Source organism: Salvelinus namaycush, chromosome 4 (assembly GCF_016432855.1).
Source record: "Salvelinus namaycush isolate Seneca chromosome 4, SaNama_1.0, whole genome shotgun sequence".
Lineage (NCBI taxonomy): Eukaryota > Metazoa > Chordata > Actinopteri > Salmoniformes > Salmonidae > Salvelinus > Salvelinus namaycush.
This window is the reverse complement of record NC_052310.1, coordinates 37,192,152-37,480,509: the sequence shown is the minus strand read 5'-3', so window position 1 is coordinate 37,480,509 and position 288,358 is coordinate 37,192,152. Positions and strand designations below refer to the sequence as shown.

General features: G+C 42.8%; 3 protein-coding genes and 1 long non-coding RNA gene across 7 annotated transcripts; 2 read left to right on the top strand and 2 right to left on the bottom strand.

The window, feature by feature from the left end:
• Window positions 1-30,202: 30,202 nt before the first annotated feature.
• LOC120046492 (cysteine sulfinic acid decarboxylase-like) lies at window positions 30,203-46,911 on the bottom strand. Of its 2 annotated transcripts, XM_038991774.1 has the most exons (16): window positions 46,842-46,911; window positions 46,484-46,548; window positions 43,307-43,407; window positions 42,923-43,059; window positions 40,964-41,090; window positions 40,641-40,731; window positions 40,329-40,551; window positions 40,169-40,248; window positions 40,010-40,064; window positions 39,604-39,720; window positions 39,023-39,087; window positions 38,721-38,802; window positions 35,108-35,307; window positions 30,901-30,952; window positions 30,720-30,809; window positions 30,203-30,575 (listed from the first exon to the last, which is right to left on the bottom strand). In XM_038991774.1, exons 3-16 carry the CDS (start codon window positions 43,389-43,391, stop codon window positions 30,402-30,404), a joined length of 1,578 nt encoding a protein of 525 aa, XP_038847702.1. In that variant the 5' UTR covers window positions 43,392-43,407; window positions 46,484-46,548; window positions 46,842-46,911; the 3' UTR covers window positions 30,203-30,401. The 2 variants fall into 2 exon arrangements, with proteins under 2 accessions (XP_038847702.1, XP_038847703.1); XM_038991775.1 differs by lacking the exon at window positions 46,484-46,548 and having other exon boundaries at window positions 46,842-46,901.
• Window positions 46,912-48,979: 2,068 nt separating this feature from the next.
• Window positions 48,980-54,414, top strand: LOC120045598. Of its 2 annotated transcripts, none has more exons than XR_005476735.1 (5): window positions 48,980-49,085; window positions 53,058-53,138; window positions 53,238-53,322; window positions 53,541-53,629; window positions 54,031-54,414. It is a non-coding gene; the product is annotated as an uncharacterized LOC120045598 (long non-coding RNA). The 2 variants fall into 2 exon arrangements; XR_005476734.1 differs by having other exon boundaries at window positions 53,238-53,416.
• A 26,151-nt stretch (window positions 54,415-80,565) lies between these two features.
• On the top strand, window positions 80,566-277,742 carry LOC120046491 (inositol polyphosphate-5-phosphatase A-like). 2 transcript variants are annotated; one of them, XM_038991773.1, is made up of 16 exons: window positions 80,566-80,993; window positions 151,782-151,823; window positions 164,983-165,083; window positions 165,778-165,865; window positions 199,308-199,371; window positions 201,068-201,171; window positions 209,559-209,611; window positions 210,497-210,616; window positions 217,914-217,998; window positions 244,698-244,793; window positions 245,200-245,274; window positions 260,899-260,972; window positions 271,918-272,029; window positions 274,989-275,057; window positions 275,865-275,901; window positions 276,151-277,742. In XM_038991773.1, the coding sequence occupies exons 1-16, from the start codon at window positions 80,922-80,924 to the stop codon at window positions 276,186-276,188; spliced, it is 1,230 nt and encodes a 409-aa protein (XP_038847701.1). In that variant the 5' UTR covers window positions 80,566-80,921; the 3' UTR covers window positions 276,189-277,742. The 2 variants fall into 2 exon arrangements, with proteins under 2 accessions (XP_038847701.1, XP_038847700.1); XM_038991772.1 differs by having other exon boundaries at window positions 275,865-275,952.
• A 2,302-nt stretch (window positions 277,743-280,044) lies between these two features.
• Window positions 280,045-281,611, bottom strand: nkx6.2 (NK6 homeobox 2). The gene is made up of 3 exons (XM_038990498.1): window positions 281,200-281,611; window positions 280,661-280,833; window positions 280,045-280,293 (listed from the first exon to the last, which is right to left on the bottom strand). The coding sequence occupies exons 1-3, from the start codon at window positions 281,609-281,611 to the stop codon at window positions 280,045-280,047; spliced, it is 834 nt and encodes a 277-aa protein (XP_038846426.1).
• Window positions 281,612-288,358: the final 6,747 nt, after the last annotated feature.

The following is a 288,358-nucleotide window of genomic DNA, read 5'->3' as shown; positions in this document are numbered from 1 at the left end:
GAAAGAAAGAGAGAAAGAGAAAGAGAGAATTAGAGAGAGCATACTTAAATTCACACAGGCCACCAGATAAGACAGGAGAAATACTCCAGATATAACAGACTGACCCTAGCCCCCCGACAGAAACTACTGCAGCATAAATACTGGAGGCTGAGACAGGAGGGGTCGGGAGACACCGTGGCCCCATCCAACGATACCCCCGGACAGGGCCAAACAGGCAGGATATAACCCCACCCACTTTGCCAATCCCCCCCACCACTAGAGGGATATCTTCAACCACCAACTTACCATCCTGAGACAAGGCCGAGTATAGCCCACAAAGATCTCCGCCACGGCACAACCCAAGGGGGGCGCCACCCCGGACAGGAAGATCACGTCAGTGACTCAACCCACTCAAGTGACACACCCCTCCTAGGGACGGCATGGAAGAGCACCAGTAAGCCAGTGACTCAGCCCCTGTGATAGGGTTAGAGGCAGAGAATCCCAGTGGAGAGAGGGGAACCGGCCAAGCAGAGACAGCAAGGGCGGTTCGTTGCTCCAGTGCCTTTCCGTTCACCTTCACACTCCTGGGCCAGACTACACTCAATCAAAGGACCTACTGAAGAGACGAGTCTGCGTCTCTCTTATATCAGTGCATTCATAACAACCTAACCATTACAAAACGTATATACTATCAAATAAGTCTTACGTAGGATTAGCAATAAAAAATGTTGTTGACCAAATTCGACCCTGTCATTGACCTCAATACAAAAATTCTTTACTTCGTGGGCTTATTTTCGTGGACAGATTTTGGGCTGAGTAAAACCTCTTGCTTTGCTTCTTCTTCTCTGACAGCATTCATGTAGAAAGGAGAGGGGAAACAGGGTAATTGTGATTAAATCAGAGAAGCCTGGTGGGAGGAGCTATAGGAGGACAGGTTCATTGTAATGGCTTAAATGGAATGGTATCAAACACAAAAACTCCGTTCCATTGATTCCATTCCAGTAAAATGAGCCCATCCTCCTATAGCTCCTCCCACCTGCCTCCACTGGTTTAACTCTACAGCTCCTTCTGGTCCTGCATGTCCCAACCAGTCCCCTGTAGCAGGGAAACAAGCGCCATCAAGGTTAACCGCTGTTGATATAAAAACACACATGCTCACACAAGCACACTCTGCTTCTTATTAATCCCCATACATTCTGACAGTGAATTAAGGGCTCGTTCACATGTGCTATCAACGGCCACACATACATAAAGCCCAGTCACATCCCAAGTACTGTATCTCATGTACTACCACTTAATAGGAGCATGTATGCAAGTAAGCACACATACACACATATCTATACAGGGCCTTCAGAAAGTATTCACACCCCTGTACTTTTTACACATTTTGTTGTGTTACAAAGTGGGATTAAAATGGATTTAATTGTAATATTTGGTCAACGATCTACATAACATACTCTAATGTCATAGTGGGGGAAAACATCTAACGAAAAGTATTCAACCCCCTGAGTTAATACATCACCTTTGACAGCAATTACAGCAGTGAGTCTTTCTGGGTAAGTCTCTAAGAGCTTTCCACACCTGGATTGTGCAACATTTGCACATTATTATGTTCAAAAATCTTTAAGCTCTGTCAAATTGGTTGTTGATCATTGATAGACAACCATTTCCAGGTCTTGCCATATATTTTCAAGCAGATTTCAGTTAAAACTGTAACTTGGCCACTCTGGAACATTCACAGTCTTCTTGGTAAACAACTCCAGTGTAGATTTGGACTCGTGTTTTACGTTATTGTCTTGCTGAAAGGTGAATTCATCTCCCAGTGTCTGGTAGAAAGCAGACTGAACCAGATTTTCCTCTAGGATTTTCCCTGTGCTTAGCTCCATTCCATTCCATATTCTGAAAAACTCCCCAGTCCTTAATGATTACAAGCGTACCCATAACATGATGCAGCCACCACTATGTTTGAAAATATGGAGAGTGGTACTCAGTAAGGTATATCTGATTTGCCCCATACATAACACTTAGTATTCAGGACAAAAAGTTAATTGCTTTGCCACATTTGCCTTGTTGAAAACAGGCTGTACAGGCCTCCTTTTCACTCTGTCAGTTAGGTTAGTATTATGGAATAACTACAATGTTGTTGACCCATCCTATCACAGCCATTAAACTGTAACTGTTTTAAAGTCACCATTGGCCTCATGGTGAAATCCCTGAGTGGTTTCCTTCCTCTCCGGCAACTGAGTTGGGAAGGACGCGTGTATCTTTGTAATGACTGGGTGTATTGAATACTTATTGACTCAAGACATTTCAGCTTTTCATTTTTTTTTTACATTTGTAAAAAATAAAAATAAAACATAATTGCACTTTGACTTTATGGGGTATTGTGTGTAGGCCAGTGACAAAAAAAAGAAATGTAATCCATTTTAAATTCAACCTGTAACACAACAAAATGTGGAAAAAGTCAAGAAGTGTGAATACTTTCTGAAGTTACTGTATATTCCACCAGAAGTTAGACAACTGTTCACCTCAAGCAGAATGTGTGGGGTAATACAATGCTTTCATGAATCACTGATACCGAAGTCTGGAATGAAAAGGGAGGCACATGGCAGTAGGTTGCTGTGTACAATTACTGCTAATGATATGCCTCCATGCAAGCTGTGGCCACAATTAACTTAGAATGAGCCAATATATTTTACCTAAACCATCCCTGAACGCTTGAAAAAATTAATAAAGTGACCCTTCCCCTATAGGCCTACCCAAAATAATCATTAACACAAAGTGGATAGCAGAGAACATGTCTACCACTTACCCTTACTTATTGGACAGACCAGAACCTTTGATATGCAATTTTTAAAAATATGTTCTTCGTCCTGTAAGCATTATATGGCAATGCAGGCATTTTGAAAGCACACAGGGCTGCGGGCCAGACGGTTTTGGGTTCGCAGACCACCGTGGATAAAAGTAGGGGTGGAAAGATCTCCTTGATAGTAAAAGCATAGCATGAATCTGTCACGAATATCACCGAAGGTGGCTCCCGTTCGGGCGGCGCTCGGCGGTCGTCATCGCCGGTCTACAAGCTGCCACCGATCCCTTTTCCCCTTTTCGTTTGGTTTTGTCTAATTGTTTTCACCTGTTCCTTTTTTTGGGTTGGGGTTATTTAAGTTAGGTTCGCCCGCTTGTGTTTGTGCGGGCTTGTTACTGTTTATGATAGAGATTATTGTTGGGTTTTCGCTGTCCGGTTTTTCCAGTTGCACTTGGGTTTGGTATGTTACGCCTGTGTTCGGCGTCACCCATTGTACGTGTTCCTGTTTTGGACTTTAAAGCGTTTTTTCCCAGATACTTCTTGCTCTCTACGCCTGACTCCACACCCATCGTCTTCGAGCGTTACAGAATCCATCATCGTATTTTTAGGTCAGAGAAAAAAATGCCCCTTTTATAAACATTTCATGCAATTCTACGTGATTTTAGATATTAGCAGAATATTTTTTAATACCACACAAATTACCGAAGTTACAGGCTAAGTATGGACAGAGAGATAGGCGTATGTGTTCATTTGATCATATTTCTCCAATGCCAAATCAGTGTGTCTTGTTTGCAACGAAACTGTCCCTGTTTGCAAATAATTTAATCTGAGACATCATTGGGAATATGTACTTTCAAAAGTTAGGCCTACCTTTCCACACCAGACATAATAGGTCTTCTGACAAGGGGTGTGCTTTTTACCATTTTCTTTAATAAAAAGTAGGCCTATGGTATACCCTCTCATACTCCCTCAATTCGAGTCTTGTTTTTAAGTTAACAGCCCTTCACTGACAAAGAGGTAGGCTATTTAAAGAATGCATTGTGTGTGGAAGAATTGACAGAAAAATCTGTGGATATATCAGACTATAGCCTAATTTCATCTGTCAAAGAAATAAGCTCAACACAAAGCCCTCTTGTTAGTAAAGTCTAACTAAAATTAGTATGCCTGCTCTAAATTGCCTACTTTCAGCACCATACGCTGTCCATTTCTGATTGATTGTGCTGCTGCTTCAAATTTCAGCGCCACAATGTAAATTACTCGAATCAGGCGTATTGTGAGGTCAATAACTCTGATAAATAGGCCTACATCATGGGCCAGAAACATATTGTTTTTAATGAAATAAATTATAGTAGGCTAGTAGCAAGCTATAAAAGTTGGCCTCCAGTCCTCATCTTCACGCTCTTGTTCTCAAACTGAACATAACATAGGCTGTAGGCTAGTCCACACGCAAGACAGTGAATTGTTTTGGACTAGGCCTAATCTAAATGTATTTTAAGAAGAAGCCTTTGACTCTCCTCCTGAACTGCATCTGTAGGCTTAGACAGCACAGCCATTGGTTAGGCAGCACACAAAAGTTCAGCAAGGGCCCGATCCCGATTTAAGAATTTATGCCTGTCCTTTTCAGTCATGTCACGCGCTCTGCAGGTGTGGCTACCTTGTGCGCTTGGAATAAATGTCATTCAACTGCTGAAAACCCTCCCACTTGCTGGCCAACATATTTTCTCGTGGAGTTTTCATTCAATGGGGTTTTCAGTACATTTATCTTAAGCCATCCCTTTAAATATGGTTCACCTTTAATTAGAATTGTGTCCACATACTGAATAAAATACATCCAGAAAATAGGGTCAGAATATAGAGATCAATTAAAGAAAGCCATATATGCATATTTGTCTCCGTTTCAGCACCAATTGGTAGATTTAAAAATACTCTGATTTTGTTTAGGCACATTTTGGGGTTTGGCCAGACAAAATTGATTCACTGTCTAATGGATTTTCCCCCCAGAAAGTGAACGAAAAAAACTAACAAATAATTACAAACTTAAGTGGATAAGGAATAACAGTACTTTACTACATTGTCCTAGGCCTAATTCTTAAAAATAATGCATTTGTTACAATGTTGTTAAGACCATGAGAAATTAAACCCAATAGGAAGTATAACTTGTGACAGTTTCTTTATTCCTGATTTTAAAAAAAAATGTCTGATAAAAATCAAGAACAGCTTCACAAGACACCATAACTAAAGTTGGTCGTGTGCAGTAGATCACCTACTGGATGTCAACAAACATTGGCGATGCAACATGTAGAATTGTCTGGAAATGAAAATGATGGCCAGTGTTCTGTTGTCCGAGGCAATAGTACAATCACCTGCTGCTTTTTACTGTTCAACAGCGCGACCTGTTCTTTATTTGTTGTTTATTCTGGTCTCTAGGGTGTTCATTTATTTGTAAGATTTATTGGAGCTCTCGTAATGAACTGCTTTCCTTCTTGCTTACACACTGGGCACATTGGCCTGACATGCTGGAATTGTTGTTTGAGCCTCACCACCTCTTCCCCCTCAAGAACATCTGGACATCCACAATGGACACGCACATCTGGGAATGACACTGTGATTGCTGGGTAATACTGCGTCTCCACTTGCATTCCTCAGGTTAGCCCCTTGAAAGCAACTATCGGCTCGTGATATGGGATTGTCTTCTTGGAAAAGCTCTGAACCACATGTGAAAATGTTCTCACCTCGAATGTGTTGGACTGCTTTCTGTTCTTTAGACAGCTTGCTATTGGCATACAAGCACCTTGGTTTCTCACATTCAACACAGTTGATGGTTGCACTCACCTTTGCACTGACCATGGCAGCACTCCTCTTTACATTTTCTATATTTGGTGTCAGAGAAGGCCTATCCTTGTCAGTGGTGTCCAAGCTGTACACATCATATGTCTGGTATTCACGTCTCTCTGCTGTAAATGTTGAATTGGGCACAAACCTTAATTTCTTAAAATTGTTCTTCTGGCAAGCGTGGAGGATTCATTAAGCAGTACAAGCATGGATCTTCTCCCTTGCATTTCTTGATCTGTACCATCTATTGTGACATCTCGGAATGTACTGTTCCTTGTCAAGGTCTTTTCTGCTGAGGTCATGCATCATGTCATCTTCTGGATCAATGATGTTGAATTGTTGTGCAATATTGGTAATTTCTTCCTGTGTTGCAGGCTAATGTACTTCTATGGGTGTTCCTTTCCACTTCAGACGCTCAAACCGGCCACTCACGAGAGCTGCAACAGGATGCAAACTCTTTTTAAAAGCCTCTTTCAGCGCTGGTTGTTTGGTGGCTGTTTCATGTAGGCTTGTCATTGTGCTATACTTCTTCACACGCTTCTCATTTGATTCTTCCATCTTCTCCCTTGCCAGGGCTGGTCCCTGAAGCCCCAGGCCGGGCGCAGTGCATGCTGACACAGTCACCAGGTGTACGGTGTTTCCTCTGACACATTGGTGCGGCTGGCTTCTGGGTTAAGTGGGCATTGTGTCAAGAAGCAGTGCGGCTTGGTTGGGTTGTGTTTCAGAGGACGCACGGCTCTCGACTTTCGCTTCTCCCGAGTCCGTATGGGAGTTGCAGCGATGAAACAAGACTAACTACCAATTGGATACCATGAAATGTTTTTTTTTTAATTAAAAAATGATTTGTTGAGAGAGACATCTTCACTGTACTGTAGTTCTCTCCTCTGAGGATGCTGAGATTTTCAACTGTGTGTCGAAGGGGTCTGGATTGCTGGAAAACCTTGACAGTGACATGAACTTTCCAATCATAGATATGAACTAGTTGGAGAGGCTGGGATCACATGACAGAAGGTACAAGTCCACTGATGTGGTAATCATGGTCGGCAGCTGCTAGAACTGGCCCACTCACAGGAGCAATGCTGGGATGTCTGCCTCTGTTACAGGTCCCTATAGGCTGGCCAGGTTCTCCGACAGGGATGATTGCCTTATCCACACATAACATTTCACAGTCCTTCTGCCACATGCAGGCAAACTGTTAAATGTAGTTCCACTGTACTGCAACAAACTGAGTCTTGATGTCCCTTTCTTATCACCCGAGACTGGACCATGAACTTGAGGTCAAACCTTCCTCTCTACTGGAGAGCAGACATGGACCATGGATTCTTGGGTGTAAACTGCAGTCTTAGCCACTGTATTGATGGGATTTTAGTTTCTGGTGGAAGCCGGTTTTCCACTATGTCATGCAAGTCATCAACTGATATAGCAAAAGGTAAGTACAAGTACTCCCCATGTCTGCGATAGTTGTGACTAAGCTGTGTAGTCGTTAAAATACTTCTGTACTTGAGAATGAGGATTGCCATTTGCCATTCAGCTTCCTTAAATCCATGATCAGGTCTGGGTCATCACCATCAAGGAGGAACAAGGATACTCTCTCATCAAGTAGGCCCTGTTCATCATCGTTCGCTGAACTCTTGTCATCTGTCAGAAACCGATACATTTCTCTCAGAAAGTAGATGTTCACTTTGGCAGTACGTGCGTATTTGTTCAGGAATGCTTTTTTCATTGCTCAAGTCTGGTATGTGTGGTATGTTGGTATTTATTTTTTATTTAATTTTTGGTATTTATTTTCTCAGTGTGGAGATGACAGACGCTTATCTGGTCTCATGAACGCCATTGCTTTGTGAGGATACCTTCCATATGAATGTCAGAGCACCTACACTACCGTTCAAAAGTTTGGGGTCACTTAGAAATGTCCTTGTTGGAGCCTCCCGGGTGGCGCAGTGGTCTAAGGCACTGCATCGCAGTGCTAGCTGTGCCACCAGAGACTCTGGGTTCGAGCTCTGTCGCAGCCGGCCGCGACCGGGTGGTCCATGGGGCGACACACAATTGGCCTAGCGTCGTTCGGGTTAGGGAGGGTTTGGCTAGGGATATCCTTGTCTCATTGCACACTAGTGACTCCTGTGGCGGGCCGGGTGCAGTGCACGCTGACCAGGCCGCTAGGTGTACGGTGTTTCCTCCGACACATTGGTGCGGTTGGATGGACACTGTGTTAAGAAGCAGTGTGGCCTGGTTGGGTTGTTTTTCGGTGGACGTATGGCTCTTGACCTTCGTCTCTCCTGAGCCCGTACGGGAGTTGTAGCGATGAGACAATACAGTAACTACTAATAATTGGATACCACGAAATTGGGGAGAAAAGGGGGTAAAAAAAAGAAGAAAATTGATCAGAAATACAGTGTAGACATTGTTAATTGTATATGACTATTGTAGCTGGAAACGGCAGATTTTTTATGGAATATCTACATAGGCGTACAGAGGCCCATTATCAGCAACCATCACTCCTGTGTTCCAATGGCACGTTGCGTTAGCTAATCCAAGTTTATCATTTTAAAAAGGCTAATTGATCATTAGAAAACCCTTTTGCAATTATGTTAGTACAGCTGAAAACTGTTGTCCTGATTTAAAGAAACAATAAAACTGGCCTTCTATAGACTAGTTTAGTGTCTGGAGCATCAGCATTTGTGGGTTCGATTACCGACTCAAAATGGACAGAAACAAAGAACCTTCTTCTGAAACTCGTCAGTCTATTCTTGTTCTGAGAAATGGAGGCTATTCCATGATACTAATTTAGTTTAGTTACCTTAGCTTTCTTGGGAACAGGAACAATGGTAGCCATCTTGAAGAATGTGGGGACAGCAGATTGGGATAGGGATTGATTGAATAGGTCCATAAACACACCAGCCAGCTGATCTGTGCATGCTCTGAGGACGCGGCTAGGGATGGCGTCTGGGCCGGCAGCCTTGTAAGGGTTAACACGTTTAAATGTTTTCCTCACGTCAGGCACGGAGACGGAGAGCTCACAGTCTTTGGTAGCAGGCTGCGTCGGTGGCACTGTATTGTCAACAAAGCACGCAAAGAAGTTGTTTAATTTGTCTGGAAGCAAGACGTTGATGTCCGCGACGGGGTTGGCTTTCTTTTTGTTATCTGTGATTGTCTGTAGACCCTGCCACATATACGTCTCGTGTTTGAGCCGTTAAATTGTAGCAATGGTCGAGTGTGTTACTCGCTCGTGTACTGCAATCGATATGCTGATAGAATTTAGGTAGCCTTGTTCTCAAATTAGCTTTGTTAAAATCCAAATATCAATAAATGCAGCCTCAGGATATATGGTTGTCACGATCGTCGTAAAGAGGAGACCAAGGCGCAGCGTGAGTAGAGTTCCACATAATTTTAATCAACTGAAACTCACCTAACAAAACAACAAACAACCAAGCGCAACGTGAAGCTGCAGGTGTGCACTCAGGCAACTCAATGTAGACAAGATCCCACAACACAAACGAGGAAAATGGCTACCTAAATATGATCCCCAATCAGAGACAACGATAAACAGCTGTCTCTGATTGGGAACCATATCAGGCCAACATAGACATACAAAACCCCTAGACATACAAAAACCCTAGACATACAGAAACCCTAGACATACAAAACTAGCGTACCCACCCTAGTCACACCCTGAACTAACCAAACTATATAGAAAAACAGATATCTAAGGTCAGGGCATGACAATGGTTTACAGTTTGCATAGAATCCAGTGAAGTTCCTTGATGGACGTCTTGGTATCTGCTTGCGGGGGGATATACACGGCTGTGACGATAACCGAGGAGAGTTCTCTTCGGAGATAATACGGTCGGCATTTGATTGTGAGAAATTCTAGGTCAGGTGAACAAAAGGACTTGAGTTCTTGCATGTTGTTACAACTACACCATGAGTCGTTAATCATGAAACATACACCCCCGCCCTTCTTCTTACCGGAGAGATGTTTATTCCTGTCGGCGCGATGCACTGAAAATCCCATTGGCTGTACGGACTCCGACAACATGTTCACAGCTAGCCATGTTTCCGTGAAACAGAGTATGTTACAATCCCGGATATCTCTTTGGAAAGCAACTCTTGCCCTGATTTCGTTGACTTTGTTAACTAGGGACTGGACATTAGCGAGTAATATATTCGGAAGCGGTGGGTGGTGTGCGCGCATCCGAAGCCTCACTAGAAGACCGCACCGGCACCCTCTCCTCCAGTGCCGTTGTTTTGGGTCGGCCTCTGGAATCAGTTCAAATGCCTGGGAGGTGCAGACAAAGGATCCACTTTGGGAAAGTTGTATTCCTGGTCGTAGTGCTGCTTGTGCTGGTAAGTTGACGTTTCTCTGATATCCAATAGTTCTTCCTGACTGTATGTAATAACACTTAAGGTTTTCTGGGCTAACAATGTAAGAAATAATACATTAAAAAAACAAAATACGTGATATTGAGATAGAAAGCAGACTGCAATGATCCTAAAGCTGATCTTGACTTAGTTTTGATGCCTTGTGTCGTGTTTTCTGGTATCTGTTGTAGGATCCAGGGCCTTGTGGTAATTGCAGGAATCTGTCTGGTATGGCTAAGCCTCTCTCTTTGAACTTCTCTAGATGGGGCTGCTTTTGATAATCGGGTAACGAATGTCCAGGCTATATGGACATGAAAAATAAGAGAAATATTAAATTTCAGCCTGATTATCAGATTATTTTTATTAATACACAAATGAACATTATTCACATATATTGCATTCTATTATACATCATTCGATCATATTCCAAAAACTATTGGAAAAAAAAGTTAATGTATGAATGTATTATCAGTTCATTAATCTACTTAATTGTATAGCCTAACAAGGTGTTTAACAAATTAAGAAAATACAAATATAAAGGCCTATCATAGACTACCCTTTCTAGGAAAAATATGCTATTGTTAATAAAGGGCAATCGTTCAAATTAGGTCAAATGAATAACACTGGAAAAAGTGCAATCCAATCTCGTAATTTAAGGTGATGTATAGGGTAATAGAGTAGACTATTAAAAAAAAGTTATAAATCAAGAATGATGGACAATAAATAATTGTAATCAAATTAAAATGTTGATGTATAATAATGAGTTCATTCCCTGAACGCCTATAGGCGTTAACAAAATATTCATACAAATATGATTAGGCCTCTCATAGACTAGGCCTTGTAGAAAGAGGGTCAATCAAGTTAGGTCTGCCAAATTAATGTATCATTGGAAAAAATACATAAATCCAGCCATAGAGAAAAGCCTATCATCAACAAAATAAAAATGGCGTTTCTAACATGCACAATTAGAAGCATCAAGCTTCATGCACAATTAGAGCAAGCTTGACTAAATTCGAGCCCAGTAACTTTGCTCACCACATCCTCCTTTGATTGTCTCGTCTGGCTGCCACAAAAGCCCACACTATGGGGGGTGATAAGAGCCTTTATAAAGCTTCGACAACCGCACCACCGCGTGGCTGCCTTACTAACGTCTGCGTGACGCCTGCGTCGTGTGTTAATGAAAGTCATAACGTGCATAGTTTATATTTATATTAATTCAATCTCAACCATAAATGTTAGAAACGTACAATTTTTCCTGTGCAAGCAGACACTCCGACGTAGCCACCTTGAAGGCTACACCTATAGTGTAGCCTACGCTTGTGTATTTCTGGTTATTGCTAATGGCCTAGAAAAGATTATGTCCAATCTTTAGGTAATCTGTCTTTCCCGCAACACCTCATGGTATGTTATATTATCTCGCTGTATACAGATCTAAATGTTATTTGCCAATCACAGACTGTGTTGTTACCAGTTCCTAGTAGCCTACATCAGACAACCAATAAGAGTCGTGTCCGTGGCTTTCAGACGAATAGAGGAGTTCATAGGCTTTCCCAGATGGTCCGTGCTATTTGGGATCCTTGGGATGTCCCTACCCCTATCAAGTATAAATGTAAAATGGTTAAGTTTAGTGTTAGTTTAGGGTTTAGGGTTCAGGGTAAGGACGTCCCAAGGAATACAGATAGCAGTGGCCGTTCATAGAGTGAGAGACTGGCACGGTATTTGACACAGACATTCATGTGTTTTTTTTACAAGCGGCAGAAGCAATTTTCGAGTGTCTAACACAGATAGTTTCCTTAGAGACGATGAAATGAATTACCAAGATGTCCTTGATCCAACTGAGAAATAAGTAGGCTAAATTTATTTAAATTGTGATATCGTTAGGAAATATTTAGGCCTACTCTATTGATAAGGAAAATTTGGTTAATTTGAAAATAATAACTTTTTGTTGAAAATTAGTTGATAACGTATTGTCGAAAGCACTTTGGCAATATTATTTACTGTGTCGATAAGGGAGTAGGCCAGCAATAACGTAATTTGATGTGCTGGTATTATTTATTAAATGGATGAATTAAATTGTAAATGAAAATATACACACGTGGTGCTATAGGATATATACATATTTTGCATTGTAATACAATACCCCTACATGCCATTGTACTATAGGATATATACAGTTGAAGTCGGAAGTTTACATACACTTAGGTTGGAGTCATTAAAAGTAGTTTTTCAACCACTCCACAAATTTCTTGTTAACAAACTATAGTTTTGGAATGTCGGTTAGGACATCTACTTTGTGCATAACACAAGTAATTTTTCCAACAATTGTTGACAGGCAGATTATTTCACTTATAATTCACTGTATCACAATTCCAGGGGGTCAGAGGTTTACATACACTAAGTTGACTGTGCCTTTAAACAGCTTGGAAAATTCCAGAAAATTATGTCATGGCTTTAGAAGCTTCTGAGGGGCTAATTGACATAATTTGAGTCAATTGGAGGTGTACCTGTGGATGTATTTCAAGGCCTACTTTCAAACTCAGTGCCTCTTTGCTTGACATTATGGGAAAATAAAAAAAACTCAGCCTTGACCTCAGAAAGAAAATTGTAGACCTCCACTAGTCTGGTTCATCCTTGGGAGCAATTTCCAAACGCCTGAAGGTACCACGTTCATCTGTACAACCAATAGAATGCAAGTATAAACACCATGGGACCACGCAGCCATCTACCGCACAGGAAGGAGACGCGTACTTTGGTGCGAAAAGTACAAATCAATCCCAGAACAAGAGCAAAGGACCTTGTGAAGATGCTGGAGGAAACAGGTACAAAAGTATCTATATCCACAGTAAAACGAGTCCTATATCGACATAACCTGAAAGGCCACTCAGCAAGGAAGAAGCCACTGCTCCAAAACCACCATAAAAAAGCCAGACTACGGTTTGCAACTGCACATGGGGACAAAGATGGTACTTTTTGGAGAAATGTCCTCTGGTCTGATGAAACAAAAATAGAACTGTTTGGCCATAATGACCATCGTTATGTTGGAGGAAAAAGGGTGAGGCTTGCAAGCCGAAGAACACCGGCCCAACCGTGAAGCACAGGGGTGGCAGCATCATGTTGTGGGGGTGCTTTGCTGCAGGAGGGACTGGTGCACTTCACAAAATAGATGGCATCATGAGGGAGGATAATTATGTGGAAATATTGAAGCAACATCTCAAGACATCAGTCAGGAAGTTAAAGCTTGGTCGCAAATGGGTCTTCCAAATGGACAATGACCCCAAGCATACTTCCAAAGTTGTGGCGAAATGGCTTAAGGACAACAAAGTCAAGGTATTGGAGTAGCCATCACAAAGCCCTGACCTCAATTCTATAGAATATTTGTGGGCAGAACTGAAAAAGCGTGTGTGAGCAAGGAGGCCTACAAACCTGTCTTAGTTACACCAGCTCTGTCAGGAGGAATGGGCCAACATTCACCCAACTTATTGTGGGAAGCTTGTGGGAGGCTACCTGAAACGTTTGCCTCATGTTAAACAATTTAAAGGCAATGCTACCAAATACTATTTGAGTGTATGTAAATTTCTGACCCACTGGGAATGTGATGAAAGACATAAAAGCTGAAATAAATAATTCTCTCTACTATTATTCTGACATTTCACGTTCTTAAAATAAAGTGGTGATCCTAACTGACCTAAGACAGATCATTTTTACTCGGATTAAATGTCAGGAAAAGTGAAAAACTGAGTTTTTATGTATTTGGCTAAGGTGTATGTAAACTTCCGACTTCAACTGTACACATTTTATATTGTAATATACTACCCCTACATGCTATTGTGTGCTGGAGCTATGGGTTTATTTTTTCCATTGTCACAAGGCCTACACATTCACACTCAAACTGAATTGAATGGGGGATGCATAACTACTTTTCACTGAAGAAGGGAACGAGGCACGACATACAACTTTAATCGAAGACTTTAAAACTTCTTCAGGATTGGTGGGTCCCCTGCGGGACGGTTGAGCTAACGTAGGCTAATGCGATTAGCATGAGGTTGTAAGTAACAAGAACATTTCCCAGGACATAGACATATATGATATTGGCAGAAAGATTAAATTCTTGTTAATCTAACTGCACTATCCAATTTACAGTATCTATTACAGTGAAAGAATACCATGCCATTGTTTGAGGAGAGTGCACAGCTTTGAACATGAAAAGTTATTAATAAACAAATTATGCACATTTGCGCAGTCTTGATACAACATTTTGAACAGAAATGCAATGGTTCATTGGATCAGTCTAAAACCTTGCATATACACTGCAGCCATCTAGTGGACACAATCTAAATTGCACCTGGGCTGGAATAATACATTATGGCCTTTCTCTTTCATTTCAAACATGGTACAAAAAAATACAAATAAATGGTTGTTTTTTCTTTGTATTATCTTTTACCAGAACTAATGTGTAATATTCTCCTACATTCCTTTTACATTTCCACAAACTTCAAAGTGTTTCCTTTCAAATGGTACCAAGAATATGCATATCCTTGCTTCAGGGCCTGACCTACAGGTAGTTAGATTTGGGTATGTCATTTTAGGCGAAAATTGAAAAAAAGAGGCCGATCCTTAGAGGTTAAAATCATGCCTGACAAGACCAATGAAATCATAACGGTGTCCTAATATAGTGTGGATACAGGAATAGCCTATTCTACAATAATGTAACTATGTGCTTGTATTATTTGTCTAATTGATTAATTCAATTGGAAATGTGGATGGGTACGCTACTTCATTCAATGATTACGGTATTGTACAAGGTAGATACAAGAGTAGCCTATAGTCTACAATAATGATGTCGTTGAATGCGCTATAGTATAATTTATTTAATTCATTAATTAAATTGTAAACGGGGATGGGAGGCTACTTCATTCAATGATTACGGTATTGTACAAGGTAGATACAAGAGTAGCCTAAAGTCTACAATAATGATGTCGTTGAATGCGCTATAGTATAATTTATTTCATTAATTAATTAAATTGTAAACGGGGATGGGAGGCTACTTCATTCAGTGAATACTGAATGTCTTGCTATTTCTGGGAGTATGTTAATGAAGGCTTTTCAGCTGTTGAACTATGGCAAGGTTGAACTAATTTCTAATTTCTTCTAAGTCAAGAAGATGAGCCAGAGCAACCAATCAGCGTCACTGCAGCTGTTCTACCCACCACCCTCACTGTTCTCCCTCCGCAAGCAACCACATCACCTTTTCCTGTTCAAATAATTTGCCGCCACACTGAAAAGGACTGTACGTACGTACGTACGTACGTACAGTCCTTTTCAGTGTGGCGGCAAATTATTTGAACAGGAAAAGGTGATGTGGTTGCTTGCGGAGGGAGAACAGTGAGGGTGGTGGGTAGAACAGCTGCAGTGACGCTGATTGGTTGCATGCATGCATGTATGTATGTATGTATGTATGTATGTATGTATGTATGTATGTATGTACGTACGTATTCCTCCTTGTGTCTCCTGCACATACATACATACATACATACATACATACATACATACATACATACATACATACATACATACATACATACATACATACATACATACATACATACATACATACATACATACATACATACATACATACATACCTCTGTGCCCATCTCATTGCAACAAGGCCAAAGCTGGATGCCTAAAATGTGAGAAATGTAAACAAGATGCTACAGTAGTGTGTGTTGTGTATGGATGGAGTTCCAAGAAAAACATGACAAGATGGCAAAGGAGATAGTGATGAGAGTGAGAGCATGCGGTATGAAAATAAAGATAAATTGGGATCTAAAATGAGTGTGCGGTTCCTCCTTGTGTCTCCTTTTTGTCCGTTTGAGTGTAACAGTATAACTTTAGTACGTCCCCTCGCCCCGACCTCGGGCGCGAACCAGGGACCCTCTGCACACATCGACAACAGTCACCCACGAAGCATCGTTACCCATCGCTCCACAAAGGCCACGGCCCTTGCAGAGCAAGGGGCACACTACATCTAGGTTTCAGAGCAAGTGACGTAACTGATTGAAACGCTACTAGCGCGTACCCGCTAACTAGCTAGCCATTTCACATCTGTTACACTCACCCCCCTTTCAACCTCCTCCTTTTCCGCAGCAACCAGTGATCCGGGTCAACAGCATCAATGTAACAGTATAACTTTAAACCGTCCCCTCGCCCCGACACGGGCGCGAACCAGGGACCTTCTGCACACATCAACAACGGTCGCCCACGAAGCATCGTTACCCATCGCGCCACAAAGGCCGCGGCCCTTGCAGAGCAAGGTGCAACACTACTTCTAGGTTTCAGAGCAAGTGACGTAACTGATTGAAACGCTAGTAGCGCGTACCCGCTAACTAGCTAGCCATTTCACATCCGTTACACTCACCCCCCTTTCAACCTCCTCCTTTTCCGCAGCAACCAGTGATCCGGGTCAACAGCATCAATGTAACAGTTTAACTTTACGGCGTCCCCTCGCCCCGACACGGGCGCGAACCAGGGACCCTCTGCACACATCGACAACAGTCACCCACGAAGCATCGTTACCCATCGCTCCACAAAGGCCACGGCCCTTGCAGAGCAAGGGGCACACTACATCTAGGTTTCAGAGCAAGTGACGTAACTGATTGAAACGCTACTAGCGCGTACCCGCTAACTAGCTAGCCATTTCACATCCGTTACATGAGGATACTACAGTCACCCCTGGTGGAGGTTCTTGGAACACTGCTATTTAAGTCTGAGGAGAGGTTGACGAAAACCTTCAAAGGTGGTTGCGCGTTTTCTTGAATACCAGGCAGATGTTTGAGTACAGAATGAAATGGTGTAAACTTAACAGGCTGAACTTGTTGAGTACACTCTTTGAGAAAGGGGTTCCAACGGGGTTCTTTGGCTGTCACCAAAGGAGAACACTTTGGGTTCAGGTAGAAGTATTTTTGGTTCCATGTAGAACCCTCTGTGGAATGGAGCCCAAAATGGTTCTACCTGGAACCAAAAAGGGTTCTCCTATGGGGACAGCGGATGAATCCTTTTAGTTTGTAGATAGCACCCTTTAATCGGAGTGTAGGCCTATATTGCAGTGGTGGTTCCGTGGTTTTCTGAAGAAGAAGAAAAGAAGAAAAAATTCATTGGTGGTGGGGAGTTAAGATAATCAGAAATACTATGAAACATCCCCATCTTTAGCAAACATTTGCAAGCAGGCAAAGTAACGTATGTGTGCTGAGGCATGTGTGATCACTCAACTTTGACAGGACCGACAAAAAAAGACATGCTCACATGCAGACAAAAGACAGCATGTGCCTAACTTGCACCGTTATGCAATTATTAGGAGACTATATACAAATAGCTAATCCTGGTAATGGAGTTAGACTAGGTTGCTAATGGTTTACATACATGTAAGAGAATGGATTAAGATGGCGTCCAAACGTTCTGTACTTTTTTTCCAACAATGTTTTAAATCAAATTTGTTTTATATTCTATGAACAAAGGCTCCGTTTACTTTAGGTAATATATGTAAATATGTGATGTCACAAGAAAATGTGTTTGTGTTAATATTTGTACGAAAATGTAGCTTGGCTAAGCACTAGTCAACTCTAGTCAATGCCAGCTTACATGTTAGTGGTTCATAATGTAATGGTTGTAGCATTGTTTCACATAGGCGTCCAATAATTTTGAGTTTTTTCCCAAAATTGACACTGATAGTACAGTGAGTTATATACAATGTGAATGTGTAGATGTAAGGTGATTCCAAGTTTGGATGATCGGACCAACATGACTGCCATGGGCAAGTCCCTTGACGGGTACCAGGAATGGTGGGAGGACAATCTGAAGGTAATTATCTTTGCACACAACAGCAGCGTCCAGGCCTCTAGAGTATACACCCTATCGCCTGCTGTACTAACGGGAGCTGCAGCTGTTTACTGGGGTAAACAATGCAATTGTAAATAAAATTATTGCCTATACTGTAGTATATACAATTTGTGACTGATTTTAGTGTTTTTCTATTGCTATTTTTGTATAACATAATTTTTGTATAAGATCACTGATACTCCACCTGATGTGGTGGAAGTTGTCGAACCAGATCAGAATGCCTTCGAGGACATGATTTCAGTAGTCATAACACCACCCTGGAGTTTCTCTCATCCCTCATCTCTCTATCTTTTCCAGGGAACATACCTTACCTCCCTTATCAACTCCACTGACATAAAACATCCGACAAGCTAAGAAAGAGCAAGAAAACGATCATACTGGGCACAAAGTGAGATGCACAGATTAGCCAAAAACACTAGCCCTGCAAACACTCAGAACAAAGAGGGCAGCAGCTCCTGGACTTCGCAGTTTCCCTCTTCGGGTCCACCTTCCAAGACTGACTACCTGTTGAAAACAAGTGACAGGCAGAACCTCCCATCCACACAGCACCCACTTCCTCTCTGTTCCACACTACAGAATTCAGTATTTTAGTCTGATTGCCATGTGAGTGTACAAAAGAATCTGAAAGTAAATCGACACACTTGTACCCCAAAAATATCAACGTTTATGTATTTAAATCTAAAATATTGCCAGATTGGTTATCACAGCTGTTTTATAAGGTGTTCAGTATTGTAAATTGTAACGTATCCCTTGATGATATTTGTTAGTTAAACATGATTCATTTTTGTATCATGTACAATAGATATATATATATTCAACCGCAAGGGTGTACTAATGAGCTATGATTTTTTATTTTTTTTTAATCATAGAGGACTACTACTGAAATAATATTATTTCAGTGTAGATAAGGAAAGGCCTGTTCAAAATGAAAACATGCCAGCCAGACAAGCCAGTGTTTGAATCAAATGTATTTACATATGAATGGAGTGAAAATTAGCTGACTTTGGGATCTGTAAGGTAAGTAACTGTGTGGGGGGGGCATTTAAATTATATAATTTTTTACCTTTGATGCCTATTTTTTTATAAAAAGATGGTAAATAACATTAATTGCAATGGTTAGCCTATGCAAATGAATAGGAAAACAAAAGCTTATTAATAGGAATACATTTAGCCTAATTGGTAACAAATATGACGTGGGGGAAAGTCAGAATCCTAGTCAGGCATTTGTTTGTCAAATCTAGATTAAATATAAGTCTTCATGTATATCAAATCTGTATGCGATTGTGGGCTAAATCAATGACAAACAGCTGAAACGTTCATGATCTGTGATCAAAACAGGCTGGCGTGTTTTCGGTTCCGTTTAGGCTAAGGTTATGTATAAGAATGCAACTGCACTGAAATGAATAGCCTGATTCAATGGCATTCTCCTGAATAATAAATGTTTTTCATCTGTTAAACTATTTGGTCTATGCATAGACCCATACTGATTCAAACTTTCTGGTATTTTGCGGTAGGCAAAGCTCTAAATTGCAGAGTATTTCATAAACCAACCACATTTTCCTGTGATGTTGAGGCTGAGCGAGACCTTCGATAGTCTACTAGCCTATGTGGAAATAATCGTGGAGATAATAATTATTATAGCCTAGATCGCTTTATATAATCTGGACCGTTGTTTTTCCTAAGGCTAAGCAAACAAGTGGCAGCATATGCTTTTTGACCATCTCTTTAACAAGGGTTAGGCCTATATCCTCACATCACATTCGGTGCCGACCTTGGCTAGGGGCCACTGAGAGATTTGGGAGAGGGCAGGGAGTACTTCTCACGGTTTCCCTAATCTTGGGGGAGGACAGGGAGTGATTCTCACGGTCTCCCTAATCTTTGTCGGCTGGGTAGTAGAACAGTATGTGTGTAGGATACCTACTGTCTGTGTGGAAGTATGTGCGCCGCTATAAAATGGATGTCTTTGTATTGTGGACTTCAGAACGTTCTCGTGAATAAACATTTGACTATTGAAGGCTGGGCCTCTGTCTGTTTTCATTTCACCCAGTATCTTACACATTCTGGGTTGCAACCCACATTCTGGGTTGCAGTAGTTAATTGAAGTTCAGTTTATGAACATTGAGAACATAATTCTCTTAACACATACCCCTTCAATTCAAACCTTGCTTTTGACCATAAGGCATCTCCACAGAAATGTATAGCCTAAGGATTGAATGGTGACAGTGATTGTGTCTGTTAATCCAGTAAACAGGGAAGTGGGGGAAAAACTAGGTCAAATCATGACATCAGGGATTTTCAGGTCAGAGAAAGATGCCAGTTTCTGAATTGGAATTCCGAGCTGGATGACCGTTGAAAAAAGAAAATCCCATCCATAGTTTTCAGTGTTCACAGTTGTCTTGAACGCAGTGAAGTTGTTTTGAATGGGCCACTAGAGACCTAGATTACCTCATATTTCTGAATAGGGATACCTACAACAAAGAAGCCCTTGTGTCTGTATTGATGTGAGAATAGGCATATCTACACAGTAATGATGGCTGGCTGCGATATCAACTAGCCTAATAATTTTTCTATTGAGGTGATAGGCCCATTATATTTTAAATGAAATTGATTTCATGTACATGTAGACGTTTGTAAGGCGTTCATGGTGAGATCTTTAATAATAAACTAAACAGACACTTAAATCAACATGTGGCGCATAACACATGTAGATGTTTTTAAGGAGTTAATTGTAAGATTGTTTGTAATAAACTTACACGTAAACTGACACGTGACGTGTCAGTGCCACGTTACACGACGTGAACACTATGTGAACACGTCTACATGAAGCTTCACGGTCATTTTTGTTATTTATTGTTTTGTTGGCGACATTTTAACAAATAAAAGAAAATGTTCGCTCACCACGCTGCACCTTGGTCTTCTTCCAGCAACGGCCGTGACAGTATCAGTAGCTTCACGAGGCTTAATTATGGCCCTCATCACCCCCCATACGTGTGTGTTTCACTGTCCAATCCGAGGCTCGAACATGATCCGAGTGTGTGATCTAAGGCCGTTTGGACTCTTGCGCATCAACTTGAGAAAGCATCTAGGTAGAGCGGACAGTGCATTATAAACAAAGCGCCGCATATATTGCCCAAAAAATAACACATCTGCTATTTATTTTTATTTTTTGCAGGGTGTGGAGAAAAGGCGGGGCATCCGTTAAACAGCAATTCAACTTTGAACGACCTTAGGAATGTATGTATGTATGAAAAAATAAAAAAAATACATAAAAACAAAAATTGGTTTGGAGAGCCAATTATTTAATGGATTGAACTTGAATATGACAACTTTCAGAATGAATCAAACCAATAGTTTTTTCCCCTCATCAATCTACACACAATGCCCCAACATTTTAGAAATGTTTGCAAATATCACATTTAAATAAGTATTCAGATGCTGTACTCAGTACTTTGTTGAAGCACCTTTAGCAGCGATTACAGCCTCGCGTCTTCTTGGGTATGATGCTACAAGCTTGGCACACCTGTATTTGGGGGGCTCCCTAGTGGCGCAGTGGTCTAAGGCATTATATCTCAGTGCTAGAGGCATCACTACAGACCCTGGTTTGATTCCAGGCTGTATCACAACCGGCAGTGATTGGGAGTCCCATAGGGCGGCGCGCAATTGGCCTAGCGTCATTAGGGTTTGGCCGGGGTAGGCTGTCATTGTAAATAAGAATTTGTTCTTAATTGACTTGCCTAGTTAATATAAATAAACAAATTTGGGGAATTTCTCCCATTCTTCTTAAGCTCTGCGAGGTTGGATGGAGAGCATCGCTGCACAGCTATTTTCAGGTCTCTCCAGATGTTCGATCGGGCTCTGGCTGGGCCACTCATGGACATTCAGAGACTTGTACTGAAGCCACTCCTGCATTGTCTTGGCTGTGTGCTTAGAGTCATTGTCCTGTTGAAAGGTGAGCCTTCGCCCCAGTCTGAGGTCCTGAGCACTCTGGACCTCATCTTTCTCTCAACCCTGACTAGTCTCCCAGTCCCTGCCACTGAAAAACATCTCCACAGCATGATGCTGCCACCACCATGCGACACCGTAGGGATGGTGCCAGGTTTCCTCCAGACGTGATGCTTGGCATTCAGGCAAAAGAGTTCAATCTTGGTTTCATCAGACCAGAGAATCTTGTTTCTCATGGTCTGAGAGTCTTTAGGTGCCTTTTGGCAAACTCCAAGTGGGCTGTCATGTGCCTTTTACTGAGGATTGGCTTCCATCTGGCCACTCTACAATAAAGGCCTGATTGATGGAGTGCTGCAGAGATGGTTGTCCTTCTGGAAGTTTATCCTATCTCCACAGAGGAACTCTAGAGCTCCGTCAGAGTGACCATCGGGTTCTTGGTCACCTTCCTGACCAAGGCCCTTCTCCCCCGATTGCTCAGTTTGGCCGGGCGGCCAGCTCTTGGAAGAGTCATGGTGGTTTCAAACTTCTTCCATTTAAGAATGATGGAGGTCACTGTATTCTTGGGGATCTTCCATGCTGCAGAATTTTTTTGGTACCCTTCCCCAATTCTGTGCCTCGACACAATCCTGTCTCTGACCTCTAAGGACAATTCCTTCGACCTCATGGCTTGGTTTTTGCTGACATGCACTGTCAACTGTGGGACCTTATACAGACAGGTGTGCCTTTCCTAATCATGTCCAATCAATTGAATTTACCACAAGTGGTCTCAAATCAAGTTGTAGAAACATCTCAAGGATGATCAATGGAAACAGGATGCACCTGACCTCAATTTCAAATATCATAGTAAAGGGTCTGAATACTTACGTAAATACGTTTTTTTCTGTTTAGTTTTTTAAAATAAATTCGCAAAAACTTCTAAAACCCTGTTTTTGCATTGTCGTTATGGGGTATTGTGTGTAGATTGATGTGGGGACAAAATGGGGTCTGAATACACTATGTTTTCTCTTTGGCAGCACCTGTAATAAAAGGGAGCTGATCCAGGTCTAGTGGCTGTTATTTGACATATCCCACCTGCTCCAAGTATAGAGTTGCTAGGCAAATGGCCCTGCTATACAAACAGAGATCCTGGCACTTCTCCAGACCCTGATAGACAGAAATCTGTCTTCTGTCCTTAATGCTTTGGCTTACGTGTACCTTTCTCATATGGTTTGGATTGATTGATTGATTGATTTGCTTTCCCGTTCAGTTTTTTTTGTCATTGTTTTTTAATCATATTTTATTAATTCAGGCTTACTGATCATTTGAGGTTTAAAACTGAAAAAGTTTCTCACATTGAAATTCTTTGAAACCCGGCCGAACCAATTCTGCTTCTACTGTGGCGGTCGGTGCCGTTTAACTTCTACTTCCACACAATCCCGGATCCGGGAGCACCCCCATCAGTAAAAAAGCTGACTAGCATAGCCTAGCATAGCGCCACAAGTAAATACTAGCATCTAAATATCATTAAATCACAAGTCCAAGACACCAGATGAAAGATACACATCTTGTGAATCCAGCCATCATTTCTGATTTTTAAAATGTTTTACAGGGAAGACACAATATGTAAATCTATTAGCTAACCACGTTAGCAAAAGACACAACTTTTTTTACTCCACCATTTTTTTCCTGCATAGGTAGCTATCACAAATTCGACCAAATAAAGATATAAATAGCCACTAACCAAGAAACAACTTCATCAGATGACAGTCTGATAACATATTTATTGTATAGCATATGTTTTGTTAGAAAAATGTGCATATTTCAGGTATAAATCATAGTTTACCATTGCAGCCACCATCACAACTCTCACCAAAGCGACTAGAATAACTACAGAGAGCAACGTGAATTACCTAAATACTCATCATAAAACATTTCTGAAAAATACACAGCGTACAGCAAATGAAAGACAAAGATCTTGTGAATCCAGCCAATATTTCAGATTTTTTAAGTGTTTTACAGCGAAAACACAATATAGCATTATATTAGCTTACCACAATAGCCAGAAACACAAGCCATTTACCAGCAGCAAAGGTTAGTGATCGAAACAAACAAGCAAAAGATATATAATTTTTGACTAACCTTCATAAACTTCTTCAGATGACAGTCCTGTAACATCATATTACACAATGCATATAGGGTTTGTTCGAAAATGTGCATATGTAGCGGCACAAATCGTGGTTATACAATGTGATTAGTAGCCAAACTTCAAGCAATCTGTCCGGCGCCATCTTGGAGAGGCACCTAATCTAATCGATAACTAATCATAAACTTGACTAAAAAATACAGGTTGGACAGCAAATGAAAGATACATTAGTTCTTAATGCAACCGCTGTGTTAGATTTTTAAAATTAACGTTACTACGACATACAGCGTGCGCTAAAGCGATACCGCACCGAAATTCATGGCGGAATTATTGTTTAACATTTTTCAACATAAATACGAATTAACAGCATAAAGACTTCTTACTATTTGATGAGCTTCCATCAGAATCTTGGCCAAGGTGTCCTTTGTCCAGAACAATCGTCTTTTGGTTGAAAGATGTCCTCTTCTCCTGTAGAATTAGCCGCTAACGCTAGCCATGTGCCGGAGAGGTGTCCAACTCGCGATAGCGCGTGACAAAGAAATTCCAGAAAATCACAATAAACTGATATAAACTGCTATAAGTCGGTTTAAATTAACTACCTTATGAAGTTTTTAAGACAAAAATCAAATTAAATCAGAGCCGGAGATATAGAACTGCTAAAACGAAAGCTTTTCAGGACGCCATGGTGATGTCCCTCCTGCGTCAGGCCCCCCGTTGAAAAGGTCGGACCTTCCGTTCCAAGAGCTTTTATAGTGCCCCAGATGGTGCAATCCACTCCATTCAAATTCTCACCGCTTACTGACACGTAGGGGAAGGCGTATGCAGTGCATGTAGCCCCATAGCTTACATGGGAATTTATAAACTGACCCTAGAACAGAGACCTCGATTTCAGAAATCTCACTTCCTGACAGGAAGTGTGCTGCAGAATGAGTTCTGTTTCACTCAGAGAAATAATTCAAACGGTTTTAGAAACTAGAGAGTGTTTTCTATCCAATAGTAATAATAATATGCATATTGTACGAGCAAGAATTGAGTACGAGGCAGTTTAATTTGGGAACGAAATTTTTACAAAGTGCAAACAGCACCCCCTATTGAGATGAGGAAGGACGCACGTTTTTTGTGTGAGCATGGCCTTATTTCTATTACAGCATATTGGAGGACTTTCATTCATGTTCCATTCACCCATCTCAGTGTAACAGCGTTAGGTTTAGGCTACTACACGATAGGAGAATTTTCCCTATACCCATCATAAGGTTTTTACAACCTAGCCTATGAATGAAAGTTTACAATGTAGGTGCACAGGTTGAGAGAAATTTGAGTAATCAAGGCGACAGACATTGACACACTCAATACCAACTTGCACAATCTTGCCTGCATCTAGCTGATCTAGGGTGTAATCATGAGTCCAACAGTGGCAAACGAGTTTATATTGGATACATTCAGGTATGTTTATCCCCGTTTTTCAACAGAATTGGCAGAATGAATACACCCCTTATCACACGCAAACAGTTCCCTTTCATTGCAGCCACGTACAAACAGCTTGATGCCTTTGATTCTTGGATAATTCCTTCTCACATCTACACGGTCTCCTACTCTCACCTTTTCACTTCGCTTGTGGACTTCAGTCTGTGACCAGGCGAAAAACCCTTTCCAAACCAAACCTTAATTTCATAACCACTACACACAGCCAACATTGTTATCACCATATTAGCTAACGTCAAGTCAACATAGCTACCAGAACTAAATCGTTAGTAAACCCGCTACAATCATGCAGTGTACAGTTAGCAAGCAGTTTAGCAGTTACACCGGCAGGCCCCGGTGGAAATAAATTAACTAAACCTAAAGCTTACCTTGACTTGGAAGAGTTCCAATGTAGGGTAGCCATAGCCAGCTAGGTAACATAGCCGGGTGTTTGAGTAGGATAAACTAACTAGCTGCATTCCCTAGCTAAGGAAGTTTTTAAAAAACTACAAAATAGCTAGCTAGCTCTCTTTCTCGCTTCTCCGTCATTTTTTAACAAATTAATTTGTTCAAAACTGTTCAACTATGGTTTTTCTCTGAGTCAACTACTCACCACTTTTTATGCACTGAAGTGTTAGCTAGCTCTAGCTTATGCGTTCAGTGCTTGATTCCTCCTCTGATCCTTTGATTTGGTGCACAACATGTCAGTTCATGCTGCAAGAGCTCTGATGGCTTGGAGGACGTCCTCCGGAAGTTGTCATAAATACTGTGTAAGTCTATGGAAGGGGGTGAGAACCACGAGCCTCTTAGGTTGTATTGAAGCAGTGGCGACAGTCATTCAGGGCAGGTGGGGCGCTGTTTGAGCCCCACCTGTTCAGCAAAAAAATATATATATTTTTGTGCCTGTTTTGCATGTGTAACTTATCAGTGTCACACATCACTTAGCAAACAATGTAAAAAAATACTAATCAATCATTGTTGCTTTCTTAAGTAAGGCAGCTCCAAAATGCAGGTGTTTCAGCCTAGCTCATTGCTTTCTGTGGTGGTGGCGCAGCCAGCAGAAAATACAAAGCGTAGGGGTTGGTAATGTTCTGTAGTTGCACTGTGATTGGCTCAGTATTCTGTCACTCATGGGGACACTGTCACCACAAAATCTATGTTATATCTACTGTAGCTTTGATTGGACTGATCATGTCAACATCATACTTCAAAATCTTAGCTAGCAAGCCTTAGCTTTTCAATCCTTGTCATATCAAGAGAAATTATGAAGATAAATTACAGATAAAAAGTACCAGTGCTCATCGGCCAATGGACATAAACATTACCCAACAAGTTGGAAATCGCAAATTCAACAATGAGTGGTTTGAAAGGAATCAGTGGCTAACTACAAGCATTGCAAAGCAATCACATAGCCTGCTATTCAGTGGAGTGGGTGTGTGGTCCAGGTTTAAGGGTCTCTTTTCCAAGCTTAAAAAGGATTAACATTCAACATTGGCCATGCTGTCTATCCAGTATGACTTCTGCCACGTTCAAAACAACTGGAAACTCAGAACTGGGAAATGTCAGACTTCAGTGAGTGCAAGACAACTGGGAACTCGAGAGAGAGAAAAAAAGAGCTCTCTGGGAAAATACGTTTTGAATGGTCATCCAACTCAGAATTCCAAGTCGGGAACTCAGGCCTCTTTCTAGAGCACCGACCTGAAGATCACTGACGTCTTGATTTTACCTTGTCCCCCCCCCGCTGCTTGCGCAAGCGTCTGCGTTGCCAGGTGCTAAAATAGAACTTGGTTCTATTTGTGACACTCAACGTGCTGCAAGCCCTGCCTCTCCCATCTCCTCATTGGTTTTTAGGACCATATACCCATGTGCCATCTCCTCATTGGTTTTTAGGAGCATATACCCACGTGGGTGATTGAAATATGAACCGAGGTCCAGACTCGAGTCAGTTGCGGTAAGGCACCTTAAAGTTGGTTGTCAACCGCCATATAAAGTCCAAAGAAGAAGAAGCCTGAAGGAGGAGTGATTACTAAAAACAAATTTGGTTTACCGTTTTATCTGTGGATTAATTGTCGGAGTAGAGGACCTTGTGAATTTCAGGTAAAATAACAACCCAATGTTTAAATCCCAGGACAAATTAGCTAGCAACAAGTTTTTGGACAAATGTTTAATGCTTTTCGACCTGTCCCCAAATTATTATAATTGGTTCAGAATTCCAACATGCGTGTCCTGATCACGTCTGGTGTGGGTGGACAAAATCAACTTGCACGCACAATGGCGCACGCATGTTAGCCTTCTGTTCTGACTTGGTGGTGCACATGAAGCCTAAAGACTGTTTTAGAGAAATGTCATCATCGAATATTGTAAGAGCTTTTATTGTTTGCTTATATTCCCCCTTTATTTATCCTACGTCTCTGACTTGGTGTACAGGGAGAATACTGTAAGAATGTTCTGAATTCTGGCGCTGTACATTTCAAAAGTGCTGAACAAATAGTTATATTGACTACGTCCGCCCTAGCTACCTCATTGTCTAAATTGAAATTACGGATTGCCTCTTATCCGCTTGTTGTCCCCTTATGCCATAACTTGTACATCTCAATTGTCAGTTGAAAACATTTGTTTAAGCAAATCAGCCATGCCAACTGTCTTTTTTTAAAGGCAGTAAATGAGGCTGAATGAACTGTATCGCTGCCAGACAAGGCACCACTGATAGCCAGACTCTGTCCCTTTGAGAGATTTAGGCGTGGCCCTTCTCTTTGACCCCAAATGCTAATGCAGCCCTTAGGGTGTAGTGACCTTAGGCAACCTCAGTCACAGGGGCAGACTGGGACCAAAAATCAGGCCTGGAATTTCTAACACACCGCTCTTTTCCTTGAGGCCCTAAGACTGAACCATTATTTTCGTTGAGGCCCAATTATAAGCCAGATAATGATAATTTGCGCAAAAAAACTATTTAGACAGGCCCACTGGGTTAGAAATGGACCAGCCCATCTGGCATTTGTCCGAAATGCCATATGGCCAGTCTGCCCCTGCTCAGTCAAAATGCATGGCTGGTTTGACGCCAGGAAATGGCCCATTAGAACACTTTTTCATGGACTGATGTGTTTGTGCATCACACCCATGTCAGCTGTAAAGCCTTACCTCCCTTCCTGCTGTACACACACATACAACTGCTCAAAAATTAACATATGCAGACAGATTTAATAAACATTAACCCTTCTCAGCCAAGACCCTCTTTAATCCAGGCACGTTGGGTCACGAAAGTTAACTTTTTATGGCTGTGCAGGGAAGACTATCACTCTCTATGAGAGGCCTATAGTGGCCAAAAGCCTGTGTTAGCATGGGTAGTGCCATTGATGGCTTCCACCATTTTAATGCAGTCAACTAGCTGGGACTTCCAACTTCATTGGTTGATCCCTCCTCATGGCCCAGTTGGAGCTCATAGAAACTATACTTAACAAAATATATACGCACAAAATGCTTATTTCTCAATTATTTTACACATTTGTTTACATCCCTGTTAGTGAGCATTTCTCCTGTCAAGATAACCCATCCACCTGACAGGTGTGGCATACCAAGAAGCTGATTAAACATGATCATTACACAGGTGCACCTTGTGCTGGGAAAAAAAAGAGGCCACTCTAAATTGTGTAGTTTTGTCACACAACACAATGCCACAGGTGTCTAGTTGAGGGAGCATGCAATTGGCATGCAGACTGCAGGAATGTCCACCAGAGCTGTTGCCAGAGAACTGAATGTTCATTTCTCTACCATAAGCCACCTCCAACATAATTTTAGAGAATTTGACAGTACGTCCAACCGGGCTCACAACGGCAGAGCACATGTAACCACGCCAGACAAGGACCTCCACATACGGTGTCTTCACCTGCAGGATTGTCTGAGACCAGCCACCCGGACAGCTGATGAAATTGGGTTTGCAAAAACGGTGGTTTTGCACAACCAAAGAATTTCTGCACGAACTGTCAAACTGTCTCAGGGAAGCTCAACTGCGTGCTCGTCGTCTTCATCAGGGTCTTGACCTGACTGCAGTTTAGCATCGTAACTGACGTCAGTGGGCAAATGCTCACCTTCGATGGCCACTGGCACGCTGGAGAAATGTGCTCTTCACAAACTAATCCTGGTTTCAACTGTACTGGGCAAATGGCAGACAGCTTGTATGGAGTTGTGTGGGCGAGGTTTGCTAATGTCAACGTTGTGTAGAAAGTGCCCCATAGTGGCGGTGGGGTTATGATATGGGCAGGCATAAGCTACGGACAACAATCAATGGAAATTTGAATGCACAGATATACAGTGACGAGATCCTGAGGCCCATTGTCGTGCCATTCATCCTCCGACATCACCTCACATTTCAGCATGATCATTTCAGGGCCCCAATGTCACAAGGATCTGTACACAATTCCTGGAAGTTGAAAATGTCCCAGTTGCATACTCAAGACATGTCACCCATTGAGCATGTTCGGGATGCTCTGTGTTCCATCTCCTGCCAATATCCAGCAACTTCACACAGCCATTTAAGAGTGGGAAAACATTCCACAATCAACAGCCTGATCAACTCTATGTAAAGGAGATCGTATGCTGTCGCACTGCAAAATTGTGCGTTTATATTTTTGTTCAGTGTATATAGGGATGCTTTCTCTATGGAGTTCTGCTGCAGCCCATGGGCTCCTCTGCCTGTCTGTCTACACCAGGTATCATTGCACTGATCAGGCTTCCGTCAGCATTTGTCATGGGCATTTCTTAGAAGAATCTCCTACATCATGTTCTACAACCCAATAATACATAAAGTAGGCCATACAATAAGTCACTGGACTAGGTTTATTACGGTGTCACATACCACATTTCAAACACTTTGTTTGGCATCTTTGTCCACAATCAGTGCCATTAGACTGATAAACATTGATCATATTGTAAAAAAAAAACTAACATATCTGTTGAGAGTCCATGACATAAATGGAGATGCAAGACTATATTTAGGTATAATTACTATCACAGATCATGCCCAAGCCTCTCAATCTCATTCAGACAGAATGTCATATCTTGGTGGGAGAGCTGCGGTGAGATTACTATCATGCGGAAGAAGTTGACTCGTTCACCCTGAGGCTGGTAGCCCAACATCATAGTACCCTGCTTCATCATACGCTCCTTAATCACTGGAGCCACCTGTTGATGAAGACACAAGATCACCGAAGCATTGTATCAGCCAGAGCGACTAACTGTATTAAATGTAGAATATATCATAGAAATTGAGGTAAAAAAATAAATAAATAACTGGAATCATAGGAAGCACTTCACACACACACCAACCTTTGACAATCTGTCATTGTAGTCTGGACTGTTCTCCTTTCCCCTCAGACTGGGTGGTATGAACCAGAAACACACGTTCACAAACAACGGCTGTTCAACAGAACAAAAGCGGGAAGACATAGGTGAGATAAAAACGGGAGAAGAAAATGTTTTCTATGCATTTGCTAACACAATGACTCACCTTCCCTATGAGCTCAAAGCCCTCTCTGCTCCTCATCTCCTCCACCAGATATCTATGGTTGGACGGTCAACACAGAGATCAGTGTTCCACAACATTTGAAACGTCTTTCATTGACATACAGTACCAGGCAAAAGTTTGGACACCTACTTATGCAAGTTTTTTTTTGGTTTGTTTGTATTTTCTACATTGTAGAATAATAGTGAAGACATCAACTATGAAATAACACATGGAATCATGTAGTAACCAAAAAAAGTGTTAAATCAAAATATATTTATTTTATATTATATTGAACAGGTGTGCCTTGTTAAAAGTTAATTTGTGGAATTTCTTTCCTTCTTAATGCGTTTGAGCCAATCAGTTGTGTTGTGACAAGGTAGGGCTGATATACAGAAGATAGGGCTATTTGGTAAAAGACCAAGTCCATATTATGGAGAACAGCTGAAATATGCAAAGACAAAAACAACAGTCCATTGTTACTAAGACATGAAGGTCAGTCAATCCGGAAAATTTCAAGAACTTTGAAAGTTTCTTCAAGTGCAGTCACAAAAACCATCAAGCGCTATGATGAAACTGGCTCTCACGAGGAGCGCCACAGGAAAGGAAGACCCCGAGTTACTTCTGCTGCAGAGGTTAAGTTCATTAGAGTTACCAGCCTCAGAAATTGCAGCCCAAATAAATGCTAGAGTGTTCAAGTAACAGACATCAACGTTAACTGTTCAGAGGAGACTGCGTGAAATCAGGCCTTCATGGTCGAATTGCTGCAAAGAAACCACTACTAAAAGACACCAATAATAAGAAGAGACTTGCTTGGGCCAAGAAACACGAGCAATGGACATTAGACCGGTGGAAATCTGTCCTTTGGTCTGTAGAGTTCAAATTTTAGATTTTTGGTTCCAACTAAGAATACCTAAGAGTGAATTAAATTATTTTGAAAATGCAATTAAGGGAATTAACTGGAATGATATCTTGTCCTATACAGATGTGGTCCCGTGTGGCTCAGTTGGTAGAGCATGGCGCTTGCAACCCAGGGTTGTGGGTTCAATTCCCACGGGGGGACCAGGATGAATATGTATGAACTTTCCAATTTGTAAGTCGCTCTGGATAAGAGCGTCTGCTAAATGACTTAAATGTAAATGTTCTATCCAGACTACAATAAAAGGTTTCTGAAAGAAAATCAAATCCAAACCTGGTCAAAAGAGCACTCTTCCTTGGCTAAATGGAGAAATCTGGAAATTGATGAAAGAACGAGATTATGCTCTAAAAACAGTCCTAAAATTCTAATTAGAGCATGACAGACATAGGTTTACCATGTTGAGAAATAAGGTGATGAAAGAAAATCAGACAGGCCAAGGCAAACTTTTTTATTAACATAATTGGTGAAGCAAAGGGAAATTCTAAATTGATCTGGGAGAATCTAAAAAAGTTAACAGGGAAAGACCATAGTAATACTGCAAAAAGACTAGAAATCATGGTGAATAACAATCTAACACAGGATGCAGTCGAAATAGCAATAGCCTTCAATTCCTACTTTATGTCAGGGTACTGACACAGAACCCCTCCACTGGTTTCTTGGGCTCAGTGCTAGTAAATGACGCTCAACCTGTCTTCATCATAAGGGAGGTTTCTGAGTCAGAGTTGAACAAAGTGATTAGCTCACTAAAGAACTCTAAAGCCAAAGATGTGTTTGGGCTGGACTCTACCTTTCTTAAAAACTACAAAGAGTCACTCATCGGCCACATTACTAAGGTCACCAACACATCTATTGGTCTGGGGGTGTTTCCAAGGGTATGGAAGTTGGCCATCTTTAAATCGGGTGACCCTGCTGACGTGAGTAACTACAGGCCCATTAGTATACTACCTGTGGTGTCAAAGGTTGCTGAAAAGTGTGTAGCAGAACAACTGATTGCCCACCTCAACAGCCCCTTCACATTACACTCCACGCAGTTTGGTTTCAGAGCGAAACACTCCACAGAAACAGCCAACTGCTTTCTTCTGGAAAATGTGAAGTCCAAGATGGACAAAGGGGGCGATGTTGGGGCTGTGTTTCTGGACCTAAGGAAGGCTTTTAATACTGTTAACCATGAGATTCTCATCACAAAATTGTCCAAGTTCAACTTGTCCCCCGATGCCTTGAGATGGATGAAATCATACCTTGAAGACAGAACTCAGTGTGTCAGAGAGAGCAATGAGCTGTCGCCCACTCTTAGCTATGATGTGGGTGTGCCCCAAGGGTCAATACTGGGGCCCCTCCTGTTCAGCCTGTACATTAATGATCTACCTTCTGTCTGTACTGGGACTGAAGTTCAAATGTATGCAGATGATACAGTGATAAGTGCATGCAAAGAGCAAACAACAAGCTGCACAAGAACTCACTACTGTAATGGTCCAGGTTACAAAGTGGCTCAGTGACTCGTGTTTGCATCTCAATGTGAAAAAAACTGTCTGCATGTTCTTCACAAAGAGGGCAACAGATGCTACTGAGCCAGATGTCTGTGTGTCAGGGGAGAAGCTCCAGGTGGTATCTGATTTTAAGTACCTTGGCATCATACTTGATTCCAACCTCTCTTTTAAAAAGCAGGTGAAAAAGGTCATTCAAATAACCAAATTCAACCTAGCTAATTTCCGATTTATATGAAATTGTTTGATACAGGAGGTAGCAAAACTGTACTTCAAATCTTTGATACTCCCCCACTTAACATACTGCTTGACTAGTTGGGCCCAAGTTTGCTGTACAACATTGAAACCCATTCAGTCTGTCTACAAACAGGCTCTCAAAGTGCTTGATAGGAAGCCCAATAGCCATCATCACTGTTACATCCTCAGAAAGCATGAGCTCCTGAGTTGGGAAAATCTTGTGCAATACACCGACACGTCTTGTATTCAAGATCCTAAATGGCCTGGCTCCCCCTCCACTCAGTATTTTTGTTAAACAGAAAACCCAAACATATGGCAGCAGATCCACAAGGTCTGCCATGAGAGGTGACTGTATAGTTCCCTTAACGAAAAGCACCTTTAGTAAATCCGCTTTCTCTTTGAGAGCTTCCCATGTCTGGAATACACTGCCATCAGACACACACAACTGCACCACCTATTACACTTTCACAAAAAACATGAAGACATGGCTAAAGGTCTATCAGATTTGTGAACATAATCCCTAGCTGTGTATTGCCACTTTCCATGTCTGTAGCTTGTGAGGTGTGGAAACACTGTTGCTTTTATGGATTTTGTCTTGTTGCTTTTTGTGCTATGTTGCTCTGTCTGTATGCTATGTCTTGCTTGTCCTATGTTGCTCTGCGTGTGCTCACTGCTCATTGATTGTCTGTATTGTAATTGTTTTTAATAACCTGCCCTGGGACTGCGGTTGAAAACTAGCCGCCTGGCTAAAACCGGCACTTTTACTGAAACATTGATTAATGTGCACTGTCCCTGCAAAAATAAAATAAACTCAAACTGCTGTATCTTTGAGAGACACAGAGTAGGTGAACGGATGATCTCTGCATGTGTGGTTCCCACCATGAAGCATGGAGGTGATTTACTGTCTGTGATTTACTGTCTGATTTATTTAGAATTCCAGGCACATTTAAGCATTCTGCAGCGATACACCATCCCATCTGGTTTGCACTTAGTGGGACTATCATTTGTTGTTTTTCAACAGGAGAATGACCCAACACAGCGCCAGGCTGTGTAAGAGCTATTTGACCAAAGAGAGTGATGAGTACTGCATCAAATGACCTGGCCTCCACAATCACCCAACCTCAACCCAATTGAGATGGTTTGGGATGAGTTGGACCAGAGTGAAGGAAAAGCAGCCAACAAGTGCTCAGCATATGTGGGAACTCCTTCAAGACTGTTGGAAAATCATTCCAGGTAAAGCTGGTTGAGAGAATGCCAAGAGTGTGCAAAGCTGTCATCAAGGCAAAGTGTGGCTACTTAATAAAATATATTTGTATATAATATAACACTTTTTTGGTTACTACATGACTCCATGTGTGTTATTTCATAGTTTTGATGTCTTCGGCATTATTCTACAATGTAGAAAATAGTAAAAAATAAGGAAAAACCCTTGAATGAGTAGGTGTCCAAACTTGACTGTACTGTAGATTCAATACATTTTTTTTTTTTTAAATGACAGCTCTAAAGTGTTTTAAGTAAGGAGCTTGACTAGTCAGACTTACAGCAGTAGGTTTGTGAATGTCTATGTTTGTACCTTGTATGGGCGAAAGCCCTGTCAACACGCTCTTCCAAGCCTTTTGACCCAACAGCTTTCCACATCAACCACAGCTTCAGGCAGTCAACCTTACGGCCACACTGTATCGACTTGTCCCCCGTGTCCAGACTCGTGTCATAGAACTTGTCCTGCTGGAAGAGGTACTTTGCATCCGCACTGTGGCAATGTTTCAATAGGTGCTGTGGAAAAGGGGAAGAGATCAAGAATAGCTGAGATTTAACAACAAAAAAAATGGCAACAGACTGGTCATAACTGAAAAGACAAACAGGTATCAAACTGTCACGTCAGGAAAGAAGGAGAACTATAGAAAGCATGGTCTTTAAACCTGTGGTGCCCAGGCCCCTGCCCAACCCCACCAACCACAAGGACCCGTGGTACTGGAACATTCCAGGAATTCCTTTGATTGGCAAAGAGCAGGTTTACTGGCATGCCAGACCCCACGAAACCTGGGTACTGGTAAAGTACCACAACAACACAAGGGAACAATGTAACTCAGACACACATAGCAGTCCATCTATGCGGGTCACTACAATATCCTCACAAATTTCTCAATGTAATTTCCCTTTTTTTGGACACCAAATTATTGGGCTTTTTAGCTAACATTCCACTCAGTGTCACTTGGCACATAACATGGAGTGTTCGCTAAAAACACTAGCAACCAGGCTACCAAATTATAAACGGAATCTTCAAATTTATGACATGAAAGGATGTGATTAGCCATTTTCTTTAAAATAGACCCCCTCCCCCGATTACAGTTGACTACTGGAGGGAATGCTCACATAAGTATGTGGACACCCCTTCAAATTAGTGGATCCGTCCATTTCAGCAACACCCTTTTCTGATGTGTATAAAATTGACAAACATTGGCAGTAGAATGACCTTACTGAAGAGCTCAGTAACTTTCAACATGGCACCGTCATAGGATGCCACCTTTCCAACAAGTCAGCTTGTCAAATTTCTGCCCAGCTAAAGCTGCCCCAGTCAACTATAAGTGATGTTATTGTGAAATGGAAACGTCTAGGAGGAACGACTCAGCCACGGAGTGGTAGGTCACACAAGCTCCAGAACAGGACCGCCGAGTGTTGAAGCATGTAAAAAACGCCCGTCCTCAGTTGCAACACTCACTACCGAGTTTCCAAACTGTCTCTGGAAGCAACGTCAACACAAGAACTGTTCGTTGGGAGCTGCACACAAGCCTAAGATCACCATGCACAATGCCAGGCGTTGGCTGGAGTGGTGTAAAGCTCACCGCCATTTGGACTCTGGCGCAGTGGAAACGCATTCTCTGGAGTGATGAATCACGCTTAACCAATCTGGGTTTGGCGGATGCCAGGAGAACGCTACTGACCCAAAAGCAGTGCCAACTGTAAAGTTTGGTGGAGGAGTAATAATGGTCTGGGGCCGTTTGTCATGGGTCGGGCTAGGGCCCTTAGTTCCAGTGAAGAGAAATAACGGAAATAATACAATGACATTCTAGACGATTCTGTGCTTCCAACTTTGTGGCAACAGTTTGGTGTTTCCTGTTTAAGCATGACAATGCCCCCGTGCACAAAGTGAGGTCCATACAGAAATGGTTTGTCGAAATCATGTGGAAGAACATGACTGGCCTGCACAGAGCCCTGACCTCAACCCCATTCAACACCTTTGGGATGAATTGGAACGCCAACTGTGAGCCAGGTCTAATCGCCCAACATCAGTGCCTGACCTCACTAATGCTCTTGTGGCTGAATGGAAACAAGTCCCTGCAGCAATGTTCCAACATCTAATGGAAAGCCTAACCAGAAGAGAGGAGGCTGTTATAGCAGCAACATGGGGGGACCAACTCCATATTAATGCCCATGATTTTGAAATGAGATGTTTGACGAGCAGGTGTCCACATACTTTTGGTAATGTAGTGCACCTTTGTAATGAGTGATTTTCAAGACAGCAACACCAATGACATACAACTTAGGGACATTTATCTTGGTAAAAAAAATTAAATGTAATTGCCTTTAATATCAGTGGTGTAAAGTACTCAAGTAAAAATACTTAAGTACTAAAGTTGTTTTTTGGGGAATCTGTACATTACAATTTATATTTTTTACTTCACTTTTTTTATACCCCTTTTCGTGATATCCAATTGGTAGTTACAATCTTGTCCCATCGCTGCAACTCCCGTACGGACTCGGGAGTGATAAAGGTCGAGAGCCATGCGTCCGCCGAAACACGACCCTGCCAAGTCGCACTGCCCGCTTAACCCGGAAGCCAGCCGCACCAATGTGTCGGAGGAAACAACATACAACTGGCGACCAAAGTCAGCTGTCATGCTCCCGGCCCGCCACAAGGAGTTGCTGGAGCGCAATGGGACAAGGACATCCCGGCCAGCCAAACCCTCCCCTAACCCGGACGACGCTGGGCCAAATTGTGCACCGCCTCATGCTTAGCAGGACAGGAAAATGGTCTAATTCACACACTTATCAAGAGAACATCCCTGGTCATCCCTACTGCCTCTGATCTGGTGGACTCACTAAACACATGCTTCATTTGTAAAAGTGTTGGAGCATGCCCCTGGCTATCTGTAAATGTAAAGAAAATACAAAATGATGCCATCTTGTTGACTTTATATAACAAACCACTTTTTTATTTAAAAAAAACTTATCTTTAAAATTTAGTTGTAGTATTTTACTGGGTGACTCACTTTTACTTAAGTCATTTCTATTAAGGCATCTTTACTTTTACTCAAGTATGACAAATTAGTACTTTTTCATCACTGTTATATATATATATATATAGACACATTGTTGTAGTCACCCTACCTTCACATTTCTCACTGTCAATCGTGAATTATAATCGTGAATTATAAAGTTTTACTGGTGAAACAACCAGCATCTACCTGCCAACCATTTGATCTCAATCAGTTTCATGGGAATATGCATTTAGATGTTAGTTATGTCGTTTTTCAATTACGTACAGTGAGTGGATTTTTAGAGTTGATGGCATTAATAAACTGTAGCATACCTGTGTTTTGTTTCAATCAAAATCACATTTTGCCTAGTGGCGAACACGTGAGTTTTTAAAAATTATACATTAACGTTATACTATGCTATTATATTTGGTTCTGTTATGTACAAAAGGCCTACTATCATTATGTGATCTTGCAGACATTGATTCAACTTTGCTCTGAATTTATTGAAACGAACACCATTCAGAGCAGCTTGTTCCGTACAAGTAGAGCAGAGACTGTGCGCAAGTAGAGAATCCCGCACATGCACAGACGTGTTGAGACCATTAGACCCTGGGAATATGGATCAAGAAAAATCGGATCCGCAGCCAATACTGCATGTCGACATAAAAATTGTATCCAGGAGTTAATCTGACGATGGGTAAGTAGAAGAAAACGGATTAATTGCCCAAATATCCCTTTAAACAAGTATAAAGGACTTGCATTACATTTTATCATTGACAAAACAGTTCAATATAAACAAAAACATGTATGATGTGTAAATATTTGTCATTTAAAAGTGATTTTTATGGTTGCAAAGGCAAGGGACGCAAATGTCATCGCATCTCAAGAACAACCCTTTGGTGCGGATCTCGTGAAGGGGTGTCTTACTGTGGTGTCCTTGAGCAGAATGGCTGAACACTGCAAGCCCGTCAGCATCATCTTGTGTGGATTCCAAGTCACTGAATCGGCTCTGATCACAAACACATCATTACACTCGAGTCAAAGTCATATGTTGAGCCATTCAGAAGGCTTGCCCAGTCATGCGAGACATCAAGACACCTAATCTATACTTTGGTACACTAGCACACACAGGCTGAATTCATCTTAAAGCTTTTTTGCAGCAGCGGCACATTTAGATGTTTTGTGTACAACTTAATTCCGGTAACTGTATTCTGAACATGCAATCCTACCTCTCAACTCCTCTCATGAGATGTTTGTGTTCCTTTGAGAAGAGAACACTCCCTCCCCAGGCTGCCTGTGCCAAACCACAAGAGAACGCCAGTCAGTACAGATGTAGGATCTTAATTTGATTACCCTGTTGCAGAAGAACTTTCGTGCAACGCAGGAAACTTTAATTTGTAGTGTATTTGAGGTTTAAAAAGGAGTCTGAAATTCATTCAGACTTGATTTGCCCTTATGTGAAACGCATCAACCCCTTCAAAAATCCATTAATTCTAATCCAAATAATTCACATTTCCTGTTGCTGCAAGATTATTTTCCTGCTATAGCAAACTGGCTCAAATTAAGATCCTACATCTGTATTCTTCAGGTCAAAATACACAGGAAAGATGGTCAACTGTTGAAAAGGATGTAAATTAGACAGTGGCTATCTTTTACATTCTTTTGGGAATGGGGTAATGAAGTTTTGATCAACATAATAGATGCCGTCGGGCATCATCTTGACAGAAGACTACTTTTGTTGTCTGAAAACATTGGACAAAGTTTGATTCTGGAGTGAAAGATCTTCTTTTTTTTTTTTTTTTTTACTCACATCAACATGCATCCACAACCCCTGTCTGTCACAGATGTCAGCGATTGGCTCCAGTGGGTCAAAGGCGCCTTGTACAGTCGTTCCTGACGTGGCATGGACAAAGAATGGCACTGCCCCCTGGTAGGTGAAGAGGGGTAATGAAAGATGCCCTTGCATCTCCACTTGGTGCCTTGTAGTGTGATATGTGCATTGCCGACAGACTACTAGGAATTGCAGATAAAATATTTTAAAAGCTAATAGAGTACTAAGAATTCATCAGATCCTTGTGCAAGATATCACTGATTGTCTATCAGCAATTCCTAGTAGTCTATTGGCAATTCCTACTGTTATCGGTATAAATACTGAATATCACAGCACATAAAATAGAATTTACACAGTAAATTAAAAAGGTAAACAGTAAACTTGCTTGAGATTTCGCCAGCTCAATTGTCTCAGCAAGGTCTTCTGGAATCATGCAACCCCTGTAGGACAACAGAGAGCACGTGTTAAAATCTGTAAATCATGTATGCCTAAGAATGATGAGATGTCTGACAAGAGTCACAAGGAAAGGTTCTGATCACTTTACCCATCATCCACTTTGACCTTAAACACGTTCTCGGTCCCAATACCCTGAAATGCAGCCGCTTTCATCACAGAGTAGTGGCTCTGGAGGAAAGTTTGGGTAGAATGAATGAATGGAAAGTTGAACAGTGTATTACTTCAACCATACAATCCGTTTTCCCCACCTGTTGAGATGTAAAGACAGCCAGTCGAGGGAGGGACCACATTCCCTTTAGTTTTACTTCTGGGAAGGCCCGGTAGCGTGCTACGTTCATGGCATACATGTTAGAAATGGTACCGCCTGGGCAGAAGATGCCATCTCCCTCTGCCCACCCAACTAGAGAACGTAGCTTGGAGAGTACCTCGTCTTCCATCAGGACAAACACTGGAGCCACCTCATAGGTATACCTGTAAAAGAACAGTCCATCACAAGCATCTTCATACCAAAACATACTTTATGGTATGGATATGTGCATATAAATATTGCTTTCTCCTACTGGCTAGTGTTAAGAGCCTCCGTAAGGAATCGTCCTGTCAAGGCATGGTAGTCCACCCCGGCAAAGAGCTGATTGAAGAACCGCGGATGATCTGGAAAGAGATATGCTCTTTACTGTAGTGCATGCATTCAGGACCGTCCCAAGCGATCGCATTTACCAAGAATCTAATGTAACCAAAACCACACATCTCGCTCTGTCTAATGTTTCCCTGTGGGGTCGGGTTAGCTCTGGTCCAAGGCGCTAGTGCGGCTAGCAGCAAACCGCCCTAACAACCTGGACAGAGCTAGGGATGAGGGGGGGGGGGGGGGGGGGGGGCGACTTACTGGTCTTGACACTGTACTTGGCCACATCCCGTATTCTCTGCAGCAGCTGGTGTTGCGGCTCCCCATTCTCTCGCAGCTCCAAATCTAGCAGAGCAGCTAACTCCTCTGGCTCGCGCCACTCACACACCTGTGACCAGGGGTATAACAAGCACAGGCAACCCATCAAAATACAGCACTGAGTAGTGTGTACCTCCATGTTTGATTGTGATGCACATAGTCAGGTGTGAAGAAAATGTCAGTTAACTTACAGGCAATTCCACGGTAAGAGCGACAAAGATTACGATTTCTCACTTTAAAATGTCAACAAAAAAATTTGATTGCAAAAATAAACAACTATGCACACGGACTACTTATAACAAACAGAACAAATCATCATTCTTTTACCAAACTTTGCATCGGCACTCTTCAAGTAAATGTGTTTTGGTAAAATTCTGTGGAAACTGTTAAAAGTAGTCCTTGTGCATAGAGTAGTATGGTATGGTTAACTTAGCAATCATTGGTTTTTGTTTGCCATACGTTTTAAAGTGAAAACTCTGAGTCTGTGTCACTTACCGTGGAATTGCATTAATTTTTTATTTTATTTAACTAGGCAAGTCAGTTAAGAACAAATTCTTAATTACAATGACGGCCTAGGAACAGTGGGTTAACTGCCTGGTTCAGGGGCAGAACAACAGATTTTTCATCTTGTCAGCTCGGGGATTCGATCTAGCAACCTTTTGGTTACTGGCCCAAAGCTCTAACCACTAGGCTACCTGCCACTAGGCTACCTACCGGTACAGGCCCAGTGGTTCCTAAACAATTTTGCTACATGACCCACCAGGACAGGTATGTTACTCAGGACTTACCAAAAGGCTTGTGCGGCAAAAAACATAACAATATAGTGCCTTCAAAAAGTATTCACACCCCTCAACTTCTTCCACATTTTGTTGCATAAGCTGAAATGTCTTGACTCAATAAGTATTCAACCCCTTTGTCATGGCAAGCCTAAATAAGTTCAGGAGTAAAAAGAGTTTAATGGTTGTGATATGAGAAACCTGAGGATGGATCAATAACTTTGTAGTTACTCCACAATACTAACCTAAATGACAGAGTGAAAAGAAAGAAGCCTATACAGAATAAAAAAATATTCCAAAACATGCATCCTGTTTGCAACAGGGCACTTAAGTAACACTGGAAAAAAAAAGAAAATTGGCAAAGAAATTAACTTTTTGTCCTGAATACAAAGCACTATGTTTGGGGCAAATCCAAAACACATCACCAAGTACCACTCTTCATATTTTCAAGCATAGTAGTGGTTGCATCATGTTATGGGTATGATTATCATCGACAAGGACATAGAAGTTCAGGATAAAAAGAAACGGAACACAGGTATAAGCACTGGCAAAATCCTAGACAAAACCCTGGTTCAGTCTGCTCTCCAATATACACTGGGATACTAATTCACCTTTCAGCAGGACAATAACCTAAAACACAAGGACAACTCTACACTGGAGTTGCTTACCAAGACATGGAATGTTCCCGAGTGGCATGGTTAGTTTTGGCAATGATCAACAATCAACTTGACAGACCTTGAAGAATTATTTTAAGAATAAAGTAAAAAATATTGTAAAATCCAGGTGTGCAAAGCTCTTAGAGACTTACTCAAAAAGACTCACAGCTGTAATCGCCACCAAAGCTGCGTCTACAAAATATTGACTTAGGGGTGTGAACACTTATGCAAATTAAATATTTCTGTACTTAATTTTCAATAAATTTGCAACAACTTGTTTTCACTTTTTCATTATGGGGTATTGTGGGTAGATGGGTGATAAATAAAATATTGAATGCCATTATGAATTCAGGCTGTAACAACAAAACGTGGAATAAGTCAAAGGGTATAAACACTTTCTGAAGGAACTCTATATGGTACAATGCAGAGAACAGGCATGTTAGGCTAGAGATTAGACAGGGATGTGAGACCTTCTCTTTGACGTCTGTGCCTTTACATAGCACCTCCTCAATGATGACTTTAAAAGCCTCGGTCAGGAAGAGCTGGCCTTCACTGTTGTCCAGAAGAGGTTCATTCATATTCTGCTGACCATACAGGGGAGAAGGTCCTGTAGTTGTCCCATAGTCCAACCAGGAAAAAGGAGAGAGGGTTGAATAGAGTTGTAGTAGTTTCATGATACTGCATTGTTGAGTCAGTAGTTAAAGTCAATCATTAGAACTACCAACAAGTTCTTTGCATGGTTAAGGTCTTAATACAATAGCAATTCATGGTATTGTAGATATCTAGTCACAGGTTGAGAACCCTGGACAGTGCACCCTCCTCCCGTCAGATAACACACAAACATTCCAAATCACCTTGCTCTGAAACAACACTCTGATTACTCCACCAGTCAAGAAAGGAAGACCATCCCAGGTTCCAGAATCTAGGTAGGTGACTCATGACTTAAAACCACAGTCTGCAAATAAGACCAAACAGAAACAATTGAGAAAATGCATCGCTTGACATTACACATTTCTAAAAAGGGGTCATTTACACTACATACATTTACGGAAGCAAAACAAAACAAAATATAACCTGCATATTAGAGGTCAACCGATTAATCGGAATGGCCGATTAATTAGGGTCGATTTTAAGTTTTCATAACAAATCGGTAATCGGCCTTTTTGGACACCGATTATGGCCGACTACATTGCACTCCACGAGGAGACTGCGAGGCAGGCTGACTACCTGTTATGCGAATGCAGCAAGGAACCAAGATACGGTGCTAGCTAGCATTAAACTTATCTTAGGAAAAAACAATCAATCTTAACATAATCACTAGTTAACTACACATGGTTGATGATATTACTAGTTTATCTAGCTTGTCCTGCGTTGCATATAATCAATGTGGTGCCTGATAATTTATCATTGAATAACAGTCTACTTCTCCAAACGGGTGATTTAAACAAGCGCATTCGTGAAAAAAGCACTGTCGTTGCATCAATGTGTACCTAACCATAAACATCAATGCCTTTCTTAAAATCAACACACACCTATATATTTTTAAACCTGCATATTTAGTTAATATGCCTGATAACATGAATTTATTTTAACTAGGGAAATTGTGTCACTTCTCTTGCGTTCTGTGCAAGCAGAGTCAGGGCATATGCAGCAGCTTTTTTTGGTCCTCCAATAATCGGTATCGGAGTTGAAAAATCATAATCGTTGACCTCTACTGCATATACACATAATTGTATAGTAAAGATGCAAATCTCGTGCGTCACCTTACCTAGTAGGTAGTGTGCGAGACAGAACCTAGACTTGCTCCCATCCGAGCAGTAACATGTATAATTGGGCACATTCCTCTGACTAGGTGTTGGACTCATGCCAGATCTTACAACGCCTAGATAGGTATTTGAAGTATCATCATATGTAAGAGCAATCTGTCAGTTGATGACATTGCACACAACCATTGGTGGATGCTTGCAACATCTGAGCAGGGGAACGCGATCAGAGTCTCCTCAAGCCAAATGCTCCTACAGTAATTGGTTGCGTTGCCCTGCTCAGACGTTGCATGCATCAACCAATGGTAGAGTGCCACGTCATCGACTGACAGATTGCTATAACATATGATGTGCTTAGCTGATACTTAAAATACCTATCCAGGGGTTGTAAGATCTGGCATGCATCAGCACCCAAAATCTTAATAGCAGAGCAATCTTTTTAAAATAGCTGAAATATACTGAATAAAAATAAACACAACATGTAAAGTGTTGGATCCATGTTTCATGAGCTGAAATAAAAGCTCCCAGAAATGTTCCAGACGCACAAAAAGCTTCTCTCTCAAATGTTGGGCACAAATATATTTACATCCTTGTTAGTGGGCATTTCTCCTTTGCCAAGATAATCCATCCACCTGACAGGTGTGGCATATCAAGAAGCTGATTAAACAGCATGATCATTACACAGGTGCACCTTCTGCTGGGGACAATAAAAGGCCACTCTAAAATGTGCCGTTTTGTTGCACAACACAATGCCACAGATGTCTCAAGTTGAGGGAGAGTGCAATTGACAAGCTGACTGCAGGAATGTCCAAAAATACTTTTGAAAGGTCATCAAACATGGAATTCCTTGTCAGAAACTGAGGCAACCTTCTAGAGATCCGACTTCATGATTTGACCTTGTTTTAAATCAGAATTCCCAGTTGTTTTGAAAGCACCATATATCCAGAAATACTGTAAATAATGACGAGATGGTCTTGTATCCGCCCTATCAAATGGGAGTTGTTGTCCAGCAGACCGATTTAATTGGAGTGGACCCTGTCGCTTCGCCTCCTCCCCTCTGGTATATCTCTTTCGCCTGTGTGACTCGGACTGTGAAATCTGACACCACTTGAAGCTGGGATGTTTCGCCTACCATTTCAGTCGCTCTTCCAACTGTCCAACTCCTGGCTAAACGCGATGGTCACATTCCCCTGCTCAGACATTGCACGCATCAACCAATGGTTGCGTGCTACGTCATTAACAGTGTCATCGCCTGACAAATTGCTATAACATATGATGTGATTAGCTGATACATTAAATACCTATCCAGGCGTTGTAATATCTGGCATGCAACAACAACGCCTGGTCAGAGGAACACACCCTAGGTCACAGCCACTAACAATGCACATGCCTGCAATCCTTAGATCCTAGCAAAGCAGGATGGGTTCGTCGCTCTAGCACATTCAAAGATCGATTTATAGAAAACTTTATCAAAGTAATCAACAAAAAATGTATAGATATTTTTACAAATAACACTTTCGGTTATTCATAGACGGACAATATTAATATGAGCTGAAAGGTCAGTTCCTAATATGTTCAGGAAGCCAAGCTAAAGCCCTGTCTGGTGTTCAGAAGTGTGGAGCATAAGTTTTGATCAAGAGAGACCTTTAGAAAATATGCAAATGTTCTCTAAGACTAAACATACAAATATGTATTTTACAGTTATAAGCAAGGTAAAATCTTAGTGAGTCATTTTATAATTTGATTGTACTATATTTTGAAAACATACAAGTACCTTCAAGCCTTATACGTTTTGCTGAATAGGAAATACATAATTCAGATTTAATATTTTCATATTTGTACGATGTACTTGAGCTTGTGTCCTCAAATGTGACTAACGTTACACCTCCGCAAGTTATAAAAATGAAAAAAAAATACCAGAAATGTATTGGAGTATGGAGCATTAATAGTTATTGTTTATCGCCCTCATGATAAATAATCACCTTTGGGATTACATAGATTAGCCTACATTTTATTTACGCTAAAATTTAAACGTAAAAGCAATTTAGTTACGGTTCAGCTGGTAGCTAACGTTAAAATTAAGCTAACTAGCTAATCATAAGCGGCACGTGAGTTTCAAGTTAGAAAAAATTATAACGAAATAAAAATCACCTTTATGATAAAGTATTGCATGCATCATCGAATTTGCAGACTAATGTGAAATGACCTACTATTGATAATGTGATGAGTAGGTTGGATAGTCATTCATTAGGCTAATAATATACTCACGTTAATTAACAAAGTACAATTCTGCTTTTCTTCTTTCTTTGCACACGTCCAGAGCCCAACCCCAGCTAGAGGGACATTTTTAAGGATGGTTATTTAAAACGTTTTTTCAAAACGTGCCCTTCTACAAACAAAATTCATGCAATTCTACAACTAAGTACTTTTCATGACTAAATAGTCTCTACTGACAAACTGAGATCAATAAAAACGACCTTGTATTGAATGCAACCATCTAATCGATGCCTATGAAAAGGGGAGATATATTGTAGGCTATGACGTCCATCTAGATGAACTTATTGTCCTAAAAAAAACTTTCCAGGACCCTGGACTCCAACTATAAATATAGAACATACATACTCACCGAGAATATGGCTGATGCTCTCCACTATAGTGCCAAAATGTTAGTTTTTCTGGATCAAAATGGGGTTTAGGTGGTGGGCGTGGCCAAGGGCGTGGTCACTGGTGCTGTTGCCGACCGAACATTTTCGAGGCCCGCCTGTTGGCCGCAGTGACATAATGTAGCTGTTTTAAAGCTAATTTCGTGCAATTCTACACATTTTTCCATGTGGTGGAGATGAAATGTTGCAGTTTTAAAACAAATTTGCTGCAAATTTACACATTTGGCTATGGCCTATGCTATCTGAGTGACTCAAGCATTATAACAAAATCAATGAAGCCCCCATGCCATGAGAAAAATTCTTCTGAATACATTTAAAATGTTGATTCTCCTTCACTGTCTAGCTTTTATTTAGGTGATTGTTAATTCTCAAAGAGGATCTTATTGAAAAATGTATTGGTCCATGATCTTTTCTACATACTTTATATCTGGTTTTAGTCATTCAAGTTTACTCTGAAAACATTTTTACACACAATTTTTGTTTTTACTGTTTTTTTTTATTTTTAAATTTCACGAACAAGTTCTCATTTACAACTGCGACCTGGCCAAGATAAAGCAAAGCAGTGCGACACAAACAACAACACAGAGTTACACATGGAATAAACAAAACATACAGTCAATAACACAATAGAAAAAAAGTTTATATATAGTGTGTGCAAATGAGGTAAGATAAGGGAGGTAAGGCAATAAATAGGCCATAGTGGCGAAATAATTACAATTTAGCAATTAAAGACAGGAGTGATAGATGTGCAGAAGATGAATGTGCAAGTACAGATACTGGGGTGCAAAGGAGCAAAATAAATAAATAACAGTATGGGGATGAGGTAGTTGGATGGGCTATTTACAGATGGGCTATGTACAGGTGCAGTGATCTGTGAGCTGCTCTGACAGCTGGTGCTTAAAGTTGGTGAGGGAGATATGAGTCTCCAGCTTCAGTGATTTTTGAAATTCATTCCAGTCATTGGCAGCAGAGAACTGAAAGGAAAGGCGGCCAAAAGAGGAATTGGCTTTGGGGGTGACCAGTGAAATATACCTGCTGGAGCATGTGCTACGGGTGGGTGCTGCTATGGTGACCAGTGAGCTGAGATAAGGCGGGGCTTTACCTAGCAAAGACTTATAGATGACCTGGAGCCAGTGGGTTTGGCAATGAATATGAAGCGAGGGCCAGCCAATGAGAGCATACAGGTTGCAGTGGTGGGTAGTATATGGGGCTTTGGTGACAAAACGGATGGCACTGTGATAGACTGCATCCAATTCTCTGAGTAGAGTGTTGGAGGCTGTTTTGTAAATGACATTGCCGAAGTCAAGGATCAGTAGGATAGTCAGTTTTACGAGGGTATGTTTGGCAGAACGCGTACTGGAGACACCGTGCGCTCCACCGCATAACACGGTGCCTGACCAGTACGACGCCCGCCACAGTAAGCACGGGGAGTTGGCTCAGGTCTCCAACCCGTGTGCCCCCTCCCCCCAAAAATGTGGGGGCTGCCTCTCAGGCTTCCTTGCCAGCCGTGTTCCCTAGTAATGTTGTCGCTCAGCCTTAGCTGCCTCCAGTTCCTCCTGTGGACGGCGATACTCCCCAGCCTGCCTCCAGGGTCCCTTCCCGTCCAGGATCTCCTCCCATGTCCAGGAGTCCATTACACCACGCTGCTTGGTCCTTTGGTGGTGGGTAGTTCTGTAACGATTTTCGTCGTCAGATGAAGAGTAGTCGGACCAAAGCGCAGCGTGGTAAGTGTTCATGTTAATTTATTAAAAACAGAACACTAAACAAAATAACAAAGAGAATGAAACAAAACGAAACAGTCCTGTCTGGTACAGACACAAAGACAGAAAACATAGAACACAAAACATAGAATGCCCACCCCAACTCACACCCTGACCAAACCAAAATAGAGAAATAAAAAGGATCTCTAAGGTCAGCGCGTGACATCTGCACGCGCTTACATGGTTCTGCACGTGCTTCTGGTGATAGAAAAAGCATTTAAAACATACCTGGTAACAGAAAATATACAACACAGTATGTCGTAACTGTGTAAATCTCAGAAACGACATAGCATAGTTACATAACATAGTTAGCATACAGTAACATAGTTAGCATCACCCTTAAGAGTATGAAAGCCACAGTACTCTGTTGAAGCTGAAAATGCAGGGTGATGCATTTGCACGCCACCGACGAAGACAGGAAGAGAATCTGGAACCAGATAAAATACGGTTATTATACTTTGGGTTACTATTGTTTTAGTTTCTCAAACATATCTGTTAATTATTTTCATTCAGTTTACAAAATTGTTTTTTCATGGCTAGATTTAGTCTGCGTTTTAGTTTTCTATTATAACCTTGGTTTCTAGGTGTGGTCACCCTCTCCCCTGCGCTTCTGTGAATAAGACATGCTGCACGTTGTAGCATGTTTTTTTGTTGCCAAATCCCAGCATAGCTGTTGCTCTTATCCAGTCTATTAGCCAATTTAGTGCACCGTAGGCAGTTGCTTACTGCTGGCTTTGCATCTGCTATGCATCCAGCTCAGTAAGGTACACATGCTCAGACCCCCTTGGGAGGGTCTCGTTGTCTGGGCAAGTCAAGTGTTTTTAAATGCAACATACAATGTTTTTGTGTAATGTCTGTGTCTTATTGTTTTGGCCTAGTCGTGGTTAATATGTCTAGTTATTAAGTGTAGCTTTTTAAAATACAATGTGAGACAGGAGGGGAGTCGGCCTACAGTGCCTATACTGCGGGCTCTTGTATTCAAGTGGCCGGGGTGCCTAACACAAATGCCTAACACAAATGTACATTGTTTGAAGCAATCTTAGTCACAAATGATGGTTCCAATAAGCCCCCTATGATTCTTTCACATTTTTTGTTCAGCGTTCGCTGGTAGGGGGTCCTGCGTGCTCTGGGCATTAATGAATGAAATGAATGAAATGATTTGAAAGATTTGTTATTTTGACTGAACAAGTTGAACAGATCAGAGTCAGTAAAAAAAGCCGAACTTCCCATCACTAGGAGCTGTGGAGGTGGAAACACAAAAGTCCGAGGCTTTTAGGTAAAGCAGTGGAAAATCCCCAAGTGGAAAATCCCCAGTACAAAGTCTATATTCTTATCATGTAATGACAATGCAGTGTTGTGTTGAGCCTGACCATTCCATTTCTAGGCTTGTGGATGAAGGGTGACATAAGGTAAAATGACCCCACTGGGCACACCACATCATTTCAACGTGGACAATTGGGTAATATTTGGTTGAGACCTATATTCACCCGCTCAAAAAAAGAGCCACAAGTTTGTTGAATTCCCAATGTGTTATCACTTTGCTTTCAACCATCTAAAAACACAACCAAATTCCAATGGAAAAACATGTCTGAATTTTGGTTAATGTGTTATCACTGCACTCTAAATGATTTAAAAGCACAACAAAGTTCAAATGGGAATACAATTGCAGATATTTTGTTTATATATACAATTTAATCATTTCGATTTTTGGTTGAGAGGGAGACGTGAATCCAAAATATGAATTATTACCTCATAGATTAAATTGAAATCAACCCAAGCTTGAAACTCTAGGCTTATACATGCTTTTATTTCCTCATACCTGGATTACTGTAACTCTTTGTATGTCTCAGTCAGAAATTGTTTCCATTCACTTCAAAATGCTGCAGTTCAGCTTTTAATAGGCACCAGAACATTTTAACATACCACACCTATTTTAGATTTTTCTACACTGGCTACCAGTCACTTTTAGAATAGATTTTAACATTTTTTAATCACGTTTAAGGCTAGGCTTAGTTAAGCCCCATCCTATGTCTTGGATCTTTTATCTCGGGCACGGCACTGTTGACCATTCCAAAGTCTAGGTTGAAAACAAAAAGACTTTGGAATGGTCTGCCAGATGAGATCAGGCTTGCTGATTCAGTGCCTCTTTTTAAATCCCTGCTGAAGACACACAGGATGCTTTTAATGTATGATTTCAATGTATGATTTTAATTAGCTATCTTTTTTAATTCTCCTTCCTTCTGTCTTTGTTTCTTTGTTAATACTTTTATTGCATTATGTCATAATGTGAAGCACTTGTTTACTTGTATTGAAAAGCCCTATACAAATAAAGTTATTATTATATGTATACACCCAATGACCCCAGGTTACATCACTGATGATGTGTCCAAGAGCATGGTGAGATGTATTCTTCCATTCACTTTTCTGGCAAAACCAGTGATGACCAGGGACAGACTGGTTGACAAACAAGAATAGTGTGGTGACGACTGGAGAGACAGTGGACAGCTCGGAAAGACGGAACCCGGGCCGGGGCGGGGTGGCAACTCAAACCGCATCCTCTGTGAGAAGGAGACACAAAATAAGCAGATCGACTCATGGAAACAGATCGACTCATGGAAACATACTCCCAGGAGAGCCCGAGAGGGGGGAGAATGTGACGGTCCAAAGGTTTATGATGCATTGAAACAGACAACCGACTATGAGCAGGGAATGTGTTTGCGGAAAGGTCTGCAAGAATGGCCTTAAGGTTCATCAGTCCCGGATGAAATGTTTGGAGGGAGAAGCAGGGGCACAACGCTCAGGTAGCGAACCTGGTGAGACGCAGGAGGAGCCAGGCCCGGAATCACCCTACCTCACAGACCCTGGTGCCTCCACGTGTCTCTACTAGATCCGGCAGGCTACACTATCCTGCTAGTGTCCCGTAAAATCATTTGGGTATTTTAAATGTGGTCGCCATAATCCCAAACGAAATATATTCCAAGAGAATTGACCAGTTCGGGATCATCTTCTTACTAAGTGTCAAAGGGAAGATTTTCTTCAGCATTGTAGCTAGGCGGCTGGCAGACTTCCTCTCCAACAACAGCTACATTGACACTTCAGTGCAAAAATTAGGCATCCAAAACGTTTCTGGTTGTCTGGAGCACACAGGAGTGGTGACCTAGCTCATCAGCAATGCGTGAGAGAACAAGGGAGAACTGGCTGTGCTCTGGCTACAGATTGACAAGCTGGTGCAGTATACAATTACCAAACACCATGTCCCAGGCAAAGTGGCAGACCTCATTCTGGTCTACTACGGACGGTTCAGCATGAGAATCTCCTGCGCTTCAACATCGCAGGAACACCGATCCCAACCATCTCAGAAAAGCCAGTGAACACCTTGCCTGAAAGATCCAGGCCACCTGTCAGGAGCTGGAGAGCTGGCTGAAAGTGGTTCGCTGGTCAGGACTGCCCGGCCATTTCAAGGTGTGGATGTAGCAGCATGGCATCCTCCTGAGGATACTCTGGTCTCTGCTCATCTACGACGTCCCCATCTCTACTGTTGAGAATGTGGCGAGGAATGTTGCAAAAATGAAAAAATCTTCCCAGAGTGAAATAGTTCCCAATCGTTCTGATTGTGTTCTGATTTTGACATCATGTTGTTAAATTTCTCACATCATGTTTGTGCACTTGCAGATATCTCTCAGGATCCAAACAACCAGTTTTTTTTTTACTGTTGTTATAAATTAAGATTAGTATTTGCCTTTGTTATATATAATGTACTATGTTTTCTCATTCTATATGGTTGAGGAGTGCCCAGAGTGTCAAATCTATGATCATATGAAAAAGCGGGCCGTTGTGATGCATTACATCGATGTTAGACATGCATGGTCTGCCATGGGCATCAATCTAATAGGCCTTTTTGAGAAGAGAACCGCAGCTGGTAACCAGTATGCCCTAACCATGACTGACCTCTTCAGCAAATGGGTGATTGCTGAACCACTGGCGGGCAAATCGGGAACAGAGAACGCTTCAATAGTCATCAATAAACTTCTTGATTTTGGACTTGTGGGACAAGAAGTTTATTTCACCTTTATTTAACTAGGCAAGTCAGTTAAGAACAAATTATTATTTACAATGACAGCCTACACCGGCCAGACCCTAACCAGGACAACGCAGGGCCAACTGTGCGCTGCCCTATGGGACTCCCGGTTGTGATACATCCCGGGATCGAACCAGAGTCTGTAGTGACGCCTCTCGCACTGTGATGCAGTGCCTTAGACCGCTGCCCCACTCAGGAGTATCATCACTGACCGGGGAGTTGAGTTTGTAAGCGATGTACCTAGTCTTACAGTCACTGATGTCAAACATTGGTCATGAAAAGGCTAACACTTTCGAATCATAACCATGCAAGTGCTATATTTGTCACTTTTTCATTTTCAGCTCAACAGATCCATAATAGACATAAGGTTTGCCCAGCTAGACGCCAATACGGAGCTAGTAGCAGAAATGGACACCAAAGATGTGAGTATACAAATATATTAGAAGTGTAGTAATTAATGTAATGTCTGTAACACAAACATCTCCCCTGGTACACAACAGAGTAACACTTTCTCTCAATAGGTGAAAACACTTCCCGTGTGTACATTCATATCCTGGTTGTGCAGTTGGACTAACAGCAGACATGTCCATGTCTTGTTACCTGAAGGTATGAAATGCAGATTGACTGAACTTAATTACTTTACCTTCTTCCTCGGTGCGTGGGAGCTGATACTGAGAAAGGGGACCATTACATCCTTTAGGTGGGTGTCCACTTAATGATTTATGCGACATGTTGAAGACCTAAGACCTAATTTAATGTCATGTCATTTAATGTCATGTTAATGTCATGTCATGAAATACGCATGTATTTAATATATTCGACAGGTCTTTGATGGTGCGTCCAAGCAGATCAGAGTGTACAACTCAAAAGGCTCCCGCCAAGGCATCAGGTCAGAGGGTCTGGACTTGCTGAGGTACCTCAACCCTCTCCATACTTCAATTCCAAAACACATGGGAAATCGTGGTTGTGGTATATTAACCCTTTACACTAGTGGGAATTGGCTGATACAGATAGGGCTATATTGAAATGTTTCTTACAGAAGAAATATGAAATGCATATGCATAACCAGGGTAGCAATTGAAAGGGAACAGTTTGGAAAAGTATTAGACAAAGATGAGGACACAACAATAAGAGAAGCAGAAATATTAACAAAATCTGAAAATACTCTGGATATAATCAGTAACATAATAAGACTATTTCTGGGGTAGGTATGTGCAACATGAGACAAAAACATTTACAGACAACAAAACATTTGCTAAAGTTGCAGGGTACAAGTGTAAAGGGATACATAACAAAATACTGTATTTATTGCAGCAATGCCTTCTGGGAACGTATGGGATCTGAGTGAATCATAAAGGCGCCGGAGGGGATGGCTGCCGTTTTACGGGCTGCTAACCAACTGTGTGCTATTTTTTATTTTTTTGCATCGTTTGAAACTTATTTCATACATATTGTTGCTGCTACCGTCTCTTATGACCGAAAAGAGCTTCTGGATATCAGAACAGCGATTACTCACCTCAAACTGGACAAAGATATTTTCTTTAATGAGTCTGACGCAAAGGACATACTGCTTCTCCGAGACCAGGCCCAATATCCCTGTCATTCACGTGAAGAAAAGACGGAAATGCAGGGGGCGGAGATCGGGTGCCTTGTGAGAATTCGTTGGCGAGTGGGTAACCCGCCTCTACGATCTCCATCCCAAACTATCCTACCAACGGGACATTAAAAACGGTAATATCTTATGTTTTACCGAGTCGTGGCTGAACGACGACACAGATAATATACAGTTGGCTGGGTTTTCCGTGCATCGGCAGAACAGAACAGCTACGTCTGGTAAGATGAGGGGTGGGGGTGTCTATTTGTGAATGACAGCTGGTGCGCAATGTCTAATATTAAGGAAGGTTCAAGGTATTGCTCGCCTGAGGTAGAGTACCTCATGATAATCTGTAGACCACACTATCTACCAAGATGCTGGCACTTAGAAATGTCCTTGTTTTGAAAAAGAAAAACATTTTGCCCATTAAAATAACATCAATTTGATCAGAAATACAGTGTAGACATAGTCATTTACAACATTAACAATCTTAGCTTGAAACAGTGTCACGACTTCCGCCGAAGTCAGCTCCTCTCCTTGTTCGGGCGACGTTCGGCGGTCGACGTCACCGGCTTTCTAGCCATCGCCGCTTCATTTCTCATTATTCCATTTGTTTTGTCTAGTTTCATACACACCTGGTTTTCATTCCATAATCAACTGCATGTATTTAGTACTCTGTTCCCCTCCATGTCTTTGTGTGAAATTGTTTATTGTTGAGGGTGGTATTTGTTACGTGTATTTTTCCAGGCGTTGCAGTTTTGTTTTTGACCGTGTTTTGGCACTTGTTTATTTGTTATGTGCTGTATATTATTTACCGGTATTAAAGTGCTCCTGTTATTATACTCCGCTCTCCTGCATTTGACTTCGCCTCCATACACCTCGCCTAACAGAATTTCACACCCACTATGGAGTCAGCAGGAGTAGTTACCCCGGTAAAAGGAGTCGAACATTTGGCGATGATACAACATCTTGGTACCGTGATGGATCGCGTTGTCCAGAATCTGGACCGCTGGCAGGGACAGGCAGTCTCCCCAGTGCCTCGACCAGCACAACCGGGGTCGTCTCTACCCGTCCTGTCCAGGCCCAGTCCCAACGGGATACGTCTCTCCCTTCCCAGGGAGTATGATGGAACGGCAGCACAGTGCCAGGGATTCCTGCTACAACTGGAACTCTACCTGGCCACTGTGCACCCAGCTCCCTCGGAGAGGGAGAGAGTATATGCCCTCGTCTCCTGCCTCTCAGGGAGAGCTCTGGAGTGGGCAAACGCTGTGTGGGGAGAGGAGAACGCGGCGTGGGACCACTTCAGGGAGTTCACCCGTCGCTTCCGGGCTGTTTTTGGCCATCCACCAGAAGGTAGAGCGGCGGGGGAACGACTCTTTCATTTGAGGCAGGGGACGAGCAGCGCCATGGAATTCGCCCTGGAATTCGCCCTGGAATTCCGGACCTTGGCTGCAGGAGCAGGCTGGAGCGACAGAGCCCTCATCGACCAATATCGGTGCAGCCTACGCGAGGACGTCCGACGTGAGCTGGCCTGCAGGAATGCCACCATCTCCTTCGACCAACTGGTGGATTTGTCCATCCGGCTGGATAACCTGCTGGTCACCCGCGGACGTCCAGAGGGGGCTCTGTCTGTGTCATCTTCCAGCCCCCCTGCTCCGGTGCCCATGGAGTTAGGAGTGGCTGCGCGTAGGGAGACTGGAGGAGGAGCCATCACGTGCACCATCTGTGGCCGCAGAGGGCACACTGCTGGTCGGTGCCGTGTCGGTTCCTCTGGGAATCGAGACAGCAGGCAGGGCACTCTGGCGTCACCCCAGGTGAGCATGCACCATACTCATCCAGAGTCCTCTGTTGACCACCTGTTTGTATCTGTCTGTTTCCATGATTTTTCCCCGCATTCCCAGCATAAGGCGCTCGCTGATTCAGGCGCAGCTGGGAATTTTATCGACAGAGCGCTAGCCCTTAGTTTAGGGATCCCTATTATTCCTGTAGTTAGACCTTTCCTGGTTCACGCTCTAGATAGTCGACCATTAGGAGCCGGGCTAATCAGGGAAGTCACCATCTCTTTGGGCATGGTAATGCAGGGGGGTCACGAGGAGAAAATCAGTCTCTTCCTCATTGACTCTCCTGCGTTTCCCGTGGTACTAGGCTTTCCCTGGTTAGCTTATGATAATCCCACTATCTCCTGGCAACAGAAGGCTCTCACGGGGTGGTCGCGAGAGTGCTCGGGGAGGTGTGTAGGGGTTGCCGTTGGTGCTACCACGGTGGAAAGACCAGACCAGGTCTCCACCGTGCACATCCCCCCAGAATATGCCGATTTGGCTCAATTACCACATCATCGACGGGGGGATTGTGCGATAAATCTCCTGGTAGACACTGCGCTTCCCAGGAGTCACGTGTATCCCCTGTCGCAAGCGGAGACGGTGGCTATGGATACATATGTCTCTGAATCCTTGCATTGGGGTATATTCGCCCCTCTACCTCACCCGCCTCCTCGAGTTTCTTTTTTGTGAGAGGTCTCAATCAGATCACGGTGAAGTACAGTTACCCGCTACCTCTTATCGCCACGGCGACTGAGTCAATGCATGGGGCGCGCTTCTTCACGAAACTGGATCTCAGGAGTGCATATAACCTGGTGTGTATCTGTGAGGGAGATGAGTGAAAGACATCTTTTAGTAACACCACAGGGCATTATGAGTACCTCGTCATGCCGTACGGGTTGATGAATGCTCCATCAGTTTTCCAAGCCTTTGTAGACGAGATTTTCAGGGACCTGCACGGGCAGGGTGTAGTGGTGTATATCGATGACATTCTGATATACTCCGCTACACGTGCCGAGCATGTGTCCTTGGTGCGCAGGGTACTTGGACGACTGTTGGAGCATGTACGTCAAGGCTGAGAAATGCCTGTTCTTCCAGCAGGTCGTCTCCTTCCTAGGGTATCGCATTTCCACATCAGGGGTGGAGATAGATTGTGACCGCATTGCAGCCGGGCGTAATTGGCCGACCGCCACCACGGTAAAGGAGGTGCAGCGATTTTTAGGGTTTGCCAATTACTACCGGAGATTTATCCAGGGTTTTGGTCAGGTAGCAGCTCCCATTACCTCACTGCTTAAGGGGGGTCCTGTAAGGTTGCAGTGGTCGTCTGAGGCGGACAGGGCTTTTGGGAAGCTAAGGGCTCTGTTTACCTCGGCTCCCGTGCTGGCCCATCCGGATCCCTCTTTGGCATTCATAGTGGAGGTGGACGCGTCCGAGGCTGGGATAGGAGCCGTGCTCTCACAGCGCTCGAGTACGCCACCGAAACTCCGCCCCTGTACTTTCTTCTCGAAGAAGCTCAGCCCGGCGGAGCATAACTATGATGTGGGGGATCGGGAGTTGTTGGCTGTAGTCAAAGCGTTGAAGGCGTGGAGACAATGGCTTGAGGGGGCTAAACACCCTTTTCTCATCTGGACTGACCACCGCAACCTGGAGTACATCCGGGCAGCGAGGAGATTGAACCCCCGTCAGGCAAGGCGGGCCATGTTTTTCACTCGTTTTGTTTTCACCCTTTCGTACAGACCAGGTTCCCAGAACGGTAAGGCAGACGCACTGTCCCGGCTGTATGACACAGAGGAGCGGTCCATGGATCCCACTCCCATACTCCCCGCCTCTTGATTGGTGGCGCCGGTAGTGTGGGAGCTGGACGCGGACATTGAGTGGGCGTTACGTGCAGAGCCATTCCCACTCAGTGTCCAGCTGGGCGTCTGTAAGTTCCGTCTGCTGTCCGCGACCGCCTGATCTCTTGAGCTCACACATCACCCTCCTCTGGTCATCCTGGGATTGGTCGTACGGTGCACTGTCTTAGTGAGAAGTACTGGTGGCCCACTTTGGCTAAAGATGTGAGGGTTTATGTTTCCTCCTGCTCGGTGTGCGCCCAGTGTAAGGCTCCTAGGCACCTGCCCAGAGGTAAGTTATAACCCTTACCCATTCCACAACGGCCATGGTCACACCTGTCGGTGGATTTCATAACCGATCTTCCACCTTCACAGGGTAACACCATGATCCTGGTCATTGTGGATCGTTCTTCTAAGTCCTGTCGTCTCCTCCCTTTGCCCGGCCTCCCTACGGCCCTACAAACTGCGAAGGCTTTGTTTACTCACGTCTTCTGGTACTATGGGGTGCCTGAGGATATAGTGTCTGATCGAGGTCCCCAGTTCACATCGAGGGTCTGGAGGGCGTTCATGGAACGTCTGGGGGTCTCGGTTAGCCTTACCTCAGGTTTTCACCCCGAGAGTACCGGGCAGGTGGAGAGAGTAAACCAGGACGCGGGTAAGTTTCTGAGGACCTATTGCCAGGACCGGCCGGGGGAGTGGGCAGCGTTTGTAACCTAGGGCAGAGATGGCCCAGAATTCGCTCCGTCACTCCTCTACTAACCTCTCTCCCTTCCAGTGTGTGTTGGGTTATCAGCCAGTTCTGGCTCCTTGGCATCAGAGTCAGAAGCTCCTGCGGTTGATGACTGGTTCCGGCGTGCGGAGGAGACATGGGACGCCGCCAATGTCCATCTTCAGCGCGCCGTGCTGCGCCAGAAGGTTGGCGCAGACCGTCACCGCAGTGAGGCTCCGGTGTTCGCACCAGGGGACCGGGTCCGGCTCTCGACCCGAAACCTGCCCCTCCGCCTGCCCTGTCGGAAGCTGGGTCCGCGGTTTGTGGGACCATTTAAAGTTCTGAGGAGAGTGAACGAGGTATGTTATAGGTTACAGCTTCCTCCCGATTACCGCATTAACCCCTCGTTCCATGTGTCTCTCCTCAGGCCGGTGGTGGCTGGTCCGCTTCAGGAAGAGGAGGTGCGGGAGGTTCCTCCACTCCCTCTGGACATCGAGGGGGCCCCGGCGTACTCCGTTAGATCTATCCTGGATTCGAGACGTCGGGCGGGGGGCCTTCAGTACCTCATGGACAGGGAGTGGTACGGTCCGGAGGAGAGATGCTGGGTTCCGGAGGAGGACGTGTTGGACCCTTCTATGCTGTGGGACTTCCACCGTCACCGTCCGGATCGCCCTGCACCTCGCCCTCCGGGTCGTCCCCGAGGCCGGTGTCGGCGCGCCGCTGGAGCCGCGCGTCAAGGGGAGGGGTACTGTCACGACTTCCACTGAAGTCGGCTCCTCTCCTTGTTCAGGCAGCGTTCGGCGGTCGACGTCACCGGCTTTCTAGCCATCGCCGCTCCATTTCTCATTATTCCAATTGTTTTGTCTAGTTTCATACACACCTGAATTTCAAACTCAGATTAAACCACAAAAGTCCAGAGAGGTTTTCCTATGCCTCGCAAAGAAGAGCATATATATATATATATATATTGGTGGGTGGGTAAAAAAAAAAAGCAGACATTGAATATCCCTTTGAGCATAGTGAAGTTATTAATTACTCTTTGGATGGTGTATCAATACACCCAGTCACGACAAAGATACAGCGGAGAGGAAGGAAACCGCACAGGGATTTCACCATGAGGCCAATGCTGACTTTAAAACAGCTGGAGAGTTGTCGACAGCATCCGGTGAAATTGGAGGGCGCGCAATTCAAATAAATATTTGTAATATTAAACATTCATGAACATACAAGTTTCTTATACCATTTAAAAGCTTCAATTCTTCTTAATCTAACTGCATTGTCCGATTTACAATAGGCTTTACAGCGAAAGCATACCATGCGATTGTCTGAGGACGGTGCCCCACATTAACATATATTTCAACCAACACAGGCTTCACAAAATCACAAATAGCGATTATATAAATCACTTACTTTTGAAAATCTTCCTCTGTTTGCAATCCCAAGGGTCCCAGTTACAACATGAATGGTCGTTTTGTTAGATAAAATCCTTCTTTATATCCCAAAAAGTAAATTTAGTTGGTGCCATCGATTTCAGTAATCCACTCGTTCAACATGCAGACAAAGGAATCCAAAAAGCTACCGCTAAACTTCGTCCAAACAAGTCAAACGACGTTTCTATTTAATCGTCAGGTACCCTAAAATTTAAATAAACTATAATATTTCATGCGGAAAGTAGTATGTTCAATAGGAAAGTAAAATTAGTAAGCGCGTGCCATCTTCCTCGCGCACAGAAAGACTGATATTGTTCCGATGGTCTCTTCACAAAAACTAAAAAACCTTGAATAAAGACTGTTGACATCTAGTGAAAGCCATAGGAATTGCAATCTGGGAGCCGGAATTACATAGGACCCATAGCTTTCCATTATAAGAGCCTGGGACCTCAATTTTTAAAAATTCTGTTTGGTTTTTCTTCGGATTTTCACCTGCCATATCAATTCTGTTATAGTCTCAGACATTATTTGAAATTTTTTAGAAACTTCAAAGTGTTTTCTATCCAATGCTATTATATGCATATCCTGGCTTCTGGGCCTGAGTAACAGGCAGTTTACTTTGGGCACATTGTCAGATGGAAATTTAGCTAAGGATGGATCAACAACATTGTAGTTACTCCACAATACTAATCTAATTGATAGAGTGAAAAGATGGAAGCTTGTATATGTAGTATCTGGGATCTACATCTGTTTATATTAGTTACTATGCTGTTACTAAGCGGTGATGTATTACGACAGTGTTACGTTACTACACCTAACAGGAAATGCACATGCGCACTAGTGTGCCCGGGAACTGTAGAGCTCGAGAGGTTTTGACTAAACGAAAACTAACTGTACTCCTGTCTCCTGCCTGGTCAGTTCTCCACAACACAAATATTACAGTATAGAATAAAAATATTCCTAATCATGCATCCTGTTTGCAACAAGGCATTAAAACAATACTGAAAAAATGTGGCAAAGCAATTCACTTTTTGTCCTGAATACAAAGTGTTATGTTTGGGACAAATCCAATACAACACATTACTGAGTACCACTCTCCATATGTTCAAGCATTATGTGGTATTGTGTGCAGATTGGTGAGAAAATAAATCAATTTAATCCATTTTGAATTTGGGCTGTAACAATAAAATGTGGAATAAATCACGGGGATTAATTATTTCTGAAGGCACTGTATGTACTGTATGTGTGTGTGAGAACCTATTACAGTAATTTACTGTAGCTCATTCAGCCACACTAGTTTGTCCGCTGTAGCCTGTGGGCTCTTGAAAATGTTCTAGAACCTGCATCCTCTGGCTAATCTGTACTCTTTTATCAAGGAATTTGACCGGAGCATTGTCCTAGATCAAACAGTCGACAACAATGGGAAACAAGCATAGCATACAAGTCAAGAGATACCACGGAAACTTCACCATGAATCATATAGCCATAGCCAGCCAATCCTGATATTTGATAAAAACCTGATATATGAGCGCTGCGCATGGGTGTGATGTTAACAGGATCCAGGGGAGGGGGGTGTGTGCCCCTGCATGCGTGCATGTGTGTGGCAGTATGCATGATATTGGAAATGCCACTCCTTAAAGGGAAAAAGACTCAGTTTACTGTTATGTAAATAGCATATATTATGGAATTACAGTGCTGTACTGGCCAATGCAATTTTAGTAAAGCATATCAAAAGTAATGTGAGAGAGGTTATAAGGAGAAGAAATGAAGCGGAAAGCAGAGGGGGAGGAGGAGGAGGTGGAGAAGGAGGAGGGGGTAATGACAGCTGTCACAGAGGCACAAACACCTCCCTCTGTGAGAGAGGACATTCTGAGGGGGCCAAACAGCTGTCCCAGACCTGTCAGATGTGACATTATCTTACATATCAACAACCTAATTTGATTTTACCCAGCACCCATTGTGATAAGTTGATAGCACCATGTCTCAACCCAATCCACCTGGGGTTAACGAGGTTTGTGAGGCCACTTCCATTGTGTAGGCTACTGTAGGCTAAATAATGTGAAATTCCAGTTTAGTATCTACATCTCTGTCCATCTGTTACTTTATTTCAATACGTGAAACACAGCAAATTGTAATGCATGTTATAGGAATACACTTCACGTGTTAGCATGGCAGAGGAAAACTCACAAAAACTGAAACAAACAACCCGTAATGCTTTAAGGCTGTTGACTCACTGGGAGCACACAGGTTGAATCAACGTTGTTTCCAGGTCATTTCAATTAAATGACGTTGAACCAACGTGGAATAGATCTTGAATTGACATCTGTGCCCAGTGTGGAGTCTATGGCCTAATGTTATTTAGATTACCTCCTGATTACTCTGAGCCTGTGAAGAGACTGCCACACAGTGGACATAAAGGGAAAGCGACGTCAAAAAGTAGTCTCGGAAATTGTCGGAAACTTGTTAATGTGGAAGGCAACCCGCATGCCTAGGAAGACTACCTTTCTAGGGTTGCAAAATGTCATAAATGTTCCCAAAATGTCCAGGTTTTCCAGAAAACAGGGTTGGAAGATTCCAAGAATCAGGAGGAAATAAGTAGGAAATCCCGAATACTCAAACCAGGATTTCTGGAGGGGGAAAAAGCATTTTGTGGAAAGTTGCCAGACTTTTGCAATGCTATGCCTGTCACTCTACCACATAATTATCCTCCGTTACTATCCAGTCTTAAATAGATTATCATGAATCAATTGACTGATCAGATCAAGGGAGAGGGGGCTTTCTCTGATGCTGTCAGGGTATAGAGTTGTCTTGGCTATGATAAAGCACATAGGTGTAGAGTTGAATGGACCAAAATACAGAATGGACCAGTACAGTATAGGGCCTATGATTCTACGATAAATCCTGTGATATACCTAGGATTCCCAAGGTTCTTCCCTTCTCTTTAGGGGCAATATGCACCTCTGTGGCAACATAAACAGCAACAGTATAATGTTTAGGTTGTATCCTTTTGTCTCTACCTTTTGTATTTGGTGAACAATTACAGTTGTAGTTGGTGGCCAACACTGTTGACTGTTTTATGTGTGTTAATCATTACTGCCATCCCCTGGAACAGTATGGTTATTGCAATGATAAAAAATGTTAATTACTTTGTCTGAAAACGTCACAAGCTGTCAAATCTTTGCTTCCTCCATCCTTCTATCGTTAATACCTCTCAAAGCTCGGCGGAGGAGAGGATCAGAGAAGAATGGGATAAACTCTCAAAATACAGGTGTGCCACGCTTGTAGCGTCATACCCAAGAAGACTCAATGCTGTAATCACTGCCGAAGGTGCGAAAACAAAGTACTGAGTGACGGGTCTGAATAGCAAGGATGTAAGCTTCTCAGACAAAGCCATTGAGTGTATTAATTGACACAAGTGGCACACTACTGTAATGGATATCTTTCACCAGTATTTGACATGATTGGCCAGGATTTGACATTTAGGTCACACTGTCATTCTGTACAAATTCAGCTTGTTTATCGTAGCAGTGAAATGTACACCAATTCAATGAAATAGACAGTGTCCTGTGAAAGGATGTTAATAACAGTAAAGACTATAATCAAATGTTGTCCCTTTTATGATTATCCAGTTTGGTATTGTCTGTATATGGTCGTAACGCTTTATCTGCCAGAATCAGTTGATGGTTGACTAAAATGAGCTGCAGCGCAAACATCTGTCAGTCACAAGGTGGAACAAGCCCGTCATTTTTTATCTGGGCAAGGCTATAAGTTAATGTCAATTAAGACTAACTCTGTTGGGCATAAAGGGTCTGAGTAGAGCACAGAGAAGGGTTTGTTTCCAGTTTGGCAATGGTGGTTACCTAGCTACACAAGCCAGTTGTCAACACCTTCAGGATCCCTTAGCTAGACAAGTGACAAAAAGTCTAAATCCTGTAGAGTATATTTAGAATACACCTTCTCATTACCAGGATTCTGGATTGTGGAGGAGAAGGTCGCAAGTCATTTGACAATTGCCAGTTAAGGTTTTGAATGAAGCGGAAAATAAATAAGAGAGTGGGAAGGGGGTGGTCTTGGTCTGAATGCTACCTCCTCTCTGTTTCTAAGTAAGGGCGGCTATTTCTCTAGGGTGGGAATGACAGTGTGAGATTGACTGTATGCTAATGAAAGCGCAACAAGTGTGAGAAGCTTGTCTGTCCTTTGGTGAAATATATTTTGTATGGTTATAGTTTTGAACAATTCCCACCCCAAATAGTTGTTTGCACTTTTCTTGCAGCCAAGAATTGGTATGGCAAGACAACAACAGGTGAAGCATGTTCTCTGTGCTCCCACTTACAGTGCATTCGGAAAGTAATCAGACCCCTTGACTTTTTCCACATTATGTTATGTTAATATTTTGTTACGTTACAGCCCAAATCTAAAATGTATTAAATAAAGAATTGTCCTCATCAATCGACACACAATACCCCATAATGACAAAGTGAAAACAGGTTTATAGAAATGTTTGAAAATGTAAACATTTTTTAAAACTGAAATACCTTATTTACATAAGTATTCAGACCGTTTGTTATGAGACTCGAAATTGAGCTCAGGTGCATCCTGTTTCTATTGATCATCCTTGAGATGTTTCTACAACTTGATTGGAGTCCACCTGTGGTAAATTCAATTGATTGGACATGATTTATATTGATACCTGTATATATAAGTTCCCACAGTTGACAGTGCAGAGCAAAAACCAAGCCATGAGGTGGAAGGAATTGTCCGTAGAGCTCCGAGACAGGATTGAGTCGAGGCACAGATCTGGGGAAGGGTACCAAAACATTTCTGCAGCATTAATGGTCCCCAAGAACACCATCGCCATCATTCTTAAATGGAAGACGTTTGGAACCATCAAGACTCTAGCCGCCTGGCTAAACTGAGCAATCAGGGGAGAAGGGCCTTGGCCAGAGAGGTGACCAAGAACCCGATGGTCACTCTGACAGAGCTCCAGAGTTCCTCTGTGGAGAACCTTCTAGAAGGACAACCATCTCTGCAGCATTCCACCAATCAGGCCTTTATGGTAGAGCGGCCAGACGGAGGCCACTCATCAGTAAAAGGCACATGGCAGCCCGCTTGGAGTTTACCAAAAGGCACCAAAAGACTCACAGACCATGAGAGACAAGATTCTCTGGTCTGATGAAACCAAGATTGAACTCTTTGGCCTGAATGCCAAGGGTCACATCTGGAGGAAACCTGGCACCATCCCTACGGTGAAGCATGGTGGTGGCAGAGTCATGCTGTGGTGATGTTTTTCAGCGGCAGGGACTGGGAGACTGAGATCCTTGATAAAAACCTGTTCCAGAGCGCTCAAGACCTCAGACTAGGTCGAAGGTTCACCTTCCAACAGGAAAACAACCCTAAGCACACAGCCAAGACAATGCAGGAGTAACTTCGGGACAAGTCTCTGAATGTCGTTGAGTGGCCCAGCCAGAGCTCGGACTTGAACCTGATCGAACATCTCTGGAGAGACCTGAAAATAGCTGTGCAGCAACGCTCCCCATCCAACCTGACAGCGCTTGAGAGGATCTGCAGAGAAGAATGGGATAAACTCTCAAAATACAGGTGTGCCAAGCTTATAGCGTCATACCCAAGAAGACTCGATGCTATAATCACTGCCAAATGTGCTAAAACAAAGTACCGAGTAAAGGGTCTGAATACTTATGTAAATATTATATTTCAGTATTTTTTTTTTCTTCAAAAATTTCAAAAAACGTTTTGTTTTTATGGGATATTGTGTGTAGATTGATGAGGGGGGGAAACAATTTTTCCACATTTTGTTACATTACAGCCTTATTCTAAAATGTATTAAAGTCAACGGGTCTGAATACTTTCTGAATGCACTGTATAAACTCTATAGCACAAATGAGGGAGTATCCATAATTTACAAGTGCAAACAAAAGGTTTACAACAGGATACAAACTCATGTGTTCAAGAGAGTGTTCCAAATGTTCCTTCATTGGTTCAGATAAGGGCCCTGTTCTGGTGAAAGCCATGTGGTGGAGCCCTTGCATTCATCTGTCAAACCATGCTGAATTTGTGAAATTATAAAAGAAGTACAGTAACCACTTTAAAGAAGCAAGTACGTCTCATTAGTCACAATCCCTCTCGAATTAACCTGATTTAGTCCACCAGCCTCTTTCAGAAAATAACTGACATTTTGTCCCACAAGAATGCAGCGTTCCAAATTAATTGGTGAAAGAGGGTAAATTAGAAGGGGGGATATTATAGACCTCTCCTAAGGGAGCAACGAAATAGGTCGGCCTCACAGTGGGATCCACCCAGGCCAAGAAAGGGAGTAGCAGAAATGTGTCATCAATTTAAGGGTACAGTTCAGGCAGAGAAGGCAGACTTTGTGAACTGCTCAAATTGAAATCATGGACGGGGTTAATTGCCGCCCCCGGCATCAGAAAATAGACTTTGTGGCTATGCTGTGTGGAGCAGGATGGGGGCTGTTTCCAGGTTCCAGATCAGTAGAGGGACCTCCCTAGTCGCTCAGAGTACACGTGCTGAATTGTGTGCACAGTGTGTAGGAAAAAGACATGAATAGCCTCAGTGTAGCCGTAGCTATAGATCTACTTCAACAACTATGCGGAGAGTGAGAGAGAGACCTAATTGTTTGCATGAGAAACACACCACATCACAGGCCTTTATTACCTACTACAGTTGAAGTCGGAATTTACATACACTTAGGTTGGAGTCATTAAAACACATTTTTCAACCCCTCCACAAATGTCTTGTTAACAAACTATAGTTTTGGCAAGTCAGTTAGGATATCTACTTTGTGCATGACACAAGTCATTTTTCCAACTATTGTTTACTGACAGATTATTTAACTTATAATTCACTGTATCACAATTCCAGTGGGTCAGAGGTTTACATACACTGAATTGACTGCCTTTAAACAGCTTGGAAAATTCCAGAAAATTATGTCATGGCTTTAGAAGCTTCTCATAGGCTAATTGACATAATTTGAGTCAATTGGAGGTGTACCTGTGGATGTATTTCAAGGCCTACCTTCAAACTCATGGGAAAATCAAAAGAAATCAGCCTCAGAAAAAAAAGACCTCAGAAAAAAAATTGTAGACCTCCACAAGTCTGGTTCATCCTTGGGAGCAATTTCCAAACGCCTGAAGGTACCGCGTTCATCTGTACAAACAATAGAATGCAAGTATAAACACCATGGGACCACGCAGCCATCTACCACACTGGAAGGAGACACATACTTTGGTGCGAAAAGTAGAACTGTTTGGCCATAATGACTATCGTTATGTTTGGAGGAAAAAAGGGGAGGCTAGCAAACCAAAGAACACCATCCCAACTGTGAAGCACGGGGGTGGCAGCATCATGTTGTGGGGGTGCTTTGCTGCAGGAGGGACTGGTGCACTTCACAAAATAGATGGCATCATGAGGTTGGAAAATTATGTGGATATATTGAAGCAAGACATCAGTCAGGAAGTTGAAGCTTGGTCGCAAATGGGTTCAACTTCAACTGTATGTCTGCCTCTTATTTACCCTCTTTAGTAGAGTTAGGTGTCAGATGAAGATATAAAATAAATATGCTGCTTAGAACATTACATGTTTATGTAGATTTCCAAGTTGATAAATAATGAGACACACAGTCTTTATCAGACACAGAGTTTAAATGAATTTATGCTGCAGGTCATTCCCATGCGATTGAAAAAGTTATGTCTTGAGACTTGGACTTGGGACTCTGAAGTATAGTGAATTCCAAAATATTATAAATGTACAGTTGAGACATTGTTGTCACAGTTTTAAAAGGGCTGAATCACAGCTCTTGAAACCTGAGAAAGTGTTATTATTTCCAGGTTTTCTATTTTTAGGTGAGTGAATTTTAGCAGTGGAGGGATAGGGGTCAAAGTGCACATACTTGCTCTCAGACTGGAATCCCTACATCATTTTTTCCATTACCCAGGGTGGAGAGGGAGGGGCTGCCTTCAGCCAGTTGGAATTTGGAGTCCGATATCAGCAAAATGGACAAAAACACACACACACACGCACGTATGCACACACACGCACGCACACACAAACACGCAAATGCAAACAACAACCCTACTACCCCCCACCCGTCATTCCCCTGTGGGATATCCTGTCCAGGGCTAACAATGTAGTATTTAGTGGGGCTCATGGAAAACATCACAGTACCTGAACCGTTATCACGTTCTATGCAAACCTCCTCACATATCTATACTATTTTTTTAGGGCCATTTCCACTTGCTTCCCCCCCCTCTCTGTTTGAATAATAAAAGGAAAGGGGCAGAAGGCTATTATAAGCTTTGCAAAGACAACCCCCCCCCAGCCCCAGCTAATGTAAATGGCAAAACACCAACTTTATTTTCCTCTACTCCTTCTCTCTGCCTCACTCCCTCCTCTTTTCTTCTCCCTATTAAGGGCACTGTTAATGGTCTCTTTTCTACACAAAACTGTTAACTCTCAATCACCCGACCACAGCGCAATTGCAGTGAGTGTGGCGAGTTGCTGACTAAATGTTGTTGACTTTATGAGAAACATCAGTCAGTCTGATTACGAACCCTTCGGGAGAGCATAACCAGTTTCAACAACTGGACTTGTACTTGGCTTCAAAGGAATAGAGATATCAATATCATATATGTCAGAACATAGGCTACTTTGTCATGTTCTGTACTATTTACACAAGTAAAAAGTAGGAACATCTGGTGAATTAATCACTTGGAACAAATAGAAAAACAAATTAAATGAAGATTGATTTGGCAATACTTAATAGGCTACAACACACCCACAACAACCAGCTCTGACTGAGAACAGCAGGATAGTAATGGAGTGTTATTACCCTCATGTCTGTGGTTGAGAGGCCAGCTGCCGGTCACACCTGGTGTGCCATGCCAGCTCCAACACATGCAAAGTAGCTGGAGATCGTGTACACCGTCCCGTCTGCAGCGGCTGTTCTAAGGGCAGTGTAAGGGCCTGGCACCCAATCTTCTCTCCCTCAACACACACACACACACACACACACACACACACACACACACACACACACACACACACACACACACACACACACACACACACACACACACACACACACACACACACACACACACACACACACACACACACACAGACACGCCCTGACCATAGAGAGCCTTTTTATTCTCTATGTTGGTTAGGTCGGGGTGTGACTAGGGTGGGTAATCTATGTTGTTTTATTTCTATGTTGGCCTGGTATGGTTCCCAATCAGAGCCAGCTGTTTATCGTTGTCTCTGATTGGGGATCATATTTAGGCAGCCATTTTCCCACGGTGTTTTGTGGGATCTTGTTTATGTGTAGTTGCCTGTGAGCACTCCATAGCTTCACGTGTTATTTGCTCTTTATTGTTTTTTTGTGTTTCACTAATAAAAAGATGTGGAGCCCATATCACGCTGCGCCTTGGTCCGAATGTTATTTTGACAACCGTGACAGAAGATCCCACCACACCAGGACCAAGCAGTGTGCCCAGGAGGAGAAGGTATCCTGGACTTGGGAGGAGATCTTGGATGGGAAGGGATCCTGGACTTGGGAGGAAATCCTGGCAGTGAACCGTCCGGCAGTGAACCGTTCACAGGAGGTTCACAGTCCGGAACCTCCTGCGACGGTCCACAGTCCGGAACCTCCTGCAACGGTCCACAGTCCGGGACCTCCTGCAACGGTCCACAGTCCGGGACCTCCTACGACGGTCCACAGTTCGGAACCTCCAGCGACGGTCCACGGTCCGGAATCTCCAGCGACGGTCAACGTTCTGGAACCTCCAGCGAGGGTCAACGGTCCGGAGCTTCCAGGCAAGGCGTCCAGTCCAACTCTAGGGCAGGAGCCTTCCTCTGCGCCGGTGTCCCGTCCAGGCACGGTGTCCAGTGCAGGGCTTGCAAACAATTACAGACTACAAAGGGAAACCCAACCACGAGCTGCCCAGTGAGGCAGGCCTACTAGACGGGCTAAATCCCTTTTGTTCTCCCTTTTGTGCTCGCACTGGGGTATGCAGGAGAGCACCAGCTGTTTCGGACGACTGTGTGATCATGCTCTCCGTGGCCGATGTGAGCAAGACCTTTAAACATGGTCAACATTCACAAACCCGTGGGGCCAGACGGATTACCAGGCGTGTACTCAACGCATGAGCGGACCAAATGGCAAGTGTCTTCGCTGACATTTTCAACCTCTCCCTGACCGAGTCTGTAATACCTACAGTACCAGTCAAAAGTTTGGACACACCTACTCACACACCTACACACCTACTTTTCTTTATTTTTACTATTTTCTACGTTGTAGCATAATGAAATAACACATCTGGAATCAGGTAGTACAGTGTTAAACAAATTAAAATACATGTTCTATTTTAAATTCTTCAAAGTAGCCACCCTTTGCCTTGATGACAGTTTTTCCAATAGTCTTGAAGGAGTTCCTACATGTGCTGAGCTCTTGTTGGCTGCTTTTCCTTCACTCTGCGGTCCAACTCATCCCAAACCATCTCAATTGGGTTGAAGTTGGGTGATTGTGGAGGCCAGGTCATCTGATGCAGCACTCCATCACTCTCCTTACTGGTCAAATAGCCCTTACACAGCCTGGAGGTGTGTTTTGGGTCATTGTCCTGTTGAAAAACAAATGATAGTCCCACTAAGCGCAAACCACATGGGATGGCGTATTGCTGCAGAATGCTGGGGTAGCCATGCTGGTTAAGTGTGCCTAAATCACCGACAGTGTCACCAGGGAACCACACATGCGGAGATCTGTTCACCTACTCTGTCTCACAAAGACACGGCGGTTGGCACCAAAAGCCTACAATTTGGACTTTCCACCGGTCTAATGTCCATTGCTCGTGTTTCTTGACCAAAGCAAGTATTTCCTTATTGGTGTCCTTTGTGTGAATTGCTGCAACGAAATCACTACTAGTCTCCTCTGAACAGTGTCACGAACCGGCTCGAAATTCGTAACAAAAAGGGAGACAACTTGGAGATAAGGAATAACAAAATATATTTATTAACTGAAATAACCTAAATACAATAAACAATGGTGTGTGTATTCAATAGTGTAAGTGAGTGTTTGCGTGCATAGATGTGATAATGAGGGGTGTTGAAAGGTGCCTAAACAAACAAAACGGCCAAAAAAATGCCACAACCAAACTCTATCAGTGTGTCTTCATGGAGAGAGTCTCCTCAATGAATAGGGAATAGGTGTATTTATCCCGGGAGATACCCGGGCCCAGGTGTGTCCCATGTCGCTGACGACCCTCCCAGCTCTGCCCGCCGACATCCTAATAAGGAAAACAAGAGCAAAGAGAAAGAATATGGCAGACAGAGTGGGAGGGTCGTCACAACAGTTCATGTTAAGATGTGTCTGTTTGTAACGCACGTCGTCGGGAGAAGGAGAAGAGGACCAAGGTGCAGCGTGGTAAGTGTTCATATTATTTAATAAAATACGCAACACTTGACAAAACAACAAACAGTCCTGAAAGGTGACACAAACACTAAACAGGAGACAACCACCCACAAACACAGGTAGGAACAGGTTACCTAAGTATGATTCTCAATCAGAGACAACGATAGACAGCTGCCTCTGATTGAGAACCTTACCAGGCCAAACACACAGAAATACAAAACAAGGACAACATAGAACACCAGACATAGAATGCCCACCCAAACTCACGCCCTGACCAACCAAAATAGAGACAAAAAGGATCTCTACGGTCAGGGCGTGACACTGTTATTTAAACTCTTTGAAGCATTTATTTGGGCTGCAATTATTCTCCATGGCCTTGAGGAGGTGCTCTTATTCTCCATGGACTTTTTAGTGTCCCAGAACTTTTTGGAGTTTGTGCTACAGGATGCACATTTCTGTTTGAAAAAGCTAGCCTTTGCTTTCCTAACTGCCTGTGTATATTGGTTCCTAACTTCCCTGAAAAGTTGCATATCGCGGGGGCTATTCAATGCTAATGCAGTACACCACAGGATGTTTTTGTGTTGGTCAAGGGCAGTCAGGTTTGGAGTGAACCAAGGGCTATATCTGTTCCTGGTTCTACATTTTTTGAATGGGGCAAGCTTATTTAAAATTGTGAGGAAAGCACTTTTAAAGAATAACCAGGCATCCTCTACTGTCGGATTGAGGTCAATATCCTTCCAGGATACCCGGGCCAGGTCGATTAGAAAGGCCTGCTCGCTGAAGTGTTTTAGGGAGCGTTTGACAGTGATGATGGGTGGTCGTTTGACCGCAGACCCATTACGGACGCAGGCAATGAGGCAGTGACCGCTGAGATCCTGGTTGAAGACAGCAGAGGTGTATTTGGAGGGCAGGTTGGTTATGATGATATCCATGAGGGTGCCCGTGTTTGCGGATTTGGGGTTGTACCTGGTAGGTTCATTGATAATTTGTGTGAGATTGAGGGCATCAAGCATAGATTGTAGGATGACCGGGGTGTTAAGCATGTCCCAGCTTAGGTCACCTAACAGCACGAGCTCTGAAGATATATGGGGGGCAATCAATTCACATATGGTGTCCAGGGCACAGCTGAGGGCAGAAGGTGGTCTATAGCAAGCGGCAACCGTGAGAGACTTGTTTCTGGAAAGGTGGATTTTTAAAAGTAGAAGCTCAAATTGTTTGGGCACAGACCTGGATAGTATGACAGAACTCTGCAGGCTATCTCATCAGTAGATTGCAACTCTGCCCCCTTTGGCAGTTCTATCTTGTCGGAAAATATTATAGTGAGGGATGATCATTTCAGGGTTTTTGGATGTGTTCCTAAGCCAGGATTCAGACACGGCTAGGACATCCGGGTTGGCAGAGTGTGCTAAAGCAGTGAATAAAACAAACTTAGGGAGGAGGCTTCTAATGTTAACATGCATGAAACCAAGGCTTTTACGGTTACAGAAGTCAACAAATGAGCGCGCCTGGTGAATGGGAGTGGAGCTAGGCACTGCAGTGCCTGGATTAACCTCTACATCACCAGAGGAACAGAGGAGGAGTAGGATAAGGGTACGGCTAAAGGCTACAAGAACTGGTCATCTAGTACATTCGGAACAGAGTGTAAAAGGAGCAGGTTTCTGGGCACGGTAGAATAGATTCAAGGCATAATGTACAGACAAAGGTATGGTAGGATGTGAATACAGTGGAGGTAACCTATGCATTGAGTGACGATGAGAGAGATATTGTCTCTAGAAACATCATTTAAACCAGGTGAGGTCACCGCATGTGTGTGAGGTGGAACTAAAGGGTTAGCTAAGGCGTATTGAGCAGGGCTAGAGGCTCTACATCGAAATAAGGCAATAATCACTAACCAAAACAGCAATGGACAAGGCATATTGACATTAGGGAGAGGCATGCGAGTGATCATAGGGGTTCAGTGAGTAGCTCGGCGGGCTGGAGACACGGCGATTCAGACAGCTAACGGGCCGGGACTAGCAAGCTAGCAGAAGGGCCTTACATTTACATTTACATTTAAGTCATTTAGCAGACGCTCTTATCCAGAGCGACTTACAAATTGGTGCATTCACCTTATGATATCCAGTGGAACAACCACTTTACAATAGGGCATCTAACTCTTTTAAGGGGGAGGGGGGGGTTAGAAGGATTACTTTATCCTATCCTAGGTATTCCTTAAAGAGGTGGGGTTTCAGGTGTCTCCGGAAGGTGGTGATTGACTCCGCTGACCTGGCGTCGTGAGGGAGTTTGTTCCACCATTGGGGTGCCAGAGCAGCGAACAGTTTTGACTGGGCTGAGCGGGGGGAGGGACGTCACGACAGAAGAAGTCTGTTGTAGCCCCCTCGTGCTGTTACGTCGGCAGACCAGTCGTGATGGATCAGCAGGGCTCCGTGTGGTAAAAGGGTCCAGGCTAATTGGTAAAATAGGTATAGTGGCCAAAGAATTTGTCCGATGGGCCTCTTCAGCTAACAGTCCGATATTCTCTAGACAGCTAGCAGGCTAGCAGATGGGCATTCAGGAGACGTCGTGACGGAGGAGCCAGTTGAAAAAACCCCTCTGGCAGATTACATCAGTAGTCCAGTCGTGATGGATCGGCGGGGCTCCGTGTCGGCAGTAAAAGGGGTCCAGGCCAATTGGCAAAATAGGTATTGTAGCCCAAGGAGTGGCTGGTGGACCTCTTCAGCTAGCCGGGAGATGGGCCTAGCAAAGGCTAGCTCCAGGCTAATTGGTTCTTGCTTCGGGACAGAGACGTTAGCCAGGAGTGGCCACACGGATAGCAGCTAGCTAGCTGCGATGATCCAGGTGAGAAGGTTCAGAGCTTGCGGTAGGAATCCGGAGATATGGAGAAAAATAAGTCCGATTTGCTCTGGTTTGAATCGCGCTGTGCAGACTGGCAAGAGTTGTCCGGGTTAGCTGATGACCACTAGCAGTGGCTAGCTGACTACTAGCTAGTAGCTAGTTAGCTGGCTAGCTTCTGTTGGGGGTTCCGGTTAAAAAGTAAAGAAAATAGCAGATACATACCACATTGGGTGAGGCGGATTGCAGGAGAGTATGTTGAAGTTGAGGTTAAACTTCTTTGGGATAGGGGGCGGTATCTGACGTCCGGATGAAAAGCTTGTCCAAAGTAAACTGCCTGCTACTCAGGCCCAGAAGCTAAGATATGCATATTATAAGTAGATTTGGATAGAAAACACTCTGAAGTTTCTAAAACTGTTTGAATCATGTCTGTGAGTATAACAGAACTTATTTGGCAGTAGAAACCCTGAGGACAAACCATTCAGAATTTTTCTTTTTGAGGTCACTCTCTTTCAATGGGATTTCATTGGGAATCCAGATTTCTAAGCAACTTTCTTGCAGTTCCTATCGCTTCCACTGGATGTCAACAGTCTTTAGAAATTGGTTGAGGTTTTTCCTTTGAGAAATGAAGAAGTAGCACTGTTCAGAACGAGAGTAGAGGGAAGTGTACTCTTTGATAGAGGCGCGTCGCCTGAAAAGCACTCCACTTTGTTTTCCTCCGGTATTGAACACAGTATGTCCCGTCTTAAATTTGATTGATTATTTACGTAAAAAATACCTAAAGTTGTATTTGGAAAGTACTTTGAAATGTTTGGACAAAGCTTACAGGTAACTGATGAGAAATTTTGTGGTCATGTTGCGTGAATTGGAACCGGTGTTTTTCTGGATCAAACGCGCCAAATAAATGGACAATTTGGATATATATCGACGTAATTAATCGAACAAAAGGACCATTTGTGATGTTTATGGGACATATTGGATTGCCAACAGAAGAAGCTCGTCATAGGTAAGGCATGAATTATATCTTTATTTCTGCGTTTTGTGTCGCGCCTGGAGGGTTGAAATATGATTGTCTGTGTTTGTTTGCTGGGGTACTATCCTCAGATAATAGCATCTTTTGGTTTCACCGTAAAGCCTTTTTGAAATCTGACACATTGGCTGGATTCACAACAAGTGTAGCTTTAATTTGGTGTATTGCATGTGTGATTTCATGAAAGTTTAATTTTTATAGAAATTATTATTTGAATTTGGCGCTCTGCATTTTCACTCGATTTTGGCCAGGTGGAACGCGAATGTCCCACCTATCCCAGAGAGGTTATTAAGAAAAATTTTAAAAAATACATGCGAAGAAAAAATATATAAAAATATATATACACGGGACATGACATGACGAAGACAAAGATGTCTGACTGCTACCCTCAGCCCTTAGAATGACGTTTTGCATCGTCACATCCGAGTGTACATTAAATGTCCCTTGCCCAAGCGAGGGAGAGCGATGATCGGAGAGACTACGTCCTTCAAGTTGAGCTTAAAAACAACCAACCAAAAGCTATTAATGTACCAAGTAAGCTAACGTATCTAGCTAGCACTCCTGTCAGGTAGCTAGCTACAGTTACCCACAGCTGGCTAGCTAGTTTTATAGTTTGTTAACTTATTCCAATGCATTTCAGAATTGCTAAAAATATATTTATATATCTAGCAACGTTTTATCGGCTCCTCACTACGAGACTAAGCCAATTTGCCAACGCTAAAATCTATGTATATACACTACCGTTCAAAAGTTTGGGGTCACTTAGAAATGTCTTTGTTTTTGAAAGAAAAGCTATTTTTTGTCCATTAAAATAACATCTAATTGATCCGAAATACAGTGTAGACATTGTTAATGTTGTAAATGACTATTGTAGCTGGAAACGGCAAATGTTTATGGAATATCTACATAGGCGAACAGTACCATTATCAGCAACCATCACTCCTGTGTTCCAATGGCACTTTGTGTTAGCTAATCCAAGTGAATTTAATTAATTTTAAAAAGAAAACCCTTTTGCAATTATGTTAGCACAGCTGAAAACTGTTGTCCTGATTAAAGAAGCAATAAAACTAGCCTTCTTTAGACGAGTTGAGTATCTGGAGCATCAGCACTTTGTGGGTTCGATTACAGGCTCAACATGGCCAGAAACAAAGACCTTTCTTCTGAAACTCGTCAGTCTATTCTTGTTCTGAGAAATGAAGGCTATTCCATGCGAGAAATTGCCAAGAAACTGAAGATCTCGTATAACGCTGTGTACTACTCCCTTCACAGAACAGCGCAAACTGGCTCTAACCAAAATATAAAGAGGTGTGGGAGGCCCCAGTGCACAACTGAGCAAGAGGACAAGTACATTAGAGTGTCTAGTTTGAGAAACAGATGCCTCACAAGTCCTCAGCTGGCAGCTTCCTTAAATAGTATCCGCAAAAACACCATTCTCAACGTCAACAGTGAAGAGGCGACTCCGGGATGCTGGCCTTCTAGGCAGAGTTCCTCTGTCCAGTGTCTGTGTTCTTTTGCCCATCTTAATCATGTCTTTTTATTGGCCAGTCTGAGATATGGCTTTTTCTTTGCAAATCTCAGACTGGCCAATAAAAAGACATGATTAAGATGGGGAAAAGAACACAGACACTGGACAGAGGAACTCTGCCTAGAATGCCAGCAACCTACAGTTGAAATCGGAAGTTTACATACACTTAGGTTGGAGTCATTAAACTCGTTTTCAACCTCTCCACAAATTTCTTGTTAACAAACTATAGTTTTGGCAAGTCAGTTAGGACATCTACTGTGTGCATGACACAAGTAATTTTTCCAACAATTGTTTACAGACAGATTACTTCACTTATAATTCACTGTATCACAATTCCAGTGGGTCAGAAGTTTACATACACTAAGTTGACTATGCCTTTAAACAGCTTGGAAAATTCCAGAAAATTATGTCATGGTTTTAGAATCTTCTGATAGGCTAATTGACATCATTTGAGTCAATTGGAGGTTTACCTGTGGATGTATTTCAAGGCCTACCTTCAAACTCAGTGCCTCTTTGCTTGACATCATGGGAAAATCAAAAGAAATCAGCCAAGACCTCAGAAAAAGAATTGTAGGCCTCCACAAGTCTGGTTCATCCTTGGGAGCAATTTCCAAACGCCTGAAGGTACCACGCTCATCTGTACAAAAAATAGTACGCAAGTATAAACACCGGTGCGAAAAGTGCACATCAATCCCAGAACAACAGCAAAGGACCTTGTGAAGATGCTGGAGGAAACAGGTACAGAAGTATCTATATCCACAGTAAAACGAGTCCTATATCAACATAACCTGAAAGGCTGCTCAACAAGGAAGAAGCCACTGCTCCAAAACTGCCATAAAAAAACAGACTACGGTTTGCAACTGCACATGGGGACAAAGATCATACTTTTTGGAGAAATGTCCTCTGGTCTGATGAAACAAAAATAGAACTGTTTGGCCATAATGACCATCGTTATGTTTGGAGGAAAAAGGGGGACGCTTGTAAGCTGAAGAACACCATTCCAACCGTGAAGCACAGGGGTGGCAGCATCATGTTGTGGGGGTGCTTCGCTGCAGGAGGGACTGGTGCACTTCACAAAATAGATGGCATCATGAGGGAGGAAAATTATGTGGATATATTGAAGCAACATCTCAAGACATCAGTCAGGAAGTTGAAGCTTGGTCGCAAATGGGTCTTCCAAATGGACAATGACACCAAGCATACTTCCAAATTTGTGGCAAAATGGCTTAAGAACAACAAAGTCAAGGTATTGGAGGGGCCATCACAAAGCCCTGACCTCAATCCTATGGAAAATTTGTGGGCAGAACTGAAAAAGTGTCTGCGAGCAAGGAGACCTAAAAACCTGACTCAGTTACACCAGCTCTGTCAGGAGGAATGGGCCAAAATTCACCCAACTTATTGTGGGAAGCTTGTGGAAGGCTACCCATTTTGTTTGACCCAAGTTAAACAATTTAAAGGCAATTCTACCAAATACTAATTGAGTGTAAGTAAACTTCTGACCCACTGGGAATGTGATGCAAGAAATAAAATATTAAATAAATCATTCTCTCTACTATTATTCTGACATTTCACATTCTTAAAATAAACTGGCGATCCTAACTGACCTAAGACAGGGAATTTTTACTAGGATTAAATGTCAGGAATTGTGAAAAACTGAGTTTAAATGTATTTGGCTAAGGTGTATATAAACTTCCAACTTCAACTGTATGTAGATATTCCTTTAAAAATCAGCCATTTACAGCTACAATAGTCATTTACAACATTAACAATGTCTACACTGTATTTCTGATCAATTTGATGTTATTTTAATGGACAATTTATTTATTTATTTTTCTTTCAAAAACAAGGACATTTCTAAGTGACCCCAATACTTTTTTTAGCAAGCTAGCTACATACTTTTTTCTGACATGCTGAAATTGCAGCATTGTTGATTACATTTGACACTTCATGCCCACCAGAGTTTGACATGTGACTACAGTTTGCATTGAATTGTGGGTCATATCAACCCCGCAAGTGACCAAAGTTGTTCAATCACTCCCTTGATTTCTAAATTGAGGGCCGAGGGAGCAACATTAGTGAATTGGACTTCCACTTAAGATGGCAATCAAACTGCATCCGGTTTTGACGGGGATTCCCTCGAGGGAAAGTGGATTGCGCAAGGGCTGAGGGGGTAAAAATAATGAGAAGCAGCATTGAGCTAGCCTGCAACGTCACTTCCTGGATTAGCGCCATCTGCGTGAGTTCTGTCTCCATTTGACACCATCTGGACAGTTTTAATTTGGCTTCAATGTGCTATTGAGTCTTCACATAAAAATGAATGGTGTCATGTGATCAGTGGCTTTGTCCATTCATATACAGTCATTGACACACACACACACACACACACACACACACACACACACACACACACACTGCCAGACACAGCTGTTTACACTGAACAATTTATGGTGATAATCTTCTTGCTCTCTTCACAAAACTCAATGAGCCATGTATACTTCCCCACTATCCCACAACCCCCAAAGGTGGAAACACTCCAAAACATTAAGGAACTTCCACCGTGTCCCCGTTTGCTTATCTCCCCTCCCCTTTGGATCATGCCTCCACCATCTTGTCATCTCCTCACAAAATATGGCCTTTCCTGATTGGTTCTTGTATGTTCTCATGTATCTAACCTCTTGCCAGCCGAGAACTATTTGAGCGAAGAGGCCAATTTGTGACCTCACTTGTTCCTCCAGACCATTAGGGGAGGTAATGGCGTGTAACAGTAAAGTCTTATTGGACTACAGCAAATCACTTTTATGTCATGGGCAATTTAGTAAGATGAAGGTTGCAAGGCCTTCACAAACTTGTTGTCTTTTCATTTTGAATGAGCATTGAGAAACCATCTTAAAACTGAATGACGATTAGAGATAAAAAGGCCTCTAACCACTTTGATAACTTTGGAAGAAAAGAAAAAAGTCAGGTGGGCCCCACCAAATTCATACAATGAAGTGGTATGGGAGGCACTGGTCTCTTAAAGAGGTAAACGTTTCAATTTCCCAGCTTGTAGATGTAGAAATTATGGTAGCCTATATACGCTACTCAATGCTATCTAGGCATATATGTAAATTGGAAAACAAACAACGTATCTATTATCAGGTCAACAATAACTACTGGTTTAGAAAAGAACAGTAAAGATAGTGTAATCTGCAATAAAAATGTATGTAGGCCATTCATATCTCCTGCACTGACTCAAGCACACTGCAGCTGCAACACCAATTGCTTGCATTTTCTAATAACAACCCCGTTTTTAGGTACGGTGTTGACTATAGTGCTTTCATCTTGCTAATAAGCTTACCAGCACAGTTTCTATCATGTAGCTTCTGTGTCACTACAGAAGGTCAGTAATAACCTGTCTTTGTTATGATTGTCATGACAGAAGTTTCATACATAGGGCATTAAATTGTTTAGGTAGGACAGTTATATTCCCCCCATTTTAGGTGACTTGTTTTTATTGAGCAACAACAAGTCAAGCGCTCTGAAAGGCAATCTCTTGCTCGGCGTGTCTAGTGGTGCGTTGCCCTTTTAAAAAAGCTCCATCTTTCCATTCGCTTGGTGACGTCAGGACAGTGAAGGACTCTAGCCTATCCTCTCTAAACAATCAAGGCAATGGTCCTGACTGAGTCGCGGTTTACGAGTAAGACTTTTTCACTGCAAAAGCCAGGGAAAAACACTCCACGTTGAAATGAACCAGAGGCCAGCAGTCGCTATGGATTAAAACGGAAACTTTTACGATGGCTGTTAATGTGAAAAAGTAGGCAAAACATCAGCAGACCTTCAGCAAGCAACTAGATGCACGAGCCTTGCTAGTATGAGCGAGCAGAGCGGTCACAAACCTGGCTGCAGTATTTTCCTCAGTATTTTAACCGAATCAGCCTCCTTAAACCTTTAACGACTTGTGTTACTTTAAATTCTAAAACAGTCAAAGTCCGGTACACTTTTGATTCTGAAAGAGTTATGGCGGGGAAGGTGACAGCAGGCTCGGGAATACTGCTCGTGACAGCCAACGTTGGATCGCTCTTTGAAGATGTGAGTTGCTGCGCCTGCGACAGCTTGAAACACGGTGTCTGCTACACTATTTTTTTGTAACTAATGTGAATGTTGTCCTCATGTGTTGGTTACAATGTATTCAACAATGCCGCTTTGAATTTGTGTTCCCTGGGCCCTCGATATGTCAGGTAGTCTTTATTATAGCGTCGTAAGTAACCTACCTTACTTCACGTATGAGCACAACCACAGCATGGGCCTCTTTAGCCATCAAGATTGATCATGTTTGTAGCCTCTATCATTGCAGTAACAGTGATTTGGGGAAACAACGATTTGTTGGGACGTTGGGTTACATCGATCATTCTGTCTTGCAGCTTGCTGTAAAATGGTAGTAATAGTAGTCTAGCATCATGGCCTAGACTACTTGAAAACATTGTGACATAGCTAAGGAGTGGAGGCGGAGATTTAGCGTGCCTGTTTTGACTTTCACCTAGGGGCTTTAAATTCTCATAGAAGTCCACTATTTTGTAAAAAAAAAACTATATATTTTTAATATAGAGATAAGTCTGTTTTTTTGTTGTAAATGTTTGTCCATAAATAATACATTTTTCTCATACATTCAGATGGGTAACATATACATTGCCTTCAGAAAGTATTCACACCCATTTACTTTTTCCATATTGTTACAGCCTGAATTAAAAATGTATTAAATTGATATTTTGGGTCATTGGCCTACACACAATAACCCATAATGTCAAATAATTAAGTTTTTAGAAATGTTCACAAATTAATTAAATGAAAAGCTGAGATGTCTTGAGTCAATAACTATTCAACCCCTTTGTTAAGACAAACCTAAATACGCTCAGGAGTAAAAATGTGCTTAACAAATCACATAATAAGTGTGCAATAATAGTATCTAACATGATTTTTTTAAATGACTACCTCATCTCTGTAGCCCACACATACAGATAAATTATAAGGTCCTTCAGTCGAGCAGTGATTTTAAAACACAGGTTTAACCACAAAGACATGGGATGTTTTCCAATACCTTGCAAAAAGGGCACCTATTGGTAGATGGGTAAAAATAATTAAAGCAGTGAATATCCCTTTGAGCATGGTGAAGTTGTTATTAATTACACTTTGGATGGTGTATCAATACACCCAGTCACTACAAAGATACAGGCATCCTTCCTAACTCGGTTGCCAAAGAAGAAGGAAACCGCTCAGGGATTTCACTATGAGGCCAATGGTGACCTTGAAATAGAGTTAAATGGCTGTGATAGGAGAGACCTGAAAATAGACATTATTATAGTTATAACAGCATTATAGTTACTCCACAATAAAAATATTCCAACACATGCATCTTGTTTGCAAAAAATGTGGCAAAGAAATGAACTTGAATACAAAGCGTTATGTTTGGGGCAAATCCAACACATCGCTGAGTACCACTTCATAGGACTAGTTTATACTTGTTCAGTCTGCTTTCCAACAGACACTGGGGGACAAATTCACCTTTCAGCAGGCTAATAACCTAAAACACAAGGGAAAATATACTCTGGAGTAAGTTACCAAGAAGACATGGAATGTTCCTGAATGACCTAATTACAGTATTGACTTAAATCATCTTGAAAATCTTAGAAAAGACTTGAAAATGGCTGTCTAACAATGATCAACAACCAACTTGACAGAGCTTGAAGAATTAAAAAATGAATAAAGTGCAAATATTGTACAATCCAGGTGTGCAAAGCTCTTGGACTTACCTAGAAAGATTCACAGCTGTAATTGCTGCCAAAGGAGATTCTAACATATTGACTCGGGGGTGTGAATACTTATGTAAATGACATTTCTGTGTTTCATTTTCAATACATTTGCAAAAAAAAATTCTCTCAAATGTTGTGCACAAATTTGTTTACATCCCTGTTAGTGAGCATTTTGTCTTTGCCAAGTTAATCCATCTACCTGACAGGTGTGGCATATCAAGAAGCTAAATAAACAGAATGATCATTACACAGGTGCACCTTGTGCTGGGGGACAAAAGGCCACACATGTGCAGTTTTGTCACACAACACAATGCCACAGAAGTCTCAAGTTTTGAGGGAGTGTGCAGGAATGTCCAGCAGAGCTGTTGCCAAATAATTTAATGTTAATTTCTCTACCATAAGCCGCCTCCAACATCGTTTTTGTGAATTTGGCAGTACGTCCAACCAGCCTTACAACCACAGACTACGTGTAACTACGCCAACCCAGGACCTCCACTTCAGGGTTCTTCATCTGCAGGATCGTCTGAGACCAGCCACCCAGACAGCTGATGAAACTGTGGGTTTGCAGAACCGAATAGTTTATGACAGTTTGTGTAGAAATTGTCTCAGGGAATTTTATCTGCTTGCTTGCTGTTCTCACCAGGGTCTTGACTTGACTGCAGTTCGGCGTCATAACTGACTTCAGTGGGAAAATGTTCACCTTCGATGGCCACTGGCATGCCAGATAAGTGTGCTCTTCACGGATGAATCCCGGTTTCAACTGTACCGGGAAGATGGCTTCGTGTGGGTGAGCGGTTTGCTGTTGTGAACAGAGTGCCTCATGGTGGGGTTATGGTATGGGCAGGCATAAGCTAAGGACAATGAACACAAGTGCACTTTATCAATGACAATTTGAATGCACGGAGATACTGTGACAAGATCCTGAGGCCCATTGACGTGCCATTCATGCGCCGCCATCACCTCCTGTTTCAACATAACGCATGGCCCCATGTCGCAAGGATCTGTAAAATGTTTGGAAGCTGAAAATGTTCCAGTTCTTCCATGATCTGCTTACTCACCAGACATGTCACCCTTTGAACATGTTTGGGATGCTCTGGATCAACGTGTACAACAGCGTGTTCCAGTTCAAGCCTATATCCAGCAACTTCGCACAGCCGTTGAAGAGGAGTGGGACAACATTCCACAGGCCACAAGCAACAGCCTGATCAACTCTATGCGAAGGAGATGTGTCGTGCTGCATGAGGAAAATTGTTATCACACCAGATACTGACTGGTTTTCTGATCCACGCCCCTACTTTTTTTTTTTTTTAAGGAATCTGACCAACAGATGCATATCTGTATTCCCAGTCATGTGAAAGCCTACAGCCTAATGCATTTATTTATATTGACTGATTTCATTATATGAAATTGTTGCGTTTTACATTTTTGTTCATTTTCTATATATTCCATTTTGAATTCCGGCTGTAACACAACAAAATGTGGAATATGTCAAGGGCTATGAATACTTTCTGAAGGCACTGTATCTGCTATTGTGTATGGGTCCAGTGAGAAGGATTTGGAAGCATTTTCTTGACAGGTATAGCCTGTAGGCCAATCATAGTAAGTATGTACAAAGTGAAACCGACATGTTGTTGGAGTAGACTGTAGATGATTTGAATTAGAGTTTTGTTGAAGTTTCTCATCCTGTGTTCAATAAACCTGTTTCTATCCTAGTTCCCTTCTAATAGCTGTTGGTTCATCATTTTCATCACCCTTTCAACTTAGAATGGCAAACTTGATGATCATAGAGGCATATTTGGCAAACTACTTGTTGTTATGGTCATTGCTTCGGCTGCTCCTACAACTTCAGCATCCAATAGAATCTTTGATAACACTTTAGATTACCATGTTCTTATTACTGTGTATTTCCTTGCAATAACTATGGAGTACCACGGACCCTAGCCCTAACCCTAAGTACAGTGTAAGCAGTACAATGACAATTGGATGGGTTGGAACAGAATTGCAAAGTAAGCCCAGTTAGGAATAAGAGCTGTGTTTAAAAAAAATCTACTGGCATAATTACTGTGTTAATACTGACCTTTTTATATGAGCGCTACAACTCCAAACACCTTGTATCACTTTCAGTGTTGTGCCAACATTTTAAGAGCCTCTCTCCCTCTAAGGGTTTTTTCACTCTGGCTATTATTAGGCTGCCTGTCATGACTGCTGAGTTATGGGTGTCTTATGGATACTAGGCTATTGTTTTTAGAACAGACTTTTAATGTGAGCCATAATGTACATTCAACTAGTAAACACTGGGCATGTTTTTAGTGGGCGTGTAGTTGTGTGCAGTGACATTGAAACGTTAAATGTTTTTCCCTACTCCAGACGTTGAATTTGGGCATTTGGATGGACTCTTTGACTGTAAGTTGTTCGTGTTGTTTTCTTAAATTACACACATGAAACAAATACAGGCTTTGTGTTGAGATCACAAGTTATGGTGTTTTGTGACCTATTTGGCAGAATCTAACATTAGGGGATCAGCTGATGTTAAGGCGGTACTAGTGTCAAACGGGCGCTCTTTGGAAATTTAGACTCCAGCGCTCTGCTATTTTCCAACCCTGGTGCCAAGATTGGTAATTTACCTGCCTTATATCAGCTCGCTTGCGCTGAGGGGTGGAAATATTTGAGGTGTGCCCTTAATGTGTGCCAAATTCAAGCAGCGCTACTGGTGATATTTAAGACACACCAAAAGCTTGTCTTAGCAGTAACGTAATTGATTTTTACCAGCGGAGGCGCACGGTAGCCTAATTGGTATTGTTTTATTAAAATAGGAAAATGAGCAAAACTGTCAACATACATTCCTCTTTTTATTTATTTTTTATTGGACATTATTTTTGTCCATGCAGCTTCTGTGAAAAGTTTGGACTCAGTAGGCCTATGTACGATTCCCATTGAATGAAAAGTGTCAGTGACTGTAGGAAGTATGTTCAGGGACATCAAGTTATTGTTTTTCCTTGATCATTTTGTAAAAATAATAGCATCTTACACTTTCATCTGTTGGACCTAACTGTCAAATCGCAGGAATTCCGATCGCTGTCCTTGGTGCTGAATCCGACCCGGGCCTAGTCTACACAAGAAAAGGAAAGTAGACCATCAATGTAGGGTGTTCCAGCAAGAGTGGACATCGAAATATTTCTTTATTGAGGTTTCAGGAAAAGCTGTGTGCTTAGTGTGCAAAGAGAGCATCGCTGTCTTGAAAGACTACAACTTGTCTCGACACTTCCAGGCGAAGCATGCAGAGAAATATAGGAATATGTATTCTGAGCAGAGGGCAAGTGCATCGAAAGAGTTGCTTTCTCAGTTGCAAAAGCAGAAATGACTTTTCACAAAACTGCATTCAGCAAATCATGGAATTGCAAGAGCTAGCTATGTACTGTCCAATAAAATTGCTAAACATAACAAACCATTCGCTAATTCATTAAAGAATACTTAATTGACTCTGCAGCAATACTTTGCCCCGACAAGAAAGAGCTATTTGAAAATGTTTCCCTGTCAAGACGAACAATGACACGGCGTGTTGAGGACATCGCAGAGAATATGGAACAACAGGTGAAAGACAAGGTAAAGGACTTCTCCTTGGCCCTGGATGAGAGCAGTGATGCACGTGACACGGCACAGTTGTTGATGTTCTTACGAGGCATAACCCCAGACTTTGAAATTACAGAGGAGCTTGCTTCAATGCAGTCAATGAAGACCACAACCACAGGGGAATATTTATTGGAGGTTAATAAGAGTGTGCCAACTCAGTCCCAGCTTTTGAAAAGTTTATCCAGTGTGACCACTGATGGGTGCCCAAACTTGACAGGAAAAACGTTGGCCTTTTGCATTATTCATCAGGAGGTGTTCTGTAAACGTGTTTTGAAAATGAACCATGTTGTGGATACAGTCACTAAAGTGGTCAACTTCATAAGAGCAAAATCTTTAAACCACAGGCAGTTTGTCTCACTTTTGGAAGAGACAGAGTTGGGTCATGTAGATCTCCCCTACCACACAAACGTGAGATGGCTGAGTTTGGGAAAGGTGCTTAAAAGGGTGTGTGACCTGAAGTCGGAGATTGCTGAGTTTTTACAAATGAAAGGAAAATATGTGGATCCCCCTCAACTGCAAGATAAAGAATGGTTGGCTGATCTTGCCTTCACAGTGGACATCATGGCCTCATGAATGAACTGAGTTCCAAACTACAAGGGAAGGGCCTTTTTGCACATCAGATGTACAGCCTTGTCAAAGCCTTCAAGGGATAATTACTCCTCCTGACCCGCCAAGTAGAAGCCAACAATCTCACCCACCTTCTGACACTACTAGTCTGTTCCCTATCAGATGACCAGTGGGAGAAGTATACATCGCTTCTGTGTGCTTTGAGCGGTGAGTTTTCTGTTCATTTTGATGATTTCAAAGTGTTGGAAAATTACATGCTGTTGGTTTCCTCTCCTTTCACCTTCAATGTGGATAACGCTCCCACTGACCTGCAACTTGAGCTTATCCATCTTCAGTCTGATGCAGTGATTGGAGAACTATTCAAAACAATGTCACTGACAAGGTTTCATGCATCTCTCGAACAATACAAAGATTAGGAGTCATGCTCTAATGTTTGTACTGTTTGGGTCAACCTATGTATGTGAACAGACATTTTCAGTGATGAAATATAACAAGTCAAGGCACAGATAATCTCTTACTGACTCACCTCTCAGCAGTCCTGCGCATAGTGACATCAGAAACTATACCGGACTTCACTGCTCTAGTCAATGCCCATCAAAGACTTCACTCCTCACACTGATTGAGTAGTATAAATGTGATGTTGAGCTCTCTTTCTTGTGCTGAATGCAGTGTACTTTTCCCTCCGTGTAGTTCATTGCATGTTTAATAATGACAATACCAATCAAAAGGAGAACATGGATATAGTTAATTTCTGTGCATGTTAAAAAAAGTAAAATAAGTAGCTTATCTGGATGTGATTTACAGTAGATATATCTGCCAACACAGTCATACACATGATGTAGAATCCTGTAATATGATTCTGACCCGCGATGCCTGGAATATATTCTGTGGCCCTCCATGGAAAATAATTGCCCAGGCCTGGTGTAGATGTTGTTGAAGCCCCCCCCCCCCCCCCCCCCCCCCCAAAAAAAAACTAAAGACATTTGATTGGCTACATGTTTGTTATAACTAGGCCTATTGTAGGGTTAGTGTATACTGGTTTTAATAACTATATGGGCAATTCCACAGAATTTCATCATGGGTCCCTGATCTGTACTACACAGAAATGCAAAATGATGGATATGAATGTCATTCTGTTCATGGTAATATATCCTAAATAGATACAAAAGGTAGAAATATGTTATATCCTCCTTCGCATATTTGGGTATTATTCTACACACTGGCTATTATTTTAACGAGCTCCACCACCAAACAAGACCAAATTTGGTTGTACCGGACCAAATCTGAACCAGTCATAGATGTCTGTTTCACAAGTTTGGACATAAAAGAGTACAGTAAAGTTCAGTATAGGGCTGGGAATTGTCAGGGACCTCACAATATGATATTATCACAATACTTAGGTGCCGATACGATCTGTATTGCGATTCTCACATTTCTCTATGTATTGTGATTCGATGGTCAAAACCATATTGCTCACCATATGTCTGCTGCAGAGGAGCAAGAGAGCCATGAGAAAATTCATTTTGATCAGTCATAGAAATAAAAGTGCTGAAAACAAATTGCCTACCTAATTTTTAAAGAATAATCTTGAAAGGAAAATACTGGAATTTTGGTTTAGGTGAAGGCCAACTAATGCATAATATTGCGATATTGTCAAAATGATACAATATGATATTGTCAAGATAATACCCCGATTTCTAACTGTATCAACCCCCCCCCATTTATAGTGTACTCAACTCTAGTATGCTCTGTGTACTGTACTGAACTCTACTCTAGCGTGCTATATGCTACTGTTCTTTACTGTACTCAACTGTGATCTAATGTACTGCAATGTACTGATCTGAACTATCATACATTTTCTTTACTGTGCTCTACTGTACTGTCCAAACTTGTGAAACATATACGTGTATGATTGGTTCAGAAGATCCGGACAAATTTAAGGCCTGTCCAGTCATCTGTGGTCCAGGCGTCTGTGCGTCTGCGGACTGACCAAATTTCAATGTCCGCGGACGTCCGGTGCCGGTCAGTCCACAATGAGTAAGAGAATGGTTGCCCAAAAAAGTGTTAAACAAATCCAAATATATTTGAGATTCTTCAAAGTAGCCACCCTTTGCCTTGATGACAGCTTTGCACACTCTTGGCATTCTCTCAATCAGCTTCACCTGGAATGCTTTTCCAACAGTCTTGAAGGAGTTCCCACATGCTGAGCACTTGATGGCTGCTTTTCCTTCGCTCTGCGGTCCAACTCATCCCCAACCATCTCAATTTGGTTGAGGTCGCTATTGTGGAGGCCAGGTCATCTGATGCAGCAATCCATCACTCTCCTTCTTGGTCAAATAGCTCTTACACAGCCTGGAGGTGTGTTGGGTCATTGTCCAGCTGAAAAACAAATGATAGTCCCACTAAGCGCAAACCAGATGGGATGGCGTATCACTGCAGAATGCTGTGGTAGCCATGCTGGTTAAGTGTGCCTTGAATTAAATAAATAAATCACCGACAGTGTTACCAGCAAAGCACCACCACACCATAACATCACCTCCTCCATGCTTTACGGTGGAAAATACACATCCGGAGATTATCCGTTCAACCACACCGTGTCTCGCAAAGACACGGCGGTTGGAACCAAAAATCTCCAATTTGGACTCCAGACCAAAGGACAAATTTCCACCGGTCTAATGTCCATTGCTCGTGTTTCTTTGCCCAAGCAAGTCTCTTCTTCTTATTGGTGTCCTTTTAGTAGTGAGTTCTTTACAGCAATGGACCATGAAGGCCTGATTCATGCAGTCTCCTCTGAACAGTTGATGTTGAGATGTGTCTGTTACTTGAACTCTGTGGGCTGCAATTTAGGAGGCTGGTAAACTCTAATGAACTTGTCCTCTGCAGCAGAGGTAACTGAGTCTTCCATTCCTGTAGCAGTCCTCATGAGTGCCAGGTTTATCATAGCGCTTGATGGTTTTTGCGGCTGCACTTGAAGAAACTTTCAAAGTTCTTAATGTTCCATATTGACTGACCTTCATATCTTAAGGTAATGATGGACTGTCATTTCTCTTTGCTTATTTGAGCTGTTCTTGCTATAATAAGGACTTGGTCTTTTACCAAATAGGGCTTTCTTCTGTATACCACGCCTACCCTGTCACAACACAGCTGATTGGCTCAAACGCATTTAAGAAGGAAAGAAATTCTACATATTAACTTTTAAGAAGGCACACCTGTTCATTGAAATGCATTCCAGGTGACTACCTCATGAAGCTGGTTGAGAGAATGCCAATAGTGTGCAAAGCTGTCATCAAGGCAAAGGGCGTCTATTTGAAGAATCTCAAATGTAGATTTATTAAACTTTTTTTTTTGGTTACTATATGATTTCATGGGTAAAATAATATGGATTTGAGCTAATCTAGGTTTTATAATTCATCAGATGTGTTGCACCACTTAATCATAGATCCATTGATCCAGATTTAAAATTAACAGTTTTAAACTATGATTGGTGACCTGTTACACCAATATATGAGGTATTTCGTGCGTTGAAACCAAGTAACTAGCCTACTTGACAAATGAGGCCACAAATTGCTGTTCGTTGATAAGATAATAACAATGTAACGTTAGAACTACTGCATCTCCATTGTGAAAGGTTGTCATGGGTTGGCTGATTTTGAAAAAAATCTTGCCAGTACTAGACAGAACTAATTCTTTAGCTAACGTTAGCTACTGTAGCTAGCTAGTTTATAAACCAAGCTAGCTAGCATACACTGTTATTTATTATTGTCATTACTTAACGTTATTTAGCCATTATTTGTCCGCTGATCATGGCACGTCAAAGCAGTTCAGATTTCTCGGCAAGTGGGGAAAAAAACTCTTGTCGGGGCTGATGGAGGTATTTTGTAACGTACTGGAGGATAAAAAGACAGACAACACGGCTGTCAAAGAGAAGACCGACACCTGGGCCATTTTATGCAACAAATGTAATGGATCAACACAGATTTAAAGAGGGACCCAAATCACATGAAACAGTGCTGGAAAAAAATTACAAGCGAAAGCCAAAAACGATGCGGCGGAGGAGAAGCGTGGGCTATTTCTGACCGGAGCCTCCAAGGGAATTGATCCTATCACCCAGAATAGATGTGAGATTTCCCAGCAGTTTGCTCCTCTCTATAACCCCTATGACGATGACGACGACGGACAACTTGACCCACCATTATTTAGTAAGCATAAATAACTGGTAAATATCAATGCCTATAATGCACGTTAAAACTAAAACTAACGTTAATGCTACTTCACTACAATGTTATCGTTATCAGGCCCTTTCGTACCAAGGCTGGGCATATCATAAGCCCCAATTCAATTGTTGTACAAAATGGGCACGTAAATAGCCTACTGATAATTAGTTAATTATCAGAAAACTAAACATGATTCAACTTGTCTAATTATTCTCTGAGGAATTAGTTTTGGTCTCTCCACAGTAAATATTATCAGTTAAACCACCTCAGTTTAGAATTAATCTCCAATCTACATTGATATATTTTTAATTCATTGAGCAACAGGCTTAAATTTAATTGAGGTTTAAAGTGAAAACTAAACTTAGATTAGAGGAAGTATTTAATTTCACTAGGATTCATTGAAAACTAGGTTTAAAATGTTGTGCAACAAGAAAAATAGATAAACCTTTTAACCCAATTTAAGAGTTAATCCATATTGGTGCATCCCACCCCCATATGTGTTATTTCATAGTTTTGGTGTCTTGACTATTTTACAATGTAGAAAATAAAGAAAAACCTTTGAACAAGTAGGTGTTCTAAAACTTTTGACCGGTAGTGTATGCATGTACGTATAAACTCAGCAAAAACATAAGTCCCTTTTTCAGGACCCTGTCTTTCAAAGATAATTCGTAAAAATCATAATAACTTCACAGATCTTCATTGTAAAGGGTTTAAACTCTGTTTCCCATGCTTGTTCAATGACCCATAAACAATTAATGAACATGCACCTGTGGAACGGTCGTTAAGACACTAACAGCTTACAGACGGTAGGCAATTAAGGTCACAGTTATGAAAACTTAGGACACTAGAGGCCTTTCTACTGACTCTGAAAAATGCCAAAAGAAAGATCCTCAAGGTCCCTGCTCATCTGCGTGAACATGCCTTAGGCATGCTGCAAGGAGGCATGAGGACTGCAGATGTGGCCAGGGCAATACATTGCAATGTCCGTACTGTGAGATGCCTATGACAGCACTACAGGGAGACAGGACGGACAGCTGATCGTCCTCGCAGTGGCAGACCACGTGTAACATCACCTGCACAGGATCGGTACATCCGAACATCATACCTACAGGATGGCAACAACTGCCCGAGTTACACCAGGAATGCACAATCCCTCCATCAGTGCTCAGACTGTCCTCAAAAGGCTAAGGGAGGCTGGACTGAGGGCTGGTAGGCCTGTTGTAAGGCAGGTCCTCACCAGACATCAACGGCAACAACGTTGCCTATGGGCACAAACCCACCATCGCTGGACCAGACAGGGCTAGCAAAAAGTGCTATTCACTGACAAGTCACGGTTTGTCTCACCAGGGGTGATGGTCGGATTCGCGTTTATCGTCGAAGCAATGAGCGTTACACCGAGGCCTGTACTCTGGAGCGGGATCGATTTGGAGGTGGAGGGTCCGTCATGGTCTGGGGCGGTGTGTCACAGCATCATCGGACTGCGCTTGTTGTCATTGCAGGCAATCTCAATGCTGTTCGTTTCAGGGAAGACATCCTCCTCCCTCATGTGATACCCTTCCTGCAGGCTCATCCTGGCATGACCCTCCAGCATGACAATGCCACCAGCCATACTGCTCGTTCTGTGCGTGATTTCTTGCAAGACTGGAATGTCAGTGTTCTGCCATGGCCAGCGAAGTGCCCAGATCTCTATCCCATTTAGCACGTCTGGGACCTGTTGGATCGGAGGATGAGGGCTAGGTGCCTTGGTGGAAGAGTGGGGTAACATCTCACAGAAAGAACTGGCAAATCTGGTGTAGTCCATGAGGAGGATATGCACTGCAGTACTTAATGCAGCTGGTGGCCACACCACATACTGACTGTTACTTTTGATTTTGACCCCCCCCCTTTGATCAGGGACACATTCCATTTCTATTAGTCACATGTCTGTGGAACTTGTTCAGTTTGTCTCAGTTGTTGAATCTTATGTACATACAAATATTTACACGTGTTAATTAAGTTTGCTGAAAATATACACAGTTGACAGTGAGAGAACATTTATTTTTTTGGCTGAGTTTACATACAGTGCCTTCGTAAAATATTCATCCCCCTTGACTTTTTCCACATTTTTGTTACGTTACAGCCTTATTCTAAAACTGACTTAAATGAAATTTATTGCAAATATAAAATCTGAAATGCGTTATTTCCATAAGTGTTCAGTTCCTTTGCTATGAGACTCGAAATTGAGCTCAGGATCATTCTGTTTCCATTGATCATCCTTGAGATGTTTCTACTTAATTGAAGGGGACTTTCAATGCTGCAGAAATGTTTTGGTACCTTTCCCCAGATCTGTGCCTCGACAGAATCCTGTCTCAGAGATCTACGGACAATTCCTTCAACCTCATGGCTTGTTTTTTTTGCTCTGAAATGCACTGTCAACTGCGGGACCTGTATATAGACAGGTGTGTGCCTTTCCAAATCATGTCCAATCAATAGAATTTGCCACAGGTGGACTCCAAGTTGTAGAAACATGTCAAGCATGATCATTGGAAACAGGATGCAGCCGAGCACAATTTCGAGTCTCCTAGAAAAGGGTCTGAATACTTAAGATATTACATTGTAATTTTTTTTGTTACAATTTCAAAAAAACGGTTTTCGCTTTTTCATTATGCGGTATTGTGTGTAGATTGATGTGGAAAACTATTTAATCCATTTTAGAATAAGGCTGTAACGTAACAAAATCTGAAATCAACTAAAGGGGTCTGAATACTTTTCGAATGCACTCTAGGCCTAGCAGCTGCTCCTGCTGGATTGGAACCCTGAATGACTCCATAATCAAGCACAGCGTGTGTATTTGGAGGTTAAGAGTATTTTTCATGTTGCTACCGTAGGTGGGCCCACTACTAACACTTTGTTAACAATCGGAGAGGAGGGCCTGTGGAGAGAATTGTGCTTTTCTGGTAAACAGATAAGAATGTTATAGTTTAATCTCAGATGGAACAGAAATAGCTTGTGGACAATCTGTGTTTATATTTAGTCCCAGATCACATGGTTGATGCTAGGTAATGGTGCACTTCTAAGTGAATAATATGATATAATAGTCTGCAGTAAGTCTTTAGAGTGGTGAAGGGGTATTAGACTGCAATATGTGTGTTTGGTGTATGGTGCTGAGCATTAAATGTGTTGTGAGCATGGTTAGAACATTTTCTTTGTTTGTTTCGTCACATTGTCTAGAAGGGCTGGGCGATATGGCCTAAAAAGCATATGTCAATTTTCTTCTTCAAACTTGTGCGATTCACGATATACAGTATATTTTCTCTAAATAAGCGTTGTTGTACAATTAAAGATCAAATCTGCATTTCAGACAGCCAGAAATAATGTAATGACTTCGGGGCTTGTGAAATTATACCTAGGCAAAATATAAGCCTCCGAAAACTTTAAGACCCACTAATTTAAAAATATTTGAACCTGCTTTTTTGCAATTATCACTGATCTGGCTTTCAAGTCTGAAAACTCCAGTTTTGTTAAACATTTTATCAGAATGCATGCAGAATGCACATTCACCAATAATGATTAACTTCTTCTTGTTGCAGTCGTTTATAGAAAATGAACACAGGTCTCATACACTCGCACAAGCCTACATGCTAGTGTGTAGCCAGCTAATCTTATTTTCCATGTTTAGCAAACCTATTTGCTAACTAACAATTTAGAACAGTTGAATTGTTTTGAACACACCCTTCTGTCTCCAACTGTTTGAACAGCATGCTAGCCTGTCCACTTTGTTCAGATGTTGAAATCAAGTGGCTTAACTTATTTCTCAGAATGAGAATGAGTTGCCAATTCCTTATGTAATTGTGTTTTTATGCTTATTGAACATGTAGACTAGACTAGACAGCTAGTATAACAGTATATGGCTAAAATGCTGCTAGCCGTGCGTGGTACTGCAATGCCGCGCTTGACAAACTAAGCATACATTTTCCAGAATCAATGTTCATTGATACTCCCGTTTTTAGTGGTGTCTGCTCTGCGCACAATTTGAGGAGTTGAGACATGAAAAGTGTATCGTTAGAAAGGTTAACTTCTCTATTACACTAAAATAATGTCTCAATGCGTTTCGGTGTCCATATGACCGATTTCTGTTGGACCAAAGCTCAAATGCAAATAGCGAGTTGAAACCACTTGTCAGAGAGGAAGAAGCGATCTCTCGTCTTTGTTGTGAGTGGCAGAGAGAGGAGCTTGGTGTGTGTAAGTGGGAAGGTGCACACAGCCTACAGTCATTGTAAACAGTACAGAACTAGCGAAAGAAACGAGACCAAAAAGACAACATACACGCTTGTAAAAACGAGCCAGCCCTAGTGTCTAGCCCACAGTTCAGTCAGATTGAAGATATTTCAATGCTAGCTAGATATGTTTAATAGTGTATTTGCAGAGAGAAGGTAGACAATGAAAAGTTTTGACAAAAGGGTAGCTAATAATGAACTATATAATGGGTGAAGAGCCTCATGTGTCCTGACCAATTGACTTCAAATGACTAGGCTAGCTGAATCACTGACCTTACCAGCCAATGGTTGACTTGCCACATTGCACAGTTCTTGAAAGTTGAGACTTTCAAACAATTGCTTTCGATGACACCACCATCTCTCCTTGTGTTTTCAGTCTTAGAGAGTTCCAGTATGCGTTAGACGTTGGAATGGAAGGTTTCTGAAAGAAATATCAGATGGTGCTATTTTGGTGCGCTCCCAGCTTGCGCTCTCCTCCTGCCCCCTCAGAACATGAAATTAGATTTTTAAAGGGAAGATTGAGTAAGATGAATTGTGCTGGCATCTAGAAGCCAGAATAATCAGTGTCTATTGCCTGAGCCCTCTTTATTCCTCTCCAATGTTATTTAATAATATGTTGTCTTTTTGGGCCTAGATTATGCTGCGGTGATTATACACCATTATAATTTTCCATGAAAGAATACTGAACTCTTACGTTGCTGCATTTGTATAATTCACTTAATAAGGAAAATGGTGAGTTGTCTGGACATTTAGTTGATTCTTCTCTAATTGGTACAGCTGGGAGTTTAGTGGCATTCCGCATCTCTTTTACCACCCGTAATTTCTTTGGACGAGAATCTGAGCTGTTCAGTAGATCTCTTCAGATCACGGCCATTACATTGATGATAACTAGGCCTATATGAAGTTTGTGGTCATATGCACATCCTTAAAAACATAGGTGCTGGGCTAATAAAGATTTCTAGTAAAGAACAAGCCCATGATGACCTGAACTCCTCTAACAATACCAGCTTTAAAACTGTAAGAAATCACACTTTGATAGCTTCAGGAATTTCAGCAGCATTCAGCAAACTGAGTGTTATTGAGGAGTTCACCATTCAAAAGAACCGTGAATACATTTTTCTTTCAGGTGGTTCTGCTCTGTATCTGCATGGGAGGTATTCCCTTTCTGTGTCACTTAGTGCTTTCCTGTCATTTCCATGTAATATGACCCATGAGCACCAATGTGAAGTTCATAGGAGCGTATCAAAATGGGTGTCAAATGAATGCTAAGAGTCTATATTTTGGAGAAATTAAGGCACAAACAAGGTTTCCATCCAACCATTTCATGCGGATGAATTACTTGACACATGAAAAAGTCACGACCGGGCTGAGGAAACAGGACAACCTTCCTCATGTTTGGTAGACTCGGTGTATATACAGGCAGTTTGTGGGCCTGGTAACAGATAAAGACTGACTCTGATGCTGTTGAAATGCAGTTCTTGAGGAGAAACGACCACACAGGATGTGTGTACATCTTGCCAGCCAAGGCTTGGGTAGCTGTAGGTCAAGTTGTCCAGTCCCTGTGTCCTTTTGTGGACAACGGGGAGGAGGTATCATTTCATAGAGCCTGTACTGGCAGATTAAAAGGTGTGAGATTAATACAAGGCATGAGTTTATAAAAATACTTTCAATTGAGTTTGCATGTTTATTCTGTTACTCAGTAGGTGATTGATAATAACATTTAATATTTAAATAAGACATTTGTCATTAATGATCTAGAATATAATTTTTATGTTTTGTGCTTTTCTGTAAACCAATTTCTGTGTTCATGCAAGTGACTGACTGAATGCCTCACTTTAGTATCTGCAATTTGGCAGTACGCCCAGACCCTTGTTTTGAGAACAATATCTCAGTTTCAAGGTCTCACCTTGGCGAGAAGAAGCCTTGCGAGGTATTGGTCTGCCACATGCATCAACCAGTATTGGCCGGTCACATGAATGAAGGAAATGTTAATTAATTCTGAATGATGAATAAGCTTAATCATGCAAATATGACTTGTCTGCAGTATGTAAGAGAACTGCCCCGAGAGAGCTCCTGACATGCATTCACTGGTGCATTGAGTTTGTTGGAACCTCCAAGAGCGCTGATAATAAACAATGATTAATTTACTGTTGACTGAGTGTCCCTGGGTAGTATTTCCACGACATTTTGTTGATGCACCTTTGGCAGCGATTACAGCCTTGAGTCTTCTTGGGTATGACGCTACAAGCTTGGTACACCTGTATTTGGGCAGTTTCTCCCATTCTTCTCTGCAGAGCCTTTCAAGCTCTCGGGTTGGATGGGGAGCGTTGCTGCTCCGCTATTTTCAGGTCTCTCCAGAGATGTTCAATCGGGTTCAAGTCCGTGCTCTGGTTGGGCCACTCAAGGACATTGAGACTTGTCCCGAAGCCACTCCTGCATTGTTTTGGCTGTGTGCTTAGGGTTGTTGTCTTGTTGGAATGTGAACCTTCACCCCAGTCTGAGGTCCTGAGCACTCTGGAGCAGGTTTTCATCAAGGATCTATCTGTACTTTGTTCCGTTCATCTTTGCCTCGATCCTGACTAGTCTCCCAGTCCCCGCCGCTGAAAAACATATCCACGGCATGATGCTGGCACCATGCTTCACCGTAGGGATGGTGCCAGGTTTCCTCCGGACGTGACACTTGGCATTCAGGCCAAAGAGTTCAATCATGGTTTCATCAGACCAGAGAATCTTGTTTCTCATAAAGGCCTGATTGGTGGAGTGCTGCAGAGACGGTTGTCCTTCTGGAAGGTTCTCCCATCTCCACAGAGGATCTCTGAAGCTCTGTCAGTCTCCATCAGGTTCTCTGTAACCTCCTTGACCGAGGCCCTTCTCCCCTGATTGCTCAGTTAGGCCGGGTGGCCAGCTCTAGGAAGAGTCTTGGTGGTTCCAAACTTATTCCATTTAAGAATGATGGAGGTCACTGTGTTATTGGGGACCTTCAATGCTGCAGTAATGTATTGGTACCCTTCCCCAGATCTGTGCCTTGACACAATCCTGTCTCGGAGCTCTACGGACAATTTCTTCGACCTCATGGATTGGTTTTTGCTCTGACATGCACTTTCCAAATCATGTCCAATCCAATTGAATTTACCACAGGTGGACTCCAAGTTGTAGAAACATCTCATGGATGATCAATGGAAACAGGATGCACCTAAGCTCAATTTCGAGTCGCATAGCAAAGGGTCTGAATACTTATGTAACTATTTATATTTTAGTTTTTTCATACATTTGCAAACATTTCTACAAACCTCTTTTCGATTTGTCGTTATGGGGTGTTGTGTGATAAAAAAAAAAAAATACATTTTAGAATAAGGCTATAATGTGATAAAGTCAGAGGGTCTGAATACTTTCCGAATGCACTGGGTATGTATAGGCGAAACGTTTAAACTAAATGTCATGTTTGACAAATATAATGTAGGCTCATTATTAATATCTAAAGGCTTGATTCTGTTAACATACTTGAGGCACTGTTTGTTCAGATAGGAGAGAAAGACCAGTGCCTGTTGCGCAATGCAAAATCCCCCACCTTGCAATCTGAGCGGATGCAGTCCAAATGTTGAAACTATTTAACCATAAACGTAACTGTTTAAAATGTTTTGCCATTTTAAAATGAAATGTTTTGTCATTTTATGAGGCGTGTCTTAGTGTGTTCCGACCCATTGGTATGTTAATAAGATGTATTTTAATATCATTTCCTCATGCCATTGAAACCAGTATTTCCCTCATGTTCTCAACTTTTTTGTTGTTGTCCAGCAGCCAAAGTCCTAGTCATATTAACAACCCATGCTTGTTCTGGCGACCTATAGATTTTCTGTCTTTCGAAATTTCTTAAGGATATTTTCATCTCTGTCAGATGCACTTTTGAGAGGGGTGTTTTTCCACTCATTGCATTTTGGAACGTTCATGCTAATAGCCTACTGCCGTGTGAGCATTGCTGCGCTTATAATGTGGGGAAATAAACGAATAGGCTATCCAATTTTAAGCTCAACATTCTCATCTGTTGCGTCAGTCTCATTACTTTTAAATGTTTTTTGATGTACAGTGGTTGTATTAATTTGGGATCTTTTGCATCCCACAATTGTCCCAGAGTGTTTTTGGAATATTTATTTCTCGCACAGAAGGACAAGCTGGCCAATAGAATAGTTTAACTTTTTTACTAATAGGGAGAGTAGATAGACATAAGCTAGTGCTTATGCTATTCGTTAGGTCTGCTCATCTTATTGGCTGAGTAAATGTGGACAGTTCTTCTAACATCTTCAATATGCGCCTCGGAATTCGATAAGACGAACGCGTGCTGTTGCATCCCCGATGTGTCTGTCTTCATTTGTAGCCTACTTCGGAGCTGAGATGCCTGTGAGAAGGACCTGAAAACGTGAGGGGCATTGGCTAATAAGAATTAAGATATCAGAGCGCTATGTGAGTGAGAGGTGCTTCGGAGCGTGGCGATTGGCAGCCGGGAGAAGGGAATTATTATATTCAGCTCAAGGGCACAACAGCCTGCCGCCGGGAAATTGCAGGCCTGGTCGTGTCTCACTACGTTGCATCAGCAGTGGATGAGAGGAGGGAGAGAATAAGTACTGTAGTGAGTGCTTCTGTGGATCTCAGACTGGTTGGTTACATCAGAGGTGTGGTGTTGCTTTTCAAGGCGCTTATTCTCACTGAATAGAGTAGTTGGGACGAAATTTCAATTGACATATGTACATTACCAGTCAAAAGTTTAGACACCTGTTCATTCAAGGGGTTTTCTTTATTTTGACTATTTTCTATATTGTAGAATAATAGTGAAGACATCAAAACTATGAAATTACACATGGAATAATGTAGTAACCAAAAAAGTGTTAAACAAATCAAAATATATTTTATATTTGAGTTTCTTCAAAGTAGCCACCCTTTGCCTTGACAGCTTTGCACACTCTTGTCATTCTCTCAACCAGCTTCATAAGGAATGCTTTTCCAACAGTCTTAATGGAGTTCCTACATGCTGAGCCCTTGTTGGCTGCTTTTCCTTCACTCTTCGGTCCAACTCATCCCATTCCATCACAGTTGGGTTGAGATCAGGTGATTGTGGAAGCCAGGTCATCTGATGCAGCACTTTCCTTCTTGGTCAAATAGCACTTACACAGCCTGGAGGTGTGTTTTGGGTCATTGTCCTGTTGAAAAACAAATGATAGTCCATCTAAGTGCAAACCAGATAGGATGGTGTATCACTGCAGAATGCTGTGGTAGCCATGCTGGTTAAGTGTGCCTTGAATTCTAAATAAATCACTGACTGTCACCAGCAAAGCACCCCACACATCACACCACCTCCATGCTTCACAATGGGAACCACACATGTAGAGATCATCCATTCATCTACTCTGCGTCTCACAAAGAAACGGTGGTTGGAACCAAAAATCTCACCTGTCTATTGTCCATTGCTTGTGTTTATTGGCCCAAGCAAGTCTCTTCTTATTATTGGTGTCCTTTCAGTAGTGGTTTCTTTGCAGCAATTCGACCATGAAGGCCTGATTCACGCGGTCTCCTCTGAACAGTTGATGTTGAGATGTGTCTGTTACTTGAACTCTTTGTAGCATTTATCTGGGCTGCAATTTCTGAGGCTGGTAACTCTAATGAACTTGTCCTCTGCAGCAGAGGTAACTCTGGGTCTTCCTTTCCTGTGGCGGTCCTCATGAGAGTCAGTTTCATCATAGCGCTTGATTGTTTTTGCGACAACACTTGAAGAAACATTCAAAGTATTTGAAATTTTCCGTTTTGACTGACCTTCATGTCTTAAGGTAATGATGGCATTTCGCTACACTCGGGTTAACATCTGCTATCCATGTGCATGTGACCAATAAAATTGTATATGATTTGACTATCGTTTCTCTTTGCTTATTTGAGCTGTTCTTGCCATAATATGGACTTAGCCCTATTTGGTAAAATACTATCTACTGTATTTACCACCCCTACCTTGTCCCAACACAACTGATTGGCTCAAACGCATTAAGAAGGAAAGAAATTCCACAAATTAACTTTTAACAAGGCACACCTGTTAATTAACACTTTATGGGCTACTACATGATTCCATGTGTTATTTCATAGTTGTGATGTCTTCACTATTATTCTACAATGTAGAAAATAGTAAAAATAGAAACCCTTGAATGAGTAGGTGTGTCCAAACATTTGACTGGTACTGTACATGTACGGCTCCAATTTGGTCGCGAATGCAACAAAATATTTTGCTGTGCGACCTAGAGTTTTATTTTGGGAGCACTGTGCGACTAAGGGGGGAAAGAAAAGAAATCTCTCAGATAATGTATGTAATAAGGTTTCGCGGTACAAGCAAGTGTAGCTTCGTTAGCGTCATGGTTTCACTATTACTACAGTGATAACGGCTTGCTTCTACCCCAACCAGGTCAAAAGATCTGGGAAAGGGAAAGGGGGATACCTAGTCAGTTGTACAACTGAATGCCGTCAACTGAAATGTGTCTTCCGCATTTAACCCAACCCCTCTGAATCAGAGAGGTGCAGGGGGCTGCTGTAATCGACATCCACACATGCTTAGGGGCTGAACGGTTACTGGCCCAACGCTCTAACCTACCTGCTGCCTCTATTGACGCATATTACCTGCGCAACATTTGTATCTTCCTATAGTGCATCGCCGGGACCGCATTTTACGTTCATAAACCAAGCCGTTGGCTGTTCTAAAACGAGTCGCACGTCGACGTCGTTTACCATTTGGTTTACACTTTGTTCAGTCATGTTTCCCATTGGCGAGCTAGTTAACAACCTGTTAACTTTGCCAATAGGCCTACATCCAAAGATTTGGGGGCACAGAAAGACATGAAAAGAATGGCTTCTTCAGGAGATAAATGATCATAGCAATGAAAGAATGACATGTCTCTTGCATGTATTGATTTGCAGTTTGCGAACGATTCATTCTGTTTGAACTACTCTTTTTACTGACTTGAGTCTGAGTGACTAGTTTATTTTTCGTTTGACCTGCTAGCTGCAAGTAATTATACAGCAGGAGATTAATACGTGCTCCACCGGTGACTCCGGAGACCTGACCGGACCAACAACTGTCTGTTAAATACAGACAATGAAATTGAAGTTTGAAATTGCTCAGTGCAGGCGGCAGCTACTGCGACAATTTCAGAATATAACAGGCTGTTACTGCAATTTCAAGTCAAACTATTTCCACTGTTTCAAAAAACATTGCTCTGCATTTATACTATAGAAGTGTTGAGCTCAGATTCTGTTTACACTGCTCTGCTCAGTAGGGGGTAACTGTCAGGTGAGTGTTGTGCGTGACCCCCGGAGGTAGCGCTTGAGACGTGATCATTTCGCAAGAGTACCAAACAGTATTGTCTCGAGTATCGATACATCTCGAGAACCTCTCAAAGATGTCCCTTTGCTATCGTCAATGTGAAAATGGTCTAAGAGATGGAAATGCCTCGCACTTTTCCTCAAGGTGTCAATACTTTTGAGAGAGCCTAACACAGATTCTCATGACTGTCTTGTTGAAGGAGGAAACTACGCTGATATAGAGAAAGTCATGGACAGAATATTTTCATTTCATGTCTGAAAAGTTTTTGCTCCTTTTCCAATCTACCTGTTGGCCACAGCAGGGCAAGTATAGGGACTGCATAGGGCTATGTCCAGTGCAGGTCCAGTGAATAAGCGTCCGCTTAGGCCCCCACAGCTGCTAGGGGGCCCTGACCAAGAGGTGGGCCACAAATTTTTTTTTCCCGGGAGGTGGTAGGCCCCCATTAGCCTGGCTGACTCTATCCACGATTCACAGTTACAGGGAGAGCTGTGACACACTGGTCCTTCAGAAATGTAGCTATGGGGTTTGATTGGTTCTCTGAAAAAAAAAAAAGTTTTTCTTTTTCTCAGGTGTTGAGACCTCATTGTTTGGATGACAAAAACCGAGTGTTGTAATGAAGAGGGCGGGGTCAACCAGTAAAGGCACAGCTCCCTTCATTATTAACTCATTGCGTCGACAATATCAAAGAGCCATTCCAGACTCTGAAGTTAGGTGTTAGGTGCTAGCCAGACTAGTGCCCCCCAACCACATCTAGTTTAGGGCCCCCAAAAGGCTGGGGTGTGCCCTGGCTATGTCCATGCACTCCTATAGACGTGCACCGAATCCAGCTTTCTTGTGTCTACCGAACCTTGTGAGAACAGCTTGACTCAGTACTCCTTTAATGACATGCATGTCGATACTTGCCTTGTCACAAGAATGTCAACATTTTTTTTTTTTTTTTTTTACATTTTAAAATATAACTAGGCAAGTCAGTTAAGAACAAATTCTTATTTTCAATGACGGCCTACCGGGGAACATTGGGGAACTTGTTCAGAGGCAGAACGATTTTTACCTTCTTTTTTTTTAACATGTGTTGCCCATATTAAATAAAGCAGGTAAAGTAGAGATTCCTTCTGTGGAGGCTTGCTGATTAACCTGACTGGGGCTTGTCACAACTGGAATATCGACTACCCTACTACATGACTAATAGAGTATCGCAGTATGAGTCATAATACCCATAAAGCCTAGTGGTCAAACAGGGAAATGGTTCCAACTGTTTTTCCACTATTCATAATTCACACAGGGGATTTTAGAAGCAATAACAAATAAGGGCTGTGTTTTGTGTAGGCTTACCCTGGCGTAATGTTTTGCTAACCGTGTAAATATTTCAAGAACAAGGTGAATTATCAATATATTCGCCTGTATTTACCCCAACAAATGAAATGCCAAAAAGCTGCTAATGTGGCTATCATAAAGAACTACAATTTTTTTGCCCGGGCTGGTGCTGCGGACTGCTATATCGCTCCGCTAATACAGGACTATTGAAGGCCCAGTGCACTACTTTTGTGATTTAAAAAAAAAGAAATTGTATGTATGTATGTATGTGTAACAGTATAACTTTAAACCGTCCCCTCGCCCCGTCACGGGCGCGAACCAGGGACCTTCTGCACACATCAACAACAGTCACCCACGAAGCGTCGTTACCCATCGCTCCACAAAAGCCGCGGCCCTTGCAGAGCAAGGTGCAACACTACTTCTAGGTTTCAGAGCAAGTGACGTAACTGATTGACACGCTAGTAGCGCGTACCCGCTAACTAGCTAGCCATTTCACATCCGTTACATATGTATGTATGCACGTAAGTCTCTCTCACTCACACACACACACACACACACAGTTGAAGTCGGAAGTTTTTTCAACCACTCCACAAATGTCTTGTTACCAAACTATAGTTTTGGCAAGTCGGTTAGGACATCTACTTTGTGCATACACTAAGTTGACTGTGCCTTTAAACAACTTGGAAAATTCCAGAAAATGATGTCATGGCTTTAGAAGCTTCTGATAGGCTAATTGACATCATTTCAGTCAATTGGAGGTGTACCTGTGGATGTATTTCAAGGCCTACCTTGAAACTCAGTGCCTCTTTGCTTGACATCATGGGAAAATCAAAAGAAATCAGCCAAGACATCAGAAAGAAAATTGTTGAACTCCACAAGTCTGGTTCATCTTTGTGAGCAATTTACAAACGCCTGAAGGTACCACGCTCATCTGTACAAACAATAGTGCGCAAGTATAAAGACCATGGGACCACGCAGCCGTCATACCGCTCAGGAAAGAGACGCGTTCTTTCCACAGAGGAACTCTGGAGCTCTGTCAGAGTGACCATCGGGTTCTTGGTCACCTCCCTGACCAAGGCCCTTCTCCTCCGATTGCTCAGTTTGGCTGGGCGGCCAGTTCTAGGAAGAGTCTTGGTGGTTCCAAACTTCTTCCATTTAAGAATGATGGAGGCCACTGTGTTCTTGTGGATCTTCAATACGGCAGACATTTTTTGGTACCCTAACCCAGATCTGTGCCTCGACACTATCCTGTCTCGGAGCTCTAAGAACAATTAGTTCAAACTCATGGCTTGGTTTTTGCTCTGACATGCACTGTCAACTGTGGGACCTTATATAGACCGGTGTGTGCCTTTCCAAATCATGTCCAGTCAATTGAATTTAACACTAGTGGACTCCAATTTGTGGAAACATCTCAAGGATAATCAATGGAAACCGGATGCACCTGAGATCAATTTCGAGTCACATAGCAAAGGGTCTGAATACGTATGTAAATAAGGTGTTTTTTTTTTTTTTTTTAATACATTTGCAAAATGTCTAAACCTATTTTTTTTCCTTGTCAATATGGGATGTTGAGTGTAGATTGCTTAGATTTGTATTTATTTAATCCACTTTATAATAAGGCTGTAACTTAACAAAATACTGAATACTTTTCAAAGGCACTGTACCTAATTGAAATGTAGGCCTAAGTGATGGTATTAAGACTAAACAGGATGTGCTCTTAGTTTGTTATACAAGGCTGCTATACTAAGCCTGCTAATTATACTGACATTACTTATTATAATGTGGATCAGTATAAAAATAGTAATAATGAGATCAAGAAAAAGGACGATTGTTATTAGTATACATATTATTTTTTGGACAATTTGGAACAGTGTAAACAACACTAAATAAATGATAAACTGTACAAAAATATAAGTAAAACATGCAACAATTTGAAAGATTTTGCTGAGTTACAGTTCATATAATGAAATCAGTCAATTGAAATTAATTAATTAGTCCCTAATCTATGGATTTCACATGACTGGGCAGGGGTGCAGCCATGGGTGGGCCTTGGAGGGCATAGGCCGATCAGAATGAGTTTTTCCCCAGGAAATGGCTTTATTACAGACAAATACTCACTTGGTAGATCATGGCCCTTGTGGCGCCAAGGTTGTGCGTTCGATTCCCACGGGGGACCAGTAAAAAAGAATATTACAAATGATGCACTCACTACTGTAAGTCGCTCTAGATAAGTGTCTGGTAAAATGTAAATATTTTTGTTGCTAAATCTCGGTCGACCAACAGCCTATAGACCAAACAATTGACCAGTCGACTAAATTGGGTCAACCCTACTGAAGAGTCATAGCCAAATCACCTGCTGGGTGATACTTCATGTCATTTTCTTTACTTTTGCAAATGTTATGTCTGTCTTTTGGTGTGTGCATGTGTGGTGCATTTTTACAGATGTCAAATCTGCATGTTGGAGAAGGTGATGTGTGTGTGCTGCTGCCGTGCCTGGTTTCCCTCACTAACGAGCAGAACCATAATCTAGATGAACATTATCTCATTGTTTGATATATACAGGTTCCCATTTAAGGAAAAATGTACACTTACGTGGGAATACATTAACGCTTGTCTGTGACCGCACACACATGACACATGCTCAAACTTATGCACACAGACACACACACACTGTTTGTACTCCATCTTATAGGTTTTATTAACGCCTAGCTGCTGTTTTTATGTCACATGCCTGTTTACAAAGTTTGGTATAGTCTGTTGTGCTCAAGAAAGAAAATTGTTTGTATGCGTGCAGGTGTTTTTGTGTGTGTGTAGTTGTTTGGTGGGGGTTGCCAGTCCTCATGCTGTATCTAATCCGCCAACGCTGTGGCTTTATTCAGGAGTGACACAAATAGAAGGCCAGCTGCAGGAAGATGGAGGGAGAGAGAAGCAGGGGACAGCGAATGGTTCTCTCTATGGTATTACTCACCATGGACGTGGGGCTGCTGTATCCTGGCGCCACGCTTAATTACTGCATCATTACTCCTCCCACTGAATCCTGCAGTCCCTTGTTAAGGCCCCTCCTAAGTGATGTGAATGTGCTTTGTGCATGTACTCAGTCATGAAATAGCAGGATGTCTAACTGTAAACCATTCTATGTGCTGATGATGGTCATGTGTAGTAACACAGGCTTACGTCAGTGTGTCCATGTCCCACTAGAAACCTCCCAGTAGTAAAAATATTAGTAGGGGGTTTAAGCCTTCCATCACGCGTCGGTGTGTGTCTGTCTTACTGTGTGTGTGTGTTTGACTGTGCGTGCATATGTGTCTGTGTAAGTCCGTATTATGTTTGACTGTGTGTGTGTCTGTGTTACTCCAAATCAAATTTTATTTGGTGTTGGTGTCATGGAGGGCATGCAGTGTACACCCAATGGTGCGTTCGGATGAACGTACCACCCTCTGTAGAGCCTTACGGCGCTGGAGTTGCCGTAGCAGGCTATGATGCAGCCGATAGTATGCTCTTGATGGTGCTCCTGTAGAACTCTGTCACTGCCCTCGGGGATAGGCCAAATTTCACTGTCATGCTTTCCTCACCACTGTTAGTGGGGTTGGAACCTTTCAACTTCTCGGAGATGTGTTCGCAGAGGAACTTGGAACTTTTTGATTGTCTCCACGGCGGCCCGTTGATGAGGATGGGAGGGTGTTCCCGAGGCTGGTTCCTCCTGAAGTCCACAATCAGCCGTTTTTTTTGGGGCTGACGTTGAGGGAGAGGTTGTTTACCTGGCGCCATGGCGTCAGAGTTTCTTCCTCCTCTCTGTAGGCCGTCTCGTCGTTGTTGGGAATCAAGCCTACTATTGTTGTTTTCAGTGAACTTGATGGCGCTGAAACTGCGTGAGACCCTCTCCCCGCCTATATCTCCTCAGCTTTTTGGCCCACAGAGGGCTTATCATTTTACTGTTTCACCCAGCCCTGTTTAGTCTGCACGCCAATGTTTCCACTCTGGACCACTCAAACAATACACGACCCCCCTCTGAAACTTTTGATCCCCCACCCTTCCTCTCTCACTCTCCCTCCCTCCCCCTTCTCCTTTGGGTCTATTTATAGCATCCACAAGTGTATCTTTGTTGAAGACGTCCTTTTATTGGGCGTTGGCGGTGGCGGAAAAGGCCCCTTGGCCTTGCCCTGGGAAAATTGACTGACAGTGAAGAATTAGTCCCTAATTCCCTTTCGTAGTGAGAGGAGAATAAATATAAGTTTTGGGGTCATCTGCATTTAGCTGAGATTTGGATTGTACAAAATGTAGCTTCCTGGTTCTCTCTCTTTGTTGGATTTCCCTCTTTACTGTGATATGTTTTCCCCCTTGTGCGGCATGGAGCACAGATGAGTGCTTCCTCACAGCTTGGTAGAGTGAGAATACGGAATACGGTTACATGCACACAATAATGCGATTATTGTGCGTAGTCTAATAATAGTTTGATTAAAACATTTGCATGCTTTGCAAGAAGACCGATTTCCCCGTTTTACATGGACACATCTGAAATCAGGCTACCTGATGGCACTCTGATAATGCAGAAAATCGGCAATCAAAATAAACTTTCTGCCGCTGCAACATTGATATTTTTGGGAAGCATAAATTGATTCTAACTTTGGACATAGTTCACATGCTAACTTTCTATTTCAAAGACGCATACATTTAGTTGTTCCGAACTCACTTCACTCGTACTAAAGAGTGAGGCTCGCTCGGGTTGGTGCTAGCAAATGTGCAGATGAAATACATAGCTGGCATTCTGATTCAGGTGTTTACAGGTCCTAATAATTCACAAGATTGCAGAATAAGGTGTTTTTATGACTATTGCATAATCTGCCTACTGCCATAACCAGTTTGCTATCAAATTATTATTGTGCGTGTAAACATGCTCACTGAGTGGTTCTAAGCAAGACTGTTCCCTCTCTGTGACTCAGTTTAGGGCTGGACAATATATTGTCCTTTTTATGGTGTACTGGTATGGATTTTTAAAATACCGTTTATAAAGTTATTTTGATACAGTGCTACATAAATGAAACGTTGTGCAAATTGGACTACTTCACTGTCAGTTTTGTCCTAGTTTGGTTGAGTATTAAACAATCATAATGGAGAGAGAGCCCATTAAAACCACTTAGAATTCATTGGTTGTCATCCAAGGGTGATGCGCTACTCATGAAACATATTTAGAACTTTACTATTCAGAAAAAAGAATACTCAAATACAGCCATACCGCCTAGAATTTAAGAAACATTTTGTGAAATTATTTTGGTTATATCTCTCAACCCTAGCTCAGTTGTCTCATGCAACTTGAGACCTGTCATTGTTGTTTGTTATACGTAAGCCTTTAGTTAATTGGTGTCTGAGTGTATAGGCTAGTATCTGTGGTTTGTGAGATGTCTAAGTATGGATGTAGAGAGCAGCTGGTGGCGAAAACCAGTCCCACTGATCAAAGGTGGATGGATTGGACAGATGTTGTCAGGGTTGGGCAGCAGCCACTGGCCACTGTCCTCATAAATCTCCCTTGCGCACACAGACACAGACAGACATGCTTCATTCTAGGAAGTGCCCATTCCATCTACCTCAGGGCAGTAGGAGCTCCTCCAAAACTGTCTAGCTGACTGGCCCTCACCCACCCAGAAATTCCAATCTTCAAACCTCTTGGCAGATGGCACTCTGCTAGCATTCCTGGTAAACATTGCAGTCATTGGAAGTTTTGGTTGGGGATAGTTGGATTGGCTTAGAAGATGCTTTCTGGAACAGTAGTACAAGTGAAAATAGTAATGTCAGATGTATAGGGATCTACTCTTATTTTGGGAGTTGGGCAATTCCAAGCTGACGGAATTACGCTGAAACTCACAATTCTTCACTTTAAAAAAAACCCCGATTGGTTTCGAAGTTGAACAAATGTATAACTCTATGCACTAGAATGAGAGAATAACATAATTATGATACAATCTCCCTCAATTTCCCCCAAAATATCTGCTCTGAATTAAAATGTGAAGATGTCTGCAGAAAGAATGGGGTGCCAGCTATGACATGAAACCTTGAGTTTGAAAAAAATCTATTTTGGTTATTTAGCTACAATGAGTGAAGTGGATTTACACCCCGTAACGGAATTGCATCATGGGTCCCTGATCTGTACTACACAGAAATCCATATATTATGGATATGAATGTCATTCTCTTAATGGTGATGTGTACCTATTCAAGATACAAAGGTAGAAATATGCAATATCATCCTTTGCTGAATATGGACATTAGTCTACACCAGTGGTTAGGCAACCCTGTTCCTGGAGTGCCACAGTTACTGCAGGATTTTGTTCCAACTAGGCACCACACCTGGCCAACTGAGCTAGTTCAGTGATTGCCTGAATTCAACACACCTGGTCTTCCAGGTCGGTTAAATCATTTTCGGACCAGGGTTGCCTATCCCTGTTCTACACACTGACTATTAGTTTAATGAGCTCTGACCCCAAACAAGACCTAATTTGGTTGGTCCAAAAACCAAATATGAACCAATCATAGACATCTATGTTTCACAGGTTTGGACAACACAGCAGAGTTCTGTACATTAGACTGAACTTTACTCTAGTGTGCTCTTGCCCAGGGACCCTGACCAGGCAAACCGGTGACCTAGGGAGCCCCATCATATATTAGCAAAAAATAATACTAATATCACATATTGTCTTATCAGGTGAATGATAATGGCAAGTAGAAGTAATCAACATTTAAAAAATAATCGATTTGTTAGACAGTTGTATTATTTTGACCTCCCCACAGTTCATTGGAAGAGGAAGTGTAAACTCTAACATACCTTTACCTTTGTAGCTAATAGGCTATCTTGGGGAGAAAAAAAATCCATTGAGCTGAGAGAGAATGTTTTTTAGTTTTGAAGCTAATTTCTAAAAATCACAATAGAAAAAAACAGTTATGAGCTGAACATAACAGTATGCTAGTGGAAGGGAGGACAGTAGCAGCTGACCCAACAATGGTTTGTGACTATTATGATTTCCCATTGTAGCCAATTCAATTGCAGTAATTCCGTTAAAGATTTTTCATTAACTCTGTCCCCAATTTGGTAAACAGAATTAAGTTTTAAGAACTTCATAATTCATAAACAAATTGATATCAGTAAAAACACAAACTAATTGGTAGGTTTTCCTTTACTTGTTACTTCTGGGAACTCTCATTATCCTCCTTCCTCAAATTAGAAAATATCTTAAAGATAAGTGGGTTTTACAAGGCAAATAACTTCTCAGGGGTCGTTATTTCAACGTTGTGTTTTGATGCATTTCAAATACCTTTAAGACTTTTACTGTTTTCTAAGACCCCTTTTCACCTGTTTGATCTTTGTTTTTAAGATTTGAAAATGGTAGAAAAACGTGTCTGACTTTTCCAAAAATGTGGACTCTTCACTTTTGATATGCTCCTATGAACTTCACTTTGTAGCTCGTGGGTCCTTTTACATGGAAATGCCTGTTCTGGTTTCTCTCGTTGGAAGAGGCAAAGCAGGTGAAATTCCTCTTGTCCTACTCACCAGCTGCACCAATTAATTTTGACTCTGTGTATGGCTGAAATGGTTTTACTCAGGAAACCTATATAAACCTATATACAGCTGCTTTGTTGTACGTTTATGTAAGCTAATGTAAATAATAAGTCAGTGAAGCAAGGCAGCCCTGGGCTTTGAGTTTCCACCTCTCTGAAGTGTTGGTGACAGACCTAGTCTTCATGTAGCGACTATTAGGGCAGGCTAATGAAGCAATAACACAGGAGAGGCTTCCATAAAGGCTCTCATAAGACCTGGGTCCTAGTCATTAGGCACCGATTGGAAGAGAACTGACTGAAACAGGGAAGTGACTACCTGGCCTAGTCTAAGAAACACTCATTTTTGTTTTCCGTTTGCGAAATGTTTTAGACCGTTTTCCATTGCGTGCTCTAAGGATATTTTTTTTTAATTGAACCTTTATTTAACTAGGCAAGTCAGTTAAGAACAAATTCTTATTTACAATGACTGCCTACCAAAAGGCAAAAGGCCTCCTGCGAGGGCCTGGGATTTAAAAAAATAATACCGTATTATTATAGGACAAAACACACATCACAACAAGAGAGACACAACACTACATAAAGAGAGACCTAAGACAACAACATAACAAGTCAGCAATACAAGACAACACAGCATGGTAGCAACACATGGTAGCAGCACAAAAACACGGTACAAACAGTTTTGAGCAAAGTCAACAGCACAAAGGGCAAGAAGGTAGAGATAACAATACATCATACAAAGCAGCCACAACTGTCAGTAAGAGTGTCCATGATTGAGTCTTTGAATGAAGAGATTGAGATAAAACTGTCCAGTTTGAGTGTTTGTTGCAGCTCGTTCCAGTCGCTAGCTGCAGCGAACTGAAAAGAGGAGCGACGCAGGGATGTGTGTGCTTTGGGCACCTTTAACAGAATGTGACTGGCAGAACGGGTGTTGTATGTGGAGGATGAGGGCTGCAGTAGATATCGCCGATAAGGGAAGTGAGGCCTAAGAGTGTTTTATAAATATGCATGGTGGGTCTTGCGACGGTTATACAGAGATGACCAGTTAACAGAGGCGTATAGAGTGCAGTGATGCATTGGTGGCAAATCTGATGGCCGAATGGTAAAGAAGATCTAGCCACTCGAGAGCACCCTTACCTGCCGATCTATAAATGATGATCAGGGATGCATACTGGTGAGGGCCCAAAAAGGTGACACTTTTTTTTGTTGTTGCACTGAAACTTGTCAAAAAAAATCCCTGCTAGGGGGAAATGCAGGTTTTAACGAATTAAACATTGAATACGATCGAAATGATCAGTCTCTGTGTGTAAAATAGAAAGTGGGTAACGTGAACCTAACTCACAGCTAAACAAATGTAAAGAAAGCAATCCAATGTTATTTGTTGCCTAGACTTTACTGCAAATGACACTCGAGCCTTGAGGAAAATAAACAATACTAATATTGCAGTTAGCCATGACAGCCTTCATAATAGAACGCTTGTGACCACATACATCTAAATATTTCACTTTAAAAAAACATCTTAAGTAGAAATAGAATGAAACAATCTGGCGTTCTATTTTTGCTCTATTATGGTGGCCACTATAGTAGACATCGGTCAAGTGCACAAGGCTACATGTGTGCAAAAATAAAGTTCACTCAGTAAAAAACGTAAGCCCCCCCTCGCTCACACACGTGTTACTGTCAAGTTCAACACAACAAAAGCAATATCTTTGGGCTACACTGGATTGTACACTTTCTGGCTGTGGACATCTGTCCTACAATGTGCCAGCAGAACATGATACCCTTTTGTTGGCATAATTGATCTCTTTCAGGCAGAGTACACCCTTTTTATCCACTGTGTGGAAAAAGTTTTGAAGAGGGAAAGTGTGTGGGGGTGTTCCTAGTGGCATCCAGCTTAAGCCAGGCCCAGCTCCAACTACACTTGTTTAACAAGCAACATCTCATTTTCACCTAATTCTCTCATTCTGAAAATTAACCACATACTGTAAAGGGAAAATATTAGTTCACAGATAGTAGTTAGTTCGTTAGCTAGTTAACATGTCACACAGATTGCCAGGGTCCAGTAAGAAACTTACACGTTATAACTTGAGGAACGGCAAGGAGTCGTACAAAGTTACCAGTTAATATTATACCGAAATGGTTAGCTGGCTAATGTTAGCTGTCTGACCTTATTTGCCAGCTACTTCTCACACCATGAACTCAATTCTTTGATCAGTAAAGTTGGCTAATGTTGCTCAACATTTACCTAGCTAGCAAACGGGTCATTCGATCCAGCTAGCTAGCAAGATGCTTAACAATGCTAACAATACTTTTTCCACCACACTTTCTCCCTCACCTCAAACTTTCCAAATGCCAGTTGTTTTTCGGTTACAGCTCATGAATCACCTTCTCACCCCCGTCTCCGTGGTCAGGCTTCTCACCTACCTCTTAGTTATCGTTCAGGGGATGCGCTGCTGTAAGTTAACTGGTAAACTAACTTTCAACTCTCCCGCTGTCATTCCGGAGCGCGCGCTGATGCTGTAACTAGCCAATCTCTTCTCTCTTCAGTCACGTGCTACATTCTGTTGTTATGTGAACGATTGGCTGAGCCTTGGATACAGCCAGGATTGCTCCAAATGCGCATCACTAGTTCGCATACAGTCAGTCGTCATCCAAAGCCCACCTCACCCCACCTCACCAAATGACTCCTTTAACCTCGTCGTGTTCATTAGGGCAGACCGTAGCAAAACATTTTGCAATGGAAATCAATAATGATAATTTCTTATTAGGCAAGTCTAGGTAGTCCTTCAGTCTATCTTCCATTTGGTGCCTAATGGACACAACCCTGTCTCTGCCGCAGTGTGATTTAATGTCAAATGACTTCAGATTGTAGCCTGGCGGTTACATGAGCCGCCCAGGAGCGTGTTGCTCGCTGCCTGTTTTCAGGCCACTGAGGAGCAATGTGTTGTGGTAAGAGAACGGAATGACTTATCTGATTGGCCGCGAGCGGAGTGAAAGTTGTGTAAAAGAAGAACCCTTGAGAGGACAGACAAGGTGGCCTGGTCTGTCTGCTCTCCTCTCCGTCTTGTTTTACATGGCCTCCCTTGGACCCCCAAGGGAAGCTGTCAGTCAGGCTATTGTGAAGGGTTACAAAACTGTTTACACGTGCCACTAACATACAACCATACAATGTGACTTACATAATGTAGGTTATTGCTAAGGCTAACTCTGTACTTCTAATTGTTAGCTCCAACTCAATAATGTTTTTGTGAATATTCTGCACACAAGGTGTGTAGGCCTAGGTCTACATATGTTTTTGAGTGGTATGTGTGCGTACTATCATTGAATTCTATATTCATTACATGATTTCAGCTTGTTAGACATGAGCCCATACTACGAATCTGGTTCGAGGAGTTAGCGAGGTAACTTTGGTCAGCTCTCAGTTGAACTCAGAATAACCGCAAGTGGCTCACCTTTTAGCCATGAACATTTCTATGGCAACGGATCTTTCAGAACTAACCTGCTCCGGGGTCCGCCAGTTCAGGACCAATGAAATCTGATTCCCTCGCAAAGATTGCGCCATTATCCCCTTCATTTGAAGAAGACTGATTTTTAAATATTTGTATTAATCAAGCTTTAGGAAACCCTGAGTGTACCTAGCTTGTATCGCACTGTAGTATAACCCTCAAGTCACTTATGAACCGTGTTTGTTTATTGGACAGGATAGAAGTGGAGAGGAAAGATGTAGGAAAGAGTTGCAGAAATAGCAGTGAGCTGTATTCGAACCCATGCTGCAGCAGTGTATGTGCTACCCGAAGCAGAGGCTTAGACCGCGAGACCACCCTAGGCCACGGTTTTGAATCAAGTCAGCTAGTCACTTTAGATACTGTATGTTCTTTACACTCTTTTAGTGTGGCATTTTCATCCGCGGAATTGAATGTAAACCGTAACGTGTACACATTTGTAAAGGGTCAGGCATAGGAGTGGATGACCTCTTAGGTTCCTCTTAGGTTCTTCTCTCAGGTTCTTCCTGTTTCATTGTTGGGTCATCATCATGTCTTTCTTGAAATACACACACACACTGTGTGTTATCTCTGACTGGGCATTAGTGCTGGGAGTGGTTGACTCTGACGATCAGTATTTGTTTACACAGGCATCTGGAAGACGAGCCACTTGCCGCCCGGCTCTCCAATCGACCGTGTTGTGTTTGTGATAGTTGGGATAAGTGTGTGGAGCGATAGGCTAGCTACTTGAGACAGCCTTGACTGCCTGACTGAGCTGTGATGTGAGGAGAGCAGCTCACCGTGATGAGAAGATACTCTCTTCTTTGTGGGCTTTCACGGCTCGATAGACTATAGCCATTTTTGATTTGTTGAAGATTTCGGCTGAAGTGATAAACAAGGTTAAACCATGCAATGGTCCTGCGGTGTCAGAAATAGTCTGCCTGCCCATCGGGATTCAACGTGTGTGTGTGTGTTTAGTACCTCTAGGAACCAGAAAACCTTCTCCCAGCTGTCCCCCTCTCTCTGTCGCCTGGCCTCAGTCAGCACAATGTGTGATACACACCGTAGTGGAGGTTTAGGTGCTCGGAGATTTACATCTGTCGCAATGACTTTATTTGCTTCGTGTGTGTGTACACTTGTGCATCTGGAACACAGAGATTAGACAGCACTTTGTCTCTCAATTCCTGTTTACGACTCTCTCGTGATATTACGTGTGCACTCCACATCCTGTGTGTGTTTTCCATTTCATTCTGTTTTATTCCTGGTCTAGATGTTGTTGTGTTGTCAGTGGAGACGGGTAGGGCTGTCAGTGGTGTGATTAGAGCAGATGAAAGATGGGAGCAGACATCTGCGGTGAATAGGTGGCCGTCTGGCTGGATCTGTGAAATTGATTATGCTGAATGTGAGCGAAGGCCCACGGCACTGAGCTGAGATGCGAGGTGACAGTCACAAATAGCGTGAAGATTGTTTCGCTAGATCCTGAAGCACAGTTGTAGGGAAGGGAGAGAAATGAGCCTACCTCTAGTCCATTCTGTCACATATCTCAAGTGACCAATGGCTATATGATCCTGTATTTCTAAATGACACGAAACGTCTAGCTCCAAAATAACCCTTTTTAATTGATGGTCTTGTCTGAGACACTTTACGTTTCCACAGAAACCTAGACCGCATAACAATTTCATGACTGGCTTTCCTGTGATGACAGAGTTGTGACTTGGAATTGCAACATTGCTAAGTTGTGTGTCATCATACACCATTTCATTAAAAGTGGAAACAGCGCACCATCCAAAATTTTTTGATATCGTACTATAAGATTAGGGGTTGTGTTCGACAAGAGGGAGTTCCTCGAGACTCCTATCAGACCATTTGCGTACACTCTGAACCACAGTGTAGTTCAGATAAACAACAGCTTACACAACTCCCGCAGATGGGAATTCTCAATATCAAAGAACGGGGCTCACCCCTCTTTTCTAAGTTTGGGCTTCTGAAGCAGTTCAATGTTTTAAAAAAAAACTAATATTTTAAAGGAAATGTCTGAAAATAGCCTGGGAGGGGCCAGTGGGAATGAGTGTGAGAGGAAAGACGGGAATGGGAGAAGAGGAGGAAGAGGGAGGGAGGGGTAGCTAAGTTCAGTGACAGGGCACAGGCCATGGGAAATAACCAGCAGACTTGGACACACACACAGCAGAGTGAGAATAGAGAGTAGACGCAGCTCACAAGTTTCTTTCCCCTAGCCTCAGTAGCCTGGGCTATACTGAGAACCACAGCTGCCAGACCCATCCATGATCCAGCATGCAGACATCCAGACCATAACCACTCCCATCACAGTGGGGGATAGACCCAAGCTGTCTTTCCAGTGTCTTGGCCCAGGTCCTGAGCCCTCTACTGTGGTGGTGTCCTGTGGGTTTTGAGGGCATGACTCGTGTATATACAGTGACTTCGGAAAGTATTCAGACGCCTTGACTTTATCCACATTTTGTTACCTTACAGCCTTATTATAAAATTGTTTTTCCCTCCTCAATCTATACATAATACCCCATAATGACAAAGCAAAAACTGGTTTTTAGAATTTCTTTGCAAATGTATAAGGACATTTACGTACGTAAGTATTCAGACCCTTTACCCCTTTACTCAGTACTTTGTTGACGCACCTTTGGCAGCGATTAGGCCTCAAGTTTTGGATATGATGCTACAAGCTTGGCACACCTGTATTTGGGGAGTTTCTCCCATTCTTCTCTGCAGATCCCTCACAAGCTCTGTCAGGTTGGATGAGCTGCACAGCTATTTTCGGGTCTCTCCAGAGATGTTAGATCTCGTTCAAGCCAGGCTCTGGCTGGGCCACTCAACGACATTCAGAGACTTGTCCCGAAGCCACTCCTGTGTTGTCTTGGCTGTGTGCATAGGGTATTCGTCCTGTTGGAAGGTGAACCTTTGCCCCAGTCTGAGGTCAGGAGCACTCTGCGGCAGGTTTTCATCAAGGATCTCTTTGTACTTTGCTCTGTTCATCTTTCCCTCGATCCTGACTAGTCTCCCAAACATCCCCACATCATGATGCTGCCACCACCATGCTTCAACGTAGGGATGGTGCCAGGTTTTCTCCAGACGTGACGCTTGGAATTCAGGCCAAAGAGTTAAATCTTGGTTTCATCAGACCAGAGAATCTTGTTTCTCATGATCTGATAGTCCTTTAGGTGCCTTTTGGCAATATCCAAGCAGGCTGTCATGTGCCTTTTACTGAAGGGGGGCTTCCGTCTGGCCACTCTACCATAAAGGCCTGATTTGTGGAGTGCTGCAGAGAAGGTTGTCCTTCTGGAATGTTCTCCCATCTCCACAGAAGAACTCTGGAGCTCTGTCAGAGTGACTCAAGTAAATGGTCACCTCCCTGACCCAAGGCCCTTCTCCCCCGATTGCTCAGTTTGGCTGGGCGGTCAGCTCTAGGAAGAGTCTTGGTGGTTCCAAACTTCTTCCATTTTAGAATGATGGAAACCATTGTGCTCTTGGACCTTTAATGCTGCAGAATTCTTTTGGTATCATTCCAGAGATCTGTGCCTCGACACAATCCTGTGTCAGAGCTCTACGGACAATTCTTTCAACCTCATGGCTTGGTTTTTGCTCTGACATGCACTGTCAACTGTGGGACCCTATAGGTGTGTGCCTTTCCAAATCATGTCCAATCAACTGAATTTACAACAGGTGGACTCCATTCAAGTTGTAGAAACATCTCGAAGATGATCAATGGAAACAGGATGCACCGAGCTCAATTTCGAGTCTCATAGCAAATGGTCTAAATACTTTACATTTTTTATACATTTTCTAACATTTCTAAAAACCTGTTTTCACTTTGTCATTATGGGGCATTGTGTAATCCATTTTAGAATGAGTTAATCCATTTTAGAATGATTCTGTAACGTAACAAAATGTGGAAAAAGTCCAGTAGCAGTCAAACGTTGACACACCTACTCATTCCAGGGTTTTTCTTTATTTGTACTATTTTTCTACATTGTAGAATAATAGTGAAGGCATCACAACTATGAAATAACACACATGGAATCATTTAGTAACCAAACAAGTGTTAAACAAATATATATTTGAGATTGTTCAAAGTAGCCACCCTTTGCTTTGATGACAGTGCTGCACACTCTTGGCTTTCTTTCAACCAGCTTCACGAGGTAGTCACCTGGAATGCATTTCAATTAACAGGTGTGCCTTGTTAATTTGTGGAATTTATTTCCTCAATACGTTTGAGCCAATCAGTAGGGTTGGTATACAGAAGATAGCCCCATTTGGTAAAAAAACTGTTCCATATTATAGCATAAACAGCTCAAATAAGCGAAGATAAACGAAACCACTGATAAAGGACACCAATGAGAAGAAGAGACTTGCTTGGGCCAAGAAACACAAGCAATGGACATTAGACCGGTGGAAAGTTTTGGTTCCAACCGCTGTGTCTTGGTGAGATGCAGAGTAGGTGAATGGATGATCTCCCAGTGTGTAGTTCCCACCGTGCAGCATGGAGGTGTGATGGGCTGGGTGTGCTTTGCTGGTGACACTGTCTGATTTATTTAGAATTCAAGGCACACTTAACCAGCATGGCTACCGCAGTGATATGCCATCCCATCTGGTTTGGGCTTAGTGGGACATTTGTTTTTCAACAGGACACTGATCCAACACACCTCCAGGCTGTGTAAGGGCTATTTGACCAAGAAGGGGAGTGATGGAGTGCTACATCAGATAACCTGGTCTCCACAATCACCCAACCTCAACCCAATTGGTATGGTTTTGGATGAGTTGGACCGCAGAGTGAAGGAAAAGCAGCCATCAAGTGCTCAGCATATGTGGGAACTCCTTCAAAACTGTTGGGAAAAACATTTCAGGTGAAGCTGGTTGAGAGAATGCCAAGAGTGTGCAAAGCTGTCATCAAGGCAAAGGGTGGCTACTTTGAAGAACCTCAAATATAAAATATATTTTGATTTGTTTCAACTTTTTTTGGTTACATGATTCTGTATGTGTTATTTCATAGTTTTCATGTCTTCACTATTTTTTGAGAATGTAGAAAATAGTAAAAATAAAGTAGGTGAGTAGGTGTGTCCGAACGTTTTCCTGGCACTGTATATTATCTATGTCCTTGCTCAGTCACGACTCTGTTCTTCAGGTCAGGTTGATAGGATATTCTCAAACGGAGCTCATCCAGTTTGTTCTCCAGTGATTGTACTCGCCAACGTAGTTGTCAGTGTACCCGCAAGTTGACCTCTTACGCCTTTGGATTTGTTTTAACCTTTTTTGGTTACTACATGATTCCATATGTGTTACTTCATAGTTTTTATGTCTTCACTATTATTCTACAAAGTCTACATTTGTAAAAATATAGAAAAACCCTTGAATGAGTAGGTGTGGCAAACTTTTGACTGGTACTGTGTGTGTGGTTACCTAGCCTAGCTCTGGGTGAGGTGTACTAAACCCACTGATTTCTGGTGTTTATTTTGGAAGACCCTTTATGGCAGGATGTGCCCAGGAGGGTATGAGAGAGATTTTTGGGGGATTTGGACCGGGGGGGGGGGGGGTTTAGACGTTATTACCTTATGTAATGATATGGAAACAATGTTGATATCTGTGAGGGTAAGTCAGTGTGTGATGATGGAAGACTTGTGGAAAATGAATTTCCTTGTCTCCATTTCTGTCCCTCTTCACTCACTCTTTCACACTCTCTCTCTCATCTCCCCCCCCGGCCAGCAGGAAGGGCCCAATTATAGAGATATCAGGCCAATGCAGAAAACCTGATACTCTGTGAAATGTCTTCCGCGCCACAGAGACGATGTTTGTCCTGCTCCAGTGCAAACAGGATACAGTGTGCAGGAGAGCAGCACCAGATAAGAACAACGGACAGTCAACTTAAGGAAGGAAAAAGGGAGGAGAGGGCAGCATGGGACAGAGAGAAAAAGTAGTGGAAAACGGGGGTAGATAGCTTTAAAGCAAGAGGACACCCCTTCAAATTAGTTGATTCAGCTATTTCAGCCACACCCGTTGGTGACGGGTGTATAAAATCGAGCACACAGCCATGCAATCTCTTAGATAAACATTGGCAGTAGAATGGCCTTACTAAAGAGCTCAGTGACTTTCAACATAGCACCGTCATATGATGCCACCTTTTCCAATAAGTTAGTTCATCAAATTTCTACCCTGCTAGAGCTGCCCCGGTCAACTGTAAGTGCTGTTATTGTGAAGTTGAAATTTCTAGGAGCAACAACGGCTCAGCGATGAAGTGGTAGGCCACACAAGCTCACAGAATGGGACCGCCGAGTCCCCGGTTGCAACACACAATAGCGATTTCCAAACTGCTTCTGGAAGCAACGTCGGCACAAGGGAGCTTCATGACGTGTTAACATGGCCTTACAGCCACACACAAGGGCCAGGCCCCTTGGTTCCAGTGAAGAGAAATCTTAACGCTACAGTATACAATGACTATTAGTTTTGTGTGTACAGTAAACTGAGTAGCATTTTTAAGTTACTTGTATAGTTTGTCAGAAACTGTACAAAATGTTTGCAATGCGCTCGTTCCTGTTTCCTGTTTCAGCATGACAATGCCCCCGTGCACAAAGCAAGGTCCATACAGAAATGGTTTGTCGATCAGTGTGGAAGAACATGACTGGCCTGCACAGAGCCCTGACCTCAACCCCATCAAACACCTTTGGGTTGAATTGGACCGCCGACTGTGAGCCAGGCCTAATCGCCCAACATCAGTGCCTGACCTCACTAATGCTCTTGTAGCTGAATGGAAACAAGTCCCCGCATTAATGTTCCAACATCTAGCGGAAAGCCTAACCAGAAGATGATTTCTGTCCTGACCTGGGGTTACTAGAGGTCAAATGATTAGGGGGTGAAGGCCCTGCACTCTCCAAATGCATTCTAAAGACACAATGACCTGGTTGTGGCTTAGGTAATAAGACTCATACGGGTAATTCCATTTGAATTCGAGCAGTTTTTGCCAGCACCCCGTTTGATTTGAACGAAACATACATATTTGCCTATTGTAGAAAAAGTTCAAGAGATAAAGGCGCTCAAAGTCGACCCATTTTTCATATCCCGCCATACCATGAGATCCCTGTCTTCATCACTGAAAAAGGTAAATGGTTCGAGATTGATATCATTTAAAAGCTTACAAACAGTTATATGAAATGGGGCCAAATGTGTACTCACTAAATATGATCATTTTTATTTTCCAGTTTATTAAAACCTCAGCAATTTATTTAAAAAAAGACTAAAGGTGATTTCCAGACCTTTTTAGAACTATGCTTGCTGGTCATTGTTTATGGCCATCTCAGGAAAAATAAAGCCGGCTGTAAAGCTTGGCTTGCGTGGTAACTTACACGTGGTCTGCGGTTGTGAGACCGGTTGGATGTACTGCCAAATTCTCTAAAACGACGTTGGATGTGGCTTATGGTAGACAAATGAACATGAAATTCTCTGGCAACCGCTCTGGTAGACATTCCTGCAGTCAACATGCCAGTTGCACTCTGCTTCATAACATGAAACATCTGTGGCATTGTGTGACAAAACTGTGCATTTTAAAGTGGCCTTTTATTGTCCCCAGCACAAGGTGCACCTGTGTAATGATCATGCTGTTTAATTAGCTTCTTGATATGCCACACCTGTCAGGTGGATGGATTATCTTGGCAAATGCTCACTAACGGGGATGTAAATACATTTGTACACAAAATTTGAGAAGAATAAGCTTTTTGTGTGTATGGAATAATCCTGGGATATTTTATTTCAGCTCATGAAACATGGGATCAACACTTTACATGTTGCGTTTTATTTTTATTCAGTATAGTTCTCTATGGGTCTGCAGTTTTTGATTTAGGACTGTAATTGCATAGCCTACTACTTTGGGACTTGGTGACATAGCATATGGCTTCTTTATGTTCCACAGTCATCTGCTTTTCTCCTCTAGGATGTAGCATCTGTATCAAAGGATGTCTTCTGTGCTCATTAGGATGGGCTCTTTGTCTTGTAAGACAGTGGGGAGGTTTCCTGCTCCCAGGGCCCTTATCTTCCTTGCCTAAAAATTATCTAACTCCAATCACTAACATCTGCAAAAACATTGCGTGTTGACGTGTTTGTGTTGTCCAATTTGAGTGAGCTTGTCAGTGTTTCCCCTAGATATTATTTTATTGGAGGGGTGATGGTAGGGGAAAAAATGACTTGGCTGTGGGAATGTTACTTAAAGGGATATTTTACTCAAACATTTTGTTCATTAGTTCACTGTTGATATGGTCAAACAAACTATGTCAGCAGTAAAGTTTAAGACAAATAAGTACAAATCAAAAACGGTGATGTTTGCATCATATGATTCGTTTTGCAACATCATACGTTTTGCTTTGTACTGAAAGCTACCCATCTGCCAACCAGGTCCTACCGCTGACGCCAATACTTTCTTCCGTTTACTGACTTTGGTTTACTGACTCTGGCTTTAAAGCACCTTTTTGAGGCAGAGACACAGTAGGGGCAAAATTAACACAGGGATTAACCTGCAGCCCTTGAGCCGACACTGCCTTTAAGCTCAGCTGGAATGAGCCCTACCCTAGATGGTCAAACACGTAGAAATCTGCCAATTATTTTCCAGCCTGCCAGAGGAACTGGTGGGTTCTACACAGAAACACTGGGATTTAGAAAGTAGAATACATAGCTCACCACACTAGGGTTAGGCAGATTTCCATACCTTCATGCCGTGCTTGTGCCATCCTGGGATATATATACGGTATTACCGGTAGTGCACACAAGGGGCGTATTCTTTTTTTTTTTTCAAATATAAAAAAGCCCCCAAAATGCTAACAAGTACTAAGGAATTCTCATAGCGGATGCTAGGTAAATGCTAAGGAGCGCATGCAAACATTTACTGCTAGGACAGACAACCCAGCTCATAAAGTTATGCAAGTATCTCAAAACACAGTTTGCAGCATGTAAAAAATATATATTAGGCAGCAGGGACCTTAATCCAGGAGGGGATTGTATCTGCTGCTGTTACCAAGAAGCTTGATCTTGCAGCTAACATTAGCAACTTAGCAAAACCCAGGTGGAGAGAATTTATTTGGCACTTCTTAGGTAGTAAACTTCATAGTTAAGATATATATAGCTGGCAAACAATGTAACTTGATCACCTCACTTAAGTTGCGCTGCAGGAGTGACTCACCTCCATGAAGCTCTCATTTTGATTCATTGTTATTCTTTGTAAAGAAACACACGTGACTGTCTCAAACCGCTGTTTCGGGAAACTAGTACCGGTAATGAAAGCTTCTTAATGAAAAATTATCAAACGGGCGAAATGATGAACGCGTGGTCTGCTTTATCTATTACCTAGAGCGCAAGTTGACTGCAGGTATTTATTTAAAAAGTACTAATATTCAAAGGCCAAAAATGGTCACTTACCAGCAAACATTTTGTACAGTTTCTGACATAAACTATACAAGTAACTCAAAAATGCTACTCAGTTTGCTGTACACACAAAATGAATATTAGCCAGCAAGGCTATTGATCCAGGGGGGGATTCTCTGCTGTTACCACGTGAATGCTTGCTTTTGGAGGAAGCTAACCACTAGTATGGCAACTGCTCGACCTCCGACTGCAAGGCACTACAGAGGGTAGTGCGTATGGCCCAGTACATCACCGGGGCCAAACTTCCTGCCATCCAGGACCTCTATACCAGGCGGTGTCAAAGGAAGGCCCTAAAAATTGTCAATGACTCCAGCCACCCTAGTCATAGACTGTTCTCTCTGCTACCGCATGGCAAGCGGTACCTGAGCGCCAAGTCTAGGTCCAAGAGGCTTCTTAACAGCTTATACCCCCAAGCCATAATTCCTGAACATCTAATCAAATGGATATCCAGACTATTTGCATTGCCCCCCCCCCCCTGCTACCCTGCTACTCTCTGTTATTATCTATGCATAGTCACTTGTTATTATCTATGCATAATAACTCTACTTAGATGTACATATTACCTCAACACCGGTGCCCCGCACACTGACTTTGTACCAATACCCCCTGTATATAGCCCCGCTATTGTTATTTACTGCTGCTCTTTAATTATTTGTTATTCTTATCTCTTACTTTTTTTTGTATTTTCTTAAAACTGCATTGTTGGTTAAGGGCTTGTAAGTAACAGTGAAATGCTAAGGTGCCTGTTGTATTCGGCGCATGTGACAAGTACAATTTGATTTGACTTAGCTATATAGCTAACTAGCTACTAAATTAGCAAACCAAGTACAAATTTTAGCACATTTTATACACTTTACTTAGTTGTTATAAGATACCTAGCTGGCAAACATTTAGTTGTGAATTCCATACTGTAATTACATCAGCTGGCACATGCTGCACAACATTAAGTGACTCAGAAGGCTCGAGTCTCATCGTTGTGTGCTTGTAAACAAACAACACGTGACTGCAGACTTTTTGAAATGTATTTTATTTTACCTTGATTTAACTAGGCAAGTTAGTTAAGAACAAATTCTTATTTACAATGACGGCCTACCAAAAGGAAAAAGGCCTCCTGCGGGGACGGGGGATTAAAAAAATATATAAATGTAGGACAAACACGCATCACGACGAGAGACAACACTACATAGAGACCTAAGACGACAACATAGCAAGGCAGCAACACATGACAACACAGCATGGTAGCAACACAACATGATAGCAGCACAAAACATGGTACAAACAGTCTTGGCCACAAACAACAGCACAAAGGGCAAGAAGGTAGAGAAAATACATCACGCAAAGCAGACACAACTGTCAGTAAGTGTCCATGATTGAGTCTTCGAATGAAGAGATTGAGATAAAACTGTCCAGTTTGAGTGTTTGTTGCAGCTTGTTCCAGTCGCTAGCTGCAGTGAACTGAAAAGATGAGTGACCCAGGGATGTGTGCGCTTTGGGGACCTTTAACAGAATGTGACTGGCAGAACAGGTGTTGTATGTGGAGGATGAGGGCTGCAGTAGATATCTCAGATAGGCCTCACTCCTTCCTCACTCCCCCCTAAGAGGGTTTTATAAATAAGCATCAACCAGTGGGTCTTGCGACAGGTATACAGAGATTACCAGTTTACAGAGGAGTATAGAGTGCAGTGATGTATCCTATAAGGAGCATTGGTGGCAAATCTGATGGTCGAATGGTAAAGAACATCTAGCTGCTCGAGAGCACCCTTACCTGCCGATCTATAAATTATGTCTCCGTAATCTAGCATGGGTATGATGGTAATCTGAATAAGGGTTAGTTTGGCAGCTGGGGTGAAAGAGGAGCGATTTACGAAAGAGGAAACCAAATCTAGATTTAAATTTAGCCTGCAGCTTTGATATGTGCTGAGAGAAGGACAGTGTACCTTCTAGCCATACTCCCAAGTACTTGTATGAGGTGACTACCTCAAGCTCTAATCCCTCAGAGGTAGTAATAACACATGTGGGAAGAGGGGCATTCTTCTTACCAAACCACATGACCTTTGCTTTGGAGGTGTTCAGAACAAGGTTAAGGGTAGAGAAAGCTTGTTGGACACTAAGAAAGCTTTTTTGTGGAGCATTTAACACAAAATCCGGGGAGGGGCTAGCTGAGTATAAGACTATCATCTGCATATAAATGGATGAGAGAGCTTCCTACTGCCTGAGCTATGTGGTTGATGTAAATTGAGAAGAGCGTGGGGCCTAGGATTGAGCCTTGGGGTACTCCCTTTGTGACAGGCAGTGGCTGAGACAGCAGATTTTCTGAATTTATATACTGCACTCTTTGAGAGGGGTAGTTAGCAAACCAGCCCAAAGACCCCTCAGCGACACCAATACTCCTTAGCCGGCCCACAAGAATGGAATGGTCTACCGTATCAAAAGCTTTGGCCAAGTCATTAAATATAGCAGCACAACATTGCTTAGAATCAAGGGCAATGGTGACATCGTTTAGGACCTAAGGTTGCGGTGACACATCCATAACCTGAGCGGAAACCAGATTGCATACCAGAGAGAATACTATAGACATCAAGAAAGCCAGTCAGTTGATTATTGACAAGTTTTTACAACACTTTTGATAAACATGGCAAAATAGAAATAGGCCTATAACAGTTAGGATCAGCTTGATCTCTCCCTTTAAAAAATGGACTGCCTTCCAAGCAATGGGAACCTCCCCAGAATGGAGAGACAGGTTAAAAAGGTCGGCGATAGGCTTGGCGATGATAGGGGCAGCAACCTTAAAGAAGGGGTCTAAACCATCTGACCCAGATGGTTTTTGGGGGTCAAGTTTCCGGAGCTCCTTTTAGCACCTCGGACTCAGTGACTGCCTGCAGGGAGAAAATTTGTTGCTGGGCAGGGGAAAAAGGGGGAGAAGCTTTGGGGATAGTCACATGGCTCAGCCATGTACTTCTTGTCAGCTACCATAAGCTACATAATAATGTGACAAATGGAGGGCAGGGGAGAGCTTTGTGTGTGGAGTAAAGGTGGTCTAGGATTTTTTCCCCCCCTGGTTGCACATGTGACATGCTGGTAAAAATTTGGTAAAACTGATTTAAGTTTGCTTGCAATAAAGTCCCCAGCCAATAGGACCACCGCTTCTGGGTGAGCATTTTCTTCTTTGTTTATGGCCTTAGAGTTGGTTGAGAGCGGTCTTAGGTCCAGCTTCGCTTTGTGCTGGTAAATAGACGGCTGCGAATAATACAGATGAGATCTATCTTGGTAGATAGTGTGGTCTACAGCTTATCATAAGGTACTCTACCTCAGGTGAGCAATTCCTCGAGACTTCTTTAATATTATACATTGCGCACCAGCTGTTATTGACAAAGACACACACCCCTACCCCTCGTCTTACCAGAGGTAGCGTCTCTGTTCTGCCGGTGCATGGAAAATCCGCTGGCTCTATATTGTCCGTGTCTTCGTTCAGCCATGTCTCAGTGAAACATAAGATGTTACAACTTTTAATGTCCCGTTGGTAGGATAATCTTAATAGTAGGTCATACATTTTATTTTCCAATGATTGCACATTAGCAAGAAGAATGGAAAGCAATGGGAGTTTACTTGTTCGACTCCGGATTCTCAGAAGGGTTCCCGATCTGCGGCCTCTTTTCCGTCCTCTTTTCTTCACGCAAAAGGCGTGAATCTGGGCCTGTTCCAGTGAAAGCAGGATATCCTTCTCGTCGGACTCGTTAAAGGAAAAAGTGTCTTCCAGTCCGCGGTGAGTAATCGCTTTTCTGATTTCCAGAAGTAATTTTCGGTCATAAGATGCGGTAGCAGCAACATTATATGTACACAATACCTTAAAAAATAATTTACACAAAACGCAAAAAAAATAAAATAAAATTGCACAGTTGGTTGGGAGACTGTAAAACGTCAGCCGTGTTCTTCGGCGCCAGGGAAACGAATGAACCCCTTCATGTCCTCATTACATGTAGTACACCAACATCATTTCGTCAGTAAAGTTCTCTACTTTTTATAGATTTAAACAAACACTATTTAAATCACCATGGTCACAACCATAAAATGTCAACTCCATCTGCTAGGTTAAGATGTAACATATTTGAACCAAAAGGCATATTCTATTTAATTAGGTTTTAAATTCATGAACAAAACAAAATTGCTGCTTTGTACACCACTTGAATTAAGAAGAAAACTTGCTTTTTTTTTTTGTCAACTCAGTAAAATATAAACGGACACATTTTTGTGTAACGTCAACTCCGTCAGTGCTGAAAGTTCTATTAGAATGGTTGTTTTTATTGCGGATTTTCAAAGAAACACTTTTCCATATTTTACAATGTTTGTATTGTAACTTTTATTTTTAGAGGCCAAAATATGTCTGTTTTGAGTATCTGTTGTCGACTCTGTCAGTGGCTTGTCAACTCCGTCACTGATGGCTTACCCTTTTAATATAGATGTTTTGTCAGTATTAAGAAACAATTTTTTTATCACTGTTTGAAGTATTTTCTCTGCTTGACTTAAGGGATAATGTTTGCTTTATACATTTTTTTATGTTCTAAATCTACATCGAGTTGACAAATCCAGTTAGTTTCATTTTATGAAAACATAAAAAAACAGGTTCCTTTTACATGGTGTGATAGCTGATACTTTGGTCTAACAAAATATATATTTCAAATGTGTTAATATTAAGAAACATTTTTTGGGAAAAAACTGAGATTGTTCTGTCTTTCACGAATCCCTTTAAGAGCAGATCTAATACCAAGCAGCTCTCCTGTCAGCTGTACAGTCTGTCGCAGTGACACCCTTTAATTACACAATCCTCCCATACATTGTGTGTATAGGATAATGAATGGGCTTGTGAGCTTCCAGACACTGCAGAGACCTCGACTGACCTCACATCCTCAGTACTCTCTCATAGTCTCTTGTCTTATGGTCGTCTTAGACCCTCCTAGGAGACAGACCTGGGTTCAAATACTATTTGAAATCACAAATACTTTAGCTGTGCTCGATTTAAGCATGCCTGTTGCGATGGGACCAGTTGACAAGTCCCAAAATTGCAAACCCCACCCACCGGGCACTCCAGTTAGGCTAAAGCAAACACTCAATGTATTTAAAGGATTTTAAGTTGTTTGAACCCAGGTCTTTTGGAAGAGTTGTGGTTATTCTTTAGATGTCTCTTGTGCCCCGAGCTGAGTGGTATGCACATACCTGCTCCTCGAGCTAAATGACGCACACCATTCACTTGGACTTTCATAGGCCTCTGTCATATCTTTAAACTCATGGGTCTCCATGTGTAACGCTTCTGACTGAAGCATTTATTTACTGTAGTAAGACTAAATGCATGTCTGATAGATGCGGTATGACGGGGTTTCCTGTTGCTTGTTTGTTTAACATGGGCATAGAGAGTGAAACTACTGACATTTCAGCCACTTATTTACTGTGAGGAAAAATGCACATTGATGCCTTGTATCTCTTAAATCTTTGTTTTGACGTCTTCGTTTCCACCTAACTGTGGTAGGCAGAGGTGATTGCTTAGATACAGTAGCTGCAGCATATTGATTGTGGGAGACCTAGCATCTGTGTTGAATCACAAGTGGCTAGCAGTGTCAGATTCTCTGGTCTTGTGTGTTTTTTTTGTTTTTTTTGTGCTGTGATGGCTATTGTATTCATTTTTGGCAAAAGAACAGGGGAAGTCTTACTGCGGCAGAACAGTCGTGTGCTGCTGTGGAGACGATGTGAGACTGAGCCTGTATCCGCCTTCACCAGTCACCACACAGCTGTTGTTATTCTCTTTGCTGTAATTTCCTGTTCGCATGACACTCACCTACTCAGCCTAGCTAATTGCACTATTGATTCTTTCTGAGGTCTACGGTGGGAGTCTCTCTACTGAAAGGATGTACACTAGTCCTCCACCTCCCGGGATACAGGACAGGGGCCAAGGGCTCCTTCTCAATTAACAAAAATCTATTCTCTCCTACAATGAGCTGATATTTAAAGAACTGACCAGATGAAAGCCAGCCTAATGATGAGTTTACACCATCACTTGTCTGCCTTTTTTCAATAAGTGCAGATGAAGGGGTTGAGACGAAGAGACCATTTGAGCTAGACCCATGCTCTACCCTGTTCCATACTGTCTACCTCCAGACCCCTAGTCCCCCACCCTGTCGGTTGGGTGGGGAGACCCCAGAGGAGGCGGGCTCATTGAGGTTAATTCCGAGTGGTCTCCGAGTGGCTCTGTTCTAATTAATTCTATAATGAGCGGCTCTATAACGATAGCAGATGATTATGCAACATTGTGAAGGAAAACCCTAGTCACTCGGCCTTTATGGTTAACATTAGAACCGCTAAAGCACTGATTCGGACTGCTCATAATATTTTCATTATCGGACATTTTTTAAGTTATGCCCCCTTCCAATAGAACTGTAATTCTAACCAATTTAAGAGGGCATGGCATTTTTTGGAATGGTTTTCCCCTCTTCCTGACAGTAGGGCCTGCTCCTCTCCTTCTCCTGACAGCTGGAGGTACCCTGCCCAGTTGATAATCATCCCGATAATTGCCTCGAAACTGAACATAAACTATTCCAAAACTAATTTAACACGAAAAACAGATGACGCAAAGTATGATGAGGGAGAATGGGTGATTTGATGAACGAGGGGAAAAAGCGAACAATGCATAATTATGTAATCACCAATTGTGAATGATGAACAGGGCGGGCCATTCTGTTGTTTTGATGTATTCCTATTCCAGTCCACCGAATCCAAGCAGTCTTATAAGTCTACTCTGGCCTACTTGGAGTACACAGTGAGAGTGTCTAATTTACAGTGGCAAGAAGATGAATGGATGCACATGCTGCGTTAGCGTTGCTACAAAATTTGAATGAAAATGTTTCAGATGGTGGGGAAGAAATTAATCATGACATTTTGAGTATTCTTCTGTTTCTGAGCCTCAGTCTGAACCTACACCTCTGAGATCTAAGCAAAAAAAAAAAGCCAGAACGAAGCGTACTAAGCAGGTGCCCACGCCACCAAATTCAACGATGAGACCGGAGAGAGGATTGGACCGCCCTGTTTGGATAGAACAAGCTGGTGACAATACTACGTACCTATTATCGCTTAAAATTATGTTTAGGTTACTGATATCATAATTTGATGATGGTAATGGTCTTGCTGACCATTCGTCTTGGTGGTAGGGATATTTTATTTTGCTGTTATTAAAAAGCAGTTACTGTGTTCCAACATATATGCTTCCTGTTTAATAGTTGTAACAAAGGCACTCCACGAAGAAAACTGATTGAACACTTAAATTTCAGTTTTTCGTTTTCACATACAGTTGAAGTCGGTAGTTTATATACACCTTAGCTAAATACATTTAAACTCAGTTTTCACAATTCCTGACATTTAATCCTAGTAAACATTTCCTGTCTTAGGTCAGTTAGGATCACCACTTTATTTTAAGAATGTGATTTATTTCAGCTTTTATTTCTTTCATCACATTCCCAGTGGGTCAGAAGTTTACGTACTCAATTAGTATTTGGTAGCATTGCCTTTAAATTGTTTAACTTGGGTCAAACGTTTCGTGTAGCCTTTCACAAGCTTCCCACAATAAGTTGGGTGAATTTTGGCCCATTCCTCCTGACAGAGCTGGTGTAACCGAGTCAGGTTTGTAGGCCTCCTTGCTCGCACACGCTTTTTCAGTTCTGCCCACAAATTTTCTATAGGATTGAGGTCAGGGCTTTCTGATGGCCACTCCAATACCTTGACTTTGTTGTCCTTAAGCCATTTTGCCACAACTTTGGAAGTATGCTTGGGGTCATTGTCCATTTGGAAGACCCATTTGCGACAAAGCCTTAACTTCCTGACTGATGTCTTGAGATATTGCTTCAATATATACACTTAATTTTCCATCCTCATGATGCAATCTATTTTGTGTAGTGCACCAGTCCCTCCTGCAGCAAAGCACCCCCACAACATGATGCTGCCACCCATGTGCTTCATGTTTGGGATGGTGTTCTTCTGCTTGCAAGCATCCCCCTTTTTCCTCCAAACATAACGATGGTCATTATGGCCAAACAGTTCTATTTTTGTTTCATCAGACCAGAGGACATTTCTCCAAAAAGTACGATCTTTGTCCCCATGTGCAGTTGCAAACCGTAGTCTGGCTTTTTTATGGCGGTTTTGGAGCAGTGGCTTTTTCCTTGCTGAGCGGCCTTTCAGGTTATGTCGATATAGGACTCGTTTTACTGTGGATATGGATACTTTTGTACCTGTTTCCTCCAGCGTCTTCACAAGGTCCTTTGCTGTTGTTCTGGGATTGATTTGCACTTTTCGCATCAAAGTACGTTCATCTCTAGGAGACAGAATGCGTCTCCTTCCTGAGCGGTATGACGGCTGCGTGGTCCCATGGTGTTTATACTTGCATACTATTGTTTGTACAGATGAACGTGGTACCTTCAGGCGTTTGGAAATTTCTCCCAAGGATGAACCCGACTTGTGGAGGTCTACAACTTTTTTCTGAGGTCTTACACAAAGTAGATGTCCTAACCGACTTGCCAAAACTATAGTTTGTTTACAATACATTTGTGGAGTGGTTGAAAAACAAGTTTTAATGACTCCAACCTAAGTGTATGTAAACTTCCGACTTCAAATGTATGTGACCTGTTTCAAGAAACTAGGTGTATGTCGCATGTCACTATTTCACAGGAGAGGCATTTGAACGTTATTAGTATTTTTTTTATCAAAATGCTTTTTTTTCGCAGAAATGACTTCCAGAACATGTGACCTTTCATGTGCCTTAACAACGAACTTGTATGCCATCTGTAAAAACGAATACAATTGTTAAATTATGAGCCTAGTTGGTTTAGCCACGGAAGAAGGCAGGAACCTTCCCACTAGCTATGATTGTCTGAGATAATGGATGTGCTGGACATGCCGAGAGATGAGTTCGGATTGGTCTGCCATGTAGTATGCTTCTGTCTATAACGTGAGCTGTAGATGATCCTTGCTCCCGTGGCTTTTTGGAAAGATATAACGTTAGCCATGGAGAACTGCAAAAGTGTTGCTGCTGCTCTCAATAACATTGCTGCCCAGAATTTAGCAAGCGCTATCGACAAAGATCAGTAGGAAAAAGTTGACTTTCTGCACATGGTCAGTGTGAACTGGAGTGACTTCACATAATGGGCTAAACAAGCTGTAGCTTGCTACGAACCAAACCAAAAAGACACGCTGCCGTGAATACGGGTGAGAGTCTAGCTAAATGTTCAGATATTATATGTTACTCATTTAGTTTTCATTAAAAGTTAGTGTACTGTTAGCTTGCTAGCTACCATTACGTGTATGATCTGTGTAGTAATATTATTTGTATCTCAGAAAGCCGTTTGGATTGCTAGTTATAGCCTAATGTTAGCTAGCTAGCTAACATTGTCCCTAGTTGGTTAGCTTTAGCTTCCTGCAGATTCATAGTACAGCATTTCATGCATGGTGGCTAATTATGACAATCCGTTTGTACTGTAGTTATGGGCTAGTACTATAATTAATTGTTTAGCTAGCTAGCTACAAGTCTAAACAAAAGACTCCACTTCGCTCAATGTTAGTCAGGTGTGATATAGGGCTCCAGAATTATATATTTTTCAATAGACATGAATTTCCCTTCATCTTTATTTGTGCTAATATTCTATATCAATTGGTGCTAATTCACCACCTGAGGAAGTGGAAACTCCAAACACACGAGTTAAATCACAAACTTTAAATATAACACCTGCTAGTAGGCATTTATTAATCTAATGGTACATGTAATGTTGCTATGAGGCCTAGTGCACTTGCGATGGCTGATGCGAAGTTTCGCACACTGACCGACCGCCTTGATTCGATCTTATGTAGCAACATTTGAAATTGTTTTTTTCTCCATTGGATAAAGAGACACAGACCTACAAAATGGTATATCATACACTGCATTTGAGGAACAATGGGAAAATAATTCTGCTTTGAAAGTTGATATACTTGTAACCTCACTTTTGAGAATATGGCCTTTGAATGTTTTGGTACCTACTGGAGAGCTCTTCTTTGTCTATACCCATTCAGCATCGTTCCCACCCTCTTAAACTTTAGCTCCACCCATCTCTTTAAGGGTTGATCCGAGCGTTCTGTCCCAACAGCAGTCAAGCACCCAGGCTAACTGGCTAACGTTGGCTAGCTTGTTAGCTACTTCCAGAGACACAAATGAGAGAACTGCTCACTGACTATTTTACTCGCCCTAGCAGAGTTGTTTAGGCTGTTTTTATGTTATCCAGAGTGTTGGTACACTAACTGTGCTGCTGGCAACAATTAACATTGTTTGCCATATACAACGGGTGTTGAGTGTTCGTAAATCGTCAGATCTTCTTTGCTCTGGCACACACAGATGAGAATGCTCTGAAATTGGAGTAGATGGCCAGAGCAAATTTACCAGCCACGTCTATCAACAGTTGTCGAAGTGACATTCTATTGAAATGGATAAATGCATAGTGGAGTCTTTTGTTAAGACATATAGCTAGCTTTCTGTCAAAATTAAAAATGTGTAATATCTGAAAATGTAGATAGTCTAGCTATCTTACCCGTATACATCATGGATGGATGCTTCTCGCTGTCACGTTTGCCATGGTTGCCCTTAGTTTGAATATGTAATCCGGAGACAGGTGTTTTCTCAATCTCCTTAGCTATCATACTCTAATTCCGCTGATTTCAAAATTCGGTCCTCCAGAAAGTGGATAGCAATACTTATGCAGTTCTGCTACGCAAAATATTTTTATTTAAAGCCTCGTTAGTCAGGATTACCTACACATACGGACCAGCTCATATTATAGACCGAAGCGGGCTACATGGCAGACCAATCCAAATTCATCTCTCAACATGTCCAGCCCACTCATTATCTCAGCCAATCTTGGCTAAGGGGGAAGGTTGCTGACTTTTTCCAACTAGGCTCGTAATTTAACCATTTTATTTGTATTTACAGATGGCATACAACTGTGTTATTAAGGCATATGAAAGTTCACGTTCCAGAGAGCATTTCTGCCAATAAAACGCATTTTGAGAAGAAAAAAAAAAGTTTGTTCAAATGGCTCTCCTGTGAAGTAGGGACCCACAACATAAGCCTAGTTTCCTGAAACGAGTCACATATCAGATATCTTGATTGTAAAACAGTGTGCTTTGAGCTCAATAATTATTGTTGAAAAATACAAATTATACCAACAAAGTTAAGACCATCCTCTCTTTTAGTATGGACAACTTGTGTCTTCCAAAATTGTGTTTTCTCCCCGCAATTGCATTTGGAAATGTTATAGAATAACGAGGGGCACATGGGGGGGGGACGGGGGGGGGGGGACAGTGTGAGAGGCTAGCTCATTACAGCAGCCGGCCCCAGCGAAACAGGCAGGCACTGCGGCAGGGAAGACATGTTTATTACAGGGATCACGTACTTTACTGTTTTAACATTCATGGTTTTACCCCCCAAAAAATTAGGACATGTCCAGGTAGAATGTGCAGCGAATAAAACATTGAGATGAGAGAGAATAGACCTCACATTGTGTGCTGATAGTCACTCCATTTTCTATTGGGGTCAGGCGATCTTTTCTGTACTGCAGTGTTTGCTTGAAAAATGTATTGAAAAATATACATTGGACCAAATACATGCTGGTTGTATGCTACAGTGGTTGATGCAAAGGGGTGAATGCGGGGCTAGGGGTGTCGGGGTGATTGGGGAGTCGTGAAAGGATTTGAGACTCAAAGATTATGGCCTTGTCGAGCCTGTACTCTTTTATAGCGGAAAGTGCAAAAATAACTCCAGTCATGGTTTTATTGCATGTCTCTCACCTCTCCCTGACACATGGACGTAAACAACTCCTCCGACCCTCACGTTCTCACCCGGTGACGTGAAGAGAAGAGGAAAGAACACAGAGAGCAAGAGTGATGGGAATGAGAGAGTTAGACGATTATGAAGAAAGATGGCGCAAAGTACGGGGCAGAAATAGAGGGATCGTCAACATGCCCAGATTTGACAAAAGTGAAAACGGAGGAGAGAAATGGCGTGAGGGAGAGGAAAATAAACCTGGTAGAAAGGATGATTGAGTGACCTATGAGGCAGGAGGAGGGAGGCTCATGTGGTGACCATGTGTTCCCAGCTGATCAGCGGGTCGGTCTTTTGATGGGCAGAACCATGCCGTAATTTCCCATCTCCACAAAGCTCAAATTACATGCTTTATGTCCGAGCCAGGCACGCCATGCCATGGAAACAGAGAGGAGGGCCTCAGCGGGAAGCATCGTGAGGAGGCTCTGTTACACCTGGAACAGGGGTCATGACCTCTGGTTTACTTGTTGGGCTCAAAATGTCATGGTCAAGTTTATTATATACAGTATAAGTTACATGTGGTGACACTGTGGGAGGTCATGGTACAGTCGACCTCCTATAGATGACCTCTTTTGACTTGTTTAATTAATGAATCTTTAGATAGCTACTCCGTGGAAAAGATCAGCGAAAACCCAAGAAATGTATGTTTGTCCCCCCCCCCCCAAAAAATGCTTTCACTTCCTGTAGCCTCTGATATTCTTTGTGGACTGAACCCTACAAGTTTCTCAACTTGCTTATATTCTGCTGAATTATGTACTCGTCTTTTGCGTCATCATTGTGCTGCTGAGCTCAGTTCAAGGTTGCCTGTCAGTGCTCTTGAACCACTGCCTCTCTCTCTCTCTGTGAGGAGTCTTTCACGCTTGACAACACTGTGAGCATCTAGTACTTTTATGGTCGCTTTAAGAATTTACCACTTTGACGACAACAAAAGTCGATTTTCACTAAAACCAGTGTGGAATATTTAATTCCCCATGCTGTCTTGGAGGTAGGCCATCGGCCGAGAGAACAGAAGAGATGGGCAAGGAAAGAGAGGGAGAAGGTAGAGGGAGAAAGAGGGAGGGAAAGGATGATCTATTTTTATCCGTCTGCCAGTGTAGCCCGTCTCTAACTGCCATGCCAATTAACTTTTGATAAGCTGTGGGAGGGTACCGAGGTGCAGGGCTCACATTTAGATCACCTAGGAGAAGCCCAAAACGGTCCTACTTTAGCCCTGTTCTCTCTCTGGGGCTCTCTAGAGCCCCACATAGCAGAGTGCCTGGGGGGGGGGGGGGGGGGGGGGGGCTGGCTGGCTCTCCTTAGGGCCAACATGCCAAGGTCATTGTCTGTTCCTCAGGACCATCAGAGATGGGTCATCATCCTAGTTACCTCAAGCTAGGATAGAGTTCCTGCCCGGCCACCTGAAATTAGTTGGGCTTTGTTTTCTCTTTCCTCTAGATCTCTAGGATGGGTACTTTCAAGTCCTGAAGATTTACTCTAGGATTTGTTTGGAGGACTGTCAACAGTTGAGGTTTTATTGTCTCATTAGTGTGTTACGCCAGAGCTGGCTCATTGTGAACACACTGCAGATGTACCAAGTGGGGTGGCTCATGCAAGGTTTTTTTAAGCTGTAGAGTTTTAATAGACAGACTCGCATTGATTAGCCCAGTATAAGTACTGCGGTGGACTATATGTGTGTACATGGTTGTTATACACAGATGGAACCCTTTGAAATGGCAGAGCGGTCCACTATCACAGATCCTAGATGGAACTAAACAATGGAAAGACCTATAAATAGAGAATAAGCCCTAGTTAGTAATGGACTGGATGACCGTGGTGTGTACACAATGGATGGTGGTATTAGGGGAGATGAAGTGAAGAGAGGGGTGACTTTGTTAAAACCATTCAAACACACCAGTTACACACACACACACACACACACACACACACACACACACACACACACACACACACACACACACACACACACACACACACACACGTGTGCGAACACACTATACTGTACACGGGTGACAATTGGTCCACCTGACCTGTCCACACACAGGGGTCACTGTGTTTAATCCCAACACCATAAACAGACAGTCAGGTGGCTTTAGACACTTGTTCACTGTGAGACCCCACTACTTCTATGTTTTTCTCTTTTTTATTTTCTTTCTCCCTCCTTCTTTCTCTCATTCTCTTCCTGTGTGACTAATGACAGGGTCCAGTGCTCATGTCCTTATATAGCCCTATGTTGTGATCTGGCTGGGTCCGGGGCCACGGCTCTCACCCTGGCACCTGTGGGACACAGATGGCGCTCTGGCTCTCTCCAAACACACACACACCAAACATATGGCCCTATAGTGGCCATGATGCTGACGCTAGCTTGCCAGGCCACTTTCTCTCCCTCAGTGGCCAGTGTACTCTGTCTGGCTCTGGAGAGGCTCTGGTACTCCCTGAAACATCAACAGACCGACGGACCCCCTGGTGACGGTCCGCTGGAGCACGTGTGGGGAAATGCTAGCCTCCGATCAGATTTGACAGTAGGTTCAAGGATAAGCAAAGTGTGTTTTTAACGGGAAAACAAAGGCCTCATGGATGGTTACAGTGGGCCATTGTTGCATAAGAGAACGTTTTTAAATGTTTTATTAAGATGGTTGCCATGGTGACATTTTTGTTGTCTTTAAGAATGTAAAGGTATGCTTTCTCCCCTTTTGGAATATTTCCCGGTGGTATTGCACCGCAGCCTACTACTTACTGTACAGTACTCTGAAGTCACCAGTTGCAGGGCTTGACTTTTCTCCAGCATTCTTAATATAGTCTCTCTGCTGCAGAATGAACTCACAACACAACAGTTCATCAGAGCCCGGTTATCGACATGGGGAGATCTTTCCTTAAATGGTAGACTGCCCTGGGCTTTATTTCCACCACAGCACAGATGAAATGAAGTCCAGGTTCCTGGGAATGGCCTTTTAGAGTGGAGAGGCAGAGTGAATGGGAATCTGTTTGAAAGATGGACAGTAGAGCCAGAGCAGCAGACTGCATGGATATTGCCTTCCCATGGAGAAAGGCAGTTGATTGGATGTGGCGCGGCTCTGTTAAAACAGATAATAGGTCTAATAGATTTCTACTGTGTATGGGCGATTTCCGGGATTATGGACATTATATATGCACGTACAGTCCCAACTTTAATGTATCTCAAAATGGACAAACAAAATATAAATGAAACTGTTGATTTGTGTGTGTGTGTGTGTGTGGGGGGGGGGGTTATACCCAAAAGAGTGACATGTTGGAAACATAAAGCAAATAAGATGCATTATGGATGTGACATGAACATATCGAAACTCTGAGTTTAAGTCTTAGGTCAACACATGGATAGCCATTTCAAAGGACATTTGTATTTACAAATGGCATACACGTTTGTTATCAAGGCACATGAATGTTCACATGTTCCAGAAGGAATTTCTGCCCAAAACCTTATTTTATGTGTGTATATATATGTATATATACATGTGTGTATATATATATATACTTGTGTGTGTGTATATATATATATATATATATATATATATATATATATATATATATATATATATATATATACTTGTGTGTGTGTGTATATATATATATATATATACTTGTGTATATGTATGTGTGTTTTATTTATTAACTTCTTATGGCTGCAGCCCGACGTCGGTACACTTATGACAACAGCCAGCTCAAAGTGCAGGGCGCGAAATTCAAAAGATATTTTTTAAAAATATTTAACTTTCACACATTAACAAGTCCAATACAGCATATGAAAGGTACACATCTTGTGAATCCAGCCAACATGTCCGATTTTTTAAATGTTTTACAGGGAAGACACAATATGTAAATCTATTAGCTAACCACGTTAGCAAAAGACACCACTTTTTTTACTCCATCAGTTTTTTACTCCATCAGTAGCTATCACAAATTCGACCAAATAAAGATATAAATAGCCACTAACCAAGAAACAACTTCATCAGATTACATTTTACATTTAAGTCATTTAGCAGACGCTCTTATCCAGAGCGACTTACAAATTGGAAAGTTCATACATATTCATCCTGGTCCCCCCGTGGGGAATGAACCCACAACCCTGGCGTTGCAAGCGCCATGCTCTACCAACTGAGCCACACGGGACCACAGAGATGGTTGCATTGATGACTGAGGTGACAGGTGGAAGGGAGTGTTGACATGCCAACTTAATGTTAACATTCTCGGTGTTCATAGACTCTACAACTCCTTTGTTCTCTGGCGAGGGGTGAAGAACGGCTCAGAGGTGTCAGAATCAAGCCAACCTAAGGTCTGGGTCAACAGCAAGGCTAGCCCAGCTCCACCGGCCCCCACATGAATCACAGTCCTCCATGGCCCGATCATAGAACTGTAGTCTAGTCTATTGCACACTCACATGTTGCTGCCATATGTAGTCTAACAGGCTGTCTAACACACATGAATATGGTTATCCCACAGACAGAAGGAAATGGTCATAAAAGACAGCACCTCATTATAAAGAAGCATGTGTTATTTAATCTCAGTGCTCTACATCCTGGTTAGCATCATGTTCTATTATCTCAGTGCTCTACATCCTGGTTAGCATCATGTTCTATTATCTCAGTGATCTACATCCTGGTTAGCATCATGTTCTATTATCTCAGTGCTCTACATCCTGGTTAGCATCATGTTCTATTATCTCAGTGCTCTACATCCTGGTTAGCATCATGTTCTATTATCTCAGTGCTCTACATCCTGGTTAGCATCATGTTCTATTATCTCAGTGCTCTACATCCTGGTTAGCATCATGTTCTATTATCTCAGTGCTCTACATCCTGGTTAGCATCATGTTCTATTATCTCAGTGCTCTACATCCTGTTAGCATCATGTTCTATTATCTCAGTGCTCTACATCCTGGTTAGCATCATGTTCTATTATCTCAGTGCTCTACATCCTGGTTAGCATCATGTTCTATTATCTCAGTGCTCTACATCCTGGTTAGCATCATGTTCTATTATCTCAGTGCTCTACATCCTGGTTAGCATCATGTTCTATTATCTCAGTGCTCTACATCCTGGTTAGCATCATGTTCTATTATCTCAGTGCTCTACATCCTGGTTAGCATCATGTTCTATTATCTCAGTGCTCTACATCCTGGTTAGCATCATGTTCTATTATCTCAGTGATCTACATCCTGGTTAGCATCATGTTCTATTATCTCAGTGCTCTACATCCTGGTTAGCATCATGTTCTATTATCTCAGTGATCTACATCCTGGTTAGCATCATGTTCTATTATCTCAGTGCTCTACATCCTGTTAGCATCATGTTCTATTATCTCAGTGCTCTACATCCTGGTTAGCATCATGTTCTATTATCTCAGTGCTCTACATCCTGGTTAGCATCATGTTCTATTATCTCAGTGATCTACATCCTGGTTAGCATCATGTTCTATTATCCCAGTGATCTACATCCTGGTTAGCATCATGTTCTATTATCCCAGTGCTCTACATCCTGGTTAGCATCATGTTCTATTATCTCAGTGATCTACATCCTGGTTAGCATCATGTTCTATTATCTCAGTGCTCTACATCCTGGTTAGCATCATGTTCTATTATCTCAGTGATCTACATCCTGGTTAGCATCATGTTCTATTATCCCAGTGCTCTACATCCTGGTTAGCATCATGTTCTATTATCTCAGTGATCTACATCCTGGTTAGCATCATGTTCTATTATCTCAGTGATCTACATCCTGGTTAGCATCATGTTCTATTATCTCAGTGCTCTACATCCTGGTTAGCATCATGTTCTATTATCTCAGTGCTCTACATCCTGGTTAGCATCATGTTCTATTATCTCAGTGATCTACATCCTGGTTAGCATCATGTTCTATTATCTCAGTGCACTACATCCTGGTTAGCATCATGTTCTATTATCTCAGTGATCTACATCCTGGTTAGCATCATGTTCTATTATCTCAGTGATCTACATCCTGGTTAGCATCATGTTCTATTATCTCAGTGCTCTACATCCTGGTTAGCATCATGTTCTATTATCCCAGTGCTCTACATCCTGGTTAGCATCATGTTCTATTATCTCAGTGCTCTACATCCTGGTTAGCATCATGTTCTATTATCTCAGTGATCTACATCCTGGTTAGCATCATGTTCAATTATCTCAGTGCACTACATCCTGGTTAGCATCATGTTCTATTATCCCAGTGCTCTACATCCTGGTTAGCATCATGTTCTATTATCCCAGTGCTCTACATCCTGGTTAGCATCATGTTCTATTATCTCAGTGATCTACATCCTGGTTAGCATCATGTTCTATTATCTCAGTGCACTACATCCTGGTTAGCATCATGTTCTATTATCTCAGTGCTCTACATCCTGGTTAGCATCATGTTCTATTATCTCAGTGCTCTACATCCTGGTTAGCATCATGTTCTATTATCTCAGTGCTCTACATCCTGGTTAGCATCATGTTCTATTATCCCAGTGATCTACATCCTGGTTAGCATCATGTTCTATTATCTCAGTGATCTACATCCTGGTTAGCATCATGTTCTATTATCTCAGTGCACTACATCCTGGTTAGCATCATGTTCTATTATCTCAGTGATCTACATCCTGGTTAGCATCATGTTCTATTATCTCAGTGATCTACATCCTGGTTAGCATCATGTTCTATTATCTCAGTGCTCTACATCCTGGTTAGCGGTACAACATTTACCTTGGGGTTATCCAGCTCGCACTTCAGTGTTTGGTTCTAACCCCTCTGTCTGTCTGTGTCAGATGACAGTCTGATATCAGATGACAGTCTGATAACATATTTATTGTATAGCATATGTTTTGTTAGAAAAATTTGCATATTTCAGGTATAAATCATAGTTTACATTGCAGCTACAGTCAGAAATTGCACCGAAAGCAGCCATAATAATTACAGGCACCAACGTCAAATACCTAATTACTCATCGTAAAACATTTCTGAAAAATACATAGTGTACAGCAAATGAAAGACAGGCATCTTGTGATTCCAGCCAATATTTCCGATTTATTAAGTGTTTTACAGCGAAAACAAAATGTAGCGTTATATTAGCTTAGCACAATAGCCAGAAACACTTGGGCGCCGGCGACTACGACAGATATATGAAATAACATCATAAAATGGGTCTTACTTTTGCTGATCTTTCATCAGAATGTTGGACAAGGTGTCCTTTGTCCAGAACAGTCGTTGTTTGGATTCAGAACGGCAACTTTCCCTCTTCATTTAGCAAGCGCGCTAGCCGGGTGGCACGACACTCCATGTCAACAAACGGAAGAGAACGGAACACGGCAAAACTCCCGAAAAAATTTCAATAATCTGATGAAACTATATTGAAAAAACATACTTTACGATGATATGGTGACATGTATCAAATAAAATCAAAGCCGGAGATTGTAGTCACCTATTACGGCAGCTAAACAAAAGGCAACCCCACTGTCCAGCTCGCGCTCTTCAGAGTACCGAAAATGGTGGACACGTCATTCCAAGATGATGTGTTCCATCTCAGACCAAGATAATCACCTCATTTCTTCTCTCACAGCCTCTTGACACCCAGAGGAAGGTGTATGACGTGCATGTATACTAATAGGTCTTGTGCCCATGTATAGGCAGGAAGAAGAACAGAGCATCGATTTCAGACATTCCACTTCCTGGTCAGGAAAAGTGCTGCAGAATGAGTTCTGTTTCACTCAGAGAAATAATTCAAACGGTTTTAGAAACTAGAGAGTGTTTTCTATCCAATAGTAATAATAATATGCATATTGTACGAGCAAGAATTGAGTACGAGGCCGTTTGAAATGGGCACGATTTAACTGGCTACTCAATACTGCCCCTTGCAGCCATAAGAAGTTAACTTCATAACTAACATGACAGCTGTGAGTGGAAAAACAAGCTCTGTGAGCCATTTCTAAAAGCCATGAAATTTGATTGACTGAAAGTTATTTTTTTAGACCTGGCATCCTGCTCTGTAATTGTTCAAATTCATACAATTTCCTTTTTAAACTTTTCAAATAAAGTCTACACGCCAACATATGTGACTCGTTTCAGGAAACTAGGCGTATGTCGTGCGTCACTACAAAATGCGTTTTTTGCCAGATATGCCTTCTAGAACGTGAACTTTCATGTGCCTTAATAACAAACTTGTATTCCATCTGTAAATATGAATACAAAATGTAAATGTCGAGCCTAGTTGGTTTAGCCATAGAAAAAGCGAGCAACCTTCCTGCTAGCCATGATTGGCTGAGATAATGAGTGGGCTGGACATGCCGAGAGATGACTGGATTGGTCTGCCATGTAGCGTGCTTCTGTCTAATTGAGCTGGTCAGTATGTGTAGGTAATCCTTTCTAACACAGCTTTTTTTGAAAGATATCACGTAGTAGAAATGCAGAAGTGTTGCTCTCCACATTTTGGAGGTCCGGGTTTTGAAATAAGTGGAATTAGAGTATGATAGCTTAAGGAGATGGAGAATATGATTGCAAATATGCAGACGGAGTCAAAAAGAGAACACACAGAAGGCTGTTGTATAAAACACCTGTCTCCGGATTACTTCTTCAAACTAAGGGCAACCATGGCATCCGTGACAGAGGCGGAGAAGTGTTCATCCATGTAAGGGTAAGATAGTCTAGCTAACTAACATTTTCAGATATTACACGTTTCTGATTTTGTCAGAATGTTTTCAATTTGAGTTAAAAAGTACTGTTAGGCAGCTAGCTAATGTTAGCTGGCTGGCTCGCTAGCTAATGTTACGTGCATGATATGTGTAGTAATATTATTTGTATTTCAGAGCCATTTGTTATTGCTAGTTATAGTCTAATGTTAGCTAGCTAACATTGAACCTGGTTGGTTAACTACCTGCAGATTCATGCAGGGTAGTAACGTAATGAGTTGGGATTATGGTTCATTGTTTAGCTAGCTAGCTACATGACTTAACAAAAGACTCCACTATGCAAGTAACCATTTCAATAGAATGTTCATGATGTCACTGCGACAACTGTTGATAGACGTGGCTGGTAAATTCGCTCTCAGAATAACTGAAAAATGTATGAACGCTCAACACCTGTTGAATATGGCCGGTGTCAGTAAACGTCGGGAAAAAGCATAATAACATTTTTGCCTGCATCACAGTTGCAGTCACCAACACCCTAGATAACATAGAAAAAGCCTAATCATCTCTACTAGGGCGAGTAAAATGGTCAGAGTGAGCTGTTCTCTCATTTGTCTCAAGTAGCTAGCAAGCTAGCCAGCGTTAGCCAACGCTGCTGCTGTTAGAACAGAACGCTTGGATCAACCCTACTCCTCTGCCAGAGCGTCCAGTGAACGCTTCAAGAGCGAAACGCTCTGAATTTACAAACAGTCAATCTGACAGCGCTCTGAGTTTTCGAATGCCCAGAGCACACTTTTAAATTTACAAAAACACCGGTAGTATAAACCAGCCTTTAGACTTGAAGTCTTTGGTTGTTTATTACATGGCCTCACGTGCAAATCCTTAAAGAGATGAGTGGGGCTAAAGCTTAAGAGGGTGTGAATGATGCTGAATGGGTGTAGACATAGAAGAGCTCTCCAGTAGGTGAACCAAAACATTCAAAGGCCATTTTCTCAAAAGTGAGGTTACAAGTTGATCAACTTTTAAGCAGAATTACTTTCCCATTGTTCCTCAACTGTAGTGAATGATATACAATTTTCTAGCTCGGAGTTTCTACTTTTATCCAATGTAAAATGCACCATTTCAGATTTTGCTACATAAGACCGAATCGAGTTGGTCGGTACATATAGACCTTCAGGATGATTATGAACATGGTTTTATTTGGAAATGACTCACTTTATTTGGACATGCTCAGGTTGACTTTTCCATGGAATCGGCCGCATAGCTCTAGGCTATTTACCTGTGTATTACCATGATATGACTGAATGCTAACCGTCCCCTCATTTGTTAGACGTGTGTGTGGGTGTGTGTCAAGAAAAAAAAAAGACATGTTTTATTTTCACAATCACCATATAGGTGTAGTGAAATGTGTTGTTTTACAGGGTCAGCCATAACCCTAATTTGCTCCAGGGGCGCCATACTATTAAGTGCCGTGCTCAAGGGCACATCGACACATTTTTCCGCCTTGTCTGCTGGGGTTTTCAAACCAGCGACCTTTTGGTTACTGGTTCAATGCTCTAAGCGCTAGGCTACCTGCCTCCTGCCCGTCTGTGTGAGAGAAGTATATGAGAGTGTATTTGCAACAGTGAGAAAAAGGGAGGAGAATAGAACATTTCTCAACAATGTGTCATTTAACCCTATTCTCAACAGGCTGGTAGAGCATGTTTTGAAAATGGATTTTGGAAAACATTTTCACTTGACCTTGATTGGTCAACTCCTCCAGCCCTCCTGCATCAATTAGCATAGTTTGTACCTGATTGGTTGCTGCAGTTCTGTGTCATGGCACTTTAACTTTGCCCACTCAGAGGGCAGTAAGAAAACTCAATCATCACCAATGGGATAAAAGGCAGGAATTCAGTTGGTGAGGGATTAATTTTGCACCATTCCTGTTAGTAGTGACCTTGAATAGTAGAAATATTACAATAAATAGTTAATGTAAAAATGTGCTTAACCATATGTGACTGACGATTTGGTCTTATGTAGCAACATTTTAAATGGTGTGTTTTTACATTGGATAAAAGTAGAGACTCAGCTAGAAAATGTTATATCATACACTGCAGTTGAGGAACAATGGGAAAGTAATTCTGCTTTGGAAGTTGATAAACTTGTAACCCCACTTTTGAGAAAATGGCTCTTGAAAGTTATGGTACCAACTGGAGATGCTCTTCTTTGTCTACACCCATTCAGCATTGTTCACACCCTCTTATTAAGCCTTATCCACACCCATCTCTTTAAGGATTCACATGTGAGGCCGTGTGCTAAACAGAGTGTGTACGGTAGTGTACTAAACAGCCAAAGATTTCAAAACTAAAGGCTGTTTAATACTAAGTCTATCGACATGTCTGTAGACAGTTGTCGCAGGGACATCGTGAACATTCTATTGTCGTCCAACATCAAACTTGTTGTTGTCATTATGAAAAAGCATAAAAACAAAATAGCATAACTGGTGTATTTTAACACCAATAAACCCATCAGTTTAAATATGAATTTAGTATACAGTGGGGCAAAAAAGTATTTAGTCAGCCACCAATTGTGCAAGTTCTCCCACTTAAAAAGATGAGAGGCCTGTCATTTTCATCATAGGTACACTTCAACTATGACAGACAAAATGAGAAAAAAAAAATCCAGAAAATCACATTGTACGATTTTTAATGAATTTATTTGCAAATTATGGTGGAAAATAAGTATTTGGTCAATAACAAAAGTTTATCTCAATACTTTGTTATATACCCTTTGTTGGCAATGACAGAGGTCAAACGTTTTCTGTAAGTCTTCACAAGGTTTTCACACACTGTTGCTGGTATTTTGGCCCATTCCTCCATGCAGATCTCCTCTAGAGCAGTGATGTTTTGGGGCTGTTGCTGGGCAACACGGACTTTCAACTCCCTCCAAAGATTTTCTATGGGGTTGAGATCTGGAGACTGGCTAGGCCACTCCAGGACCTTGAAATGCTTCTTACGAAGCCACTCCTTCGTTGCCCGGGCGGTGTGTTTGGGATCATTGTCATGCTGAAAGACCCAGCCACGTTTCATCTTCAATGCCCTTGCTGATGGAAGGAGGTTTTCACTCAAAATCTCACGATACATGGCCCCATTCATTCTTTCCTTTACACGGATCAGTCGTCCTGGTCCCTTTGCAGAAAAACAGCCTCAAAGCATGATGTTTCCACCCCCATGCTTCACAGTAGGTATGGTGTTCTTTGGATGCAACTCAGCATTCTTTGTCCTCCAAACACGACGAGTTGAGTTTTTACCAAAAAGTTCTATTTTGGTTTCATCTGACCATATGACATTCTCCCAATCTTCTTCTGGATCATCCAAATGCTCTCTAGCAAACTTCAGACGGGCCTGGACATGTACTGGCTTAAGCAGGGGGACACGTCTGGCACTGCAGGATTTGAGTCCCTGGCGGCGTAGTGTGTTGCTGATGGTAGGCTTTGTTACTTTGGTCCCAGCTCTCTGCAGGTCATTCACTAGGTCCCCCCGTGTGGTTCTGGGATTTTTGCGATTTTTGTGATCATTTTGACCCCACGGGGTGAGATCTTGCGTGGAGCCCCAGATCGAGGGAGATTATCAGTGGTCTTGTATGTCTTCCATTTCCTAATAATTTCTCCCACAGTTGATTTCTTCAAACCAAGCTGCTTACCTATTGCAGATTCAGTCTTCCCAGCCTGGTGCAGGTCTACAATTTTGTTTCTGGTGTCCTTTGACAGCTCTTTGGTCTTGGCCATAGTGGAGTTTGGAGTGTGACTGTTTGAGGTTGTGGACAGGTGTCTTTTATACTGATAACAAGTTCAAACAGGTGCCATTAATACAGGTAACGAGTGGAGGACAGAGGAGCCTCTTAAAGAAGAAGTTACAGGTCTGTGAGAGCCAGAAATCTTGCTTGTTTGTAGGTGACCAAATACTTATTTTCCACCATAATTTGCAAATAAATTCATTAAAAATCCTACAATGTGATTTTCTGGATTTTTTCCCCCTCATTTTGTCTGTCATAGTTGAAGTGTACCTATAATGAAAATTACAGGCCTCTCATTTTAAGTGGGAGAACTTGCACAATTGGTGGCTGACTAAATACTTTTTTGCCCCACTGTATGTCAATCTAACAAACCGGGCAACTAAAAGCAACTTTCTAAACAATGTTTAGGTTCGTTTCTAGTTTAAGTTAGCTGACTAGCCAGTTCAAATAATGATCATACCATATAGCTGACATCGTCTTAACATTAGCTCATTTTTATTCATTATTACAGGAAAATGAACTCATAACAAGATTATTACTTACAAGTTAATGGCGAGCTAATTACAGAAAATATCTTACCGTTCTGAGTGTGACAAAATAAAATCAGAGCATTCTACCGGAGAATCTTAGAACTTGGACACTATCGTTGGCCTAACGTTATATCCTTATTTGACTTTGGTGCAGGTCATGTTGTTATTCACATTACCCTCTCTGGTAAACACACACTATATCAACGTTTATTTGTCACGTGCACAGGATACAGAAGGTGTAAACGGTACAGTGAAACAGTTACTTGCATAGTGGAGACTTTTGTTTAGACATCTAGCTAGCTAAAGAATAAACCATATACCTATCTCATAACGTGACTACCCTGCAGGTAGCTAACGCTAAACAACTAGGTTCAATGTTAGTTAGCTAGCTAACATTAGACTATAACTAGCAATGCAAATGGCTCTGAGATATGAATAATATTACTACACAGTTTATACATGTAACGTTAGCTAGCAAGCCAGCCAGCTAACATTAGCTAGCTAGCTAGCTAGCTATCAGTATGCTTTAACTTGCAACAAAAAACACTTTCTGACAAAATTAGAAACGTATAATAAACGTATAACATTTCGCGATCTAGACTCTCTTACCTGTTTACATGGATGAACTCATCTCCCTGTCTGTCACGGAGGCCATTGTTGCCATTAGTTTGAAGATGTAATCCGGAGACGTGTTTTATACAACAGCCTTATGTGTTTTCTCTTTTCATCTCCCTCCACACATTTGCAATCAAATGCCAGAATTGTCTTTACTATCATACTCTGCTTCGACGGGACGTTCCACTGATTTCAAAACTCGGTCTTCCAGAAAGTGGAGAATAGAAGTGGGAGGCCCCGGTGCACAACTGAGCAAGAGGACAAGTACATTATAGTGTCTCGTTTGAGAAAGACGCCTCAAGTCATCAACTGGCAGCTTCATAAAATAGTACCCGTAAAACACCAGTCTCAATGTCAACAGTGAAGAAGCGACTCCGGGATGCTGGCCTTCTAGGCAGAGTTGCAAAGAAAAAGCCATATCTCAGACTGGCCAATATAAAGAAAGTTTAAGATGGGCAAAAGAACACTGGACAGAGGAAGATTGAAAAAGTGTTATGGACAGACAAATCTAAGTTTGAGGTGTTCGGATCACAAAGAAGAACATTCGTGAGACGCAGAAAAAATGAAAAGATGCTGGAGGAGTGCTTGACACCATCTGTCAAGCATGGTGGAGGCAATGTGATGGTCTGGGGGTGCTTTGGCGGTGGTAAAGTGGGAGATTTGTACAGGGTAAAAGGGATCTTGAAGAAGGAAGGCTATCACTCCATTTTGCAACGCCATGCCATACCCTGTGGACGGAGCTTAATTAGAGCCAATTTCCTCCTACAACAGGATAATGACCCAAAGCACAGCTCCAAACTATGCAAGAACTATTTAGGGAAGAAACAGTCAGCTGGTATTCGGTCTATAATGGAGTGGCAAGCACAGTCACCGGATCTCAACCCTATTGAGCTGTTGTGGGAGCAGCTTGACCGTATGGTACGTAAGAAGTGCCCATCAAGCCAATCCAACTTGTGGGAGGTGCTTCAGGAAGCATAGGGTGAAATCTCTACTACAGATAACCTCAACAAATTGACAACTAGAATGCCAAAGGGCTGCAAGGCTGCAATTGCTGCAAATGGAGAATTCTTTGACGAAAGCAAAGTTTTAAGTATTAAGTATTTTAACTATTATTTCAATTAAAAATCATTTTTTTATAACCTCGTCAACGTATTGACTATTTCCTATTCATTTTGCAACTCATTTCAGGTATGTTTTCATGGAAACAAGGACATTTCTAAGTGACCCCAAACTTTTGAACGTTAGTCAGTAAAAAGTATGGGTTAAATCTGGTGGAAAAATATAATTTGAATTGTTGACATCACACTATATTAGTAACACATTGGTTAAACCTCATTTCATGACCCATGGGGTCAATTAATCAATATTCAGATGAAAGGTCGCCTATAAAATAATGCCTATAATAGTCACACACAAAAAACGTCACTGTTATGTATTGTCTGAAAATGTGGAAACATGGTGGAAGAACCTCAGTCATTTGAAAGTTAAGAAGGACATTACACTATACACCACCTGAAAACACATTAATTTCAATTACATTGAATATTCATGTTTGGACATTCCACATTTGCATAATTTGTTACAATTTGATATCAGTTCTCATTTAACAATACTTACCTACCTGTAAAAACTGTTGAAGCAGACCCAAAGTCATTTTTGTAATATTGTTGAGATCCATTCTATTATGGCATTGCTGGAAGTTCTTATTGAGTCGCTAGTAATAGGAATTTAAGGTTGAAATCATGTTTTTCAAGAATAGACAAAGTAATTTTTTTCGAGTCATAAAATACATGTCAAAATTACCTGACTGACAGAGTTTATCTTGTGTTTTCAGCCTGATAACCTACAGAAGACATGGCTGCGGGAATTCTACCAGGTACGTTGAACCTATCCTCTCCATATTGACACAGTGCTGAATACAGACATGTACAACTCTTCTCTAGGCCCATCTGCTCTTTGCATTTTTGGCACTCTATTGTAGTCATGTGGCTGTGTTCGACTCATTGAGTGATAGTTACTTTGAGGAGAAAAGAGCACAGGCCGTGTCATATCTTACCTTTGATCTACATAGGAACATCTGAGAAACCACAACTTTTTCCACTCTAGCAGGGGAAGTCAATTCAGATAGATAGACAGGCAGACAGCTGTTGCACCAGCCTGGTCTCATAGATTATATGTAACATAGTATAGGTACATTCGGGGCACTCAAATTAGTATGATATGTTATGATTGGTATGGTTACAAAAGACCGATGGTTACTTAAGGCAAAAAACAAAAGTAGCGTGGTTAGTCGGGTGGATGGGTATAACGCAAACATCTAGCAACCCAAAGGTTGCAAGTTGGAATCTCATCATGAACAATTTTAGCTAATTAGCAACTTTTCAACAACTTACAACTTTTCAGCTACTTTGCAACTGCTTAGCATGTTAGCTAATCCTTCCCCTAACCCGACCCTTAACACTTTTAGCTACCGTAACCCTAACCCCTGGCCTAGCTAACATTACCCAGCTAGCTAATGTTAGCCACCTAGCTAGTTTCCATACAAAACTTAACATATGGAATGTCTTGGATTTACGTTTTTCTTGTATATTTTCTTTACATATTTTCCTCACCAGCACCATTCCAGCAACTGTAGCAGATGCATAACCAAGCGAGTGCAGTATAGCTCAGCTTGATCCGGCTTAATTTGGCTCAGTAGTGTGAAGAGGGTACTACTGTTCTGTATTCCATTTGGAAGATGGACCATTGCCTTATATGCCAATAAGAGTGGCATGAGCTTAGTTGCCAGGTGTGTATTAGAATTATGCATGTTTGTGCCTACTGGTTATGTGCCAAGCCAAGGTCCTGGAAGCACAGAGAGCAGCTACAGGTCACCTGTTTAACTTCTTACGGCTGAAACCTCGATTTGACAACAGCCAGTGAAAGTGCAGGGCGCCAAATTCAAACAACAGAAATCTCATAATTAAAATTCCTCAAACATACAAGTATTTTACACCATTTTAAAGATAAACTTGTTGTTAATCGCACCACAGTGTCCAATTTCAACAAGGCTTTACGACGAAAGCACACCATCTGATTATGTTAGGTCAGCGCCAAGTCACAGAAAAACACAGCCATTTTTCCAGCCAAGAGAGGAGTCACAAAAAGCAGAAATAGTTAAAATGAATCACTAACCTTTGATGATCTTCATCAGATGACACTCATAGGACTTCGTGTTACACAATACATATGTTTTGTTCGATAAAGTTCATATTTATATCCAAAAATCTCAGTTTACATTGGCGCATTATGTTCAGTAATGTTTTGCTTCTAAAACATCCGGTGATTTTGCATAGAGCCACATCAATTTACAGAAATACTCATCATAAATGTTGATGAAAATACAAGTGTTATGCATGGAATTAAAGATATACTTCTCCTTAATGCAACCCCTGTGTCAGATTTCAAAAAAGCTTTACGGAAAAAGCACATGATGCTATAATCTGAGTACAGTCCTCAGGCACCAAAACAAGCCATACAGATACCCGCCATGTTGTGGAGTCAACAGAAGTCACAAAGAGCATTATAAATATTCACTTACCTTTGATGATCTTCATCAGAATGCACTCCCAGGAATCCCAGTTCGACAATAAATGTTTGTTTTGTTCGATAAAGTCCATAATTTATGTCCAAATACCTTCTTTTTGTTTGTGCGTTTAGTTCACAAATCCAAATTCACGAGGTGCAGTCACTTAGTCCAGACGAAAAGTCAAAAAGTTCCATTACAGTTCGTAGAAACATGTCAAACGATGTATAGAATCAATCTTTAGGATGTTTTTATCATAAATCTTCAATAATATTCCAACCGGAAAATTCCTTTGTCTTTAGAAATGAAAAGGAACGCAGCTTAGCTCACGCTTAGCTCATGGCATTCTGCCAGACCTCTTAGTCAAACAGCTCTTATTCGCTCCCCCTTCACAGTAGGTTCTAAAGACTGTTGACATCTAGTGGAAGCCTTAGGAAGTGCAGTTGGACCAAATTTTACACTCTATATTGGATAGGCAAAGACTTGAAAACCTACAAACCTCAGATTTCCCACTTCCTGGTTGGATTTTTTCTCAGGTTTTTGCCTGCCATTTGAGTTATGTTATACTCACAGACATCATTCAAACAGTTTTAGAAACTTCAGAGTGTTTTCTATCCAAATCTGCTAATAATATGCATATCTTCGCTTCTGGGCCTGAGTAGCAAGCAGTTTACTCTGGGCACCTTATTCATCCAAGCTACTCAATACTGCCCCCCAGCCATAAGAAGTTAATGATAAGAGGATTAGACCTAGGCTTAATTCAGGTTAACTGCACACATACACAGACAAACTACACTGCATTACACCAAAGGCCTTGCCATGTAACTTACAGTAGTACGCCACAGGTTAATGTCTTGGAACAGTGCACTTCAAGGTGTGGGATTTCTCCCTTAGCACTGTGTTTAAACTTGTACTCAGCTGGGCTGTAGTATCACTATGACTGACACAGCGGAGATGTTATGGTGGCTATGAGTGAGTAGAGATGGTGTACTCTACTGTGGTGTGCAGTGAGAGGTGACTCTGACTAGAAAGGGAGGGCTTCAGTAGGCCCATGTCTCTCCTAGCTTGTGGAACGGAATCACTGCGGTAGCAAGTGGCAGTGAGCGAGTAGAGATGGTATCCATGTGCTGTAGTGTGCAGTGCGCGTATCCAATGAGTGATTCAGTAGGCCCGTGTCTCTCTTGATCTCCTATCTGGTGGAAGTGAGGAAGGGATTAGAGGCCGCATGCTGCCTCTCCTTATCGTCCCTGGTTGCCATCTGACCATGGTGTGTGTGATAGTTATGTCTCTGGGCTGCTGAGGGCCCTGGTGCTGCCTCGGATCTATGGACACACACGCAGTCACACACAGCCAGAGAGAAACGTTGATAGTGCTACGCGTACGTTCACTGAGTCATGAGACGCGTATACACACAGTCACAGACAGCCTTAGAAACGCGTCGATAATGAAATGCATCCATTCGCACAGAGCCATAGAGACGTGGATACAAGCACAGCCGTAGACACAAGGATAAGCACACAGTCACATTCACAGCGAGAGATGTGGATTCACACAGAGCCAGAAAGACCAGGATATAGTTACACATGCAGACAAACAGCCCGAGAGATACACTGATACACGTGGAAGGTTGGACGTCACACACCGCATACATGTTTTATACAGGAGACCTGTGCGTAATGGCTTGCGATGCATTTTTATCAGCCGTTTTGAAGTCCTTTTAGAACAAGGTAGCATAGATGTAGGTATGCCTTCGGATCAGCCACATTAAAAATAAACACTGTCGCCTGCTTTAAACAGGTGTTTGTGCTGACAAAGTATTTTCTCCCTAATGCTTTCTGTAGTCATCATTCAAGTCACCTGTTCTTTGATTTAAACTGAGTAGGTGAAAAAAAGAGGTTACCGTATGGCTTATTTAAGACTCAGGTAAATTAACTTTTGTTGGTTCAACACACACACACACACACACACACGTACACACACACACACACACTGAGTGTGGTGACAGAAGTGACTGTTCTTAGAAAACTCTGTGGATGTGTCAAAATCAAGCCTGCTCCTGGCTTTCACACGTCACACACATAAACCAACGCTAACACCACCTGAACACTGTTTGACAGTCAACACATTTTCGGTTTACTTTCAGATGCACAAAAACACAGCCAAAATCAAATGTGAAAATTTGCACATTGTTCAAAATTTGCATATTATTTTCTTAACAATTTTTCGCGGTGCTTTGGTTTTGAAGTGACGCAAATGCAGATGAGCTCAAGATGATCACAAACACAGAATTTCCTCTTGGTCTCTCCCCTTCATACATCAGATATAGTAGTCAAGAGAAGTCATGGAGTCAGCTGGCTATTTCATATGCGCTCTAGTTTGTCAGTTGTTCACCATGCTCTCGCTGTGTGCGTTTATGACAGTGAATTAACCCTGAGGCATGCATGGACAGGTTGATTGCCTCAGGATTTAAGTGTGTTTTTCTGTGGGTGTTTTTGTGTGGGTGTGTGTGTGTGGGTGGGAGGGGGTGTCTTGCGTGTGTGTCTGTGAGAGAGAGAGAGAGAGAGCGAGAGGAAGAATGAATGAGATAGAAAGAGGTGTGCCCCTGCTGTGTGAACTAGGCAGGCCTGCAGGCTCATGCCAGCTATGTGGTGTGCTGCTGGGTGACGTCATGGAAAGCAGCACCATACTGTGTACTCCTAGGGCAACTGAGACAGAACAGCACCAGTGTATGCTAGAGCTCATAGTGTAGCGTTGCAAGGCTCACGACTATGTTAGCCTGCCCTTACTCACCCCTCTCACACGGCTCTCTAAGTTACTTATATATCAGCTTAGCACACATATTGTAATCTCTCTCATTCACACACACTATCAACAGATGAGAGAAGACCGATGTCTGTTGTAAGGAATTTTGTGTGGTAAGGAATAGATGATGCAAGCGATTTTGAATTTGCAGCATCAATATTATCAACAAGTGATCCTTGCCCCGTCGGTATACATTCTTTAAAAAAGTTTACTGTGTGGTTGAAAGTGGTACAGTTTAGACAGTGGGTCAAAAAGAGTTCATATTGAGAAATAGTCCAATGTCTCACTATACTTGATAGTGTTGGAAAGCAACTCTCACTGCAGGAAACCACATTTGGAATGGCTATTTTGTTAAGATTGCTTTTGTTTTTATGGAGGGTAGTTTGAAGGTCCTTGTGAAACTGGGCCATCAGATACAGAAAGGTGGCAACGGCCACATCCTGAACAAAGCTGTTTAACTGCATTTTTGGTTGTTATAATCGAAAGGACATCCTGCAAGTTTGCCCTGCTGTGTGTGTGTGTGTGTGTGTGTGTGTGTGTCCCACTCAAGGAACTAGCCCACTGTTGATACAAGCCCTTGCTTCAGGGTTTTCCTCGAAAGGCAGCTTCAGGAAATAAAATGTGTTCTTTGGACACCGCTTGATTAGTATCAGAGACATACATTCTGTTCAAACACTCCCAAAGCAGGCATGCGGTCACACTCCCTGCCTGCAGATGAGACCAGAGTATACAAATGACAAGTGTATATCGGCAAGCAAGGCTAGTCATTTACTAAACCCACTACAATGTGTCTATGAATGATCTGATAGACTGTCCTCTACTCTATAGAAGGATTTAATCATGTGTGTTTCTGTTTGTTCAATAAGCGTGGATCTGATGGGCATCCAGGCAGCTTTCACTAGTCCACTGGGCTGGCACGCAGCAGAGTGGCACCGACTGACTGGAGTGATCTTCAGGCAAAGCAGGGCATTTGCCTGCTCCACATGTGCAGTAGAGTGTAATGGTATCCCGGCGCTAGAGTGCAGTATAAACAATGCTTTGAATTGCGTTATGCTGAGTTGATTGATCCCTCAATCTATTTGCATTGGAAACCTTACCCGGCTGTCACGGGCCACTGGCCTCACAGGATACTCCCAGGCTCATACAAACACGTGACTTGTTAGATCAATTAAATAGAGTTATTTCTAGGGTTATTAGTACATGGCTAATTTATTATAAGTTATAACAATATAATTAATACTTCAACATAATGTGTTTCTTCTGATTTAATGCCCTAGTGTGTGTGTGTGAGACTCAAAATGTAATAAGACTGTCTGTGTGTGTGTGAGCTTGTCTGTGAGCGATTGTGCGCGTGTGTGTGATTTGTAGATAGAATTAGTGTTGTAAAGACTGTTGTTTGAATGTACAGCAACAGGTGGACAGAGTTCAGTGTCTAGGAAGGACTTCTCATCACATCACGTGCCCGTTCAGAAGCCCATTTTATCCCCCCTCCGCACACTGTGTCACACTCTCCAGCCACGTTACTTTCCACCTCCTAATCAGTACCATGAAATAGTACTCAGCCTCCCTAGATTACAGCCCATCAAAGGCCCTCAGTGAGAAGATTCAGAGAAAAGTGGGCTTTCTTTGTTGCCATATGCATCCAGAGTCTTTAAAGAAAATCTGGCATGGAATTCACTTGTAAAAACATTCAATGGTGTGTGCGTCTTGTGCCATAATTGATAGGATATACACTACATGACAAAAGTATGTGGACACATGCTAGTCGTACATCCCCTTTGCTACTTCAACAGCCTCCACTCTTCTGGGAAGGCTATCCTCTAGAAGATGTGGTTGAGCCGTTGTTGCTCCTAGACGTTTCCACTTCAGAATAACAGCACTTAGTTGATCGGGGCAGCTCTAGCAGGACAGAAATTTGACGAAATGACTTGTTGGAAAGGTGGCATCCTCTGACAGAGCCAAATTGATAGTCTATGAGCTTCTCAGTACGGGCCATTTTGTCTATGGAGGTTGCATGACTGTGTGCTCGATTTTACACACCTGTCAGCAACGGGTGTGGCTGAAATAGCTGAATCCACTAACTTGAAGGGGTGTCCACATACTTTTGTAATTCATTCAAAGTATTCAGACCCCTTGACTTTATCCACATTTTGTTACATTACAGCCAAAATCCTCATCAATCTACACATAATACCCCATAATGACAAGCGAAAACAGGTTTGTAGAAATGTTTTACAAATAAAAAACAGATGCCTTATTACATAAGTATTCAGACCTTTTGCTATGAGACTCAGAATTGAGCTTAGGTGCATCCTGTTTCCATTGATCATCCTTGATGTTTCTACAACTTTATTGGAGTCCAGCTGTGGTAAATCTACGTGATTTGGAAAGGCAAACACATGTCTATTTAAGTACCCGAAGTCGACAGTGCATGTCAGAGCATAAACCAAGCCATGAGGTCAAATTAATTGTCCGTAGAGCTCCGAGACAGGATTGTGTCGAGACACAGATCTGGGGAAGGGTACCAAAATATTTCTGCAGCATTGAAGGTCCCCAAGAACACAGTGGCCTCGGGACAAGTCTCTGAATGTCCTTGAGTGGCCCAGCCAGAGCCCGGTCTTGAACCTGATCAAGCATCTCTGGAAAGACATGAAAATAGCTGTGCAGCAACGCTCCCTATCCAACCTGACAGAGCTTGAGAGGATCTGCAGAGAAGAATGGGAGAAACTCCCCAAGTACAGGTGTGCCAAGCTTGTAGCGTCATACCCAAGAAGTTTTGAGGATGTAATCACTGCCAAAGGTCCTTCAACAAAGTACCGAGTAAAGGGTCTGAATAAAGGGTCTGAATACATATGTACATGTAATTATTTATTTATTTTTAATACATTTGCTAATGCATCAGGTATCAGGCAGGCATCCCCAGTGGATAGGAGGCTCATCACACAACCATAGCATATCTCTCCTACACTTCTCACTGCAGTCTGCAGCTCAAATCAAATGTTTTAAGTCATATCCGCCGAATTCAACCGGTGTAGACCTTATAGTGAAATTCTTACTTACGAGCCCCTAACCAACAATGAAGTTTAAAGAAAAATAAAAGACAAAATGCGAATAAGAAATACAAGTAACAAGTAATTAAAGAGCAGCAGTAAAATAACAATAGCGAGACTATATACAGGGGGGTACCGGTACAGAGTCACTGTGCAGGGGCACCGGTTAGTTGAGGTAATATGTACATGTAGGTCGAGTTATTAAAGTGACTATGCATAGATGATAACAACAGAGATTAGCAAAAGAGGGGGGATAATGCAAATAGTCTGGGTAGCCATTTTATTAGATGTTCAAGAGTCTTATGGCTTGGGGGTAGAAGCTGTTTAGAAGCCTCTTGGACCTAGACTTCACGCTCCGGTACCGCTTGCCGTGCGGTAGCAGAGAGAATAGTCTATGACTAGGGTGGCTGGAGTCTTTGACAATTCTTAGGGCCTTCCTCTGACCTCGCCTGGTATAGAGGTCCTGGATGGCAGGAAGCTTTTGGCCCAGTGATGTACTAGGCCGTACGCACTACCCTCTGTAGTGCCTTGCGGTTGGAGGCCGAGCAATTGCCATACCAGGCAGTGATGCAACCAGTCAGGATGCTCTCGATGGTGCAGCTGTAGAACCTTTTGAGGATCTGAGGAACCATGCCAAATCTTTTCAGTCTCCTGAGGGGGAATAGGTTTTGTCGTGCCCTCTTCACAACTGTCTAGGTGTGCTTGGAGCATGTTAATTTGTTGGTGATGTGGACACCAAGGAACTTGAAGCTCTCAACCTGCTCCACTACAGCCCTGTCGATGAGAATGGGGGCGTGCTCAGTCCTCCTTTTCCTTCAGCCCACAATCATCTCCTTTGTCTTGATCACGTTGAGGGAGTGGTTATTGTCCTGGCACCACATGGCCAGGTCTCTGATCTGCTCCCTATAGGCTGTCTCGTCGTTGTCGGTGATCAGGCCTACCACTGTTGTGTCATCGGCAAACTTTAATGATGGTGTTGGAGTCGTGCCTGGCCGTGCAGTCATGAGTGAAGAGGGAGTACAGGAGGGTACTGAGCACACACCCCTGAGGGTCCCCTGTGTTGAGGATCAGCGTGGTGGATGTGTTGTTACCTACCCTTACTACCTGGGGGCGGCCCATCAGGAAGTCCAGGATCCAGTTGCAGAGGGAGGTGTTTAGTCCCAGGGTCCTTAGCTTATTGATGAGCTTTGAGGACACTATGGTGTTGAAGGCTGAGCTGTAGTCAATGAATAGCATTCTCACATAGGTGTTCCTTTTGTCCAGGTGGGGAATCTGTTGATTTCTGTCCACCATCTGTGGATCTGTTGCGGCGGTATGCAAATTGGAGTGGGTCTAGGGTTTCTGGGATGATGGTATTGATGTGAGCCATGACCAGCCTTTCAATGCACTTCATGGCTACAGACGTGAGTGCTACTCGTCGGTAGTCATTTAGGCAGGTTATCTTAGTGTTATTGGGCACAGAGACTATGGTGGTCTGCTTAAAACAAGTCGGTATTACAGACTCGGACAGGGAGAGGTTGAAAATGTCAGTGAAGACACTTGTCAGATGGTCAGCGCATGCTTGGAGTACATGTCCTGGTAATCCGTCTGGGACTGCGGCTTTGTGAATGTTGACCTGTTTAAAGGTCTTGCGTCGGCTGCGGAGGATGTGATTACGCAGTTTTCCCAGAACAGAAGGTGCTTTAATGCATGTTTCAGTGTTTTATGCCTCGAAGCGAGCATGGAAGTAGTTTAGCTCGTCTAGTAGGCTTGTGTCACTGGGCAGCTCTCGGCTGTGCTTCCCTTTGTAGTCTAATGGTTTGTAAGCCCTGCCACATCCGACGAGTGTCAGAGGCGGTGTAGTACGATTTCATCTTAGTCCTGTATTGTTGCTTTCCCTGTTTGATGATTCGTCGGAGGGAATAGCGGGATTTCTTATAAGATTCCGTGTTAGTCCCTCTCCTTGAAAGCGCAGCTCTAGCCTTTAACTCAGTGCTGATGTTGCCTGTAATCCATGGCTTCTGGTTGGGGTATGTACATGCGGTCACTGTGGGGACGACGTCATCGATGCACTTATTGATGAAGCCAGTGACTTATGTGGTGTACTCCTTAATGCCATCGTAGGAATCCCGGAACATATTCCAGTCTGTGCTAGCAAAACAGTCCTGTAGCTTAGCATCTGCTGCAACTGACCACATTTTTATTGATCTAGTCACTGGTGCGTCCTGCTTTAATTTTTGCTTGTAAGCAGGAATCAGGAGGATAGAATTGTGGTCAGATTTGCCAAATGGAGGGCGAGAGAGAACTTTGTACTGTGGAGTAAAGGTGGTCTAGAGTTTCTTTCCCTCTGGTTGCACATTTCACATGCTGATAGAAATTTGTTAAAACGGATTTAAGTTTCCCTGCATTAAAGTCCCCGGCCACTAGGAGCGCCGCCTCTGGGTGAGCGTTTTCCTGTTTGCTTAGGGCGGAATACAGCTCATTGAGTGCTGTCTTAGTGCCAGCATCGGTCTGTGGTGGTATGTTGACAGCTACAAAAAATACAGATAAACTCTCTAGGTAGATAGTGTGGTCTACAGCTTATCATGAGATAAGTGTGTAATTGCACTTCTGATGTCCAGCAACATTATGTACAAAATAAGTTACAAACAATGCAAAGAAATGAACAAAAAAACACAATTGGATAGGAACACGTAAAACATCAGTCTTCTTCTCCTGCTCCATCTTATGCAGAACCCAGGCTCCTGTGACCACACACATTGGACAATTTGGTCTGATAGCAGCCAAGTTAGGCTAGCTGTGGACGTGGTGTGCTTGACGTTGAGCCAGTGGTCACTTGTTCTGTGGATCTAATAAACCTGTTTACACCGCTAAGCCAAAACTGTGCCAAGCTACCGAGCCAAGCTGTACTGGGCTGAAAAGAACCGTGTGGAAGGGAAATATCAGACCCAATAAACGGTGCTTCGTTCAACCCCGTAGTGTGAATCGGCGTGAGCTTAGATGTAGGCTACTATAAATGGATTTGGACTGGTGGAGGTCAATGATGTGTGTTGTGTTCCAGTTAGGTATGGGTTGAAATGTAAAATGTTTCCAAACTGAGAACCAGAATTATGGGCTAAGCCTAATGATTATTTTATATTGTGCTCAATGGTAATGGCATATATGACATTGTTTGGCCGTCAAAGAAATCCAGTGCCTTCCATGGTTTGCAATTTTAGATGATGGTGATATGTTATTGCCATTATTAAGGGAACCTCCGAGGAATCAGGATGGAGGGGGAGAGAGGACGACTGGACGCACCCTTTTGACAAATTTGATGGATAGATTATCCCCGTTTTGGTACCTGTCATCACAAGTGCTGTGTGGTCTAAAGGCATCACCATATAGCAACTGTCACGCTATCAAGGGAGTTCCTTGCATCTGATAGATCTTTACTGCTCTTAAAGGGATGGTTCACCCAAATTACATATTGGTTTCCTCGCCCTGTAAGCAGTCTATGGACAAGGTGTGCAATCCATGATTTGGTTTAGTTTCCCTGGCACTGTTTCCACATGCTAACGTTTTAGCATTTCGCACAAATCCTGTTCAAATCATGGGACCAATATTTGAATTTTTCACTCATGTTTAAATAATCTGTAATTGACTTTGTTGAGCTTCAAAATACATTTTAAGTACTTTTGGACATGATGTGTGAAAAGGTGCTAATATCGGTCCCATGACTCGAATGGTATTTGTGCCACATTGGCCAAAACATTAGCATGGGAAACCGTGCCAGGGGAACTTAACCTAAAGCATGGATTGCTGTCATACCTTTTTCATAAACTGCTTGCAGGGTAAACCAATGTATAATTTTGTAATTTGGGTGAACTATCCCTTTAAGGCTGACAAGACTGTACACAAAGTGTGTTTTATTGCCCTCATATTGAAAATCAATCTGTCAACTATAACTCTTAGTCTGAAATCAAAATGAACCGATAGAGCTAAAAGTGCCACTGAGGGTATCTGGAATGGGTTGTTTGGTTGGCCTTCAGAAAGATGGAGGAAACTTGAATAGTTGTTCTTGTTTGACCTTTTCTATCAATAGCATTTCTGATTAAAGTAGTAGGATTAAATTAGGCTTCAGGATTATGAGCCTGCATGGGAAACTAGAGCTGGAGTTACACTGCCTGGAAAAACAAACAGAAAACCCACACTTGGACAGATGCAAAACACAAAATACACACACAGTCTTGCATTCTCCCTCTCACGTGCCCACAGGCTCACACACAATGTAACTACTAGCTAAAGCTCCTTGAGAGTCTGACCTTTTCAGTGGGAGCTGATAGGTCCACTAATCTTTCTAAGTTTGAGAACCCTGGTTCTTAGGGGCCCAGTCTCTGGGTCATCCAGCTAAGTGACAAGCCATAGGTGGATGGAAAATCCATAGTGTTATTGCCATACATTACTTTTATTAGATTTTGCATTTAGTGAGAATAATGCAGGCGGGGGAGTGAAGTAGGGCCAGAGTAGGCCCCCAGGCCTGGAGCTGTCCCAGGCTTAACGCTGTCCAAGGCCACATATCCTGGGTGACGGTGATCTATGGCCTGCCCACCATCCATAGCTCGACCCTGTGAGTGCCTCTGAGCGCTGTAATTCACTCAGCAATGGATTTTCCGTTACGGGTCAGCACCCCTGAACACTCTGGGCTTGGTGGCAGTGCACTCACAAACACCTCTTAGTGTTAGGGGACCGGGGGGGGGGGGCATGGGAGAGGTCATGTGACTGGAGTGGAAATGACTGTGTAACGTCGCTCTGAGTGCTCTCCTTCTCTGACCAGGTATTTGTTAGCCTGATCCTAGATCTGTTTGTGCGGCTTGCCAATGACTATGGATATTGCCAAGACGACCCCAACAGATCTGGGACAAGGTGTTTGTGTAGTGGAGTGTAGATCGCCAACATCTCTTCATTCATGTACCGTATATTTTATGACAGGGCTATGTTCTGTAACATGTGTTTTCTGTCGTGTTTCCCAATGGTGAGAGACTCGTTATTGATCTAGTGAGATGTCTAAAACTGCCAATGTTGTCTGTCACACCCTGCGCACAGACACATCTGTCTGACACTATACTGTACAGTAGCTGGGATGGTTTTCCCTGTTGGCTGTAATGTATCTTGGCCTCTGCTAGTCGTTTGTCCCCCAGTCTTGGGTGTTACCCAGCTTCTGTCAAACTCCAAAACCACCAGACCTTATTATAGGGTTCCAATGTGCTGTAAATGGGTGCTTTTGTTTTTTTTGGTTAGGCTTGTTGCCTGGTTGTGACTTTTTTAAAACCCCTTAATTCAGCTATTTGTGGAAATCTGACTCTGTAGAATGTTTAGAGAACAGTGTTCTCTTGAGGAAGGCCGTATCATTTCTGTTCGCAAACTTAAGTTCAGAATGATAGATAATTTGGGTGGGAAGTTCCTTGCGTTGTAAATGATTATCAAATCAAAGTTTATTTGTCACGTGCGCCGAATACAACAGGTGTAGTAGACCTTACAGTGAAATGCTTACTTACAGGCTTTAACCAATAGTGCATGAAATGATCTTTTTCATACTGAAACCATCAAGTAGTGGTCTAGACAGTCGTTAACTCCATGCCTTGTTCTCTTCTTTGCAGACTGTCCAATCACACAGGCCCCACTTCATCGCAGTGCACTGTCAAGAGGTGGGCGGGAAGAACTACGAAGCGTCCATGTCACACGTGGATTGTTTTGTCAAGTAAGTGGCCTCGCAACCTCAACACTTCTGTCAAGGAAACACCCACTGCCTTGGTCCACAGGAAAACAATGTCCAAAAACTCTGTGAAAAATGAGTGAACAACTCCACCTTCTGGTGACATACCTTATTTGGTTTCATTTTTGGTGGTTCTTTTTTTTAAGGTCAGAAGGTTATGAATTTCATATAATTAAACGGATGTACTAGAATACCATTAACTTATTTGCATGGCCTGTTTATGTAGTCTATCTTGTTTATTCATAGGATGGAATAACAAAGTTTTATGTCAATGGGGATTTGGAAAGATTCTCTCAAGTGCTCTCTTGATGAATCTCTTTTTCAACCAATTTAGGGTGTCCAGGTGTGTAAATCGTTGTAAATAAGAATTTGTTCCTAACTGGCTTGCCAAGTTAAAAACATTTTTTTGTTGAAATAAAATAAGCAGAAGACTGTCTGAGGCCTCAACAGATTTAGCAGAATATCCCAATACTCTCAAAATATCCTCTTCCTCATCTCTTCTCCCTTAAAGGGATAGTGTGAGATTTTTGTATTTCTCTGCATGCAGTTTGAAAGAAGTTGAAGGTATTTTCATGAGCCATTGCTAACTAGCGTTAGCGCAATGACTGGAAGTCTACCGGAACAACGAACACGAAATAACTATATTTTCATATTGTGACGTGTGTCCTCTGTCTTCTAGAGAGCTGCTGTCCAGTGATGCCATGAAGGAGTACAACAGAGTCCGTGTCTACCTCGACGAGAACTACAAATCCCAGGAGCATTTCACAGTAAGTGCGGCTGGTCCATTTGCCCTTGCTAAGTGGTCCTCTTCCTTTAGATCTCAGGAGAGCTTTGTTTTACTGCACACAGTCTTGACTCACCACAGATGGGCTGTATTCACCTGGGTGTTGCACAGCAGCCATTTCCATCAGAACGCTCTACACACATCAGTGACATTAGTTAAGATGGCTGAGGAAAAATGGAAGCTGAAGCTGGGGAGGCTCAGATGGTAGTAAGACGTGAATTAAGAAATTCAATCAAGTAATTATTTGAGGGACTTCAACCCTCACAGACTCATTTTCCTCAGCTTTGTGGACCCCAGCATTTTATTAGAATGCGCAATAATGGTAGACTGCCACAAGGCGGTGCTAGATGGTATGGAATGTCTTGTGGATCTGCAAACCAGCTGCAACTTTTCAAGTGTTATCAAATTTTATTTGTCACATGCTTCGTCAACAACAGGTGTAGACTAACGGTGAAACACTTACTTACGGGCCCTTCCCAACAGTGCAGAGAGAAAAATATTCCGAAAAATTGTAACACAAGGAATAAATACACAATGAGTAACAATAACTTGGCTATATACACAGGGTACCAGTACCGAGTCGATGTGCAGGGGTACGAGGTAATTGAGGTAGATATGTACATATAGGTCGGGATAAAGTGACTAGGCAACCGGGTGGATAATAAACAGTAGCAGCAGCGTATGTGATGAGTCAAAGGAGTTAGTGCAAAAGGGGTCAATGCAGATAGTCCGTGCAGCTATTTGGTTAACTATTTAGCAGTCTTCTAGCTTGGGGGTAGAAGCTGTTCAGGGTCCTGTTGGTTCCAGACTTGGTGCATCGGTAGCAGAGAGAACAGTCTATGACTGGGGTGGCTGGAGTCTGACAATCTTTAGGGCCCTCTGACACTGCCTGCCATAGAGGTCCTGGATGGCAGGGAACCTCGGCCCCAGTGATGTGATTATCACAAAGATGTGCAACGCTTGTGCCAAATTGTTGCTCGGTTCATTTTGTGGCCTGTTCCCTCTAGATCATGCGCAACTACACGTCAGTCGCATTGCATGGCCTCTCGGTGGAGCCAGATACTCAGTGTTGACGATACCAGTTGAAAGTTTCATCCGGACACCGTGGCCCTTTCCTCCACTTTGGACGCACACACGCACATTTAATGCTGCTAACGTTGTACTCCCAACAGTACATTTGGAAGAAGTGAAGAACGGGGGTGATGGTTAATTCTCTGGCTCTGGAGCCCGTGAAGAGAAGGGAATAGATGTGGTTTAAGGAACCCGCTAACAATCAGTGTAGCCTTGACTGCTGAGCCGTGTCTATCATGATTTTCCTTTCTATCCTAGGAGGTATTATTACCACGGTACACTGCTCTCCCTCCCTAACAGCAAACAGTGGTAAATCACACCCACCACCACCAGTCAAAAATGCTCTTTTCATAAACCTATTATGAACGTATTGGAACCATTTGCCCTATTGCTAAAATAATTAACTGCCATTTCGGTTAGGTGATGACGATGATATCCACTTGTTTTTGATTTTACTTCTCCCAAGTTTATTTAAGGCTCCGACACGCCAATAGCGTTTGCCGGGCCGAGAGTACTTAGCACTTCTGAACGGAGTGCCGGCTGTAATTTGCGAACCAGGTGCAAACCGATCTTGAAGGTTGAATCGCATGAAGATGTCGGCAGTCAGACATCCACCAGCGGGTGGTCCTTAAAACACAGCGTGCTGAACGGTCGGCAGACGAACCGAAGATCAAAATTCGGTTTGCTGTATGTGGTCCTTTTTAGACTCTCATATCTTTAATATGTATGTATGTATGTATGTATGTATGTATGTATGTATGTATGTATGCAAACCACTAAATAAATATGTTTATAGATATTCAAATCGGGGCGACAGTAAGGATACAGACTCTCTCCAGTGCGCTTCACACAGGGCTTGCCATTTAGTCTGGATGACATCACTCATATTTGTTTACGCAAACTTCAATTTCTGCTTGTGGGTAATTGTTTGTTGTCTGCTCTGCCTGTCAATTTCCAGATAATGTAAGTGGCAACCCCGGTGTGGCTCCCTGAGCCTACCAGTAATGGCAGCCGGTGTATGTTTTCCTTCGGAATATCTATGTGAGTGCCGCAGCGAGCGGGTGTGCTATAATGTAGTGAAAGTGTATGGTAATGACCTGAGGGAGTGTTTACTTTACCTGTCTGTCTCTGTCGGGTACGCTGGCTGGATGGCGTTGCCATATGCTTCCCTCTCGCCACAGCCAGCGCAGCCTCACCATACCTAATGAAGCACACGGCTGAGTGTGTGCGAGCTGTGTCAGCGAGGTGCGTGTCTGTTTGGGTCATTTGAGCACACCTCTTAATTTACCAAGAAAGCACTGGCTGATTCTTCTGATTTGTGATGAGACGAATATGTCAACAGGCTAAAATGGTCAAAGAGGCGGCTGGTTTTGAGGGTAAGGTTTTTGTTAGTATGGCAGGCTATACTGTAGGACCTAGTAGGACACTGTATAATATAACATTTTAGATTCCCCCCCCCCCCCCCGTGTGATAACCTGGACTAAGATTTATGTCCAACTTAGCACACGGTGGACCTAACTCCATACCAGAGTAAGTCCGTCAATCAGGCATTGAGCCCGTGTTGGATGCAGACCGACAGTGAGGGATGCAGGCCAGCCTAACCTCCATCTTTCCTGTGTGTGTGCTGTGCAGTGATGAGGGGAGGGGGGGGGTGTCTTGAGTGACACATCCTCCTCAGTCTGAGGCCTGGTGTTTTACGGGGCTGTTAAGGTATACAGCAGGTAAAATGTCAATTAGGAAAGCCCGCCCTGATAACTCAACTCCCAATCCACTTGTTCCAGGCCATTAATATTTATCACGGGCCCGGCCCTTTGGGCTGCTGGGGTGTCATGTGGAATGATGTTCACTAATGCCTTGTCTTTATTACCTAGGCTAGCGTTCCTCACATACTGACTGGGGTGTGTGTGTAGGCAAACACACACCACCCTCACAGTTTCTGTCACAGCACTCACTCTGTTTTTCTATGCGTCATAGCAGAATTATGAAAAAAGTATAATAGTATTTACTACAAACACACACACCTTCTGCATCAAGTCAATGGCTACAAGTGACCTACAAATAAACACACCAACACACACAGCCCTCAGTTGTTCCGGAGCATTTTAATGGGAAATTAAAGGCGTCCTTCCCTGCTCTGGTCCACAAGACAGGAGTGAGAGGCCAGAGGATAAATCAGGCTCTTTGCTCTGACAGGAATCGCACTCAGTTTCTGCGTCCGCGTCTGTTCTCAACCCAGCTGTCACATTGGCTTAATCTGTTTAGCTGCTATTTGTGCTGGGTGCCATCTTTGACGCCTCCTCTGGATGTTTTGATTGGATTTCCCCTGTGGTGTCCTTTGGTGTGGAGACTAGTGTTGTCACCCTGAGAGACACTAGGAGCACTCCCATCAGCCTCCCGTTCCGTCTATCCAGTTAGCTCTGTCTGTGCTGTGTGTACGCACAAGCGCACACACACACACACACACACGTACATGCAGCTACGTTCTGTATACACACTGAGACCCACATACAGACTCAACGGAAGGTACGCATTCCTAAGCTTTCAAATTAGGAAGTTCAATCAAACGTTTTATTTTCTTCCTATCAAGGTTTCGCCTACTTTGAGACTTTAGTCAGCTCACATGATTATTTCCCCGCTCTTTTCTTTTCAAACCTAATGGTGCCTCCCTGAGTAGCTCAGATCTGTCTCCGTGGTTGGGATGAGGGAATAGCTGCGCCATTTCCTGGTTAGTTTGTATAGTTTGTCTAATTAAAATAGTTTGTCTAATTTCAGTTTATGATAAAACAAGCGGTCATTGTGTCGAGAATCATTGTACCACCTAAACCGCTGCAAAATATATTTTCCATAATCAAACATAATGTATTTTCAGCTGTTTTGAAGCTGGTGTTCAAAACCAAAAGTTTTTTTTTTTTAAACGGCTAAAACGTAAGAACGGGAAGCATAGAAATAGTGCACACAGAACATATCTACCACTTCTTAGACTTGCTTTCAATGAGAATTACAGATCTATAACTCACATTTCTATGTGAATTTGGTCGGGTCGCCCAAAAAGTGACCCATTGCAGCTTTAATGCCTGCCTCCAGCAGGCCACAGTAATGCAATCATCCAAACTGCACCCAGGAATTTATGAACACTTAGTGGCCCACTGCGGTGATGGGGGTTGGGACTGTGTGTGTTCACTTGCGTTGTACTCATCACCTATTTTCACGGTGCACCACCATCTCCCCTCCCCCTTTACGGCCAGATGATGGTGGATCGTTTCATCCTTTACCCCTTAAGCATCCCCTGCTCTGCATTTACAGAGCGAGAGAGAGAGCGAGAACGACAGGGTGGTCGCTACGCTGGTTTACACACACAGGTTCAACAAGGAGGACCAACCCCCACCTACACACAAACCCCTCCACCCTCATGGTCAGGGAGATGGCATTGTGAGGATAAGCAGGTTAAAATATTGAAAACTAAATCTCTGGGCTCTTATTTCGATATGGTGAGAACTACAGTGCAGGCGAGGCAATTTGAATGGAGTAGATGTCATCATTGTTGGGCCATAACTCTCCTTGGCCATCAGTCATGCACTCAGGGCATTCAAGTAAGCCCATACTGTACACACACACACACACACACACACACACACACACACACACACACACACACAGGACGTGTTGAGCGACAATCAATGAATCTGCCATCAGAAGTGAATTATGAGGGAGAGAAAGCAGGCTGTGCCTCCCTGGAAAAATGTAGGTTGAAAATGTGTATATAATTAATTGAAAGGAGATGCCGAAAAATGTATGCATTTAATACAAGGAGCCTAATCTATGGAACTTGGTCTATGCTCTCCTCTGGACCAGCACAAAAATGAGCATCTGACACAAGCACACATTCAAGCGCACGTACACACACAGTCCGTCCCCTTCACCCTCATAAACAGAGCTCTGATTAAGTGTTTGTGTGTGGTGGGATTGGTTTAGTGGGGGCTGCAGGCAGGACCTAGGCGGGGAGTAAATCAGGACTGTCTGGGGGGGGGGGGGGGGGGGGAATCGCCAGCACAGATAATGATGTGATTCCAGCATGCGGCGGCCAGGTGCACCTTGCCACCATACATTATGATGTGCGGACCCCAGCCGGCGAGGGGCAGAGTGAAGGTGAGCCTGTCATATCGATCTTTTTAGCGCTAAAATATGAGCCACTTTACTCAGCTCCCCGGCGCAGTGATGTGAAAAATAATAACTCGGACCCAAATTAAAAATATTGATCGCTTAGGAGGTGTTGAGCGCAAATAAACATCCCCCTCACTCCCCCTTCCTACACCCGACTCCCACTTCTCTCCCACCCTTACGCCAGCAGCAGGGTTGGGTCAGGGATTTTGGTGTGCTGGTCTGTAAATATATCTGGCCGTCTCTACTCCTCTACCAGCAAATTACAGTATTATACTGCATTGCCAGGTTGTGGTCTGTGTATTTTTCCAACCCAAATGAACAGGCCTAGGAAGTTGCTCTGTCCCCATCCAGTCTGTCATTGATAGATCTGGTCTTAACTCCATAATCTGGCATTAGCCATGCTTTATTGATGGCCCTTAGTCATCATTTTTTGCACATTGGAGCTTGACTTTTTTATATTTCCTGGCCCGTAACGGATGAGCTGACACCCGGCTATCAAATGTGTGCTAAAACAATTGCCACAAGGTTAATTTTATTGGCCGCTCCATGCATTTGTGAGTAGGCAGGCAAGTGTCCTCTGCCTGGGTCCTGATGAATGGTTGAGCCAAGTGGGTGGGAATGAAAATGAGAGGGGAGAGGCCATGCATGGGGGAACAGAGTTAGACCGCCTGCCGCAAATCTAAATGAAAAACCCTCTGACGTGCAAAAAAAAAAAGAAAAGAAACTGATGCATGTGAAATGATGTTCCATTGCTTTCATGATGAGGCCGGTCAAGTATCCTTATACTCCGGATGTTTCCCTGCCTCATCTCATATTGAATCAGGGTAACGCTATGTCCCTAACACACAACATACAATATGTCCCAAGTCAAAAACAAATGTAAACCACTTAACATCCAAAACCTCATACTTGAAGTTGATAAATTGTGAAATCCCCATTTATCTCCAGCACCACCCCAGCATATGTGAAAATTGCGCATTTCTACATTTTGTAATAAAACATTTCGATGAGGATGTGTTTCCAATGACATCATTGGTGTGCCACATGTGATTTTAACCAATAATGAGTAGGCATAGCCTACTAATTGGTTGATGTCATTGGGAAACACATCTTCAAAACATAGAAATATGCCATTTTCACTTTTGTTGATGTTGTGGTGGTGCTGCAGATGACTATTCTTTATGCAACCTTACTTTAACTAGGCAAGTCAGTTAAGAACAAATTCTTATTTACAATGACTGCCTACCCCGGCCAAACCTGGACGACGCTGGGCCAATTGTACGCCGCCCTATGGGACTCCCAGTCACGGCCGGATGTGATACAGCCTGGATTCGAACCAGGGACTCTAGTGACACCTCTTGCACTGAGATGCAGTGCCTATGACCGCTGCACCACTCGGGAGCCCGAGTGAAGTTTAAAATGTTTAAAATATGACCCTTTAACTTTCCTACCGACAACTGCTATCGATTGAATACAAGGACATTTGTTTCCTGTATCCTACAAGCGAGAGTGAATGAATAGAGATTTTATGAGCAGGGAGAGAGATAGTGGGTCGGTGTTTCAGTGGAGACGAGGCATTGGGATCACATGCTGAGTGTTGACGTCAATGAGGGCACTATCTGGCGACGTCTCCTCTGCTCCATTGCTCTCCACTCCTGGTGAAAGCTACCCTCTGTGCCTGGCGTCAGTCCGTGGCCCTGCCCCATAGCTACTAGCTGATCTGATTCCCATGGGTATTAATTCTCCCATGCAGCAGCACTTGATTTGCATTGGCCAGTTGGCTCAGGCAGACACTGGCCATTACTTCCCCATTAGCTAATCTCTCTGGTTTGATTTCCATAATCCTCCCGCAATTGAGGGCCCTCACATGCCCATAATCCCCCCCCCCCCCCCCCCATGCACACACAGACACATACGTATTCCCATGCAATAATGAATTCTTACAACACACTAAGCTCTGAAACAATTCTCATTTAGAACAAAAGTACATCAAATACACAAATGTGTACTGAGTGGACAAAACATTAAGAACACCTGCTCTGAAAGCTATGATCCCTTATTGACGTCACTTGTTAAATCCACTTTAATCAGTGTAGATGAAAGGGAGGAGGCAGGTTAAATAAGGATTTTTTTTAACGCCTTGAGACAATTGAGACATGGATTGTTTATGTGTGCCATTCAGAGGATGAGTGGGCAAGACAAAATATTTAAGTGCCTTTTGAACGGGGTATGATAGTAGATGCCAGGCGCATCGGTTTGAGTGTGTCAACCGCTTCCCGTGTGAATCAAGAATGGTCCACCACCCATAGGACATCAAGCCAACTTGACACAATTGTGGGAAGCATTGGAGTCAACATGGGCCAGCATCTCTGTGGAACGCTTTTGACACCTTGTAGAGTGGGGCGGCAGGTAGCCTAGTGGTTAGAGCGTGGTTAGAGCTTTGGACAAGTAGCCGGAAGGTTGCAAGATCGAATCCCCGAGCTGACAAGGTAAAAATCTGTCGTTCTGCCCCTGAACAAGGCAGTTAACCCACTGTTCCTAGGCCGTCATTGAAAATAAGAATTTGTTCTTAACTGACTTGCCTAGTAAAATAATTTTATTTTTATTTTTTAAATGCCACGACAAAGTGAGTCTGTTCTGAGGGCAAAGGAGGGTGCAACTCGATATTAGGATGGGGTTCCTGATGTTTTGTGCTCTGTGTAGGTATAACACGTCACTTTCTAAGAGATATTTCTCCCGTAATAAACTTTACAAATCATAGCAAATGTCTCCACCCTAGTCAAAACTGCTACTATCCTCATCATAACCATTAGGTGAATACAGTGGGATGGTGGCATGACATCCCTGTAAGTGGTACTTGCCGCTGAAAGTGTGTGCGTTAAGATTTGTGATGTGTGTGTGTGTTGGGGTGTCAGGGGAGGCGTTGCTAAATTGCTCCCGGCGTCTCTTTAAAACCCCCTTTATTAACATGAGTGTCAGAGCGATGCTTATCTGTCTATGCAACAGATTAAGCCCTCAGGAACATGATCGTATTTGAGCTCCACTCCAGTCCCTCTCAAGTGCTCCCTTCTCCTCTCAGAGCAGAGAGGCCTTCACGAGATAATGTGAGGGTATTATCATTGACCAAAGACGGGGTTATATGGAGAGATGTTTACCCGTCTAACACTATTTATAGTTTGCGTTAAGACTTCAATATGCTGTAGATGTTTGATCAAATAGATTGGTGATCTTTTTTCAAATCTGGATGTCCTCAGTCTGTGTACTTCTATACCGATCCTATACATATCACTCAAGACAGTGCATTTTAAATGTTTTTTTCCCTGTCAATTCCTGCCGTGCAATCCTGTATGGTATATTCTGTACAGCAAGTATGCATTCCCTGTGTATGTATGCTATAGACCGCTTGTGTTCTAAGAGGTTTGCTTTAATGACATGAAACTGACTTTGGTTACCCTTGATTTGGAAGCTTGTCTGTGTGTGAGGGCGCCGGTATCTAGGTCATGTATGTACGAGTGCTTGAATACTGAGACTGAGTCGTTACTTCTGCCTGTGTGTAGATGGCTTGCATCTGTTTATTGGCTTACTCATGTTTTGCTGATGTCTACTACTTAGACTTACTAATAGTTTGTTGATATTATTCCAGGTGGGACAATTTATAGATCTGCTAATGATGTAATTTCTGGACAATATTTCTGTGTCTATTTTTGTGATCATCACTATGTCTAATGAATTACTTTGTTTATTTTATAAAAATAACTCCAAATATATTTAATAATAATTTATTTCCCTGAGCCTCCTTTTGCCATTGAAATGCTCCGTCTGATTGTGTGGGTGTTGATACTAATTGAAATATATTTGCATACACAGCCCGGATTGGCGCATAGAGTAGGAGGCTATATATGCAAATAAAAGATGACTGGTCATTGATCAGAATAATCAGATCAGATTGTGATGTCATGATCTGGGCTAAAAACTCCATTCCACATGAACAAGCTGAAATTCCAGGCATTTTTTTCAAACAACTCTTACACGAAAAGGGCATTATCATAATTTTCAGTGTCATAAAAATAAATGTTAAATCACATTTTTGACTGCACTGTTCCTTTAAGGGACCCCTTTTGGCTCAAGAGCACCCCCAGGGGCGAAAGTTCTTTGTAGCTTCTTTAACTCTAATACACCAGAGGAAACAGTGATATGGATTATCTATCTATAAAGACAAGATCCACCACCTTCCACAGCTCCATCCCAGGAGCTTTCCCACTTGTCCTGTCGTGTTCGGAGGGGAAAAGACTCATCATGTCAGCCCAGTCCGATTGATCTTAATCGCCTTCTGCAGGAATTCTCATGGAGCGACAGTTTGCATTGATTGCAGAGGAGCTCTTGCCACCCCCACCGCTCCAAACGAGCTGATAATTAATAAGGCAAGCTTCCACAAACAGCCAGTCAACAGGCGACGTGATGGATCGGACTGCCTGGAAGCTGACCAACTCATCGCCCCCTTCGGAAGAGCGGGTCCTCAGCCCCCAGGTGTCCATTACCATGGCCTGATCAGAAATGCAGAGCAACACCCACTGCTAATTAAACACCCAGAGGTTGCCTTTGTTTTCAGCCCACTGTTGTCTATCTATTCATTATTGGCATCCATTTAATCATTCATGAAGCAGTGGCGTTGGGGAGGGGGGGGGGCAGGCAGCCCTCAGCAGTGGACACAGATGAGTTCTGAGCCAGAACAATGAGACACAGGTCACTATGGTAATGGGGACTGGGGCACAAAATAACACTGGGCACAAAGTAACAACCAAATAACTCAAATTAGAAACCACTGAGAGCTGTTATTCAATGTGCTAATGCTTGGTTAGTGTATCTACCTGCCTATTAAGTTTTGCTTAAATCCATAATATTTATTTAGTTTTATTTACATTTCTAAATTTTCTTGCTGTCTCTTTTTATTATTGACCTGTGGAACATTCCCCATGTAACTAATCATTATATACTTTTTTTTTATCAGTAAGAGGAGGCCATTTGGTATAGTTCATGACAATAATTGTTGTATTTTTTCACAAGACCATAATGGTGGTAAATTGTAACATTTGTTACAATTAACTCCTTACCTAAAATTCTATAGTGTTTTATAAGGTATTTAGACATATAAACCGTAATGAATGTATGTCTAAATATAACTTTGCCAGTACAATTAAGATGATACCTTTAAAAGTCAAATATTTTTGAATGCTTAAAGTATCGTTCTATAAAATATATACATTTTGGTTACTCTTTTTGGTCAGTATGATATGCCTAAAAGATATGAAAATGTTTCAATTATCCCTAATTTTTACCATTGAAAACAGTGTTACATTTAACCCCCACAGCCTGTTACAATTAACCCTGCCTACTTCCGCCACTTTCTGATGAATTGTGAAAGACTGGTATGTCCTAGAAACATAGTTACAGTATGTCATGGTAGTGGATATATATGTATGTTTGCATAAAAATGTTCTTTAATCTACTGTAACTCAAATGATCTTTTCATAAATACACTGCTCAAAAAAATAAAGGGAACACTTAAACAACACAATGTAACTCCAAGTCAATCACACTTCTGTGAAATCAAACTGTCCACTTAGGAAGCAACACTGATTGACAATAAATTTCACATGCTGTTGTGCAAATGGAATAGACAAAAGGTGGAAATTATAGGCAATTAGTAAGACACCCCCAATAAAGGAATGGTTCTGCAGGTGGTGACCACAGACCACTTCTCAGTTCCTATGCTTCCTGGCTGATGTTTTGGTCACTTTTGAATGCTGGCGGTGCTTTCACTCTAGTGGTAGCATGAGACGGAGTCTACAACCCACACAAGTGGCTCAGGTAGTGCAGCTCATCCAGGATGGCACATCAATGCTCAAACGGTCAGAAACAGACTCCATGAGGGTGGTATGAGGGCCCGACGTCCACAGGTGGGGGTTGTGCTTACAGCCCAACACCGTGCAGGACGTTTGGCATTTGCCAGAGAACACCAAGATTGGCAAATTCGCCACTGGCGCCCTGTGCTCTTCACAGATGAAAGCAGGTTCACACTGAGCACATGAGCACATGTGACAGAGTCTGGAGACGCCGTGGAGAACGTTCTGCTGCCTGCAACATCCTCCAGCATGACCGGTTTGGCGGTGGGTCAGTCATGGTGTGGGGTGGCATTTCTTTGTGGAGCCGCACAGCCCTCCATGTGCTCGCCAGAGGTAGCCTGACCGCCGTTAGGTACCGAGATGAGATCCTCAGAGCCCTTGTGAGACCATATGCTGACACATGCACATTTGTGGCCTGCTGGAGGTCATTTTGCAGGGCTCTGGCAGTGCTCCCCCTTGCACAAAGGCGGAGGTAGCGGTCCTGCTGCTGGGTTGTTGCCCTCCTACGGCCTCCTCCACGTCTCCTGATGTACTGGCCTGTCTCCTGGTAGCGCCTCCATGCTCTGGACACTACGCTGACAGACACAGCAAACCTTCTTGCCACAGCTCGCATTGATGTGCCATCCTGGATGAGCTGCACTACCTGAGCCACTTGTGTGGGTTGTAGACTCCGTCTCATGCTACCACTAGAGTGAAAGCACCGCCAGCATTCAAAAGTGACCAAAACATCAGCCAGGAAGCATAGGAACTGAGAAGTGGTCTGTGGTCACCACCTGCAGAACCATTCCTTTATTGGGGGTGTCTTGCTAATTGCCTATAATTTCCACCTTTTGTCTATTCCATTTGCACAACAGCATGTGAAATTTATTGTCAATCAGTGTTGCTTCCTAAGTGGACAGTTTGATTTCACAGAAGTGTGATTGACTTGGAGTTACATTGTGTTGTTTAAGTGTTCCCTTTATTTTTTTGAGCAGTGTATGTGAAAGACTGAATGTGTTACTTTGTGTCCCGGTCTCCCCTAGTCGGTTGCTTTTTTGTCTTTAATATGACACGTTAGCCATGATATTATGACTAAATTAAATGGCAACACATTTTACCGCTCCATAAGGTTGTGTGTCAATGCAATTATTTTGATTCCTGTTTTGAATTTATTAATTGAACTTCCATGTTTGCTTTAGTAGCGTAGCATTGTCAGTGAACAAAAATATGAACGCAATATGTAAAGTGTTGGTTCCATGTTTCATGAGCTGAAATTAAAATCCCCAAAATGTGTCAATTTTGTGCACAAATATTTTTATATCCCTGTTAGTGAGCATTTCTCCTTTGCCAATATAATCCATCCACCTGACAGGTGTTGCATATCAAGAAGCTGATTATACATTATTACACAGATGCACCTTGTGCCGGGGATAATAAAAGGCCACTCTAAAATGTACCATTTTGTCACACAACACAATGTCTCAAGTTTTGAGGGAGCGTACAATTGGCATGCTGACTGCGTGAATGTCCACCAGAGCTGTTGTCAGAGAATTTAATGTTAATTTCTCTACCATAAGCTGACTCCAACGTCGTTTAGAGAATTTGGCAGTACGTCCAACCGGCCTCCCAACCGTAGACCACATGTAACTACATGCCAGCCCAGGACCTTACCTTCATATCCGGTTTCTTCACCTGCGGGATCGTCTGAGACCAGCCACGCAGACAGCTGATGAAACTGTGGGTTTGCACAACCGAAGAATTTCTGCACAAACTCTCAGAAACCGTCTCGGGGAAGCTCATCTGCGTTCTTATCGTCCTCACCAGGGTCTTTAACCTGACTGCAGTTCGGCATCGTAACCAATTTCAGTGGGCAAATGCTCACCTTCGATGGCCACTGGTACACTGGAAAAGTGTGCTCTTCACGGATAAATCCCTTCACGGTTTGCTGATGTCAACGTTGTGAACAAAGTGCCGAATGGTAGTGGTGGGGTTATGGTATGGGCAGGCATAAGCTACGGACAATGAACACAATTGCATTTTATCGATGGCAATTTGAATGCACAGAGATACTGTGACAAAAACCTTAGACTAATTTTCGTGCCATTCATCCACTGCCATTACCTTATGTTTCAGCATGATAATGCACGGCCCCATGTCGCAAGGATCTGTACACAATTCCTGGAAGCTGAAAATGTCCCAGTTCTTCCATGACCTGCAAACTCACCAGACGTGTCTCCCATTGAGCATGATTGGGATGCTCTGGATTGATGTGTACGACAGCGCGTTCCAGTTCTTGCCAATACCCAGCAACTTTGCACGGCCATTAAAGAGTGTGAAAACATTCCACAGGCCACAGTCAACAGCTTGATCAACTCTATGCGAAGGAGATGTCGTGCTGCAGGAGGCAAATGGTGGTCACACCAGATACTGACTGGTTTTCTGATCCACGCCACTACCTTTAAAAAAAAAAAAAAAGGTTATCTGTGACCAACATATCTATCTGTATTCCCAGTCATGTGAAATCCATAGATTAGGGCCTAATGACTGATTTCCTTATGAACTGTATCTCAGTAAAATCTTTGAAATTGTTGCTGTGTTGCGTTTTTATATTTTTGTGTAGTTGGGCTTTAATATGACACGTTAGCCATGATACTATGACTAATTTAAATGGCGGCACATTCTTACTGCTCCATAAGGCTGTGTGTGGCAATGCAATTATTTTGATTCCTATTTTGAATCTATTCTTACTTACCCTGTTAAATGCATAGTTAACACATTTCACCAAAAAAATGTAATTTTGAGAAACAGGAGGTATAGAAAAGGACTGGATCAACAGTTGAGCAGTACAGAACCTTTTTTTATTTCTGGATTATTTGACATTTATGTAGTTCTTTCCTTGAGCTGCACTTGTTTATTATTAGGATGTATTATGCCATGTTTTGTGTGGACCACAGGAAGAATCGTTGCTGCTTTTGCAACTGCTAATGGGGATTTTAATCAAATAACAAATTATACCAGCCACTGTATGTCCAGGCTGTCACATTGGACACTGGTCTTATCGCCTAACACATACAGGTCAGATGTACGACACGGTTTCCATGGCAATGGTATCGCTGAGCAACCGTGGACTGGACTGATCCCTGAGTGATCCATGGGCCTTCAGGAACAAATGGCCTCTTTTAATCAGGACATCCCTCCCCTGTTTGTCAGCACATGCCTCGTTGGAAACTAATTGTGAGATATGGACGTGTCCCGAGAAGCAGGGAAATTCTGTTACCCACTAGCATCCAGCTATCCACAGGATTCTCTCTACAGATTGACACTGTATGGGTATTTGGAGAATGGAGATGGCTATGACCGCAGTGTGTGTTGGTTGCAGCGCCACTCCAGTGGGAGTAATGATGCCTGTGTGTGTCATAAGGAAGGTAAAAAAAAAATGCCAATCCATGGTTCTAATGGCATTAGAGTCCGTCAGGGCATGTCAGCCATAGCAGGAGTGTGTTTGGTGGTCCCCATGTGGCCCCTAACCGGTCTGATTGGGGTAATTGGTAGATCCGCTGGTCTCCGTGGCTGTCAGCTTTGTTGGTTAATAAGACCCAACAATGTGATCATCTCATTTCCATCCTCACTTACACAGCACCTCACATGGGATAGGATGGCGGCTTTAGACGGTACTCCACACACACACACACACACACACACACCAGGTTAACGTAGTAGCCCATTTATTTCACTCCAACCATCACAATGACTCTAAATGGCCTTTCAAAACCAGAGAGAGGAGGGGGACCAAAATAATCTAATAACACAATTACTGCTGGGCTTCATTCTGGAGTTAAGTGCATTTTTATTGTGTAACTTTTCTCTTTTCTCTTCTACTCTCTTAGCCTACAACCCTTTATTTTTTTATTATTCTTCAGCAAGCGCTCCCTCCCTGCCACTTCTCATCTAATATCACCATAATTGGGTTTGGTTCTACAAATCAAATTCCTCCAATTGGGTTATCCTGCTCTGAAATTGGAGAGGTCCCTTGGCTGGCATGGGCTGGGAGTTAATCTGCTTTTGTTAAGCCCCCTCAGTGGCAGTGCCGGCAACAGGGGCGACCGCACCAGTTAAAGCATTCGCCTGTCACTGTGGACACGCTCATAATTCACCCCCTCCCCACCACACCCACCCTGCGCCCCCCCGCCATACCCTGATTCCCCTTGTGCAAATAATGACATTTTGAATCGAGCATTAACAGGCTTAATTACTTTAAAATTGTCATTTTAATTTACACTGATATAGTATTGATCACACAAGCAGAGATTAAGGCCCTCACTGGAGCGGATGATGTGGAATTAAACAGGGCCGGGTCCTCCTGAGGCCTGCCTGGCCTGTCCCGCCGCAGCCAGAAGAGGAATGATATTTCTCCGTAATGAACTGGCAGCATGCGCAGACATGAATCTCTGGCCCGCTGGAAAAGGAGGGAAATGATGGGGTTTGGGGAGCCATGGAAGGTTATTCATTCACTGCCATGCACCAATTCTCCTGTGATTCATCCGAGGGGGCCCGGTGCTTCGTGTTTGCCTGCCAAGGTCTGGCTGACCTTTCCGGGCTAAGTGTATATATATCCCCCTCCGTAGGGAGACGCCCAGGGCCAGGCAGGTGCCACGCCACGGCCGGGGGGTGCGGGGGTGAGGAGGGGGAGGGAGCATCTTCAGGGAGCCATCAGCCTCTAATCCAAACATCCGCAACAGGGAAAGTGTCTGTCCGTGATCCCCCCTCTCATCCTCACTCATCAGCCCTGTCGGAAAACAGGACACTTCCCTGGTGGAATTGATCTGGGCTCTCCAGCCATGTGTCACGTACAGCTGGTTAATATCAGAGAGAAATCGTTACTTCAAATCCAAGCAATTTCTCTCCAGAACAAAAAATAGGTTTCTCTTCTTAACCGGCCTGTTTTGGCGTAATTATAGCAGTGGAACTTACCGTATTGACACCTGTCTCTGAAGAGACGACTCAAACAATCTCTCCACACACAAGTGCATTTTAGGTCTAGGTAGCACTTAAACCGGTAGATCTGATGGGAATTAAACCATAGTTGTCTGTAAATATATCAAGAAGGGCTGATGTATTGCAACGGCTATTTCAGAAGCTGATCCCCCCACAGTCTTGATATGTGTAGTCTTGCTCCAATAAAGCTGTCGATGTTTTGTAAAACAACGATTATCTTAACGTTTCTGTGCTTGACAAACACAATCCTGAACTGAATAATATTCTTGTGTGACCGCGCGTGAACATTCTGTTTTGTTTTATATTTACAATTAATTGAATTGGGGGGGCAAAGTCAAAACGTCCTTGAGCCAGCGTAGGTTCTTAAAACAGTCCAAAAGCACCAAAGCAGATTGAAAAAGGTTGTGAAGGTCCCAGGCTCTCTGCTCATTGCATTACCAACACCTAGATGTCGTGGGGTGGAAGCCATTCCAGCGATGAGGCACTTGTTGTGCAACACCTTTTACCCCTGCCTGGCAAATCTCCCCATGCTGGATCCCCATGGATGTCTCCAATACACATAATGGACTTGGCGAGGCCTGGGGTGGCCCGGCTTAGGCCTTCTACTCCACACTGTCATCCAATCACCTTATTCTTATGCTCTTGGATTGTTTAGTCACACAGCCGTCCATTTACATCAACCAATAACCAAACCGCCACACCACCTCACACACCGCATGCACCAGAGGCACCTCTCTCACCACAGAGGCACCTCTCTCACCACAGAGGCACCTCTCTCACCACAGAGGCACCTCTCTCACCACAGAGGCACCTCTCTCACCACAGAGGCACCTCTCTCACCACAGAGGCACTTAAAAGAATTAGCAGGTATTGTGCGGCACATTTTAAACACAAAATACCGACTGCGCTCTCCGTCACTCCCTCCCCTACTCCCTTTCTGCATATAGCAGTCCAGTCCTCTTACTTCCGTAGTCCTTCTTGGTGGTGCAGTCTCTTTCTACTGTATTTTGTCTTTTTTGTTGCCTCCTCTACTGGTTATATACTATAGGTGTGTACCTCGCTCTCCTCTCTGACAATTATAGATCCATTTTTTTATTTTAATGGTGTGGTCTTCCTGGCTTTGTTGTGACACAGACGTGTGTTTATGGTTGATAAAATCACATCTGGCATTTGTGCCGCTATTGTACCTAGGCCCAATGTCTTTTACTCTACACTGAAATAGAATCGGTTCATTCTTGTCACACACACAGTTTCCTAATCTGATTTTGGATAATGTTTTGCATCTCTGCTTCGGTAGTAGTAGCGCATAAATAGACCAATTGAACAAATTGAAACATCCACATGCTTGAAATGTGCAGTCGTATGCCCCCATCTGAGTGGATGATTCCCCCCATCTCGACACTTCAATACTATCTTTTAAAAACAAGACCAGTCTCATATGCTTTGCCCCTTGTGATTGTCAGAAGATGAATCCACATCGACTCACCCTAAATGGTTTTAGCCCCTCATTTTCTAACCGTATTGAAACATGCATAGGGCAATCAATTTGGAATGGCTCTTAGTGGGTGTTCAGGAAAATGAACAATCCCTTTGGCCCCTATTGGCATCCCTCAGATCCTCAAAGTTATTTAGATGCACCATCAAGAGCATATTGACTGGCTGCATCATATTGACTGGCTGGTATGGCAACTGCTTGGCATTCGACCGCAAGGCGCTACAGAGGGTACTGCGTACAGCCCAGCACATCACTGAGGCCGAGCTCCCTTCCATCCAGGACCTCTATACCAGGCGGTGTCAAAGGAGGAAGGCCCCCAAAAATTTTAGGATTCCAGCCACCCAAGCCACAGACTGGTTTCTTGCTACCGCACTGCAAGCGGAACCAACAGGACCCTGAACAACATCTACCCCCAAGCCATAAGACTTCTAAAGAAGACTGCTAAATAGCTTATCAAATGACTACCCGGACGACCTGCATTGAACCTTTTTTGCACCGACTCTCTTGCACAGACTCTATACGCACACACTCACACATACTTACACACGCATCACATATGCTGCTGCTAGTCACTTCGACCAATTTGTACAGTACATAGCTACCTCCATTACCTCGTACCCCTGCACATCGCCTCGGTACTGGTACTCCCTGTTATTTTCTACTCCCTATATATTCTATAGCCATGTTATTTTTGACTCATTCTTTTTTATTTGTTATTCACTGTCACTTTATTTAAGTTTTCTAAAAAAAAAAAAAAATCTTGAACTCTGCATTGATGGAAAAGTAAGTGAGCATTTTTTACTGTTAGTCTACACCTGTTGTCTACGAAGTATGTGACAAATAAAATGTGATTATTGTTTTGATAAATATTTTTATGGTCCATAAAAGAGGGGGTGGGTTCCTTCTGTGGGTCCAATAATGAGCCCTTTCTTCCCCGTTCCCAACCTTCTCCAAGGTTCTGGGGGTCAGAGTCAGAGGCAGAGCGCATCCCTGCAGAAGAGGGGCGGCGCTGGGTAGAAATGAACAGCGGTAGCCCTACCATGGGACCTCTGGAGCTCCCTGATGAAAGCTGCTATTGGCTTCCGAGGAGGGCGGATGCCGCTGCTTTATGATTCATTGTCAGTTTGTTTTTGTCGAACACCAAACATCGGGGAAGATATTTGATGTTCACAATGCCACACCGTGTGATTCACATCAAATAGGTCTGCCTGGGCAAAGTAGGGATTTTACATGCGGTCGGTAATTGGTTGAAATTAATAATCTGGCTAGAACGATCTAACCCTTTATTTGAACCCCTCGAGGACACAGAATTTGTCTTTTTATATAGGCATAAAGTAACCGTAACCATATTTCTGTAAGGAATTTTCTCCAAGTGGGGTTTAATCTCAGTCTTCCCCAGTCAGCTGGGCGGCTGCACACGTTCAAGCCCACAATGGCATCCTGTGTGTGAGGCACTCCTCCGCTAATTACTAACTCATTAAAGAGCTGGCTAATTAGATTGGATGTAATGCTCTTTAAAACAGATTCAACCTCCTTAATTTTAACGGCCTAATTGCATTCCTACGCTTTTTGCGGGGAACATCTTTCAAAGCCATCCCGTTTGGCCCTAAGATTGAGGGTTTCCACAGTGGTCGCGGAGCACGGCGGTATCGTGTCCTGGAACCCTCAGCTGTGTGCCTCACTTGTTCCTCTATGGAAGATATATCTGTGGAACTCTATGTAAACCATGGGTTTAACGAGTATATCACGCGCACAATTACAAGAGTGTTTTGTTTAGTATGTTTGTGACTGGGACGAACTTATGGGCCAAATGACGAGGAAATACGTGAATCTTAGAACATGGACGGCCGGAGTCCAAACAACGCACATTATATCCAGATGATTTGAAATGTGGCTTGTTGATTTTGAGTAGTTCTAAGGATGTTCTGATCTTACTGAACAGAGACTTTTTTTTATTTCGGCCCTCTACTCTTCTCACATGACCTAATGATATACAGTGCTTCTCTGTCATTTGGAGAGCTTTGAAAGGAGCACACAGAGGGCCCTGGAGACAGCTTACAGGCTTACGTGGGCCCAAAAATCCTATTTTCCCTGGGTGTTGTATTTACAGGAGAGCAGACTGCTGCCACTCACTGGCACTGGTCCTCAGCTCACATCTCAATGCTTCCTTTTAAGGGGGCTAGTAAAGGGTCTGATTGATGCTGCGATTGTACGCATAAGAAAGGACATCTGCGTAAGACAAGTCCACCTCACTCTGTTCTGGTTTTATATTTATTATTATAATACAAAAAAGCATGCCATAATTTCTGTTATCTGAGAGGCTGAGGCTCCCATTTACATTTGTCTTTTCATGCTGCGGCCATGTGCTCTTGGGTCGACGCACTGGAGTATAACTAAGCTAGCATGGAGGATATCCAACCATTTAAATAAAGCCTCTGGAATTTTACATAACACATCATCGGCAAGCATTGGTTTTTTACATAAAGACAAAGAGGCCACAAAGAGGGACCAGACCGGGTCTTAGCCGAGCCGACCGACTGCGTGTGTTTTGCTGGCTCCTCTTAAGCTTCACGGTCCTGTGCTCGCTGTTTGTGCTCTGAGAACGCCTCTGCCAGTACCAAGGAGAAAGCTGCTTATTTTTTGCCCTGAGAAATAATTTTTGTCTCTGCCCTCAAAACTGAAACATGTCCTCCCAACGTTTGTGCCCCTCGGCTGTCCTGGCTCAGAGAGGGACAAGTCCTCATGTCCAAGGAGTTGACGCACACGGCCCCCATATTAAAGTCCATGAATTGTCCCTTTGACGTGTCACTCTCAACCACCATATTAATGGTTTATGAAGAGTTGTGTCCGTATGGAAGGAGTAGGAAAGGTTGTTGATGCAGAGATATGGAGTACATTCTGATAAATCCCTCTCGGAGCTGACTGACGGATTCCACAAAGATGCCCCAAACTAATATATTTAATTGTGGGCCCTGGCAATGAAGCTGTATCTCATTGGACAGCCAAGGAGGCCACTTCGTCAATGCAAGGCCACATCCTGTAGCCACTGGCAGCATGGGACAGGGACAAAATCAAAGTTGCTGCCTATGGCCCCGTGCTGACTGACTGACTGACCTGCCATCATTTCACTGATAACTTTTGACATGGAGAGCTGCCACTGTCAGTGGTTGCTCTGCCACGGTGATGTGGACGTGAATTAACCTACACATCGTTAAAAAGTGCAAGTGCAACATGGCTAAGTCATTGCAAACTTCCAGCCTCTGTTGAACACACTTAAAATGAGATGTGTTCCCTTCTCTGCCTGTATGATCCTAATCCAATTAGGAATATCACAAATGAACCAATAGGAATAGGCTAGATATTAAATCGGATAACAATCTAGATTGATGAACAGTCCATGTCAACATTAGCCGCCTTCTCCCAAAGCTGAGGGAAAATCAATAGGCTCAAAGACTTTGCATTTGCATGAGCGTCTAACCCCCCCCCCCAATGGGACTACTTTCTGATGAGAAAAAATTACAAGTTGAAATATTATTTTTGATTATTGGACATCCATAGCAAAATATGATTTACATTAATGAGAATAAGTATATTAAAGGCATTTTATCCCCAGCTTCCATAACTATTGAATAATGGCCTTGGCAGCCATGCATGGGGCCGAACAAAAGAGAGGAGGAGGTAATGTCATATTAATTACTAATGGATGCCTCCATTGTTCAACCTTTTTTAGGCCAATCTAATAATGCAGATGATATTCATCATCTGCGTATCTTAAAAAAATATATAATCTCGTTAGCCCCGTAACCGCATATTTACTTAAAGAAAGTGGTTATTCACCACGCTGGCCTTTTAAATCACCGGTTTATTTGAAGATAGGTTTCAAAGGAAGATTAGATCTCGGAGAAAGATGTCCTTTCATGTCGCCGTACAGATGTCTGTCTGCTGCAGTTAGACACTAGGACTTTGACCTCGTCTGGGCAACAGATATCGAGCAATTTCCTCGAAGTCATGTTTCCTGAGTTACTATGCTATTCAGTTTGTCACCAAATTAGTGTTGCATCCTGTTGTCATATAGCTATATAGGTTATGCGATCTTCTTAATTAGTATATACTGTGCTCTGTCATGTCATGAATGATGTAGTGTTCACATTCTAGCGAGTGGTACAACTGCTAAGGAGTTGTCTGGCCTTAGCAAACCTTTTTATAGCACTCTCTGCTACTTCATGGTCAGGTATAATTATTTTAAAGGTCCCACATATCCTCAACATTAAGTTTAGTTCCCAACATTTTAATCCCAGACGGTATGATGCGAAAAGTACTGCACCGTTACTGGCTGTTCACGGCCCCACTCCAAAACAAGCCACATTGCCAGGCGCTACACATTCTTAGCCGGCCCTTTTAATTTGAGGTGAATAACTCATCCCAGCTTGATCACTTACACATGCTTTGTGTATTTAGATGCTAAAATACAAACAAGAACTCAAATTGTAAGACTAAAGTGATTTGCACCTTAACATAGCAGTTTAGAACTTGATTATGACGTATTTTAACATTTTTAATAAGTAGCTCACCCAAATGTTTCCATCTGCCATCGAGCTTGGCTTGCACACTCCACAACCATTAAGCAGGTCAGCGGCATAACAGGCACCACAGGTGTAATTTTCATTTGCTTTGATGTCCTGATTTTATACCCTCGTTAAAATGTGCTGAAGTTGCAGCACAGTATTAGCAAATATGCAGTTGGAATATACAAACATGAATCATTCGTTCCTTTTTAACGGGCTTCTGCTCCTGCACTGAAAATTGGGCTTCTTCTAAAACCAATTTATTGAGTGCAATTTGGAGATCTAATATTCTAATTGATATTTGTGTGAGAGGTACCTTGAATACCTTGGTATGCCTTGGGTTCAAGGATACAGCAAGGGGTTTCATAGAAAATGTCAAATCATCGAAATAGCTACGGATGTACTATCTTAATTTGAACATTTTCTCACAGTAGGGAAAATAAACCTGCAGCAAGAGGTAATGTGGATTATAATTAATGGACATTATTGTAGAGGTTGATATATTTTTCGTTAGGGCAAATCAAGTCTGACATTTTAAGTTGAAATGAAACACTTTAGAAGCATTTCTAACCTTGAATACACTAGAAGTTTGCATTTCCTAATTATCTGCGACAACAGAGTGATCAAATTAAGATAGTGTATCAAGTTTCAGGTATATCTTTAGATCCCTGTGAATTCTTCTTTATTTCGCCGAATGAAAATGTATTAAAAGAACCTCCTTTGAAAATGGAACCTGCTATTATGTACTCTATATCGAACCTTTTTAATGAAGTTATTCAACTCTTCAATCTATATCACCCGAAGAAACCAGTGATATTATACAGAGCAAAATCCCAAGGCATTAGAAGGCCTCTTTTAAAGTCTGAATCATATTAGGTATAGACAACATATTCTGGTTTCTTGTTTTTTGTTGAACGTCATTGCCGTGATGGTTTTATTGCTTTAGAGCCCTCCGGCGGGCAGGTTAGGGGAGCGACTGCTACGACTGATGAGCGTGGCAGGAAATTGGCAGATGGAAGCATCCATTTCAGCGCTAATTAGAGGGTCCACCAGCCTGAGGACTGACAAGGTTCAAATGGCCAATGTAGTGCCTGCCAGCTCCCATCCCTTGCGTTTTATAAAATGCTCTTTAATTCCCAGGCACAATATCATTAACTTTGGAAGTGGATGAACACAATGGACAAGCAATTTAATTAACTTCAACCATTGGATGTTGGAGGGGAGACTAAATGAAATGAATGCACAATATTTCCTAGGGAGGCAGCCAACCTTGGGATCGGGGCCTGATTGTTGGCAGGTCAGGCCGCTGCTGTGGGTTTGGCCAATTACGTCCTTGTTTAGACCCATCCATAATATTTTCTTCAAAAGAAAATAAAATCAGTGGATTTGGAGATCAATCATGTGTGCATGTCACTCCAATTTCCAGGTTGGATCTTAGAACAATGAGCAGGGGCTGCTTTCTGCTTTCTAGAAGTTACCCAGCTCAGTTCCCTTCAAAGCACAGGGGTCTAGACTCTCTGAGACAGACCGTTTCTGCCAGCTTTATAGACGGACCGTTTCTGTCCAGGATCAGTGTTATGGTTTTGTAGACAATTTAAAGCAATTATAGGCTAAAACAATCAACACATTTCCCGTTTTTCTGCTCACTTATCCCTGGAATGTTGAAGATCCCTTACCCCCTTATAGTGTTAACTTATGTCATTGCTGTGCAATAAGTGTGTTAGTACTTGTAATTCCATACCGTTGTTAATTCTAATTTCCCCAAACATACTTAAGAAGAAGGTAGTTACTTTGGTTGCTACTCTGACAAAAGATGGAATATCTCTGGCCCTATGGAATATAAAGTGTGACCTAAGAAAATGCAATTTGTGGGCATTTCAAGAAAGATCGTCTATTCTCAATGACTTAGCTGGATAAATAAAGATGGATGAATCCTAAGAACAATGCATTGCCTTATAAGAATGGCACCCTTGTATTTCTTTGCAAGATCCCCCTGTGAGATGTGTGTACGCGTCACGGGCCAAATACCTATGGCACCACCGTCTTCTAAACGCTCCCCCCCCCATTGACAAGGGCTGCTTTGCGGAAATGGTCGATGGCTAAACATTCAGCCTTTTTTTCAAATAAGAGGAAGTGACAGAATAACTTTTAATGAGAGTTTTGTCTGTGTATCCAGTCAGGCCTTCCACCAGACGATGAATAATAGACACTGTGGCTCAATACTCTGAATACTCAATCAATTGGACTGTGAGTGGTGCTTCGCAAACACGTATGGCAGCGCCGGGTGGGGAAGGGGTGGGGGGGGGGGGGTAAAAGTACTAAAGCGGTCTCAATCTGTATTTCTCTGCTGAAAAGCAAGCCTTCTCTATTGACGCTTTCTCCTGCCCGGGGTGTTTTCATTGCAGAGGATGACAAACAGCTTGTTTGTGCAGTATTGGAGATTTGTGCAGAGCTTCCCCTCACACAAGGCGCACAAGTAAGCCTGGTCCTTGAATATCAAGTGGTCTAGCTCTCTCATTGCGCCCTGTCTGGTCGGGATAACCGTTGAAGTAACGCCATAGAATGTATTGCTTGTTCAAAGTAGGTCTTACGTGTAAAATGCGACGCTAAGTGTTCATTATAGACATCATGCATTGAGTAACTATCGTTGTGGTGCAATCTTGTTTAATTACAGTATCTTTGGGGTGTTGGATAATGTAGTGTGAGGTTGGTTGAAGACTGTCTGCATGGCAACCAATGAGTGAACTGTGTACCCATTAGATTAGTCAGTATCCATGTTCAGGCACCTAGCGTATGAGCGACTGTGGCTTGCCTGTGCTTTTGATGCATGGCAACACCGTTCCATCATGACAGCATATCTCACTGACCTTTTACATCTAAAGACTCTATTTATGTGTACGTGTTGTCGTTGTGCGTGCACATGTATGTGCGTAAGCTACAGTTAAAGTCAGAAGTTTACATACACTTAGGTTGGAGTCATTAAAACTCGTTTTTCAACCACTCCACAAATTTCTTGTTAACAAAATATAGTTTTTGCAAGTCGGTTAGGACATCTACTTTGTGCATGACACAAGTCATTTTTCCAACAATTGTTTACAGACAGATTATTTCACTTATAATTCACTGTATCACAATTCCAGTGCGTCAGAAGTTTACATACACTAAGTTGACTGTGCTTTTAAACAGCTTGGAAAATTCCAGAAAATGATGTCATGGCTTTAGAAGCTTCTCATAGGCTAACTGACATAATTTGATTCAGTTGGAGGTGTACCTGTGGATGTATTTCAAGGCCTACCTTCAAACTCGGTGCCTCTTTGCTTGACATCATGGGAAAATCAAAATAAATAAGCCAAAAATTGTAGACCTTCACAAGTCTGGTTCATCCTTGGGAGCAATTTCCAAATGCCTGAAGGTACCACGTTCATCTGTACAAACAATAGTACGTAAGTATAGACATCATGGGACCACACAGCTGTCATACCGCTCAGGAAGGAGACGCGTTCTGTCTCCTAGAGATGAACGTACTTTGGTGCGAAAAGTGTAAATCAATCCCAGAAGAACAGCAAAGGACCTTGTGAAGATGCTGGAGGAAACAGGTACAAAAGTATCTATATCCACAGTAAAACGAGTCCTATATCGACATAACCTGAAAGGCCGCTCAGCAAGGAAGAAGCCACTGCTCCAAAACCGCCATAAAAAAGCCAGACTATGGTTTGCAACTGCAAATGGGGACAAAGTCCGTACTTTTTGGTGAATGTCCTCTGGTCTGATGAAACAAAAATACAACTGTTTGGCCATAATGACCATCGTTATGTTTGGAGGAAAAAGGGGGAGGCTTGCAAGCCGAAGAACACCATCCCAACCGTGAAACACGGGAGTGGCAGCATCATGTTGTGGGGGTGCTTTGCTGCAGGAGGGACTGGTGCACTTCACAAAATAGATCTGCATTATGAGGAAGAAAAATTGTGCATATGTTGAAGCAACATCTCAAGACATCAGTCAGGAAGTTAAAGCTTGGTCGCAAATGGGTCTTCCAAATGGGCAATGACCCCAAGTATACTTCCAAAGTTGTGGCAAAATGGCTTAAGGACAACAAATTCAAGGTATTGGAGTGGCCATCACAAAGCCCTGACGTCAATCCTATTGAAAATTTGTGGGCAGTATTGAATAAGTGTGTGCGAGCAAGGAGGCCTACAAACCTGACTCAGTTACACCAACTCTATCAGGAGGAATGGGCCAAAATTCACCCAACTTATTGTGGGAAGCTTGTGGAAGGCTACCCGAAACGTTTGACCCAAGCTAAACAATGCTAGGCAATGCTACCAAATACTAATTGAGTGTATGTAAACTTCTGAACCACTGGGAATGTGATGAAAGAAATAAAAGTTCAAATAAATCATTCTCTCTACTATTGTTCTGACATTTCACATTCTTAAAATAAAGTGGTGATCCTAACTGACCTAAGACAGGGAATTTTTACTAGGATTAAATGTCAGGAATTGTGAAAAACTGAGTTTAAATGTATTTGGCTAAGGTGTGTGTAAACTTCTGACGTCAACTGTATATGATGTCTGTGTGATTGTGTGTATTCCCGTGACTTGACAGATGAGGGGACTCCAGGGATTTATTTGCGAGGAGACTGACACAGCTGCTGTTGGGAAAGCTGAACTGCCCATTCCCACATTTCATTTGGCCCTACCTGGAACGAGAGGGCACAATATTTTAGACCGGAAAAATAAAATGTCATAGAAACCCCATGGAGATAAGCCATCCTTAGCTCCCAGAGCAGGTACGCTACAGCCATCCACTGCCATAGATAACACCGGTCCCATTTTAACTGTCCCTCTGACGGTAGTGAGCACTATCCATGCTGTCCCTGTTTGGAACTCTCCTTATCCGTCTTACTTTATAACGGGCTCCTAAAATAGTTGTGTGTGTGTGTGTCTCTCTGTCACAGTCTCAAAATGCTCATCAGGAGATTCAGTGCATTGCATCGCTGGTGGCTTGAGGATAGTATGGTAGTGCACAGTGACACTGGTGACACGGGAGTGTGTTGAGGCTACTCTCTTGGGACAGACTGTGCTCCTCAGGGCGGAATGGAGAAAAATTATTACTTTTATGTTTGCTTTATGGCTCATTTTTCACATTAAATGCAGAAAATCCATTAGAGGTCACTGATTCCGTACTTCTTTTCATCTACTATAACTAATTTCTGCAGCAGAGTATCGATATAGCACTCAGTGAAACAGACTATGCAGGCTTCTGGATCTCTCAACTCTCCAGCCCCTATCTACTGGGGTTTTTGGAAATGTCAACTGTCTGTGTGCTGCTCTCTCTCTCTCAATCGCTCTCTTTCTCTCTGTCACACACACAGGGCCGTGACTACATATGTGACCGACCGGCTCGATTTAGTCTTATGTAGCAAACTTTTTTACATTGGATAAAAGTAGAGACTCCGAGATAGAAAATTGTATCATACACTACAGTTGAACAAAGGGAAAGTAATTCTGCTTTAAAAGTTGATAAACCTCACTTTTGAGAATTTTTTTTGTACCTTCTGGAGAGCTCTTCTTTGTCTACACCCATTCAGCATCGTTCATACCTGCTTAAAAGCTTTAGCCCCACTCATCTCTTTAAGGAGTCACATGTGAGGCTATGTACTAAACAACCAAAGATTTCAAGACTAAAGTCTGGCTTAAACCACGGGGTGTGTTCGGAAATGTAATATCGAGTGCCGGAGTGTGCTCTGGGCGTTCGTAAACTCAGAGCGCTTCGCTCTGGCCGAAAAGTAGGGTTGATCCGAGCGTTCTGACCTAACAGCAGCAGCCAAGCTAGCAAGCTACTTCCAGACACAAATGAGAGAACAGCTCACTCTGACCATTTTACTCGCCCTAGCAGATCTGGTTAGGCTGTTTGTATGTTATCCAGAGCATTGGTGACTGCAACTGTGCTGGTGGCCAAAAAATGTATTACGCTTTTTTGCCGTTTACTGACACTGGCCATGTTCAACGAGTGTTGAGCGTTTGTAAATTTGTCAGTTATTCTACGCTCTGGCACACTAAGACGAGTGTTCTGAAATCGGAGTAGATAGCCAAAGTGAATTTACCAGCTACTGCAATCAACAGTTGTTGCAGTGACATCATGAACATTCTATTGAAGTTACTGAAGTTCTATAGTTACTTGCATAGTGGAGTCTTTTGTTAAGACATGTAGCTAGCTAGCTAAACAATGAACCATAATCCCAACTCAACTTTACACCCCTGCATGAATCTGCAGGTAGCTAACCAACCAGCTTCAATGTTAGCAAGCTAAAGCTAGCAATGCAAGCTAGCAATGCAAATGGCTCTGATACGAATAATATTACTACACAGATCATACACATAACGTTAGCTAGCTAGCTAACAGTACAATAACTTCAAATTAAAATGACTTTCTGACAATTAGAAATGTGTATCTAAAAATGTAGCTAGCTAGACTCTTACCTGTATACATGGATGGACGCTTCTCCCTCTCTGTCACGGATGCCATGGTTGCCCTTAGTTTGAAGATGTAATCCGGAGACAGGTGTTTTATACAGCAGCCTTCTGTGTGTTCTCTTTTCGACTCCGTCTGCATATTTGCAATCATATTCTCCATCCCCTTAGCTATCATACTCGAATTCTACTGATTTCAAAACTTGGTCCTCCAGAAAGTGGAGAGCAACACTTGTGCATTTCTACTACGTGATCTCTTTTTTTTAAAACTGTGTTAGAAAGGATTGCCTACCCATACTGACCAGCTCATATTATAGAGTTCAGACCAATCCGAACTCAAACATTTAACTGGTACTGTATATTTATACACACCAACTCATTCCAGGGTTTTTCTTTATTTTTTTCAACTATTTTCTACATTGTAGAATAATAGTGAAGACATCAAAACTATGAAATAACACATATGGAATCGTATAGTAACTAAAAAAGTGTTAAACAAATCACCCTTTGCCTTGATGACAGCTTGGCATTCTCTTTTTTGAATATTCTGAAATACTCCCCAGTCCTTAATGATTGCAATCACACCCATAAACATGATGCAGCCACCACTAGGCTTGAAAATATGGAGAGTGGCACTCAGTAATGTGTTTTTATTGGATTTGCCCCAAACATAACCCTTTGTATTCAGGACAAAAAGTGAATTGCTTTGCCACATTTTTTACAGTTACTTTTGTGCCTTATTGCAAGCAGGATATATATTTTGGAGATATTTTATTCTGTACAGGTTTTCCTTTTCACTCTGTCAATTAGGTTAGTATTGTGGAGTAACTTCAACGTTATCCATCCTCAGTTTCTCCTATCACAGCCACTAAACTCTGTAACTGTTTTAAAGTCACCATTGGCCTCATTGTGAAATCCCTGAGTGGTTTCCTTCCTCTCCGGCAACTGGATTAGGAAGGACACCTGTTTCTTTGTAGTGATACACCATCCAAAGTGGAATAACTTCACCACGTTCAAAGGGATATTCAAATGGAAAGCAAAACATTCACTACCAAGTTCTCACAATAACTTTGCTTTACAGAGAGCAGGCTACTGAGACAGACAGTGATGTGGCACACAGCGGTGAGGCTGAGGTAGGCTGCAATGTATGCAGGAGGAAGCAGAGGAGAGAGAGAATGAAAGAAAGCAGAGAGAGAGGCTTGTACAGTGGTTCCCAAACTTGGGGTTGGGCCCCATGTGTGGTCCCCTGAGAAAATCAATACTAATCTTATCAAACACGTTAGGAACTCAGGAAAAAAAAGGTATGTTTCAATATGAACATTTACACATGTCCTATCTTCCCTATAGGCCTACATTGAAATGCAATCAAAATACAAATAATAAAATGTCATGTTTTCGTTTATATCGATGATTGTTCGTCTCATCTCAATCGCCCACTGGAGTCTTAATAGGCCATGTGTTTGTATATTGACTGAGGTGAATTAACCTACAACAGCCAAGGTGATAATGGCTGGGGTCATTTTTGTTCGTTTTTGCTGTTCTCCAAATAAGTATATAAACGTTTTTTAATTGAACAGAAAGGCAGTAAATGAGCTTCGACTTCGAAAAAAATATATGGTTCGGAGACGACCCCCCCCCCCCCCCCCCCCCCCCTCTTCCGGACCTCACTAAAACCCTGATTATGTCCCTGAACACACATACACACACACTGATACAGCTTCCATTGTGTAAGTGTGCTTATCTAGTCACAGCGGTGTGGCCTATACGACTCCCGATAAGAGATAGCATTGCCAGTTTGGGCAATAAAACCTGGCTTTTATGGAGCGGTCATTGTCTTTCTGTCTACAATTATGGCAATTACTCTTTCCCCCTAGCTCGCCCTGGCCCTCGCCAGTCACACTTAGAGTACATTTTACTAATGGAAAATTAAGTAGCGGTCGTGACAGTGGGGTTTATAAATATGTAAAATATACTTTTAATTATTTCAAGTGAATCTGGCAGCTAATCAATGAAGTGGGACGTGACAAACGTACGCTTGACACAGGCCATTGTAAAGCCACTGGTAAAAGATAAGCATATCCTGTCGGCGCAGTCGGTCTCTAATTAATATTTTGAGCCTGTCATGTCCAGAGACAAATGGATTAATTGCAGCCCACTAATAATAGGTTCTTCATGAAGAGTGCCTGAGGCTGGGGGGAGCATAAAACCAGCCTGTCGGGTGTTTTGAACCCTGATGCCAAATAAATATTTATTAGGCTAGAGGTTAAGTAGATTTTTCGTGATTACACAGATAGCCACTTAGGCACAATTGTTTATCATTTATTTGAAGTTTGATTCATTGCGATTTGTTTAAAGTCATCATATCAATTCTATTTTGGACGGTCGCATTCGCTGAGTTTTGTGGAGTAGTCGATGTCCACTGAGCATTTATGAGCGTGCAGCTAGTTGGACTATGAGTTATTATGTTGCTTAGGCCCATACCTGTTCACTAAACAAGCAAATCCAGTCCTTTTTCGATTCCATTTTGATTCTCTGTTGACTATAGGCTAGACCTAGATAATGTTATAATGTTTGCGTGTATGAACATAAATCAGGTGCTTTAGAAATTGTAAGAATTTTACTGAGTTTAATTGAGTGGAAGTCATATATTTTAGACTTAACCTTTTTCTATTTTAGCTTAATTACGAGGGTGGTGTGGTATCCAGGTCATACCGTTTCTGTACCATACCGGGATATACGCTATTACCTCATGTGCACACAAGGGCCGCTATTTCAAAAATATATGTCTATGTTGACGCACGAAACAATTTAGGTACAGGGGATCTTCATCCAGGAGGGGATTGAATGTCTCTGCTGTAACCAAGAAGCTTTGTCTAGACATCTAGCTACAGTTAGCAAGCTAGGAAACCAAATGCAAGCTGGACCCGTTAGCTGGATATTATTGATTTGACACATCTTTGATTTCTTATAGTTATACTTAGCTTACTTAACTTAAGCAGTGGTATAGCACTGCGAGACGGGGGTGCGAGACGGGGGTGAGACCAACCCCCCAAAATGTAATAAAACAAAAATATTTTTGGGGAACGGTATTCAAAATCAGACTGTCTGTATTTTGAATTACCCCAGTGTACGGTATATCGCCCAAGCCTATTTATTACTATTTATTCTGGATCGATACCAAATAAAAAATAAGCAGCAGCAACAACAAAAACAATAACAGTAGTGTCATTTTGACATCTAGCACAGTTTCTCCCCCTCATGTCCCCCTCTCTCTCTCTCACTCTGTCAGTGGCAGTTTAAGGTGAAAAGTAGCATAAAGAAAAGCTAAGACAAATAAACGGTGCCCGTCATGGAAGCCGCCCTGCTGCTGTGGAGAAAGTTGACCTTGAGTCCACCCGCTTTTCCTCCATCCCTCACTTTTCTGTCCTTCAGAAAAAGGAGGGAGGAAGATTGAAGGAAGGAGCAGTGCGCAGCGGTGGGTCTGGGTCACCAGCCACTGTTCTCGTCAATTAAATGTGCGACAGTGTTTTCCGTTGGATGAACCTCCGTGTCAAGGAGATGGGCAGGACCTCATGTTTGTGCTTTCGACAAATCAGCCTGTGAGATGTCCCGGCGCTCATAAATAATGCAGGGCCGGCCCGGCGAGCCCCAAAACTCCCCCCCCCCCCCCCCCTGCCAGTGAGGGCATCTGCTCCGCGCCTCAAAGGACAACGGCACCAAATCCTGCTATCCTCGCCCCCTCTCTCCCGCTGGTGTCCGTCTTCTCCCCTCTAGGGAGACGTATGCCTCTCTCTGTCCCTCTCTGTCTGCATCTCATGCGCCCTTCCTTGTCCCACCGCTACCCAGTCCACTACCTGCACATGACTTAACTGGTCTACTGCAGTATTTTGGGAGTTTCTCCCTCTGTTGCTCTCTCACACACACTCTCGCTCTCACACGTTTGTGTTGTCATTCAGCCTCTCTTCTTCTTCTTCTTCTCTCCCTAATATCTCTTTCTAACCTCTCTTTTCCTCTCCATGCTTTGTGTGCTGCAGTGTAGGAAGAGAAAGGAGGGTTGTAGGTAGCAGGAGCAATGACCAAATAACCCTCAAGCAAGGGCTGAGGGCTCACTATCTCAAAGACCCAGAGGACCAAGAGCAGTCTTTTCCTCTACTGCCTGGATGTATAGAGGACAGTAAAAAGCACGGAGAAAGCATGTCGTGGTGTAGTGGACTGTGAACTGCATCAGATCCCCTGCATTGTATTTCTTTTCCCTCAGTGAGCTTGTTTGGGTTGTCTACAGACTGGGGAAGCTTTGTGATTTGATTGTTCTTTCAGAAATTACGATTTTAATCCTATTGAAGTAGATCTTTGGTTGTTCCAAAGTCCATCTGAATGTGTCCTTTGATAAACTGGAATGATTTATTCTTCACATCAGGAAGCCTTGTACCAAGTGTAGGGTCTGAGGACTCTGTATTGAATGCACTGCACTGTACTGATAGTTCCCTACACTGATAGTATACAACACACTACTTATATTTCTTGTATATTCCATTGACGGTTTTCATTCAATATCTGCTGTGGGGAAATAGTGGTGTGATCTGTTGCCTGGGATGGTTAGTGTATACCTTGTTGCCCTCCACATCAAAACTCTACAAATGACTGGAGCTTCGTACTACCTGGAACCAATCTTTATTTCTATTGCGCAGTAATATTTTGTGGTTCGTTATTTTCCAATCATCTTTGACTGAATGGTGGGTGAACAATTCTCCCAAATCTCATACCCTCTCTTTTTCTCTTCCAGGCACTAGGAAGTTGCTACTTTCTTCACGAATCATTGAAAAACATCCAGCAGTTTGATTTCAAAGGTGAGTCCCCCCCCCCCCCCCCCCCCCCCCCCCCCCAATGAAATCTCCACTCCGGCTCTCTCACAGTCCCCCCCTCCGTATAACACCCTACACGGCACATCACCACTTCCATCAAAACCAGTACAGTTGACATTGACTGGGGAAGATAATGTAAAGTGAGCGATAGAATGGTAATGCTTATTAATATTAGGATTTAATTCATGAGATTTCGGGCTCCACGGTAATTGTGTACAGAGGTTATTGGACAGTTACGGCGCTCTCATCAGCTCGGGGTGTCAGAGGGCCAGGGGCCCGGCGGCCAGGCTAATTAAAGAGGGGATATAGATGTGGAGCCACAACGTCGTTCCCATTACACCAGAGTCAGCATTAGCACCATGCACTCACCCCCAGTGAAGGACAGGGCGAGGGGGGAAGGCGAGAGGACACACACATGCATGCGGACATGGATACACACACGCAGGCATATACACGCGCACACACCCTCACCTTCACCCGTCAAACCACCTGGAAAACAACATGCTTCTCTTACATGGGATTAGGATATGTCCAGAATGAGCTCATTCACACTGTACAAGATATTACTGGACTGAATAAAAATGTTAACTTTGTAGCAAACATCAATTGTTTCACCTGCATCCTTGGTAAAGAACTATGCCACATTTGCCAGGATCCATATTAATCCATTAAGCGTCTCAGAGTAGGATTGCTGATCACGTCCCCCCCCTGTCCATTCATTATAATCTAGTCAAAACTGATCCTAGATCAGCCTTGCTACTCTGAGACTCTTCATGGAAACGGTTCCAGATGTCACATGACTGTGAAAGACGTTTTTAGGCTCCGACCCCAGTTCAGGTTATGTTTTGTACTTACGCAGAGGCCATGACCCATACTCATAGGATCAGTGTCAGATCTTTGCCATGCCAAACCGTTTTGACCTCTGAGATATTTTCCGCCTTTTGAATGTTTCTAACTTAGTGTAACTAAAGGGCATCGCGCCATGTAAAACATACTCACCTTTGATCCGAGAGGAAGACCCTTTAGTTCTAGGAACCTTCATTTAGTTCAAGATCTCTGACACTGATCTTATGAGTATAGGTCACGGCATCACGCTGTTTCATGGATTGGGGGGGCCCCCCGTTTTGTAGGCCCGCAGATCAATCTCCCCCAGAAAACGTTTTATTTATTTATATATCTCAACTTCCTGTAGAGTTAGAATATATAGAATACACAGGTGCAATTCCCACAGCAAATTGCCCCAACAAAATGTAATGTAGGGCCCCCAAAAGTCTGGTGTCTGCTCTGGCTGCCCCTCATGATGAGTTCAGTTTTGTGGTCCCCCCCCACCCATCAAAGTTGCCCATCCAGGCGCTATTTGGATCGCCTCAACATCGGATCGTCTAAGGCCTCCGTGTAAGTACAACACACAACCTGATCTTAGACTGGGTAGGCGTGGAGAATCTGTGCAGGAGAACCTCTATAGATACTTCCACTTACAACCAGCAGGTGGAGTAGTAGCCTGATGAAGCCCTGGATTTATGCACGCATGACTACATCTAGTTCTTCAAAACGGCTTAGTAGGTTAAACTACATTAGTAGGTTTGGACTGCGAATCATGGCCTCTTAAACGACTAGCTTGTCTTGGGTCTTGTATTAATACGTCCTCTTTGGCTTTCTTTGTCTGTGTTCTTCCCCTTAGCCAAGAAATTCAAGAAGGTGGTTGGGAAAGAGATCTACTCAGACACACTAGAGAGCACACCCATGTTGGAGAAGGAGAAGTTTCCTCAGGACTACTTCCCTGAGGTGTGTATCACTTCACTGTTGCTGTAGTGACTGAGTGGGACTGTCTCTCGTCCTCTACTGCATCCTGAAATACAGTAGTGCTGTCAGTAATGGACACTACACAGCAATGTGACATGACGTTGCCATCTTAAAGAAAGATAATTTATGACTTTGGCAAGGCATGGAGCTTGACAATACATTTTGGGTGGTTGCATTTAGTCCCCATAATGCAGTAGGTATTGCAAGAGCTGAAAACAAATTGGTGATAGCTCATACTTAAAAAAATATATATATATAACATTTACTTTCTAAATTTCACAATGCACAATTTTTGGGACTTGCAAAACTTTTTGCGCCGCTTGGTATTTGAAATTTTTTCATATCGAAAGGATTTATGTTGCATAATATTTTCAAAAGTAGGTACAGTTGAAGTCGGAAGTTTACATACACTTAGGTTGGAGTCATTAAAACTCGTTTTTCAACCACTCCACAAATTTCTTGTTAACAAACTATAGTTTTGGCAAGTCGGTTAGGACATCTACTTTGTGCATACACTAAGTTGACTGTGCCTTTAAACAGCTTGGAAAATTCCAGACAATGATGTCATGCCTTTAGAAGCTTCTGATAGGCTAATTTACATAATTGGAATCAATTGGAGGTGTACCTGTAGATGTATTTCAAGGCCTACCTTCAAACTCAGTGCCTCTTTGCTTGACATCATGGGAAAATCAAAAGAAATCAGCCAAGACCTCCAAAAGTCTGGTTCATCCTTAGGAGCAATTTCCAAATGCCTGAAGGTACCACGTTCATCTGTACAAACAATAGTACGCAAGTATAAACACCATGGGGCCACGCAGCCATCATGGGGTGGCAGGGTAGCCTAGTGGTTAGAGCATTGGGCTAGTAACCGAAAGGTTGCAAGTTCAAATCCCCGAGCTGACAAGGTACAGATCTGTCATTCTGCCCCTGAAGAAGGCGGTTACTGTTCCTAGGCCGTCATTGAAAATAAGAATTTGTTCTTAACTGACTTGCCTAGTTAAGTAAAGGTAAAATAAAAATAAAAAATACCGCTCAGGAACGAGACGCGTTCTGTCTCCTAGAGATGAACATTCTTTGGTGCGAAAAGTGCAAATCAATCCCAGAACAACAGTATCTATATCCACAGTAAAACGAGTTCTATATCAACATAACCTGAAAGGCCGCTCAGCAAGGAAGAAGCCACTGCTCCAAAACCGCCATAAAAAAGACTACGGTTTGCAACTGCACATGGGGACAAAGATCGTACATTTTGGAGAAATGTCCTCTGGTCTGATGAAACAAAAATAGAACTGTTTGGCCATAATGACCATCGTTATGTTTGGAAGAGGGTGAGGCTTGGGGGAGTCTTACAAGCCAAAGAACACCATCCCAACCGTGAGGCACGGGGGTGGCAGTATCATGTTGTGGGGGTGCTTTGCTGCAGGAGGGACTGGTGCACTTTACAAAATTGATGGCATCATGAGGTAGGACAATTATGTGGATATATTGAAGCAACATCTCAAGACATCAGTCAGGAAGTTAAAGCTTAGTCGCAAATGGGTCTTCCAAATGGACAATGACCCCAAGCATACTTCCAAAGTTGTGGCAAAATGGCTTAAGGACAATGAAGTCAATGTATTGGAGTGGCCATCACACAGCCCTGACCTCAATCCTATAGAAAGTATGTGGGCAGAACTGAAAAAGCGTGTGTTCTGAGCAAGGAGGCCTACAAACCTGACTCAGTTACACCAGCTCTGTCAGGAGGAATGGGCCAAAATTCACCCAACTTATTGTGGGAAGCTTGTGGAAGGCTACCCAAAACGTTTGACCCAAGTTAAACAATGCTAGGCAATGCTACCAAATACTAATTGAGTGTATGTAAATTTCTGACCCACTGGGAATGTGATGAAAGAAATAAAAGCTGAAATAAATCATTCTTTCTACTATTATTCTGACATTTCACATTCTTAAAATAAAGATGTGATCCTAACTGACCTAAGACAGGAATTATTACTAGGATTAAAACTGAGTTTAAATGTATTTGGCTAAGGTGTATGTAAACTTCCGACTTCAACTCTATAAAATATAAAATATGTAAAACATATGACTATTGGTACTATTACACATTTATGGCAGTGTGTTATTTTTATCTATGGAGTACTTTCCTGTACTATTTAGCATTTTCACAAAAGACAGTTATTTCGGTTTCAGAATTTTTTCTTTAGTTTACGTTCCCTCAAAAAGCGAATTTATTACAAGGCTCAGTTGAACAGTGAAAGATTGAGATGGCAGCATTGCAAAAGATTTAATTTGGTTGCTTGCCGTGCTTTGTAATGCAGCCTGTGTCTGTCTGTTCGTTCTGTGGGTTCCTCTGCTTGGTCCACATCATAAGGTAGCGTCGCGCTGTGCTGATATAGTAATAAAGAGCGTGACCACCCGCGTGTCATCCCCATACTCCCCGATCATCTGTCAACCGCGCTCCACCGGCCGCCTCCTCAAATATATGCAAAGGAGATGGATACGGCCTTTCACAGACGCAGTCTCCCAATTTCTGCCTCTCTCTCTCACACACACACACACACACACACACACACACACACTCACACTCACACTCACACTCACTCTCTTTCTCTTCCACCCCACCTTGGAGTTCCCCAGTTTGCCATTTTCGCAGATGATCTAAAACCAATTACGTCGATTGAGGCGTGAAGTCGTTTACAATTATGACAAGAAAGCGGTGTTCGGTGAGTTATGAAGACGAGTGGAAAAACAAAACAAAACCGGGAGCGGCGCTAAAAGCGAGCACATAGAAGAGAAAAGTTTGCTCCCTGATTTATTCCTCTTTTTTCTCTTTATTCCTCTTTCGCGGCTGGGTTATGAATCTTGGATGATGCTTCCGAGAGCAGCACTCCAGATAATGTTAGCCCATTTAAAAAGAGCAGATTTGTGTAGTCTATCAGGGCTGACACTTTTTTTTTGTCCCCCCGCCCGGCTAGTGAGAAATTGGTTGTTATCATAGATCACAAATACTGCTCAAACCTCTTATGAAAGATGAATTAATTTCACTAATGGTTTAATGCAGAGATCTCATGAGGAAGTCAGGCGCGCGATAACCCCTGCCTCGTCCCCGCTTCTTCCATGGTGATTTATGCTGTCTTTTAGTAGATGAAACCGCCTGGATTTGCCATCCATCTACAGCCTTAAGGAATCCTATTAACATGGGATCTGGGACAAGAAGGACCGCCACAGGCCCCGCAATGTGGTTCCAACTGGGTTCTGCAGGGTACCGCTCTGGGTCTGAGTGTTGTGGAACCAAATCCTAAGACATGCATACACACATGAACCGTGATAAACAAGAAAAAAGGCCTCGTCAAGAGCTTAGAATGTGAGTTACAGAGAGCATGGGTTAAGACACATTATCTTCCATTGGAATCTATACGATTTACATTTTTTACATCCCATAGAGTGGTGATGCAGCAGACAGTTTAGGCGGCTCGTCGGAGACGTAACACCTCTCTTTCTCCACTTGAGCGTTACCTTTACAGTCCACCATTAATAAACTGTCACTCTTAGAGGGCCTGATGACATCATGGTGGGAGGGGCTTGGTCGGTACAGTCCCTGTTTGAGTGGCAGCGTTGGTTAAAGACCAGCAATGCAACCGAGACAAAAAAAACATTTCCTGGCTTCTCTTAGATTTGAGTGCACTTGGGTTGGTCGGTGTGGGTGGGTGTGTCGGACCTTGTGTCACACACATACCCTCCCTTGCTGTCCCATGTAGATCTCCATGTCCCCAATTGGGGTGAACAGGACCCTACTGTGACCTCAAGTCCCTTAGGTTGAGTCTGCTGAAATGACAACCCCTCCCTCCCTGTATGCAAAACACACTGCCTTCATACTCCCCAGACTGTGAGTTATGGCTTCAAGTGGAGGAGAAAGGAGAGGGGGGATATTAATTGAAAAGCTGAATAAGAAGGAACTGGACAAAATAACAGGCACATTTATTTTGACAAATCGATGTGATGGATTTGGCGAGCTGTCATTTCTTGTTGTTTCGTCAAACCTTTCAACTTGCCCAAGTATGTATGTATGTATGTATGTATGTATGTATGCATGTATGCATGTATGTATGTATTTTTTTTGTTTGGTGCTGTAATGAATGCTTCCCCCCCAAAATGCCATCATAAGGATTTGTAATTTGCTTATATAAATAAAGTACACCACCGAGACCTTAAGGTCCCCTTCCCATTGGACGGAAGTGATCATTGTCCATATAAGTTTGTATTTCTTGTTCTCTAACACATCTGCTCATAAAAGCATTGGTTGTGGACTACAGTCAGACACCCTTTCAGTACCCTTTTGTAAACTCTTATATTATGGTTATGCGGCAGCCGTGGAATTCCAGTTTTCATGGCAAGCCACCGTCCCTTTAAATGGGAAAGTGGTATTGTTTCTGTCCATGGTCCAGAGACAATCCAAGACTTAGATGCTAGGATCCATTTTGAGAGAAATAGGTGGGCTAGAAAATCCAGCTAGATTTGTCCCATTGGCTACCTAACCCTTTCCCCTTTCCCAAGCCCCTGTACGTTTCCCAAGCCCCTGTATCGAGCACGTTGTTTATCTTTCCAGTCCTGTAAAACCCACCCTAGTCCTAAAGACCCCTCTTTCTTATTTGATGGGATCCCCGTCTGAGTGGGGATGGGGGTCTCGGCCTCGGCTGAGATATAGGAAAGGTCAACAAATCCATTTTTAAAAGACTGGGGAGATGGGAGTGTGTGTGCCACCGTGACAAGCGTGACATTTGATAGTGGAACTGAAAACTTCCAATGGACACAAGTGGGGAGTTTATGGTGCCGCTTCCTGTAACGGGGAATCCATTTGATGGCACCATAGCCCGCTCTCCACTACTCGCCTCTCCGTCCCGTGTCGGCTGGGAGCCTGCCTGTCATGGCTGACCCACTCTACAGCCGTTCATCACTGTCACAGTCTGGGGACCCATCACTGGCCATGGAAGGTCAGCCTCAATACTTTACTGCCTTCACCCTCAGCCTGTGTCACCCCCCCCCCCCCCCCCCCCGGCTTTTCAACTTGTCTTACCTAGAGCAATAGGGCATGTACATTTTAATCACTCGGACCCAGGTGATTTCCTGGCCCTGTAACACATACTGTAGGCATTTAGGCAGACATTACACTCTTGTATTTGATTGGGTACATGGCAGTTGGTTGTCACTCTGTCTGTGAATTTCCCAGGCCCTTGTGACAACACTGTGTGTTGATGAATGGAGGGGTATGCGTGCAGCGTGACGTGGGGCGTGTGTGTGTGCGTGGTGCCATAGCCAAACAAGGTGACAAGGGTCAATCAGTCATAGGAGGAGGAAACGGGGCAATCTGAGGTTGCACGACAGGAAGTGATGGATTTAAATGTTATGATTGTAGTTAATGGCTCTTTAAATTACATTTTAGATGAAATGTATTTCGCGCTGCGTTAAGAGTGCAGGTTTGGAGCCCACCCTCTCCTCGCCTCCTCACTCCCCTTCCTCCTATTCCTCCTCTTCCTCATCCTCTCTTTATTAAAGTCATTACAATGTTGTCACATATATCACACGTCACATATATACAGTAAACATGAATCTCCCTCAGGAAGTTGGGTTAATATATGATGCATAAAACCCTCTTCTTACCACCTAAATGTCACAATGTGATTACTGAATCAATATCCTTGAAACATCTGTGTTTGTTTTGTTGAAGCTAGAAGTACTTCCTCATGTATTTTATTTTCGACGACAACATCGTGTAAACTATTCGTTATATTATTTGTCTTTTAAAATGATCACAAAAATATTTGAGTGCAATGCGTTCACGGAAAAACGATTTCTCAAACACACATGTGCGCGCACGCACACACAATATTGGACAGTGGGGTATAATTGGGCCCATACATTCTGCCAGGCGGTATAGATTAATTCAAGTATGCTAATGTAATTCAATTTGATACAGTTAATCTTGTACTAATGCAGATTGAAGGATGTGAGATGCAATCAAATACCTCTCAGGCCTTTAAATTTGCATCTAAGTTTTTAAATAAAATGAGTCAATTTGTAATTATGTGACCTGGGCCATAATTAGTTTATTCATCACCACGGTTAACTCCCCATTAGGATGCTCAGAAAGCCCCTGGATTATTTATTTATTTATGCGTTCAAAATTAGGACGGTTGCAGCGTCAATTTTTCTCTCGTTCAATAACGAGCTTCGTGGTAAATCATATGCTGTGCGAGAGCTGGGACTCCTGACCGGGTAATTCACTCAGTTAGTAGCACTATGGGGTGAGGCTATAGGAGGTTGACCAGGTGGCTTTAGGTCAGGCCACTAGAACACTTTGGAAGTGATACTGTTTTCCCATTGTCATGACAGTGCTGGTCCTCTTGTAGCTTAGTTGGTAGAGCATGGTGCTTGCAACCACGGTATAGTGGACTAAATTCCCGTGACCACCCATACATAAACAATGTATGCACGCACGACTAAGTCGCTTAGGATCAAAGTGTCTGCTAAATGGCTTATGTTATATATTATGAGGCTCAGGTTAGACAAGTACAGTGGGGCAAAAAAGTATTTAGTCAGCCACCAATTGTGCAAGTTCTCCCACTTAAAAAGATGAGAGAGGCCTGTAAAGGTACACTTCAGCTATGACAGACAAAATGAGAAAAAGAAATTCAGAAAATCACATTGTAGGATTTTTTATGAATTTATTTGCAAATTATGGTAGAAAATAAGTATTTGGTCACCTACAAACAAGCAAGATTTCTGGCTCTCACAGACCTGTAACTTCTTCTTTAAGAGGCTCCTCTGTCCTCCACTCGTTACCTGTATTAATGGCACCTGTTTGAACTTGTTATCAGTATAAAAGACACCTGTCCACAACCTCAAACAGTCACACTCCAAACTCCACTATGGCCAAGACCAAAGAGCTGTCAAAGGACACCAGAAACAAAATTGTAGACCTGCACCAGGCTGGGAAGACTGAATCTGCAATAGGTAAGCAGCTTGGTTTGAAGAAATCAACTGTGGGAGCAATTATTAGGAAATGGAAGACATACAAGACCACTGATAATCTCCCTCGATCTGGGGCTCCACGCAAGATCTCACCCCGTGGGGTCAAAATGATCACAAGAACGGTGAGCAAAAATCCCAGAACCACACGGGGGGACCTAGTGAATGACCTGCAGAGAGCTGGGACCAAAGTAACAAAGCCTACCATCAGTAACACACTACGCCGCCAGGGACTCAAATCCTGCAGTGCCAGACGTGTCCCCCTGCTTAAGCCAGTACATGTCCAGGCCCGTCTGAAGTTTGCTAGAGAGCATTTGGATGATCCAGAAGAAGATTGGGAGAATGTCATATGGTCAGATGAAACCAAAATAGAACTTTTTGGTAAAAACTCAACTCGTCGTGTTTGGAGGACAAAGAATGCTGAGTTGCATCCAAAGAACACAACTGTGAAGCATGGGGGTGGAAACATCATGCTTTGGGGCTGTTTTTCTGCAAAGGGACCAGGACGACTGATCCGTGTAAAGGACAGAATGAACGGGGCCATGTATCGTGAGATTTTGAGTGAAAACCTCCTTCCATCAGCAAGGGCATTGAAGATGAAACGTGGCTGGGTCTTTCAGCATGACAATGATCCCAAACACACCGCCCGGGAAACAAAGGAGTGGCTTCGTAAGACGCATTTCAAGGTCCTGGAGTGGCCTAGCCAGTCTCCAGATCTCAACCCCATAGAAAATCTTTGGAGGGAGTTGAAAGTCCGTGTTGCCCAGCAACAACCCCAAAACATCACTGCTCTAGAGGAGATCTGCATGGAGGAATGGGCCAAAATACCAGCAACAGTGTGTGAAAACCTTGTGAAGACTTACAGAAAACTTTTGACCTCTGTCATTGCCAACAAAGGGTATATAACAAAGTATTGAGAAACTTTTGTTATTGACCAAACACTTATTTTCCACCATAATTTGCTAATAAATTCATTAAAAATCCTACAATGTGATTTTCTGGATATTTTTTTTCTCATTTTGTCTGTCATAGTTGAAGTGTACCTATGATGAATTACAGGCCTCTCTCATCTTTTTAAGTGGGAGAACTTGCACAATTGGTGGCTGACTAAATACTTTTTTGCCCCACTGTATGTAAATACAGGGAAAATTGATATGCTGTATAGTAATGATTAGAATCATACTGAAATGGAAAAACTCTCAGAAGAGAGTTTGTCTTTGCGTTGTTATAGCCCACACTGGCTATGTATGCCAGTTGAGATTGTTGGTGCACTGCAGTAAGTTTCAATTCCATGCTATCAATGCTAACGTTCAGTCTGCATGTGTATCCTCCCTATGTTGCAGTGCAAGTGGTCCAGAAAAGGCTTTATCAGGACTCGATGGGCTCTGGCTGACTGGTGAGTTTCTAGCACATCTAATGCTACATCTCACGCTACACTTAGGATCAAATTGAATATCAGCTTTTCATCCAGGTGCATTTCAGCGTCACGTCCAGCTGTGACTACCTGTAAAGCCTAGCAGTATCACTCGCAGTACCTGTCACGTTGGCTTTACCCCTCTATCCATAGGGTATATCCCATGGGGCTTTGCAGGTCCGTTCTTCATAGACAGAGGTAGAGTCAGTCTTCCCTAGAGAGAGAGACTTCGCTCCCTCTCCCAACCGACAGCGAGCTAGGAACGGACCAGGATTGGATTAGGCATAATCGCGTTAGTCAGCAGTTGCATATGACAGATGACAGAAAACATTACATACAATTGAACCTGTGCGAGATGAATAGAAACGTTTGGGGAGGGATGGATGGCGGACGCAGGGGTGGGGGGGGTCGTAATCTAATAGAAGGATGACATGAGAACAAAAGGGCTGAAACGGTAACATTCTAAATGAGGCAGGCATGACTCGAGACAGGCACTTGGAGGAAGAGACAGAGAGAGAGAGGGACCAAGGATGACCGAGAGGGACAAGGGTGAGGGAGACATTTTGCGTATTTATTTAGAAGTTTGTCAACAGCATAAGCGTCTTGGGGTGAGACGTTCTGAGAAAAACAGTTACAGAGATTGATATAGTAGATCAATGAGACGGGCTTAGCAACAGTAGCACTACCAGGAGGAAAGTGGACATGTCAGTCTGCCTGTGGTGCAGCGAGACAAATTCATCTCACTGCTCCATTCACACAACCATACCAGTGGTCCACAGGCCAAGAGGTCAGTCATGTAGTTCAGGGGTCTCAAACTGAAATTACCTGGTGTCCAACTAACATAAGTCTCTCTCTGTCCCCTCCCAGTGCTTTTGACCTGGTCAACATCCACTTGTTCCACGATGCCTCCAACATACTGGCCTGGGAGAAGAGCCCCTCAGTCTACTCCGGGACGAGACAGAAGGCCCTGGGCTTCGTCTTAGATAGGTGACTGGCACGCTCCTCCTTATTCTCGCCATCTCATCTCTGCAACTATTTTCTCTGTCCCTTCTCCATCTAGCCTCTCACCGTTATTTCCATCTCTCCACCCACTACTCTTTCCATATCTCATCTCCCTATATTCTCTCCATCTCTTCTCTCCATCTTTCCTCTCAGTATCCTCTCCATCTCTGCGTTCCCCATTCTCTCCATATCGCCTCTCACCGTCCTCTCCGTCCCTCCTTTCCATTCGACCCCGAGCAACACGCTCACCTCTCTACCAGCAGAGAATCCTTCACCCTGCACCCAAAGACCCCACTAAGAAAACATGAGAGCCGTTCCCGCTAATGTGATTTATGTGACATTCTTTTTCAGTGGAGAGGGAGGATGTAGTGTTCTAGTGGCCCTTTGCTCTTTACCTGGTCATGCTAACACCAAATAAAAGCTACGTGGCAGCCCTGCATTACGTGACCCCCCCCCCCACCATTTGAAATGGAGTCTGAATGCACAGCGTCTTTCATCTCCTTTGAATAACTGCATGCATATGGCCGCCATGTATTATCAAGGGTTTTGACACCTCGTGAATTAGAGTTTTATGTAGTGTTTTATGTATTTCCAAGATAATATTTCCCCCCTCCTTCATGCTTTCGTTTTGATGAAAGAATGCTTTGCGTTTAATGGACAGGGAAGTGGGGGGTGTTTTGGGAAAATGGTTAGCTTTTAAAAATAAATAAAAATATGAACCATAATTTACCTGGATTTATGGGCATAATGAAGTGACTTGTTGCTTACATTGAGGGTTTTGACCGTATTTTCTACGCTTTCGTCATCTTCTTGAAGTTGATTTATTTGTAAAAGTCACCTCGTAAATACGGCTAAATGGCGCGTTTTCTGGTGGAGAGTGAATAGGACTGGGCTGGTGAGTGGCAGTTTCCACGCTCCCCTCTAAGTCCCCTTGTGCGCAGAAGGTATCCTTCACTGTTAATTCCTGGGACATATCATTAAAAGGTGACAATGGCAGGGGATTTTTGCCCTTTTTCGGGAGGAGTAACCTAAGGAGTTTGAGAGGTGTAGGCCTATGTATCCGACTAGGCTGGTATCCCATGCAGGGGGTGAAGGGGGGCATCGCGCCTCAATCGCTCACTTTGGGGAAACACTTGGGCACAGATCCGGCCTGCCTGAGAGTAAAAAAGCTGGCTGGGCTGGGGGGGGGGCACACAAAAGACCCTGGGCTCTGTTAGGGGCAGTGCATAATGGGCTGCTCCTTTCATTAGGAGCTGCTAACCTTTTGGCAGCCACCAGCGAACTCCATTCTCCTCGGCCGATCGGGGAGGACAATGTGCCCAGGCCGGCTTTGAATGAAGTGCCACCTCCAACAGTGTTCCCATTCAGCGGCCGGTTGGGAACCGTCATTTTGGCCATTGTCCTAACTCTGATTCCTACCCCAGAAAGAGAGCAGGAAAAGGGAGAGGGTGAATATCTATAGCCAAAGCCTCCTCTCTCCCCCTTCTCTCTCTTTCTGAGCTCTAATCTCTCATTGTGGGGAGGGGGTAAGGAGGGGAAGTGGACACCACCAGCTGAGATCCAGAGGGGCTGCTGGTGCAGGAGCCTGGTCAGCGAGACAGTCTAGGGAGCGAGCTCCGTGGCTGGGCCCAACCTCAGCCCCTTCCCTTATCTAGCGCCCGGCTAATAATGCAGCTTACGGCCCTTTGAGAACACATCTGATAAGCCCCTTCCTCTGTGGCCCTTTTAACTGCTAAGCAGTGTTTATTTCCAAAGCGCTTCAAGGCCTCCGGGGAACAATGCTGAGAAGGAACAGCGTTTAGCCAGCCAAACCTCTCCATTGAGTCACATCAAAAAAGCACTTCTCCGGTCTCTGGCTGATGTGTGGCCGGCAGCTTCATGAGAGAAGGGAAAGTCCTGTTTGAAATGTATACCCTCCTTGCCTGTTTTGAGATATGAGCCTCGAGCCTCAAACGGCATCTAAAGTTATTAACCCTTCATATTAATATTTCCCTTGACGCTTGGCATCATTGCTTCATTACATAAGACATTTGTTTTCGTGGCGCGCGGGAATATACAAAAATGCTATGTTCTTAATATCGGAAATATCCATTTGATATATGATCCTGAAATTGGTTTGGGAATTGTGTTTTTGATAAAAAACACTGCATTAGAACATTTTATCTGTAGATATCAGTGCTTCCTGATATCATTGATATATATGACTCTGTATCTAGTAAAATGCCCTCTAATTTGCTTAGTTTCGCCAAGGACTGGTGATGTAAGGAGTACACCGAGTCTGTGCTAATTCAGAATTCAGGGCTCTGGCCAAGAGGATGGGAAAGCAGGCTGCCAAGAACCATGTGAAATGATAGCTATGAGATAAAATCAACACAATTTTTTTCTTTAGCTAAAAATCTTTTGTTTATTGGAGTTGTGTTCCTTTTTATTCTCTCCCTTTGAGTGGCTGGTCCGGTTCAGGAGAGAACAGTTTTACATTACAACCGTGAAATCTTGGTATAAAGACCCCCTTTGTCCCCTGCCATTATTTTCACACAAATATAGTCCATTGTCACACAGCTGAAGTTAATTTGATCAACATTGGAGACATTTAACTGTTTTGTTCACTGAAAAGGCTCGTTTCATGCTCATTTTCGAGGCATTGAAAAGCAATGATTGGCAAAAAAATGATGTTGCCGTTAACAATTCAGGGCAATTAGTTTCCCAGGGGGAAGCAGTGGGCCCTACTGGCCACCATACAGCAATTCTTTGTGATTTTATGGACGGTCATCAGTCAACTGTCAGAGCATCTCAAAGAGCCCTCCAATCTAAATGTTTCCTTTAAGGCTTTTCCCAGAACAACAGGCTGAAAGAGAAGAGAAAGGAGAGCCTGTTTCCAGGCAATAGACATGTTCAGCTGGAAGAAGGACTGAATAATTGCAGAGAGATCCTCAATAAAAGCCGGATAAATTGATTAGACAGGGTAGTAGTAGTGTGGTGCGCGTACGCGTTTATACAAAATGGATAAATTAGTGTTTTAGTGGAGGTGTGGTGAATAATGTGATAGTAGAATATTATTTTTTTTTTAAGAGCATCTGATTGACTCAATGTGTGTGCTTATGCTTATTTGGGTTTGCATGCAAGCACCTGGTATGACCTGTGTGTTTGTGTGGCACAGGGAATACTGTGGTTGCTGCCTTATGTCATTCAGTAGTAGGGTTGAAACATTTCAGGAACTTTCAATACATTTTTCCCAAATCCCAGTTGGCGGATTACCTAAATATGGAGGGAATAAGCAGGAGCCAGAATTTTCCTCTCACCGGGATTTCTGCAAATCTACAGGAATTGATTGAAGGTTCCTGGAATTTTGCAACACAATTCATTAGAGACTGAAGGAGAGCATAGGCTTTAGGTGGCTAGTTGTGTTTAGGGGCTAGTGGACAGTGCTAGCTCAGCTAGGGACCAAATACAGTATAGCCCTTCATGGGGGTAGTGGTGTGGAGAGGGGTGTCAGTGTGTGACTGTGAACTGCCTCCTCACCCTGGGAGGCCTGGGGGCAGCAGGGGGTTAATTCCCCCCCAGTCAGTCTCTACTGTATAGAATCAGTTCATTAGCAAGTAGCCACCATTCACTATTAGCTCTGCAGCCATGGGGATTGAAGAACCGTAAATGAGTATAGTGTACTGTATATTGTCTACAACCATTTTACCTAGTTATGTATCTGCGGAATAGAGATCTGCCGAAATGAGTCGATATGACAGGTTCACAGGCTGTAAGATGTGGCTCCCATGCATGTTGGATTTGGCAGATGGGAGTTACTGCTGAGAAGAGGTTGGACAGGCTTGTATCGCCACCTATACCAGTCCACCCAACACCACCAGATCCAGTGGCTGACATCCTTCCTCCCTGGGTTTGTCTGCGTCCCTATTCGAAATGCTGTGGGATTTGACCAGTCATTGGGTTTGACGTTGTTGGGTTGGTTTATCCTCTAACCTCTGTGTGACCGTGACACCCCACAATCACCCTTTTGGCATGACTCAACTGGGAGAGCTGGGTAGGGTGGGAGAAGGGTTTCTGGGTGGGATGGGCGCTGGTAGCGGGTGGCCAACCCTAGGTGTCACAGGTCACATCAGGGTTCCTCCCCTAGCCCATTGAGCCAGACGTCAAGAAGCACATTCTTCACAATGTTGACATTCTCCAAAATTCTCAAAATCACACTCCCAATGGATGACTCTGCATTGGCTTTTGTAGTGTGCCGCTGAGTTGAATTTGAATGAATCATTCATTTTTGATAGGCTAACGTAACGTTACTTGATGAAGCTAGCAGTAACTGCTTTTGTCTTGAAGCTAAAAAGGCAATGAGTGTACGGAAGAGAAAATAAACCCTTTAATTGTCTGCACACGATTGTGAATTGTTGAATAGTGCAAGAGTGTAATATGGTTAAGACGAAAAGTTCCTTGCATAGTTGAACAGTTTTTTGTAAGCACGATTACTGGCTAGTGGATGTACTATAGGCTAACGTGACTGGGATATTTAAGCTGCAGTGCAAGAATGTCTGTTGTCAAGCCCACAAATTCTCTCTCGGCACATGACAGTCCGTTGCTAATGTAAACTGAAAAGTTTATGTACATATTATGTCAGTTGAAATCTCGTCGCGGTGCTTCTACTGCAACTCTCTTCAGTCTGAATAAGCCCTAAGCCATTTATGTGTGTGTGTGTGAGCTGTGAATGTGTCAGGAATGTGCTCCCTGTGCTTTGTGCGGCTCCGGTAGGGGGCCTGGGAGCAGAGTTGGGGGGCCATGTTATAAATTAGCGGCTGACCCTGTCTTTGTGTGGCACCAGGAAGGCCTGACTGATAGCCCCCCCCCCCCCCTCAGTGAGAACGGCCCCTGTAAAGAGCCTCTTTCAGAGGTGTCACCGTGCGATGAATTGGCCGGGGGGAAGCATGTTTATAGACTGTGTAAAGAAGTGCGTCTTTGTGTGGAAATATCGCTGACACTGTTACAGTTTGCTTGAATGAACTGTGATGACGCGACTAATGGGGCCCTCGCTGGGGGGCCTGCAGGGGGCCCTCAGGACCCCCCACCACAGCCCCATTCACACCCAGTCCGCTGTGGCTAATGTCAATTCTTAGGGACGCCATAAAGACCAAGCAAAAGTCAACTTTCACACCAGCGGGTCACCACAAGTGCTTTAGGAAATGACAATGTAAACAGAGCGTTACCTTCTGACCTGCGGCTGATACCTTAGCCCTACAGACAGAACATCCAGGGCTACGGCATTAGACATGGCTATTAGAGGGATGAAGCTTGGAACAGGCTTGCCCCAGCACTGGACCCTGGGGAAATGCACACGCTCTCCGGGGAGAGTGGCATGGTCTGAATCGTCCCTTTGTTTTCTCTCTTGTCCCTTTCGCCTCTCCTCGCTCTCTCTCTGCTCTCTCCCTCCACACTCACTCTCTCCTCTATTTTATCCCCCCCCCCGTCCCCTCCTCTCTTCACTCTCATTCTCCCCTCTCTCTGTTCTCCCTATCTCTCCTCTATGCAAATGTACTCCATTCACTTTTTGGAGTGAGCTCATTTCTTTTTTAAGAATAAAGCCACCTTAAAGCTATCTGTCTACAAATGTTCATAATGTTTCATGTCGGCAAGTCTCCGTTGTACGAGTTACATGCTGAGCATACACAGATAATATAATTATTTGAAAGGCAATACCATTATTTGAGTACTATTCTCATCGTCACTATAACCTTTTACTTTTATTAGGCCTATATTTATTTTTACAGAGAACTTGGTCCATTTAACCCCGGGACACTGTGAGTCGTGGAATGTGTTGAAGTGGCTGTTCCATTGGCCACTTGCACATTTACATTGGAGTCATTTAGCAGGTGCTCTCATCAAGAGTGACTTACATGAGCAATTAGGGTTAAGTGCCTTGCTCAAGGACACATTGGCAGATTTTTCACCTAGTCTGCTCTGGGATTTGAACCAGCGACCTTTTCGGTTGCTGGCCCAACACTCTTAACCACTAGGCTACCTGCCGCTAGGCTACAGCAAGTGTGAACTGTCCTTGTATTTGAATAGAGTGCTCTTCCAGTCCCCATGGCTGGGGAAGGTCAGTGATGACATCACCCAGTCTGTGTGTTACCCCCATCCCTTCCCCCCACCCCGAGCACCCATGACTGGTTGTCTGAGGTGCAGGTGTCTGCCAGTCTCCCCACAACAAGCAATCCCCCCCCTCCCCTCCCCTCCTCCTTAGAGAAACACTGGCTGGGCTGTGGTGATGCTTTACGACACAGGTCTGGAATGGACCCACCACAGAGTGCCTTCTCTTTTTATGGCCTCATAAATATATTGTTATCAGGGGGCCGGGAGAGAGTCCGCCCTCCGCCCGGCGATTTATCCCCCCCCCCCCCCCCCCCCCGATTAGCAAGGCGCTAGCGTTCTGAATCATTAATTACGCAAGTAGGCTAGCAGCGCTAACTCTGTCGTCTTAATTTCTTATCTCTCCCCTGTAAGAGGGAGCCTCTTTTTAAGTCAATGATTAGGTATAGGAAGTTAATTATACGTCGCTTAGGTGCGTTTTAAATGCGCTCGGATGCCAGTGCTGCTGTAGATCTGGAAGCGTTCCATGAACCTGGTATCTGGACTCCATGAATCCTCCCTACCTCACACAGTTCTATATATTGGATTGAATTAGATACTGTGGGTTACAGGATTTCTCTCCGTGTTACTGTTCAATGATCATGTCCCTATATTTATTTCACCTTTTATTCCATGGCTAGATGGTCAATGCATACTAGGTAGTATTCAAGTGTGGATATTGGGACAGAGTTCATGACTGCTTACATTCCATGCGAAGTATAGCAGCTTCCCGTAGAATGGAGATCATACTGTCCACACAGACTCAGTCTAATTTGCTCATACACTATTTGGAACAGCATGCTCAAGTCAGCTCAGTCACATTACTAGAACATCATTTGAAACTTTCACAGCTAATTTCACTTTATACTCGAGATGAACAATATTTGAAAGGCCCCGATTTTTACTCAAACCAATTCATGTTAACTGCTTTACAATTCTGTTTGGGATTTTGTCATGTTGAATATTATTCTCCACAGGGGTGAAACACTTCTGACCAATGTGTTTGTGCCACCAGGTGGTGCTGTGCACCTCATAAATGACATGACATGCCCTAAGGCAACCAACCACCAAGGCCCACCTGAGAGGCCCATCAACAGTATAGGCCTACTCCACTTGAAGCAATTCACTGTTGATGACAAATTGTTTTCATGTTTTTTAGGATCACTGACCAGAGGTTTGAAAAGGTGCCATATTTTGTCTTCGGAGACTTCAACTTCAGGTTGGATACAAGGCAGGTTGTTGAGGTAAGCACTGATGCATGCATTGCAAGCATATCAGTTACAGAGTCTACAATGGTGTGTGTGTGTGTGTGTGGGTTCATGAACATAGTTTGCCAGGGTTTACGGGGGACACCAAACACCAGCCCCTCACAGTTATAGCTCATTATCACCCCTCTACTGTGGCTGGCCCAGCTGTGTTTGCCAACCAACCCTCCATGTGCATTGTTAGGTTCCCCTCTCTATCTCTTCCTCCCTCTCTCCCTCCCCTTCTCTTGGTGCAAATGAGGCTACATTGGAGAGTCAGTGTAGAGTAGTCATTCAGCAATCCTCATCAGGAGATGGGGGGGTTTGGATAACAAGCCATAAAGTTCCACACAGACCGTGGAGCTCCATGATAACAGAGACTAGACACTTGTGGGGCAAACGCTGCTCTCACCACACAATGGCCCCTCAAATCAGTGGCTCTGTTCAAGGTGTGGGCATTGTTCATTTGGGAGAAGCCCCGCTCTCTCAAAAGGGAAGGGGAATAGGAGTGGGGAGGAGGGAGGTGGGTGGTTGTTGAATGGAGAGGTTTTGCTCAAATGGTTCAGGAAAGACTTCATCCTGTGAGGTAAAGTGAGAATGGCCTTTTGAGTGGGGAATGTGGTTTAACCATCCAACCACTAGGGGAGGAATTAAATAGAATACTTTATTGAGTGCAGCAACCAACTAGTCCTGTGCCAATGGGACTGGGAGAGGTCATATTGTCATTGAATGAGGATGTGGTTTCAAACTGCTGAGTTGTGCGTGTGACCATATGATGTACTGTATCTATCACATTGATATATTGCATTTTCTAATTGTCCGGTGGTACATTGGATTCCACAGAAGTAATTGGTGCACATTAGAGCTGCTGATCATGTGAGAATATTATAAGTTGCTTTGGAGATAATACAGTAAGCCAAGGTCCCAAGTCCACAGCAGCCACAGCCTGAGAGGGAGGAGGGAAGAGTAGATGCCTGAAGAATTATCAGAGAACACTGAGACTATTGAGAAAAAATTGTTGTGAATCAAAGTCACTCGACCCAACATCTAGTTTACCTCGATTGAGGAATAGGATGTGGTTAGCATGACTGTGGTCATGAAATACAGACAGCGGGCATTAGTTTGATATTACAGCTACTGCTGTGACATAGTCATTGTTTAAAAAATAAACAATGGAACCTTTATTTAACTAGGAAAGTCAGTTAAGAACAAATTCTTATTGACAATGACGGCCTACCCCAGCCAAACCCGGACGACGCTGGGCCGATTGGGAGTCCCGTAGGGTGTCGCACAATCACGTCCGGATGTGATACAGCCTGGATTTGAACCAGGGACTGTAGTGACGCCTCTTGCACTGAGATGCAGTGCCTTAGACCGCTGCACCACTCGGGAGCCCATTGTGACCATAGGTCCACACAAAAAGTGACGTTTTCAACGAAAATCACAAAAGTGGGGTACCGACACAATCCTTCCCCATTTGAAAGGAGTTTAGCCAAGTCTAAATTCAAGCATCAACGACACATGCGGTATACTTTTTTTATTGTAACTGTCCAAATGTTGTGATTTATGAATATTCATTACAATGAGCCGGTCCTCCTATAGTTCCTCCCACCAGCCTCCTCTGATTAATGTCATAAACCATGTTTCCATCTGACATTTTTATGCGAGGTAAAGTACGTTGGGTAAAAAAAACAACAGTCCTGATGGAAACAGCTATTTTGTTGACAAAACAAAATACACTAGACAAGGTGGGATATTTTTGTGTCTTAAGTTAATTATGAGAGAAATGCCGCTGGACACCCTTTTATGTGCAAATATTGATATAATAATCATATCGAAGTAAACTTGGAGTCACAAGATGATATGTTGTGTGGTCCGCCCACTACGACTCGGGAAAGCATGCAGTTTATTAGGCTACAGATGAAATAAGTTATGAGGAACTTGCACGGTGATGAGCTTGATGCTCCTTTCCAATAACTATAGAGGGTCTTATTCTGTTGACATGATTGATGCTTGGCTGCTGTTGGACAATAAAAAATAATCTTGATCTTTTGTCCATAATAATCTCATCATGTAGACTATTCCCAAAATGTATCTGCCAGCTGTTGGCTAGAGCGTGTGCCAAGACCGTAGTGGGTACATTCACTATATAACAACAAAAAATGTGATAAATATATATTTTTTATTTATTTATCGATCTGGCCTGCGTCCTGCGAAACATGACCCGGCAAACCGCACTTCTTAACACCTGCTCGCTTAACCCAGAAGCCAGCTGCACCAATGTGTCGGAGGAAACACAATTCAACTAACGACCGAAGTCAGCCTGCAGACGCCTGACCCGCCACAAGGAGTCACTAGAGTGCGATGAGCCAAGTAAAGCCCCCCTCCGCCAAACCCTCCCCTAACCCGGACGACGCTTGGCCAATTGTGCACCGCACTATGGGATCGAACCCCAGGCTGTAGTGACGCCGCAACACTGCGATGCAGTGCCTTAGACCGCTGCACCACTCGGGAGGCCATAACAAACCCTTAGTAGAGTTGAAAATGCAATGGAAACCCATGGTAATTTAACCGTAAAAGTTATTTTTATGTGCACTTTTTCATCACGCACAGCATGTTAATAGCACATCCCTGCACACCGAAATGTATATTTTTAACAAGTATGCAGCAGGTTGATAACGATTTCACCAAAGCATGTTGTATCAGACATTTCAATCAACATTCCCAGCTAATGAGAAAACAGTCATGGTATTTAATTTAAGGGAATGAACAAGATTTAACAATGCAACCGTGAGGCTAATTTTAAGTGTTTAAAAATAAATAAATAAATACATCTATACCCCAGTACGACCTACGTGACCACAGTGAAAAGGGGGGGGGGGGGGGTCTAAAGTACAAAGAGTACGTCAGGAAGTCAGATCTGTGGTCCGTGAAGTCCCTTCTACCACCACTCTCTATTCACACACACACACACACTGTCTCTCTCCTCGCACACACTTACTCATAAGCCCCTCTACTTCCTTTTACTCCTTCCTAAGAGGTCCTCATACTCACCCTTTAACGGGACAACACCAAATGCTGATGACATCATCCAAGGGGCTCGGCTTGTTAAAGAGGCAGCATTCTACTCATATAAACCCGTCCAGTGCGGAGCTCACCGGTTTGATTTAATGGTGACCTGTACTATATGTGGTTGCGGAGGGCCGCTGTGATGTCACCAGTAAACAGATGAGTGTAGTCTCCATGTGGCTCTAACTCCCAGCCAGCGGCTATGTCAACCCTATAATGACAATTAATGTCAGCCGGACAATTAGTGCACATTGGGACTATGCTTTACTGTAGATTGGCCCTGGTGGATCGATCGGCCCTGCTTATCTGGAGATTGATTCAGATGTAGGCTCGCTCTCTCTAACACACACGCATGCACTCACATATACACTACCGGTCAAAAGTTTTAGAAAACCTACTCATTCAAGGGTTTTTCTTTATTTTGACTATTTTCTACATTGTAGAATAATAGTGAAGACAAAAAAACTATGAAATAACACATATGGAATCATGTAGTAACCAAAAAAGTGTTTAACAAATCAAAATATTGTTTATATTTGAGATTCTTCAAATAGCCACCCTTTACCTTGTTGACAGTTTTGCACACTCTTGGCATTCTCTCAACCAGCTTCACCTGGAATGCTTTTCCAACAGTCTTGAAGGAGTTCCCACATACGCTGAACACTTGTTGGCTGCTTTTTCTTCACTCTGCGGTTCGACTCATCCCAAACCATCTCAATTTGGTTGAGGACCTGGCCTCCACAATCCCCCGACATCAGATGCAGCACTCCATCACTCTCCTTGGTAAAATAGCTCTTACACAGACTGGAGGTGTGTTGGGCCATTGTCCTGTTGAAAAACAAATGATGGTCCCACTGCGCTCAAACCAGATGGGATGGCGTATTGCTGCAAAATACTGTGGTAGCCATGCTAGTGTGCCTTCAATTCTAAATAAATCACAGACAGTGTCACCAGCGAAGCACAATCACACCAACACACCTCCTCCTCCATGCTTTACGGTGGGTAATACACATGCGGAGATCATCCGTTCACCCACACCGCGTCTCACAAAATACGGCGGTTGGAACCCCAAAACATTTTTGGGGACTCATCAGACCAAATGACAAATTTCCACCGGTCTAATGTCCATTGCTCGTGTTTCTTGCCCCAAGCAAGTCTCTTCTTCTTATTGGTGTCCTTTATTAGTGGTTTCTTTGCAACAATTCGACCACGAAGGCCTGATTCTCCTCTGAACAGTTGATGTTGTGTCTGTTACTTAAACTCTGTAAAGCATTTATTTGGGCTGCAATTTCTGATGCTGGTAACTCTAATGAACTTGTCCTCTGCAGCAGAGGTAACTCTGGGTCTTCCATTCCTGTAGCGGTCCTCATGAGAGACAGTTTCATCATAGCGCGTGATGGTTTTTGCGACTGCACTTGAAGAAACTTTCAAATGTCTTTACATTTTCAGCATTGACTGACCTTCATGTCTTAAAGAAATGACTGACTGTTGTTTCACTTTGCTTATTTGAGCTGTTCTTGCCATAATATGGACTTGGACTTTTACCAAATAGGGCTATCTTCTGTATACCCCCCCTACCTTGTCACAACACAACTGATTGGCTCAAACGCATTAAGAAGGAAAGAAATTCCACAAATTAACTTTTAAGAAGGCACACCTTTTAAGTGAAATGCATTCCAGATGACTACCTCATGAAGCTGGTTGAGAGAATGCCAAGAGTGTGCAAAGCTGTCATCAAGGCAAAGGGTAGCTATTTGAAGAATCTCAAATATAAAGTTTACCTACTCAATCAAGGGTTTTTCTTTAATTTTACTATTTTCTACATTGTAGAATAATAGTGAAGACAAACTATGAAATAACACATATGGAATCATGTAGTAACCAAAAAAAGTGTTATTAAACAAATCAAAATATATTTTATATTTGAGATTCTTCAAAGTAGCCACCCAAGACCTACCTTCAAGTGCAGTCGCAAAAACCATCAAGCGCTATGATTAAACCTGCTCTCATGAGGACCGACACAGGAAAGGAAGACCCAGAATTACCTCTGCTGCAGAGGATAAGTTCATTAGAGTTAACTGCACCTCAAATTGCAGCCCAAATAAATGCTTCACAGAGTTTAAGTAACAGACACATCTCAACATCAACAGTTCAGAGGAGACTGTGTGAATCAGGCCTTCATGGTCGAATTTCTGCAAAGAATCCACTACTGAAGGACACCAATAAGAAGAAGAGACTTGCTTGGGCCAAGAAACACGAACAATGGACATTAGACTGTCCTTGTGTCTGATGAGTCCAAATTTGATATTTTTGGTTCCAACCGCTGTGTCTTTGTGAGACGCAGATATGGTGAACGGATTTTCTCCGCATGTGTTGCTCCCACTGTGAAGTATGGAGGAGGAGGTGTGGGGGTGCTTTGCTGGTGACACTTTGTGATTTATTTAGAATTCAAGGCACACTTAACCAGTATGGCTACCACAGCATTCTGCAGCGATACGCCATCCCATCTGGTTTGCGCTTAGTGGGAGTATAATTTGTTTTTCAACAGGACAATGACCCAATACACCTCCAGGCTGTGTAAGTGCTATTTCACCAAGAAGGAGAGTGATGGAGTGCTGCATCAGATGACCTGGCCTCCACAATCACCCAACCTCAACCCAATTGAGATGGTTTGGGATGAGTTGGACTGCAGAGGGAAGAAAAAGCAGCCAACAAGTGCTCAGCATATATATATATATAATTTCTTTTTTTAACCAGGTAGGCAAGTTGAGAACAAGTTCTCATTTACAATTGCGACCTGGCCAAGATAAAGCAAAGCAGTTCGACACATACAACAACACAGAGTTACACATGGAGTAAAACAAACATACAGTCAATAATACAGTAGAAAAATAAGTCTATATACAATGTGAGCAAATGAGGTGAGATAAGGGAGGTAAAGGCAAAAAAAGGCCATGGTGGCAAAGTAAATACAATATAGCAAGTAAAACACTGGAATGGTAGATTTGCAGTGGAAGAATGTGCAAAGTAGAAATATAAATAATGGGGTGCAAAGGAGCTAAATAAATAAATACAGTAGGGGAACAAAGGAGCTAAATAAATAAGTACAGTAGGGGAAGAGGTAGTTGTTTGGGCTAAATTATAGATGGGCTATGTACAGGTGCAGTAATCTGTGAGCTCCTCTGACAGCTGGTGCTTAAAGCTAGTGAGGGAGATAAGTGTCTCCAGTTTCAGAGATTTTTGAAGTTCGTTCCAGTCATTGGCAGCAGAGAACTGGAAGGAGAGGCGGCCAAAGGAGGAATTGGTTTTGGGGGTGACCAGAAAGATATACCTGCTGGAGCACGTGCTACAGGTGGGTGCTGCTATGGTGACCAGCGAGCTGAGATAAGGGGGGACTTTACCTAACAGGGTCTTGTAGATGACCTGGAGCCAGTGGGTTTGGTGACGAGTATGAAGCGAGGGCCAGCCAACTAGAGCGTACAGGTCGCAGTGGTGGGTAGTATATGGGGCTTTGGTGACAAAACGGATGGCACTGTGATAGACTGCATCCAATTTATTGAGTAGGGTATTGGAGGCTATTTTGTAAATGACATCGCCGAAGTCGAGGTTCGATAGGATGGTCAGTTTTACGAGGGTATGTTTGGCAGCATGAGTGAAGGATGCTTTGTTGCGAAATAGGAAGCCAATTCTAGATTTAACTTTGGATTGGAGATGTTTGATGTGAGTCTGGAAGGAGAGTTTACAGTCTAACCAAACATCTAGGTATTTGTAGTTGTCCACATATTCTAAGTCAGAACCGTCCAGAGTAGTGATGCTGGACGGGCGGGCAGGTGCAGGCAGCGATCGGTTGAATAGCATGCATTTAGTTTTACTTGTATTTAAGAGCAGTTGGAGGCCACGGAAGGAGAGTTGTATGGCATTGAAGCTCGTCTGGAGGGTTGTTAACAGTGTCCAAAGAAGGGCCAGAAGTATACAGAATGGTGTCGTCTGCGTAGAGGTGGATCAGAGACTCACCAGCAGCAAGAGCGACATCATTGATGTATACAGAGAAGAGAGTCGGCTCAAGAATTGAATCCTGTGGCACCCCCATAGAGACTGCCAAAGGCCCGGACAACAGGCCCTCCGATTTGACACTTTGAACTCTATCAGAGAAGTAGTTGGTGAACCAGGCGAGGCAATCATTTGAGAAACCAAGGCTATCGAGTCTGCCGATGAGGATGTTTTATTTATTTTTTATTTATTTTACTTCACGTTTATTTAACCAGGTAGGCTAGTTGAGAACAAGTTCTCATTTGCAACTGCGACCTGGCCAAGATAAAGCATAGCAATTTGGCACATACAACAACACAGAGGAGAGTTGTATGAACAGAGTCGAAAGCCTTGGCCAGGTCAATGAATACGGCTGCACAGTATTTTTTCTTATCGATGGCGGTTAAGATATTGTTTAGGACCTTGAGCGTGGCTGAGGTGCACCCATGACCAGCTCTGAAACCAGATTGCATACCGGAGAAGGTGCGGTGGGATTCGAAATGGTCGGTAATCTGTTTGTTGACTTGGCTTTCGAAGATCTTAGAAAGGCAGGGTAGGATAGATATAGGTCTGTAGCAGTTTGGGTCAAAAGTGTCCCCCCCTTTGAAGAGGGGGATGACCGCAGCTGCTTTCCAATCTTTGTGAATCTCAGACGACACGAATGAGAGGTTGACCAGGCTAGTAATAGGGGTTGCAACAATTTTGGCAGATAGTTTTAGAAAGAAAGGGTCCAGATTGTCTAGCCGGCTGATTTGTAGGGGTCCAGATTTTGCAGCTCTTTCAGAACATCAGCTGACTGGATTTGGGAGAAGGAGAAATGGGGATGTGGGTTTCATCAAGGCAAAGGGTGGTTACTTTGAAGAATCTCAAATATAAAATACAGTGGGGAGAACAAGTTTTTGATACACTGCCGATTTTGCAGGTTTTCAAAACAAAAATCCAGAAAATCACATTGTATGATTTTTAAGTAATTCATTTACATTTTATTGCATGACAATTAGTATTTGATCACCTACCAACCAGTAAGATTTCCGGCTCTCACAGACCTGTTAGTGTTTCTTTAAGAAGCCCTCCTGTTCTCCACTCATTACCTGATTAACTGCACCTGTTTGAACTCGTTACCTGTATAAAAGACACCTGTCCACACACTCAATCAAACAGACTCCAACCTCTCCACAATGGCCAAGACCAGAGGGCTGTGTAAGGACATCAGGGATGAAATTGTAGACCTGCACAAGGCTGGGATGGGCTACAGGACAATAGGCAAGCAGCTTGGTGAGAAGGCAACAACTGTTGGCGCAATTATTAGAAAATGGAAGAAGTTCAAGATGACGGTCAATCACACTCGGTCTGGGGCTCCATGCAAGATCTCACCTCGTGGGGCATCTATGATCATGAGGAAGGTGAGGGATCAGCCCAGAACTACACGGCAGGACCTGGTCAAATACCTGAAAAGAGCTGGGACCACAGTCTCAAAGAAAACCATTAGTAACACACTACGCCGTCATGGATTAAAATCCTGCAGCGCACGCAAGGTCCCCCTGCTCAAGCCAGCGCATGTCCAGGCCCGTCTGAAGTTTGCCAATGACCATCTGGATGATCCAGAGGAGGAATGGGAGAAGGTCATGTGGTCTGATGAGACAAAAATAGAGCTTTTTGGTCTAAACTCCACTCGCCGTGTTTGGAGGAAGAAGAAGGATGAGTACAACCCCAAGAACACCATCCCAACCGTGAAGCATGGAGGTGGAAACATCATTCTTTGGGGATGCTTTTCTGCAAAGGGGACAGGACGACTGCACCGTATTGAGGGGAGGATGGATGGGGCCATGTATCGCGAGATCTTGGCCAACAACCTCCTTCCCTCAGTAAGAGCATTGAAGATGGGTCGTGGCTGGGTCTTGCAGCATGACAACGACCCGAAACACACAGCCAGGGCAACTAAGGAGTGGCTCCGTAAGAAGCATCTCAAGGTCCTGGAGTGGCCTAGCCAGTCTCCAGACCTGTACCCAATAGAAAATCTTTGGAGGGAGCTGAAAGTCCGTATTGCCCAGCAACAGCCCCGAAACCTGAAGGATCTGGAGAAGGTCTGTATGGAGGAGTGGGCCAAAATCCCTGCTGCAGTGTGTGCAAACCTGGTCAAGAACTACAGGAAACGTAGGATCTCTGTAATTGCAAACAAAGGTTTCTGTACCAAATATTAAGTTCTGCTTTTCTGATGTAGCAAATACTTATGTCATGCAATAAAATGCAAATTAATTACTTAAAAATCATACAATGTGATTTTCTGGATTTTTGTTTTAGATTCCGTCTCTCACAGTTGAAGTGTACCTATGATAACAAATTACAGACCTCTACATGCTTTGTAAGTAGGAAAACCTGCAAAATCGGCAGTGTATCAAAAACTTACTCCCCACTGTATATTTGTTTATCACTTTTTTTTATTTCTATATGATTCCATATGTGTTAGTTCATGGTTTTGATGTCTTCAGTATTATTCTACAAGGCAAAAAATTAAGAAAAACCCTTGAATGAATAGTTTTGTCCAATCTTTTGACTGGTACTGTATTTCTCTCTAGTTGCGATACACTACAGCTACACTGCTTCGCTCTGTCTGAATGTCATCATGGAAACCCGCTGCAATGAGAGTAGCCACCAGAACCTCCCCTTTACCCATCATGCCCTGCGGGTGGTTGTGGTTGAGTCTGCTGTGTCTGTGTGTGTGGTGTTCTACACTCCAGGCCCAATGTCCTATACCCCATTGTCCCAGGGTTGGACACAGGTGGCGGATTCCTGTCATGCTTGTGCGGCAGGATCAGTAACCAGAGGCTGTTGCCAGCTCCCCTCCCAACTGGGCTCTCCATTAATTGTGTCCGACAGAGGGAATTGGCTTCAATTGACCCCCATTCACTGGGCCTTTCACCGGGGGACAAAGGACACAGCCAAGTGGAGACTAATGCTGGGGTTGAGCTCCCTGGAGGTGGTCTCCCCAGTGTCATCGCTCTGTCCCTGGTCCTTTTCTCCTGCTCTGACTGGCCAGGAGAGGTGCAGGGAGAGGTGGGCCCAGCCAGGGAGATGTGGAGGAATGAAGCTACCCAAGCGCTCGTCGGTGGATGGGGCAGTGGGTGCCCATTTTCCAATTGTATGCCATTACACTCTGTTTACTGCTTGAAATCTAACCACTGCATTCTTAATGGTGCACTGGGTTGTATGTTTTATTTTACCTTTATTTAACCAGGCAAGTCAGGTAAGAACAAATTATTATTTACAATGACTGCCTACCCCGGCCAAACCCCAACCCAGATGACGCTGGGCCAATTGTGCGCCGCCCTATGGGACTCCCAATCGCGGCCGGTTGTGATACAGCCTGGAATCGAACCAGGGTCTGTAGTAACGCCTCCAGCACTGAGATGCAGTGCCTTAGACCGCTGCGTCACTCGGGAGCTGTCAAGTTGTCATGGTTCCAAGGAGAATAGTGTCTATGTTCCAATATTACTGCTGTTTTAAGTAGATACTGTGCTGAGTGTGTACAGTATGTTTGAGAGAAGGTATTTGGAGCAGAGGAACCACCTGTGTGTTGAGACGGTCCGGCAGAGACGAGGAAGAAGAGATGCATGGGATGTCCGGGACCCCTGGGGACCAGTGGCTGTGAATCACAGAGGCTCAGTGACAGGCCCAGGCTCCGTGCCTGGACTCTCAGTATATTTAAAATCCCTCCTAATTAAACTTTATAGAATGTAAATTTAATATCTGCAGAAATTGTGCGCTTCTGGCCGGCCCCTCCAATTTAAGGATTGATGGAGGTCAGCGCGGAGGTTAATTGCTGACTTGATCTACTGTCCCCATGACATAGCTTGTGCCTGTTTTAATTGGAGTTTATCTGGCCGCTACATGTGCAGATTTCATTAGTCTTGCGGCCTCTCACCGCACCACCGCTCCCTGTGTGAGGGAGATCCAGGTTGGAGGACGTGTGGAAGTGTTTGGTAGAGCCCCCTGTGGCTAGAGATAAGAGCAGGAGGATGGCAGGGGATGGCTCAGGCATCAATCTTCCTGCTTTGTCCTGGGCCTTTCTCTCACTTGAGCAGCATGAAATTTAAGGTGGGGCTGTTGACTATGACCCACTCCAAATGAATATTGTAAAATTCTCATTAATTACAAGCAGGGTAATAAATATTTCATTTTTGTCGTGGTGCTTTACAGCATATGGCCCATGCCAGGGAAAAGTGTGATGGATGTGTGATTGTATGTGTGATTCTGTTTTGCATATTCTAAACATATTCTCAATACAGTGTGCCTCTACACTGGCCTATCTTGAGATGTTTGTCAGTCTGTGTGTGTGTGTGTGTGTGTGTGGGCATACATGGGTGTGTGTCAGTGATGCGCGGGTCAGCTGTTTGTACACCTGTACCCACCCGCAATTGCTCATAACCAATCCGCATGGACTCGAGTCGCATGACTTGGACTCGAGTCGGACTCGAGTCGCAAATTTGATGACTTGAGGCTCGACTTGATAGAAAATAACTTGGACTTGGAGCCTCAAGACTCGACATTAACTTGAGACTGATGACTTGAAATGATCTGGTCAGATTTTGTAACGTTTTGTCACTCATTTGAATTATGAATTACTCTCCATGCAGCCATAGATAGTAGCAGCAGCACGCTCGGCCCTCTGATTGGACCAGCAAAATGCCGTTCAACACGTCGGGAGAGCTAGCGCAGTGGTTCTCAGTTGGGAGAAGGTTTTGGGGGGTCGCAACTCACCAGTGTGAAACTGAATGGGGAAAATATTTTTTTTATACATATTTTAATAGGCTACATATAGTCTACCATTTGTAGTTTATACAGTTGAAGTCGGAAGTTTACATACACTTAGGTTGGGGTCATTAACTCGTTTTTCAACCACTCCACAAATTTCTTGTTAACAAACTATAGTTCTGGCAAGTCGGTTATGACATCTACTTTGTGCATGACACAAGTAATTTTTACAACAATTGTTTACAGACAGATTATTTCACTTATAATTCACTGTATCACAATTCCAGGGGGTCAGAAGTTTACATACACTAAGTTGACTGTGCCTTGAAACAGATTGGAAAATTCCAGAAAATGTTGTTATTGCTTTAGAAGCTTCTGATAGGCTAATTGACATTATTTGAGTCAATTGGAGGTGTACCTGTGGATGTATTTCAAGGCCTACCTTAACTCAGTGCCTCTTTGCTTGACATCATGGGGAAATCAGCCAAGACCTCAGAAAAATATTTGTAGACCTCCACAAGTCTGGTTCATCCTTGGGAGCAATTTCCTAACAATTACAATAAAGTGGTAATCCTAACTCACCTAAGATGGGGAATTTTTACTTGGATAAAATGTCAGGAATTGTGAAAAACTGAGTTTCAATGTATTTGGCTAAGGTGTATGTAAACTTCCTACTTCAACTGTAGCAAGCTTGCAGTCATCATGAATCAAGTCGACAATCTACTGGCAAATCCTTGTCATAAAAAGAGAAGAGAAATTATAGATAAAATGTATCGGTGCTCAACGGCCATTGGACATAAACATTACACAACAAGTTGTAAATCGCAAATTCAACAACGAGTGGTTTGGAAGGAATCAGTGGCTGACTGCAAGCATTGCTAAGCAATTACTAGCCTGCTATTCATTGGAGTGTATCTGTGGTCCAAGTCTGGGTTTAAGGGCCTCCTTTACAAGCTTCAAAGGATAAACATTCAACTTTGGCCATGCTGTCAATCCAGCTTGACTTCTGCCGCGCTCAAAACAACTGGAAACTCGGAAATCTCAGACTTCAGTGAGTTCAAGACTACTGGGAACTCGAGGGGAAAAGAAATAGCTCAGACTGGGAAAATACGTTTTGAACAGTCATCCAACTCGGAATTCCAAGTCGGGAACTCTGTTCTCTTTCTAGAGCTATGACCTGAAGAACACTAATGTCATGATTCGACCTTGTTTTTGCCGAGTTCCCAGTTGTCTTGAAAGCACCATAAATCCAGAGGATGCCAGACTTTGACAAAATTTACCAACGAAGGACCTGTTCAAGTGAGCACAGCACAACAAGGTGAGTCCAAATATGTCTTGTATGCTGTGGCGTAAATTATGTAATATTCCAGGGAGATATGAATACTGTTACTAAGAAAGTAATACTAACTATGTTGTGTAGTAAGCCGTTAGTAGCCCATGTGCCTCACCCTAATAATTTGGTCCCTTTTCCACTCATAATTTAGCCTACTGTTCTGACTTGGGGGTGCACATGTATCCTATAGCCTGTTTTAGAGAGATGTCATCAAATATTGTAAGAGCTTTCATTGTCTGCTTATATGCCCCCTTTATTTATCCTGCGGTTCTGACTTTGTGTACAGGGAGAATACTGTAAGAACAGCCCATGTTCTGAATTCTGTCGCTGTACATTTCAAAAGCTCTGAACAAATAGTTAAATTGACTGTGTCCTAGCTCGCTCATTAATTTCTTAATCTAAATTACGGATTGCCTCTTATAGGCTTGTCGTCCCCTTATGCCATAGTTTGTACATCTCAATTGTCAGTAGAAACCACATTTGTTTAAGCAAGCCAGCCATATCAGCTATGTTTTTTTTTAAAGGTAGTAAATGAGGCTGAATGAACTGTTTCACTGCCAGACATAGGCTCTGCTGATCGCCAGGTGTAACAGTGGTAAAGTGTTGGGACTCTGCTGTTGAGACAGCTTTATGTAGACCCTAACAGTTTGTGGGCACCATTTGTCACCATTATAGTCCAATTAATGTATTGTTTAGTGTTGTGTTGTGGCTTTGCTGGCATGCATCTAAAATACATTTTTTGAGCGTGCCCCACCAAGATTTACATGCTAAAATCGCCACTGGATCGGCCTAGATTTATATTATCCATATAAAATACAGTTTAGAAATCTACTACAGAGGCATCTTTGCCAGAACAATAATAGGCTACCTGGCAATTTTATTGATCAGTTTCATATTTTTAATAGGCCTAGTTTAGGTGGCTACTGGCTATATAAGATAGCTGTAACATCGCGCTGCCTTCAATATTATGGGATGAAGATCTAAGACCATTCTGACTAATTAAATGTATTTGTGAGGAAGAACTTGGCAACGAGTGTTCTGTGGACATGCAGCCCTCCATAGTGATAGTGCGTGGTGCAGAAAGACCGTGCTTTCCATCCGATCCTCTGCTGCATACAGGTTGGTAGGCCGTATGATTCTGCTTGTTCTGTGTAATCCAAAGAAGTGGCATTGTATCCCTACCTGATATTGGCTGCTAACATGAATGACTTTCTGCTGAAAATGCAGGTGTAAAACGCAGTTTATTTCTGTATCTTAAGTTTTGAAAATGCGTTGCCGTTTATGGCAGTAATGACAGGCTACATTTTCCGCAGCCGCTGCTTTTTGGGGTTTGTGTGTCATAAAGTTTAAGAACCACTGAGTTAGCGAACAGATTGCTGATTTGCTGTACAACTATTGGATCGGGTGCAGCTCAAATGTCAAATTGTTGGGAGAAAGGATTGCCATACATGTCCAGCTCCAAAAATGGTTTGGTGATCAAGAATATTAACTGTTTACTTTGCAAGCTCACCAGCAATGGGGCATCGAGCACCAATTACTAGCATAGGCTTACTTGTCTTTTGTTATGTCAAAATTGCTTGAAGTGTATCATTTAGTTATGAAGCTTGCATTTGGAATTTGTTCAAATGAATTATTACTTAATCAAAATATGTTGTAGAAAAAATTATGAAAAGGGCAGTCTGGTAGACTCAATAAATATACAGATTTGTAGTTGAACTAATCATAGCACGTAGAGATTTTTTATTTTTTACTTGTGACTCGACTTTATCTTGGAATGCACGACTTGGATTTGACTCAACCCGTTCGTTCTACTTAGGGCTCAGACTTAAGAGTCGGACCTTGTGACCTGAGACTTGCTTGTGACTTGATCCCACGTCTGATATGTGATAAATGAAAATTAGGCCCGCACCCGACCCTAACCTGCGATTATAGAAAATGTGCTGTATAGTCAGTTGGCTGAACGATTTTTTGACAGGCCTTTTTAGATAGACCTATGTTTCTGCTTATAATGTCCGACATTTTGTTTGGCTATTTGTTAGTCAACTTGTATATATTTAGATACATGCAGCATCTCTTCTGTCATTACTTGTTGCCTTAGAAGACGAAGTAAACCCTTGCTCACCAGAATGTCATAAATCGATTGAACGAATGCTTCAATGTAGTTGACATCGGTAAAGTTTGTTTTCTCTTTCTGCTTTCATCTCTGCTTCTCTCGTGCAGCAAAGATGTTTAGGGTGTGAGCCCACCGGGGGAGAAAATGCAATAGAAAAAAGAAAAAAAAACAGGAAAGATTTCCGTGCAAAATTTCTAAATGACATCAGTTTGACCGGTTTTAAAGAAATTAAAAGCTGTTAAAATGACCCAACATGTTTTTTTTTTCAATTCGGCTTGGATGCATATTTTATGTGGTTGAAATACTATCCGTTTTTATGATGCTGATAAAGATAGCACCGCCACCTTTACAGATGGTCTGTAACTGCACATTCATTCTCTCAAGATGCTGAAAGAAAGAAATCATATTTCTCCACTCCTGTTCCCGAGTCAGAATTTTTGGTGCATCATTTTACTGCAAGAAATGCTTAATTCTGCAGGAGTTAATATTGTATTAGGATTTGTGAGAGGTAAGTTTCAAGTTTTAAGGTCACGTGCACAAGTACAGTGAAATGCCTTACTTGCAATAGACCTACAGTCAGTGTCCAGATTTCAGTTAGGCTACTATTCCATTTAACCCATCTGAACAGTAAGTAGAATTCCCTTGACGTGCCATTTTGAAGTCCCCATCTTGTGACCCTCAAATTTTTATAGCACATTACAATCATGACACAACATAACCAGCACTGCTATTCTCCTCATTTACCACATAACCAAATATTTTCCCACTACCCACTACTAATATTTTCCCATTACCACTACTGTTCTGGCCCTCCCTTCTATTTCTTTTTAACTCTCCATTTCACATCTTTTCTCTTATTTAATTAAACTTGTCCTTTTTTTTTAATCCTCAGTGGATTGATAACTTTTTCTGCTCAAGTTACCGAAAGCGTTTTAAGCGTTTGCCAATTGGTGTGTATTTCACACGCTACGGTTAGGCCCTAAAGCTTAGGCTTGCTACGCACTAACGCCAGATAAAAATAATGAAAGAAAAACCTCAATGTATGTAACCTATAGATAGGAATTGCACAAGAATTATACATGTATGCATTGTTTTCTCTTTATTCAACCCGCCCCCCACCCACCCGCCCGCCCACAATATTTCATGACCCTAAACCCGCCCGCCCCGCGGATATGACCGCAGGGACTACGGGTTATAAGTCAACCCGCGCATCACTAGTGTGTGTGTGTGTGTTTGCTTGCATGTGTTCTTCCATGACTGTAATCATGTATTTATGCCTTCGTGTGATACACACACATTTCTCTTCAAATAGGCTGGAAAGAGTCATTTAGGGTTGTTGATGCACACTGTCTTGGCTCGTGAGCCTGTTTCTGGGTAAATAATATTCACTGCCTGGTCCCTTTTTGCCACAGCCTTTGATTAGCGTGTGTGCTAACGTGGGCCCTGCTATTAATCAAAACAGAGGGAGTGTAATTAAGTATACACTACATTAGTCAGGCTAATTAATTTTGGGGGCCATCCATCCGTTAGCCACTGGGCTAGCACTGATTGGGCCTCTGTTCCGGGGGACCCTGGACACCAGGGACTGTGGGGACTGTGACCCTCCTTGGCTGCCGTCACACACATGCACATGTGCACCCACACACATGCACATGTGCACCCACACACACGCATATTCACGTCTTTGAGCACACACACACACACTACTGCCTACTATCTCCCCAAATCCCACAGCAGGTGGGAGTTTCCTACTTAACCAAACTTAACAAAATCTCTATCCCATACACGATGTTGTGATACATTGAGAATCTCATTGTATCTCTTAGCAGCACCATCTTAGGTTTTTAAACCCACATTATGACTGACAATGAGGCCTGCAGTAATCCAAAAATAGGGATTACGAGATAAATTTGTGAGGTCTTCATGATACCTTCATGAGGCCTTGTCACGTGACTAGATGTTGATTCTCGATCAAATTTTATCAGCTCGTATCTCAGACAAAGATGTGTCTATATGAAGATAAACCTTCATGATCTGGGTAATTCATCACAGAGGCCCCATTTATATGAGAGAGAGCCCATCTGGATAGAGTGAGATTATTCCCCCTGGGACAAAAGAGCCTGTTTTCTCCTCTCCTTCTTATTCCTCTGTTTGCTTGCCATGCTAATGGAAACACAGAGCGAGAGTTCAGTGACGAGGGAGGAACTTGAGCGATGTCGCTTTGATCAGGATGCCGTTCCGCAATAAAAACACTCTGCAAATGAAGAACAAGCAGTGGCTTCTGTTGGTCCTCCTCATCAACAACAGCCTCATCATCAACAAGAGCTGCAGCCATTGTGTTACTGGCCCGGAGCTGCTGGCAGCTGGGCCGGCCATGCCAGGGGTAAATGACATGGTGTGACAGGGGGTGAGGGCAGCGCCTGGCACCAGTGGTCACCCACCGCCCCCCTCAGACCGTAGCGTCGTGGCCTCTGGTCCTTGGTTGGCCTGGGCCGTAGCCCCATTGACCCCTCAGTCAATGATGCCACACCTGCTGGTCACTCTGGCTACCCCACCTTCTTAGTCTCTAGTGGGGCTTTAGTTCTCTCATTCGCATTTTATCATTTATGTCCTCACACACTTATCTCACACTCTTTTTTTTTCTCTCATCCCAAGTTTCTGTCAGCTGGCTCGCTCACTCACCCTCTTTCACTCTTTCACTCTCTGCCTGTCTTTCTCGATCATCTCCCTGTCACCCCCCCCCCCCCCCAATCTCCATCTCGCTCTCTTTCTGAATGCAGGAGTTTTTTTGTCCTCATTCTTGGACTTTTTTTCTCCATCCTCCTCTCCTTTCTCCTGACAAGGCCCCCAACATTCCGGAGCACTGGTCATTCGTCTTTAACGGCTCAGGAAAGCTTTTCACTCCGGGGGGGTCGAAGAAAAGGAACAAGCCGATTTGTCTAGCGGAGGGAGCTCTAGTCTCCCTGAAAGGTTTGGCGTTAAATTGGGTCAGGAAGGCAGGTTACGCCACAATGGGGATATGAGGATATTAGCTAAACGCACATGGCCAGGCAGACAAGCATGTTCTAATATAGTCTTGTCATATGAGCTTAGAGCTGCCTAGCTGCCACCCCCTAGGATGTGTGTGTGTGGCGATATTAGGCTGTCTGAGTGTACATGATTGTAGACAAGATGAGCGCTATTATGATGAATTATGAGATGAATGCTGGAGTTTGAGTTTCCCTATGGATCTTATCGGTTTTGTCTCGTCTCCCAACGCGCTAGATAGACACTTTTTCACAGAGTCATCCTCGCCTCTATCATAGTCAAAAATGGAGCCCGTCCATGCAGCCCAACAACTGCTAACAGTGGGTTTTTATTTAGTTCCATATTAAATGTGGCATAAACTGTTGAGGATAAGGTCGTCTTTGTGCCTGGTGCATAGTGCCTTGCTTGTATGATGTCAGTCTATGTTTGACTAATGCAGTGCTGGAGGGGGTTACACACACACACACACACACACACACACACACACACACACACACACACACACACACACACACAGCCATTCCATTTCCTCCACCCTGTGATGGAGTTTACATAAGGTTCTGTCCCCCCCGTGAAAGTTCTCCAAGTCATCTCTGTTCCAGCTCAAAATAAGTCAAACTTAATTTGCGAGTTAACGTTGTTAACATTTATACCGTTCTATTTTATATCAATCATATCAAGCAAATCCTACTTTCATGGGCAGTTTCTCGGTAGCACAACGTATTCATTACATATCAACATCTGGGATAGATATCCAATTAGAAGTTAATGCTGTTTGAACGGAGTATGTAAAGAATGCAATATCCATCCAAAGAAGATGGAGAGATCTGATTCATGGAGTTGGATAGGCTATAGATACTGTGAGTCATAGAGAGGTGGTCCCACAGAGTGTCTCTTTGTAGCACAGTTGTAAACCCAGCGTTGGCACCTAGGGCTTTTAAACAACTCTGCTCAGTGACATGAGGAGTCTCTCAGCTCTTTTCACAGCCCTCCGACAAATACCCCATCATATTTAAGAGGCCCCATTTTTAAGTGGCACAGTGAGAAGTCACGGGCCTCTTTCTACAATTCCCCCCCCCCCCCCAGTGATTTATCTGTGAAGGCCATATTGGCCTGGCTCTTTGAGGAGGTGCTCGTCTTTGTCTTAGAGGAGGCCCGAGACAATCCATTTCAGGCCCATTTCACCTACAAGACTTTCCTTTCAGGGGACTGTTAGGCTGAGAGGCACTGGGCTGTCCTAACATCTGTTTGTGTCCAGATCCAGGCGGGGCCCGGAGCACAGCGCGCCTCGGCCGGCCCCCTTCTCCTCTCCCTGGGGGTCTTTGTTCCCCGATTTCATGCTATCAGAGAAGCAGCATGTTTTCCTGCGCAGAGCTGTCAGGGGCATAAAGGGACCCCGAGTGGGGTCACATCTAGAGGGATGGTCATGAAAAATGTGTAAAATGTATCACAAAGCCCACCCACAAGATGGTTGCCTAGCGCGTCGCGGGGTAGCAGGGCTGCTCTGTATACCTTTCTTTCCCCTTCGCCGGGCTGAATTACACCACAGGGCTCCCCTGCCGCCCTGCCGGACAAGCCGCATCGTTTAGATGCCCCTAAACAAATGAAAGGGTGGCGCTAGCTTCCAAATGAATCCTTGTTCTTTGTCTCCGGGGAGGCATTGTGACGGGGTCCTTTAAAAAAAATATATATATAATAATAAAAAAGATTGAATACAGTATTATAAACTCTTAAGTTCCTTTACTTACGTAGGTCTCATTTAGTTTCCTGACTGCATTACTTAGTACCTACGTAGATAAACCCAGGGCCCTAGTTATAATCCTGCATTAAGTTTTAGTTCAAGCCTAATAGTAATTCTCTGGGCCCTACTTATGTGCATGAAATGTGTTTGTTTGTTTGACTTTATCCTTCATGCTGAGGCAGGTGTGCTGTTATTAGACAACAGAAGCGCCATCCAATTTTGGAGTAGTTTAGCGGTTAAAGCCCTGCCCTCTTCATTAGGGCATGCAACGGAAAACATTTGAAACTGTTTTTTTTTGCACCGGAAAACATAAAGGAGTGTTTCGTATTGGACAATTTCAGCTTAGTCCTTCCCTGTGTCAGTCGGTTTTCATTGCGTTTGGTGCCTACTGAACACAGCCCAGGTCTCACCCTCCAGAGGGGACAGGAGGATTAGAGCTTCATTAATTGTTCAGCCAGGATCGCTATTGATCAGTGCGGTAATGAACTCCATGCAGAGCCTCTGGTCTCTTTAATAGAGCACCAGTGATCACCTCTCCAATATTCTCTAATTGACCTTCCAACAACAAACCCCCTACACACACACAACCTCACTCTCTAGGCTAACTGAAATTAGTCACTAGCTAGTGTGGAATGAGCAAAAAGTTTTGGATTATATGTGAGTAAATACAACTCCCAACAGTGCTAAGTGAGTGTATAGGATCTGTAATTGTCACAAAGCTGCGTCTTTGTTTTTTTTTGTTTTTTTACGTTGTACCACACAGTAATCATCACCTGATGTTTCAATTTCACTTTCATGTTGTATTTTTCATTGGGAGGATAGGTTTTCTTCTGAGATGTGAAAAAGTATTAATTGCACAAACATTGACGTCCATTCCGAAACTTGTATCGAACAACGTTCAAATGAGGCATTATCCCAATAAGGGAGGCGAGCTGTTGAAAGGAAGGGTTTGACTGTAGGGACTGACTATAGGCCTATTGCGTTTCGGGAGAGTAACTCCTGTGCGTTAAACAGCCTTGCGGACATCTGCCGTGATTGGTTTCAAACTGCTGACTTAAAGTGTCAGAGGGGAGGTGGGCCGGCCGAGGTTTTCAGATGAAATCTTTCATTAGGCTTTCTTTGTACAGGTGGCAGTAACGTGGCAGTAGCCAGGCCTGAGACAATGACTCCTCTTACTTTGCCTAATACGTTCCCAACCTCCTTTACTGCCACCACTTTATACACACACAATGAAGCATCTGGTGGCCTTTTCCTGTTGAGAAGTCTATCGTCAGCCATTGTGGTGGTAAAATGTGTGTGATTGGGGAGGTTTTGTCTGTTTCATTGCTTTCGCAAGTGTGTATGAGATAATGTTGAGTGTGGAATGAGTGTATGTTTGGAAGGTTGGTAAAGTTGGCTATATTAGCAATTTGTGTATGTTGGTGTGATATGGGGGGGGGGAGAGTACTGCTGTGTGCCTGCTCCCAGCTCCAGGGGTGAGTCTACTCTGGAACCCCCAGAAGGGTGAGGTCGTGGGGTCAAAGTGATGAATTTTTATGGGGCTGTTCCCTGTGTTTCAGCCCTGTCCCTTTCTCTACGCGCTGCACTGCCTCTCAAAGACAACTAAGCAGGGCAATTTGTCCTGCGGGGGCCCCTGGAGAATGGGCGAGCAGAGGAGTTAAATACCAGGGGGGGCGAACACACACACAGTCACACACAGTCACACACCCCACCCCTCCATCCTGTTGTCCTGAATGATTTGTGGCCTGTCCATTATGCTTCGGAAAGGACAAATACATTCGGCAGGGCCCTGAAGGAAGGACAGGGGCAAGAATGGCACCCCTCCCAATGCCACCCGTTGTTTTAGAGAAGTTTCCCAGATGTTATAATGCACAAGATAAATAGGGCACATTATCATTACCTCGCGCACCCCTTTTACCTCACCTCGTTTGAGAGGGGGCGTTGCGCACTTGGAGACCCCCCAGTGCGGCTTGCTATCACCGTACTTCAGCTCTCACACTCTGTGGCTCATGGGAAGCAATGAGAGTGTATTTATGTATCAGTGTGTGTGGTGGGAAATGCTCAGGCGAGACAGTGAGGAGGGTCGACCATTCTTTTGACCAGAAAGACGGCCATGCATGGTCCCTCCTGAGTTACCTCTAACCTAGTGTGAGTCTAGGTCAGAAATAGGGTAACGCGCTAACTGTGAGGGTAGCAGGATAAAACCACAGTCAGGGTCCATAATAAATAGTCTCAGGGTAGGACTGCTGATCTCTGATCAGGTCCACCTGTCCTGTCCATATAATCGTATCCATTATGATATAAAAGGCAAAACTGACCCTAGATCAGCACTTCTACTCCTACTGAGACTGTTTTGTGTACTATCACCCCCCCCCCCCCATGTTAAATCCCCCCTCCTAGTTCTTCATCCATGGCATTGATGAATCCACTGTGTTTAGTGGGATTAATTAGCAACCCGCAGGGAGAGTGTGTGGAGCTCTCTGGCTGGACTCCAGGCAGGCTGGGTGGGGAGGGTCAGCCCTGATTTAAAGGCTCCCTGGGTAATGGGTGGCAGGTGGGGAGGACATTTGTTTTTGCCCACTTTGGATCTGAGTGCCTCACCGGTAGGGCAGATGTCTCAATCATGCATGCAGTGCAGGCTGATTAGGGGAGGGAAGAGAGGAGGAGCGCGCAAACCTGCCAACCCTTGGCACCACTCAGGAGCGGGTTGGCAAGTCCCCTCACACAGTGGTGGGAAAATAATGGCATGCCGTGACAATGCCACCCCCCCCCCCCCCCCCCCCCAACCCCCACCCGGTGACACAAAGGCCAGCCCTGCCCCATCCCCCCTCGGCGTAATGGAGAAGGATCTCTTTAAGCAACAGCGGCCCGAGGGCCATATTCCAACTCATTGTCGCTTCTCGCTCTCTCCTCAAAAATCGAGATTTAATCGCACTCAATGGGTTATTATATTGGGCGGAATGGGGATGGGAGGTTGAGTGTCCAGGCTCTTTGGCGTAAATCCAATAAAACCACCATTGCGCATTGCTATGCCAGGGCAGTCACCTGGCACACTGTCATGCCCGTGGACCCCTGGGACGTTACAAGCCTTGGACTGGGGCGTGGAGGAGAGGACGAGACATATTACCTCAGATACAGGGGGATGTGCTATCTTGAAACCAATACAGCAGTGTTTCCCAAACCTCTCCTTGAGTACCCCCAGCTGTTCCACCTAATTGACGTATTTCAGAACCAGCACACTTGTTTTAATGAAGGGCTTGGTGATTAGTTGAATCGGGTGTGCTTGTACGGCAAAAGGTCTGTGCATTTGGAGGGGTTGGTCGAGAAGAGGTTTGGGAAACACTGCCATATCCGCATGCACAGAGATTTGTTATGCATGTCTACACGCGGTATTGGATGTGCTGAATGGAAGGTATATCGGGGCAAGAGGGGGGATACTGGCTTTGAATATACAGTAGGTTGTCTTAGGTGTGGGAATGGCGTGTCAGATGGGTTGTGGCTAGGTTGAATGGGGGTTGCGGCATGGTTTTGTTGGTTGTGTCAGTGTTGTGTTTGCGTTGGGCTCAGCAGAGCTCCTCCATCTGTTTGAGGGGCTGGATCAGGAGCAGAAGGGGAGAGACGGTCGGTGTGCCTGTGCTTTGAAGTGGGACAGATTGCTTTAACCTTGTCTCTTAAAAGAGCAGCTGGAATAGAGAGGTCTTTTCACCACCCATTTCCTTCTCGGACACTGATGAGATTATTCCATTGAAGCCCAAAGCAAGCGCCATCCCCCCAAGATGCACCGGGGCAACCTCTTATCTAACCCCTCCACAAACAGGCCCTCTGTCTCCTGTGTTGACCTGTGACCCACGATGCAAAGCTTTGCCGGGCCGGGGACTCTCTTTGTATGGGCTGTTGGAGATTATTGGCGTTCCGAATGCAGTGAAGACATCCCACTGTACATACTTGTTTACCTTCCAAACTTCTCATCCCTGACAGCTGTCCAGTCTATTTTTCTTATTTTCCCCCACATCCTCATGTATCAAATGAAAAGCCTATTGCTTAACTCAAATTAGTTCTACTAATATCATTTGGGGAGTCAATGAGAGCATGTTTAGATGTAATATGTTTAAAAGACAGGCGCTTTGATCGGCCCAGCCACCGGCCCTACTTGAAGAGAGAGCTCTGTTCAGGAGCCTCCCTCTCGCTCTCTCGTCTCTTACCCAGGGTGCCTATTACCAGATGCATGATCCACAATTAGCGGCAGTGAGCTTGGGTTAACTCGTGGTCAACATCTGTCCTCCTTTTTTTTCTTCGCTTGAGGATATATTTTTACATTGAATTTCTTATATCTGAGAACACGTAGTCTCTCCTTTCAGTCCCGTCCTGCATTTATCTATAAGACTTAAGCAACGGCATGGCGTTCTCATTTACACTGCCTCTTCGTTAGGTTAGGGGGGGGGGATCTCATGACTAAGGTCCCTGCAATGGTCAAAGGGCTGGTGGGTCGGTAGGCTAGGCTGATCTAAATTAGGGATGGGGGGTTATAGAGAGTATGTAGGAGGTTTAGTAGAGGGAGGTTGTTTTTCTCCGAGGCCAAAGGAGCGCACTGTGATCAATGGCGTACAATCAGCCGCCTCAGACTCCCATGACTCACTGATCAGTCATAGCCAATGAACACATAAATGAATCAATCAATAACGTCAGGCCTGGCCACGGAACTGCTTAACCTGAACCACTGTGAGGACAGACCACCACCAAAACTGCTGGGTGTGTAGGGGACGCAGATTGTAGACTAAACAAGTTGCATAATTTGTTCTGCATAATTAGGCAGATTTTCACTGTAGGCGCACTATTCTGAAAAACATATTTGTTTCTCAAAAACAATTCCTCTCAGATAAACTGGTTTTCTCTAAAATGGTATAGTTTCACCCAGAAAAATGTAAGCCAAGTGAAATAATTTCCCCTCAATACATGACATTGTGTCATTGTTGCTTTTTCTTGTTGTACCTTCGGTTGAGAGTCAGAAACAGTTGGCGAAAGGTGTGATAGAAAAGCGACAGCATTGTGGACCTACGATCTCATGGCGCTACGCTCTCAGAAGAAATGAGTACAAAACACTGTGCGCAGGTGTGCTTTTCACTTGCGATGGGGACATATTTATGTATAGTGATAAGCAACATTGACCCTTTCTTGGTCGAGGCCAACACTCACTGGATTACAGAAATAATTTGAACGTGAATGGAGAGGCCATTTCTGTCCTTCAAATATCTGGGTTTTTTTTGTCCAATAAGCTGTGTGGGTTTCTGGCGGTGCTGCTGGCCCTGAAGTGGCCAGGGATTTCTGCTTGGCTGGGTTTTGGATTTGCAAAGCTGACAGAAGGGCTTCGGTTGGGAAGAACGAGAGCCAAACACTGCTACCAAGTCACTAACTTGAAAGGCTCATTTGAATAAGATACCTTTTTTCCCAAAAATAAATACACATATTTGCTTAAATGTCCTGAGGCTCACCTGATGGCTCCATTTTGTTTTCTGATTCGCTTGATTTCGATACGTTTTGAAGTCGTTCAAAGTAAACAATAGAAGATGCCAAAAGAGACACATTTTGGTACGTTTTTTGTAATAATCGTAGAATTGGATGAAAAATGACATTTGCGGATTGTCTTTTGCTGGTGTGGCTACAATTACTTTTTAACAGGGAAAGTATCTCTGCCTTGCCCTTCTCCAGTTTCTTTGGCCTATTCATTGAACAAAGCTGCTTAAGCGCACTTAAGCGCATTAGCATTTGGATGACAGGGGACCATATTGACCCTGTATTTGGAGGGCCTAAATGAGTGAAAGATGGAGCGATTTGTTAGGGCTTTAGAAACCAGCTTTGAGGGGGGGGGGGGGGGGGGGGGGGGGGGGGGGGGGGGGGCCGGGAACTTCACTTACTGCTCGGTGTTTGTTCTAATCTGGTGTGCCGTTTCGAGCAAGCAAGACTGATTTGTGACATTTCAGTCTAAAGGCCCGTTATATTGGCTTGACCTGATTAACTAATCTGTGCTTTGAATTTCAATCAGGCTGCTGTCCCTGCAGTGTGGTATGGGAACCACTGGCTGAGGGATTACCTCATTCAACTGTCTTCAAACACAGATGGTCGAATGTTTAACTAATTGTTAAAAGAGTCCACAAAGGGGAATTTAACCATGCACACGGTCCACAAGGTCAATACATACGAGGGGGACAGTAAAATTAAGCTTTTTTTGTTTTTTTGGGGGGGGGGGGTCTTAAAAAATAATTGAAATGCATAGTGGTGTGCATGTGTTCTGTGTGTGGAATATAGAATGGGCATCAGTAATGTGATACAGTATAGCCTTCTGTACTGTAGGCTGTACCTCTTTTCAAATGTGTACGTTTGTGTGTGTGTGTGAGTAAGCGGGCGCGCATATGTGTATGAGAAAGATGTACTGTTTTGTCGTCTTTTGTTGCTGTACTTTGATAAATTGCTATCCTTTGACACTACACAATGCATGTTTACATTTGTTTTATCCAAGCCCGTCTTAATCTACCTCAGTATGATATTTTGCTCCATCCTATGAGAAGTAGGGAATCCTGCCACTAACCCCCCCCCCCCCCCCCCCCCCCACGTCTCTCTTCCTTCCTCTCTCACTACAGAGTCTGTGCTCCACTGCCACCATGCAGACGGTCAGACTAGGTGACACCAATGAAGTTGAGAAGCTAATATTCAGAGAATCTGAGAACGATCGCAAGGTATGCTACATTATTGAAAATGCACTGTACACGCACAATACCTGACATTTCAACGTTTTATCAGAATTAGTCATGTGTAGCATCTCACCTGAACACAGAATAGCTTCTTTGTAATGAGATAAAAATGACACAACCTTTCCCATACATTAGAATCTACAGGCCTTTGCGTGACAAGGCCAGCCTAGTACAGCTTTACAAGGCTTTGCTCCGTTTGGCCCTATAGTGAGAATCAAGCATAAGTGAACAGGTGGCGTTTATATTACACTTCTGACCGAATGAATGCTGCCCCTAACATCACAGCACATTACCCTTCATTAAATTAGTTGAAGCTCTAATTAGGGCTGGTTCAGATGAGGATCGCTATTAATCGGCCCTATATTCTGCTCCCCTCCTCTGCCCCTTTTAGGTTGTACTTCAACTTGAAAAGAAGCTTTTTAATTATATTAACCAGGATGTTTTCCGGGAAAACAATGGGACCCTGGTAAGTCATTCATTTTGTTTTGTAACTCTGGGAGGTTTATTCAATTTGGGGGGTTTTTGCGGACGTTATGATATTCAAAGTAACAGGAATGTGCAACATTTAAAAAATGTCAAAACTCATTGCGAAAACAAGTAAATAAAAGACATTGATGTAATGCAGAATTTGATTTGAGGCTTTGAGGGTTTTTTGGGACGTGGGGTTAGGTAAAATAATTAGGCCACACAGTGGGTGTCATTGTGACGGGACAGAAGCGAGTGGTGCAGATGGAGGCCCTCACGCCTTCCTGCCTCATATGAACACTGATTTCAAACATTTTCACCGTCCTACCTGAGAGGTCAAACACCTCATGAATGCCTCCAGAATTGACAATCTCCTTGCCTCAGCTCCACCCCTCCCTCTCCCCTCCTCATCCCTCTCCTCCATCCTCTCCTCCTCCGCCCCTTCCTCACTCCTCCACCCCTTCCTCACTCCTCCTCCACCCCTCCATCACTCCTCTTCCCTCCTCCACCCCTCCCTCACGCCTCTTCCCTCTCCTCCATTCATTCATGATTGTCCGTAATCATGGTAGCATCCACATTAATGTAGAAGTGTTCAGAAATGTAAATATCAAATACTGTACGTAGGGGAGTTTATGTCCTCCTTAATAAGTGATTCAGAAATATCCATATTAAGATTCCCATAGAGGCGAGGAGACACACATAGTACATACCAACTTATGGCGCTTCAATCCTTGGACATATTCATTGGGCACCAAATGGAAGAAAACAGATTGAATCGCAGAGGGACTACCCGGACCTGGTCCAATAATAAAATCATTTTCGTTTTCTTTTCAAAACACTTTGAAATGTTTTCTGTTGTGTGTTTGTGCCCTAATGAATACAACCCTGATTCTTAGCATCCTGACCCATCCGCTTGGGACACAATACTCTGAGTGGCAAGAAAAAGTACCCTTTGCAATTAGCTGGACTTCTGCATAAATTGGTCATAAAATTTGATCTCATTGTCATGTAAGTCACAACAATAGACAAACACAGTCTGCTTAAACTAATAAAACACAAACAATTATACGTTTTCATGTCTTTATTGAACACACTGTGTAAACATTCACAGTGGAGGGTGGGAAAAGTATGTGAACCATTTTTACATTTACATTTTAGTCATTTAGCAGACGCTCTTATCCAGAGCGACTTACAGTAGAGTGCATACATTTTTATTACATTTTTACATACTGAGACAAGGATATCCCTACCGGCCAAACCCTCCCTAACCCGGACGACGCTATGTCAATTGTGCGTCGCCCCACGGACCTCCCGGTTGCGGCCGGCTGCGACAGAGCCTGGGCGCGAACCCAGCCCAGCCTGGGCGCGAACCCAGAGACTCTGGTGGCGCAGCTAGCACTGCGATGCAGTGCCCTAGACCACTGCGCCACCCGGGGGACCGGGTGGATTTAAAACCCTTGGATTTAATAACTGGTTGACCCCTCTTTGGCAGCAATAACCTCAACCAAACGTTTTCTGTAGATGCGGATCAGACCTGCACAACAGTCAGGAGGAATTTTGGACCATTCCTCTTTACAAAACAGCAATATTCTTGGGATGTCTGGTGTGAACCGCTCTTTTGAGGTCATGCCACAGCATCCCAATCAGGTTGAGGTCAGGACTCTGACTGGGCCACTCCAGAAGACGTATTTTCTTCTGTTGAAGCCATTCTGTTGTTGATTTACTTCTGTGTTTTGGGTCATTGTACTGATGCATCACCCATCTTCTGTTGAGCTTCAATTGGCGGACAGATAGCCTTACATTCTCCTGCAAAATGTCTTGATAAACTTGGGAATTCATTTTTCCATCGATGATAGCAAGCTGTCCAGGCCCTGAGACAGCGAAGCAGCACCAAACCATGATGCTCCCTCCACCATACTTTATAGTTGGGATGAGGTTTTGATGTTGGTGTGCTGTGCCTTTTGTCTCTCCACACATAGTGTTGTGTGTTGTTTCCAAACAACTCAACTTTAATTTAATCTGTCCACAGAATATTTGGCCAGTAGTACTGTGGAACATCCAGATGCTCTTTTGCAAACTTCAGACGTGCAGCAATGTTTGTTTTGGACAGCAGTGGCTTCTTCCGTGGTGTCCTCCCATGAACCCCATTCTTGTTTAGTGTTTTACGTGTCATAGACTCGTCAACAGAGATGTTAGCATGTTCCAGAGATTTCTGTAAATCTTTAGCTGACACTCTAGGAATCTTCTTAACCTCATTGAGCATTCTGCGCTGTGATCTTGCAGTCATCTTTGCAGGACGGCCACTCCTAGGGAGAGTAGCAACAGTGCTGGACTTTCTCCATTTATAAACAATTTGTCATACCGTGGACTGATGAACATCAAGGCTTTTAGACATACTTTTGCAAACCTTTCCAGCTTTATGCAAGTCAACAATTCTTAATCTTGGGTGTTCCGAGATCTCTTTTGTTTGAGGCATGGTTCACATGAGGCAACGCTTCTTGTGAATAGCAAACTCAAATTTTGTGAGTTTTTTATAGGACAGGGCAGCTCTAACCAACATCTCCAATCTTGTCTCAATGATTGTACTCCAGGTTAGCTGACTCCTGACTCCAATTAGCTTTTGGAGAAGTCATTAGCCTAGGGGTTCACATACTTTTTCCAACCTACACTGTGAATGTTTATATAATGTATTTGATATAGACAACACACAAATCATTGTATTTTTCTTATTAGTTTAAGCACACTGTGTTTGTCTGTTGTGACTTAGATGAAGATCAGATCTAATTTTATGACCAATTTATGCAGAAATCCAGATACTTCCAAAGGGTTCACATACTTTTTCTTGCCACTGTATGTTCATGCAATTGGACATACATTGCATTCGTGAAGTATTCAGACCCCTTGACTTTTTCCACATTTATCATGGTTTGAACGATGTGCGTATTTTCCAGTCCACAAAATACAGTACAATACAATAGTTATACAGTTCACACCCAAAAAGATTAGCCTACTGGAGCTAGTTAAATGTATTTACCCAAGACAGCATATACTGCAGCTAGCTACATCTATGGCCTTTTATGTTTTTCTGTTGTGCGTAATGTGCAGTAACCTATATAATTTATTGGGTAACGGCACAATCATTTGGGCTTTTTTGGGCTTGGGCTCATTAAATGTATTTAATATATGGCTCATCAGGCTCTGGTATCATCAGACTTTTCGATCAAATCTCAAATAAAATCCAGACATAGGCATATTTATATGCTTTATAATGCTTTTGAATAACACATCTGGTTTTGGCGGGAAATACCGGGTTACCCGTGTGAGAACTGATATACTCTCGGTATGGAACATTTGTAAAATATCGGGAAAATATTAAACCCTTGGCTGTGTTGTGTTTCGGAGGACGCACGACTCGCAGCCTTCGCCTCTCCCGAGTTCGTACGGGAGTTGCAGCGATGAGACAAGACTCTAACTACCAATTGGATGCTAGGAAATTGGGGAGAAAAAGGGATAAAAGTAAAATACAAAATAAGAGTTTAATCTTGGTTTCATCAGACCAGAGAATCCTGTTTCTCATTGTTTGAGAGTCGTTTGGGAAACTCCAAGTGGGCTGTCATTTGCCTTTTACTGAGGAGTGGCTTCCGTCTGGCCAATCTACCATAAAGGCCTGATTTGGTGGAGTGCTGCAGAGACGGTTGTCCTTCTGGAAGGTTCTCCCATCTCCACAGAGGAACTCTAGAGTTCTGTCAGAGTGACCATCAGGTTCTTGGTCACCTCCCTGACCAAGGCTCTTCTCCCCCGATTGCCCAGTTTGGCTGGCCAGCTCTAGAAAGAGTCTTGGTGGTTCCAAACTTCCATTTAAGAATGATGGAGGTCACTGTGTTCTCGTGGACCTTCAATGTTGCAGAAATGTTTTGCTACCCTTCCCCAGATCTGTGCCTCGACACAATCCTGTCTCTGAGCTCTACGGACAATTCCTTTGACCTCAAGGCTTGTTTTGTGCTCTGACATGCACTGTCAACTGTGGGACCTTATATAGACAGGTGTAAGCCTTTCTGAATCATGTCCAATCAATTGAATTGACCACAGGTGGACTCCATTCTAGTTGTAGAAACATCTCAAGGAGGATCAATGGAAACAGGATGCCAATTTGAGAGAGAACGCCTACACTGATTTAAAGCAGCAATATTTGAGTGATAGGTTTTAAAACTCTGCAGCTGCAATTAGAAAAATAATAATCTGTGCAATAAAAAAAATAAGGAGATCCCCGAAAGCCAGATGGAGATGGGTAAATTAGATGCGCATTCTGTCTTTATATTACTATAGCATAGGCTATGCTGCAGCAAATGCAGGTCTACCTGTCACAAGAAAAAAAGTTACCATGATGAGATGATAGGTCTACATGCATTGTGAACTGCGCTCCATACTGAGATGGACTGTCTGTCCCCACCCTGAGTGTTGATGATTCATCATGCAGAGGTCGTAAAGAAGCTAGATTTAGACATCGCATTACATTTTACTCCATGCTGTTCATATAAATAATTTATTATAATTTACCGGTTTCTCAGTTATTTATCCTGGGAAAAGGGAGTGGTTTTGGGTGGTAAATCTCCTTTCCCACCATTCAACCCTAGTAGTTGCACAGGTCAAGAGACAAATTGGCGTAATCGGGGAAAGGCGGACACCTAGTCAGTTGTACAACTGAATGACTTTAACTGAAATGTGTCTTCTGCATTTCACCCAACCCCTCTGAATCAGAGAGGTGCGGGGGGCTGCCATAATCGACAGCCACATCTTCGGCGCCCGGGGAACAATGGGTTAACTGCCTTGCTCAGGGGCAGAATGACAGATTTTTACCTTGTCAGCTCGGGGCTTCGAACCAGCAACCTTTCGGTTACTGGCCCAACGCTCTAACCAATCAAGGTGACAGACAGTGCCAAATTCAATATCGCCTTACCCGGGGTGTGTAATCATTAGTCCAAACAGTTTCTATTATTAAGAACAGTTTTTATTGTAAGACAAGAGTTTATTTTGGACAAATTCAGGTAGGTCTCTCACAATTTGGTTTACTTCCGTTTTTGTAACAGAAATGGTGGAATGAATACACCCCTGATCACCCGCACACACAGTTCACTTTCATAGCAGCCACATACAACATCACTTTGCTCATTATATAATTCCTTCTCGCATCTACACATTCTCCTCCTCTCACCTTTTTCTTCACTTGTGGTCACAGAACACAACAGCTGTCTGTGACCAGGTGCAAAGACCCCTCCAAATAAAACTTTCATACCATAACCGCTAACCCCTACACAGCCTACATCATTGTCAAGATATTCACGTTATAGTCAACATACTAGAAATAATGCATTAGTAAACCCACAATCCAAACCATGTGTACATCACGTAGTAGTGTACAGCAAGCAGTTTAACAGTTGCCCCGGTGGCAATAAATTAATAAAACCAAAGGCTTACCTTGACTTGGAAGAGTTGCTGTGTTGGATAGCCTTATCCAGCTAGCTAACATACATAGCATTCGTCTTTGTTTGAGTCGGGTTGTTGAGTATGCTAAATTAGCTGTATTAGCTAAGTAAGCAAGATGTAAACTAAGAAAAAAACAAAAAAACATTCATGTGACACATATGACTCTTCAAGTAGTGTCTGTCTGTGTGTATATACTGTAAGTGTATGTGGGGCTGGGGTATGTATGTCTGTGTCTCTTTTAGTATTGGTGTGTGTGTTTATGTGGTGTGTGTGTTGGGCCTCAGGAGGCCCCCACTTCCTTCTTTCCCTCTCCCGTACAGAGCCCAGCAAGATAAACGGCGTAATGGGGGATCAGAGATAATCTGATGGTCATGGTCTAGTTAAACACACCGTGTTATGATCCTTATAAAACAAACTACCTTTCCAAAAGGATAAATGTTCCCCCCTGCAACCCTCGGAGGAGGGAAAAAAATCCATTGCATCTTTCATCAACTACTAGACTTGTACCAGCTTGACAGAAATGTAATTCGAGGCAGCTCTCAAAAATAATTATTGTATTTTGAGGAGTAATCATTGGTCGGGACATGATTGAATGTGTCCATGCCTATTGACTTTTGCTATGATTAATAGGATTGTTTAATCAATATTCCCATCGAAATTGTATAATTAATTATCCCGAACGCTGTCAGGCCGGGACGATGGAGAGCCCTGATGAGTATTTGGGAAGATTACATTTTCCGGGAGTGGTGGCGTCGAGCGGCACAGGGGCTTGCTCCTCAACGGAGGGGCGGAGGTGAAAGGGGCGGGCGGTGGGGGGATATATGTCCCCGTGGACACGGATTCTGTGGAGACGTGTGCCCCCCTCTACCTCCTATCTATCCAGTAGCGCATCCTCCATCAGGTCGCCTCCCTCCCCTCTCCATCATTGATTTTGTTTCAGTATCTTTTTATTCTAACTTTATCAGTTGTGGTATCAGCTGACATCCGGGGGAAAGAGGGGGGTGTTTTTGGAGTCCTGTTGCGAGTGATGAACTTTTCTGTCAGGGCCGCTCTTCCTTGTCATGCTCCCTGCGTACTCGCGACATTACTCAAGCCGCAAGAGTTTCCAAATGAACTAAATAAATATATAAATAAAGATCAATCACCTTCCCGGCTAAACTTCTTTCATATTTTACCTGTCAGTTTCCTTAAGTGGTAATACAGCAGAATGCTAAATAATGTGTGACCTTAGCTGGGAAGATAAACATGGAAGGCCAGGGAGAATGGGCTCCTGTGCTGTCTCTTATACCTGAATGCCTTGCTACACTGAAAGGCTCATTGTGCTTTTACTAGTATTGATCAGTTCCTCAGTCTGATCATGAAGTATACAGCATATATATTACTGTATGTACATACTGTACTGTATGTTGATGTCCATGTATGGCTTGTCCTATAAATGTCTCCCAGTCAATGTTCTGGTCTGCAAACGAGCAAAATGTGGATTATAGGAAAAGGCACTTTTGTGTTTTTTGCCCTTGACACAGGTCTGGGAATACACACAAAAGTATGTGGACACCTGCTCGTCGAACATCTCATTCCAAAATCATGGGCATTAAGATGGAGTTGGTTCCGCCTTTGCTGCTATAACAGCCTCTACTCTTCTGTTTCCACTAGATGTTGGAATATTGCTGCGGGGACTTGCTTCCATTTAGCCACAAGAGCATTAATGAGGTCGAGCACGGATGTTGGGCGATTAGGCCTGGCTCACAGTCGGTGTTCCAATTAATCCCGAATGTGTACGATGTGGTTGAGGTCAGGGCTCTGCATGCCAGTCAAGTTCTTCCACACCGATCTCGACAAACCATTTCTGTGTGGACCTCGCTTTTTGCACGGGGGCATTGTCAGGCTGGAACAGGAAAGGGCCTTCCCCAAACTGTTGCCACAGTTGGAAGCGCAGAATCGTCTAAAATGTCATTGTATGCTGTCATCTGGCCCGAACCATGAAAAACAGCCCCAGACCATTATTCCTTCTCCACAAAACTTTACAGTTGGCACTATGCATTTGGGCAGGTAGCTTTCTCCTGGCATCCGCCAAACCCAGATTCGTACGTTGGACTGCCAGATGGTGAAGCGTGATTCATCACTCGAGAGAACGCGTTTCCACTGCTCCAGAGTCCAATGGCGGTGAGCTTTACACCACTTCAGCCGACGCTTGTCATTGCGCATGGTGATCGTAGGCTTGTGCGCGGCTGCTCGGGCCATGGAAACCCATTTCATGAAGCTCCTGAAGAACAGTTCTTGTGCTGACGTTGCTTCCAGAGGCAGTTTGGAACTTGGTAGTGAGTGTTGCAACCAAGGACAGATGATTTTTACGTACTTCAGAACTCGGCGGTCCCCTTCTGTGAGCTTGTGTGGCCTACCACTTCGCGGCTGAGCCTTAGACGTTTCCACTTCACAGTAACAGCACTTAACAGTTGACCGGGGCAGCTCTAGCAGTGCCGGAATTTGGCAAACTGACTTGTTGAAAGGGTGGCATCCTATGACGGTGCCACGTTGAAAGTCACTAAGCTCTTCAGTAAGGCCATTCTACTGACAATGTTTGTCTATGGAGATTGAATGGATGTGTGCTCGATTTTATACACCGAATAGCCGAATCCACTAATTTGAAGGGGTGTCCACATACTTTAGTGTATATAGTGTAAGTAAATAAATGAATTAACAATCCCCCTAGAGGTTTTAAGGTATTATGCAATTGATATAACCTTAACTATGATAAGAGAGAGCATAATAGGACTGTAGCCTCTAGCCGGCTGGCTGTTTAGGTTGACCCTCTCAAGGCGCTCGACCATTCCCTATCAGCGACAGTTTATTGATTCCACACCAAGTAATGAAGATTTCATAAAACGAAGAAAAAATATGGCCTGGCAATATAAGCCAAATGTTTGCCGTAAAAATAAAATTAAATGACCTTTCACCTCTGTGTGTACTGATGGCTTTTAATGGCAGCAGGTGTTGTCAGAGGGATAGTTTGACACGGTGTAAATCAAAGCACAATTATGAGCTTGGACAACCACTGGCCGGGTTGGAGGGACAGTCAGCCCAGAGACCTTTATTTCCCTCTGTTCCTGCAACTTTGCCCTCTTATAACAATCATAGCTAGCGTGATTTAGGTTTGTGTTGCTCATCGAGGAGAAGCAAGAAATCTGGACCCTGCATTTCCTCATCTTTCTCCTTGTCTACGATATTGCCCGAGCCGTATTGGCTAGCAGCCCTCTCCAACAACTCCAAGGTCATTTCGGTCTGACAAACTACTGGGCCAGCTTTATAATGCAACGAGGCCTTGAACCAATATAAACTGGGATTTTTTACTGCTGACCTACCAGACCAGCAAATCATTATGCTTAATTGACCCGGGATGAAATGTAGTGTGAAATTTCAGCCCTTGGGTTTTCCAGTCAACCTAAATGAATTACTCAACATTCACTTAAAAGCTCTGTGCACACATACACACACATCATGGAAACACAATGTGCTTCATCACCCCCAACATTGCTCATCTGCTGCCTTTTAAAGGTGTCACTTCTCGTCTCGGCTGCACTAACTCTCCATGGAGACAAGAACACCTGTCCACACACTCACAGAAACAGACCAGTGTACACATACACAGGTACTCTATTAGGGTAAGAATAACAAAGATCTGAGGCACTATAACGCACACAGGGACAATTACGTACTGCACCTCTATAAACTTATGCTGGCACACTCTTCCACACAAGGTCTCTCTGCACACACACACACCCTTGGAGCAATGCGTGTCATTGGGAGGACGGTGGTGGTGGTGGTGCACAGTGAAGCGTATCCTCTGGGCTCTATTCCTCATTCAGTGTGTGAGCTCTCCTGTGACCCTGTCTCTGTGAGTTTGATGAATGCCGCACATCTGCCCTCCTGAACCACAGAGACTCTGTCTGAGGGCCCCACTGCCTGGAAAGTAATGGCCACTGTTCTACACCACTGGCGCACGCACACACACACACACACACACACACACACACACGCACACACACACAGAAACACACAGATGCTCACACTTTACACATAAGCATGCATAAAGTATGGAGTAGGCTACTCGCGCTTAACCACAAGCAGTCGCTCATACACACTTGCACAGGCTCCAGGCATACACACACGCATGTACATTTATCCCACATACAGTATGTATGTAAAAATGCCAATAAAGTTTTAATCTGGTTTACAAACGTGTTGGGTTTGTGGATTGATGGCTGTTATTGTACTCCACTGATGTGGTTAACGCTCCTCTTCTGCCTGTCTTGGCCTCCGCTTGGTTAGATGTCTCCTCTAAATATTATTGCTGTTGTCATTTCACCTAGATGGAGAGTACATTATCATGTAGGTGGAGAGGACATTATCATCTAGGTGGCGATTACATTCCATTCACTCCATTTTTACATGTCGTACAGCAATGTAATGTCATTATTGTTTGAACTAGCGCTAAATGTACTGACAGCCTTACACAGGCAGTGTATAGGAACTCATCAGACACTGAGCTCTATTTTTGGCTGGCGTTAAGCCAGCGCAATTGTCAAACGCATGCTCGTTTGCAATTTCGACCTGTTAAAGCCGCCGCTTTTCTGTTTTCCAACCCTAGTTGCAGGATTCGTAATTTACCTGTTTTTATATGAGGTCGCTTGCTCTGAGGTGGGACGGGTGGCAAAATGACAATTTCAGTTAGACTAACCAGAAGCTGGTGTTAGCGGTAATGTGGTTGGTTATGGCATGGAATTTGACAGCGGAAGTGCAGCCTATCCAGCCATGACGAACAGTGCCCATATGCACATGGAACAAGAGATGTGTGCTTTTTGTGCCCGTAAATTTCCTATTTAGAAACGTAAATCCCCCCCCGTTTCATTTTATTAAAAACCAAGCATAGCCTCCCCTCCTCTCAATTAAGGTTGTTGTTTTTTTGTCATACCCAATGCATTCGCCAAGTAGTCAAGACTATCTATAAAGGGTTTGGCTCGTGAGACCACTTTGAAATAAATCTTAAACCAAAGCCTAAAAGATCACGTAGGCTATATGCCCATCATGGTATGTGAGATGAGGTAATCCGGTGACACTCGTATTTGGAAACGTCTAAGTTATTTTCCTGTAACAACTGCTTGTTTTTTGTCTTCACCCTTTGAGCATGGTGAAGTTATTAATTACACTTTGGATGGTGTATCAATACACCCAGTCACTATAAAGATACAAGCGTCCTTCCTAACTCTAGTTGCTCAGGGATTTCACCATGGTGACTTTAAAAAAAGAGTTTAATGGCTGTGAAATTGAGAAAACTGAGGATGAATCAACAACATTGTAGTTACTCCACAATACTGACCTAAATGACAGAGTGAAAAGAAGGAAGCCTGTACAGAATAAAAAATATTCCAGAACATGCATGAAATCAAATGTATTTATGAAGCCCTTTTTACATCGGCAGATGTCACAAAGTGCTTACACAGAAACTCAACCTAAAATGGCAATCAATGCAGATGTCGAGGCTGGTGGCTAGGGAAAAACTCCTTAGAAAGGCAGGAACCCTGCAACAAACCTAGAGAGGAACCAAGCAAATGCATCCTGTTTGCAGTAAGACCCTAAAGTAATACTGAAAAAAATGTTGCAAAGAAATTTACTTTATGTCCTGAAATCAAAGTGTTATGTTTGGGGCAAATCCAACACAACACATCACTGAGTGCCACTGCATATTTTCAAGGATATTGGTGGTTGCATCATGTTATGGGTATGCTTGTCATCGCAAAGACTGAGGAGTTTTTGGGGATTGAAAGCAAAATCCTAGAGGAAAACCTGGTTCATTCTGCTTTCCAACAGACACTGGGAGAAAAATCCAACTTTCAGCAGGACAATTTTTATTTATTTTTACCTTTATTTAACTAGGCAGTCAGTTAAGAACAAATTCTTATTTTCAATGACGGCCTAGGAACAGTGGGTTAGATGCCTTGTTCAGGGGCAGAACGATAGATTTTTGCCTTGTCAGCTCGGGGATTTGATCTTGGAACCTTTCGGTTACTAGTCCAACGCTCTAACCACTAGGCTACCTGCCGCCGCAATAACCTAAAACACAAGGCCAAATTTACACTGGAGTTGCTTACCATGTTCCTGAGTACCTAGTTACAGTTTTGACTTAAATATGCTTAAAATTCTATGGCAAGACTTGAAAATGGCTGTCTAGCAATGATCAACAAGATATAGTGTTTTACTTTATTTACATTTTTTACAAATGTTAGAATTTTTACCACACTATGACATAACAGTATTTGGTTTAGATCGTTGACAAAAAAATGACAAATCTATATTAATCCCACCATGTAGCACAACAAAATGTGGAAAAAGGGTGTGAGTACTTTCTGAAGGCACAGTATAAAGCGCTCTGTGCATCAGAATAACAGCATAAAAAAACTATTTAAATTTTACATATCAAAGTACTTAAGTAAAAGTACTTTGAACTATGGGAGTAAAAAGTACTACTATGTTTTAAACCAGATACTTTTAGACTTTTACTGTAGTATTTTACTGGGTGACTTTCACCTTTTACTTGAGTCATTTTCTATTAAGGTATTTTTACTTTTACTCAAGTATAACAATTACTTTTTCCACCACTGAATAAACTGAATGACCACTTCTGCACAAGCTGCCACTGTTTTGAACAGATTCGATTATACTATTTAGAACGAGCAGCCACTCTCGAACGAACGAGTGCACCAGGGAGAACGCAACACGCATGCAAATGCAATAAGTGAAAACACATGATCTAACTGGGGATAGCTAGCTAACATAATGTTACAAAGTATGGTGCGCTAGTCAGTTAACTTTAGTTCTGAATTAACTTCATATTTCCAAGTTAGTCAGATATTAGTTTAGAAAGACGTGAAACTGGCATGGGAGCTAGCAAGCTACCAGCTAGCTATAGCTAGCTGCTTGTCAAAGGTAGAAAACTGTTTCTCAAAATTACTGTTGCTGGCTAGATAATTTGATCATGCTTTGTGATGCACCCTTTTTTATGCTGTTTTGGTCCACACAACATGTCTGTCACCTACAGTAGAACCTGATGAACAATATGGGGGGAAACAATAAGCCGCTGTCATGCTTTTTTGTCCTACCAGATCCACGATGAGAAGGTTCTAGCTATTGTATCCCTCTGTCCTTCAACTCTTGTTGGATGTTGATGTCTGGTTTATCAGGTCCCAGGCTCCCATGACTGTTATGATAATTTTTTACAAGTTAATTACAATTAGCTTTTTGCTTTAGCGCCATCTGTACCTGATAGAGCAGATCTAGTCGCACGTGCGGAAGTAAGCCATCTAGCGCGAGAAACATATTGGGAGGGAGAATAGAGCAGACCCAGAAGTTCTGACTGAACACACATTTGAGTGGCCCAGGACGGTCCATTTACTTTGTGCTGTTATAATTTATGCGTTCAAATCCTACGATTTTCATTGGAGCAGTTCCCCCCTCATAGCATATCTGGCAAAACAATCCAAGCAATGTTCACACGGCCTATGCGCCCGTGGAGGCAGAGCTGCTGCTGCTGGCAGTCACTGAAGGGCAGAGTAGTAACAATATATTTTTAAAACAGGAAAACATACACATTTACCTCACTTTTATGAGCATTTAAAACATAATACATTAATTATATTTTTAAAATAATGTTTTTACCAATTACAAGTGGGGTGCCGCCCCTAACGTCTTAATGGGCGGACCGCTGCCCAGCCGAATTGGAGTTGATGACAATGCAAAGACTGTCAATAACCTACAGAACTTGAGACAAACGCATGCAGTATTAAGCCATGAAACGCCTTGATTGGCCACTGAGTGGCCAAGCCCTCGTTACACCTACAACTTGTTTATTCATCAAAACCCAGCCCTTTCGCACTAACGTCAGCTACTGCGTTCATAATAAATATTGTGAAAATAGCAAAAATATCTCTGATACACCTCCGGACCTACAGCGCTACTGTCAGTGCTTAGATTTACCATTGCATTTACCATTGCATTGTTAAAATAGAGCCCACTATCACAGGGGTTGCCGGATATCTGTCCGTCGCTCAGGGAGTCAGCAATGCAGGTGCCCCTGCTACCTGCTGATCTCCCAGATAATTAGTGTGTATAAGGAGCTGCTAATTGCACTTCTCACTAATGATTTATGGGATTTGGAAAGAGGGGGAGATGGAGTGGGGATTGTAAGTCGGTGCTGGTGCAGTCAGAGGTTGTGCAGCTGGGGGAGGGGACATGATTGATGAAGACTGTTTGGATCCACTGTCCGCTTAGAGAGACAGACCTCCACCATCAGCAGCAGACTGGGGGCTGTGGTAGGACAGGACAGGTATGGTTCTGGAATAGCCAGGCCAGGGACACACACATCAACACTGGTCAACTGTTATCACACACATGCCTTTATGTACCACCACACTGTTCATGACACTTATACAGTATGGTGGTAAAGGCACAAATCCACACGTCAAAAAAGAAGAGAAAGGAAGCTAACACAATTATCTGACACTTACTCTTGCATGCAGGAGCCACACACTCACACACTCATAGTTATTCACTCAGTGAGTGATGACTGACGCAGAGGATATTACTTGCTGTAATACATTTTTTTAACCCTTTCTGAAGGCACTGTAGTTATAAATAAATTATTCATACCCCTTGACTTATTCCACATTTTGTTATAACCTGAATAAAAAAAATATTGATTACATTTGTTTTTTTTTCACAATACACAATACCCCATCATGACAAAGTGAAAACATGTTTTTAGAAATGTTTGCAAATGCATTGAAAATTATATACAGAAATCTAATTTACATAAGTATTCACAAGTAGTCAATACATGTTAGTCACCTTTGGCAGCGATTACAGCTGTGAGTCTTTCTGGTTCTAAGAGCTTTCTCTAAGAGCTTTGCACACCTGGATTGTACAATATTTGCCCATTTATTCTTTTTTAAATTCTTCAAAGTCTGTTAAATTGGTTGTTGATCATTGCTAGGCAACCATGTTTTCAAGTCAAAACTTGTAACTCAGCCACTCAGGAACATTGACTGTCTTCTTGGTAAGCAACTCAAGTGTAGATTTGGCCTTTTAGGTTATTGTCCTTCTGAAAGTTGAATTCATATCCCAGTGTCTGTGCTTAGCTCCATTCTATTTATTTTTTATCCTGAAAAACTCCCCAGTCCTTAACGATTACATGCATACCCATAAAATGATTCAGCCACCACTATGCTTGAAAATATGGGATAGTGGTACTCAGTAATGTATTGGATTTGCCCCAAATATAACACTTTGTATTCAGGACAGAAAGTTAATTCCTTTGCCACATCTTTGGCAGTTTTACTTTAGTGCCTTGTGGAGTAACTACAATGTTGTTCATCCATCCTCAGTTTTCTCCTATCAGAGCCAATAAACTTTTTTAAAGTCACTATTGGCCTCATGGTGAAATCCCTGAGCGGTTTCCTTCCTCTCCGGCAACTGAGTTAGGAAGAACACCTGTATCTTTGTAGTGACTGGGTGTATTGATACACCATCCAAAGTGTAATTAATAACTTCACCATGCTCAAAGGGATATTCACGGTCTGCTTTTTTACATTTTATACCCATCTACCAATAGATGCCCTTCTTTGCGAGGCATTGGAAAAACCTTCCTAGTCTTTGTGGTTCAATCTGTGTTTGAAATTCACTACTCGACTGAGGGACCTTACAGATAATTGTATGTGTATGGTACAGAGATGAGGTAGTCATTCAAAAACTATGTTAAGCACTATTGCACACAGAGTGAGTCCATGCAACATATGACTTTTAAAGCACATTTTTACTCCTGAACCTGTTTAGGCCTTCCATAACAAAGGGGTTGAATACTTATTGAGTCAAGACATTTCAGCTTTTCGTTTTTTATTAATTAGTATAAAAAAATTAACATAAAATGCTGAAATTATGGCGTGTATAGGCCAGTGACACAAAATCTAAATTTTAAATTCAGGCTGTAACACAACAAAGTTTTGAAAAAGTCAAGGGGTGTGAATACTTCCTGTGTGCACTGTATCTCTTTCTTCCTCCTTTCATCCCCCTCCCCCCCTCTCTCTCTTCACAGTTTTTACAGTTTGACAGTGAGCTGTCCTGTTTCAAGGAACGGCTGCACGAGCTGGAGATATCCTTTCCTCCCAGGTATGGAATCCTCTGTGTTTCCTTGTGAATCAATGTCTAAATGAACCATACCTATTCAACTCAAGTCACTCCTGTTATTTAGGAAAATACTTGTATATTATCGTACTTGTGCGTTTCTTCCATATTGGTATGGTACAAGGCACAATCAACACCAATTAAAACGATTGAGGTCTTCCAGAGCTGAAACCATTTATTACCCTGGACAAGAATTGGTATCTGTATTGGTACCTACCTGTAACTATCTAAACTCAGCAAAAAAAATGAAGGACCCTGTCTTTCAAAGATAATTCGTAAAAATCCAAATAACTTAACATATCGTCATTATAAAGTGTTTAAACACTGTTTCCCATGCTTGTTCAATGAGCCATAAACAATCCATGAACATGCACCTGTGGAACGGTCGTTAACTTCTTTGGGACAGGGGGCAGTATTGAGTAGCTTGGATAAAAAGGTGCCCAGAGTAAACTGCCTGATACTCAGTCCTAAAAGCTAGAATATGCATATAATTAGTAGATTTTGATAGAAAACACTCTGAAGTTTCTAAAACTGTTTGAATGATGTCTGTGAGTATAACAGAACTCATATGGCAGGCAAAAACCTGAGAAAAAATCCAACCAGGAAGTGGGAAATCTGAGGTTTGTGGTTTTTCAACTCTTTGCCTATCCAAGATACAGTGGAAATTTGGTAATATTGCACTTCCTAAGGCTTCCACTAGATGTCAACAGTCTTTAGAACCTTGTTTGATGCTTCTACTGTGAAGGAGGGGGGAATGGGAGCTGATTGAGTCAGAGGTCTGCCAGAGTGGCATGAGCTGATCACGCGAGCTCACGTGAGAGCGACCTGCGTTCCATCGCATTTCTACAGATAAAGGAATTCTCCGGTTGAAACATTATTGAAGATTTATGTTAAAAACATCCTAAAGATGAATTCTATACTTCGTTTGACATGTTTCTACGAACTGTAATATGACTTTTTGTCTGAACTTTCGCCTGGACTTGCCCGCGCCTCGTGAGTTTGGATTGTGTACTAAACGCGCAAACAAAAAGAAGGTATTTGGACATAAATTATGGACTTTATCGAACAAATCAAACATTTATTGTGGAACTGGGATTCCTGGGAGTGCATTCTGATGAAGATCATCAAAGGTAAGTGAATATTTATAATGCTATTTCTGACTTCTGTTGACTCCACAACATGGCGGATATCTGTAAGCTTGTTTTGTTGTCTGAGTGCTGTACTCAGATTATTGCATGGTGTGCTTTTTCGGTAAAGCTTTTTTGAAATCTGACACAGCGGTTGCATTAAGGAGAAGTGGATCTAAAATTCCATGCATAACACTTGTATCTTTTAGCAATGTTTATGATGAGTATTTCTGTAAATTGATGTGGCTCTCTGCAAAATCACCGGATATTTTGGAACTACTGAACATAACGCGCCAATGTAAACTGAGATTTTTCGATATAAATATGAACTTTATCGAACAAAACATACATGTATTGTGTAACATGAAGTCCTATGAGTGTCATCTGATGAAGATCATCAAAGGTTAGTGAATAATTTTATCTCTATTTCTGCTTTTTGTGACTCCTCTCTTTGGCTGGAAAAATGGCTGTGTTTTTCTGTGACTAGGTACTGACCTAACATAATCGTTTGGTGTGCTGTCGTTGTAAAGCCTTTTTGATATCATACACTGTGGCTGGATTTATAACAAGTTTAACTTTAAAATGGTGTAAAATACTTGTATGTTTGAGGAATTTTAATTATGGGATTTCTGTTGTTTTGAATTTGGCGCCCTGCAATTTCACTGTCTGTAGTTGAGGTGGGACGCTTGCGTCTCGAATATCCCAGAGAGGTTAAGACACTGACAGCTTACAGACGGTATGCAATTAAGGTACCAGTCATGAAAACTTAGGACACTAAAGTGGCCTTTCTACTGACTCTGAAAAACACCAAAAGAAAGATGCTCATGGTTCCTGCTCATCTGTGTGAATGTGCCTTAGGCATGCTGCAAGGAGACATGAGGACTGCAGATGTGGCCTGGGCAATAAATTGCTATGTTCGTACTGTGAGACGCCTAAGACAGCGCTACAGGGAGACAGGATGGACAGCTGATCATCGTCGCAGTGGCGGAACACATGTAACAACACCTGCACAGGATTGGTACATCCAAACATCACACCTGCGGGACAGGTACAGGATGGCAACAACAACTGCCCGAGTTACACCAGAAACGCACAATCCCTCCATCAATGCTCAGACTGTACGCAATAGGCTGAGAGAGGCTGGACTGAGGGCTTGTAGGCCTGTTGTAAGGCAGGTCCTCACCAGACATCACTGGCAACAATGTTGCCTATGGGCACAAACCCACCGTCGCTGGACCAGATAGTACTGGCAAAAAGTGCTCTTCACTGACGAGTCGTGGTTTTGTCTCACCAGGGGTGATGGTCGGATTTGCGTTTATCGTTGAAGGAATGAGCGTTACACCAAGGCCTGTACTCTGGAGCGATTTGGAGGTGGAGGGTCCGTCATGGTCTGGGGCGGTGTGTCACAGCATCATCGGACTGAGCTTGTTGCCATTGCAGGCAATCTCGAAGCTGTGCGTTACAGGAAAGACATCCTCCTCCCTCATGTGGTACCCTTCCTGCAGGCTCATTCTGACATGACCCTCCAGCATGACAATGCCCCCAGCTATACTGCTCATTCTGTGCATGATTTCCTGTAAGACAGGAATGTCAGTGTTCTGCCATGGCCAGCGAAGAGCCCGGATCTCTATCCCATTGAGCACGTCTGGGACCTGTTGGATCGGAGGGTGAGGGCTAGGGCCATTCCCCCCAGAAATGTCCGGGAAGTTGCAGGTGCCTTGGTGGAAGAGTGGGGTAACATCTCACAGCAAGAACTGGCAAATCTGGTGCAGTCCATGAGGAGGAGATGCACTGCAGTACTTAATGCAGCTGGTGGCCACACCAGGTACTGACTGTTACTTTTGATTTTGACCCCCCCCCCCCTTTGTTCAGGGACACATTATTCAATTTATGTTAGTCACATGTCTCTTGAACTTGTTCAGTTTATGTCTCAGTTGTTGAATCTTATGTTTATACAAATATTTACATTGGTTAAGTTTGCTGAAAATACACGCAGTTGACAATGAGAGGACGTTTCTTTTTTTGCTGAGTTTATTACCCTGCACATTAATTGGTACCTGTATTGGTACCTACCTGTAATTATCTATTGTCCTGTATATTAGCTACTACCCCTGTCTATTACCCCATAAAGGGCCTACTCTCTGCCCTTCACTATCATTGGCCATGAAATGGTGTGCCTACCCCTCATACCCTTCATCTTGCATTCTAACCATGTGTTTAGTCACAGTAGGTATTCACTTAGTTATCCAGGATTCAGTTAACGGTGTACAAATCATTACTTTTTGGAAGGACTCATTCTATCCATTGGTAAGAATGTGTTGTAAAAGAAGTGGACTACTAACCTTACTAAAGCACCACATCACTGAAGAGCAGAGTAAATCAGCAGTGCACAAACAGGCTGATGTTTTGCTCCATTAATGGTATGGGGCCTTAACATTACTCAATCAACCCTCTTGGGCCAAATGGCTTTGTTTGTGCCAAATATATGTTTGATGGTTATCAATTGTTTAGTATGATTGGATGTGCTTCTAAACTGCTCCCCTGGGTAGGTGGGTGGGTGTGTGTGTGGGGGTGTGTGCGCGTGTATTTGTGTGTGCGGTTGCAGGCACGTGTATGTGTGTGTCTGTTCTTGCTTGTGTGTGTGAAGAGCACTGCATTGATATTCCGTCGCGGTGGGAGTTGGGGGACCATGGAGAGGGGGATCCTTCTCGTCTCCTCTTCCTCAAACAAATGCATTTGCAATTAGCCCTTTTCAGAGCAGAGGGAGGGCAAGCACACACACCGGCCTGTGTGGGAATATGTTTTGGCGGTGGCGCGATAATGGCGCTTGACCTTTGTCACTCGTGACTCAATCAGTGCAGATAATGAAATGCTGTAATCAAACAATAATTACTTGATAAACTGCTCTGGAGGCGGGTGTGGAGCCGGACCGGTGGAGAGTGTGTGTGTGTGTGTGTGTCAAGGTCCTGCCAGTCACTGTTTTTAAATTACTCCGTGTCTTAATCAGGGACCCCATTTACATCGCTTTGCATAAGTGACGTCTGGATTTATTGTCCTTTTACAATCAGTGACTTTTGCACCTATCTATCCATAATATAATATTGAATCATCGTCTCCCTGCCGAGTGAATGAACAGGCTTGCTGTGAAAGAATACGAATGATGTTCACCTAATGGGGACATGATGAATCAAATTGCTAAAAACCTGGGCATAGCGTATGAAATTTGATTCAATCCACTCAGCGTCTGATACAAGCCACTTCCTTGTCAGCGGTTAATGTGTAGAAATGGCCTAGTTAAACTTAAACAACCTTCTCCCATTCACATAACACACACTTGCACTAACACATACACACACTGCATACATACTTGTCCCCCTCCCCCTGTCAGATCATCCTTGTGCTCCATGAGCAATCAAGCACTCAATGATTGTTCTCCATCACGTAGCCTGCTCCGGAACAGCCCCTCACCATCTGTGAGGTTATTACTCCCCTTAACACAAGCCACAGAGGCCCCCTGCACGCACGCACATACACACATGCTCGCTTACGTTCAATCTAGAAATCAATACTGTTCAATACGGTTTATTCTATGAATTAATCCTGCATGTGGAAGTCTATGTCCACCTATGTAATTGGATAACCATAGCCTAGTTGCTGTATTTTAGGTCATTTAGCATGTTGCCGGAGATAAAGATGTCATCAAACCCTCACTTATTTTGGTTTTGGGATCAGGGTCTGTATTCTCAACGTGTCTCAGGGTAGGAGTGCTGGTACAGGATCAGTTTTGTCTGTTTAGATAATAATGAGTGCGATTGTCTGGATGGTGGGGGGGGGCTGAGCTAAGATCAGCACTACTACTCTGAGACCATTTATGAATTACAGGGCCAGAGCTGTGTGTATGAGGTTGTGAAAATATGTAACAGCGGGGGGAAAAAACGATGATCCTCTTTCACCTCCACCAGGCTGCAGTAAAAGCTCCACCACCCCAAACTCGAGATTCCATTCCATTTTTAGAATAAGACACTATAGTGTTATTGAGACTATACATTATTTTAGTGTCTGTCCCGTACGTTCTCGTGCATCATGTTTGCATTTCTGGAATGTGCTACAAGCTGTAGATATAATATCGCTCCACTTTCAAGACGTCGTCTGTCAAAGTTGACCCGTGACATGTCTAAGCACTCGGCCACCGGGGTGTGGAATTTAGCCGTAGCCCGCGAGAGTTGTACCTGGTGCCAGCCGGCTGCCGCACGCTGATAGGCTGCGGGGTATCCCATTCACACAGAAGCACACACACTCATACACACAAGTATGCTAAAATCTAAAATGCGATATCTGTTGGAGTTTAGTAGTTGGGAGCAGGGCACAATCTTTCAAGACGAGTTTATCAATTGGAAACCAACCTCATGATAAAAATAGTTAGAGCCATCCACCCCCCCCCCCCCCCCAAAAAGATGATAGTACGAAGACTATCATTTTTGTAACAAACAACAGCATGGACCCAAGACTCAAAATAACTGAATGGTATACTTGGAATGGTACATTTCTGATTATGTTTGCTGGAATAGCATAACTAAGGTAATCTCCCAAAAACATCTGAGGAGGCTGAGTAACTTATGTTATTCATATATTTTGATTGATTTTAGGAGAATGCTTTTAGTACTGCCCGTTATCTGATTTATTTGCTCTTTTTGGGGGGGGGGTCTAAGATCGATGCAAAAATGTAATCTAAACCTGGAGCGGGGGGAAATTCAGTGAACAAAGAGAGAGTAGGGGAAGAATGTATTCCTGCTTTAACCAGATTACCCTGAATGGGCTCGGATGGAGCTTTTGAGCGACATCAGACAGACTGGCGTTCTAACTCTATCAGTGTACAGCCCCAATGAGTCGACTACTCCGAGAGGGAGGAGGAAAGAGGGATAGTGAGAGTGGAACAAGAGAAGGATGGGAAGACACTTGAGCTAGTAAGGATGGCTCCTGTCCCATGCATCTGTGTTTGCCAAGTCTAGACAGGCCAGGGACGAGAGGGGCGAGAGGAGCAAAGTGGCCAGGGGGTCGCGAGATGAGGAGGGGCAGGGTGTGCGAGGAGGAGGGCTGATAAACACAACAGTGAAGAGACAACTGTTTAACAGGAAGCTGGGAGCGCCCCGGTACCAACCTTGGCATGTTAGCATACATTTTCCAAACATGGCGGGTCTATGACGATGGGCCGAAGACTGACCCCCCCCCCCCCCCCCCCCCCCCCCCCCCGGGAAAAGACACAGTGTTTACAATGCAGGCGGAAGAAAACCTTGAGAAAAAACGATTGCCTGTGTGGTTGCCCATCAGTTTAGGCGGGGAAATAGGGTTTGGTCCAATGACATAAATGGTGATCTGCCAATTCTCCAGGACATGCTCTCGAAAACACTCGTCTGTCCATATGCCCTGTGCCCTGCCTCAGAAAACAAGCAGCAGTTGAAACCAAACAGCTGAATGCTAAGCATTATCTCTGTTTGATGGCCATGTTCAATTTCCCAACAGTTCACCATTGGATAACGGTGCTTTACTGAGTGTGATGTTTCCTCATTGAATGGTGGAATTTGTGAATGAGCCAGTAGGGCCTTGGCACACTCACTCTCCCTGCAGAATGAGGAAGACATTGAGATCCCACCCACTGGGCCTCTTAAGAGTGGTGTGCGTGTGTGTGTGCATGTGCGTGCGCGTGCATCTGATGGCCAGTGCAAGTGAAGTCCTGTACTCTGAAAGGTTCTCCTATACTGCGGTGGAGGCGCATAACTGTTTATGGAGTACCAGAGATGTCCGTTAGCCACTGTTTCGTTTAGCGCCGCAAGAGAGAGATTCTAAGGCACGCACACAGCTGATATTGTTTGCTGTTGATGAGATCGTGCGTTATCACACACAATCAGCTGAAGAGGAACATTGTTTCACACTCTGAACACATCCATCGTTCTAACTGCTGGGGATCCATTGAAAATGTGGAAGGGGCTATTGTAGGATATATACAATGGCCGTGTGTCTGTGTGCTTCTTCCCTGTGCTGATGCTTCGCTGGGATGAGAGGGAGCCTTTTGTTTAAATGGCTCTGGTACAGAGAGGGTTAAACAGACGCTCAAGACTTCCTCCTGAGTGGAAAGTGGGCTGCTGAATAGTTGCAGCTCTTCACCGATACAGAACCTCTTGCACAGAGTGTAGCAGTCTGTCTAACACACACACCACCTCTGAGCAACCTGTGGCATTTGACACTGTGTTTGTATTGGGCCAATGTTGTGGCGGAGAGCTCCCCAACCCTGAAATGTGGAGCAAACACTCAGGGAGCTTTATTGATAGCAGTTTGTGCGGCTGATCTTTGTGAATGAAAATTGAGGTGTGTCGCTCCTCGTTTCCGTCCTTGCTTTGCCAAGCCTCCCCTGATAATGGTAAACAAATATGGCGGAGCGGGTGAGGTGAGTCATTTGGGAGGAAGAAAAGTTTACTTTACCGTAAAAAGAAAATAACCTGACAGCTAAGCCAATCCCTGCGTCCATACGGCCCCATCGACACTGAGTCATGTGACATTAGCCCCATGATGCCCCTCCTTACCTCTGCCCTTGTGTCATTCATACTGTAACCAATCTTATCTCTGGCTCCCTGCCCTGCCCGTATTCACTAGTTTATATTCCCTTTGTTAAATACGGACACACTCAATTGGCCCCTGTTTGGCTTGTCACTTATTTGTCATTATGTAAAACAAGATAACGGAATTTGGCCAGGAGATAGGAAATGTTGGACACAACAGAACGGGGATGGAGCTCGACAGTGCTGGGTGACTGCAGCTTGGGGACAAGAGCTCCCAACTGGCCTGGCCCGGCCCATTTCCGCTCTCTCTCTCTGGATGGTGAGGCTGAGTGATACCAGACCTGGGTTCAAATAATTGAACTTCCTTGTGCAATGGAACCAATAGAATAGCTGCAAAAGTGCAAATGCAAACCCCACCCATCTGGCACGTTTAAAGCCAACTGTAAAAGTTTTTGAACCCAGGACTGACTGACACACAGTAGGGCTGGGTTTCACATCGCCGATGCTTGGTACTGCTCAAACACACGACTGACAGGCGTTTGACACTTACCAGAAAAAAAACCTACGAGTGATGTTACAGCAGGAAGTCGAACATTAAAAACCCACATGAAGAATGAGTAATGGTGCGGTGGCTTTGAGAGACATGTTGGCTATGTGGAAGTTCCCCGTGTTGAAGTCTGTGAACTTTACACTAGAGGTTATAACCCAACAAAAGAGGACGTGTTCAATGGTGTACAGGTGCACATTTTGACTTCCTCATTTCCAATGCTTCCTGTCATCCCATAGTGCATCTTGGTTGCAGTATAAGCATTGGCAACAGCTCACGGCTCCTTATAACCACCTTTATGACTGCATGTGAATATATTCACAATGCACTATGCATTACACCCAGGTGGTTCATAGAAGCTGTTAGCAGATCTGCGGGTGAACCTCTGGTCTAGGTAGTTAAGCCAGGTGCAGCAGCACCACAGTAGCCTACCTGAGGGACTGAAGTTGGGCCAGCGTGTGTGTGTGGGTGTGTTGGTCTCACAGCGAACATGGCAGACTCATACACACAGGTGGGCGATTGTTGAGTTTATCAACTCGGCCCCATTTAATTAGTGTAATTAGTCTTGCTGCGGGCAATAAGAGACCGATAGGAGCTGACGGGCTCCGGCCGCGCACACCCACTAGCCCCGTTTGCTTTCAGATACGTTTGTATCTGCGCTAATCGGACACATTAATCACACAGTGCTCCCCAAAGCCGCCACTGATGTTTGCTGTTGCATTAGGACCTGTTATCTCAATTGGAGCCATTGGAGGGTGCGGTGAGAAGGGGAGGAGGAGTGTAGGGTAAGACTGCCTGCAGATAGACATTATCGTTCAATTGCCATTGTTGAGTATCGCTAATCCCCTTATACGATGATTAATAACCTTTTTCCGATTTGTTATTTCATTATCAAAAACAGTTAGGTAATAGTGGTTTTGTTTTTTGTTAATGTGCTCCACAGCAATTTGCTACGATAGGTTGATACTCCTTTTATTTCCCTTACGATAGAGAGATCGCATAGTCATTTAGGGCCAGTTCACTGTATGGACTGGAGAGTCTGTAGCTAGGCCAGCCCCTGAAGATCGAGCCACTTTGATGACGCTGCTCTTTTCCTCCCGCACTCTCATTTTACTGTCTGAGCCCTCTCTATCCCCTCTTCTCTCTCTCTCTCCTCTCTCTCTCGCTCGGCATCCCTCGTCCTTTTCTTCCTCACGTCTATGAAAGACTTTCATCCGGAGGATCCCTTTATCATCCCTTCCTTAGCATACCAAAACCTGCTGCATTTCCACATGCTTTAACGTGCCATTAATGCTAATTGGAGGCTGGGGGCTCTGTAAAGGAGCCCTCTGCAGGCCTGTTTGTTCACCCAGCAGGGGGGGTGCTGTGCGCTGGCCGGATGTGGGTACCTCTCGTCCCCTATCCCCCCCCCCTCTGCCCCGGTCCGCCCTCCCGTAGTCCCCAGTCTGTGGTCGTACTGGTCGCTATGGCACAACTGTAGCATCCCCCCTGTGCTGTGTGTGTGTGTGTGTGTGTGTGTGTGTGTGTGTGTGTGTGTGTGTGTGTGTGTGTGTGTGTGTGTGTGTGTGTGTGTGTGTGTGTGTGTGTGTGTGTGTGTGTGTGTGTGTGTGTGTACGTGCGCACGCCTGGAGGTGTTTACCAGGCCTCTGTTTGCGCAGTTGGTTTCCTGCCTGGATGCCTGAGAGTGACACAATCACCCTTCATGGCTGCAATGTGACAGTGTATGGCTTGCCCTGCACAGCATGGCTGGTTGGCCTAAAGAGGTGCCTGTGTGTGTCGTAGCAGCCACCATTTAGCTAGGTGAATGTATCCGATAGCTGTGTGCTAGCAGCCTCTCATTCGGACCTATGGACCCATCTGACTGACTGGAGAATACTGGGAGTGGGGGGGTCACGTCCCATTATGGTGTAAAACACACGTGCATACACAGGAAGATGTGTGCGCACACAAACAGACAGACACAGAAACATAATAATCGCACTGTTACTTTCAAGTCTTTTAACGTCGTCACCTGAGCTTCTCGACAATGGAGAATAATATCGGACGGCTGGGGTTATTTTGTCATTCGTTTATTACTGGCCCCGGGGGGAAACGTGTGTTGCGTTACGCCACGGTGAGCCCTGTGTGTAGCACTGAAGGAGCAAATTGGATTGGTATTACAGTATGTAAACCCGGTCCTATCCTGATGAGCCGCACAAACAAATTGGATTGGTGGCATGTAAATCTAATGCAGTTTGATGAGCTGTAGGGCTAAATTGAATTCTCAACAATGTAAATCTGCATCGGCTCGATAGGGTTCCCGGCGGGCCCGGGCTACTTAAATCATCCGATTGTTCCTCCTGTTACCAGATACAATCTCACTTGGCCATTTGCCACAGCCCTAATCTCTTTTTGATGGCTGCATAGGGATGTGGAGGGGGGAGAGAGTGGGGGAGATCCACTGAGCCTGTAAACATTTCTCTGATTGAGCCATCCATGTGTGTTTAATCAAAAGATGATTTCCAGACAGTCGAAGCTGTGTATCTGATTTAGATTCAGTGTTCTCTCCTTTTCTGTGCTCTAGCCCCTAACTAAGAATGCCTTTAACAATCTAATTTAGAATACACCGAATTGTCTTTTTGTATTTCTTCCACTTTATTAACACAGAAGTCTTGATTATTGTATGACGATGGTGTGTTTTTTGGGGCGGGTTGTTTCCACAGTTATCCGTACAGTGAAGACAGCAATCAGGGAAAGCAGTACATGAACACTAGATGCCCTGCCTGGTGTGACCGCGTCCTCATGTCTGCCACAGCTAAAGACCTGGTCTTAAAGGTGAGTTTTTAAGGAGCCTAAGACACATACACACGGCGATCTGCCAAAAACAGTCATTGGCAGACCATCACCCCATGGTGTATCCCAGATTAATGTAGAATCTTGGATTGCCAATCGGGGATAGCATCACACCCTTGGTCTATGGCATCTGCTCTTCCTCCATCCCTCTTTCCTTCACATTCCGTCTCAACTTCTTCCCCTCTCCTCCATTCTCTCTCTTTCTTCAACCCACTCTGTTACTCTCACTTCTTCTCTCTCTCTGCTCTGCCCATGCTCTGCCAGCCTCCCAGATGGAGGGATTTACTGTGTGTGAATATTCATACGGTGAGTTTAAGCCCAGGGTCCACACAGACAGTATATATGTCCCCTATCTTCTAGCTTGCCAGCGGGCCATAATGGCCCTGTAAAGACAGAGATCTTGTGCTCCCTCTGTCTGCTCTTCCTCAGAGTCAACACAGTGGCAGAACCCAAAGCTGTGGCCCACCACCCTGCCTAAATCCAGGAGAGGCATTGTAAACTCTCAACCAATCTGCCACCACTCCCCTCCCTCCCCGTCAGCACGGCACCAGTTTGGGCTCCAGACTGTTGTCTTTCCCCTGTTGTTTGCTGGATTACTTGAAATATCTACCATGCTAGTCTCTCAAAGTTGTTCACGTCTGACTGTGATGTTTAGAGAACATGGCGGATCTGGGGTTGGATAATGCAAAAGTGTTTCTAAGACCTCTTCAGCACTTGGCATCTTCACAAAGTGCATCTCTTAACATGTTTACGATCAGCCTAACTTACCATTTTCCATGTAACTACAACTTTAAGAACTGCATCCTTTTTTGGTAAGTTTTCCTTGGTTGCGGTTGTTGTCGGGGAAAAAAAGTTTGTGTAAATCTGTCATTTCAGTTTACACTGAGGTGTCCCATTTTTTGCTTTAATCAGCCCAATGAATAGATTGAGTTTGTCCACCTATTTGATTACTATGCTTTTTAAGGTGACAAGAGGAGAAATGTATTGTGTCTAAAAGTGCACACTCACACTTGATTAAGCTGGAGATGGTCCATGACAATAGAGCTGTTGGAAGGCATCTGGTGTGATAAATGAGACTAGATTACACCGGCGAGGCCAGCTGTAAATTTAAGTGAAGGCAGCCACCTTGACATGGCATGGCAGATGTTCAGTAGGCACAAAATTGTCCGAAATGGGGTGAAACAGAGAGAAACCGTCTGAACATGTCCACTGCAAAACGTTTTGCTACGGTGTGCCCTATTGAACATGTCCCTGTACGGGGAGGAACTTGCCGTCCATGGCGACGAGAGAATGTTTAATGAACACAACACCAGAGCATCCCTTCCTCCACAGTAGCACCTCTCTTCTGTACTACCATAGTTGTGCCTGCCGTTTATCTGATGGTCTGGGTGTGTGCAGGAGTCTCCAGGATAAAAGCCCAGTACAGTAGTCCACTTCACAGTGGGAGTCTGCACACAACCACACTCAGTTCTCTGAGCTCCAGAACACACAAGGGAGGAGATAAAGGAAGTTGGCTTTCTAAAATATAACAATTCCTTACTAGCCTTTCTTCTCATCTGCTGTGGCTTTACAGGAAGGTTTGGCTAATCCCCCTTTCCAAAATACTTGCCCTCATCATTAGTTTTAAAAAAAGAGACAAAAAGGCTATAAATTGTCCATAAATAGTAGTTATTTATTTTCTCAATTACAGGTTAATTGCTTGTAATGTAGGGGAGCCTAATGTTAAAATGTTCACAGATTGGCTGATGATGCACTGAGCATACGCACGTGTGCGCGCACACACACACACACACACACACACCACAGACAAACACACACACGCTCAGTCACTCCAAGGCAGCGTTACAGATTGTTGAGACATGGGCCTGAAAAACAGACGCCCACGTGGCATCGTCTATCATGGCATGGTCGGTTAACTCGCCGCCATGTTATTTTCTGCTTGCCGAGCCCTAACACGCCAAAGGTTGCCCACTGCCTGCGCTGCACAGTGCCGGAGGGTGGATGTGCGATAATGAATGCTCAGCGGAGCGAGCGCTCTGTTTCTGCCGGAGGGCCCCCGGTAATTTGTTTATCTGTCTAAAGATTATGCAGCCCGAAAATCCACAATTTGATGCTGTCTTTGTAAATGATCAAGTCTCTATGTGATGAATGTATCCCGGGCTCCAGGAGTCAGCGACTTATGCGTTTGGCAGGCGGTTGGGGAAAGTGCCGGTGCGTGGCCCTATAGAAAGGTAGAGTGAGGTACCCGCCGCACGGTGCACGTCAGCGCACCAGTGACCTTAGACTAGCAGGATAGGTTTGAAGTTAATTTGGATTTAAGTTTCTGGTCCATTCTGAAGCTACTCGTTGTTTCTTCTCAAGTGGAAGCGCTCACCTAGTCACAACTGACGGCTCTCAGGCTCTTTAAAAAGTCTTCAGTTCTACCAGAGAAATGATTTATTATACTCTAGGCCTGAGGTTCATGTCTGTGTTTTGACACTTCCTTTGTGTGAAATATGGAAACATGATTCATTCATATGCTGTATGAGCTCATTTGTTTGGGAGGTAAATATGGTCTTGGTAACTGGTTTCCTTACAGTTCCTGTCCATTCACTGTATTTAATCTTCAAGTAAAATGTGCAATATTGACTTTCTGAAGTTGTATTAACTCTGTTAAAACTCTGTTGTTAGTTACAAATCAGTCATATGTAATCAACTGTAGGCTACTTCAGGATCAGGTTTAATAACACCGCATGAAATGTCTAAGATAAGAATTTTCTTGTAATAACATTGTTAAAATGAAATCCGAGTAATGCTTATTTGACCTCGAAATGGCAACAAATAAAATGATTTGGCACACTGGGAGGAACATTTTTCTCTTTCGATTATGTTTTAGTTATTTGTTTACATTTTTATACTACTGTTATTTTAATATAATTATTTTGATGTTTTTTTTTCTCAGCCTGAAAATGAGGAGAAGAACTTGGTCTATGACAATATAGGGCCCAACGTCTGCATGGGGGACCATAAGGTAACATCACAGACCTAGCCCACTTTTGTGTTGTGTTGTTTTGCCTGTTTGTGGGTATGGGTGGTTGTCTGTCTGTGTATGGATTTGTATGTGTGAAATTGAGTACATTATTTCATCATGTTCTATTGTTTCAATTGAAAACTAAGTTTGCACTTTGTTGGAATTTGGGATTTCCAGACATTTTCAATGAATGGAATTCGGTATAGTCCTTTATTTTAAAGAATATGACTAGTACAACTACCTTACCTTATCATAACCAAAAACTAGTACTCAACTGACCTATTACTGCAAATGCTTATGCATGTGCCTATAATGAAACCAAAGGTTGGCTGTCAACAGTCATATTGTGATCAGAGGCTATTTTGTCATACTGACTTTATAGATAGTATTTAACACAGTCCCTCGAGTCTGTAGTGTCAGACAGTGGCTGTTAGGCTGACAGAGAGAGAGGCGCCTTAAAGCTGAACTCCTCAGTCTTTCATCATTACTTACTGTGGACTGGACAGTAGTGTGTGTGTGTGTGTGTGAGGGGACCTGGGTACAGAGAGATACTCCACCAGACCTAGGCCAAGAACCACATGCACCCGCTAAAATCACATTCTGCTATGTTTACATTTTTTCCAATGTAGTTAGCACGCAGGTGAAAATATGTGCGCCCCCCTGGTATGTGAGTTTAGGGCGTGTGTCTTTGTGCGTGTTTGGGAGCTTTAAACTTGTATTGGCTCCATTTGCCTTTGACCCTTCACACTCAGGGCAGGACTGTTGCTAACTGGCTCATTTGTCTCTCTGTGTCCCTCTGTCTGGCAGCCTGTCTACCTGTCCTTTCGTTTAACAACCGGGGCAGGTAAAGCTAATGCAAATAAGCACAAGTGTTGTAACGTGCAGTGATGTCTTGGTAAATATTTTTATTTATTATTAATAAATTATAGATTTTTACCGTCATTATTATTCTTATTAATATTCTTATTATTAATTAGGCTTCGGTTTCCTACATTTTTTGCATTGCATTTTTTTAGTTGTTTGTATAGTACATGCCTGACGCTGAGGCATAATTCTCATTGCGCCTCTGTTTTTTTCTTCTTTATTTTGTCAGGAAAGTGGTGCCAAAGGGTGGAAAAGATATCTGCGTGAAGCGCCTCTGTGAGAAGAACACGAGAGTTGGACACAGGATACACACACACACACACACACACACTGAAGACCCTATACAGACTTTTCAGCAGTGCTGACCAGTTGCAGTCGTTCTAACACCTCATTCATACAAGCTGTTGTTTTTCCACACAACATGTCAGTATCTGGACTACCCACCCGAGACACGTTTGCGATAAGACACATCTTACTGACCTCACCATTGCGACGCACCCTAATCCCCCAGAGAAAGGAAGGACAACTATTTTCCATGTCACAGCCTTGTTGCCAAAACTCTAATAGAAATTAGTCATAACTACATTATTTTAGATACCATATTTGCAATTTTAGGTACGCCTCTAACATAGAAGCTACTTCCATAAGATGTTTTTAAAAAGTGCAATGCAAAAAAAATTGTATATCTATATTGTTAGGTTTATTTGTACATTGGACAGTATAACATAGAGTTGTTGATGGTTTTAGTGCTGTTTTCTCTCTTCTGACCAAACTTTGTGGTCCCACTGTTTAGAATAGATAAATATTTTCACTTAATTTCATTTAGATTTTATTTTCGAGTTTTTTTTTTATTTGTCATTGCTGCCATGCCTCACATCAGCTGAATCTCATTTTATATACTGTACTTTTTAAAGAGATAATTTATCATTCTTACCACAATTGTTATGCTGAAGTATATGGAGACAATATGGCTGCTGGGTGTTTCATCAGCCATGACCTTTGAATCTAACATTACAATGGAGAGAAGAAAAGAAAAAACTTTTCAGCCAACATGATTTATATAGCCTATCCAAGGATGTTTTAAGCAGTGCCATAGATCATATAAGATATTGTTTCATATATAGCAGTCTCACATTATTTCATTATTATTATTCTAACTTATTTCTGTGTAATAATATTATGGTTCTGAATGTGATGTTTTTAGATAGGCTTGGGTATCTATTTTTGTTACTGCATTATGGTGCCAAGTATTGTACAAAGAAATGAATTGTGTAAGAGTTAACATAAAATAGTTAAGTCCAACTAATAGATAAAGGTATTGATTATACATTGTAAAAAAAAACATCAACAAAAAAACGCTAAAGTCGGGAAAGACCAGGAAGAATTGCTTTTGAATTGTGTATGTAGCCTTCAACAGCCTTCACTGCTATGTTGCAAATTAAGGTCCTCTCATCGCTCGTTCGAGCGTTAAAAAGCGATTAGGGGAGGCTGTTGATGAAACGCGAAGGTTTCCTTTTATTGATTTAATTTACTACACTACAGAGTTCAGACTGTGTGAAGCCGTTAGATTGATCCAGGATTTTTTTTCTTCATCTAAATCACCGCAAGTGGAAATTATTTTGTGACTGCCGCTGAATTTGTTGTCTTAACAGTGTGATTTGATTCGTAGGCAAAACTGCTTGTTTTTCCCGCTGGTCACGTGATTAAAGAAGCTGCAGTTTGTTCACTTCTTTCAGCAGATAGAGATTCTATACCCCATTGACGTCATGGCCTCTAGTGTTGGTTATGCGGTTCTCAAGCAATAAAACCATTAGAACTCAATGGGTGTTTTGTCATCATTCCACCGCATCTATCACTTCAGCATTGCATACCGCACAACAAGATTGATTAGGTCTTATTATTTGTAAAACTTGCTCAACTTGCATGCGTGGCCACAATCGTTCAGAGGCTACGTGCACATCGGGATTACCGTTTTCAAAGATGTTCGTGATATCACATCAAGTTAAACCATTAAGCTTTAACGCCTCGATCACACCTACAGAGGTATGGCGCAAAATTAACGCATCATCATCTGGACATGTGTGCAACAAAAGTTCAACGTTCACCTTCTCTACCATTTCTGTCAAGCCGTTCGATAAATCCAATTGATGCTCCACAGAACGCACGGCAACTACATCTGTAACACAATGGTGCAAGGCAAACGCGGCGTTCCGTTGGAAATGGGTGTATTTCCTTTTTTTTTAACCAAAATGCTATGACATTATCGGTGTGATCGAGGTTTAAGTCTCCACTTTGGTAATTCTAGTCCTATGGTTATTTCAGATAGACTGGCCTTCTAGGCCTATTATGCTGCGTTTACACAGTCAGCCCAATTCTGATAATTTTTCGGTCTTTTGACCAATCACATCAGATCTTTTCACATCAGATTTTTTTCAGAGCTGATCTGATTGGCCAAGCGACCAATTAGTGGAGGTAAGAAGGTCAGAATTGGGCTGCCTGTGTGGACGCCGAAAACATTATCCCGTGTTAGACATATATAGAAAACAGTTATGGATTAATGAAAAATTGCTAATTTCTATATTTCAAGTAAGTTAGAACCAGTGCATTTATATAATAACCAATAAATGTAATAGGGCAATAGTGAAACGTGGTATAAAATACAGTACAATATGCAGTTTAATTAATTAGCCTGTAGGGGCCTAGCACTATGGACATATATTTTTCTGAAAATGTATTGATTTGTGCTTTAAATATAGCGTACATTGTAGAATAGTCATTCTCTCTCCTATTGTACTTTAACCATGAATGAGCCCGAATCAAAAGTCCAAACTACACTTCAGAGCGTTAGGTCCAAAGAAAATCACTATTTCAAAATGAACTGTTCTGAGATGTGTGAAGTCTATATACTTTAAAAGGGATAAGGTAGTCTACACACTTCAAACTCTAATAATTGCAAACATAAAGTAGGCTATAATTTGGGGTTGTAACGCAAACATATGGAGGCTATAACCTATAAACAACCCTCCATTCCATTTACCATATCTGGGTTTGTGAATGTAGACAATTTCGTTTTTGAAATGTTGAGAAAATTGGAAAAAAAATACAGATTTTATATGTAGCCTATATATTCATGGAACTCCCTATGTATAAACGTATAGACATTGCATTGTTTAGGCCTAATCACCACCATCATTCACAACACCGTTGTCAAAAAAAGAGAAGTATAATATTGAGAATAACATTACAAGTAGTCTAATGTCAAGTGTAATTTATAGTTTGTCTTTGTTGGCCCATTTCACAAGACCTAGGCCTATTAGTTTAGTATAGGCCTATATTTTCACCAACGCAACTAACATTGAGCTATTCCATCTTGCGTAAGCAAGTTTTACAAAAGTGTTGCAAAACATCTCAGACGGTCTTGGATAGAAGAAGCAAACAGGTTTCCGTTCATTATAATTTATTAGACCCGTCTTTCTCAGTATTTGAGTGGGTCCCGATCAATGTTAAAATATGTGGTTATTCAATGAAGAGTGAAAATGAAAACTGTTCAAAAACAAAATTCCATTTTAAAAACAAAAGCTTGTTAAATAATTTATTCATAATACGTTTTTTTTCTTCCATCTTCGCAGAAGTAATAATACTCTCTTATTCCAACATAAACGATGGTCCAGTTCTCTATCTTTGTTTGATGAGGTAAAACATAAATTCCTTCAAATTATAGAACTGAGTTGAAATCGTTAAAACAAGCTTTTTACATTATAATTTACAACATTTGCATGTATACATTGTGTACCTGTATTGAATTTAGAATGGTAAAAGATGGAGAAATGGGTAACATTATTCGGCAATAATATAACAAAATGAAGCCATAATATTGCGAGGGTATATGCTTATCGGGATTTGCGGGAAAGGCTGCCATGTCTTGTTTACATTGGTTTAATAACATAACTTACTCAGTAAAAAATATATACATCTCACTTACATTTTCGTTTGTACAACATAAATCATTCACACCACCCATCAGCGCCCTTTCTTTCCATTTGAACAATTTATACCCTGGTTAAATTAGCTTTAGAAGCACCGTGGAGTGTTTCAGTCTCTTCGCGACAAGTTGTCACGGTCATCACAAGGTGTCCGAGCTATTGCTGCATGGACTGATCAGGGAAAGGTTTGTAGCCTTGTGCTTTTTCAGAAGTCTTGTGATTTTTTCGTCGTCTGAATTAGGGTCCAGAGGTTTGTTGTACTCGTCATCATCCTCATTGTCCGAGCTTTCCTTCATCTTCTCAGTTTCAGAGTCATGTTTCTTTTTGGCTGTTGCCATTTCCGCTGCGTGTCTCTTCCGCCATTTGGTTCTCCTGTTTTGAAACCATACCTATTGGGAGAAGCAATAACATACAATTAAACACTTAATAAATACAATTATAAGACATACTTATAGTGGGTAGTAATTATTCTTCCAACATAAAAGGTATTACTATCTGAGTTTGAGCCAAAAAAAAAACATTGCTAAACATGAAGTTATTAATAGCTCCAATTGCATAATAATGAAAACATAATAACAGCATAGGCAAATACCACCAATGTTAACAATATTGGCAATAATAATAATAAGCCTGCTAATAATAATAACTGAGAATAACACACAGAACTGCCACATACCAATTTTAATTTTAAAACGATTAACATTTAGGCTTATAAATTAATTAATGTAAAAAGATGACTCAAGTAATGATACATACCTTGACTTGACTTTCAGTCATTCCTAAAGAGTAAGCCAGTCGAGCTCTCTCTGGGCCAGCAAGGTATTTCGTCTGTTCAAAGGTTTTCTCCAATGCAAAAATTTGCTGTCCAGAAAAAGTTGGTCTGGAGTGTTTTTTCTTTCCATCCTTGTCGAGCATCATGTTTGCTTGAGCTACAAAAAAGATTGAAGAGTCTAGTCAAAAATATGTAAACACAACAGTGATTAGTATATCATCATCAGTAGTAAACAGTTGTCACGAGTTTACTCCTGGAGAGAGACATCGTGTTGACAATCATAGCTAGGCTTAGAATATTAATTAAAAAGGAAGCAATATAAATGGATAGCCCATCGAAATCGTTATGCATAGGTAGTTGTTATAAGTTATTTACAAGGAGAACCAAAACATAGGTTACCGAACAAATAAACAAATATCCTCGGCTATTCAAGAGATGTCTACATTAAAAAAGTAAAACATAACGATTTGTATAGCTGCATTTAAACATTTTTGCACTATACACAGCCAGATAACAAGCGTACCAGGACAGGGCACTCGAGGATCCCTCCAAGGGGAGCTCTGCATCACTCCGGGCCAGAATATGGGGGCTCTTCCTGGGAGATCCGTCAGGGGCTTCGGGTACCGAGAAACGGCTGCTGGGTTAAAGTACATTCCTGCGGTGGCCAAGCCGTTTATCCTTGGAAAGCCCGAGAGCAGCTGTCCAGCTGAGTTGATAGGTCTACCCAAGATATCGCTAATTCCATGTGGTGTCCCCAGGGCAAGCTGTGCGTTCAAATTATTGAGAGAAGGCGCCTTGAAGCCCACATGATTCTGCAAAGTGTAGGGAAATAAAGACGTCTTCATCTCGGTCATGTTATGCAATGCTGCCAGCGGTGTACTGCCTAGGACGAAAGCACTCTGCCTGTTAGCATCCATCTGCCCAACAGCTAACATTTGGGAGCATGAACCACCAAATTTGCTCGAGTAAATATAATAATAAACCGGAGAAAGTAATAAATATAAAGGTCGATAAGCAGAGGCCACTACAGGAGCTTCTGAAGTATATCCTGGATACGGCAGCCACTGAAGGTTGAAACTTCAGAAAACAAAAACACTTCTTTAGGAGAGAAATTCTCTTGCGTTGTCGGACAAGTTTGATTTAAAAAAAAATGTCTCTCCGGTTCAGACTGTCAATAGTGAGTTTGCCGCATGCGTCCACATCGAGAATCCTCTCGGAAGTCGAAGGATCTGATGATGTTTTTTAGTGGTTTTGATGGTGACCATAAGGGTCGGCTTTCTTCGTAAATTGACTCGAACTATGGCGTGAGTGAAGCGGGATGCACTGATAACCGTGCAGCAACCTGCATGCACATATTTCCCATTGGATAATGTTGAGTGAGAGAGCGCTCTGATTGGAGGGAACACACTCGGGTACTTTGCATGTGCGTCCCTTGGACAAAGCCACACTCTATCAAGATCGTCTTGTACTGCTATTAATGATGCATCATACGGTAGAAATCATTGTTTCAAGATTTGACAAATACGATTTATTTACAATATAACCCATTACCGATGACAATGTAAGTACATTAAACTCAATACAACTATGCTGTATGGTGATTTAATTGTTACCAGTGATTTGCAGGAGGTTGAAGATGCGATTATAGCCTTTGCATTTCTAGAAGAGGCATCCAGTATTTATTGAAAAGCATGCTTTATGTTTTGGGATTGTGGATATATAACAAGCATATAGATTAGGCATACTTCACTAAGGTTTACATTTTAGAAAAGTATTAATCAAATCTATTTCAGCGCAAGATAAAATTAACTGACCACAATAATGGATTTGTTTGTAGCCAAGTATCATCTTAACTTTACACTAAATTTCTATTTTTGCTATTATTCGTAGCTTACATGGTCCGTTTTAGAAGTCGAAATTAATAACGGATTCATTGGGCTGTTTAGTTGTTGTGGGGGTATCTTGATATTGTCTGTAAATTCTGTAAACAAATGTTTTAGGCCTATATACAAATGTTATATAAAACATTTTAAATATATAAAAATTACCCTTATTTTGGTTTCGTGTTATGTTGTAAATCATTTTTTTTATAGTGCGGGTCAAGACAAACATAGTGAGTCTTAAAGATGGCATCACTTGGCCTACTCAATAGAAAATCAAGATAAGCGATTGTATCTGTATCACTGTCACTGGTCAGAGGCACCGATATCTCTACCCTGGTAGCCTTCATCGTGTCCAAACTGACAACTAAACCGTGTAACAGATAGACCTGTCTTTTTTTTTCATTACTCAAATTATCATTGTTGTTTTTGCATTATTTCCGTCATGAGATAGGACCTGGACTGAGAAAACCGCGTGGCTCTAGACGTCATCAAATTGAGTGCTGCTTCAAGCGACCGCGCTAATATTTTATGGACATGTATGAATGTTGTTAGAGTGAAATATGGCCACGTTAGAATTTGAAGGGTTCAGCAAATGCACCTTGGACCTTAAATAACCGAGAGAAGTATGTTCATTCTAAGGGGTTTGAAAAAGTAAAGGTTTTCCAATTTTGCACAGCATTTCTTTAGGCAATTTAGTTAACAATAAGCCTATAGAGAGATAGAGAGATAGAGAGAGATAAAACCAGTCTATAGTTAGCGACATTTTCAAACGTGTTAAAAACATGAATAATACTATAATTGGATTTCACATATTTGTTTGTTCATTGTCATTATTTTAGGTCATATTATCCACAGTCAATCTAATGTTATTGACGACGTGTTATGTAACTATTTCATCGGAAAGGGCAGGTGATGAAAACAATCTTCATCCGTCAATTCACTCATTCGTTTTCACAGTCATTGGAAAGTTCTATTAGGCAATAATCAATCAGGGGGAAAAAACTTAATTTCACCTGCAACCAACTGCAATTGCACAGAGAATAATTTAAGAAAAGACCATTTATTTTTAAAAACCATATTGTGAAATGATCAATACTTTGTGATTGAATAATCTTTTGCCCACTAGTAGCCTATGCATTTTCCGTCTTGATGCATCAGCCTATGCCAGATAGTGGCACATTTACAGGCCATAACTAAATGGGGCTATAGTTTCGTTCAAATTCATAATTAACAAATGTTTTGTAATTATTATTTATCAACCAACTTTTTGGAATACATTCTCCACCCCAGTATTTCTATTACTAGTGTGCTCATCAGTCTGTGCATGTGTAGGCCTACTAAGCAGCACGGTCGATTCAAAATCGGCTCAAACTATCTATATCTTGACTTTAACATAAACTAATTTTATTTTCACTAATTACAGGAGGCCTTTATTATGGAGTTTTATTATAGGTGCCTTACAACTTATTAATTGTAAAAACACAATATTATATCAGATATTTGAATTATATCACCCTGTAAACGCATTAGTTTGTTATTACAAGTATTACAAGTATTGAAGGTAGGTCTATTACAAATATATATATATATATATATATATATATATATATATATATATTTCTTCTTATTATTATTAATCATCAATATAAGTCATTGACTGTTGTTTACAGCGGGAAGGGTAACCTGTACGCAATAGGCAAGTGTGCCCATCACATTGCATGTAAAACAAAAAACGAAATATACAAATTAAAATTATAATCGAACATTTTAACGTTCAATTTAATGAATTCGTTGTTATAATTGTTTTATATCTCATAGTTGAATTAAATGGACGTTTAAAGCTAATACCAATCACAAAAAAAGCTGACGTCAACTTTAACATTGAAGTAAATAAACCATTTTACAAAAATGCCAGAGGCACGAATCCCAGATGATAGTTTCGAAGAGCCCCCTCTTGGCGTCAAGAAGAGTTGTTTATCAGAGACTATTTCATAATTTGCTCCAAACTAAATCCAGGTAAGTAGGCTAAAATAAAATAAAAAAGCCTAGGCCATCACCCACTAAACTCATAGCACACACCCTTGAGCAGAGGTGTAGAGTAACTAAGTAAAAATAATTTTAAGTAGGTTACTACTTAAAGGCCCAGTGCAGTCAAAAACGTGATTTCCTGGGTTTTATCATTTATATATATTTCCACACTATGAGGTTGGAATAATACTGTGAAATTGTGAAAATTATAATAATGCCCTTTTAATGTAAGAGCTGTTTGAAAAGATCACCTGAAATGTCAGCCTGATTTGGCTGAAGGGAGTTTTGGCCTTCCATGGATGCATCACCATGCAATAAATTAGTTAATAGACCAATAAGAAAGAGACTTCCAAACCTCTCTACCAATAACAGCTAATTAATTTCCAGTTTTCCACTCCCTACTCAAACCTCTCCCAGACAGTCCTAGCTAAATTATTTATTGAGAAATTGCTGTCTGCAATAAATTATTTTTGTTTCTTTTTGGCCATTTTAATTGAACACAATCACAGTAAGGTATACTTCATTGTTACCATGAAATTATTTGATATTGAGATAAAACATTTTTTTTAAACGTCTGCATTGGACCTTTAAGTATTTTTTGGGCGTATCTGTACTTTACTATTTATATTTTAGACAACTTTGTCTTCACTACATTCCACAAGAAAATATGTACTTTTTACTCCCATACATTTTTCCTGACACCCAAAAGTACTCGTTACATTTCGAATGCTCAGGCAGGACAGCAACTGAGCAACACAGTCCAATTCGCGCACCTTCAATTTAACTCGTAATTTCTACCGCCTCTAATTTCGCGGACTCACTAAATACAAATACTGCGTTTGTAAATTCTGTCGATATGAGGTTCTGTTGAGTTTACAATGCTTTCAGAAACTATTCACACCCCTTGAATTTTTCCACATTTTGTTGTGTTACAGCCTGCATTTAAAATGGTTTACATTGAGATTTTGTGTCACTGGCCTACACACAATACCCCATAATGTCAGAGTGGAATTAGGTTTTTCGATTTCTTTCTAAATTAACTAAAAATGAAAAGCTTAAATGTCTTGATTCAATAAGTATTCAACCCCTTTCTTATGGCAAGTTTAAATAAGTCCAGGAGTAAAAATGTGCGTAACAAGTCAGATAATAAGTTGCGTGGACACTAATAGTGTTTAACATGCTTTTTGAACGACTGCCTCATCTCTGTATCCCACACATACAATTATCTGTAAGATCCCTCAGTCGAGCAGTGAATTTCAACCATAGATTCAACCACAAAGACCAGGGAGGTTTTCCAATGCCTCGCAAAGAAGGACACCTATTGGTAGAAGGGTACAAATAAAAAAAAGCAGACTTTTAATATCCTTTTGAGCATGGTGAAGTTATTAATTACACTTTGTATCAAAACACCCAGTCACTACAAAGATACAGGCGTCCTTCCTTACTCAGTTGCCGAAGAGAAAGGAAACTGCTCAGGGATTTCACCATGAGGCCAATGGTGACTTTAAAACATTTACAGAAAATTGAGGTTGGATCAACAACATTGCAGTTACTCCACAATACCAACCCAATTGACAGAGTGAAAAGAAGGAAGCTTGTACAGAATAAAAATATTCAAAAACATGCATCATGTTTGCAACAAGGCACTAGAGTAATACTGCAAAACAATTGGCAAAGAAATGTAAGTTTTGTCATGAATACAAGGTGTTATGTTTGGGGCAAATCCAATACAACACATTACTGAGTACCACCCTCCATATTTTCAAGCATTGTGGTGGTTGCCTCATGTTATGGGCATGCTTGTAATCGTTAAGGACTGGGGAGTTTTCAGGATAAAAAAGAAACGCAATGGGAGCTAAGCACAGGAAAAATCCTAGAGGAAAACCTGGTTCAGTCTGCTTTCCACAAGACAGTGGGCGATGATTTCACCTTTCATCAGGACAATAACCTAATACAGACGGCCAAATCTACTCTGGAGTTGCTTACCAAGAAGGCAGTGCATGTTTCAGAGTGGCTGAGTTACAGTTTTGAATCTGCTTGAAAATCGATGACAAGAACTGAAAATAGTTGTCTAGCAATGATCAACAATCAATTTGACAAAGCTGGAAGAATAAAAAATAAATTAAAAAATGGACAAAAGTTGCGCAATCCAGGTGTGGAATGCTCTTAGAGACTTACCAAGAAAGACACACAGCTGTAATCGCTGCCAAAGGTGCTTCTACAAAGTATTGACTCAGGGGTGTGAATACTTATGTCAATTGGATATTCCTGTATTTCAATTTCAATAAATTTGCAAACATTTCTAAAACATGCTTTCACTTTGTCATTATGGGGTATTGCGGCGTTTGTCAGACCCCATAATACATCCCAAAAATGGTTCTTCTCATGAAAATGTCTTTAGTGTCTGGTTTAGGCTTCAAACTAATGTCCCCACCCACCATTGAAAGCTGACTCTCACTATGTCGGTTGTTTTGCTGTGTGACGCCCACAAGCCTTACAAGACTTGTCTGAATGTAACCTGGTACCAGTTTTTTAAAATAATGGAATTATGGCAGTACCTTTGGCCCAAAAAACGTGTTAAATATGGGGAAAAAATGTATCGCGATAATTTCCTTAGCTTTCAGATATACAGTAGGACAAACATTTCAAAACATACTCTTCCTTTTGATTTATTTTGTAACAATGTGTTCTGCATGAATATATTCTTCAGTCAACATTAGCCAGCATCAGAGTCAACATGGGTTAGCATCCCTGTGGAACGCTTTCAACACCTTGTAAAGTCCATGCGCCGACTGATTGAGGCTGTTCTGAGGGCAAAAGGGGGTGCAACTCAATATTAGGAAGGTGTTCCTAATGTTTTGTACACTCAGTGTAGAATCCATGCCCCAAAGAATTCAGGCTACCCTGGAGGCAAAGGGGGGTCCGACCCTTGTACTAGCTAATGAACTAGCCGGTGAGTGTATATACACTGAGTGTACAAAACATTAGGAACACCTTTCCATGACAGCCTGACCAGGTGAAAGTTATGATCCCTTATTGATGTCACATGTTAAATCCACTTAAATCAGTGTATAGATGAGGGGGAAGAGATATGTTAAAGAATGATTTTTAAGCCTTGAGACAATTGAGACATGGAGGTGTATGTGTGCCATTCAGAGGGTGATTGGGAAAGACAACATATTTAAGTGCCTTTCAATGGAGTATGGTCGTAGGTGCCAGGTGCACTGGTTTGAGTGTGTCAAGAACTGCAACACTGCTGGGTTTTTCACGCTCAGCAGTTTCCTGTGTGTATCAAGAATGGTCCACCACCCAAAGGACATCCAGCCAACTTGACACAACTGTGGGAATCATTGGCGTCAACATGGGCCAGCATCCGTGTGGAACGCTTTCGAGACCTTGAAGAGTCTATGCCCCGACGAACTGAGGCTGCTCTGTAGCCAAGTCTAAAGTAGGGATATTGAAGATTACAGTATTATTATTGCAAAATTATAGACTAAAACTCACAGTATCATCGGAAGTATTATCGTTTACGACATGAAATAAAGGATATAAATCAAACCAATAAACAGAACACAACATGAGGTCAATAACAGCCCAGAGTCCTACCCAGGTATCACATTTGAGAATGAGGCTCCTAATTTGATTGGATCATATATGATTTAGATACCGGAGTTACTGTCGAGAAATACCAATCACTTTTTTTATACACCCCAGAGAGATAAAGAGCAGACACCATTATCTGACGCTCGTCAATGTTCCAGCTCAGAGTCG

Coding starts and splice junctions, on each gene's coding strand:
- LOC120046492 (XM_038991774.1), bottom strand. CDS start 43,391: ATGAGTCACCTACCTAGATTCTGGAACCTGGGATGGTCTTCCTTTCTT. Junction 39,721..40,009: donor TTGAGCTGGCGAAATCTCAA/GCAAGTTTACTG, acceptor TTCACCTACCAG/GGGGCAGTGCCATTCTTTGT. Junction 30,576..30,719: donor ACAATGACAGATTGTCAAAG/GTTGGTGTGTGT, acceptor CTTCATCAACAG/GTGGCTCCAGTGATTAAGGA.
- LOC120046491 (XM_038991772.1), top strand. CDS start 80,922: ATGGCGGGGAAGGTGACAGCAGGCTCGGGAATACTGCTCGTGACAGCC. Junction 80,994..151,781: donor TTGGATCGCTCTTTGAAGAT/GTGAGTTGCTGC, acceptor TTGTGTTTTCAG/CCTGATAACCTACAGAAGAC. Junction 244,794..245,199: donor AATCTGAGAACGATCGCAAG/GTATGCTACATT, acceptor TGCCCCTTTTAG/GTTGTACTTCAACTTGAAAA.
- nkx6.2 (XM_038990498.1), bottom strand. CDS start 281,611: ATGTTAGCTGTTGGGCAGATGGATGCTAACAGGCAGAGTGCTTTCGTC. Junction 280,834..281,199: donor TCCTCGAGTGCCCTGTCCTG/GTACGCTTGTTA, acceptor TCTTTTTTGTAG/CTCAAGCAAACATGATGCTC. Junction 280,294..280,660: donor TGACTGAAAGTCAAGTCAAG/GTATGTATCATT, acceptor TTCTCCCAATAG/GTATGGTTTCAAAACAGGAG.